The sequence below is a fragment of the Homo sapiens genome, chromosome 4 (assembly GCF_000001405.40).
Source record: "Homo sapiens chromosome 4, GRCh38.p14 Primary Assembly".
NCBI classification, from domain to species: domain Eukaryota; kingdom Metazoa; phylum Chordata; class Mammalia; order Primates; family Hominidae; genus Homo; species Homo sapiens.
In genome coordinates, this window is record NC_000004.12 from 89646010 (window position 1) to 89879030 (window position 233021).

General features: G+C 36.2%; 1 protein-coding gene and 3 long non-coding RNA genes across 25 annotated transcripts, besides 5 other annotated features; 3 read left to right on the forward strand and 1 right to left on the reverse strand.

The window, feature by feature from the left end:
* Window positions 34679-35878: an enhancer, noted in NCBI's record as "MED14-independent group 3 enhancer chr4:90601839-90603038 (GRCh37/hg19 assembly coordinates)". NCBI's record gives its function as "activates an origin of replication core promoter dependent on BRD2, BRD4, P300/CBP and CDK7 cofactors, and independent of MED14, by STARR-seq in HCT116 cells {active_cell/tissue: HCT116}" and the evidence as "EXISTENCE:reporter gene assay evidence [ECO:0000049][PMID:35650434]".
* Window positions 34679-35906: a biological region, named in NCBI's record as "MED14-independent group 3 enhancer GRCh37_chr4:90601839-90603038".
* Window positions 34905-35406: an enhancer, noted in NCBI's record as "H3K4me1 hESC enhancer chr4:90602065-90602566 (GRCh37/hg19 assembly coordinates)". NCBI's record gives its function as "activates a minimal SCP1, AML or CMV promoter by ChIP-STARR-seq in primed H9 embryonic stem cells {active_cell/tissue: H9 hESC(primed)}" and the evidence as "EXISTENCE:reporter gene assay evidence [ECO:0000049][PMID:30033119]".
* Window positions 35407-35906: an enhancer, noted in NCBI's record as "H3K4me1 hESC enhancer chr4:90602567-90603066 (GRCh37/hg19 assembly coordinates)". NCBI's record gives its function as "activates a minimal SCP1, AML or CMV promoter by ChIP-STARR-seq in primed H9 embryonic stem cells {active_cell/tissue: H9 hESC(primed)}" and the evidence as "EXISTENCE:reporter gene assay evidence [ECO:0000049][PMID:30033119]".
* On the forward strand, window positions 35496-80123 carry LOC124900602 (uncharacterized). 4 transcript variants are annotated; one of them, XR_007058466.1, is made up of 3 exons: window positions 35496-45396; window positions 73817-74064; window positions 74264-80123. It is a non-coding gene; the product is annotated as an uncharacterized LOC124900602 (long non-coding RNA). The 4 variants fall into 4 exon arrangements; XR_001741764.2 differs by lacking the exons at window positions 73817-74064; window positions 74264-80123 and adding an exon at window positions 45896-48123 and having other exon boundaries at window positions 35496-40993; window positions 45276-45396; XR_938983.2 differs by lacking the exons at window positions 73817-74064; window positions 74264-80123 and adding an exon at window positions 46406-48123 and having other exon boundaries at window positions 35496-40993; window positions 45276-45396.
* Window positions 43021-43555: an enhancer, noted in NCBI's record as "NANOG hESC enhancer chr4:90610181-90610715 (GRCh37/hg19 assembly coordinates)". NCBI's record gives its function as "activates a minimal SCP1, AML or CMV promoter by ChIP-STARR-seq in primed H9 embryonic stem cells {active_cell/tissue: H9 hESC(primed)}" and the evidence as "EXISTENCE:reporter gene assay evidence [ECO:0000049][PMID:30033119]".
* Window positions 78090-192295, reverse strand: SNCA (synuclein alpha). 18 transcript variants are annotated; one of them, NR_164674.1, is made up of 7 exons: window positions 192243-192295; window positions 189538-189683; window positions 182134-182175; window positions 176237-176379; window positions 83185-83268; window positions 79844-80651; window positions 78090-79305 (listed from the first exon to the last, which is right to left on the reverse strand). NR_164674.1 is itself a non-coding variant. In NM_001375285.1 (7 exons), the coding sequence occupies exons 3-7, from the start codon at window positions 189656-189658 to the stop codon at window positions 80619-80621; spliced, it is 423 nt and encodes a 140-aa protein (NP_001362214.1). In that variant the 5' UTR covers window positions 189659-189683; window positions 190452-190520; window positions 192243-192295; the 3' UTR covers window positions 78090-80618. The 18 variants fall into 18 exon arrangements, 15 of the variants coding, with proteins under 15 accessions (NP_001362214.1, NP_001362216.1, NP_001139527.1 ...); NR_164675.1 differs by lacking the exon at window positions 192243-192295 and adding an exon at window positions 190953-191152; NM_001375285.1 differs by adding an exon at window positions 190452-190520 and having other exon boundaries at window positions 78090-80651.
* On the forward strand, window positions 92456-103145 carry LOC124900856 (uncharacterized). Of its 2 annotated transcripts, XR_007058473.1 has the most exons (3): window positions 92458-93534; window positions 95049-95202; window positions 95442-103145. It is a non-coding gene; the product is annotated as an uncharacterized LOC124900856 (long non-coding RNA). The 2 variants fall into 2 exon arrangements; XR_007058472.1 differs by having other exon boundaries at window positions 92456-95202.
* Window positions 190392-195982, forward strand: SNCA-AS1 (SNCA antisense RNA 1). Its single transcript, NR_045481.1, has 4 exons — window positions 190392-190725; window positions 192252-192397; window positions 195332-195391; window positions 195702-195982. It is a non-coding gene; the product is annotated as an SNCA antisense RNA 1 (long non-coding RNA).

Genomic DNA, 233021 nt, shown 5'->3' on the forward strand with positions numbered 1-233021 from the left:
TTATTATATTCTTTCTTCTCCTATTGAATTTTATCAGATAAGAATGAGCAAACAAAAACTATCTTTCTAATTTGAATGAAATGTAACATTTAAATCCAAAGAAAGTCCACAATTAATTATTTTATTTTCAGGACTTCAGATTTTTCTTAAAAGCATTTTCTTCTACTGTACTTTCCAAATGCAATCTTAATGAATACCATTTTTAAAAATGTCTATGTAAAGGAGAGGATAGATGATGAGAGATTTTTGGAGATGAAAGAATAAAAATATTCTTTTTTTTAAAGTTAAAATATCATTTACTCAGTGATTTCATTGAAATCTTGGGCTGAAAGTCAAATGTGAAATTTTATTTTTTATTTTTATTTATTTTATATATATATTTTTATTATACTTTAAGTTCTAGGGTACATGTGCACAACATGCAGGTTTGTTACATATGTATACATGTGCCATGTTGGTGTGCTGCACCCATTAACTTGTCATTTACATTAGGTATATCTCCTAATGCTATCCCGCCCCCCTCCCCCCACCCCACAACAGGCCCCTGTGTGTGATGTTCCCCTTCCTGTGTCCAAGTGTTCTCATTGTTCAATTCCCACCTATGAGTGAGAACATGCGGTGTTTGGTTTTTTGTCCTTGCGATAGTTTGCTGAGAATGATGGTTTTCAGCTGCATCCATGTCGCTACAAAGGATGTGAACTCATCATTTTTATGGCTGCATAGTATTCCATGGTGTATATGTGCCACATTTTCTTAATCCAGTCTATCATTGATGGACATTTGGGTTGGTTCCAAGTCTTTGCTATTGTGAATAGTGCCACAATATATATACATGTGCATGTGTCTTTATAGCAGCATGATTTATAATCCTTTGGGTATATATCCAGTAATGGGATGGCTGGGTCAAATGATATTTCTAGTTCTAGATCCCTGAGGAATCACCACACTGTCTTCTACAATGGTTGAACTAGTTTACTGTCCCACCAACAGTGTAAAAGTGTTCCTATTTCTCCACATCCTCTCCAGCACCTGTTGTTTCCTGACTTTTTAATGATTGCCATTCTAACTGGTGTGAGATGATATCTCATCATGGTTTTGATTTGCATCTCTCTGATGGCCAGTGATGGTGAGCATTTTTTCATATGTTTTTTGGCTGCATAAATGTCTTCTTTTGAGAAGTGTCTGTTCATATCCTTCACGCAGTTTTTGATGGGTTTTTTTTTTCTTGTAAATTTGTTTGAGTTCTTTGTAGATTCTGGATATTAGCCCTTTGTCAGATGAGTAGATTGCAAAAATTTTCTCCCATTCTGTAGGTTGCCTGTTCACTCTGATGGTAGTTTCTTTTGCTGTGCAGAAGCTCTTTAGTTTAATTAGATCCCATTTGTCAATTTTAGCTTTTGTTGCCATCGCTTTTGGTGTTTTAGACATGAAGTCCTTGCCCATGCCTATGTCCTGAATGGTATTGCCTACTGGATATATAATCAAATGAAGGCAGAAATAAAGATGTTCTTTGAAACCAATGAGAACAAAGACAAAACCTAACAGAATTTCTGAGACACATTTAAAGCAGTGTGTAGAGGGAGATTTATAGCACTAAAGGCCCACAAGAGAAAGCAGGAAAGATCTAGAATTGACACCTAACATCACAATTAAAAGAACTAGAGAAGCAAGAGCAAACACATTCAAAAGCTAGCAGAAGGCAAGAAATAACTAAGATCAGAGCAGAACTGAAGGAGATAGAGACACAAAAAACCCTTCAAAAAATCAATGAATCCAGGAGCTGGTTTTTTGAAAAGATCAACAAAATTCGTAGACCACTAGCAAGGCTAATAAAGAAGAAAAGAGAGAAGAATCAGATAGATGCAATAAAAAATGATAAAGGGGATATCACCCCCAATCCCACAGAAATACAAACTACCATCAGAGAATACTATAAACACCTCTACACAAATGAACTAGAAAATCTAGAAGAAATGGATAAATTCCTCAACACATACAACCTCCCAAGACTAAACCAGGAAGAAGTTGAATCTCTTAATAGACCAATAACAGGCTGTGAAATTGAGGCATTAATTAATAGCTTACCAACCAAAAAAAGTCCAGGAACAGACGGATTGACAGCCAAATTCTACCATAGGTACAAGGAGGAGCTGGTACCATTCCTTCTGAAACGATTCCAATCAGTAGAAAAAGAGAGAATCCTCCCTAACTCATTTTATGAGGCCAGCATCATCCTGATACCAAAGCCTGGCAGAGACGCAACAAAAGAAGAAAATTTTCGACCAATATCCTTGATGAACATCGATGCAAAAATCCTCAATAAAATACTGGCAAACCGAATCCAGCAGCACATCAAAAAGCTTATCCACCATGATCAAGTGGGCTTCATCCCTGGGATGCAAGGCTGGTTCAACATATGCAAATCAATAAATGTAATCCAGCATATAAACAGAACCAATGACAAAAACCACATTATTATCTCAATAGATGCAGAAGAGGCCTTCAACAAAATTCAACAGCCCTTCATGCTAAAAACTCTCAATAAATTAGGTATTGATGGGACGTATCTAAAAATAATAAGAGCTATTTATGACAAACCCACAGCCAATATCATACTGAATGGGCAAAAACTGGAAACATTCCCTTTGAAAACTGGCACAAGACAGGGATGCCCTCTCTCACCACTCCTATTCAACATAGTGTTGGAAGTTCTGGCCAGGTCAATCAGGCTTGAGAAAGAAATGAAGGGTATTCAATTAGGAAAAGAGGAAGTCAAATTGTCCCTGTTTGCAGATTACAAGATTTGTATATCTGGAAAACCCCATCATCTCAGCCCCAAATCTCCTTAAGCTGATAAGCAACTTCAGCAAAGTCTCAGGATACAAAATCAACGTGCAAAAATCACAAGCATTCTTATACACCAATAACAGACAAACAGAGAGCCAAATCATGAGTGAACTCCCATTCACAATTGCTTCAAAGAGAATAAAATACCTAGGAATCCAACTTATAAGGGATGTGAAGGACCTTTTCAAGGAAAACTACAAACCTCTGCTCAACGAAATAAAAGAGGACACAAACAAATGGAAGAACATTCCATGCTCATGGATAGGAAGAATCAATATCATGAAAATGGCCACACTGCCCAAGGTAATTTATAGATTCAATGCCATCCCTATCAAGTTACCAATGACTTTTTTCACAGAAAAAACTACTTTAAAGTTCATATGGAACCAAAAAAGAGCCTGAATTGCCAAGTCAATCCTAAGCCAAAAGAACAAAGCTGGAGGCATCACACTACCTGACTTCAAACTATACTACAAGGCTACAGTAACCAAAACAGCATGGTACTGGTACCAAAACAGAGATATAGACCAATGGAACAGAACAGAGCCCTCAGAAATAATACCACATATCTACAACTATCTGATCTTTGACAAACCTGACAAAAACAAGAAATGGGGAAAGGATTCTCTATTTAACAAATGTTGCTGGGACACCTGGCTAGCCATATGTAGAAAGCTGAAACTGGATCCCTTCCTTACACCTTATACAAAAATTAATTCAAGATGGATTAAAGACTTAAATGTTAGACCTAAAACCATAAAAACTCTAGAAGAAAAATACTCTTTAAAGGATGCGAGAAATAGTTCTGTTGATTAAAATGTTAACTGAAATGAAATATAAATTGATACACAGCTGTAGAAATCTCCATCAGAGCTCTCTGGCCCAAAAGCCTCAAATCCCACAATCACGTAATGAAATACAGAGGAAATGTGAAGTTCAGTTGAAATACAAAGTTCAATGGAAATCAAGAGATCTCAGAACCCATCAATTTTTGGGTGCCTGGAGAAAAATTAAGGGAAATATGTCACCTTAAAAAATCTGCAGAGATACCCCATTCACAATGATACAGTTATATCTGGCCTATGATTGCTAGATACTGAAGCTGAGAATGTAGTTACAACTTGCTAAAAATAGTATAAGCAATGGCAAGGAGAAAATGGGTATAAAATTGCAATATCTGTAATTAGAATAAGCATTACATTTTTTTCTAGGCAGACAAAGCATGATGTATCTCATGTGAATCTTTTACACTGATCTTTATTTTTATGAATGGTCCTTCAAATTCAGAAGGAATAACACTACAACACTATTTGGGAGAAATGACCATGATTCTCTTGTATCAAATAACTAAGGAAAACTATTAATTCATGTTCAATTTTATAGCAGCAAAGTTTGATTCAAGTCCAAATATAAACTAAGCTGTTCCTGTTTATAAATACATGTGTTTATTTACCTATTCAGATATAGTATATTTCATCTTAATTGTAAAGAAGAACAAAAGGAAATACCCACAAGATCAAATATCTGTTTTTTTCAGTCAGTCCGATTAATTTATATAAAATAATTTATAATTGCTTTCACCAACTCTCACATTCAGATACATCTTTTGGCCTACAACAAAAATAATCATGTAAAAATTAGTGAATTACCATGACAATGGGAAATTTTGCATTCTATTCCTTTTTGGGAAAGCAGAGTAAAGAGATACTCTTGTAAAGATGTGCAAGTTTCTCAGACAATTTAGTAAACAGAAGGAGAGATGGATTTTTAAGAATGCAAAAAATTGTTTAAAAAATTAAAAATATTCTATCAAGAGGTATTCATTTAGTGTTCTTAAGTTTTTATCTATAAAATCCAAGGATGGTGAATGTGTTCATGTGTGTGTTTGAGTGTGTATGTGTATTTGTGAATTACACATATGGAGAAAAAGACTAGAATTATATACTGTACTTTTGTAGGGATGCAAAATGTGTTTGTTATATTTTTTAACTTCTTCAGAATTTTCAAGATGTTGTATAATAAGCACATATTTCCATCATGGTTAAAAAGAAATTTTGTGCAACTATGTCTATTCATTTTTCATTTCATATGTATATTAATATATATCTCCCTCAAAAAAAAGTGTGATACATACACATTTCAAAAATGTGCCAAACAACTAAGTGTCAAAAATCAATTAATCGGCCAAGGTAGAATAATAATTTTGACATTTTAGTTTACACATCTATTATTTTAATAATTAGTTGTTTGGTTTCACAGTGCAGGAACAAATAATATCTCTGTACTGGGAAGTGCAAGATTGTCTTCTAGTCACCGGCACTTGACACACTAAATTGATGTGAGTTATCTTTTGGCTCAATCTGCTTAGGCTACTCATCATGATGTTGTTGCTGTCTGTCACGAGTGATGTTAGTACTTGTCTGTTAAATCACCTTTTCTCAGACTTAAAAGCAACCAAATAGAACTTTTTATTCACAGACTTCCAAACAAAATGAGAATTAAGCAATTAAATATTAAATACAGTGGGTTAAATAATTAAATATTAAACACAGTTCTTAGAGGTTATTTTATCTAATGTTTCATATAAATATATACACTAGTCCCCAAATAATTCAATTCTACAAAGATTAGAAATATAATATAACCTAGTCATTATTTTTCTGATATATTCGTGTTGGAATTATTTATAGTAGTTCACTGACTCCAAAAGAATATAATTTTCTTCCTAAAATTATCTATGTAATATATTTTTTCTTAACATTCATAAAGGTCAATTTATTTCTAAAGTAATTTTACTATATAAAAGTTCTCAAAAGGGTTTCCATAAATATAATCAACAACTTTCATAACCATCATGAATTATTGTTCCATTTTACTACTGCAATAATAAATAATACATTTATACTTCAAATTAATAATTATTTTATTAGTAAATATTAGTTATTTTAGTAAATATTAGTACATTATTTTATTAGTAAAAATTAGTAAATTGGTCCAGTGCAGTGGCTCATGCCTGTAATCCGAGCACTTTGGGAGGCTGAGGTGGGTCAATCACCTGAGGTCAAGAGTTTGAGACCAGCCTGACCAACATGGTGAAACCCCGTCTGTATTAAAAATATAAAAATTGGCTGGGCCTGGTGGCAGACGCCTGTAATCCAAGCTACTTGGGAGGCTGAGGCAGGAGAATCGCTTAAACCCAGGAGGCAGAGGTTGCAGTGGGCCAAGATGGTGCCATTGCACTCCAGCCTGGGTGACAGAAGCTCCATCTCAAAAAAAAAAAAATTAGTAAATTTTTATTTTACTAAATAAGATACTTATTAGTATTAGTAAAATAATAACTTTAATTTTACTAATAGGTTTCCACCCCATTACCTATATTTTAAAGTGGGTAATGAGACATTAACAATAAATCTGAAGTGCATATTCTTGCTCCTTTTTTGTATCACTGTTATTTGCTTAGATATGATGACAGTATATGTGATCACATTTATCTGATCACATTCATCACACGCCTGTTGGAGATGACAGAAATATTGCAGCAGGCATTTGGCTATTTGGACTTTCAAAGAATAAAACCAAAGATGAACCCAAATATTAGATTTTGACCAAATGCCAAGGTCTATAACCAAACTTTGAAACATTCTTAAATTAGGTCTATCCTTGGCAATTGTCTCCCAGATCACCATAAGAGTTGGGCAGTACTGCTCCAACACAAAATTAACAAAAAATCACTTGGATAAGTAGCACTCCTTGACTCAATGCTAAGGGCTTGAAAATATGACTTGATTGACTTGAACAATGTGTGCCTATCTATATGTGTTCCCTGAGGCCAATGTATGTTACTTGAATGCTGTATTTATCTTAGTTTGCTTGCTATGTACTGTTTTTCTTTTACAGTCATTTTAATTTTTTTAGGTGTTAAAGTGAACTATAAAGTTGTAGAGTTAGCTTTATTAATGTACCTTCTATAATGAGAAATCGAAGCTTTATTTTTTAACCCAAGCAACAGTAATATATTGTTTATTTTTAATATATTGTTTATATTTCTCTGCTGACAGAAAAAATAATTCTTAATTCTGAAGCACTATTTTTAAAAGCTTTCACTATCAGTTCTCACGGAACCATTACTTGGACAATTTTTGAAATTACTAACAGTTATTTTTTAAACCCAGCTCTAAGTGATTACTCTGTCTCTTGCTTTTTGGCGTATATAGACCAAGGAATATTTTTTCTTTTTTAAAGGCAGCATTCACCCTGATCGTTGACCTGGATTGTTTTAAATGCTAGGTTGGCACGGCTCAGTAAGTATTGTAGTATCTTTGGCAGTCATTAAGCCATAGACCCAACAACCTGTTTTCAGAAGCCTCACTAGAGAGTGAATGGAAAAACCTCATGCTATTGTATGTGGCTTTAGGCACATCCATTTTAAACCCGGCATTTGTGCTCCATATCTTGCCCTTTGACCTATTTGGATTCATGTGGGAATGTGACCTCTGCTTGAATAGGATGATGACATTTTCAAAGAAGCTGTAAGTATCTTTAATGAATATTTAGTCCCAAGATCAAAATAGTTGTAAATATCCTCTAGCCTGAGTTTAAATCTCAGGTTTATGTTTATGTGGTCGAGGCAGGGTATTTGTCTCTAATTGTACATAGAACTTTCAATTTTGATGCATTGCTTAGCTTAGTTGCTGTAATAAATTCCAAGGACTTAGATGTCTTTAATTCACTTGCCAGTAAGAAATGCAATTGCTGTCTTTCAGGTCTTTGCCTACCCTAGCATATTCATAAAGCACATCCATTGAGAAGACACAGAAATAATAAGACAATGGGAAAATTTTCCAGAAGTTAATGAAAAAAGATTACATAAACTGACAACTGGAAGGCAACATTTAACACTGTACTAGAAAAACATTCATTGTCACCAGAATCTGTTCTAGAACTGACTCCCTCATATCCTGCAAAAACAAACAAAAAAAGCTAATATTCTAGGTATTGCTTTTAGCTTTCAGTGTATAATAATTAATTCAATGTCAATATCTAAATGTTTAAGTATTTTACTTAGCTATATTTAGAAAACTCATAAATTTTTTCCCCAACAAAAACCAAACAAACCACATTAGCTAGTTTATTGTATTTTCCCTTTGGCTTATTTTTTCTTTAACTTAATAATTATTTATTTTCTGAGAATTTTTAGAATAGATTGAATAATTTAAATTTTTTGCTTTTTTCCTGGTTCCAATTTATTGATATAAAACCATTTTTTGTTCATAGTATTATTGATTTTTTAAATATCTTTCTGTACTAACAGAATTTTAGAAATATCTACACTTCCATTTTTAGACAAAAAGAATCAATTTGGAGAAATATTGATAACTAAGTAAAACCACAAAGATCCAAAAAACAAATATTATTTTAAAAACCTGTAGTTTTGAAACAAAGTATTGTTGATTATTTTTTAAGAATTATCATTATACATTTAAGAAAACACTTGGTGGACAACTTTTTCCTCAAAAAGCAGTTTTGACACAAGGATACTTATATTTTCAAAAACAAAATGATATACAATTAAGAAATTAAATTTTTTTTAGAAATATATATTTCTGGAACATATTTATATATTTATATTTGCACTTTCAATGTATTTTGTTTAAATAAGTTGATTTCTTTATTTCTCTCTCTTTCTTTCTTTCTTTCTTTTTCTCTTTCTTTCATTTCCACCAGAAATCTTACCAAAAATCAGATTCTGGTACGATTGTGATCAAGTAGTATAATAAAGCTAATCGTGGCTTGCAGAAATCGAAACTCTGCACCTGGACCCATTAGTGCTACCTTCCAACTAAATGAGCCAACACAATCAGCCCAGCTAACATGTAAATTTGGAAATACTGTGGGAAAATTGTGTTCCTGAGGCAAACTGGTGTAGTGCAAAGGCCACAGTCTCTGGGGTCAATTACAAGCATAATTGTGTAGATTTCTGCCTCCCTCAAATTCTAAGTGTTTAACCAGGATAATTTATTCTTATATTTAAAATAGACATTTAAAGTAAACATGACAGGCAGGCCGGGTGGCTCTCACCTATAATGCCAGCACTTTGGAAGGCGAAAGCGGGCAGATTGCTTGAGGTCAGGAGTTTGAGACCAGCCTGGCCAACATGGTGAAACCCCATCTCTACTAAAAATACAAAAATAAAAATAAAAAAATAAGTTGGGCATGGCGGTGCATGCCTGTAGTCCCAGCTACTCAGGGGACTGAAGCATGAGAATTGCTTGAAAGAGGCTGCAGTGAGCTGAGATCACGCCACTGCACTGCAGCCTGGGCAACAGAGTGAGACTCTGTATCAAAAAAAACCAAATTAATTAAAAAAATAAAGATGACAATTCAGAATTTGAAAAAACACATCATATATCAAAAACCTAGAACAAAATAGTATGTAGTAGATTGTTTACAAAAATTAGTTCCCATGCTGTTACATGTCTAAAAACTGGCAAAGGGTGGCTACAGCGTTAATATGAGTCATTAATTAAAGTTTGTAGCACTATATGATACCAATAATGACAACAATAACATTACCTCTACTAGGAAGACACTAAGAGAAGGAGGAAAAAGGGAAAGAAGAAGAAGAAAAAAAAACAAGTAGAAATAGCCGGGTTAACTGTTAGTCACTTTCAAAAAATAATTTTGGATTTTTCTAAATGGTTTTCATCTAATACTTTGCCTTCTGTATTACTGGTACACAATTAGATCAATATGGAATTTTGGGGTTGTATTATTCTTCTCGGGCTGCCATAACAAAATATCATAGATGAGTGGCTTAAATATGACATTAATTTTCTCATAGTTATGAGGACTGGGAGTCCAAGATCAAGGTGCCTGCAGGGATGCTTTCTGGTGAGGATTTTCTCCTTGGCTCATAAGCAGTCACCTTCTCTCTGTGTCTTCACAGGACCTTTCCTTTGTGCACATGAAGAGAGAGAACGCTGGTGTCTCCTCTACTTATAAGGACGTCAGTCCTATTGCATGCCACCCTTATGACCTCATTTAACCTTAATTACCTCCTTCAAGACCATATCTCCAAATGCATTAACATTGGGGGTTATGAATATGAACTTTAGGGGCACACAATTCAGTTTATAACAGGGATAGACAGCAGAAAGGGGGGTCATAGGTGACAATTTAGTTACTGCAAAATTAAGGAAACTAGTTAGACATGAATATAGTTTCTCTAATGCACAATTATTTACCAACCTCCTGTTCTCACAAAGGACTATTATTTAAAGGCTTGTCACATATTGTTTTGTTTCATTGTATCATTTGCAAATAATAGGCCCTTTAAATTTTCATTTTTAATTTAACTTGAGAAAATTAATTAACTTAAGAGAAATTAGAATGTCAGTAAGGAATTTCTCATTGGCTTCCCATAGCTGACACCAACATTTGCAAAATGACCTTTTTCTCCCGCATTTTAAAATGATAATTTCCATTGGTGTTTATTACCTTTATCTCCAAAAGCTGTGGTGCTATTACACACTGCCAGTCAAAAGCTCTCATTGCCGTATGGAAAATGTTTGATTTTAATGAAAAACCTGGATAATCGTTATTGGATGACTTAGCTTGACTAGTGACAGTAGCAGCTTCATATCACTTGAGATAGTGTTTTTCTGGACCAACTTTGATTTTAAGTTGTCTGTGAGGGCTCTTTAACCTGGGTGGCAAATATTGTGCATGAATCATAGGTGTGCAGCTCAGCCCCCATGGACTCCACTGCTATACTCTATGCTGTTGACTGCTAAGTCTCAGTTTCTACTACTTGGGAGATTTTCTTCCTTGGAAGAGAAAATTGAGTCTTGACTGTTCTACACCCATTTTCTATCCCCTCATGCATTTAATAAAATTTGTATCCAGCGTTTGATGAAGATGTAGTTATTATAGTAGTTCAATTATTTCTCCTCCTACATATTAGTGTTTACTGCATATTTTACTCAACTTTAACAGCAAACTGAACTTTATCACCATCTTAATTAGCCCGAAATTATGAAATGATTTTCTTCTTCAAATATTGATTTGTGTCTGTAATGTAGACTGAGTGATCAGAATGATCAATGTTCAACTCAAGCAGCTGATATTTTTAATATTCTGTTTTCCCATAGAATTATTACACACAACCCTGATGATTATGAGCTGAGGGAAAAGGTTTTTAAAATTTTTTTAAATTAATCCATTATTGTGATGCCTTAAATTAAATTATTTTGAAAATAAAATTAAGTTTTGCCTTATTAGAAACTGAGATTTAAAACATTTATGTTAAAAGCAATATTGAGTCTTTGAGATTCTCTAATCTGAAATTTATTTGATTAATTGCTAATCAGTTTTAGATGGATCTAAAACTCTGCAGCTGATTATGTCTGGAGATTGTAATGAGGAATTGTAATATGGTTGCCTAGAAACTGTATTATTGACAAACTGAAATATTAAGGTCTCCATAATTTTAAGATTCAGTGAACAATGAAAGTGCCTGTGGGGGCTGCAGACCCCAGGAAGATAATTATCAGGGGGTTGAATCTGAGACTGTCAGCCAAACTCAGATCCAATTGAGATATAATAAACCTGTCTTGTAAATATTTACTGACATGATTTTTATAGGAAAGTTACCATTATATTCTAAAGCTTTAATACACTAACATATAAATTAAACTTTTATTTGGGATATGCCATTTTCGTCTAACTTAGCTGTTTTCTTTATGTTAGTATTGAAATCAATTCATAGCCTCAGCCATGCAGCCTGATGCTTCCTTCTTGTTACTGAGCCCTATACTGACAAATATACCAAGCAACTAACAGCCCCACCATTCTCCTAGGAGGAACAAGTCATTAATGATGGTGGCAGTAAAGATTCTATGTCCTGCTACCTTATTTTGTTAGAAGCTAAAGTATTTCTTCTTATGTTGCAATAATATAAAAGACTATTTGGTGCCTTTAATTTATTACATTTCAATACAAAATTTTTCTACTAAAAAAAATACTTTAAAAAAAAGTTGGAGAAAGCTAATGAGCTTCAAGTCCTGGAGTTCTCAGTCACTGATAAAGATAATACCATTATTGAATTGAAACAGCTGTGTGATTTAGATCAGGGGTCAGCTTTTAGCTCTTCACTCAGCTCTCATATGAGGGTGAAAAGAAGAGAATGGAATTAGGCGTGATGTGAGTTCCCACCAACACAAATTTTGCTTGATTCTGTCCTTTTAACGACAATTGAACCAGTAGATGGCACTATGTATTTCAGTGAAAACAGTAGACTTTCAGTGCCATAGAAATAAGCAATTAATTGCTGAATGTGAAAATGAGTGAAATGCTTCACATCTGATTGTGAGTTTCCCCCAGTTGATTTGTATTCAAATACCTTAAAGGAACATACAGTCAACACAGATTTCCTTATTTAAGAATGAAGAAGCATACTTGCTTCTGGGACTTTGTGTATGTTTTTAAAATAATGATGTACAGAAAGACAATACATTTAAAAATGTTAATTTGAGTGTTCTGTTCTTAGCATTGCAAATCTAAAGTACATGTATATACATGTATTTGTGTACAATATAGTTTTAAATATAATTAAGTCACTTTTATATAAATAGAAAATTGTTTTCCAAATGCATCAGCCAAGACAACCATTTTTGGAAACAAGACAAAGATCTTTGCAGACCAGAAATGGAACTGAAACAGTGCTAAATGAGACAGAACATTCAGCTTGCCAGGATGTGGGGCCAGAAGTGAGCCTTTGCCACCAAAAAATGTTGATCCTATGGGATGATGGAAACTAAATCCATCTCCGGTGGGATAGGGGACAGAGCCCTCTTCACTGTTTAACACCAAAGTCTTTCATTTAGGGGGAAGAAAACTCTGGAAAGGTCCCTGCTGCACTGGCTGGAGGAGGAGGAAGTAGGCGGAAGCTTCTCAGTTACCACCTGAGTGAAACTGCCTACTAGTTCAATGACTAGTCTGAGATATTGTTAACATCAGTCACTGAGGCACGGGAACTCAAAATCACCAGTTCTGCACTGGTTCCTAGGCAGAAGTAACTGTAAAACTTCTGCTGGAGACTGGAGGGATGAAATTGAAATGGAAACTTCCAGTCAATATTAGCCTGCAAACCAATATTCCTGACCATATGAGGAAAATTTAAGAAAGACAGCTAACACTAAACAATTAATAAAACATTCTATTTTAGCTTTAAAAGAGAGGAACAGAATTCAAAATTTTAATAATTATTTTCCGGATTTGATTAAGTATATAAGTCTTAATTTTGGCAATTCATTTTGAGGGCTAAGAAGGAAAAATAAAAATAAGTCTACCAGACACATCCTACTGAAACTTCAGAATATCAAAAATAAAGAAAAAAAAAAGACACCCTTAAATCTATCAGAGGAGAAAGATTTCCACAAAACAACCGTAATTAAACTAACGGTAGTCTTCTCAGGTATAACCAAGTGTGCCCCCAAACAATGATAATTTACCTTTAAAGTGCTGAGGGATGCCAGTTGTCCACCCAGGATTCTATTACACTGTATAGAGTATGCATAATTATGCTGTAAATAAGTAATTATATTTTAAGCAGGAGGGAAAGGAAAATATATTTTCAGATACACGGAAACTAAAAGAGTTTACTAACCATGCTTTTCCAGAAAGAATGACCAAAAGATGTATTATAGCAAGAAGATGAAACCTAGAGAAAAATAATAGGAAGCATGAAAAAATAGTGAATATAAAAACTGGTAAAATATGTTGGCAAATTTAATTAACTACTGATGACAAAATAAAAGATTTAGAGCTACAAAAGGTGAAACTGAAATACATGTCAATAAAAACAGATTCGTTTGGGCAGAATGGGGATTGGGGTGGTAAAGCCAAGATCCTTGCCTGCTCTGGGAGGAAGATAGGTGTAAGGAATATGTATTACAAAGTATATATCCATTTAAGGAGTGAAGAATAAAGAGGGAAAGTAGAGAAACTTTTGAAATGCATAGGAAGAAAAGTTGAAAAATGAATGGAAAGAACCCACTCAGAACAGTGACTGCCTCTAAGGACGGAGGGAAAATCACAACGCAGGGAGTGAGAGGGAGGCTTCAAGTTATGTCTTTAACTTTTACACATTAAAAGACAAAATGATACAAATTCAATATGCCAGAATGTTAATATTTGTTTGTTGAATGTGGGTAGAAGTTATATAGGCGTTCTTTATCCTATTTGCCATACTTTTCAGGTTGACTGAAGCATTGCGAAATGTAAAATAAATGCCAAGGGGGGAAAAAAAGGAAAAAAATCATCTCAATGTAAATTAATCTATTCTTCCACTTTCTTAGGCCCTGCTGCTGAAGTTTGAGATATAAAATATGTACCTAGAGCTAATATAATGGAGATCCCTGAAAAAGTTTTCCTAAAAAAATAAAAATTAAAAAAAACACACACACAATGAAATAAAAATGAGAGGTAAAATCTGCTCAATTCCTTGTGTATATTGTCAGTTTGTTTTACCTTTGAAATCCTTAGTTCCATGTTCATTTTACACTTGTTTCAACTGATTCCAGCTAATTAAGCAGATTATCTTGGGGACTGTGCTACACACACAAGTTTATCTGCCTGTGTAAGTGCAACTTGAGGACCTTTCTGCAGTGCTAAATTTGCCTTAGGAAAAAATACTGGAAGAATTGTAATTCTGTATTTGTGTGTATGTGTTTCTATAAACCACAAAATCTAATCGGACTATTTGTGGCATTTGCAAAAACACCTACGTCAGCAGTATTACTAGTGAAGACAAGTTAGCCTTCTCTCAAATTTAAGGCTTACATGATACACATGACTAGTTTAGAACATAGCAAATTTAAACCTGGGCACACTAAAAGACATTAGGGGTGACTCTTAGGTAACAGATTTTATCCCAGTACCATACACCCTCTAGTTCCGATATGAATGAGATTTTTAGAATTTCAGCTTGAGTAAAACCAATCAATAATTCTGCCATGGAGGGAAAAACTACCTTGTTTATTTTCAGAGGCAGCCACAAATTATGCTTGGACCCTAGACAAAGTGAAAAAATAACATAAAAGCTTCTAATGCCAATATGGTTTGAAAGGCCTTATGGGAAAAAATTAACTAGGATAAATAAATAAATTTTAAAAAATCAGTGGCCTGACTCAAAATGACAGATTGAGCAATGCACATTCATTCACTTTTCTGCCAGCCAATTCTACTGATGTAACAGAAAGAAAATATAATTATAGGGAATAAACCTGAAAAACAAGGATGTTTTTCAACGCTAGGCTAGAAATTGTGAAAAATTCTAGAAGCTAGAAAGTAGACAGGATCAAATGGTAAAAAAACAAAACAAAACAAAACAAAAAAAACAAGGACAGAGAAAGCTACAGCCAGAATGTACGCAGTGACAAGGTATTGGATGGGAAAGGGCAGCTTATTTCCCAGAGAAATTCCATGTTCAGAATAAACAAAAACATAAAGCAGGAAGGACGTCTAGAACAACAACCAGGATTATTCAGCAAAGGCTGCTATCAACACAGTCCTCCAATTTAAAGGGTTTACATTGTGTTAAATAGGATTTATAAAATAGGAGTTATAATTAGACATGTCCTAGATAACTTTTAGAAACCTAATGTGTTAGTTTCCTAGAACTATCATAACAAATTACCATGAACTGAGCAGCTTGAGATAACAAATTTATTCTCTAACAGTTCAGAAGGAAAGAAGTCTGAAATCAAGGTGCTGATTCACTACTGCTGCTCCCTCGGAAAGCTTTAGGGTAGGATCCTTCTTTGCCCTTTCCTTCTGGTGGTTAACCAGAAATTCTTGGCATTCCTTGACCTGCAGACACATCACTCCAATCTCTGCCTCTGTCATAACATGACATTTTCCCTGTGTGTGCCTATATTCAAAATTCCCTTTTCTTAGGATTCCAGTCATTGGATTAGGTTCTGCCCTAATTCAGTATGACCTTCTCTTAATATGATTATATCTGCAAAAACTTTTTTTTTTTCCACAGAGGGTCACATTTGCAGGTGCTAGAGATTAGGACTTGAGCCTATTTTAGGAGAAAAGTTCAACTCCTAACACCTAAGAATAAAAAAGCTCCAAAATCTTTCAGAATGACCATCACTACCAACAAAAATATAGGTTACCTGTAAAGAAACAAAAATTAAATTTGCAATAGCCTTCTCATCAACAACACAGCATAGGAGAATAAAATGGAGTCAGGTCTTCAAAGTATTGACAAGATATAGCTTTAAGCTAAAATACTATACCAAAAACAAAAACAAAAATTATTACTCAAGTTGAGGACAAAATGCATACTTTTTTTTTTGGTATGTATATCATCTAAAAGTTAGCCCGTTGGACAAATTGCCATTTCTTTGTGGACCCAATCGCCATTTCCCATCTTTTTTCCCCATATTGCCCATGTATAATTCCAGCCAATGATAAGTGGAATTTTGCCATAAGGATTATGGGAAAGTTTCTGATCTACTGATACATATGCTACTCTTCTTTTTCTCATTTTTCCAACTAGAAAGCTTGCCTAAGATCTATAATGGTATCTCTTCTGCAACTATCAGGAGAAGAAAATTGTAGACATAGTGGCCTGATATGTAGCCCTGAACCAAGTATAGCAGCCATCTACATCTAGTCTTCTAGTTACAAGAACCAAATACATTCCTATATCTAATTTACTGCTATAAGGGTATCTTAGTTGTAGGTAAAGATGTCCCTAATTAATACATTACCATTAGATCCTTTTTGAAATTACTATTTTAGAATTTACTCCCCAAAAGGAAAAGAGAATCTAAGAGAAGGATAAAATGGAAGGCAAAAAATAGTGATGAGCAAGAAATCAGTAAATGTATAGTTAACATTATGCAAGTGTTGATTGAATTATGAACAAATTAGTAACAATTTTGAATTCAAATCCAAGACACTTTCAAATATGTGAGGTGGCAATTTGGGAGAGTAGCAAAGTACAAATGGCATAAGGCTTTTGTTGTATTTGGAGGATTAATATTAATTGTTGTTATGTAGAATAAAATACAAGTTTAATTTTTTATTAAAAATTAATATGATCACTAAAAGAATAAGAAATGGATTTAAGTTCTAAAACAATAGAGAGAAAAGCACAATAAGTAAAAAATTATTCCAACGAAGGTAGAAAAAGTAGAACAGGAAAACAAAATCATGCTGAATTAAAAAATATAAAAGTGCAGAAAAAATTTGAAACATTATCACTTCCCATAATAAATGTTTGGCAAGTTACTCAATTTTTTGAAGAAGGGTTAATCACACTTGGTAGTGTATGAAATACACAGCTGCAAGCTATTTGCAGGAGCATAATAATATGACTTTATTACAAATGTAGCATTTTTTGGTGGTTACTTGAGAATATTGTGCTACAGTCCTTGAGTTTTAGAGGAGTGGTCAGGATGAGTCTGAAGGGGGACTTACTGAAGGGCCAAGAATTGGGGGGTCCCTGGAGTGGAGGCAGGGGACAGGATCAAAGGGCTGCCGGGAAATGTTGGTGAGTTTTCATGGTTTCCCTCTCCTTGGTATGTTGGGCAGATCAGATAGACCAAGTCAGCTGGAATCTCATTTAATTTATGTAGAAATCCTACAGGCAAGGGAAAAGATTTCTGCCTTTAGTCATCCTGGGGTCTTCCTTTAATAATGAATTTTCTTGGAGATTAGATTTGAAATATTAATAAGCTCATTCTGCTTGAGGATCTTAAAGAAGCTTTTTAGTTATTCTACCCCCTATTGTATAATGTGATTTTCTTAGCCTTTTTCTACTTTCAGGACAAGAGCCAGACACAATCGTGCGACGGGAAAAGTTTGTTTTTGGGTGTCCTTTCCAAATTCATGTGACTTACTTTCTCACACCTACTCCACCAAATGCCTGGAATATGCATGCTGCCTCAGTCCAATGTACATAGCCTCCTGTCATCATGGTTGTTGTCCCTTGTCCATTCCCTAGCTAATCACTTCAGGGAATAATCTTTGCAGGTGTTGGAGGATGCTAAAAGTCAATGTACCATGCCTAGCAGAGCTGTTACATTTTAGCTAAAGATACCTGAAGACTGAGAAACCTTCTAATGTATAAATGAACCTTTGAAAGTAGAATTTCAGGTACCTGGGCTGGCTATGGCAGAAATTTTTAAGCTTGAAAAAAATTTTGTGTGTGTGATTTTTTTGTTGTTGTTTATTTGTTTAATCTACAGAACAGAGAGAACTGGGCCAGCATTGCTTTACAGGCCATATGGTAACCAATACTATTTTGATCTGCATTACAGAGTTTTGAAAAGATGTATTTCCTCAGGATATTCTCCTAATCCTAGTACAAAACAGTGCTGTAAAGCTGCACACTTCATCTGTGCATAAGGCTTACCCCAGCTACTGGCATCAGATATACAATGCAAACAATGCCAACAAATGGATTTTACCATTCTCTACCTTTAGGTCAAGAGAAGCCATATATTCCTCCATTATAGTTTTCAGGAGAGACACAAGAATACAATTCAACAGACTGTACAGTTTTCCTTCGTTATGTTGGAATAGTTTTCCTTCATTTTGAGAGGAAGTCCAGAAAGGTGATGGCTGTGATAACTCACCTGGTGAATTAAAATAGCCACCTGTTTCAAAAAATAAAAAGCAATCTCAGAGGATCAGAAAGAAATATAACAATTATAGCCAAGATTGATATTTATAGTAATTACATTCTTATTTGAATAATCCCTTTTTGTCATTCTTCAAAGCACAGTACATTCTATTTTTTTCATGACACATTTCTATCCAACTGCCTCCTTTAAACATGCCCAAACTAGCTTCTGATGACTTCACCATTGCTAACAATTTAAAGATAATTCCCTGTTTGACATGATTTTTACCAAAACAGTAATTCCTGAACAATGAATGGTATCTAGTTTAATATCAATCATTAATTGTTGAAAAAATTTCTTCCAACAAAATTTAAGCCAAACCAACTAGTTAGTGATCTTCTATCATGCATTCACATTGGGATAACAAAATATAAAATGAAAGAAACCAGTAGTTCCTGCATGTCTACTATGGTTCTAATATTTAAACATAAACAACCTCACTTGAAGTCAGAGAAGCCAGCTTCCCAAAGTTACATAGATATATAACTTTGAAGTATTAGATTCACGGTTTGACTTCAAATCTGGGCAATTTGAAGACAGAAAAAAAACCAGCAAAGCATGCTGCCTCCAGCTGTAGAAAGATCTGTCAAAGTGTAAAACGCTAGGGGTAAGACTAAAGAGCAAAGAGAATGCCTCAACAATCCAAACTATTTCAGACGATGGACAGAAGAAAGAAAATATTCCAATTGTCAATAATTCTGTGACAGGAACTGTAGTGGATCTTGCCCTTCTGGAAGTGGGGAGCAGAGGCAGGGACTTCCTATGGATCCAGATCCTGAGGGCCCAAAGTATGAAGTCTGTAGCTGGAAGAATAGATTCAGTGTTGGGACAAGAGGTGCTCTTGACATTGAAGATAAGCCAGGAGTGAGAAATACTGTCACCAAGTCTCTGGGATGCCCCTTGCCAGCACTACCCCATGATGGCAATGCCAAACTTAAGATTGTATCTCCTCTCCAGCATCACAAGTAATCAGTAAGATTGGTTCTTTGGACATAGGAAGAGTAGCAACCTCTTGCTGGAGTAGTAGGAGAGGCCTGTGTCTGAGCACAGCATGTGAATGGTATAGATCATCTAGCCATGCCATATGCATGGAGAAAATAGATATCTATGTAGAAGTAAAGAACTAAAAATGCTGTACTTGTGAAATGCCCTAACACAGGAGGCTCAGGCCTTGGGTGGCATGGAGTGACTATAGCTTAACATAACTCTGGGAAAGAAAGGCATCTTCTCCCTTTCCCGAAAGGCTGAGGAGCTACTATTAGACCAGCAGTTCTGGTTTATGATTCAGTCACCTCAGCTGATTGGTCCACCGCCCTTGTCCCACAGCTATACTGCACAGCCTTTAGAATAAAACAGAAACAAGCAAGGGATCTCCCCCCAGGCAAAAGGCTGCTCAGATGATCTGCTTTTCCGTTTCAGGAAAGATACTAATGAGGACAAATACCTTGGATTAAGAAAGTGCTAGAATCCTGTTATTTATCAGGGAATGTGGGCATGTAGAAAAGGTGACTCAGAGCCACTTAGTTTTATATATTAAAAATGACAGTTTGTACCCCAAGCTTGTAAGTGGAACAAATTAGTTATAGTAGGTACCTTCCTTCCTATAGTATCTGTCTCTCCATTTCTTATTCAAATATTATAGGCAAACCAATCTAGAACAGAAGCTTGTGAATATTTCTGACCTTGAACCCCAAATAAGAAATATATCTTAATTGTGAAGCAGAACACACATACGTACGTTTTAAATGGAAACAAGATCTTCTGAAAACAATACTTTCCTTGATCACCTGCAAGGCACTCTGATATTTTCTCTCCTATTTTATTTTCTTTTAAGTATTGGTTAAGTATGTTGCTACCTGCAGTTTGAAAATCACTGGCTTAGATTAGTTCATTAAAAAGAAACTAAAACTATCTGTGTGTGCTTTGAATGGGTTTCATGAAACCATCTTATTTTCAAAGTGCTCATAAGCATCTTTACACTAGATTCTTCTAGAATTTGTTTGGAACAATATTAATTTCACTTGAAATTAATATTTTCCTCCGTTACACATCTAATTTTTAGTCCATCTCTACCTTCCTACATGTTTTATATTCATATACTCAAATTGCACTAACTCTACTTCTATGATAATATCTGTCTTCTTTAATGCCCCACTTTATCAAGGCATTTTATTTGTGCATCTAAACTTCATTTTATCCAAAGAAGTTAATTGTTCAGCTACAATTTTTTAAACGAGATTTTTCTGTTCTTTCTAGCATGAAGTCATTACTGATTTTTTTTCAAAAATAAAATGTGGGGCTGGGCGCAGTGGCTCACGCCTGTAATCCCAGCACTTTGGGAGGCTGAGGCGGGTGGATCATGAGGTCAGGAGATCGAGACCATCCTGGCTAACACGGTGAAATCCTGTCTCTACTAAAAATACTAAAAATTAGCTTGGCGTGGTGGTGGGTGCCTGTAGTCCCAGCTACACGGGAGACTGAGGCAGGAGAATGGTATGAACCTGGGAGGCAGAGCTTGCAGTGAGCTGAGATTGCACCACTGCACTCCAGCCTGGGCAACACAGAGAGACTCCATCTCAAAAAAAAAAAAAAAAAAAAAAAAAAAAAAAATATATATATATATATATATATATATATATATATATGCATGTGTGTGTTTATACATATGTGTGTATATATGTGTTGTATATATATGTGTGTGTATATATATATAATTTCAATTTGTCAATAGTATATTTTGGATATTTTTGCAAGTTACTCTATTTTCTTTTCTACAAAAATCTGTCAACATATTGCTCGGGCTTCTCTCAGTAGCCATTTGAGAATCTTCACTGAAATTTTCCTACTTAAAGTTTTAGATATTTCACAAAACCTAAATAATAAACATTACAGCTTATGAAGATATTGATCATTTAAGCTCTTATATCAGACAAATGTTTTTCTTCCTCTGAATTGTCATTCATATAATTATTTGGTAATTGCTAACTATACGTAAATGTTATTTATTTTTGTCATTTAACATTGTATACACTGATGGTGCTAATTTCCCCCCAAAAAAGTTTTAAATTTCCTGAGAAGAGGAAATAGTATAATACCATTCAGTTCAGGGTGAACTTTTAGGAATTAAAAAAAAAATTGATGTATAATTTACATACAATAAATGCATTTCCTAAGTGTTCTATTTTGACAATTGTGGATACAACCTAAATAAAGAAATAGAACATTTCAATTAAGATGTTTCAATTTCAACCTTGAACCACAGAAAGTTCCTTCCATTGAGCCCCTTTCCAGTTACTCTCCTTTCCAAAGCCACTCACTTTCTGATTTCTGCATTGAGAACTGTGAAGGGTCTGTGATCTCACCCTTCTTGAAAGATAATAAGTTATCCTGCTGCAGTTTAACAGATTCTGGCAGAACACATGAGTTGTGATAATAATGAAACAGCCTTGGATTCTAAGCAAATGAAGCACTAAAAATGATTAGAGCTATTAAAGCCAACCTCATAAGAGGTAGTGAGCAAATAATAGGAGTGTTCAAAGAAACACCATGGATTAGTTTGATGTTTAGCCAAACGACTTCTAAGATTCTAAGTTTCATCATTGGCTTCTAATCTTATTTTGAACTAAATTGATTTAAAAGGCAAGAGTCCAATTTAGCATACAACAAAATTAGAAAGACATATGTGAAATAATATGGTTTTATGAGTAACATTTTCCCAATTTACACATATAATAGCAGTCTAGAAGTGCCTGAGGTTGACAGCACATGATGAGTCCTAACTGAGGTGATTGTCATCTCAAAAGGAGTCGATGGAATTCATGGCTCAGGTAATTCATTTGGGTTAATCTACAACTGTGCTTAGAAGAAAGGCATCTGACAATGTATCACATATATATCAAAACATCACATGATATTTCATAAATATATACAATTATTATTTGTCAATTAAAAATAAATAAGTAAATAGACATCTGTCTCTTTTTTCCTATGAGCTTCCTAATTTCATTTATTTTATTTTTACTGACACATAACAGATGTACATATTGTTGGAGTATGTGTGATAATTGATACATTCATATGATGTGTAACAATCAAGTTAAGGTAATGGGATATCCATCACTTTAAATATTTATCTTTTCTTTCTGCTGGGAACATTCCAGTTATTCTCTTCTAGCTATACTTAAATGTACAATAGATTAATTTATAGTCATCCTACTAATCTATCAAACACTAGGTCTTATTTCTTCTACTTGGAAGTATATTTGTAGGCATTAATCAACCATCCCACCCCCAGTCCCACCTTTCCTGGCCTCTGGTACAGGCCAGAGGCCTCTATTCTTTATCTTTATGAAATCCCCTTTTTTAACTCCTGCATATGAGTGAGAACATGGGATATTTGTCTTTCTGTGCTTGGCTTATTTCACTTAACATAATGACTTTTATCCAATCCATGTTGCTGTAAATTACAGGATTTCATTCTTTTTTCTTTGCTGAATAATATTCCATTGTGTATATATACCACTTTTTAAAATTCATTCATCCTTTGATGGGCACTTTGGTTCAGTCTGTATTTTGACTATTGTGAATAGTACTGAAATAAACATGAAAGTTCAGATATCTCTTCTATATATTGATTTATTTCTTTTGGATATATATCCAGTAGTGAAATTGCTGGATCATATGATAGTTCTAGTGATAGCTTTCTGAGGAATCACCATACTGTTTTCCATAGTGACTGTACTAATTTACATTCCCATCAACAGTGTAGGAGAGTTCCCCTTTCTCCATATCCCCACCAGTATCTGTTATTCCCTGTCTCTGTAATAAATGCCATGTTAATTAGGGTGAGCGAAATCTCATTGTGGCTTTGATTTGCATTTCTTTCATGATTAGTAATGCTGAACATCTTTTCATATACTTGTTGGCCATTCGTATGTCATCTTTTGAGAAATGTCCATTCAGATCTTTTGCCCATTTTTAAATTGTTCTTTTTACTGTTCAGTTGTTTGATCCCCTTATATGTTCTGGTTTTAATCCCTTGTCAGATGGATAGTTTGCAAATATTTTCTCTCATTCTATGGGTTGTTTCTTCACTTTGTTGATTGTTTCCTTTGCTGTACAGAAACTTTTTAGCTTGATACAATCCCATTTGTCTATTTTTGCCTTTGTTGCCTGTGCTTTTGAGGGCTTACACACCAAATTTTTGCCCATATCAATGTCCCTGAGTACTTCCCCAATGTTTTCTTCTAGCAGTGTCATATTATCTCTTACACAGAACTCTTTGATTCATTTTGATTTGATTTTTGTATATGGTGAGAGATAGGGGGTCTAGGTTTTTGTTGTTGTTGTTGTTTTGAGATGGAGTCTTGCTCTGTCACCCAGGCTGGAGTGCAGTGGCATGATCTCGGCTCACTGCAACCTCCACCTCCCAGGTTTAAGCAATTCTTCTTCCTTAGCCTCCTGAGTAGGTGGGACTACAGGTGTGTGCCACCATGCCTGGCTAATTTTTGTATTTTTAGTAGAAATGAGGTTTCACCATATTGGCCAGGCTGGTCTCAAACTCCTGACCTCATGATCCACCCACCTCGGCCTCCCAAAGTGCTAGCATTATAGGCATGAGCCACCATGCCTGGCCAGCAGACTAGTTTTATTCTTTTGCATACTCTTATCCAGTCTCCCTCCCTCTCTCCCTCCTTCTCTCTCTCTCTCTGACTTCTCCTCTCCTCTCCTTTCCTTTCCTTTCTTTCCTTTCCTTCCTTTCCTTCCCTCCTTCTTTTTAGAGTCTTACTCTGTCACCCAGGCTGGAGTACAGTGGCGCAATCTTGGCTCACCGCAACCTCTGCCTCCCAAAAACCAAACGATTTCATGCCTCACTCAGCCTCCTGAGTAGCTGAGGCTACAGGTGTGTGCTACCACACTTGGCTAATTTTTGTACTTTTAGTAGAGACAGAGTTTCATCATGTAAACTCCCAACCTCAGGTGATCCTCCCATCTTGGCCTTCCAAAGTGCTGGGATTACAGGCATGAGCCACTGCACTCAACTGATTATCCAGTTTTTCCAGCACCATTTATAGAAGAGACTATCCTTTCTCCATTGCATATTTTTGACACCTTTGTCAAATATGTTTCTTGTAAATGTTGGATTTGTATCTGGGTTCTTTATTCTGTTCCATTAGCTTTTTCATTTTTTCAAGGTGTCTATTTCTTGACACTTGGCTTTGCAATATTTTTTCTTCAAATTTCAAAGTATTTTGTTTCAAACATGTTTTTTAAATATTAAAGGGGATGTACAGAAGGATAAGTTGCAAAGTCAAGAACAAGTGTGTTCCTGAAAATTTAGCCTGGCTTTGAATTTAAAAAGGGTTTAAAACAAAGTGAATGAACTAGCTTCTGAGTTTATGTTGGTTTATTCAACATTGAACACAATTTTAAAAGTCAAGACAAGTGAAGATCAAGATTCTGTGTTTTCTTGTTAAGCTTAAGGCATTTTGAGAGGGGTGTATGTTGATCAGCATAATTGCTATTAAGAACTGAGAGAACTTATAGAAAACTTATAATGGCCACAGGGAAATTCAAGATGGCCAAATAAGAACAGGAACAGTCTGCAGCTCCCAGCGAGATCGATGCAGAAGGTGGGTGATTTCTGCATTTCCAACTGAGGTACCCAGTTCATCTCATTGGGACTGGTTGGACAGTGGCTGCAGCCCATGGAGGGCAAACCTAAGTAGGGTGGGGCATCACCTCACCTGGGAAGCTCAAGGGGTTAGGGAATTTTGTCCCCAACCCAAGGGAAGCTGTGAGGGTCAGAGCCTGAAGAACTCCAGCACAGATACAGTGCTTGTCCCACAGTTTTCATAACCCACCAACCAGGAGATTCCCTCTGGTGACTACCCCACCAGGGCCCTGGGTTTCAAGCACAAAACTGGGTGGCCAATTGGGCAGACACCGAACTAGAGCTAGGTGCAGGATCTTTTCTTTCCATAACCCAGTGGTGCCTGGAATGCCAGTGAGACAGAACCGTTCACTCCCCTGGAAAGGGGGGCTGAAGCCAGGGAGCCAAGTGGTCTGACTCGGTGGGTCCCACCCCCACAGAGCCCAGGAAACTAAGATCCACTGGCTTGAAATTCTCACTGCCAGCACAGCAGCAATCTGAGATCCACCTGGGACGGTGGAGCTTGGTGTGAGGGAGGGGTGTCTGCCATTGCTGAGGCTTGAGTAGACAGTTTTACAGCAAGGGTAACAAAGCTGCTAGGAAGTTCGAACTGGGTGGAGCCCACTGCAGCTCAGCAAGGCTGCTGTGGCCCAACTGCCAGATTGCTCCCCTCTGGACAAGGCATCTCTGTAAAAAAGGCAGCAGCCCCAGTCAGGGGCTTATAGCAGACTTAAACGTCCCTACCTGATAGCTCTGAAGAGAGCAGCAGACCTCCCAGCACAGTGTTTGGGCTCTGCTAAGGGTCAGTCTGCCTCCTCAAGTGGGTCCCTGATCCCCATGTATACCAATTGGGAGACACCTCCCAGTTGGGGTGACAGTCACCTCATACAAGGAGAGCTCTGGCTGGCATCTGGCAGGTGACTGCTGGGTTGAAGCTTCCAGAGGAAAGAACAGGCAGCAATCTTTGCTGCTCTGCAGCTTCCACTAGTGATACCCAGGCAAACAGGGTAGGGAGTGGACCTCCAGCAAACTCCAGCAGGCTGGCAGAAAAGGGGCCTGACTGTTACAAGGAAAAGAAACAAAAAGAAAGGATTAGCATGTCCACTCAAAGACCCCATCTGAAGGTCACCAACATCAAAGACCAAAGGTAGATTAATCCACAAAGATGGGGAAAAAGCAGCACAAAAAGGCTGAAAATTCCAAAAACCAGAATGCCTCTTCTCCAAAGGATCAAAACTCCTTGCCAGCAAAGGAACAAAACTGGATGGAGAATGAGTTTGACAAATTGACAGAAGTAGGCTTCAGAAGGTGGGTAATAACAAACAACTCCGAGCTAAAGGAGTATGTTCTAACCCAATGCAAGGAAGCTAAGAACCTTGAAAAAAGTTAGTTGAATTGCTAACTAGAATAATCAATGTAGAGAAGAATGTAAATGACCTGATGGAGCTGAAAAACACAGCATGAGAACTTTGTGAAGAATACACAAGTATCAATAGCCGAATCAATCAAGCAGCAGAAAGGATATCAGTGACTGAAGATCAACATAATGAAATAAAGAGAGAAGATAAGATTAGAGAAAAAAGAATAAAAAGGAATAAACAAATCCTCCAAGAAATATGGGACTATGCTTCCAACCAAGTTGGAAAACACTCTTCAGGATATTATCCAGGAGAACTTCCCCAACCTAGCAAGACAGGCCAACATCCAAATCCAGGAAATACAGAGAACACCACAAAGATACTCCTCGAGAAGAACAACCCCAAGACACATAATTGTCAGATTCACCAAGGTTGAAATGAAGGAAAAAATGTTAAGGGCAGCCAGAGAGAAAGGTCGGGTTACCCACAAAGGGAAGCCCATCAGACTAACAGCAGATTTCTCTGCAGAAACCCTACAAGCCAGAAGAGAGTGGGGGCCAATATTCAACATTCTTAAAGAAAATAATTTTCAACCCAGAATTTCCTATCCAGCCAAACTAAGCTTCATAAGTGAAGGAGAAATAAAATCCTTTACAGACAAGCAAATACTGAGGGATTTTGTCACCACCAGACCTGCCTTACAAGAGCTCCTGAAAGAAGCAGTAAACATGGAAACGAACAACCAGTACCAGCCACTGCAAAAAATACCAAATTGTAAAGACCATCAATGCTGTGAAGAAACTGCATCAATTAACGGGCAAAATAACCAGCTAACATCATAATGACAGGATCAAATTCACACATAACAATATTAACCTTAAGTTGAATGGGCTAAATGCCCCAATTAAAAGACACAGACTGGCAAATTGGATAAAGAGTCAAGACCCATCAATGTGCTGTATTCAGGAGACCCATCTCACATGCAAAGACACACATAGGCTCACAATAAAGGGATAGAGGAATATTTACCAATCAAATGGAAAGCAAAAAAAAAAAAAAAAAAAAAAAAAGCAGGAGTCGCAATCCTAATCCTAATATCTGACAAAATAGACTTTAAACCAACAAAGATCAAAAGAGACAAAGAAGGACATTACATAATGGTAAAGGGAACAATGCAGCAAGAAGAGCTAACTATCCTAAATACATATGCACCCAATACAGGAGCACCAAGATTCATAAAGCAAGTTCTTAGAGACCTACAAAGAGACTTAGAGTCCCACACAATAATAGTGGGAGACTTTAACACCCCACTGTCAATATTAGACAGATCAATGAAAATTAACAAGGATATTCAGGACTTGAACTCAGCTCTGGATCAAGCAGATCTAACAGACATCTGCAGAACTCTCCACCTGAAATCAACAAAATATACATTCTTCTCAGCACCTCATAGCACTTATTCTAAAATTGACCACATAATTGGAAGTAAAACACTCTTTAGCAAATGCAAAAGAACAGAAATCATAACAGTCTCTCAGGCCACAGTGCAATCAAATTAGAACTCAGGATTAAGAAACCCATTCAAAACCACACAAATACATGGAAACTGAACAGTCTGCTCCTGAATGACTACTGGGTAAATAACAAAATGAAGGCAGAAATAAAGATGTTCTTTAAAACCAATGAGAATGAAGACACAATGTACCAGAATTTCTGGGACACATTTAAAACAGTGTTTAGAGGGAAATTTATAACATTAATGCCCACAAAAGAGAGCAGGAAAGATCTAAAATTGACACCCTAACATGAAAATTAAAAGAACTAGAGAAGCAACAGCAAAGAAATTCAAAAGCTAGCAGAAGACATGAAATAACTAAGATCAGAGCAGAACTGAAGGAGATACAGACATGAAAAACCGTTCAAAAAAAGATCAATGAATCCAGGAACTGTTTTTTTTTTTTTTTTTGAAAACAAAAAACAAAAAAAAAACCAACAAAATAGATAACCCGCTAGCCAGACTAATAAAGAAGAAAAGAGAGAAGAATCAAATAGACGCAATAAAAAATGACATAGGGGATATCACCACTGATCCCACAGAAATACAAACTACCATCAGAGAATACTATAAACACCTCTATGCAAATAAACTAGAAAATCTAGAAGAAATGGATAAATTCCTGGACACATACACCCTCCCAAGTCTAAGCCAAGAAGAAGTTGAATCCCCGAATAGACCAACAACAAGTTCTGAAATTGAGGCGGTAATTAATAGCCTACCAACCAAAAAAAGTCCAGGACCAGATGGATTCACAGCCAAATTTGAGGTATTGCTCTTCACACTTGGGGGCATTAGCTGCGGGGGTCTGCCTGCAGACCCTGACCCAAACGATGGATGAATAAAATGTACCCTGACACACAGATATTTTGTTTTGCCAGTTCAGCTGAGTGTCCAACTGCCTGCACATCAAGAGAGGTTTGTCACTGTGGCCGGCCCTGAGCAGTTCGCATTCCAGGCATTTATTTGGTATACAATTAACAACAGAAGCTTTGAGTAAACACACTTGCGGATAACTAACATGGTTAAGAGAGTAGTTCTAGGAATGATTAAAGCTCAGGTACCGGGGTCTAAAGTAACTACCATGAGGGGGCAATTTGCCTCTTAGACCTCTCCCCCACCGAGAGAGCCATCTGGCTCAAAGGTTAGTTAATGGAGGTAGGGTAAACACACTTAACTGGAGAAGCCTCTATTGTCCCTAATATTTACGCTATGACCTAATGCTCTAAGGTAAGAACAGGCTGCCTTTGCCCTGTTCAGTTATTACAAGCTATGTAACCTTTCGGCCTTCCAAAAGATTTGTGACTATTCCCTATAACTTTCCCTAATATTTCCCTTTAATATTTCTGCCACCATCCTGAGTGAATCCCAACACGAATTCTACCAGAGGTACAAAGAGGAGCTGGTACTATTTCTTCTGAAACTATTCCAAACAATAGAAAAAAAGGGACTCCTCCCTAACTCATTTTATGAGGACAGCATCATCCTGATACCAAAACCTGGTAGAGACACAACAAAAAAAGAAAATTTCAGGCCAACATCCCTGATGAACATCGATGTGAAAGTCCTCAATAAAATCCTGGCAAACTGAATCCAGCAGCACATCAAAAAGCATATCCAGCATGATCAAGTTGGCTTCATCCCTGCGATGTAAGGCTGGTTCAACATATGCAAATCAATAAATGTAATCCATCATACAAACAGAACCAATGACAAAAACCACATGGTTATCTCAATAGATGCAGAAAAGGCCTTTGACAAAATTCAACAGGGCTTCATGCTAAAAACTTTCAATAAACTAGGTATCAATGGAACATATCTCAAAATAGAGCTATTTATGACAAACCCACAGCCAATATCATACTGAATGGGCAAAAGCTAGAAGCATTCTCTTTGAAAACTGGCACAAGACAGGGATGCCCTCTCTCACCACTCCTATTCAACATAGTACTGGAAGTTCTGGCCAGGGCAATCAGGCAAGAGAAAGCAATAAGTGGTATTCAGAAAGGAAGAGAGAAAGTCAAATTGTCTCTGTTTGCAGATGACATGATTGTATATTTAGAAAACCCCATCATCTCAGCCCAAAACCTCCTTAAGCTGATAAGCAACTTCAGCAAAGTCTCAGGTTATAAAATCAATGTGCAAAAATCACAAGCATTCCTACACACCAATAACAGACAAACAGCCAAATCATGAGTGAACTCCCATTCACAATTGCTACTAAAAGAATAAAATACCTAGGAGTCCAACTTACAAGGGATGTGAAGGACCTCTTCAAGGAGAACTACATATCACTGCTGAATGAAATAAAAGAAGACACAAATAAATGGAAGAACATTCCATGCTCATGGGTAGGAAGAATCAATGTGGTGAAAATGGCCATACTGCCCAAAGTAATTTATAGATTCAATGCTATCCCCATCAAGCTACCACTGACTTTCTTCACAGAATTGGAAAAATACTATTTTAAACTTCATATGGAACCAAAAAGGAGTCTGCATAGCCAAGACAATCCTGGGCAAGAAGAACAAAGCTGGAGTCATCATGCTACCTGACTTCAAACTATACTACAAGGCTACAGTAACCCAAACAGCATGGTACTGGTGGCAGGACAGATATATAGACCAATGGAACAGAACGGAGACCTCAGAAATAACACCACACAGCTACAACCATCTGATCTTTGACAAACCTGACACGCACAAGCAATGGGGAAAAGATTCCCTATTTAGTAAATAGTGTTGGGAAAACTGGCTAGCCATATGCAGAAAACTGAAACTGGACCCCTTCCTTACACCTTTTACAAAAATCACCTTAAGATGGATCAAAGACTTAAACGTAAGACCTAGGACCATAAAAACCCTAGAAGAAAACCTGGGCAATACTATACAGGACATAAGCATGAGCAAACACTTCATGTCTAAAACACCAAAAGCAATAGCAACAAAAGCCAAAATTGACAAATGTGATCTAATTAAACTAAAGAGCTTCTGCACAGCAAAAGAAGCTATCATCAGAGTGAACAGACAACCTAAAGAATGGGAGAAAATATTTGCAATCTATCCGTCTGACAAAGGGCTAATATCCAGAATCTACAAACAACTTAAATAAATGTACAAGAAAAAAACAAACCACCATCAAAAAATGGGCAAACGATATGAACAGACACTTCTCAAAAGAAGGCATTTATGCAGCCAACAGACATATGAAAAAATGCTCATTATCACTGGTCATTAGAGAAATGCAAATCAAAACCACAATGAGATACCATCTCACACCAGTTAGAATGGCAATCACTAAAAAGTTACGAAACAACAGATGCTGGAGAGGTTGTGGACAAATAGTAATGTTTTTACACTATTGGTGGGAGTGTAAATTAGTTCAACCATTATGGAAGACAGTGTGGCAATTCCTCAAGGATCTAGAACTGGAAATACCATTTGACCCAGCAATCCCATTACTGGGGATATACCCAAAGCATTATAAATCATTCTATGATAAAGACACATGCACACGTATGTTTATTGTGGCACTATTCACAATAGCAAAGACTTGGAATCAACCCAAATGTCCACCAATGATAGACTGGATTAAGAAAATGTGGCACATGTACACCATGGAATACTATGCAGCCATAAAAAAGGATGAGTTCATGTCCTTTACAGGGACAAGGATGAAGCTGGAAACCATCATTCTCAGCAAACTATCACAAGATCAGAAAACCAAACACTGCATGTTCTCACTCATAAGTGGGAGTTGAACAATGAGAACACATGAACTCAGGGAGGGGAACATCACACACTGGGGCCTGTTGGGGGGTGGGGGGCTAGGGGAGGGATAACATTAGGAGAAATACCTAATGTAGGTGACGGGTTGATGGGTGCAGCAAACCACCAGGGCATGTGTATACCTATGTAATAAAACTGCACATTCTCCACATGTAACCAAGAACTTAAAGTGTGTGTGTGTGTGTGTATGTGTGTGTGTTTATATATATATACACACACACATATACATATATATATATATAACTTATAAGGAATTTTTACACTAAAAAAAGAAAATGCTGGGTAAGAATAGGGTATGTGGACAGACTAAGAAACAATCAAAAGATGAGTGGGCTGGGTTTGTGGTGGCCAGGTTTGTGGAGCTGATTAAGACATTGCTTTAAAATGATATTTTTTTAATATAAATTACTGTCTATATGAATATAATCCCTTCCAATTCCCCCAACTTTTGTAATTTTATTACAGAAGTGATTTTAAGTTTTAATTCAATTTCTGTCAGTTTGGTATTTTTTGATCACAGACTACAGGGTACTCAAATTTGGGAGGAGGAGGTTATGCAAGTATATTCATATTTATTTATTTATTCACTTATTCATTTTATCTTCCTGCAGTTTAGCGATCAATTTTGCTATTTTATGGTACAAAATGGCTTTCTGCCGCGTTGGTAAAGAAAGCCAATTGTCTTTGAAGCTAGTAGTGGTCAGATGACAAATCCCTGATCAATGATGCTTAAGTGGAAGTCAGCGGATGGTGCTCTCTCCTGGAGATTTTTTAAAGGATCTGATTTATCTGGTTTGTTTAAATGGAATCATAATCAGAGAAATAATTTCACCATGAGAAATTAATTAAAGAAGGCCAGAGGACAGCATTTAAAGTGAAAATCTAAAGGACATAATTGGAAAGAAAAAAAAAACAGTTTGGGGGAAAATGTCAAGTGATGGATTTGTGAGCATTTACTAAGGCAGGGGGCAAGCCATTATACTAAAGAAAGTACATGGCAACTGAAAATGATCTTTCCACATACAAATTCTTTCAGATGAAAATTTTTATTGTTTTTCAAATCTTATTTTTAAATTTTTGTCTCCTTTATCTCTCAGTATATGAGTGATTTGTTGAAAATCTCCCTCTGTGACGCTGTGACTGTGGAACTATCCATTTCCTCTTGTAATCTGGCTATTACTTGTTTTACATATTTTTATAGATTCAACATTATAGTATTTACTTGATGATTTATTTTATTGGTATAAAGTGTTCTTTTCCTTCTTAATATATTTCATCTGAAATTTCATTCTTTTCTGATATTAATATTGGTGTACCAGCTTTTTTCTTATTAATGTTCACATGCTTTCTCCTTTTTCTTTTTATTTTCAGCATTTCTGTGTTATTGCATTTGGTGTTTCTCTTATAAAGGATATAACTGGATTTCGTTTAGGTAATCTGAGATTCCTGGCATTGGAAAAGTGGGTTTAACTCATTCTGATTCTTGATGATTTTTCAGATGTGTTGACTTTTTTCAGCATTTTAGTTTATGTTTTCTGTGCCATGCCTTTGTGTCTGGAATTGGTTCCTTCCAGTGGGTTCTTGGTCTTGCTGACTTCAAGAATGAAGCCGCAGACCCTCGTGGTGAGTGTTACAGTTCTCAAAGATGGTGTGTCCGGAGTTTGTTCCTTCAGATGTTCACGTGTCCAGAGTTTCTTCCTTCTGGTGGGTTAATAGTCTCGCTGGCTTCAGGAGTGAAGCTGCAGACCTTCGCAGTGAGTGTTACAGCTCATAAAGGTGGCGCTTCTGGAGTTGTTCGTTCCTTCCGGTGGGTTCGTGGTCTCTCTGGCTTCAGGAGTGAAGCTGCAGACCTTTGCAGTGTTACATCTCTTAAAGGTGGCACGTCCAGAGTTGTACATTCCTCCCGTCCAGAGTTGTTTTGTTCCTCCTTCCTCGTTCCTCCCAGTGGGTTTGTGGTCTCGCTGGCTTCAGGAGTGAAGCTGCAGACCTTTGCAGTGAGTGTTACAGCTCTTAAAGGTGGCACAGACCCAAAGAGTGAGCAGCAGCAAGATTTATTGCAAAGAGCAAAAGAACAAAACTTCGAAAAAGTGGAAGGGGACCTGAGTGGGTTGCTCAGGTGGCCTGCTTTTATTCCCTTATTTGGCCCCAATCACATCCTGCTGATTGGTCTATTTTACAGAGAGCTGATTGGTCCATTTTACAGAGTGCTGATTGGTCCGTTTTTACACAGAGCACTGATTGGTGCATTTACAAAGCTTTAGCTAGACACAGAACGCTGATCGGTGCATTTGCAATCCTTTAGCTAGACAGAAAAGTTCTCCAAGTCCCCTACCCAATTAGCTAGACACAGAGCGCTGATTGGTGTATTTACAAACCTTTAGCTAGCACAGACCACTGATTGGTGCATTTACAATCCTTTAGCTAGACAGAAAAGTTCTCCAAGTCCCCTACCTGATTAGCTAGACACAGAGCACTGATTGGTATGTTTACAAACTTTTAGCTAGACACAGAGCACTGATTGGTGCATTTACAATCCTTTAGCTAGACAGAAAAGTTCTCCAAGCCCCCTACCGGATTAGCTAGACACAGAGCACTGATTGGCACTGACTGGTGTGTCTACAAACCTTTAGCTAGACACAGAGAACTGATTGGTGTATTTACAATCCTTTAGCTAGACAGAAAAGTTCTCCAAGTCCCCACCCAACCCAGAAGCCCAGCTGGCTTCACCTCTCACTTTTTCTGTCCCTTTTTCCCTTACCCTATATTCTATTGATCCAATGAAGTCATTTCTATTCCCCTCTTTTTTCTTTATAAGTTTAGAAGTAATGTACTTAATTCTATTCTTTCAGGGTTAACTCAACATTTTTTCACTTATATATCATATTTATATTTTCTAATATTACCTAGAACCAGTTAGTCTGTATTCTTTCAAAGCAGAGAGATGTTACATTCTGGACTAAATCATGCTCCTATCTTCCATGATCACATGTGGAATATTTGTTACAAATTGTTTTAAGCACACAATACAGCTTTTCTAATAGTCAATGCTTATTTAAATTTGTGAACATGTTTTGCTGCTTATTTTGAATAATTTTTTTCTCAATATTTACTCTTATTTGAGATCTTTTTTTTTTTCCTGAAGTACATTCTATAGTTATTTTTCAGTTAGTACATGTGATCAAAAACTCAGTATCTGAAATACTTATATTTTACACTCACTCTCGAATGATGGTTTATTAGGGTGCAGAACTCTATACTGACAATCATTTCCCTTCTAAAGTTTGAAAATATAACTTCTAGGACATTGTGTTACTAGTGAGAACACTCATAGAGATGTTATCTATTTGTGATAGATGCAAGAGGCAGATAAGGGAGGGTTCCCAGAGAATCTCTGACCTGCCCCACAAGTGTTTACATTAGATGCTTCTGTGCAAATGAGGGAACCTGCCCAGGGCTTTGCCTGGGCATGCCCACAGCAGACCGGGGGCCCACCTGCGTACCGGGAGAGTGGGGTGGAGCCACCGGGAATTCACGCCTGATGCCCGGGGAGGAGTCTGGCCTCTTCAGCTCCTGTGTGGTGGCCTGATATTCAGTCTGTGAGCTGGGAGCCTGTTGGCAGGTCCCTCTTTTTATTTTCGCTGAGAGCTTTCTTTTACTAAATGCCACCATCCTTACCTTTCAAGGTGTCTGCGTGCCTAATTTTTCCTGGTTGTTAGACAAGAACCCGGATTTTAGTTGAACTCTGGAGCAAAAATCCTGCATCATTTGTAGGTAATGTTTGTTTTCTTTGGTTGCTTTTATGACCTTCTCTTTATTCCTAGTATTTGGGCATTTCACAAAAACATTTATAAATCTGAATTAAAAAACAAACTGACCTTGCCAAGGACCCTACTGATCCCTTTTCATATAATTCTATCTGCTAGGTCTTGTGCTGCCTTCTAAGTTAGTTCATCAGTTCTATACTTCAGTATTTAATTCTATATTCAGCCATGTTATCAAATGTTTATTTCAACCTTTGAGTTTCTCATTTGTAATAGTATTTTTTCATTTTTATGTTTTTAAAAGAGTTCTTTTCATATTTTACTATTTTTGTTTAGTAACTTTCAGTACTTGTTGCGTAGATTTTATTTCATCTTTATGTTTTTGAGATGTTTGCATAACACATTTAAAGACAATTACATATTGTTGTATGATTTCCATTTCCTTGGTCAAGAATTCTCCCATTTGTTGCATCTCTGAAGAGTTTCCCAAGGTGGGTTAATCTTGAATATGGTAAACTTGCTGCCCTCAGTTTTTTAGTTTTAATACTTTATCAGTTGTTTCTTGTTCTTTTTTTTTCTGGGCATATTATTACCTCATTTGAAAATAATGACAATTTTGGCCTTTCTCTTCGAGATTTTGTAACTCATTTTCTTTTCTTTTCACATAGAATTTGATAAGGCCTCCAGTACTTTGTGATATAGTAGTTGTGGGGATGGTCCTTCTTGTCTTACTGCTGATCTCAAGTTTATGTTTGTAGCAAATTTTTGCTACATGACCATTACAAGTTTAAGAGGTTACCAAGAGTTTTTATTACAAATACCTTAAATCTTAGCAAAGACTATAAAAACTGAGATAAACATGTTTTTCTTCTAAATAGTAATCATTTAGACAAATCACAAATGTGATATCAGATTAGTGCATCCTACACTGTATGGAAACTATAAATTCATGATTTTCAAAAATTGTAGGTAAATATTTATTTTTCAAAATAATTTATCCATCTTGCTTTACCAAAAAAGGCAAGGTCTTGTTTTTCTTTCCCTATACAGTAGTAATGGCTCTTTGGTGTAAAAACTTTATAGGACCTAAAGTAAAAAAGAAGATAAAAACCAGTTTGTCTTTCAAAGTCTTAAAATATTTCATTAACCTCGTAGTGCCTGATCTCTGTCACCAAGCAAATAGTCTGAACTATTATTTCCAAGCTCAATTCAAACAGGTAAAGTTTTACTACAATTATATCTGGCCATCACTACAGTGTTTTCTCCAATCACTTCCAAAGCCTACCCCTTTTCTTTATCATACTTCCACCTACATTGCATAATACAGAGCTTAGCTAGTGAGGTACAAGTGATAAGGATTATCTCCCCAGAGTCTCCGGGCCTTGGTAATTCCTAGACCACAGCACCATGCATTAGGTTATAGTCACAGGCCTCTATATAGTCTTCCACATATCCCATTACATTTTAAATCCTATGCATACCCTTTATATCCTGCACTTATCTGTCAAAATTCTAAGGTATAAGATTTTTTTTTTACTTATCCCTGCTGTTTAATTTTGAAGAAAGAAAAATATAAAAGAAAATTTTTTAAAAAGAGGCCTTCATGGATATCAAAGAATGCCAACAATAATGCTGAAGAAAGAAGTTATTCTACAGCAATGAGACACAAAGAAAAGAATTTTGTAAACATTAGCATCTTGGTTACTGGAGAACTATAACTTTTATGTAGTCGTGCTTGGAAAACACTAAAAGGGAAATCGAGTCTGTTTGACAATATTCTGTCTTCACTGTTGATCACTTCATAATGTGTTGGAATATAAAGTTCTATACAGTTAATATGAAGCTCTCTTTAGCATTTAAAACATGATTTGCATTTTCATGAGGCATTTTGGCTAATTTTATTGATTTCCTTATATTTCATAGTCCTTAGCCTTATGAGAATCTTATGTTTCTGTGTGTTTTCTATCATGTAGCACAATTTCTGACACACAAAACATACAATAAACTTGTGTTAATTTTTCTATCAAAGTCAGAATTTATTCATAAGGAATCTGAAGTAAGGTGTACTAAGCTTGTTTATGGGTTAAGTGATATAGCCAAATTCAAAACTTTACTTTTTATGTCAGTCTAGAAATATCTCAGATTAAAACATATCACTTCTTAGTTCCAATTAGATAAGGGAAATCTTTTATAATAATGCCAGGATTGCTATAATCTGATAGGAGACAACAATTTCATTTTGCTACAGGAAAATTTGGAGGACAAAAAAAAAAAAAGAAAACATAAGATAGAGGAGAGAAAATAGTCAGATGAAGAAGCAAAAAACACAAACAAGGCATTTAGATTTGTTAGGAAGGAATTCAAGTCAGTCAGTAAAGTGATAACTTTTGAATTATCTGAGAAAAATATACTCAGAACAAAATCAGGCACACTAAAGGTATCCATAATCCACATTATTTACTAGGCTAAAGGTAAGTACAAACAAATCTACATGGACTAATTGTATCACAGAACAAAAAGGGTAGCAAAATCCAGTAATTCCAATGGAGTAATAAAGTTGCAGACAAAGGAAAATTAACGTGTGCATTGCTTGAGATATGACTAAAATGTCATTAAAATAAATTCTAAGTTATGAATATTCATTTGAAAAGTTACAAAGTACACACTGATTTATATTTCAGAAGCAAGGATATATGTTTCTATATAATTTAGTCCTAAATATAGTTCATTTCCTATGCTAATGCTTTTTTCCTTCTTCTTACCTTCTTAGGTCAACAACAAGAGGCCAGGACCTCCCAAGAAAAGCTTTACTAATGTAATAGCTTTGGCCAAGTCCACCCAATATATTTTCCTCTCTGCAAAGAGAAACAAGCTATTGTCTCATCTTAGGTTTCATCTTCTTCCATGCCACTGTTATTCATGTTCAAATCCTGGCTGTCCTTCAGGGTCCAATTCAAATGATTATCGCCATTTTCTATTAATGTCATTTCTTCCTATTTTCTACCTTTTGTTAGCTATGTTAAAGTGTTTCTTTACCAACATCCCCCATATATTGTGTAACACAGTGTCTATGGCTTACTCATTTTTGAATCCTTATCATGACCTGACATAATGAAGATTCTTAGTACATAGTGATACATGTAAATATGAGTTAATTAGTACATGATAGACTTGATTTCCAGAATGATTTTGTATAGTTGAATTGTGTAGTAAGGGGACACATGTGAAATGAAGACTTTAGTCAGTATCAAGAAGATATTTTGGGTGACTTCACATATCTGCCAATGATAAATCTAGAAACAATAGGTGCTTGGGTAGGTGATTTCCTTTTGCCTTCTTTATCATTGTTTTCCCAGTATTTCTTACATTCATCTAATTTCATTAGATGCCCATATACTTTATACTGGCTCTTCCTGTGAGGTTCGAACTGGTCCAGTCCATTTGTTTTCAGAATTGATTCATCTGGAGAGTCATCTCCTATCCTCCCAAACAATGATATACCAGTCTGAGGACTGTGTAGAAGGGACTTCTCTTTCTACTCAGTATGACCAAAATAATTCAATTCTAGTTGTGGTGTGTGATTTATGAATATTTTGTCCTTTAGTTTGTGTGAGCCAATTTTGTGCCATAAGAATTTTAGCCTCCTTTTCCACAAAAGAGTGATTTAATCAAACAAAAGTTGACAATCAATGTAGTACATTTGTGTGACAGTGATTAAACATGGTGTTTTTCTCTTAGGTGTCTGAGTAGATTTGGAAATGCCCATTCAGCCCTCAGAGCTCCTCTGCTTTAAGGGTGATGGACTTCCTGTACCACTACGTAGTGCATGAGTGCCAGCCACTGGTATCTAGAACTGTGATTAGTGAGGAAACACTAGGAGGAACAAACAACCCAACTCTTTTTATCTAATCTGTTGACTCCAAAGGGACCTTCTGCTTATTCCAGTTAAAACTCAAGCTGCAATTCAAAATGAAATCAGTATCTTTTTTCTCTACTTTTCAGCAAAGCAAGATGCTACCTTATAATTACCACGTAACAATCAATCGCAAACATAGTGGCTTAAAGCAGCTCCTCTTTTAGCCTACATATCTGCAAACTGGCAGTCTGGACTGAGCTCAGCTGGATGTTTTTTCTGAGCTGATCATGTATGTAGGGTCTGCTGCTGGCTGGTTTAGACTGATGGTGGATGAGAAACCACATGAAGAAGAGAGGCATGATGGTGGCAGAGTTCTGAAAGAGTCACACAGAAGGGCGTTGAGTTCGTGGCTTGAAAATAGCATCCTGTCACTTCTACCACATTCTATTTACCAGGCCAGCCCAGATAAAGATGTGAAGAAACAGACTCCATCTCTTGATGGGAGAAGTTGAAAATCAATGGAAAATGGCATGGATAAGGAAAGGAGTGATGATTGTGGCCATATTTGTAATGGCCATATTTGATACCCTTTTCAGTTTTCCTAGCCACACTTCTCATTGGCCAGGAAAATTAAATGCATGTCAACACTGAAGAAAACAGATCTTGGTTAAAAGCAATGATGTAGCTAATATCCCGTTCAGGTAAAAGATTACTTATATAGTGTGAGACAGGCATGAGGCAGAGAAGTGCTTACAGGTTGGTTTCTGCTTTGTTAGCAGATTTACTTTTAGATCATATACTACTTTGTTTTTACTGTTTTATTGAGAAAAAATAACAAATATTTCCAAAATTTTGCAGCATGCAACTCAGTGCTTCAGTTGGCATTCAATCAAAATTTCCTTGAAATAAAAAAAGACAAGAGAGAGACTTGGAATTATGACTCTTCTACTAGATTAGCTCCTTCATGTCAAAATCTGTCAAGTTTATGATTTATTCAGATAGCACTTGTTTTTGGTGTAATAACTAAACTGTTGCTTTAGAGTCTACTACATTCTCCTCTATTATTTGGCATTTTTCTCTTTATTATTTTGTTCAAGTAGGATATTGTGCTGAGTTGAACCATGAAATGAATTGTATTGAGCAACATCAACAACATAAATATTCTGGGGTGTCATCTGCATTTTCATATCTGGCTGCTCAAATTCTTTTTACAGCTATAGCTTTGATAATAATGTAATAGCATAATGTTTTTCATTAGATATCAAATCATAGAAGACAACAAAGATGTGTTAAGTTAGCATAGTTTAATATAAGGAAACAACAGCATCAGTAAAAGCATTGAGCACTAAATATCTCTTCCATTTCAGTTCTTTTACAGGAAGCTTTTGTTACGTGTTGTCAGCACATTGCTGTGATGCTCAAGTATAGCTCTTTAATGTGAAAACCTGGTATTTGGGCATGGCTTGAAGCAGGTGAGAGAGTAACCCATGCAGATATTAGAGGAAAGGAACAAGAGTAGCTGGAAAGATCCAGAGTTAGGAAGCTTCCTGGTGCCCTCCAGGAGTGGCAAGCTGGTCACTGTGGCATGAGAAAATTGAGTTAGGGAAAAAGAAGCAGATTAGGTCAAAGAGGTGAAATGGGAGGGAGGTCATGTAGATGTTGTAGGCTACTGTGATGAGTTTGACTTTTACTCTGGAAGACAGGAAGACAACCATAAAATTTGGGCCATTAGAGTGAAATAATTTGTCTTTATTTTAAAAGGATCACTTTGCCTCCTCTGTTGGAATAGAATGTGTATGTACTGGAGAGTGGTGGTGGATAGACAGCTATAATGGAAGCTGGGAGACAAATTAGAAAGCAACTGTTTTCTCCCAAATTCATTCCCTGCCCTTCCTCTAATTACATCTATATCTTAGAGGTCTAATCCTTAAAAAATATATTTCCCAGATTCCCTTGCTAATTGGTTTCAAACTAAATTTAGTCAAAAAGAAGCATTGTCATGAAGTTCAGGGCACCAAGAAGGGACAAGCTGGGGCATTGCTCTCTCTCTCTGATTGCTTTGGGTTGTGCCTGTGGCAACTGCCACATGTGCCCCATGGCCAGTCCCTGCTGGGCAGGCTACTGTGATTGCCATTTGTATTGGGTGATCTCAGCTTTTGGTTTCCCATGATACCATCTCTAGGGGTAGCAGCTGGCTATAATAACTAATGTCTGGATTATCCTAACTCTTCTGTTTGTTCTTTCAGGTATTTAACAATGTTGTGACTAATTGGCTTCCATTATTTCCCTAGAGTAGGTTCTGTTATTACCCTGGAATATGTTTGTAATAGAGTGGGCTATTACAATCATCTAGGATAAAGATAATCGTGGCTTGGAATAAGGTGGTAGCAATGGAAGTGATGAGAAGTCATTAGATGCAGAATATATTTTATAGATGGAATGTGATAAAATAAAAAATAAACTGGACTCTGGTTTCCAGCATATAGTTCCAAAAGACTGAAATTGAAATTTGTGGAGTAATAGGGTATCTTTTGTATGCTAATGAGAAGAGTGGCGGTTGGGGGCCCCTAGAAAGCTTCAGCATGAGGGCTAGTCACCAGAAAAACTATGACATGATTAGAGGGCTAGAACTTTCAGCCTCACTCCTTGACCTCTGAGGAGAGAAGACAGGCTAGAGATTGAGTTCAATCACCAATGGCCAATGATTTAATCAATATCATGCCTACATAACGCAGTCTCCATAGAAACCCCTAAACCGTGGATTTCAGAGAGCTTCTGGGTTGGCCAACATATCAACAGAGGAGCTGTGAGGTGGGCAAGCCTGAAGAGGGCTTGGAAGGTCCTGTATCTGCCCCCTTTTCTTTGCTTTATGCTTCTCTTCCATGGGCTGTTCCTAAGTTGTATCTTTTATATAGTCAAAAAGAGTTTTGATATAGGTTGTATGAGTGTTATAAGATAAATAAAAGTCAAAAATGACTCTAGTGTTTTTCCTGAGAAATTGAAAATGGCATAATTATTATTAACTAAGATGAAAATAATGTAAATAAAGCAAGTCTATGCTGGGAGAGATTAGGGGTTCAGTTTTGTACATGCTGTGTTTAAGATGCCCATTAACTACCTAATTGGAACGTTTAAATGATCAGTTGTGTATATATGCATCTGGAGTCAGAAGTCCAAACTAGAGATATAAATTTAGGAATCAACAGCTTTTATTGTTGTCTATTCAAAGTTATGAGCCTAGATGAGATCATTCCAGAAAGTGAACATATATAAAAGAGAGATTACCAAAAGTGAATGAGGACTCCATTTACTATACCTTCAATTATTTAAAATCTTATAAATTGGTGCTGTCCAATAGAACTTCCTGCAGAGACAGAAATGTTCTATATTTGTACTATCTGAAATAGTAGCTGTATTAGTTTTCTATTTCTACCACAACAAATTGTCTCAACTATAGTGGCTTAAACAACAGTAATTTATTATCTTGTAGTTCTGTAGATCAGAAATGCACCATGGTGTCACTGGGCTAAAACCAAGGTGCCAGCATGGTTGCATTCCTTTTTGGAGGCTCTGGTGGAGAATCTGTTTCTTTGACTGATCTAACTTCTAGAGCCCATTTGCATTCCGTGGCTTGTGGCTCCCTACCTGCATCTTCAAAGCTAGCAAGGCATGTTGAGTTCTCACAGCTCATTACCCTGATCTTTTCTTCTGTCTTCCTCCTCCACTTTAAGTATCCTTGTGATTAGATTGGAACCCTTGTGGATAATCCAGGATAATCTTCCCATCTCAAGGCCCTTAACCTTAATCACATGTATAAAGTCCCTTTTGTCATGTAAAGTAACATATCCATAGGTTCCAGGATTAGAATGCATACATTTTTGGGAGGCCATTACTTTGCCTACCAGCATGACCACTATCACCATATGGTGATTGGACATTTGAAACATGGCTAGTGGAATTGAGAAACAACATTATTTTATTTTAACTAATTTAAATGGAAATGGAAATGCATATAGATAATGGCTACCTTATTGGACAGCACACATCTAGAAGAATAGGAGAGTAAATAGACTAGGGACATGTGGTATGATCACAGACCAACATTAAGAGCCTATGTATGATTTGTAGTTATGAATTTTAAGTAAGACTTTAGCATAGTTGTATTTCTACAGCCATGTTAACTACTGATGGCACTCTATATTAATCCCTTCTCACACTGCTATAAGGACATACTTGAGACTGGGTAATTTATTTTAAAAAAGAGGTTTAATGGACTCAGTTTCATATGGCTGGGGAGACCTCACAATCATGGTGTAAGGCGAAGAAGGAGTAAAGGCACATCTTACATGGCAGCAGGCAAGAGAGCATGTGAGGGGGAATGGCCTTTTATAAAACTATCAGATCTCATGAGAACTCACTCACTATGACAAGAACACCATGGAGGTAACCACCTTCATGATTCAATTACCTCCCACCAGGTCCCTCCTATGACATGTGGGGATCATGAAAACTACAATCCACGATGAGATTTGGGTGGGGACACAGCCAAACCATATCACACCCATAAAATTGCCTTGAAGATACATTATCAAAAAACGATAATTATAAACCAAGGGAGATAAAGGTTTTGAATTTAAGAAACAGTGATGAGCAAAGAGACCAGAAAAATTTCTCTTAACTCTAAATAATTATTGAGGCTACCACTCCAAAAATTAATATAATTTTTTTTTTAGATGAAGTCTCACACTGTCACCTGGGCTGGAGTGCAGTGGCGCAATCTCGGCTCACTGCAACCTCTGCCTCCTGGGTTCAAGCAATTCTCCTGCCTCAGCCTCCCAAGTAGCTGGGATTACAGGCACCCGCCACTACACCCAGCTAATTTGTTGTATTTTTAGTAGAGATGGGGTTTCACTATGTTGGCCAGGCTGGTCTCAACTCCTGATCTCAGGTGATCCCCCCCACCTCAGCCTCCCAAAGTGCTAGGATTACAGGTGTGAGCCACTGCGCCCAGCCCAAAATATCTTAAGTAGATGGGGTTGTGCCATATTGGCCAGTCTGGTCTTGAACTCCTGACCTTGTGATCCACCTGCCTCGGCCTCCCAAAGTGCTGGGATTACAGGCATGAGCCACTGTGCCTGGCCATATAATTTTTAAAAGAAGATTCATTAAACAAAGGATCCACAATATAATAAAAAATTCCAAACTATCAAAAGCCAAATGATTAATTCTTGACACTTAGGAAATAAATGGATTGATTATTTTGTTCCGAATTTCAGAACAACCAATAAAATAAGAGAAATAAGATACAGAATTTGCAAATCATTAGAAAGAAGTAACAAAGTTATAAACAGGGAAGTATTTTTAAATGACACTTGAAAACCCAAACAAAAGAAGACATAACACACGATGGCAGCAAAAAGTTTAAACATATTATGATTACAATTATGATTAGATAAGTTCCCCTGTCAAAGACAAAGAACAGTAATTAGTTGTTTATAAGAACTACACTTAAATCAAATGACACACAAAGGTAAAAATTGAACAAGGCAATGAGAAGCAAAACAATACCCAGAAATAGATTTCAGCAGAAGTGGGAGTCATTCTTTCCAGTATAGGTTTGAATTCACAATACCTGCAGGGCCTAAAAAAGCTCAAATTAAAATTTAATGTAAAGTGGTCTCCAATTAGTAGTTTCCCAAGATGCCTTGCAGAAGAGGCAATACAAATTCATTCTTTTTTTCTTTTCGCCACAAGGTGGGTGTCATTGTGACTGGCTGCTACCTCCCCATGAGTCTTCTAAAATAAAACCTGCAAATTCACATCTTCCCCATGCTTCCAGAGAATGCATATTCTTCCTTTGAAAAAAGAAAACCAGGTATGGTTGCATGTGCTTGTAGTTCTAGCTACTCAGGAGTACTCAGGAGGCTGAGGTAGGAGGATCACTTAAGCCTAGGAGTTCAAGTCCAAGTCTAACCAAGACATATGGAGACACTCTTTCTGGGGAGGGGAGGGAAAAAGAGGGCAACACCTAGGGAAACAGATTTAGGTAGAGAGGGACAATAGAATTCTCAATTTATAACAAGGAAAAAAATGACTACCAGACATTTGTAAGACGTCAATAGCACAAAAGAGAAACACAACCAGATCATAATTTTTTGGTCAAAGGTCTATAAAACGCTGGCTAATTCTGAGGATATGGTGCAAAAAAATATGATTTTGTTAACCACAACAAAAAGAAAGGTAAGAAATGCTAGGAGAAAGCTAAAAGCTCCATACTAAAATAATGGTCCTAATATTAAGCAAAGTAAAATGTGGTATGATTTTGAGTGGTCAGCAGAGTGTAAGAATAATCTATTTGCACTTGATACTTTCAGCTGTCACAGAGGTCATAGAATTGGGCTTATTGAGAAGGAAAGGTAAATGCTAGTACACTACTTGGCTCAGAAGTGAACAAAATTGCAGTTTGCTCAAACAACTCCATAGGAAAAAGTCTAATAATCTGATGTAAAAATGGGCAGAAGATTTGAATAGATATTTCTCAAAAGAAGACATACGAATGGCAAACAGACATATGAAAATGTACTCAAAATCATTGATCATCAGAGAAATGTAAATCAAAACTGCAATGAGATATCATCCGACTCCAGTTAAAATGGCTTTTATCCAAAAGTCAGGCAATAAAAAATGCTGGTAAGGATGTAGAGAAAAGGGAACCCTTGTACACTGTTAGTGGGAATGTAAATTAATACAATCACTATGGAGAACAGTTTGGAGGATCCTCAAAAAACTAAAAATAGAGCTACCATATGATTCAGCAATCTCACTGCTAGGTATATACCCAAAAGTATATTGAAGAGACATCTGCACTCCCATGTTTGTTGCAGCACTGTTCATAATAGCCAAGATTTGGAAGCCACCTAAGTGTCCATCAACAGATGAATGGAGAAACTGTGGTACATATACACAACGGAGTGCTATTCAGCCATAAAAAAGAATGATACTCTGTCATCTGCAACAACATGAATGGAACTGGAGATCATTATGTTGTTAAATAAGCCAGACACAGAAAGACAAACATCACATATTTTCACTTATTTTGGGGATATAAAAGTCAAAACAAACTCATGGAGATAGAGAACAGATAGACGGTTACCAGAGGCTAGGAGGAGGAGTGGTGGGGGGCAGTTAGTGATGGTTAATTGGTACAAAAAAATGGTTAGAAATAATAAATAAGACCTAGTATTAGATAGGACAACAGGAGGACTATAGTCAAAAATAATTTATTTGTACATTTCAAAGTAACTAAAAGAGTGTAATTGTATTATTTGTAGCACATAGGATAAATGCTTGAGGTGACGGATACCCCATTTACCCTGATGTGATTATTACACATCGTATGCCTGTACCAAAAGATCTCATGTACCTCATAAATACATACACCTACTATATACCCACACAAATTAAAAATTAAAAAAATTTAAAGAAATTACAGTTTGTTGGTTTTGAATATTTGACCAAATTTTTTACTAAGCACAGATAGATTGAATATAATTTTATTGTCCTTTTGACATTATGATAATGAAGGTATCTACACAGAAGTCTGAGATGAGAAAAAAATGATATAATATCCACCTACTACATAGTGGGTAGTTTATATACTAAAGTTATTGTTATGAGAAAGAATGGCTTAGGAATATTATTTAAAATTAATTAAGGGGTGTTAAAAATAAAATACCAAGTGTAAAAATGACAAAGGCAAGAAGAAACAGTATATAATGTGAGTAAATCTTAATCTTTCCAAGAGAGGAGACAGTACATAATGTCTAAAATTGTTAAACCATGAAATAGAAATATAGTTATTTTATTCATAATTAAGGAGATAACTACTATAGCACGAAATCGTGCCAAAAATGGTTGCCTCTGGGAAATGTGATTATAGATATTATAATATTTTGGACTGTAAAAATCTGCTTTTAAGACTGAGGAAATACAAATAGGACAATATTTATTTGAAATTTGTATCCTCAGGGAGTGTAAAGAAATTAATGTATCCACAAAATAATAATAGCTGCTATTTGAAAACATAGTTTTCTTGAAAGTTAAAATAGTAATAGTCTTCTAAAAATTTTGTTAGTTTTGGTTTTCTCTTTAATCTGAGTTATGTAGAAAAGTGCTTATTTCAAATTAGGTAGGCTTGTTTTATTCCTTTTTCTGTCTTTTTTCTATCAACTAGTGTTTTATTGTGTTCAGAAAATGCCATGCATTAAAAGACTACTTTTGAGAATTTCTAGAGATTTTCTTTGTTACTAAAGAGATTTTTGTAATTGTTACATGGGATTTTAAAAAGAATGTAAATTATCCTTTTTGTCAAGTATAATGATTTCTGAAACCTAGCTGTGTCAGAATACTGTATAATACTGTAATAGTATGTTGTTTTTGGCTATGTGTACTTATTTCTTAGAGTGGTATGTTAAAGCCTCGACCTTGTGACTTTGTTTATTTCTCTCTCTACATCTAAACATTTCCAAGACATGTTATTTGCAATACCAAGACCATAACTATTATGTATTTAATCAAAATAAAATATTTCGGCTCTCTATAATTCACCTTGAACTTTATTTTGTTAAATATAAATGTTGTTGATTATACAACATTTCATTATCAATCCCTAGACACATTTCTAATCCACTATAATTGTTTTAAAATAAAAGGAGAAGGGAAGGTTGTAGTAAAACCCTCCCCAAACTCCTCCTCCATAAAAGCAATGAAGATACTGGCAAAAAAAAAAAAGTCAAAATCAACTTTTTCAGAACTCTGGAAACTAACTGAAGCTTTTCAACAATCTGAGGAACTTTTATTTTAGAAAAATAATTGGATCTTGGTAACAATGAGCTTTGTGGTGCTTGAACTTACTTTATGCCCATTCAAATTCATGATATCCTTTAAGACCAATAGATTTACACTCGCAGTAACTGAGAAACAACAGCCTAGCAGTCACTGGATGGGAAGAAGGGTTTAGAAATCACCCAAATCCACATGCGAAATGACCATTTGACCTGTGTGGAAGCTACCTGAAAAACTTCATTCTCAAGGTTTATTATTATTTTATTTAGTTAGTTATTTAGAGAAAGAGTCTCACTCTGTCACCCAGGCTGGAGTGCAGTGACATGATCATGACTCACTGCAGCCTTGACCTCCTAATTTCAAATGATCCTCCCACCTCAGCCTCCCAAGTAGCTAGGACTACATGTGCTTGACCAACACCTAGTTAATTTTTTGTTTTTTTAGAGACAGGAGTCTTGCTATTTTGCCCAGGCATGTCTCAATTTCCTAGCCTCAAGTGTTCCTCCCACCTCAGCCTCTCAAAGTGCTAGAATTATAGGTGTGGCAGGTTTATCTTTATTTGATAAAGGCCTGACTTAGAGCTTTCTCTGTGAGAATAGCCAAATTCCCAGGTGTGTGTCTAAAGCAACTATTGGTAATTGTTTAACAAGACAGCTTCCTTAAGCAGAGATCCCATTTAGGGCTAATAAGTGGCTAAGAAACTTAAAAGGAAAAACTGGGGAATGAAAGGACTTTAGAGGATATTTAAAAGCTCCACACATTCCTGGGAATCTAGAAGGCCACATGCATGTGCAGGACGCTGAACATGTACAGAAAACACTGGAGAAGGTCTTAATTGCTCACCTATGGCTGACCTTTAGTTGCTGTAAAATCAAAAGTAAAGGTTAAGGCAGAACTGTAAATTATCTGAAGTGTTGAAGATGTTCCTGAACATAAACACAGAGTCGGTCAGCAAAGGCTGTGAAACTTATTGGTCTAAGGTATGTAAGGAGATCCCTGTCCAATCGCTAGCTGATGACTAAATTAAAGAATACAGACTTGACAGAATTAGTCCAGGAAATCACAAATAAATAAAAGAAAAATAAACAAAGAGAGGCACAACAAATAGCAACAGTAGCAAGTCCTGGAAGCCTTATTATCATCTGATTTCCAGAGTTGCCACAATATGTTTATTTTAAATGCTTCACTTTTCAATAAAAAATCTTGAGATACCCAAATAAATGAGATAGATGTATGCCCTTTATATATGGTGTTGGGGGGCAGAGGTGGAGGAATAAATAGTCAATAGAAACTATCCCTGAGAAAGGCTACTGGACTATTAAGACCTTGTACTTACTAGTCAAAGATTTTAAATCAGATATTATAAATATCTTTGAGAACTAAAGGAAACCATGTTTAAAAAATTAAATAAAAATATGAGACTATCTCAAATAGAAAATATCAATAAAATGGTAGAAATAATTTTAAAGTAAAGTAGAAATAATGCACTTAAAAATTAAATGATATAAAAATTTTACTAGAAGGACTCAAAAACGGATTTGAAATGGGAGAAGATGGAATCAATGGAGCTAAAGATAGATCAATTGAGATTATCAATTCTAAGGAACACAAAGAAATATGAATGAAAAAAGTTGAGCAGAGCCTCAGGGATATGTGGGACATCATCAAGCACACCAACATAGGCATAATAAAGTCCCAGAAGGATTGGAGTGAAAGAAAGAGGCAGAAAGAATATCTGAAGAAATCGTAGTATAAATTGTTTCCTATTTGATAAAAAACACTAATTTGCACATGCATGGAGATTAAGGAACTCAAAATAGAATCAACTAAAAGGGATCCACACCTAGACAAATCATAGTAAAATTGTCAATAGCCAAGGACAAAGAGAGAATTTTGAGAACAACTCATCACCTATAAGTGATCAATAAAATAACTTTCTATCTGAAACCATGGTGGCCAGAAATGGAATAACATTTTCAAAGTGTTGTAATAAAATCATTGCCAATAAAGAATTATATACCCAAATAAATTTTCCTGTGAAAATAAAGAGAAAATTAATTCCCAGACAAAAATTCTGAAAAATTAATCCCTAGCAGACCTGCCCTAAAAGAATTACTAAATGGGGCTTTCTAGGCTGAAATGAGAGATACCAAAGAGCAACTTGAATTCACATAAGACACAAGAATTACTGTTAAAATTAACTACATAAATAAATATAAAACATTATAAATATATTTTTATTAGTAACTCTTCTGTCTGATTTAAAAGGCAACTGCGAAAAGCAATAATTATAAAAAAGTGTTGATGGGCTTATAATGAATATACCAATAATTTAAACTGATTTTACATTTAAAAATTATTAATGAATTTATTTATGGATTAAATGTTAATGCAGAAATTAGATTTCCTCATCTTTACATGGGATATTTATAGAAAGAGACATATATATCACAATTAATAATAAACTATCAAATGTTTCCCATTAATATTAAATAACACAAGAATTGTGACTACCATATTACTGTTATCATTCAGTATTTTTCTGGATTTTCTAGTGCATTCAGTCAGACCAGTAAAAGAAAAATAAAGAGAGATATAATTATTACATAGGAAGCCACAAAGCTGCAATTATTTTCAAACAATGATTTAAAAATACATGTTTATTAGAAAATAATTTTAATGAAAACCCCCCAAAAGTTAGTGCTAATAGCTTAGGTAGGTGAATTGACAAGACATTATCTAAATATACAAAACCCAATAGTTTTCATGTACACAAGTCATTACCAACCAGGTAATACTGAAAAACAAATATGTAACTCACAATAGTACCAAGTGCATAAAATATCTATGAATAAATAGGAGCCCAGAATGAAATATTTGCATCCTATATAGTAGATTAAGTATTAATAAACATCCAGTAGAAATCAGCATATCAGGAAAATATTACTTGTAAGTCAATAAGATAAAAGACACAATACAGTAGCAAAAAAGCAGAAATATGCAGGCAAAATTTCTTAGGTTAAATAATTGATACTGAACAATAAACCACTTTAAAAGTTATAAAAGATTATCAAGCTTGTAAATAAACCAGATCCCATTCCGGGTATAGTTATGCAGTTCAATATGGTAAACACTAGTCACATGTGGCTTTTTAAATCTAAATTAAATAAAATTAAAAATTTAATGTCTTAATTGTACCACCCAAATTTCAAGTGCTCAGTAGTCATATATAGCTAGTGGCTACTATATTAGACATCATAGATACAGAATATTTACATCAATGCAGACAATTCTACTGAGCAGAACTGGTCTACGAGGTTTAAATTAGTTATGTGGGAAATGGGCCCTGGTTCACTATTGGTGGGAGCGTAAATGTGTCCAGCTTTTATAGAGAGAAATGTGGCAATATATGAAAAAGTTAAAAATGGATTAAGAACATTATTTCTTAGTGAGCTATCATCATTTTTGTACATATGTACAGAAAGATAATAAAAGGACACTCATAACATTATTTTATCATGCACAGCAAATAATTGGAAATATTCTAAATAACATTGACAAATATAGTTAGCTAATTTACATAACCTATTAAGTGAAAAAGCAAGTAACAAAACAATATAAATAGTATATTATGTGTGTATGTATGTGTGTGCATTTGTGATATGGTGAGACTTTGTGTCCCCACCCAAATCTCACCTTGAATTATAATCCCCATAATTATCATAATCCCCACATGGCAAGGTGGAGGTAATTGAATCATGGGGGCAGTTTCCCCCATGTTGTTCTCATGATAGTGGGTGAGTTCTCATGAGGTCTGATGGTTTTATAAGGGGCTCTTCCTCCTTTGCTCTGCACTTCTTCTTCCTTCTACCTTGTGAGGAAGGTCCTTGCTTTCTCTTCACCTTTCCCCATGATTGTAAGTTTCCTGAGGCCTCCCAGCCATGCTGAACTGTGAGTCAATTAAACCTCTTTCCTTTATATATTACCCCATCTTGGGCAGTTCTTTATAGCAATACAAAAATGGACTAATGCAATTTGTAAAATCTGTGTGTATTTTTTGTAACTGGAAGAAATAGGCTTTCAAGGATGCTCGATAAACTTTTACAATAATATTATATAATAGTTAACCTTAGAGAGAGTTGAAATTTAAAAGATACTATCATGTTTTGCTCTTCTGCAGTGTTAGAGTTTTATTCTTTTCATAATTAAAAAAAAAGTTTAAAGAAACCGTAGTAGTAGAAGCAGCGCCCTAAGTATTTTTCCCACCATTTTAGAGATTTCATCCATTTCAGAGAAACAGTTAACATTGTCACAAACACTAAGAAAATTATTAGTGTCATACACCCACTTTCCTCAAATAATGGCTGCAATTCAGATATGGAATTCTGAATAATAAAAAATTATACATACTTAAGAAAGAAACATAAAAAATACTTTTCTATTTTCTAATGTATTACTAAGTTCAGTGAATTCAAATAGAATCCAAACTGTGGCTTGATTGTATCTATACTGAAACAACATCAATTTTTCATCTTTAACTGTGTGTGTGCTATTAACTTTAAGCCTGATTCATCTCTTGAGGGCTGAGGTGACATACTCATGTAGAGCTATCCTAGAATACAGCCAAGAGCATGGAAAACAAATCTAATTGTTTTTGTAAAAGTGAGAAATATACATATATTATTTTAGCTGGAACTTTCAGTCAACTGGTAGAAAAATTCAAATTTCATTCTAATATCAGAACTTACAGTTAAAGCACTAAAACATATTTATCAGATTCTCCTTTAGTATACACAGATGATTTCTTGTGGGTATGAACATTTTATATCCTATATGTCCCTATCACTTTGCATGTCAATTTTAATAACTTTAACATGTTTTTGATAAAAGTCACACCTAACATTTATGAATAATTTAATTTTACTATATAAATAACCATTTCTATATTTTCTCATTTAAATTTCATTAGTACACTTTCTGGGAAAATGCTGTCTTTGTGCTGTTAATATCATTATGCTGATTAAGAAATACATTGGACAAAACAGTAAAGTAGTAAGATGTATTTCTAAGATGTCTTCTCTTAAACCTTTTTAATATTTCTCTCCCTATTTTATCTACTGTCTTCCTCCCACCATAACTGAAGCGTTCTGTGTTGTTTCCCACTGCAGTGGCCTATGAAGACCAGTTCTTTCTCATCATGGCTTAATGTTTCCTTCTACAGAATTTAGTTATCCCATCTCTTATCATCTCAGAATGTTGGTTTCAGCTAGTTTTCTGTTTGGAGGCAATATAAAATAGTGGTAACAAAAAGCTTTCTTTTGAAGTGTTTACATCCAAATGTACTTATGCAACCAATAGGAATAAAAACATAATGGCAAAGTTACAGAAAAAAAAGCCAATCAAAGAGGTAGAGCATTTTGAGATGGGGATGTCTGGGGTCCTTTAAGACATTACCCAAAAGCCTCGTTAGCCCTGTATAATGTTTCATACTGGATATTCCAATTAGTATGTCTGCAATGTGTTTTATTTATAAATGTTGAATTTTTCCCATTATGTTTCAAAAAAGATGTGATGGATATATTATTAGCTACAACATTATTCTTTTCTATAGACAGTAAGACCTGATTCATACAACCTCTCAAAGGCATTTCTGTCAAAGAGCAGCAAGAGAAAACTGACAGCAGAAATCCTAAATTCTAGTTCCTTATTCAAGCTTGTTCCCAATTTCTTTTTCTTTTCTTTTCTTCTTCTTGTTTTTTTTTTTTTTTTTTTTTTTTTTTTTTTTTTTTGGACAAAGTCTCGCTCTTGTTCTCAGGCTGGAGTGCAATGGCATGATCTTGGCTCACCGCAACCTCTGCCTCCCGGGTTCAAGAGTTTCTCCTGCCTCAGCATCCCAAGTAGCTGGGATTACAGGTGCCTGCCACCGTGCCTAGCTAATTTTTGTATTTTTAGTAGAGACGGGGTTTCACCATGTTGGCCAGGCTGGTCTCGAACTCCCAACCTCAGGTGATCCGCCCACCTTGGCCTCCCAAAGTGCTGGGATTACAGGCATGAGCCACCATGCCCAGCCACCCAATATCAAGGTTATTTATCAACAGATACTTTCTTAAATTATTACATGAAAGGATTTTGTGAAAATCTATATTAGTATAAAGAACTACAAATATTGCCCAGAAAAAAATAGTCATCTTTGTAAAAGGCTGTAGATACAAAATGCAAGCAACTCCGGAGCTAAAAGAGAAAAGGCTACTTAGATGCCAAGGGTCTCTCCTCAAAAATATATTTAAATTTGTGTTATAAAAGCAACATGTAACTGGGACATCATATGTTTTTTTGCAGCTCTGCTGGTGACTATGTGTTGCCTAAATCACCTAATATCTTTGGGCTTCCTTACATCATTTGTGAAGTGATGGAGCTTGAATAATAGAATTTCTAAAGATTCTCTCAGCTGAACCATTGTTTGAGTGGAGATTCCTCTCCCTCTCAGTCTAGATTTAAAAAAATTAAACTGTTTGAGCTAATTGTAGATTCACACACAGTTGTACAAAGTAAGACAGAGAGATCCCATGTACCAGCTACCCAGTTTCCTCTAGTGGTAACACGTATATAGTGCACAAGTATAGTATAATATTACAACCAGAATACTAGCATTGATTCAGTTAAGATAAAAAACAGCTCACTATTTAATTTCTTAGTATTATTCAGGAAAAGGTAGTATAATTTTTGACAGCTTACTGTATGGAGTGTTTTACATGCTTTATGTCATTTAGTTCTAATTATACACCACTTTAAAGACAAGGCTCAGCTAAAAGCAGAAGAATCAGGTTCAAGTTCTGCTTGACTTCACAGCACTTATTCTTACTATTTAGCATGCTGCCCCTGAAACAGATCTCAAAGATCTTTATCATTGCTTCACATAGCATTACATTGTGCCACATATATCACTAGAAATATATGTACATTATATGCCTTTGTTTTCCTCAGGAAAACTTTGTTTACAATCTTTTACAGAGGCACAGGCCTGGGAAGATTTAAAACATATCCAGGTCTAGGTCACCCCGCCCCTCGGTCATTTGGCCAGGATTAAATTTGCAGCATCTATCTTCCAGGCTCCCTTCTTTCTTTTCTGCCTTTTACACGATAGCCTCATTTTCTGAATAATAAATGATGGCAGAACACAGCACAGAAAGAAGAGACACTTTGAAAGGAGTCATTTATATGTTCCAAGGGAGGAAAAGTAATTTTACAATCAAATCTGCTCAGATGAGTTCCTTATTTCTATAAAATAAACAAAATCACACTTACTTTTCTATGAAGACATAAATGCAAAATTGAAAACCATGCTGATTAGACAGTCTTCTACCATCCCCTACCAATCTAGTAGAGTGCAAATACCAAAGTCTTTCTGAGCCTGTAGGGACTCTTAAACCACTGTAACTTGAGTCCCTTAGAAGTAACACTGGAGTAACAATTAATTTACACAATAAATATGTATTGAGGGCCTACCAAATGTCAAAGTTAAAAAACTGAGTACATATGGGGAACCAGAAAGATACAGCTCTTCCGTGATATATATAGAATATAAATATATATTTATTTCATAATGAATAATTTTATACAAATATAAATTATTATACAAATTAGATTTGTATAATTATATAATTATATAAGTAGACATATATTTACATGTTATATACATTATGGAGGGGATTCATGAGGCATTATAATAACATATAAAAGGGCAACTTAATAGAATATGAGAGTTCAGAGAAAATTTCTTTGAGAATGAACATCAAACTTGGAAACTGAAGAATGGGAATAACTTCTGCATTTGGACAGAAGCCTGTGGCCTGGGGACTGGTATCTTTTGTGTGGCTAAGTGCTTGCTCATTCACTTACTTGGAAATTATTCCTGGCTGTGCACTGTGTCCTTCTCTGGGGCTGTCAGCTGGAACATGTACACATGGCATGGCCTCTCCATGTGGCCTGGGCTTCCTCACAACATGGTGGCTGGGTGTCAAAGATGAGGAGAGAGAGAGAATGTGAGCCAGGTGGAAGCAGTATCACCTATTATGCTGCAGTGCCCTAGACTAGAAAGCCACTTGGCATCACTCATATTTCATTTTTTTTTAATGTAGTCACAAAGGCTAGCCCAATTTTATGGGGAGGAGAAATAGACTTTACACCTTAATGAGGAGTGGTAATACTGTGAAAGAGCATTAAAACAGCAAAGATTGTATTTTTAGAAATTTTGGGGAAATGTAATCTACCTCAAATAACTATCATAGTTCAAACCTATAAAACAGAGTACAGTTTAGCTGCCACCTTTTAGCCAAGTGAGGAAAAGCTGCAAGTCCATTTTGTAGAGCCACAAATGCAAAACCTAAATTTTAATTCTAGATTTTATGCTCAATAAAAATGCAATTTTCTCACATATATATTTTATATATTCATTTCCACTTGTTCAACTATGTGTCAAATATCAACTATATTTCAATTTCAATCTCTCAGAATTAAGTGAATAAAAGGCAGATTTATAAATAGATTTTATCAAGCATTAACTGTTTTCCACTTTCTGCCACTTTGACCAAAAAATCATTTGCTTTCTAAATGAATTTACTCCATTCACTTTAACCAATGCCCCCTTCCTTTTCTTTTGGTTATCTCTGTCTGCCACTTTACTTATTACTGTCTGAGAAAACATAATATTATGACTGCAACAAATGTATTCAACTGTCCTAATGGAAAGAATCCCAAGGGAAGATGGATAGGAATAAGCAAAGTGAAAAGAGAAACACCAATGTGGCTAGTGGTTGCGTGCAGGGCCTCTGATTTCAACCACCTGAGTTTGAAATCAAGCTCCAAAATTTGCCATTTGTGAGACTCGAGTTACTTAACCTTTTTTTAACTTTGGTTTCCTTTCTGTGACAAAAACGGTTATTATAACAGAGCCAAGCAAATTGAGTTATTTAAGTATAAAACTAAATAAAGCTTATAAACCATGCCCGGTGTTAGGCACATTTAAGCCCTCGGGAAAAGTTAGCTATTGTAGCAAAATTATTTATATTAATAGGAAAGAATGGTACCTAGTTTACCTATCCAATGAAGGTAAGCACATAGGGAAATGGATATGGGATTATTATCATATGATGTTTCCTCAGACATTCAGCCTTTCAGTACAGTAGGCTTCAGATAGCCCTGGGATAATAAATTAGTATCATCAGGGATACAGCATGAAGGCCAGTGACATTGGCCTCTCCTGTGTACCTAGACCTCTCATAGTTTCTCCCCACAAATCTGATTGGGTTAGCTTCATTATCATCTACAGTGGTCTCTGCATTTCCACCTAGACAGTTACTTTAGCAGTGTCCAGTAGATTGAGGTTTGTTTGCTTTTATCACACTAGCCCAAAAACAGAATTATTTGTGCTTCAAAGGAGACTATAGGCCTAGCAGGCTCCTAGAATTTTGTAAATTCTCTCTGAAAATAGGCATGTTTGTTTGAATTGAATATACAGCTGGGTTCCTGTAGATCTCAGAGGAGATGGGGAATCTCTTCCTCCACTGCCTTTGCCATCACTGTCAGCCATCAAACGTTTGAAAATCACCCCACTATGCTGTAGCTGCTATTGCTTGGCCTCCCGCCCTGATGACAGTTAAAACCTGCATTACTCATCGCTGACTATCTTGCGCTTCTCTTTGGCACCCAACATCAACCTGCTTCACCTCCTTATTTTTTCAACCATCATTCAAGTGTAGACTCTTTTGGGATAAGAGTTGTTTTGTCTTATTCTCCTATCAATAATGCTTTTTCCTTCTGTTCCTTGATCCCGTCTCTCTTCTGATCCTTCTAAACTCCTTCTCTAAGTCCACCATTCCATGATTAATGAGCTCTAGAGATGACTAAACTCTTTGCAAAGTACTTTGCACATCTTGGATTTAAATAAAATTTCATTCTCCCTGAAAGACCTTGATTAACATTTTCTTCTTTCAAGCAAGGCTATGTATTCTCCCATTTCTTACCTCTTAGCATTGACAGGCAGGATTTGAACACTCTGTGCTCTTCATCATCATTTTCAGACCCTTATTCATCAGCCTTCTCATAAAACTGTCATGCATCTTCACGGCTGATGCCAACAAGCTGTATTCTCTTCATCTCTATTATGGCTAAGGAGCAATCCAGGAGATGTTCTACAAATGGTGTTTAATTCTCTACTGCAGATGACATGGTCATGTTCCAGAATCCTTAGGATTTATGCTGTGAAACTCCTACTAGGGTTTGTGCGAAATTCCACACAACATGTGTTTTTCCACCACAAATTATGTATAACAATTTTAAGTTTGAAACTGTGAAGGATCTGAGACATTACTTCTGGATGAAAGAACACATCATTTATTTGCAGATCATCTCAGCAGTGCCCCAGTTCTCCTTTGGGCAACACAATGAGGGCCAGATATCACCTGCGCATATAGAGGTTTTGCTACAGAAGAGGAATCCAAAAATTATGAGAATCAGAGCTTAAGTAGGGCATCTGGTGCATCTATTCCTCCTCCTCCCTAGAGAAGGATTTTTGCTTTGCAATGTAGACAAATCTTCTCCAGGGAGAGGAAGAGGAAATCTCTAGCTTTTCTTTACCATTTTGAAATATAAGCAAATGGCTCCAGGGAGGATTTATCTTTCAGGTTGCTATTCAATCATCCTTTACTCAGAAATCCTGGATCATGCAGAAATGAAAAATATTAGTTGTTTCACAACACTGTGGTCTAGATGGTACAGTTGTTCTCATAGCAGCCTGAATCTGCTGCAAGGTACTTTTCTACTCTGAATCCTATTCAAATTTGGCTGTATTCCATGCCATCTGCTGAAGGTTAGAGTACTATTCCCAGTGGTGGACTATTCTGTCTCTTGGACCCCAAGATGCTCTGTACTTAGTGGTGGGATGTGTGAGATGCAATAATTTGTCATTTATTTTCAAGGGGATGTCCAAATATTGCCCAGACCTTTGGGACTCTCAAATTTTCCAATGCAGTTGGTCCTGATTCTTCATGGGGTTTATCTCCCATCTCCTGGAAGTCATGTGTTTAACCAAAATCATATTTTATTAACATATTTGCCACTTCTTGCTCATCTAGTCCTATTACATGGTGTTGTCTATATAGTGGATTAATATGATATTCTGTAAATGTTTAGACAGTATAGATCTTTTCAGACTATGTTAGGACTGACGACAGAAGAGTTCACACAGGCTTATGGGAAGACCATAAAAGTACATTGCTGTCTGTTTCAAATGAATTTAAACTTATTCTGGTCCTTCTTCTTATCAGGAATGGAAATAAAGACATTTGCCCAAGTAATGGCCATACAGCACTCCATGTATTTGAGCCCATGTTAATTATTCCACATCCAGTACAGCAAACAGAATTTATCTGGTTGACTAGTGAACTAATTTGGGATATAATGCAGACCATCGCCTTTGTATTTCTTAAGCCTTTAAAGGTGGCACTGATCTCTGCCATTGTCTTCAAGATACAATATTGTTTTTTTATTTACTAACTCAGCCAGCGGGAAAGGAGTTGGTGAGTTTCAGAGGTTTCCATGTAGCCTTCCTCACTACAATGTATTCTCCCAATCAGGACAGAAACACTTGTGAGAGTTCTAATATCAATCCAGTATGTCTACACCAATTACATAGTCAGGGCCAAGATCAGAGAAATGGCCACTGGTTGGTTCTGGGGACCTTGTGGACTCACTGTGTGACAACCCATGACAGTATTGCATGTATTATATACTCTACATTTGTGAGCATTTTAGATTTAGTCTAAGCCAACTTAGTGTCTAACACTAATATTTTGTATTCCTCTTTTGTGTATGGTTCCTTGTATGAATAACTATAAGCCCCTTTGTAGAAAGACTGTGGGAATCACTTTCCTACATATTTGTCCATTTGCCTGTTCAGGCAGGGTTCTTCCTCCTGAGAACCCAGTTTGCCCTTCAGCTCATATGTTTCAGATCTGAAAATTGTCTCAGATATGGAAACAGACAACCATTTGAAGCATTTCATTAGTCCTGGTGCCCTCGGCCTTTACTTCTGATTTATTTTGGTTATATGAACTGAGCAGTTTCATTTTAGGTTACAATCTATCTGCCCTTAGGAAGCTATGTTTTATTAACCATTTCCATGGTGTCCTGTGGTTCAGGACCCCAGATTGTCATGCCAGTCTTGCTGCTCAAACTCATTGCTTTATTTATTTATTTATTTATTATTCTTGAGACGGAGTCTCGCTCTGTCACCCAGGCTGGAGTGCAGTGGCACGATCTCAGCTCACTGCGACCTCCGCCTCCCAGGTTCAAGCAGTTCTCTGCCTCAGCCTCCTGAGTAGCTGGGATTACAGACATCCGCCACCATGCCTGGCTAATTTTTGTATTTTTAGTAGAGATGAAGTTTCACCATCTTGGCCAGGCTGGTCTTGAACTCCTGATCTTGTGATCCGCCCGCCTCAGCCTCCCAAAGTGCTGGGATTACAGGCGTGAGCCACCATGGCTGGCTGCTCATTGCATTATTTGTAACCTCCTTGCTTCGACAATAAAATGCCACCACCTCATATCTATATTTTGGAATTCTGTCATTCCAAATCATATTATTGGCCCAGTTGTGTAACAGTTGAGTCCAGCTGTGTAACAGTTGAGTCCAGCTGTGTAACAGAATCTCCTGCTGTTTTTCTTTACCAACAGAGGAACAGTCACTACTGAGTTTCTCAATGATATTGGTGCCTCTCTCACCAGAGCATAATTTAGCACTTTGGTAAAAGAAGTGTCCTTCAACTCCACCCGTGGAACGTGTTCAGATGGCAGATTTTCTAAGCTTACATTAATATTCACTGTAGCATGCCTTTTTCCATTATCTGCCATTGCACTTGCTCCATTTATATTTCAGTTACTATGGGCCACTGCTGTCCCCCAAAACCTCGAAGTGAAATCCAACCAGCATATTAGCACAATATCTTGGTGTGCTTGCCAGGTAATTAGACCTGGTATTGTGGGAGAATACTACTATGTCAATAAACTCCTCATTATTCAGACTTTTGTTCCACCCATCCTCCAGTCTCTTAATCCAGCAACTGCAGGATCTAGTCCTATACATCATTTTCTGGTTGCTACTGGTATATGTTGCCTGGATCATGGAGCTTCTTTGGGATATAGTTCATTTATTCCATTTCCTCCTTTCTGTCTCAGTACTTCACTAGCCAGTTAATGTTGTGGTTTGATGCTACGTATTGGTCTGGTGGTTAGGAAAGGAGGTGTGGCTAGGTTCTTAGGTGGGGTTGCAAGCTAGAGACTGCTGCATTGTCTTCAAACAGGAGGAAAGTGATAGTATTTAGCTGGAAGGAGTTGGACGTTCCTGTAAACCCAGAGAATTCGAGAGGATCTGGGGCTTCAATATTGTCTACCCACATGGCACCGTCGCACTTCTCAGAGTCTCACCCCTTTTCAACAAGAGCCTTGGCTTGATGCAGTTGAGACTTTAGCCTTCTCTGGTGCTCTGCTACTGGCCCTGATCCTCTGTTTTTTTCTGTCTGTCTATAGCTGTAAAAGATAACAGTTACTTTATATGCTGCCAACGAGGACCTCTGACTTTCACATTTTGCTTTTGAGGTGTGATTAATTACCCTCAACCTTTTGGTGTCTTCCTCCAATGCATCAGTTATGCTCAGCAAGAGCCATCTGATTCCATTGTCTTTATAATTAGTACTTGCACTGAACCTCTCAAAAGCCTGATGTGTTGTACTAGCCTGTGCAGTTCCATTTTCTGGTGTTTTGTTCCATTTCAAATAAGAAAGCTAATAACCATCAGTAGCATCAAACTTCATTCTATCTTCTTGTTTGATACATTTCTTCTCCACCAGGCAATATTCAAAATGAGTTGCAAGTACTTAGTTTAGTGTCTAACACAATGTAATTACTCTATTTATTGAAAATATAAATATTAGATTTCTTTTATGGCCTGTGTGATGACTTTCACTAAATACAATAATTGGTTGCTTGTAATATAGTGTAAATAGAATGAAGCTAATTTTAAGGGCTGACATTGGAATTGGGTTCTGTCCACTGGGATGAATTTGATTCACAATAAGAAATAGATCACAGGTAAGCTAACAGTTATTATTGATCTAAAACTGACTTGGTCAGGCTAATCTGATGTGTTGATGTGTTGGGGGTCTAATCTAGATGGCTCCAGGCTGCACCCCTTCTGTTCAAGCTTGTTGGAAGTAGACACTAACGTTCTTTGCAGAAACCTCTCCACATATTATAAAAAAAGCTACAGTAAGAGCTCTAGGTTAATTTTAAATCAACTGTATAAACATTACTAGCATCAACAATATTCATCACATGGCAAAGTTATCATGTTTGTATACACACACAGGCATATATTTTCCAATAAAATTGAATTGATTATGACTCAGAAGGGATACCAGTGAAATTCCAGTAATGCTGCTTCAACCAGTGGAACATAATGGATTCAGTTTTCACAGCCTCCCTTATCTCTACTCACAGAAACCTCTGCCTTTCATTCCCAGTGCAATTCCTTTCAAGGCAGCGTGGCATGCTATCACAGAGGGAATGTTATTCTAACTTGTTTACATCCTTGAGGGTGAGGGTCAAGGGCTCAAAGTATGTTTTCCTTCTCCCAAAGAAAGGAAGGATGAGGAAAATGGAGTTTTGTGGAGCTCCCTGGTGTTTCCACACATGCCATGTGGCAGTATAAAAAACAGCAAGGTTTTCATCTCTCAGACGTCCATGCTTACTTCCTGTCTTACATGCACTGCTGGTGTCTGGCCCAGAATCTAACAGCTCCTCTGAATGTACAAAGGATTCTGTTGTATTTTCTGTCATCTCTGTTCTTGCTTGAGCCCCACTTATGTTACCACAGCTCAGCAGTCAGCTGCTCCCACAATGACAGCCTGTCTCTTCATCTTGCAATTTCCTGTTCTCCATTTTCCACTACCAAGATGCAACAAAGGGAATTCCTTAAAGGAGTTATGTGCTTGCTTATTTTCAGAGGCGGGAGGGGACAAATTTAGCTATTTTTGACCACAGAGGTCTCTCACAAGAGCCACTGAAGTCAGATCTTTCCTCAGTTAACAGTAATCCTAAAGAGTCACCCCCCAATTTCTACTGATCACCTCATTATGCCACTATAGGGTGGGCAGAAGAGTAACTATGGCTTTTGTTATTTAAAAATCAAAAACATTAAGTAGTAATTTGAAGGACTCAGTGTCTTCTTTGCTCCCTTGTGTGCCACTTGTATTGTCACTGAATTTCTTGGTAAGTTCTAAATATTAAAAGCAAATACGGCTGACACATGATTACCAACTTGCCTGGAAAGCAAGTCAAATAACTTCTTTATTAACTTCATCACGTGCAGTTAGTAACAGAGTAAAATCCTTTAATCTGAGAGCAGTAAAAAAACTCTAATACCAGTCGGGCACAGTGGCTCACGTCTGTAATCCCAGCACTTTAGGAGGCCAAAGTAGGTGGATCGCTTGAGGTAAGGCATTCAAGACCAGCCTGGCCAACATGGTGAAACCCCGTCTCTACTAAAAATATAAAAATTAGCTGCGCATGGTGGCAGGCACCTGTAATCCCAGTCACTTGGGAGGCTGAGATAGGAGAATTGCTTGAACCCAGGAAGCAGAGGTTGCAGTGAGCCAAGGCCGTGCCATTGCACTCCAACCTGGGCAACAAGAGCGAAGCTCCACCTCAAACAAACAAACAAACAAACAAACAGCCTCTCTTAATACTTACTAATGTGCAGAAGGAAACCCCAGCTTATTTCTAAAAAGGCATCGAACCCATATATTTCTAATAAATGCATCAGTATGTAGAAAGGTTATTTTCTTCTTTTATTCATACAACTAAGTTGTACACTTCCTATAAAATTCAGTCAAGCTGAATGATTACATTTACATTCCAGATTTTGCAAATGCATGGAGTGAAAAAAAATTAAGCCAATTGAGTTGAGATTTTTTAAAAATCAAAGTGCATCCTCATAAAAATAAAATTGAATACATTTTGTAATACTCCTCTCTGTGTACTTCCAAGGAAGACTGAATATGCCCTTTAGGTTTATTGCCCAGTAGGAGGATAACCGGCTTGTAACTGGCAAACAAATATGAAATCTGAAAGATGCAGCCATCAACTCTGATAGTCATTAAAACTGATCTAAAACTGACTTATTCAAGCCAATCTGATGTGTTGGGGGTCTAATCTAGATGGCTCCAGGCTGCACCTCTTCTGTTCAAGCTTGTTGGAAGTAGACACTAACATTCTTGGCAGAAGCCTCTCCACATATTATAAAATAATCTCCATTAAGAGCGCTAGGTTAATTTTAAATCAACTGTGTAAACATTACTAGCATCAACCATATTAATTACATGGCAAAGTTATCATGTTTACATACACGCACATGCATATATTTTCTAATAAAATTGAATTGAGCATGACTCATAATGGATACCAATGAAATGAAATCTGAAAGATGCAGTCATCAACTTTGATAGTCATTGAAATTTAATTTGATAAATGATCATACTCATTTGAGTTGTAGAATAACTCTTGGATTAGTGTCTAGTTGTCAAGAGTTCTACTTTTCTGGAAACTGTCCCTGTTACAGTGAGGTGGGTCTCTACCAGCCATGGCACTGCTATATGACCTGCTTCACCTGCTGCAGTTGATTGGGTTGATATGGATGGCTTATTTAAGCTGTGGCAATCAGAAGATCCTAGGAATTTAGAAAGTTGAACTGAGAAACCAGAGGCTGGGAGCTTCTGGTAGCTCAGTTTTATTGCAAATGCTAGTGGCCCTGAGGCCTATGAATTCCCACACCTGGAACCTGCTCTGATACCAGCCTATCTGGGACTGGGTCTTTCAGCTTTAGCCTAGCTTTTGTGAGATGTGACAACATCTTCCTAAAAAATATGTTTATTTGTTTAATCTAGCTCCAGTTGGTGTCTGTTATCACCTTAAGTCTACTTTTGTCAGCTAATACCTTATGTATACCTTAAGCATATAAATATATTTTCACATTATAAACATTAATATCTTTTTACATTTCTCCTGCCTACCAACAAGTGAACAAATATTTTTCTCTGAAAATTTGCAGTCAGACTAAATGTTTGCATTAACCATAATGACACAAAATTTCAAGTATCCATTCAAAATTTCAAATATCCATTCCAAAAATGTCTTATTTAATATTACAGTTTACCAAAATAATATTGCTGAGAGAATATGCCCTTAATCTAAATATACAGAAGGTATTCTGTCAAACTATAGTGAACTTAATTTTAAATACATTCAAGTACTATATTTTAGACAACTATATTCTTAGAAAGCTCATTTCCACTGCTCGGTGTACCACATTAATTTTTGATAATTCGGTGCTCTAGCAGTGTAGAAAGATGATTGCTAAAGAACAAAATATTGTAAATATCAGCTCAGCACTTTAAATATTATTGCATGTCTAAAACAGAGCTTTTTTTTAACAATATAGGTTCCCCAAAATGTTCATAATGTTTTCTTAAATGTACAGTCTCTTGCCCTTTTACAACTGAGGAGTAATATCAGCTTCCATAGCAACACTTAGGCCATATCAAAATAGCATTTTACAAATGAAGAATCAAGTTAGTGATGCCATATCTCATTTACTACGTTGAAAGCCACATATTGAAAAATTTATCTTTTTCTATGATAAAGTAGCAGGTATTTTTGTCCTTTGCTCCCTTGAGAGATTGTCAGTTTCCTTGGATCTTGGAAGAAACACATAATATTCAGTCTCATGCTTATCATGAATACTCCATAAAGTTGAATGAAAACATACCTCTCTGGGAGGCTAATGAAGAACAGATGTAGGCAAAAACAAGTTGGTGACGTTAGGAGAGAACTCAGAAGCTAAAATAATATTAGTGGGAGTAGAGAGAATGAAAGAAAAATACCAGTTGTCAGCTTAAATGGAATTGGTGGATATAACTGAACAGCTGATAAAATAAAGAGGAAGGAAAAGGACGACCTGCAATCTCATTTTCTCTCTTTAGGTTACAGCTGTGATTTTAGTTGAAATAAAATGTGTTTCCTATTCATTTATAAAGAACATCAGACCTACAGGTTTTTAAAATCACGCTGGAAGCAGTTACAAAGAATGTTTAGGTCTTAGGCAATATGACAATGAAAATTCACTATTACTCAAGTTTAACTAACAGCAGCGTGTTTGATTCTCTGCTAATCATTTCTTTCTTTTTGGTTTTGGTTGTTTTAACATAGGTTAACAGTGGATTAAACTTCAAATTCTGGTAATCCTGAAGCTAAAATACAGCTCTCGGCTATACTTGTCACATTATACACAATTTTATCAATGACTGTAATTCCTAGAATTTGCAGTTGAAACATTATCTTTTATCCTTTCCACCCCATTTTTGCTGTTCTTAGTTCTATTTTTTATGTGTACTAGATAACTAGCTAGGGATGAAATAATAAGGATCTTTGGGACAACAAAGCTAGACAAAGTATTCTTTAAAGGTAATTTGCCCAAGCGATTAAGAATATGTGAAGAAGTATTTATCCATTTGGGACCTGCCAGTCAATTTACTTAGCGGTGTGATTATGGTTATTGCTCATTGGAGAACAGCATGGTTCCAAAGGCACAGTTGCTGTTTTACTCACTAAAAATTGGTTAGTTTGAATTTCATTATAAAATCCTTACTTGATTATCTATCACTCAATGTTTGGTCATAAAGTGCAGTCTTAAATCACCGTTTCTCCAAGCGGTTTCCTTGGACTATCACAGCCATACAACACTGTGAGCTAAGAAAACTTCCTTGGGTAGGCGAATTTGTGAAACTGCTTATTGTATCACACTCGTGGAGACAAACAATGCTCATTAAAATGTTAATAGCTCTGAAAAATCCTGCAGTATAGAAGTTTAATTTATTCATCAAATTTTTACGTATCTGTTTAACTCCCCAGGAACTGATATTTTATGCAATATATTTTGTGAAAATAAGGTTTTAGTCAGTTATTCTGAGATGCTTCTAGTAATTACACAATATTATTCTTCTTTATATAGCTTCTTAACCTATTCTGGGTTACATCCACTTTAGAAGTGGATGAAGAATATAGATGTTTTTAGTTAGAAAAAGCTATGTAGACATATGGACATTAAATTTTATATAAAATGCAAGAAGTTACATCTTATTTAAGGATACTTAAAATCCACCATTGGCTCTTTTTTCAGAAAACTTGAACCTTGTGGTTCGCTTACAAATTTAGCTTCCTTTTAGGGACTGTTACCATAAGGTATATTTAGCTGTTGACAACTTGAATTTTGCAAAGTTTTGCTACTGCCCTTTATTTAATGTGAATGTGCCTCTCACCTTTGTCATGGCCCTTTTGAATCAAACTGTAAGTGGAAAGTTATAGATATTATCAAAGAACCAAGAATGAGGAAGCCAAGATTGCTTTTCCCTGCTTGTTTGTATTCTAAAATAGAGTATTTAGAACACAAAATCTTAAATGCATTTCTTTAGTGGATAAAGTTCCAAGATATATTAGAATGTCCTTATTCTGTTTATATCACTGATATTTAAAAGTATAACATTGAGTCAGTTGAACAGTCTGTAAAACATTTCTTAGTGCTCTGTTGTAGCCAAAAGAAATGCAGATTATATTTAGTTTGTGTACAGTCTATTTCAAACATATGTATAAGAATGTAGTACTTTTAGCTTTTCTATTACTTTCCTTTTTCTTCCATGTAAGTTAGGATGGTGTAAATACATAAATAGATGTTGCTTTGCAATTTGATTTCAATCTCTGTGTGTATGTCCTAACCGAATCAAAAGGCTTTTTGGAAACTATCAAATTCTCTCCAAGATAAAGTACAGAAAGATATTTATGCATTGGTAATAAAGATTGAAACTTTATTTCAAACACTTTTCATTTGGTTTCTTTTGCACTAAGATCTTATTGCTCAAAGTTTTTTTTGAAAATTTTTTCTTCTGTTTTTTTTTTTTTTTTTTTGAGACAGAGTCTCCCTCTGTCACCCAGGCTGGAGTACAGTGGCGTGATCTCAGCTCACTGCAATCTCTGCCTCCAGGGTTCAAGTGATTCTCCTGCCTCAATCTCCTGAGTAGCTGGGATTACAGGCACGTGCCACCATGCCCGGCTGGTTTTTGTATTTTTAGTAGAGACAGGGTTTCACCATGTTGGTCAGGCTGGTCTCGAATTTCTGAGCTCATGATCCACCCCCGCTTGGCCTCCCAAAGTGCTGGGATTACAGGAGTCAGCCACCGCGCCTGGACTCCTCTTTTTTTTATAATAGTCACCATAGTAATATAAGGAATTACTATATTAAAAGCCCAAACGTATATTTATTTGACCTGAATATTTTTAAAAAATATTAATATCACTTTAATTCTATTACATCTTGCTGTTAAGATTTTGACTTTTCTTACACCAGTGAAGATGAGAAAATGGAAATAAAGAAATACTAGGTATTATTAAGCGTTAATATAATTATAGTAGATCTCATTTAATCTTTAAAACAAAGTAGCGTGAATGTTTTAATTTCCAATTTATATCTAATTTTCAGAGGCTAATATATTTCCTAGGGTCACGTAGCTAGAATATTGTAGAGCTAAAACTTGAACCCAGAGATTCTGATTGAGAAAATAGCTATGATTTTATTTTTTAATAATTTTGAAATAACGGGCAGGGCAAGTATTTGGGGAGAGGTTGTCAAAATAAGTAAGAATTTGCCTTTAGAGAAGCATATTCCTGAGGTTAAAAGCACAATAACCTTCATAGGTGGGAATTGAACAATGAGAACACTTGGACACAGGGCGGGGAACATCACACACTGGGGCCTGTCATGGGGTGGGGGATGGGGGAGGGATAACATTAGGAGAAATACCGAACGTAAATGACGAGTTAATGGGTGCAGCACACCAACATGGCACATGTATACGTATGTAACGAACCTGCACGTTGTGCACATGTACTCTAGAACTTAAAGTATAATAAAAAAAGAAAATAATTAAAAATGAATATAAATTGAAAAAGCACAGTAACTTGAATTAGTCTGGACAGTAAACAGAGTTAGGTTTCTTCTTTTAACTTTGGTGTAGAAGTCTTTCCTCTGTTTTATTTATTTTGCTATCATCCATCTCCTAGGCTCTAGATCCATGGCATGTCTTATAGAAAGATACTAACATAGCTTTTAATGCATGTTATACACACACACACACACACACACACACACACACACTTTTATATCTTTTCTAAAGTAAATCCATTCCCTCACCTCAAATGTGAAAGACCGTAAGTTGCTGGCCTAGTTTGGAATCTTGTCTCTTGTATAGTTGCTGAGTTCACACCTGCTGCTTCTCCATCTGCTACAATTTTAGATCAGTAAGACCTTCTTGAAATATGTGGAAAATGTCAAACATACTCCCAAAAAAGTGCTGTCTTCTTTTAAGCTGATGGTGTCCTGAGATGACTGAGGATTTTTGTTGTTGCTGTTGTTGTTGTTGTTGTTTCCCAATGATTAGAACTCACCTCTTTTTTTTTTTCCCTCCAGTGACCTATAGTCTCTTTATTTAAGGGATCAAGACAACTTGGCCATGGTTTAAAGAACAGAGAAATAACATTTCAAGAGTAAATGTCATTGCACTTGATGGCAGTCACTTGAAAGGTCATCTATTCTATACTTATAAGAAATTAATTGTACACCTGAATGATATTTTTTAGCCATTAAAAAATTTTAGTGAATGTACAAATGGGTTTCTTTTCATCTCAATCTTAATATATCTAGTATAACAAATTTTGTATTTAAGAATAACATCTAATAATGATGTTTGCACATTCATGCAGATATTTACTCTAAGCAAGATTCTACTAGCCATTGTAATGTGAGGGCTCAAAAACGTAATCAGTAAGGAACTTGATGAAATTATATTTGCATGGGTATACTGGTGGTTCTTAACTTAAATATTAAGTTCTTATTTTTTGTGCTAAATATTTAGACGTGGAATTTTGTGTTTGTTTTCTTATACATTTGTATATATATTTTATTGTACTTTTCTTAGATTACTTAAAAAGTACCTTGTTTCCCACAGCAATAAGAAAGGTGCAGGGGTAATACAGTGGCTCAAAGGAGCAGGAAGTAGTGAATCCTTAATTTGTTATATAGGAAAACTGCTCATATTTAAATGGGAGCATTATTATGCTTCAAGCGTATGTTGGGGTTTAGTGTTAACATGTTGTGTTCCTTCTATAGATATATTCTGGAATATATCTACAGATTTAGGATGCAATTCACCAATAATAGTTTTTGGAGCAGTAAAGAATTATTGGTTGAAGATTTGTTTTAATTCTATCCAAAATGACAAGGCACTATGTAATCTTGGGTGTTCGCTTACTTATAAAATAAAGGCATTAGACAGCTATAAAGCTATGTGGCTCTTTGATCTTCAGACAATCTGCAGCTTCGGGGTCACATTGCGGCAGGGCTTCTTTATCACTGGAAAGGGCTGATGGGGGACAAAAGGAGGAGATGAGTCTTCTGGGAGAGCTGTCAGCACTAATGGTTTGCTAGACCCTGACGTACGGAACTGCTTAGACTGATTTTTCTTCCTACATCTCTGTTAGATCCTAAATCTTGATCTGGTCTCACTCTAATTTTTTTTGTACCTTTTAACAATCTAGGCTGTTTTAAACTGTACTCTCTTTGCTGTCACTTGGGGAATCTCCCTATGGCAATCTCACTCTCAACTCCTGTCTGAACTGAACAGCATGAACACATCTACCAAGAAGAAAATTAATTAGGTAGCCACAGGCAACGTAAATACAGTCACGACTCCACCTAGAAACCTAAACTTTTTCAAATGTATGCTTTGAGGATTTTCAGAATGCACAGTGCCAATCAATTTACTTCCTGGAATTTGTATGTTTCAGTGCTTTGATTTTTCTGTGAAAGAAAACAAAACAGTGAACTGAAATGTGCGATGCAGTTTAGAGAATGCAAGGCCCAAGTATCTGGCAAAATAGCATTTTTCATATTTCTGCTTCACCTTGGCCTCAGATATGTATGGAAACATTTGGTTCTAAACAGAATTCTCAACAGCAACACCAACCTTTCTTAAAAATGTAAAATTTCTCAAAGTCTCAATAGCATGGTAAGAGCGTTGCTTATTCTTTTGCCAAATGCCTGTGAGTCAAGGCTGAAATTTTGGGCTAGTTGATATGGTGATAAGGTATTTTAAGTAGAGCTTATTGTTAATCTCTTCAGGATGCTAGTCTTTTGGCCTGTAGTCTAATTTTAGTCTTGCCAATTCACAGAAGGTTCCAGAATCTCACTGCTAAACCCCTGACTTGGGTAGGGGTGGTGCTGTTTGCTTTCAATCTTCCCTGACTCTGCCTGGGTGAATAGCACTTGTTTCCCTGTTCTCAGTGCTGCTTCTCCTGCATGTTTCTAGCTCCTTCTTGTTGGACCTTCAGCGTACTGTCATTTGTTGTATGGTCTCCCTGTTGTCTATATCTGGACTTCTTCCCAGCGTTTCCTTCTTCCCATAGATGAGTAAATTTCAAAAGGTCTTTTCTCCTAACATATCTTGTACTACAAGCACCTGAGTCTTCTATACATGAATATTGTGGGATGCCTTCACCGTTTGTACAGATCATTCCACTGGGCCTTTCTCCTAAGGAAAAGGAATGCTTTTAATTCTGTCACTGGGTAGGCAGACCCTCAAACTTTGGCTAGCTGCTTCTAGAAACACAGAAGAATGACAAACTGTACCTATCTATTCCGCCCATCCTGTGCAGGGCCTGCACTAAAAGGGAAAATGCCATAGCTTATTCAGTACTCCATCACGAGGATGTCCTGGGACTGCCACTATTTCTTCCTCGGAAGAGATACCAATTGTGAATATGTCTTTGACTGGAGGGAATTATGATTTGGAAGGCTGCCATTTGACTGTCATGTTTTTAAAAGAGTTGTTTGGTAATAAGCTGCTATTGAATATTAAATTGGAAAAATAAATGCAAAATAATAATAATAATCACAAACAATAACAATAGCCAAATGGGTTCTTTCTACAGACATTGAAAACTATGTGATCTTTGTGTTGCTCTTATAGATTTGGCTACTAAGAAACTTAGATCTAAGTGTAGGATATAACTACATTATTCTGTACCATATTCTCAGTAGTCTCATTTCCTCATTATATATGTAAGTGATTTCTCACTTACGAAAAATTTAGCTTTATTTCATAGTCCAGTGTAATTTTTTGTTTGCTTGGTGGTTTGTGTGTTTATTTTAAGCCAGGTCAGTTTTTTGTGGGTAAGTGGAATACAAATAAAAAATGCATTCGGAAGTCAGAAACATATAGATATCAAGTGTTAAAAATTAGCTATTAACATTTTCATATTGAACACATTCCATAATTATATATGAAGACTACAGGTCAGTCTTTCCTGCACTGCTGCTGGGTGTATATGGGAGCTGGATGGAATGATTTGTCAGAAAAGATACTGCTCAAAAAAAAGAAATTCAGTCAATTGCAGACTGTCAATATGAGTTCTCATCTATAAAAGGGGGCTGTAGTGTGGAAATCATTGTTATTCCAGAAAGAATTACTTCAAATGAACTGTTTCTGACATGTCCAGAAATAATTGGCATGAAAATCATGACTAAAACCTATACCTAACAGCCTGGAAGTAGGTCTGATCATCAAAAACCAACACAGTGTAGCATTTGAATGTCTATTCTCACCATGGGCAGTGAAAACACAGCCATGGAAACTCCATAATATTGATGTACAGAGCTGTTCTTAAACATAACTTTGGATTGTGTTGGACTCCTTCTTAGAATGGCACCAAGTAACCACCAGTATTCACCTCCAAACATTGCTGTGATAATCAGAGCTCAGAATCAGTTGTTAACAATACATAATTTACAGTTCCTTCAGAGATATGTCTTCTTTTGCTTTAGATGAGATCAAGAAAATTGTAGGAAAGGTCTTTTTCTCAGCTGTTACCCTTTTGCCCATCGATCTAAGACAAGTGGCCTAACCTAGCTAAAGGATGGCACAAACAGCTAAGGATGCCCAAGATGGATTTCCAAGGAAGTTTGCCAAAAAGACTTGCCAGATTTCTAATCATTCAACATGGACACTCCATCTTCAACAGCAGGAGTCAGTGCTGCCACATTACTAATGTTTGGCAGCCTCTCAAAACTTGCTTTGACCATTTCCATAGAGATTTGGATGACGCCTTACACAACACGTAGTACGTTCTAGAGGCTCATCTGTCCATATTTAGTCTTCATTTGTTTTTTTACAAGAGTTGATTTTGTTAGGAAACGTAGTATTCAACAATAATTTTCTGCTACTCTCAATTCCTAGGTAGTCGTACAGTGTCCAGAAGGCAAAAGGACAAGTATGCACTGCCCTACTTACCTACTTTCCACACTGCTGCACAGGAAAATCTGACAGAGGACAATAACAAACATCTCACCAGCTCATGCGTTCTTTTTTGATCCTAATTCCGAGAGACTCACCAAAGACATGAAGAGAAAACAAACAATACTTTTCTTGGAAATATTGTAATTGCTGGTACATTTGTTGTTCTGGCATAAAGTAGAAATTGTCAGGTAAACATTGCTTCCTTTTGGATCAAAAAGAAATTTAACCAAATAAATGCAAGAGGTATGAGGGAAGATAATGGGAAATAAATGAGATTTGAGAAATCAGTGGAGGTTCAAGTGGTTTTTTTTTTCTTTTGTAGTTGATAATACTCTGTTTTAAATCAGTGAGTTTTACTTATATATGCTTGTCCTTTTTTTTTTCTAGTTACCAGAACAATACTCAGTGAACTTATGAATATATGGTAAATATTAAACACATCCCACTTGGATGAGAAGATATGTGAGTCGATGAGTATAGCTAAGTCTAAAGTTAGATGTGTTCCATAAACATAGTGTTTATGGAGTTGGTGCATATTCACTTCTCAGTAAGTTACACTTTCTTAATTTCTTTTTGGTGCTAGGTGATATTCTGCTAAGTACACATAAGTATAGTAATATTGGTTAGTAAACTAGTAAAATGCTCCCCTAGCTATTAGTAAATAGCTTCTGCCTTGTGTCTCCAAAATATCTCTACCATTATCCTGATCTTGATTGCTATTTTATATTAAAAGAAGACATGTGAATGTATATGAACATTTAAAAAAATTGTTATTTCTTATTTACCTTTAAAAATACAGTGTGCTGTACTAGTACTACTACTAATAAATAGCATCATTGACTCATAGATCACTTACTATCAGCCAGGCAGTCCTAAGTATTCCACTTACATTAACTCACTTAATGCATGCAACAATGCTATGAGGCACTATTTTTATCATTTGCATATTTACATATAAGGAAACAGAGACACTAATATTAAGTAGTAAGAGACATAAATGGGAGTCGAAGTTCCATAGTCTATTAATAGTTTTGGAGTTCAGGATAGTCTCTATTACTCTAACCTACCTCATTAAGCAGCATCCTTGACTATTCTAGGTAAAGAGTATTGTATTCTTTTCTAAGATAAAAACATGACTTGCTACTATATTTGTTTGGATTCAGCTTTACTGGAACACAGCTTAGCTTTGACATTTACAGACATGGGTTAGGTTTCATTTTGTTGCAAGATAAAAGGCAATCTGATATTTAGTTTACCTGCAAAAGGCAGTTAGGAAGCCCTAGAGGAACCTAATTAAAATGCAGCACATTTCCAAGGCACCATATCTTGCTGTGTTGCCATAGAAACAACGAGGATTTCTGGTCACTGACCTTCCAGGGAATCTGAGGATGTATTTTCATAAGGTTCATAAGAGAAGCCATCCTAGTATGTTAACCTATAGTTGCAGATCAACTATACGTTATGGAAATTCCCTATGCAATTCTAGCCAATTTTAAAACCAAATTATACTAGCAAAACTTACTAGAGGCTCAAACTAAGGGCTCTTTGAAGGAATGTGGTTTAACTGCTTCCAATATAAGATTTCAAATAATTAAGGATACTGTAGTAGCAGCAAAAACATTAAAGAAAAGCTTAGGTAATTACACAAAGAACATTGGAACTAAAATCATATTTAGGAATAGTTTCAATGTTATATCTATTCTATTGCATTTTGGGTTCTTCAATTCTAGGCTTACTCAAAGGATAAAACGAACATTACTGCATCAATCAACTACACCTAGAAAATCAAACTTTATTATACAATATTAAGTTGCTAATATTATTTATACCTATAGATTCTTAATTCATGCCCTTTACTATCTATTTATAAATTCATTCATTCCATTACTAAATATGTATAATTGACAATCCCAGTTATACCTTAATTTATATTTTTTTGTCTATTTGACATAAGCCAAGTACCCATGCCATGATTCAACACAGAAAATTACAAAGCCCACCTTACTGTAGACTGCTGCTCTTATTGCATCAACATTCGTATCTTCCACGGAAAATAATTAACTTAGTTCTATAATCAGGATATGCCCGGTTTATTTACAAGGAAATACCTATCAGGTGCTAATTTCTCTTAGAATTAGAAATCTTGGCCAGGCATGGTGGCTCACACCTGTAATCCCAGCACTTTGGGAGGCCGAGGTAGGTGGATTACCTGAGGTCAGGAGTTTGAGACCAGCCTGGCCAACGTGGTGAACCCTGTCTCTACTAAAAATACAAAAATTAGTCGGGCTAAGGTGGTGTGTTCCTGTAATCCCACCTACTCGAGAGGCTGAGGCAGGAGAATCGCTTGAACCTGGGAGGCGGAGGTTGCAGTGAACTGAGATTGTGCCATTGCACTCCAGCCTAGGTGGCAAGAGCAAGACTCCATCTCAAAAAAAAAAAAAAAGAAATCTCTCTATATGTATCTATAGATATAGATATGTTTATAGATATATAGATATACAGAGACATATATATAGAGATGAGAGATATGTGTACACATATATATAGATACACATTTTGTGTGTGTTTGTGTGTGTGTGTGTGTGTATATGTTTGTCTTCAGGCACCTGAAGAAAAACAGATGTACTAGCAAAACTTACTAAAGGCTCAAACTCTAGTAAATTTTCTTTAGGTACCTGAAGAAAAACAAATATCTAATTATTATACCTAGAAAAGTGGGGCTATCACCCCATTTCCTAGACTTCTGGAAGTTTTCTTAAATAGCTGTGTGTCCTCACTCTGACACTATGTGGCCAAGGGGCTGAGAGCACAGACTGTGGTGCTGTAATGTTGGGCCTCTTGGCTCTGCCGCTTACTAGCTGTGTGGCCGTGGGAAAGTTATCTAGCCTGTGGGTGCCTCCTTTGGCTTATGTGTAAAATTAGAATCATAATGGAACCTATTAAGGTTGTTTTGAGAATTAAATGACTTAATATTGATAAATCACTTACATCTATATTTGACACATAATAATTTGTCTAAAGTATAGCCAATAACAGGGACAGAGCTCATATGAAAATGTCAGCCCTGTTGCACTCTTGCCCTGCCCAAGACAGAAAGAACAAAGTGGGATGAACACATTTCAGATGAAACACAGAGTTCCATTAGTGTGTGGACAGAGGCAGTCTGTCAGGTTTACAGATTTGAAAAGAAAATGTGTTTTCTTCCTCAGTATGGATTTAGACAGCACTGTCTTTGAGAATTAATAGTTGTCTTTGAGATGTGTGAATGCATGAGTGTGTTTGTTTTAATCTAGTAGTGAAAAGGAAACGCTGTTTTTCTTTCTATACACTCACTCACAACACTCAATATTTCCGGAACACAATATTTCCGGTTCATTTCTGACACCACATGTGTGTGTGGGGTGTGTTTTCTACACCAAGCAATTCTCCCATTCTTTGTGGCTACCAACTGGGTGTCCCGTAATTCAAATCGGACACTATCTACCTGGAGTTAGCATTGACCCACAGGTTAAGGACTCAGTTTTACAAGATTTTTCCCCTTCCCACTGAAGATGACAATCACAAGCAATGAGTCCTCATGTTACTCATAGCTTCTGTTTGACTTGTCTACAAATCCAAGGTCTCCACGGCCCTCTCCTCAGGTTTGATAATTTGCTAGTGTGATTCACAGACTTCAGGAAAACAGTTTGCTTACTAGATTACCAGTTTGTTATAAAAGGATACAACTCAGGAACAGCCAGATGGAAGAGATGCACAGGGAAAGGTATGGGGGAGGCGTGGGGAGCTTGCATGCCTTCTCTGGACACACCACAATTCCCAGCACCTCTGCATGTTCACCTATTTCAAAGCACTCTGAATCCTGTCTTTTAGGGATTTTTATGGAGTCTTCATCATGGAAGCATTGTTGCTTATTAACTCAATCTCCAGCTCCTCTTCTCTCCCGTCCCCAGAAGATGTGAATGGGGCCAAAAGCTTCAAGCTTCTTATCATGGCTTGACCTTTCTGGTGACCAGCCCCCATCCAGGAACCCAGCAAGAGTCACTTCATTAGAAGAGAAGATGCTACTCTCACCCAGGGACTAAGGAGCTCTGTCAGAAAGCAGAGTCAAAGACCAAATATTAGAACAAAAGATGACCCTAGCACCCCTACTACTCAGGAAATTACAAGGGTTTTAGGAGCTCTTTGTAAGAACTGGAGGCAGAAACCAAATACATATTTTCATATATGTATATATTTATTATGTCACAAATAGCTACATACTGGATAAGCCAGAAAGATGAGGAAACATGTTTGCATCTCACACTAGTGCAGAGATTCTGAAAAAGACCCCACTTGGAATACCAAACCACACATTAGATTGTTCTGTTCCCAATTGTGTGCCAAAGTGCACTCTGAACTGTTTTGGTAAAGCCGACCGTGGAGTCATATGAGGCTGAATAACTTGGGAGAATGTAAGTCTGCAAAATAAACCTAGGACTGGATTGATCCTCAGGCCACTTGGCAGGTGAATGTCTCGGGAGTGAATATGAGACAAGCTTCCTGAAAAGGCTTATATGACTTAAAGAACTTTTTGTTTAAGTGTTTGGTCCCAAATAAACTATTAAGATATATAAAGTAATTCACTGCTCAAAAATTACCGTCAGATAAATATTAAGGGAAGAAACACTTTAAAGGAGAATTTGTATCCACATAAATCCTTAAATTCATGGTCACAACTTTCCTAATCTCAAATTGTTCTAGGTCACTGCTATCAGTCTAGTTCTGTCCTCTATTTCTTAATTTAATACCAATACTTTTAAATTTTTAAAATATGCTGCTTTAGGTAGATTTAAAATATATCCTAACCGCCACTTTCTAACCTTCCTGAAATATACTGTTCAATAACAAATCCTTTCCTTGCTTAAACATAACTTAAATAAAACAAGAAACTTACCATTTCTCTCTAGTGTAAGATGACACATGCAGCTTAGCACTCTGTAGTAGTCTCTCTTCAATTAGGTAAAAAAGGAAGTTTCTATGGTAACCATCCTTATAGTCACTCATTCCTCCTTCCTTCCTCACCAGCGCCCAATATATATCACATTACTCATGAATACATATAAACTGCTAGCATGTCTAGAATATTCTGTCTTGAAATTATACTTTCTACTAGTGACTTTTAGAAATGACTATGCCCCAGAATAATTAAAAAGAGAAACCAAATAATTTTTAAATTAATTTATACAGAGTTTTTCACCATCAAGTTTATTTTCAGCACCCATGGGGAGTTAATAGATCTTCCCTGAAAGAGAAAAACCTTTCCTAAGGAAAAATCCTAGAATTCATATATTTGGCAACATTTAAAGGAGGCCATGAAATTTTTATCAGTCTAGAGAATTGATCTCCTTTAAGGTGACTCTGGTAGTTCCAACGATGTTTAAAGGCATTTCCTGTAAAAAAAAAAAAAAAAAGAGAGCGAGAGAAAAAGAGAGAGAGAGAGAGAGAATTTCTGATGATTAAAAAAAAAAAGTGAGGAATGCTGAGTTAAACAAAGTTAACCACATTCTCTCAGAGCCTTGAATGTGCTAATATGTGCTAATGTGTCTTATGGCTCTCTAAGGAGGGTGTAGTCAAAATCATCTTCTACACTGCTTAGTTCCCGGGAACCCACTTTTTTTTTTTTTTTATTCATGGTCGAATATTATTTATTGTCAGAAAGGTACAGCATTCACACCAATATCAGACAAAATAGATTTTAACTAAAAAATTATTTCGAGACAAAAATAACAATATATGTTAATAAAAGGCTCAATTAAAAATGTATAACAATTATAAACACATACACATCAAACAACAGTTCCCCAAAATACGTAAAGCAAACATTGACAGGATTGAAGGGAGAAATAGACCACTCTACAATAGTAGTTGGGGTCTTCAACACCCCACTTTCAATAATTAATCACAGCCACTTAAGGAACCAGTGCATACCAAAACACACTTCTGGCAGTGTTGCTTCAGGGAATTCCGAGTGTAGGGTTAATGTTCCATTTTCTCTACCTCTTCTAAAATTCCTCCTTCTTCAAATGGCTATTAATAACTTTATATTTTTGTCCTTTGTGTCAGTTCTTAATTCATGTTGCTTATAAGCATGATTTTTATTATTAAAGTGAGATGGGATAAAAATAAAATATTTTTGCAATGAGATAACGTTTTATTTTAATTCTCACCATTTATATACAAACACAAGTGAATAAAACACATCGCAAAATGGTAAAATTTCATATTTAGTATTTATAGGTGCATAGTTTCATGCTCACATATTTTTAAGTATTATATATATTAACAAATTTCACAATACGTCATTATTCTTAGACAGTATCATTAAAAGACACCTAAAAATCTTATAATATATGATAGCAAATCACTAACAACTTCTGAACAACAGCAACAAAAAAATAGTGAGGATTTAGAAATAAGTGGTAGTCACTTAGGTGTTTTTAATTTGTTTTAACATCGTAGATTGAAGCCACAAAATCCACAGCACACAAAGACCCTGCTACCATGTATTCACTTCAGTGAAAGGGAAGCACCGAAATGCTGAGTGGGGGCAGGTACAGATACTTCAATCACTGCTGATGGAAGACTTCGAGATACACTGTAAAAACTTTGAGAAATGTCATGACTGGGCACATTGGAACTGAGCACTTGTACAGGATGGAACATCTGTCAGCAGATCTCAAGAAACTGGGAGCAAAGATATTTCTTAGGCTTCAGGTTCGTAGTCTTGATACCCTTCCTAATATTAGAAAAATCAAAAAGACAGCACACACTGTTAGTATAAGTTTCAATTACGCATCAGCACTGACAGCCAATGAGATAGGAAATGGCTCCCCACTTACACTAAAATTTACAATCAATGTTTTTGCAAATATTCTGCAGCAAATATTATCTTATTTTTAATAGTTGTGTCTTTCTTGTCTGATATAAAAGTGAATTACAGTAGTAGTCAGAGTTAAAATATCTAGGTTCTGATCCGGATGCACCATTTAATGATCATATACCTAGTTTGGTAGGACAAATAAGTTGGACTGTCTGGTTCTCAGTTTCTTCACCTGTAAAATGTGAGAACAAAATCAAGCTGTCTATAAAGCCTTTTCCAGACTAAGATGCTCTAATTCTCAGAAGGAAATTAAGATGTTTGAAGGCAAGATACATTTTCCCTACTTTCACTCTCCCAGTTGAAAATTTCGTCTTCATCTATGGCTTCAATTATTACTTGTATTTCAAACCTCAAGCTCTCCATACAGTATCTGGATAGCATCCACAACACAAATATTAATGGATTTAATTAAAGGGATCAGATTATTCCTCCTAAAGAGCAACTCTAATAATATCAGGATTCTGCTTAAAAACAAACAAATAAGCATAACTTCAATAACTCAAGTTGTTTTCTGAATAGAATACAAGCTGAAATGACAAGATTATCCTAATACTCTATAACTTGTCTTTGACCCATAGCTGCAAATTCAATCTATCACCATTTTCCTTGTTCCTAAGCTTGAGTCATAATTATTCACTGTTCTCAGACATATCCATTTGCATGCTCAGACATACATGCCTTTGCTTCTGATATTCCCTTGTGCCAGAATGTCCTCTGTTTGTTTTGACCTACTATATCTCTTACCTTTTCCCACCCAGATCAACATTACCTCCTCAATAAAACTTCTCCTGATTGATTGAAACAGATCTTTAAAATGTTTTACTTTTTAGTATGTCTTATATATTTTTGCTCCTGTGATGCCTGGTACATCGAAGACAATCAATTATGTTTGTTAAAGGAATCATAATGAAGAAATGAATGAATGAATTTCTATTTTTTTTCATCAAACCTACCAGACTGTAAACTCCTTATGTCCTGGTAATGTCAATTACTCTATAGTTTTCCATTGTGTTTAGTACTGTGTCTTGCATAAAAGACCCCAAAATATTGGAAATTCTTATTAGGCAAACAAACAATTTAATCTCAATTTCTATAAGTTGAATTATTATCAATATGCCTTTCGTGTGTCTGTGTGAGACAGTCTTGCTCTGTTACCAAGATTGGAGTGCAGGGGTGCCATCTCAGCTCACTGCAACCTCTGCCTCCTGGGTTCAAGTGACTCTCATGCCTCAGCCTCCCAAGTAGCTGGAACCATAGGCGTGTACCACCATGCCCGGCTAATTTTTGTATTTTTAGTAGAGATGGGGTTTCACCATGTTGGCCAGACTGGTCTCCAACTCCTGGCCTCAAGTAACCTGGCCACTTTGGCTCACAAAGTGCGGGATTACAGGTGTGAACTGCTGTGCCCATCCTCGACATGCCTTTTAATAATGCCGTGAGGAATAATACATAACCAAACTACAACATACTTGAACTCAATTTTTAATGGAGCCATTATATAGTTTCTTTTCTTGTGATATCTTCATTTGGTTTTGATTATCAGGGTAATATTGGTCTCACAAAATTAGTTGGGAAATGTCTCCTCTTCTGTTTTGTAAGAGATATTAATTGGTGTTAACTAATTAGTATTAATTCCTCTTTAAATGTTTGGTAGAATTTACCAGTGATGCCATCTCGGCCTGGGATTTTCTTTGCAGGTAGGTTTTTTTTTTTATTACTAATTTAATCTATTCGCTGTGTTACAAATCTATTCAGATTTACTGTTTCTTCTTGGGCCAGTTTTATTCATCTAACAGTATTTTCTAATTTCCCTTTTGATACATTTTCTATTAAAGATACTTTCATTTTCAATCAAAATAAAATTAACAATCATATTGTGTTGTTTAAAACATTATACTGGAATATATCAATTGTCGCAAATCATGCATTTATCTTTTTATTCTATAACTTGTGTGGGTAACTTTTATTTTACTATGCGTCATCCCATTGGACATGTATGGCAAAAAATAATAACCTTCCTTTGGCATTCCATTGATTTCCCTAACTTTCCATTTAGAAATTTATTTTAGAATGTAAAGTTTCTAAAAATATATTCTCTAATGCAGGGGTTAGTAAACTTTTCCTGTAAAGGGTCAAGTAGTAAGTATATTAAGCTATGTGGACTACATATGATTTCTTTTACATCCTTTCTTCCTCTTCTTCATCTTCCTCCTCCTCTTTTTTTTTAAGGACCCTTTAAAAATGTAAAAACTATTCTTAACTTGCAAGTTGTCCACGTAATGAGCATGTAGAGAGCAAATGATTCTCACTAAGCACTAATGAAAGAGAAATGTGACAATGACAGGTTTTTGGTACTGTCTTGTTAGAAAGATTCAGCTTGGACTCCTACCTCAGAAGGCATTTCATAAGCCTCATTGTCAGGATCCACAGGCATATCTTCCAGAATTCCTTCCTGTGGGGCTCCTTCTTCATTCTAATATTTAAAGTAAGAAGCACAAAAAGAACATGATGAAGTAGCATTTTTCACTTTTAAAAATCAGAACCATGTTTTGGAAAAATCTTACATATAGGGATGTTGGCCACGGATCTTGAAAATGGCACACCTTAATATTACTACTGGCATTCTAAACTCCACAATGCCTCCGGGGAAACATTGCGGCAACATGGGTTATCAACCCTCAAAGTATGTAAACTTTTTGCTCAAGTAATTTACTATTTAGGAAATAATCCACAGCTATAGTCCAAAGATATTTTTCACAAGATCAATGACAGCAGGAAACAAAATTTTTAGAATTGTTAACTAAATGTTCAATGAATAATGAAGAGTTAAAAAATTATTGCTGGGTGCAGTGGTTCACTCCTGTGATTTCAGCACTTTGGGAGGCTGAGGCAGGTGGATCATTTGAGTCCAGGAGTTCAAGACCAGCCTGGGCTGTTACAATGAAACCCCATCTCTACTAAAAATACAAATAAATAGCTGGGCATGGTGGCACATGCCTACAGTCCCAGCCACTTGGGAGGCTGAGGCAGGAGGATCACTTGAGCCTGGGAGGTAGAGGCTACAGTGAGCCATGTGCATGCCACTGCATTCTAGCCTGGGTGACAGAGGGAGACCTTGTCTTAAAAAAAATTATCATTCAACTACTCAGTAGATTATGATAAAGACCTGTATTACTATTACCTGAGAATTATGTAACAACTACCTATTTATGGTATAATATTTAGCAGGCTATAAAGTGTTGTCTATATTATAGATACAACCTACACAGAATTCAGACGCAAAGGTAAAAAGTTTGGAAGAAAACACAATAAAATATGAAAGTTATTTTGTTGGATAGTATGTATGTTATTTTGACTTTTTTTCTAAGTGTTTAACTTTTATAACCACTTATAATGTAAAAGCATACATATTTAACACATTAATTTTAAATGACAATGAAGAAACAAATTCTTTTCTGAAATTTGAAGACTGAGACTATACATATTGAAGGAAAATAATCAAATACATGGTCAGAAAATTTTTCTAGGTATCTCTTCCTAGACAAAGAATACTACAAAACTCAGCCTGAAATGGTCATGGCTTTGTTGGTATTCTTCACTAAATACCTTTTGTTGCTTTGCATTTATTTCAGCAAAGTAATTATAAGAAGATAAAGGTAAGTGAAAATTCAAAGAACAGAGAGGCAATGTGAGCCTAAAGGGACTTGGAGAAAGAGATCAAATAATCCCTCAGCCAACGCGGCTGATTTTCAACAACATGTCTGATGTAAAAAAGCTTCCCCATGTCTTCACATGGAAGTGACTGACAGGGACGCAGAAGTATAAGAAAATGGCTAACAGTAAGAAAAGGTCACACTAAAGATCATGCTTATGGTAGGTGGGCAGAGAAGCTTACAGATCATTCTGCCCTTGCCAATGCCCTTTTTATAAACTAAAAAAAATCCAAATAATATATAAATTAAATAAAATATGAACCACCCCAAACTACCTCACTTTAAAATGTGGAGTAAACATACTGTTTTCGTAGTGTTTCACTTCTTGGTAGATACGCCTCTGCTGCAGGATGGCTAGGCACAAGGCCTTCCATGTCACAGGACTTGAGCTCAAGTCCTAGCTTCTCTAGATGACAGAGCTTTTGTGATGCTGAGAAGTTTCCTATGCTTTTTCTGAGTGTCAATTAGTCTTAGTGATCAAACGGGACAGCAAAACCTTCTTTACAACAGGGAGAAGGAAACGACATCATTAACTTTCTCATTAATATTTAGATTACTGTTAGGATATCCAAGTATAAGGGAAATAAGGCAAATTTTTTTCCATGATTTTGAAACTGACAGAGATTTGATTTTCTAATATAATTTGTTAGAAAATTTTGATATGGACCAGACAAGTAAATATGGCAGACCTACCCTGTTTGTTGTTTGATGATCAAAAAGGAGTTGTTATGACGGAACTAAGACTGATGGATATTACTGGATTTGTTTATATGTTATTTGGCTGAACTTTGAAGGATGTACACAGATGTGTAGGTTAGGTGAGTGTGTGTGTCTGCATGGTTCCAGCCTGGGTGAGTGGGTGTGTACAAGAGCACCCTGCAGTAATGGAACAGCGTCCTGTCCGGGGTGGGTTCCCATATTGCTCCCTGAGCTGCCAGGATAGGCTCCAACCACCTGCGGCCTCCACCGAAATAATTAGGTAAGTTATTTGACTTGTTTGTATTAATCTTTCTTAAACGTATATATAGCTCACATTAATTTCAATGTTTAATGTCAGAAGTGATTTATCTTTATTTAGGAGTTTGATGGTGTTTTTGTGTCCAGAAATTTGCCATAGGACTTAATTCTTGCTTATATCAATTAGCCAATGGTAAAACTGGTTTTGTTATATGTTGTTTTGCTTCAAGTCACAGTTTCCAGAAACTATTGATGAAGTTAAGTGAGGATTTACTGTATTATGTGCCCTCTGATGGAAGTACATACACATCACCATCTTAAACTAAGACTGTACTAGTTTAAGTGGGCTATTGTTCACTGATCCAATAACTTCATCAAGTGGGAACAAGCTACACTAGGGATGACAGCACAATCCTATTCTAGAGTCCAAATCGACAATAGGGTTTACGACCTCGATGTTGGATCAGGTCATCCTAATGGTGTAACTGCTATTAAAGGTTCGTTTGTTCGACAATTGAAGTCCTACATGATCGGTGAGGTCAGGAGATCTATAGCATCCTGGCCAACATGGTGAAACCCCATCTCTACTAAAATACAAAAAGTTAGCCGGGCGTGGTGGTTCTCCTATAGTCCCAGCTACTCGGGAGACTGAGCCAGGGGAATCACTTGAACCCGGGAGGTGGAGATTGCAGTGAGCCCAGATCACACCATTGCACTCCAGCCTGGTGACGGAGTGAGACTCCGTCTCAAAATAAATAAATAAATATATAAATAGAAAAAGAAAACAAAAAAAGAAAAGCCCTACGTGATCCGAATTTGAATTTGATTAACATTTAACTATCACTGACAACTTACAGCAAATATAAGGTGGTGAAAAACATGTTCATTGCTTACAACAGTGGCTACAATCAGCAAATTTTGCACTGTGAGAAACTACACAAGACAAAGAATACGTCTAATTTCAATAAGTAAATTGCAACTAAAAAGAAGTTAGTGGGAACCTGCCGCTTAAAGTAGAAGTGAGAGAGCATTAGCCAATTGCAACCTAAGAACTTTATTTCATTCTCATTGGGAACCCTACATAAGCAAATGGAAAACACATATGAGGTAGTTGGGGAAATTTGAACACTGACTTGATATTTAAGAATTATTGTTTATTTCTTTAGGTGTGATGATATATTGCAGTTTTACTTCAAAAAGTTCTTAACTTTTACAAATTAATTAAATGTTTACAGATCAAATAAGATATCTATCTAGGTTTGGGTGGGGGAAATGGGTGGGATATAGAAGAAACATGAGTTTAATATTTCATCAGTTTTAAAAAGTATATACAGTAGTCTCCTTTTATCCGTGGTTTTGTTTTCCATGGTTTCAGTTGCCCACCACCAATTGCAACCCCAAAATACTAAGATATTTAGAGACAGAGAGAGAGGGAAAGAGAAAGCGAGACCATACCCACATAACTTTTATTACAGTATATTATTATAATTGTTCTCTTTTGTTATTAGTTATTGTTGTTAATCTCTTACTGTGCCTAGTTTATAAATTAAACTTTTTCATAGGTACATAAGCATTGGAAAAAACAGTATATGTAGGGTTTGCTACTATCCGCAATTTCAGGTGTCCTAGTGGGGGTTTCAGAATGTATCCCTGTAGATAAAGGAAGACTGCTGTATGCTCATTTCAATAGTTAGTTCTCTAACTATGTTTTTCTGAATATGTGATCTAAATTTGTTGACTCTATCACATTCGTAGATTTTAAGCATACTAAAATATTTGGCAGCTATTCCAAGGAGAATATAACAACAAACACTTCATATGACCATCAGACACAATTTTATCCCTATACCTGTATATTTACTGTTTCATAAACCTATTTCTAAAAACATTGTTATCTATAAAGAAATATTAAATTTCAACTCCAATTTACAACTGTGCCTAATATAGTTTGGCTGTAACAAAAAAAGAACATTAAAATTTGCATTTTATGAGTATTCATGACTTGTTTTCAAAATATAATCATACTTGAAGGTGTGAAGTGCACCTTCTATTTATTTTTACCACAAACAAGAAAAAAAACTACCAATATAACAAATGTTAAACACTTTTGAAAAAATCAATTTTTTCTCAAATTTTCATTATGATATTATATTAACCCAGAATATGTTAGGGCAATAAAATAAATGAGAAAAACGTCTGGATTTTGGTATATGCCTGTATGCTTAATAAGAGAACCTACAGGGTAGGATATAGAGACATAGTAAGAAAATACCTTTTATTCTCTCTCTACTAGGCCCTATCCCTGGAATAGCTGTAGACTTTTTTTTTTCAAATGGGATTGTTTTACGAACAGTGAAATAGACTCAGTTCAGTATCTTATATCTGCATTTGACACACAGAAAGAAAAATGGTTATCAAAAAATTACAATGGAATGACCCTCATTGCTAATAAGGAAAGACTTAAAAGCTATATTAGGAAACAGAAATGGCTGAGACTGACCTCTTTCTCCCTAAAAAGCTTATTCAAGTTCTTTTTAAATAAACCTGTAGGGTTGAATAGCTGATATAACTGATTATCATTTCGTACTCGTCCCAGCTGAAGTGCTCTATAAAACAGATCATGAGACGAAGCTTCCTTCACTGCTAATAGCTTATTGGGAAGTACAATTCCAGGGAAGTGAAAGTGAAGGAAAAGGGAAGTGATACAAGGAGAAGTAGGAAAAAATTTCAGCTACTGTCTTTAGGAATACAACTACAGAATTTACATAATCTTTTTAAATTTCCTGTTTTGAACCATATTGTATTTAGATACCTAGTAATACTTTCTGTAAGGAAATTATCTTTATTCAATTCTATGACTTATAACTTTAATTTTAAATATATTTAAAATGACACATAATAAAGGCAAAAATTGCTTTCCAAACCACACTCTTCTAGAATCATCTAGGGCCCTTGTTAAAAATGCAGGTTTGTAGGGCCTTGTGAGTGTCTTGTTAAGTATGTTCCTTGGAAACCACTGCCCGACATCACCAATTGTTTGTAAACCCTGTGGTATAATTTAATATAGAGTATACCAATGTACTTGCTGTCAGTGTGAATAATTTTTTTTAAAAAAGATATGCTCATTTTGAAGTCCATCAAATGTTGGCAAATGTTGAGGGTTATCTGAAGACACTGGGAAGTAATCCATGGTGATCGTTAAAATAGCAAGGTTTCATCAATTATCTGGTATCTATGCTTTGTCAAAGTTAGAAATGTAGAGATACATTTCTAAATTAAAACTTTTATGTGGGAAGAAAAATTGAAATTCAAGGCTGGTTGGTCTTTGGTATACCCAAAGAACAAAGAGGAGGTTGGAGGTGTTCTGAAAAAGAGAAATGATACACGCTGCTCTTTGAGAAAGTTCATTGGCACTAGAAAGGTTCTGGGGAGCTAGTAAGCTTCAATTGGTGAGTGACAGTGGTGGGCAAAATTAGTCCTAGAGCTGCAGCAAGTTTTTTCAGCAGTTACAGAAAAAATTGGTCCCAGGTTACAACAGGCAGCCTCAGCATGCGGACTTGTAGAAAATTACACTTTTGGAGCAATGTGATGTTTCTTGAATGCTTTTCCTCCCAGGCTTCTTGATTGTTTTAGTTGGGTATAACAAGAATGACCCAATTTGTGTGATCAACTTTCACAGCCTTAAACATTCAAAGCAGCAGAAGCGCACTTTCTCTTTTGCCCACTGCTTTTACACTTGAAGATATTTTGGGTAGAACCATTGTTTTGCTGCATTATTGAACAATGTCACTTAGCCTCAAATAATGGAATTAATACCTTCACTCAACAACTCACACCAGGAGGATGAAGGAGAGAGATAGTAGCCAAAAAGATAAAAGAAGAAACTAAAAAAGAACTTTGACTTAAGAGGAAAAAAAGGTTCAACTTAAGCACACACCCGTGTTCCAAAATGAAATCAAGCCCAGAACTCGTATTTAAATAAAAATAGCATAGACGTTTCAAAAATGTGAATATTCTCTACTTCTCTACCTCAGACAGGGGAGTGTGTACATAGTGTAGATAGTATATTTCACTAAGAGAATTACCATGTATTTTATTGATGCACTTAAAAATGAAGGCGATAGACATGAATACCTTGTTAAAAAGCAAGGTAAAGATATATTTCATATGTTCAATTTTCTATTATCAATTCCTAGTCTGCTCATAATGCCATTTTGGGGTGGGGAGCAAAGGGCATCTGATTCAAAATCAAACTAATCTCAATTTTTGATAAAATCTAAGGAATTTTATTTTTAAAACATTGAATTAAAGCAAACTTTGGATACTCTGATTTCTCTTGAGGTCATAAATCCTCTGCCTTTTTAAGAGATCTATGTGGAGAGGAACAACTCTGGGTCTTAAACGAATTATTGAGGTCTTGTTTTGGAAAGGCTAGATATTTTGTTAAAAAATATAAGATTTCAAAAAACCTAAAACTTTGGACAATGTTATTTAATCATCAAAAGCAAAACAATATGCATATTTCAGAAATAACACTATATTTTCAGTCTTACTATTATGCATAAGAAAGAACAATATAAAAATAATGTAATGATTACATTTATTGTTTACATACTCTGAGGAGTATTTAATTGCATCCTAGTAAGTATATTCTGTCACATGAGAAGCCATAGAAATTGGCATGTTCTGCTGTATCCAATGCCCAAAGGATAATAAAGCATGATAAAATTACACTTAACGAACCCAACCTCCTTTTCCAATTATATATGGTTAAGTTAAAATTCAAACTTTAATTTTTGGGAAAGTATAGTTATGGCTTAGATCTAAGGTAGAAATAAAATGACCAAAGGACTTGGTGCATTTAACATTCTATAACTTTAGAAATGCATCAAAGTGGCAAGCCCAGCATTAAGAGCTATTTGTCACTAAGGGCCTGTGGTTGAAGTCTGTTGGATCCATCTGTTCTTTCTGAGGCAATATGCAGACGAAAGGTAAGGGGAGTTGCAACATAATTTGTAATATTTGATACATTATAATACATGATAAATTATAATATATTAGAAATATAATTTATAGCATTACATCTAGTAAGATAGATGTAAAAGGGAACAGGTAAGTGAAAGGGCAAGGCATAAGTCTTGTATAGAGTGACAGGTCTGGTACAGTCCTACTACCAAATCTATAACTATAGTATTTTGAATATTTTGCACTATTTCAATGTAGCAGTATTTTAGGTTTGGTTGGCCTGACTTTACAACAAGATAAAAAATTCCAAGTTTTAACAATGTAGTGACCTACTGTGTTTTAGATGTTGAAATCTATAATTTTCTATCAACATTTTCTACTAACCTGTAAAAGACATGCCTTAGAATGTGGGAACACACACAAACACATACATACTCACAGACACATACACACGAAGTACAGTAGACCACTGATGATCTCTGGTGCCACTTCCTGAGATCATTTTGAATGTTCTAATTAAAAAGTGCAAAGTATAATTTTTTGTCATAAATTATACATGCTATGCTATTATATATGCTAAGCCAAACCTAGCAACAAGGCTGAGTGAAGATGTGGCTCCTGGGTCATATGCTAGGCTTTCTTTCGGCAAATGGACTTGCTCTCCCTCAGTTATGTTACATACCTACTCAGATCAGGTCTCAGCAAATGTACAAATTACTATGTCATCAGCCATCTGGATCACTTGGGAATAGTCACATTGGTGAACGCTGTAAGTCATATCTTAAATACATTATACATAATCCATACCTACAGATTGAGAATGCAAATCTATTTTAATTAAATGATACCTTTAGAGAACCCAGTCTTACACATAAATAACATATATTTAGAAGCCATTTATGCTCTACTTTGTTTATCTTTTGTTTAGAGGCAGGGTCTTGCCCTATTGCCCAGGCTGTAATGCAGTGATACAATCATAGCTCACTGTAGTCTCCAACTCCTGGGCCCAAGTGATCCTCCAGCCTCAGCCTCCCAAATAGCTGGGACTATAGGCTTACACCACCATGCTCGGCTATTTAAATTTTTTTTTTTTATAGAGATGAAGTTTCATTATGTTGCCCAGGCTGGTCTCAAACTCCTGGACTCAAGTGATCCTCCTGCGTCAGCCTCCGAAAGTGCTGGGATTACAGGCATGAGCCACTGCACCTGAGCCGTGCTCTACTTTGGATAATCTGTTACTATCTTACTGATTTTCTTGTCTTTTGCCCTTCTAGCTGTTTCTTTAGTCTTGGCAATCACCTTAGAGAGAGAGAAAAAGAGAAAAGATGAAATAAAAACAATTTATTTCAGTTTTTAAAGGTTTGGCAGTGGAGGAGAGAGTAAAGCTAATATATTAAATATATTTGGGGTTATTTTGGGGAGCTATTTACTAGTTTTATCTCTGAATTCAGGTTTAAATACATTCAACCATAAATTAAAAAATAATTGGTGGATAAATCAGGAATTGGTGCAAAATCATTTTTAAGAAGAAAATGTCATTATATAGCAAAGAGGTAGTATGCTGCTTTAAATCCTTATTTTCCTTGGCAAGCCTAACAAGCAGGGCAGTGCCTGCTGTATTTATGGTAGTGCCATATAATTAGCTGACTCACCTAATAAGACTTCACAGCGCAGCAACAACTGCCAGCTTTTTTTGTCCTGTTACTTGGATAGACTCGGTTGAATATACTAATGCACAAAGGGAAATCTGGGAATAAACTATTTTTACTTTTCATGTCTAAGGGCTGATCCTCCTCTTCTAGAAATAAAATTTATTATGTATGTTAAACTATATTCAAATTTGTTTACTATTTTAAGCTTTCATGGATTAGAATCTTGAAGGTCAGCCCCTTGGGTAGTGACTGAATAAGACATTAACGATGTGAAGATGGGTCAAGCTGAGAAAGGTTTGCTCTTGTGCTGAGCTCAGAATCAATAAGTCATTTCATGTTTGCAAATACAATGATATTTGGAGGCAGGTCTTTTTTTTTTTTTTTTTTTTTTTTTTTTTTTGAGACAGAGTCTCGCTCTGTCGCCCAGGCTGGAGTGCAGTGGCGCGATCTCAGCTCACTGCAAGCTCTGCCTCACGGGATCACGCCATTCTCCTGCTTCAGCCTCCCGAGTAGCTGGGACTACAGGCGCTCACCACCACGCCTGGCTAATTTTTTTGTAATTTTAGTAGAGACAGGGTTTCACTGTGTTAGCCAGGATGGTCTCGATCTCCTGACCTCGTGATCCACCTACCTTGGCCTCCCAAAGTGCTGGGATTACAGGCGTGAGCCACTGCGCCCGGCCAGAGGCAGGTCTTAAAACTAGCAACTGGGTGAGAAATCAGTGGGGAGGGTAGGCTTTGACAAAGTAAGAGATAAAGAGTCTGCTTTCATATTTTAGAAAAACCCAGGGAATGCTGAAAAGCCCATAGGAAAGAAGAAATATGCTGTCAAGATGTTAGTGAGCCAAGGCCCAGGAGTTTGCTCTCAAAAACAGATGAGAAACTGGACTTAAAATCTGACTGGGAGAAAGTACTTTAGGCAAAACAAACTACTCATATACAAAAGGATGGGCTCTGAAGCAGAGAGTGAAGGCAATAGCTTCAAGATCGGTGGATTTAAAACCTAGAAGTATCTTCTCTAAAAGATAAAAGATTAAGAAAGGCTTTAAGATAGCTAGAGCAGGAATAAAGTAGTCAAGTGAATGTGATACCACAAGGTTCCAGAAGTTTCCATACTAATAGAAACAGATACTAAGTGAAGTTTGAGGGGCCCTCACAATCTGGATAGAAAACTCTTCAAGTAGATCTCAACCTTCAGGCTGGAATATCTTTGCTTAGCTATCCCAGCCAGAGGACCATAGTGGTTGATTTCAAAAGGAGTTGCAATTATTCTATCTTGTAAATTCTCTCATTGTTAAGTTTTGTCACAGTTTGTTGTTGCTACTTTCTTTCAGTTACCTAGAAAATGTTTTCTCTGAAAACCTCTATCCATGCCTCAACAGATCGGAGATAAAAAAGGAATCATCTTACAAGATTATCAAGAAAGATAATGGGCTAGGTGTATCCTTAAAAGGTCATTCAAATGAAATATTAAAATTCTTACTTTTCTGTGTTATTCGGACATGGAATAACAATAACAGTTAATGTTTATTTGGTGCTTACTCTGTATTTGGTACCATTTCAAGAGTTTTATATGCATTATTTGATCTTAAAAAACAACTCTTTGAGGAAGTTACTACTGTCTCCATTTTATCAGTGAATGAACAGAGATAGGAAGTCTGGCTCCAAAGCCCACACTCTTAACTATTATGCAATATTAGTTGTCAAATGTCTTGAAAAAAAAATCTGTGTAATTACTAAAATATTACGCTGGGCTACTTATTAAGGTAAAATTACGTTTCAAAAAAATTAATCCTTTCCAAATGCAATGTTAACTATTCATGATGAAATATCAGAACTATCTCTAATACCAATATTTTTATTGGAATAAAATAGGAGGTTAAAGGAAATGTTTATATATATAAATGTGTGTATATATATGTATATACATATATATATACTATGCACACACACACATACATATCTATGTGTATATATATGATTTTTTGCAAGGGCAAAAACCAGATTTTTTTTAAACACATAATCATTAAATCTGCAAATATCAAGTTTATCAATTTTTTGTTACAGGAAAAAATAGTTTATTATAAATTCAATGCATAGCATTTTCTGGTTTAGACCTTTCCATTATTGTTCTGACAGAACAAAGACTATGAGGTTGTCAGAAATAAATTGTTCATTTTGTTTCCTAAATATGTGGCAAAGACATTGTATGTTTTTTGTTTGTTTGCTTGTTTGTTTGTTTTAGAATAGTTTGAAATGTCTTCAAACCTTTTGACCAACCAAGAAAGCTTTTGCCTGGGCACAGGCTTTATCTTTCTTAGCATTACACTAGAGATACTAATCCCTCCCAACAATTTCATTATGATTATCGCAATAAAATATAACGATCCATTAAGTCCATGGGGCAGATGTTTATTTATTTATAACCATGCCTTATTCCACAGAGAATTTAAAGAGGAATAAAAGATTATTTCCTCATTGCATCAAATGAATATCTTTTATTTTGTCTAATGTTGTATTTCTTTTTCTTTAATTGGCACTAAATGTTTATTTGCATTCTTTTAATTACTTTTAAGGCATCCATTATTTCTGGATTACATTACTGAACTCTCAATAAATCAATACATAGTTCTGTATATAATTTTTTCAACATTTTTTCCTTCTTTAATTTGGTTCATTTGTATCTCCCTTTGCTGTTTATTGAGTAGAAATTCTGATTTTTGTAGCAAAGGGAGAACAAACAAACAACACACAGAATATTCTGTATTTAATGCTGCAATTGTCTCTATGGTTGCAATGTGTAGGTGGGGTGCATTCAAGTGGGCTTGTGGTATTTGTGTGTGTGTGTGTGTGTATGTGTGTGTGTGTGTTGGAAGAATATATATTGAGGATGATTCCTAATTTTATCACTTTGTTGAGGAACTGAAATTGTGGCTACACATTCACTCTAAATATTTTGTCTCACAGTCCCCTCCCTTCAACAATTATATACAGTACACTATTTGTTGGAAGCTCAGGAGAAAAAGGGCATTTAAGAGCATGAGATTTGGTGGCAGACTGACCTAATAGTAGATGGTACCAGTGAGATCTTGAGCAACGTAAATGTTTCAACTGAAAAACGGTAACAATAAAACATTTTTCAGAGTGATGTTGTACTAAATGAAATGATATACATAAAGTAGCCTATAATGACCCATGCACAGTCATAATATCAAATATTTACTGAGCATCTACTATGTGCTAGATTATTTTAAGCACTTTTGAAAATATAAGTATTTTGATAAATGTATATCATATATTGTCTTAATAAGATTATATTGTTGTTATATTTCATCTTATTGCTAATTTTATTTTTTTAAGAAAACCTTTTTTTGGAAAGAATCGAAACTAAAAACCCAACTATTTAAAAAATGGAAACTTTTGGCCGGGAACGGAGGCTCACACCTATAATCTCAGCACTTTGGGAGGCCGAATGGGCGGATCACAAGGTCAAGAGATTGAGACCATCCTGGCCAACGTGGTGAAACTCCGTCTCTACTAAAAATACAAAAGTTAGCTGGGCATGGTGGCACATGCCTGTAGTCCCAGCTACTCGGGAGGCTGAGGCAGAAGAATCGCTGGAACCCAGGAGGCGGAGGTTGCAGTGAGCCGAGACAGCACCACTGCACTCCAGACTGGCGACAGAGTGAGACTCCATCTAAAAAAAAAAAAAAGGAACCTTTTGCCTTACTTCGTTTGCTAGCTACATTCAAGTCTGCAATTAAGCTCGGTGTTTTGCCTTTCTCAAACTGTGCACAGGTCCTCTTGTTTGTTCCCCTTCTCTCTGTTGCCTAGGAATACAGCCAAAAACTTGAGTAATAGATGATAGATGGGTCTGTCACTAAGCACATCCTAGTGACATAGATAAGAAGCAAATGCTACAAAATTATAGGTGCAAACTACAAGTTGTGTTTTAATTGGTTTTAACAAGTACTTATAAGCAGAAGAACTGTGAAAAATCTAACATTTTGTCCTACTTGCAAGCCTGCCAGTCTTTTGAGTGCTGGGCAAAGACACAATAGTGCTGGGTCAGAGACAATTAACTTTACTACTCACATTAATAGCATTAGCAAGAGTATCATGATTTTCTTGCACTGATTCCTCAAGCCGCAATTCCCACAGAAAAGCTCAGGTGACACCTACATGCTCAGTGGGTTGCATTAGAAAAGAGGAACGCAGAGCTCAGGAAACATGGATATTTTATAATGGCCAGTAAAGATGTCCCTTTGCTTTAGAAAGAGGCACTACCTCTATCCAAGGCTGCAAGCACACCTGCCTTTTGTTTTAGAAGGAGAAATGATTTCTATCTTCCAAGGCTGTTCACTATATGAAAAGACAGTCCCAAACAAAAGGCAGTTACTGACTTGCTTGAAAAATGTGCAGAAATGATACGCTGCTTGAATGTGGACAGCTGACACAGGGACAAGGAGTAAAAATGATTAGGTTTTGAGCTTGACCAACTAGGAAGATAATTATTAGCAGTAGAGAAAAAAAGAACAAAGTAGATTTTAGGGCAGATAAGCCATTTTTTAGGTAGGTTGAGTCTGAGATGCCTCCATAAATATAAGTTGAAAATATGAGATTGGAGTTGAGACTTCAGAAATACATATTTTGAGTAGTTACACTACAGAGGTAAGTCATCAGAGTTCATAAAATTAAAGTGAGAAAAAGAGGCAAGTGAAGAAAAACAAGATGGCATTGCATGAAGAACTTTCTTAGGAAGGAAGGCAGCAAAGAGGTAAAATTGGAGGTGTAGTCAGAGATGGAAGATGAAAAAGGAAAATAACAATATTTCAGAAATGAAATGAAAAAGGTCTTTTACTAAGTAATTGGTACTACTACTTGTCAGTTTCAAGTGCTGTAAAAAAAATGGGAAGAACCACACATGTGCACTTTCAGTACTATGTATTTTATGCTTCAGGGATGCATACCTGTTTAACAAAAGTATGTTTTTTCTCAAAGTGTGTTGAATAGTCCAGAAAAAGATGGAGGTAGAAGTCAGACTTCAGGAGATAAAGGAACCAGAAAGATCATTGAAGGCTGTGATGGTAGAAAACATTTTGACAAAGAGTTGTGCAATGAGAAAGCTAGGGGTGGGACAATTAATTTTGAGGGTAACAATTGGGGATTTGAGTAGATTTTTTGCTTCTGTTCTTTAATTGTTTTGTCTTCTTTTTAAAGAAACCAAGAGACTGTTAATGTAGTAGGAGCAGAGTTTCACAATACAGAGCAGAGAGGGTGTTGGTTGATAAAGAATTGTCTCAAATGAGAGGAAAAGAATGGAGCCAATAACAGAGATGATGTTTAATTTGGGAAAGGTGGGACATGTTAACATGAGTCCAGAGAACTAAAATGAGCTTATGGCATGCAGATGCTGAAGATGAAGAAAGGAAAGGAAGGAAAAGGAGGAATTTATATTTATTTATTGAATAATCTTGTAAAACTGTTAATCACCCCTTTTTACTGACGATAAGACATAAATGTCAGAGGTGTTTTGCCTAAAGTAAAAAATTCGATAGTCAAGCTGGGTTTAAAACCATATCAGTCTTACGTCAAAGCATGTTTTAATTGCTGTTGTGTGGTTGTGATTTTAAGGGAAGAAGAAGAGTTTTATAATGGGTTCTCTGAAAAATAAAATATCAATTAGAAAGAAACAAAACAACTGCTGAGAAGCAGTGAATCCAAGCAGAATCTGAGTATCATCACTTTTTAGTTAAACTAACCAGTCCAATATCCTGATTTTTCTTTAACAGGCAAAGAATTTTTGAGTCTTTCCCATAGACTGAGTTCTTGTGAACTATTTTACAGCAATAATGGCATCCAATCCTATAGATAACAATAACAAAGCTGCAGACCATTTTGTTGCCAGGTTTCTCCTCCAGGGTGGCTTTCCAGCTAGTTTGTAAACAAATAACTCAGGTGGCCCTGTCATGTTACATTAACTAAAAACCAAGTCTAAAGCACACATATAATAACATATGTGTGTGCAAACTGGCTTGCTTTCAAATTCCTAAATCATACAATTAAATTTTAAAAATAACTGTATTTGGAAACAAGAAAAAAGTCACTTTGACACCCAACTGATGTATATAAAGGAGACTGTGCATATGGGTTTTAAAATGAGATGAAAATTGAAATTTGATCTTTGAGATTAAAAACAATGTTATGTAAATCTATTTTTATTTAATTTTTCTGAAAAATATTGTATTTGCTTTATACCCTCTTGCTATACAAACTTATATTGTTTTGCTTACCCTCTTTTTTTATTCCTCCTACTTTTTCTTAATTTTGATATCTCTGAATTTAAAGTCTAGAGAATGATTCATCTTCACTAGTTCTATCTTTTCCAGTGCTAGTATTTTTGTTTTTGAGCTGTGGTTTCCCTATCCCATTTTTGAGATCTCAAACTATAATTTGGTGTCGAGTACCCAGGTATCTTATCTTTAAAGTGAAGACGTAGGCAGCACAAAGGTGCTTTTATTAGAACGTCCACTAGATCAGAATGACCAGTGCACAAAATTTATTTTCCTAGCAGACTCACCAAATTTAACCTGGAAGAGAATGTCTGACTCTGTTGAATTTTCTTAGGCAAATACAATATTTGAAAGTCACTGAATGTTTCAAACAAAATATAACAACATTCAGATAACAGAACTGTGTTATTGTTCTCATGTGTTTATGCCCAGAAAATAAGCAGACTGGAGCTTCTCTAAGATTAAAAGTCAAAACAGTATTACAATTCCAGCCCAGATTTGACTATCTAATCATTTAAACCTTAGTATCATCATCATCACCACCGTCACTGCATACTCATTAAGTTAAAAAAAATTCCTTTAAAATAAATGGAAAAGAAAATATCTGTGTAAATAGATTAAAGCGATTCCTGCTCACCACTCCCTTTCTCCCTGGGGCAGGAGACTTGAGCACATCAAAGGAACTCATAGCGTTCTTGGAGTAAGTGTGAAAGCCACCGTGATGAACTAAATGAATGCTTACATCTAAAGAAAGATGTAAACATATTACATTAAAAGGTGGCATGACATAATGGTATATCACTGATTAAGAAATGTGAGGCGACTTTCATGTGCCACTGATAAATCATTATAATTTGACATAGTAGATAATGCCCCTATATTTCATCTGCATACCTGGAAAATGAGGACTTTCAAAACATATTCCTGCCAGTTACAGTCAGGTATTGCAAAACAAGCATTTAGTGAGCATCTAAACTGAAGCTTAGAACTTCAGTTTTGTGGCGGGGCGCGGTGGCTCACGCCTGTAATCCCAGCACCTTGGGAGGCCAAGACAGGCGGATCACTTGAGGTCAGGAGTTTGGGACCAGCCTGGCCCACATGGTGAAACCCCATCTCTACTAAAAATACAAAAATTAGCCAGGCATGGTTGCACGCACCTGTAGTCCCAGTTACTCAGGTGGCTGAGGCAGAAGAATCGCTTGAACCTGGGTGGTGGAGATTGCAGTGAGCTGAGATCCTGCCACTGCACTCCAGCCTGGGCAAGAGAGTGAGACTCCATCTCAAAAAAATAAAGAACTCCAATTTTATTTTCTTCATGGCATAGCATAATAGATGAGTTAACAAATTAATGAAACAGATTGACATGTGTTAATTGCAATCATATACAGAACAGAAATCATTTCCATAAAATATTTAACCTGCCTGTTACTTCCCCTAAATCTCTCTGTAGCTGATGCCCCAATTTCACTATTAGCTCTTCAGACTTGGATGTTAAGCACTGTGCCTTCCCCTGGACCTCTCTTTAAATGTCACAGCTATTTCTGGCAGGTAAGACTATTGCTTTGGTTAGTGTGAACACACACCACTGTGGATCACAAGGCACCTGAGAGAAAAGGCTGCCGAAAGCAGGAAAATAACTCAGAAAAAAGAAAAAAAAACACATGGTGCTGAAAAATACAACAGATATGCATTTGTATACTTATGATCTAATTTATGTCAGTCATTAAAAGAAAATAAGGTGTTTAGAAAATACAGTGCTGTCTATGGTTATATTTAATATTGTGACCACTTAATACAAAGCAAAGCATTCTTGCTTGCTCTCATGGAGAGTGCAATTTAGAATTGAGAGCTCAATTTCTAAGGAGGGTTTATGTACTCTATCTTGAGGCACACCAAGGAGATTGAGTTTACCAGTTTAGAAAGCACTGCCATAATTCAAGTCAGGGAGAGGGCTGATGGAAGATTTTTAAAAGATTTTAAAAGATCATGAGGGCAAGCTGGCTTTTAACAAAACAAAATATTTCCATGTGGCTTCTGGCTGACTGAATTAATAAGGCCCAGAGACTGATCTGAAGGCAAAAGCCTTTATTTTTTATTGCAATGGAGAAAAACTGAACATTATTTGACTATCAGTTGTGAAGTTTAGTAAAAAGATTTTCACTAATGGGTGGTTTTAATATTTATGAATGTGATGGTTCAGCAAATTTTCTCCAATGTTTTGCAAGACCACTAATTAATAATCATCTTTACAAATGGAACATGTAATTGTCTGCTACTATTTTTTCTTTGCCAATGCTTAATACTTATTTTGAATACGTTTTATTTTTTTTCTAAATTTCTCTATTTATTTCTACCTGAGCATTTCTTAATTTTTTTATTCAGTCCTGTTATTCTCACTGTAGGATTTTTAAAAGCTGGTATATTATATTAAAATCCTTCAACTGTGAATTCAGCAATGTTTTGAGTTCCAGGGATTCATCTGGCATTAGGCTGACCTTGTCAAGCATAAACATCAACATTAAAGAAAATATTTAAGAAATGAAAGGCCTGAATCAAAATAAGAGGTCAAATTTTCCAGGGTGTTTTGTGTCTTGAAAATCTTTCTGCTGTAATTACCTAAAGACTGTGGTTAGATAATTATTGAGGGACTTTTGCAATTGTCCCTTTTCTCTATATAGATCACCACATTAATTAAACGAGAGTCTCACTGGGAACAGGTTGCTGTTCTGCATCTTTAAGTATTTTTAGTACTTTATTTTCAAAAGAGAAAAAGAACCACTAAGAAGAAGATTGCTTCTCAGCCAAATTTTCTGATATACAGATATTCTCAAAAGACAAGCACACACACACACGCACACACACACACACACACACACACACACACCCCCCAAGGCTCTGGAATGTGCCTTAACAATCTTATTTTTGCACATTTTAAAAGGAGGTCATTATGAAATTTGCACATATTTTATGACCTGTAATGTACTTCTCTGATCTGATTTCACTTGAGCTAATAAAAAAATACAAATCAGGTGCTTGCTGTGATCAAGATGCTAAAGTTATATTTACACTGCTTCATAAATGTAAGGTGTTAAAGCTTAGTGAGACAAGAAGTAAACTGATAATTGATTAACCAGGGTGCTATACAAATCTACCTAGAGGGTGCCTTCCCAGGTTAATGCAATTATGGGAGAAAGATCCTGGCTCCTGGCTACAGAAATGCCAACTAAAGTGTTATCCACCCCATCCTTCACTTTGGAGGATGCGTTAAGATGACACTGTGCTGTGTCAAAATGAAAATACAAACAAAAGCAAATAAACCGAGTGATAATAAATAAACCGAGTGACTCAGTTTCCTTATCCATTTTCCAGTTACCTTTTTTTTTTTAGGCCAGTCTGCATGTCCACTAGAAGAAAAGGGACCTGGGTTCTTCATCAGCCCATCCTTAGATCTTAGTGCACATATGCACCTAGTAAGTGCCGAGCAAATATTCAATGAATGACTGTACCTTTCCTAAGAATTCTTCGTTGATTATCCTTCAACAGAGCTAACTTCTCTCCCTATGTGCTCAGTCAAATGCTCTCCCATTGGACTGAGTTCAGCATAAACTGCCATGTTTTGAGATGATTGGTGTAAGCGAATGTCCTCTCCTGAGTTGCGAGAATCTAAGAGCAGGACAACATCACATGCTTCTCTACTTTCTATAGTTCTTTTGTCCACTGTCTAACAAATAATGCCAAGTGAAAAAGGGAAAAATGAATGAATAAATTTTGTAAGATGCCAATGGAAAAAAACAGAAAATCAAGAGTTACTAAAAAAAACCACTAACTCCATTTAATTGTTTTAGACTAAGAATCCCTCAGTGATACCTAGCCAAAATTAGGATTCAGATCCAAAATAAAAGATACTGTTGCCCCAAGTAGATATCATAATTTGTTACAATAAGTAAAAATGTATATTATTCAATACTAAACTGTTATACCACATTTCAAGTTTTTAAAACTTTATCTTCCTTTTATGCATAGATAGTAGTAGAGCATTAAGAACATGCATGGCTATCACCTGAGGTGTTGATTGTAAATTCACATTCCTAGGCTTTGTCTCTTAACTACTGAATCGGAATCTTTGGGAGTGAACTGACAGGAATCTGAATTTTAAAAATAAGGTCTTCAGGTGATTCTCATGCATCTAAAGATAACTGCTTTAATATATAACAAAGAAACCCAAAGAGGGACACTTGAGGATTTTTTCAATATATCTTCTTTTGCAGAGATTAATAGTGAATGTTGTTTTATCTGCTGTTTAGAATTTTACATATGCATTGGATGATACATCTTCTTTTACTGACAAAAAGGCTTTTCTCTGGAGAAAATAAAAAGGCAGCTTTCCCTGAGAGCACACACTTCTAGCAAAGCCCCAATCCATATGACTCTAAGACAGAGTGATTTCCACCTTCTAGTCCTTACTTTCTTGCAAAAGGGGCTTTCAAATCTCATTACTGATGGTCCCATCTTTTATTACTGGTGTTATCAATGGGATGCTTGCAGCAGCTTAAGTATGTGGATAAAGAAGGAATGCACAATATACGGTACTGAATATTTTTAAAAAGTGGTCTTTCAGAATGTCTGTATGTGTGGGGGCCCATGCTTAGGCATATGTGCATGCCAGTGTGTTATTTATGTTGAAACCAATGTTTTACATTAATGGCTGGAATTCCAGAAAAATAAGAAAATATTTGTATTTTCTAAACCATTAAAAGTTTAGTGGAACTCATTAATAGTCTGTATCATCTCTCTGTATATTTCAGAAGTACATTTTAAGTGTAACAGCTAGGGGTAAACTTTCATAACTGTATGATTTGAACACAAGTACAAGAAATATTCAAGGTTTTCTTTTCTTTTTTTTTTTTAGATGAAGTCTCACTCTTATCGCCGTAGCTATAGTGCAATGGCGCTGTCTCAGCTCACTGCAACCTCCGCCTCCTAGGTTAAAGCAATTCTCCTGCCTCAGCCTCCGTAGTAGCTGGGATTACAGGATCCTGCCACCACACCCACTAATTTTTGTATTTTTGGTAGAGAATGGGTTTCACCATGTTGGACAGGCTGGTCATGAACTCCTGACCTCAGTCGATCCACCCGCCTTGGCCTCCCAAAGTGCTGGATTACAGGTGTCCACCGCGCCTGGCCAATATTCAAGTTTACACAGGAAAAAGAATACTTTCTCTGCATAACCTTTACTTATTTACTCATAAGCCTCTAGTTCTCTCTGGATTTGACTGTAAATCTCAACACATTTCCCAGAAACTAACATCTTCTGGCTGACTTCTATTAAAAATTCAGACAAAGAAAAAAACTGAATACAATGGAGAGAGATTATAATACTGCTATTCTCCCATTCTCTCTCTCTACAGCATATCACCTCCTCCAAAATCAGTTCATATCTAACTCCTAGCACATTTTTAGTTAAAAATATACATGCACAAAATATATGTGTAAATACACATGCTGATATCACACATATGTGTGTGTGTGTGTGTATATATATATACACAAAAGCAGATATATATATATATATATATATACACAAAAGCAGATATATATATATGCTTTCTTGCAGGTGATAGAATGCTTTTTTGGAGGTGGTTTTGTGGGCCTATGTAATGTCTCTATTGTTATATTTTAAAAGTTTCTTTTTTGTTTGTTTGTTTGTTTGAGATGGAGTCTCCCTCTGTAGCCCAGGCTGGAGTGCAGTGGCAGGATCTCGGCTCACTGCAACCTCTGCCTCCCGGGTTCAAGTGACTCTCGTGCCTCAGCCTCCAGAGTAGCCAGGATTACAGGCGCATGCCACCACATCCCACTTTTTTTTTTTTTTGTATTTTTAGTAGAGACAAGGTTTCACCATGTTGGCCAGGGTGGTCTCAAACTACTGATCTCAAGTAATTGGCCAGCCTTGGCGTCCCAAAGTGCAAGACTGCAGGCTTGAGCCACCACGCTCCACCAAAAGTTTCTTAGCACTCATTCTCATGAGAAAAATTGCTGAAAACTTGGCAATAAAGAAACAGAATGACTACATGTCCTTTAAATGTTATTTTTAAGGGGCTCAATCAATGACTATGAAGTTATCTAAGATAAAACACCAGATTTTGACATTGCCATTAACTTTTTTATTAGAGCCCCCAGATCTACAGGTTATATGTGCAGATGTGCAGTGGCTGCTTTATTTCCCTTTTCAAGAGCTTTTCTTATACAGCATCTATCCACTCTCCTATAGAGATGAAGTTAACTCCCTTGACAACTATCACTTGTCCCCAATCCCCACCCTTCCACTTGACATACAAACCCAAAGAGATTCATGCTCATTTATGCTCAGTAGAAAACATAATTCCATAGGTTACTGCTATTATTAATCAAATATTTACTAGATTTATATCTATTAGTCAATTCTCTTTAGAATTTCTTTGACTGTTTCTATAAATCTTTATTCCTCAGATATTCCTTTAAACCAGTCTTACCAGCTTATTGGCTCCACTACTAATTAATTAGTTGAATAAAATCTTTGAAATGTGTTTATGTTTGTATAAAAACCATCTTCTTTACTTTTCAAAAACTATACTTGAGCACACTGTGAAAAGATAAATTGCTAGGTTCAACTGAGGAACTGAATAATTTTTTCCTCTTTTAGTTTTAACATTCTACACAATCTAAATTATTTTAAAACTCAGAAAATGCTTTAAGCTCATATTTATAGACTTCCCAAGTAGTACAATCTGTTAACTGAGGTAGGTAAGTAAACGTCCTTGAAAACTTCCATAAATGATGGTGAATAAATTAAAAAGGTGGAAACAATTTTCCAGGTCTCTGAGCCATATTCAATATAATGAATCCTGAATAGGAGTTCAATGAAAAGATTAGGTAGATTTTTTTTAAAAAAAACCCATATCCCATGGGATCCTGCTGTAAGGTACTTTTATAAATTATACTGATTATACTGTCTCATTTCTCTGTCTATTTGCCATGTGTTATATACTTTGGTGATCTTTGAGAAAGCATTTAACCTATTACAGGCATTTTTTTCCCCTAAAGTACAAGTAGGTAGGTCAAAAGAACAGCAAGGACAATGTCTATCCACCCAATCTGGTGGCCTCCGAAGGACAAAAGCCAGAGTTAATCTAAAGCAATCAAGGAGTCTGACCACCATGGAAGCCCTGAGGAAGTGGCTGCTGTATTTCCCTTTTCAAGAGCTTTTCGTATACAGCGTCTATCCACTCTCCTATAGAGATGAAGTTAACTCCCTAGACAACTATCACCTGTCCCCAATCCCCACCCCTCCACTTGACATACAAACCCAAAGAGATTAATTAACATTTGTTCCAGGAAGAGACACAGACAAAAACATCCGATATTGGAATATTCCTTCGTGAATAAATATAAAACTTATGGAGAGGGAGGAAGATATTTTGAAAGGAAAAAAATCATTGGACTTTATTGCTCAAAGCCAAAAGAAATTGTTTTTTGTGGCAAAAGTAAAACAAGGTAATTTTGTACTGTGTGCTGTATTTCTGGCAATTATCTGTTATCTTAAGAGGCTTATATAGAAAGAACAATTGTACCTACTTTCACAGCATGCTCTGAGGATCTAAGGACCCTCAACAAATAGTTTTCATGCTACAAGCAGGCACTTATTTAGGCACAAATAGGATGGGATTCTTTTTTTAACTGTAGTATAAATAATTTTATATAATACAGTTATATAGGCTTTTTTAAACAAAATACAGTCAGATTTTAAATCTCTCTATTCTAAGATAGACACTTCACAATTTAAATTCAAGACTCCTTGTTTCTTGAAGACATCTATGAAAGCAAATGTTTTTGAGAACTTGGCTGAATCTGAGTCCATTCCGATTAGCAGATTCCACATTCACTTTTGAGCCATGACTTAGAAGCTATCAAGACATTATGTAGCAACCTTTTTCTCAGTATTCCAGGAAAATAAAAATGTGCATGCATTAACTCAATAGGTATTCAGATGTTTCCCATTAGTAAGTTGTGACCATGCAATAAAAACCATGCTCACCAATATTCCCCAATAAACTTCAAGATTTGTAAGCTCATGCATACCCACATTTATGTTAAAATTTGAAATAATGAAATATTTTTGCATTGTGAAAAATAGATATATATGCATTTTGTGACCAAAACCATCACCACAGTTCCATTGCTGTTGTTGTTCTTCTTCTTATTATTATTATTATTATTTTTGGTTTGTTTGTATCTGGCACATTTGGGGTTATAAATCACAAATAACATAAATAAGATAATGTTAATCTCCTTCTTACAAAATCCAATGGCTTCCCACAAGTCTATATATAATATGCAAATTTCTTACTATAGCTTATAAGATCTGGAATAATTTTTCCTATCTCCAGCCTTCACCTCTTCTCACATTCATCATATTCTAGCTAATCAGGACTCTTTTATGTCATAAAATATGCTAGATTTGCACACCCTTAAAGCCTTCATATACGAGTTTGTTCTGCCTTGGATACCTCTGTTCCACATTCCCGAACATTCTCTCTCTCATCACACAGCTGGACCCTTTCACCCTCCTGATCTCAATTGAAATGTGACCTTCCTGTATAAACTTTCCATGAGCTGGCTTGTCTGACTGAACCCAAATGGCTAATGGATTTTCTTTCCCGTTACATGCTCTCTAATTTATGATGCTTTGCTTGGGGGGAAAATGAGAGGTGGGAGTCTGTTTACGGAACATGGAAGTCCTTTTGCAGAGGTACAAGAGTGGAAATGGCTGTTCCCCAGCCTGGCTCTCTGAGTCAGACCTGACATCCACAGAGAGAGCACTGCAGTAACTGCAAACGCTTCTGTTTTGATTGTGGTAATTGGAACAATCAGGGCACAAACTGCAAGGTCACTGGCAAGGGTAGCAGCAGGCATGATTCCTCCCTTAGTAATTTTAAAGCAGCAGATTTCAAAAGGGAAAACCAAGCAGATGAAAGTGAGCAGATTTGTTCTTCAGCACATGTGAGATACCCTTGGAGATGCCAATAAATCACTGGAGAGACTGTGAAGGAGGCTTAGGCCCTGCAGATGAAGTTAGTGATGGAGGGAAATCGTGTTTATCCTCGGGCTGTCAGGTCTGAAATACCTGGGTTAAGTAAATGGCCTCTGGGATGGTCACAGTCGGCAATTATTAGCAGTTACAGATCCATCTCTATGCCAAAACAGATAACAGCATCCAGGAATTATCCAAAGTCACAAATCAGTGTCAGTGTCTTGTCACTCACCCACGTAGTGCTTTTCCCTTCCTCCTAGTTACTTAATGGATAAGGGCACATTGTCAAATAAACAAACAAGTGAGGATAAATGTTGCTCCGAAATTTAAGGTGAATCATTAGTCAGACTTGGTATCGTCATGGAATTTGGTCTGTTTTCTAACTAGCTTTATTTTAGCACAGCCATAAATCTGGCTGTAATTGTCTTTAACTCCGATGACTCATACATCTAAGCATTTCATTTAACTTTCAACCGTGAAAAATTCCAACTGATTTGGCAATATGAATGTGCTCTTACATGCATATGATCATATGATGCTGTCAGTACAACATCTGTTTTTGTTCTTGGGATGTTGATGGACTATCATGAACCATCTTATAACTTTCCCAGTCCCCTTTAAGTCCAAGAGGATACAACTGAGAAGGCAGGTAGAGTTTTTGGTCAGTGGCTAGGTTTTTCCTGAATATCAAACAAATTGCCTGGTATGAGAATTTAACAGAATATGACCACAATTTTTTTAACAGATTTATCTACTTGAAACATCGCCTCAGTCAATGAAGAAACTTATGTTCTATAACTAATAATAAAAGATCATTTGTAACTGAAATATGACAAATTGCTGTTTTAATCATGAGGATTACCATTTAGAACAGCTAGGTAAACATTTACTTTTTAATCCGGAAATAAGTTAAAGCAAATAATAAAAATTTATATTTAAATCACACAACATGTTTTATCATGAATAATAAATGTTTTTAAAGTTTAAAAATGTACTTGTTACCTTGTGGGTATTCCTGAACATGATTAGGATTTTTATTTCTCCAAGTATTTTTATTCACTCACAGAATCAAAATGTCAAGGCTATATAAGTTTTCATCAAGTGCTAATTTAGCATCTAAGTTTTTATTAATTAATTTGTAAAGGAAATAATAATGAGAGTCAAAGGAAGAAGCATCTCCTGTGGTGAGCTCCATTTCCAGATTCCAACGAAACCATTAAAATATTTATGGCACTGAGGCTGAATCAGACGGGTCTTGTGTACTCTCTTGTGTGGCCATATTGTGTAGCAACAGTGGGTTTCGAATAATAAGATTCAGTCATCCATTTAGACTCCAATTGGAGCTCAGGCAACTTCAATTTGTGATTATAATGATTAACTTCAAAAAGATGCACTATTTGTAGACCTATGTTGAAACTTATGCAGTGGAACTAAAAAGCCACCTATTTTTATAATAAAAAGGCACAAATACGCAAATGCAAAAGAAATTCATTGGAAAATCTTGAACGTTTCAAATATAATTATCACAAATGCAAATATAAAATAACAATATGTTTGTTAATATTATACTTTCATTTAATCAGTTCTTCTAAGTAAGGCAAATATATGAATTTTTTAATATACAAAAATACCCCCCCAAAACTCCATTAAGTATATCTATATGACCATTGGGTAAGATTTTTTATGATTATTAGTATGGGAAAATTGTGACTGTTTAGATATATTAAATATATTAAGTAATATATTTAATGATTTAAGATTGTTAAATAATTTATATTAAAATTGAAACCTCATTTTGCCAGTATTAAAAATTTCAAAATTTAAATACATATGACACCAATGCATACAATGTTACTTTGTCCTGAACATAAGTTTTAAAAGAATTTAAGTTTAAATATTCTCCTAAATGCTTTGTGAGACTTAAGATAAAAAACAGTTCCTCAGAACTCCTGACAAAGGGGGGCAGTAAAGAAGCAAAAAGATTTTTATGGAGTTCAGGGAAAGCTGAAAGGCCTTTGTGTACATTCCCTATTTTCTAAACAGTAAATGATGGATTGCATTTTAGGCAGACTACAAAATTGCTAAAATTAAATGTTGGGATGGAAATGTGGAATGCAGAGTTTGCAACCCCCTTTTAATTTAATATTTTCAAAGAATTAAGAGAAATTATTATATTTTATTTTATAAAATATTATATTTAAAATTACTCAATTCTAAATGAATGTTATTGCAAACCTAGGCTTATAAGAAGAATGCATTTAGAAGCCCTAGATAACATACAATATAAAAATAATATTTGCAAATTATGCATTTGTTTTCTTTTCTTTCTTTTTTTTTTTTTTTTTGAGATGGAGTTTCGCTCATGTTGCCTAGGCTAGAATACAGTGGCACAATCTCGGCTCACTGCAACCACCGCCTCCTGGGTTCAAACGATTCTTCTGCCTCAGCCTCCCCAGTAGTTGGGATTACAGGTATGTGCCACCATGCCCGGCTAATTTTGTATTTTTAGTAGAGATGGAGTTTCTCCATGTTGGTCAAGCTGGTCTTGAACTCCCGACCTCAGGTGATCCACCCGCCTTGGCCTCCCAAAGTGCTGGGATTACAGGCCTGAGCCACCGCGCCTGGCCTGTTTTCATTTTAAGTGTAGTTGTCTAGCATTTTCAATACATTCCCCCCCGTTTGACAAATTTTATCTTGCCATTTAGCTAATGGGCAAGCAAAAAATTAAGTGGAATAATTGGACAGAACAATTATCTGGTAACCTAAACAATGGTAACATGAGATAGGTATTTTATGCATTGTTTGGACTTATAAACTATCTAGTGTTCTAATAATAGACATAATGGTTTATTCAACTAATAGCTACTGTCATCCTTAGAGGTTATTAACAACTCAAAGTAGTGAATTACATCCAACTAAAGGGTGCTTTTGTATAGACATTTGTTCTTATTGCTGGTCACTTATTCTTCAAATATCTTTTAGGCACCATTTACAAAGATGACCAGAGGTACAAAATCTGCATATATAATAGAAAGAGCCAGGTAGTCATTCAATAAAAGAAGGTATATAGTACCAGGAAAAGATTTTTATCTTAGCCTAAGGCAGTCTGAATTCTCAAGCCCAAAGCACATAAATTTGTTGGAATTATTTCAATTTCTAGTCACTAAAAATGTGACGCACATTTACACCAGTGGTTCGGTTGATTACTTCTCTTCAGCCCTAGTCTCTTAAGCACAGGTATACACACTTACAGCAATATCTCTGCATACAATATTTTTGACAGAATGAAAAAGTTAAAAATATTGATGTTTATTTCAGCGATTCTGAAATGGTTTATAAAAATTCTATGACTATAAGAAATTCATGAGGAATGCAATATATCAGGAAAGAACAATGTCATCTTTACATAAAAAGGATGCGTGTCAGTAATTTGAGAGGCTGGAATCTAGTGACAAATGTGTCACTTTTTAAGGTGTGCTTGATTCACAGCTGACAGCTTTGATTTGAAATTGCCTTTAAAACAATGTCTATGTATCAGTGCAATGAATTCTAACCAAAAGCTTGTTGGAGCTAACCACAGTACCTATATATTCAAGATGTTCATGGGAGGAATGGAAGATTTGATATTTAGGCACTGAAGGGTTGCTATGATAGTTATTATACACAATTGAGTTTAAAATGAATATATGTGTCAGTTCTATTATTAAATGTTATAAAATATGAGGGAATAATAAATGCTATGTAATTTATAAACTACAAGAAAATTTATATCAGGAAACTGCTTATTTCCTAATATATGCACTGTCTTCAGTGTCTCCAAAACTGTCAACTCTGCCAATGTGACTAGCAGATGATGAGCAGGCAGTCCGTGTGATATTATCAATTACATAGTCAGAAATCTGAGTCTTTCTTTCACCTTATGAGCTGTTTAGGAAGAAGGTGTATATGTGTGTAACAGGGAGCAAGAGGAGATTAACTTGTAAGCCATTATCTGATGCAAAGGCAGACATTTACTAAGTCATCTGTGAAGAGATGGTTCGATAATAGCTAAGCATTCATATAAATCTTCAGGGACTCGAATTCTCTCAAGTGTGACAGAATACTCCTCTCAACTGCCAGCGCTCCTGTTGTAAAAAATCACATTTGGCAAAGGGCTCTGGTGTTTTGAGTTCTGCTCAGTGACAGGTTTGTTTTAAGTAAGATTAATACTGAGGACAATAAAATGACCTTCAATTAAGACTCCTTTTAAATTTTGTCTACCTGATTTCCACTATGGTTCGTGTCTAGCTGTACTCTATCTAAGAATGATCTTTAAAACATTCAGGATTATGAGAGAGATATCTAGGAAGTCATAGGAAATAACCACTATTCAATGCTGTTCTGTACACCATTAGTAAACCATAAGAGAGGACAAACATTTATCCAAGAAAGAGACTATTACATAGCCACCAGGACCCAATATGGATTCAGCACAATTGAGCAATACATGTAACAGATTTGTGGTGAAAAACAGGTGCTGCTCAATTGCTTAGTCTAAAATTCTCCCTCAATTCCTTCCCATCACCTAATTTGTTTGACATCTAGTCTTTTTACATTATAATATAGTATATTAAAAAGTTCTTATTATGGTTTTTTTTTTTGAGATGGGGTCTCGCTCTGTCGTTCAGGCTGGAGAGTAGGCTCAGTGCAAACTCTGCCTCCTGGGTTCATGCCATTCTCCTGCCTCAGCCTCCCGAGTAGCTGGGACTACAGGATCCCGCCACCACGTCTGGGCCAATTTTTTGTATTTTTAGTAAAGACTGGGTTTCATGGTGTTAGCTAGGATGGTCTCGATCTCCTGACCTCATGATTTGCCCACCTTGGCCTCCCAAAATGCTGAGATTACAGGTGTGAGCCACCGCGCCTGGCCCTTATTATAGAATTTTTGGGCATACATTGCACATTTTTCTAATTGTGCTTCAATAATACCAAACAAGTGGGCAAATGCTTCACTGGGCTACATTTGCATCCCTGAGTACAATTTCACATTGGTTTTGGTTTTGTGAATTTTGGAGGAATTTATTTTGAGAGATGCCCCTGGAAATAAATAATGCTGATGTTTTGGTGTAATTTTATTTATTGCATTAATGGAATATGTAAATACAATCTATCAGCATTAGGCAGAAAATATTTAAGAGATATCAAATTCTTTTGCCGAGAAAGGTAGTAGTTTGCCAGGAACTACAAGCTTTCTAACTGAACTTTTAAAAATAAATTTTAATTTTTAATTTTGATAGATCATCATAGTTGCACATATTTAAGGGCTATCTGTGATATTTTCATACAATACTGCCATGTTTACTGCCACTATTCACAATAGCCACGATATGGAATCAACCTTTGTTCATCAACAGAAGAGGAGACAAACCTGACTTTGGTCTGTGCTGGCTGCAGGTTCTGGAGAGCTGTTTGAAGTGACAAGATGGCAAATGAAAGGGTCAGTTGGTTGCCTGGTGGATTATTCGTCCTCATAACACTTTACCTAGAAATTTTGCCTTTTCTCACAAAACCATAATAATGGACAAACAGCATGAACCTAGATATGCACCCCCAGTCACTATCGTAAGGTCAAGTTGGTATGAGTCACATAAGTAGAGGACTAGAAGTTTTATCTGAATAGTATTGTCATAGTGGCTAGGAATGAGAGTGAAAAGTAGACTAGATGTGTGCTTTGATATGGCTTGGAGCAAAAGGTCAGGTATTGGGGCACTTCTGAAATGATATCTATTATTTAGGAACTGGGTCAGGAAAATCTATAATTACATTCCTACTGTATTTACATACCATTCATTCCTAAGAGAGCTCTTCCAAAAAAAAAAAAAAAGAGATGTCAGTGCATAAAAAATAAACTCCATTTCTTTCTCAAGCCCAAAGTACATAAATCTTGAAATTTTCCAGCTAAAAAATAGGCATATGTTCTAGCATCAGCTTTAATTTATCCCACATTCATTCTCTGCTACAATAAAGTGACAAAGCCATTCATATTTTATGTTACATCTAATTATCTGTTTTTCAGTTAGATAAATATGCTTTATATCCTAGGTACCATCAGAATTTCAAAGCTCAGAAAATCACTAATGAGAATGGAAGGAATTAACCATCATGCAAGCAGAAGCATGCGGCTACCATGCTACATTGCTCAGAGTTCATGTAGCAGTTTAATCAGGGTAGCAGCTGTGCAATGAGCTTTGTTGGAACTGGAGTCTCGCATCCTAAATGTGAAATATCTACTGTTTGAAAGGGTGATAACTTTATGCCTTGCAAAGAAAACAGTCCTCAAGTGTTATTTTTTAATGAATTAACCCTTTATCTTTCCTCACACCTTTTCTCTTCTTTTTTTTTTTTTTTTTGCCCTCAGAAGTATTTAAAGGATAATCCCATATGATAACTCACACTGCCTAGCTTCAGTACAATGTCTCATACATTGCAGGCACTCACAAACATTTGTTTAATGAATGAATAAGTGAAAGTCCAATGGAAAATTACACTGTTGAATTTACAATGGTTTTAGAGGTACATCTCTAAATTTGTTGATTTATTTAGGATTGTACATTGTCACATTTTCACTGCTAAATTTCATATTATTCATTAAAGAAAGGCAGTGTTGGAGAGTTTTATAGTTGACAGATGAATTATCTATAACTTCTAATATACTCAGACATCATGTTTTTCTAGCATGTAACTTTTAAAATATAAACTCTCCAACATTTAAAGTTTTAACACTTTTTAGTAATTTTTTAAGAAATGACAGATCAATAGTAGCTTTCCATAAATAAAAGCCTATTAATTTGTATAACATAACAAAATTCAGTGCAACATAAATTCATATAGTACTCCTACAAGAAATCTATAGGAGTAAAATTATGATTATAAAAATCAACAGACTTAAACAAACAAATAACAGCTTTCAATTAAGTTTATAGATACCAAAGACATTCAACCTTTAACATCCCACTGTGTAAAATCAAATGGGAAAGGATAAAAGGACCAAAGCTATGGTTAGTAATATAATTGATTGCTGCCCTACCTACAAACTAATTTGTTTTAATATCTGTGCTAGAACCAGTATGTTACCCCTTTTAACTTTAGCTAAATAATGTTTATACAAACCTTACTATGCAGAGCTATCTTTAACAAGAGCATCCCATTGAGGAAAAAAGAAAATAGAAAGATATGAAAATTTTCACTTTTTTCTAATACCAACAGATATCACTTTATTGATATTGCATTTCTGTATATAATGACATAGAATATGAGCATTCCCTGTAGTTCAGTTTTACTGACAGTAACATTGCACAAATCATTTTAGGGCTATGTGCTATGCAGAGACATTGTACAGTTAATTGGCATCATTAAGTAACATTTTGAAATGATGAGGTGTTCAAATGTAGTAGTTAAAGGCTTGATTGGACATTGCTAAATTGGGTACTAGATCTCTAAAGAGATGGAATTTACCCCCTAGTAGGCTTTATCCTTTTTCACTTGTCTCAGATTTGGAACTCATTTCTTTTAGGTTGAAAATTTTATGTTCATGTTGGAAACTTAAATTTTAACAATTAAAAGATTACTTGAAATGCAATGCTACCCACGGCTGCCTGTCATTTTGGGAGTTTCTTATAGATTCTTTTTAGGGATAAGAATTATGTTAAAACCAGATGCTAGAATTGCTTTAATTTTTATTCCCCAGTTTCTCATTTCCATTTTGACAAAGAGGCCCAAAACATGAATAGCCTTTTGATCTGTTTTTTTCTCCCATATCAGTTCCCATGAGACCAGTGACTTCATTCTTTCTGTTATTGCAGGTTTACATTTTGCAGTCATCTTTTATTCTTGTATCACTATCTTCAATCATTGTGGCCAATTCTTTCCAGGTCATTCTCAAACCTCCATATCAAAGCTATAGATCAATAACTATCAGAACAAGTTAAACATTAAGATAAAGTTAATCATCTTTTCTTTATAATAATAACCACCACTGAATTGCAATTGTTATGAGGTATTATGCTAAACACTTTATCAAATCTTATGAAATAGGGGTAATTTTTATTCTCATCTCACATGAGAACTTGAGGCACATAAAAATTAAGGCATTTTGCCCCAGGTCTCATGGCTGGCAAGTGGTCTGTCTGACAGTAGAGAGCCAGCTTCAAGCACTGTACTATAGGGCCACTGTGTCATGACTATAAACCTTTCATGGCATGGTCTATACATTTGGGCTCTTCAGCTTCAAATTTATCTATCATGCAGGCATGACACTAGGTTTTCACTTGCACTGGAAGTCAACTGCTGGAAAATTAGTCTGTAGAAAACCGTAGGCCACAGAGTTCCTGAATGTGTTAGTAAGAGGCTTAGATTTTATTTTGGATGGGCTGGGAAATAATTGAAGGGTTGTAACAGGGAATGTGCAGAATTGCATTGTGGAGAGATCTAATTGGAGATTGGGGGAAAGATGAGCAGGCCCTAAACTGTGATAATGTTGGCAAGCTTGAAGGGAGGGACAGAATCAGAAAATATTTGTAAGTGACATTTCTAGGCCCCTGTGATTTACTGGCTGGAGGATGAGCAGGTGAGAGGTGTTTGTTTTGAAAAAAGTGATTTTGAAGAGAGGTCAGAAAAAGATTTTCATTTTTTTACTTCATGTGTTCATGAGTTGGGGAGTCAGGGTACAGAAGGAAAGACACATGAAGCCAGGGACTGACACAGAGACCAGACACACAGTGGGTGCTTCATGGATAGCTGTTGAATGATTTGTGAAAATCAGATAGCAGTGGTGAGGGTTTTTATGCAAGTGAAATACAAATGAACTTCTCAAGGTGCCATATCTGAGTTGTGGCTTTGATCTGGTTCCTGACTTTGAATTATTTTGTTCCTATGAAGTACAGGACTTTGTAATAAAAATCCACCATACACAAAATCCCCTGGACTTAAGAATATCTCCACAAGTTATAAGAATTGAAACTGCTTAGAAGGAACAATTGCTTGTACTCAGCCAGTCATCCTCAGCTGCATGAGTCTCAAAACGGGGGTGGAGAGTGTCTACCTCCTCCAGAAAAGGTTTTTAGAGCGAAATCAAAGAGACTGCCTCTTCTCCACCAAAATTATTTGTCTTAAGATGGGGACAAGAAACCTGGCACCCAGGAGTAAGGACACAGACGTGCTCTCTCATTTTAAGCTGAAGCTGAACTGTCTTGTCCTAAAAACATATGCCCAGACTCTAGAAAAGCTCTCTTAGACAGACTGCTAATTTCTCCATTTCTGTCACTTAAGAGGATTTTAGGGACATATAACTTTGAGAATTCCATTCTGCAGCTTTCAGAGGTAATACAATCCAATACTCATAGTGGGCTTATGGTGTACCCGGCACTTTTCCAAACATTCTACTTGTTATAGCTTCTTTAATTGAGGTACGTATTCTTATCATTCTCCATTTGGGAGATTTGAGAGAGAGGCAAAGTATGTGCCTTAAGATGACACAGTTGGTAAGTAGGAAAGCAGAACTTTAACATCAGCAGTAAAACCCTGAGACTATTGTTTTAATGTGTTTAATAAATGCCCCACTAAGAAACCAGAGCAAATTAAAAGTATGCTGTGTTCTATTAATTTGATACAGGCAGAAGAAATCTAAAAACAGCAAAGAATGATATTTAAGAAGAACTCTATTTTAAGTAGTTATAGGACATATGCTTAAACTGAGTGAACTTTTTATGAACTTTTCATCAGAGATTTTTTTTTAATTGTTGTTTTTCTCCTGTGTCTGTGACTGAATAAATGGCCTCTGTTCACTGGAATGCTTCACATGCTTCCTCTCTCAGTTGTAGGTGTGTTTATTTCTATTCAGACACCAAAGGCCTATGGGTATCTGCAAATTAACAGTTTCATTTGCTATTATGTTCCATCATTGTGAAGCAGCACAGGAAATTAACATATCTGTAACCACGCCCTTACTATATAATATGAAAGTGTAAATTAAAACATGCCGTGTTCATTAAACTGAGATAAAACCACATTTTGAAAATAAAGTTTAGTAAGTGGATACTTAGTATCACATTGGCGATACTAAGCTTATGACTTGCTTTTAATATTTGGATTGCAAATAAATTTGGAAGCTAATGTATGGAGTACAATAATAGCGAAAAGCATGGGCTTTGATATTAGACATGGCTATGCATCCGAATATCTTATTATTGGATATTCGATTCAAGAACATATCAGAATAGTAATTATGTTGTATTTGATTCAGTGGCTGAGATTGAAGGGCAACTAACCAACAGAGGAGAAGATATTATTGATTGTTCTAAAGATTTATCCTCCAAAGCTTTCCTTTACCCTATCTTGTTACATCTTTTTTAAACAATGCTAATTGTGTCCCTTGTACATATTCTTATTCAACTCCTCAGCAAACATCTTCTATGTGACCAACATTCTGAGAGGTGCTGGAGATGCAGGGAAGAGTAAGATGCTATGCTTGACCTGCAGTATCTTGAAGCTAGTTGGGGCAGCAAACCATTAAGACATTCAGCAGCATAGCTGTTGTCTGCAGAAACAGATGGGGATCCAAGGGTTGGAAATAATACAGAGGAGAGATGGATTCATTTGAAGAGTTCTCTTGTTGCATGCTTAATATAATTAAAGTGCCTAGCCACTAGTAGATGACAGTTTTCTAATTTTACACATCATGTAATCCCCTTAGTCTTGAAGATATTGATGGTGTTAATCACTTGAATGCAGTGACATTAATAATTTCTTAGATAAAAAGTATACTGTTTCCAATCATAAATTCCCTGCCTCCCAGACTCTCTGTGAGCCTCATGTGCATAAGTGGAGGGAAGGACCTGCTGATCTAAGAATACCCCTAGTGTCAAAGAAGTAAATGGTCAAGTAAGGTTGTCCTAAGAAGCCATGTTACCCCTTCTGCTGGTGAGCACAGAGCCCAGGTATAAAATTTTTTTTTTTTTTTTTTGAGACAGAGTCTCGCTCTGTCACCCAGGCTGGAGTGCAGTGGTGCAATCTCGGCTCACCGCAACCTCCACCTCCCGGGTTCAAGCGATTCTCCTGCCTTAGCCTCCCGAGCAGCTGGGACTACAAGCACATGACACCACACCTGGCTAATTTTTTGTATTTTTAGTAGAGATGGGGTTTCACCATGTTAGCCAGGATAGTCTCGATCTCCTGACCTCATGATCTGCCCGCCTCAGCCTCCCAAAGTGCTGGGATTACAGGTGTGAGCCACCACGCCTGGCTGCAGAATCTTTACCTAGGTTACTGTTGTCCATGTGGGTAACAATCTTGACATCTGAAGTGTTCATTGAATAAAAATTTGTATTGAATATTCTTCTAACAAAATCTGAAAAAAGTACAGAGCTATTTTTGAAATGGATGAGAATGTATGGTAATTTAGCTAGTTCATTGTATGTGTCCTGTTTTCAGTTATCATTGCTACTGAATTATTTATCTTTAGGTGTATAAATTATAGTCAAGATGCTTACAATTGATGAAGGAAGAATGATTTTAAAACACAGAGCAAAATGTTATTTTAAATACAGAAGTCTATTCTTCTCCTCCATGAATAACTGGCATTCTGTTTCTATTGTATATTAGGTTGAAATATGTGTTTTTGTCATTACCAGTGTTTCCACAGGATAAGACTGAAGGCACAAGCATTTAATATTTGCTGAAAGCACTTAAACAGAAAAAATATTGGCTAGTGAGATTAAGAATGAAATAAGGTAGACAAATAGCTGGCTGCAAAAGAGACCTTAAAAAGTTTCTCAGAGCCTGGCCAAAATGGCAAAACCCCATCTCTACTAAGAATACAAAAATTAGTGGGGTGTGGTACCATGCACCTGTAATCTCAGCTACTCAAGAGGCTGAGGCAGGAGAATTGCTTGAACCCAGGAGGCAGAGGTAGGTTGCAGTGAGCCAAGATCATGGCACTGTATTCCAGCCTGGGCAATAGAGCAAGACTCTGTCTCAAAAAAAGAAAGTTTATCAGTCTATTAAGAATATACTTGATTTTTACAAGAAGAATCAATTGCTTTACAAAGTTATTTATCTAAAATGTATGAATAAAAATGTATAACTATAAACATATCTATAAAACTAGTAAAGATCAAAAGCTCAGGTATCTTTAACTTTCTCTGCTTCTACTATTCACAAAAATATTTGCTCAGAGACACAGAAACTCATCTTCAAGATTTATTTTTATCTGGGTGGAGTTACAGAGTTGCCTTGGTAACAGCAACTATCACCAAATTAAGTGTTAAGCACACGTTTTTAAACATTTTTAACATTTTAAAAATGCAGATGCCAAAGGAGAGCAATGTCAGGAGAGAATGTTGTAAACTCCCTTTTTCCCACATCTACTTGACATTACAAGGTTTGTACTACTTTCAGAAATTCTCCAGTGTTTAAAAAATGCGTCTATAAACACACATATACACAGAGCACTTCTTATTGAAGTAATCACCTTAAAAATTATGTAATGCAATGAAAACCACAATGGTTTTCCTACCATTGACTAAGAAAGCAAAGGACCTTTCTTCTGAAAGTGAGGAGGACCTCTTGCCTCCTGTCATTTGTGAATAGAACTCTGTAGTCAGAACCAGAGCATTTCTGGCATTTGGTCTAGAATCATTCTGAAGGGCAAGCCTGGTGCTGTGTTGCTAAGCACAAACAATTTGGTATTTGGCTCCAAAAATATGCTCGAGATTAGTTCTTCCCTCAGCAACAGGCGCTCAGCCAAATAATTTTTAACCAACTCTCAGAGCCCAGTATTGCTTGAGCTACTGAGATCCTATTTCAAGTTATTGCTATCAAGATATGGAGGAGAGTGAAATACTGACACTTGTGAGATCCCAAGACTTACACTAAATCCATACAATTTCTGTCCTGAATTAAAAATTTTTTTAAAAAAGAGATGAAAAGTGTGACATTTCCAAACCACGTAATTGGTTTCTTTCACCTTAAACTCCAAGTTAGAGAAGTATTTTGTTGTTGTTTGTTTTGTTTTAAAACTAGACTTGGTGGAATACAGAACATAAACATTTTAAACAAAATATTAAACTTCTAGAACAGTGGATCACTTAAAATGAAAACTTTAAGACTTTCCTTAGACTGAGTTTTTTATTCTTAAAAAAAATTAAAAGGAAGTTGAATTTTATTTCTAAACGGTGCAGGACAAATGAATAAAATACATTTTGCCTCTGTCTTAAACTTAGAACAGATACGCAATCTCTTTAACAGTATGTAAAAATTCAGTCTTTTCTTTCTTTGGTTTCCAAATTACAGTGAAATGAAACATTTTCCTTTTATGTGTAATTAGTGCAGTTTAACTAAGAGTTATGGAGCATCTTTCCACCTCATGGTGTATCCATGTAGCTGAATTTCTTCAGCATTTGCTTTTTTAATTTGTATAAGGAGTAACTGTTCCATATCTTAGAAATCTTTGAAATTAGAAGTTGATCTAATAGCATCTCTAATGTAGTCTCTCCTTGAATTTTAAATATAATAGATATGACCTGTTATTTAAAAGATATAGTGTTTACTGGCATATAACAGTTGTGTTGAGAATTTTTCATTGAATAAAATATATTTCCCTTGAAATTTTTGTTTTATGGTCATATCTCATAATCCACCTCTGAATCAATGAACACTTGTATTGGTGGAGAAAACAAAGATCCTTCAGACAGACTTTCTGTGTGGTATGTTCTTTCTGTTTCTTTTCTAATAACATTAACTTACATTTAAAATTATTATAATTCACTCTATTTTCACAAATCATCAAATCATACTCAGATATTTAAAAATAAATTTTATTGTATATATTTACAGTAAACAACATGCTGTTATAAGATGAATGTATATGGTGAAAAGGTTATTATAGTGACAAAAATTAACACATCCATTGTCTATCTCACGTAGTTACCCACTTTTTCCCCTGTGGCAAGAGCAGCTATAATCTACTCAATTAGCAAAAATCCTGAATACAATACACTATTACTAACTATAGTTGTCATCCTGCATGTCAGCTTTTTAGTTCCTCCTACATATCTGCTACTTTGTATCCTTAGATCTACATCTCCCAATCTCCTCCCTGCCACCTCACTCATGGTAACCAGTGTGTGGACTGTGTTTTTTGTTTTTTTATTTTGAGACAGAGTTTTGCTCTTTTGCCCAGGCTGGAGTGAAGTGGCGCCATCTCGGCTCACTGCAACCTATGCCTCCTGAGTTCAAGTGATTCTCCTTTCTCAACTGCCTGAGTAGCTGGGATTACAGGCACCTGCCACTATGCCCGGCTAATTTTTGTACTTTTAGTAGAAACAGGATTTCACCATGTTGGTCAGGCTGGTCTTGAACTCCTGACCTCAGGTGATTCACCCACCTCGGCTTCCCAAAGGGCTAGGATTACAGGCGTGAGCTACCACATCCGGCCGGTAACCACTGTTTTATTCTAACTTTATATTTGAACTTTTTCTTTTTAGATTCCACATATAAGTGAGATTATGCAATTTTGTGTGTGGATGTGTGTTGGACTTATTTCCCACAGCTTAATATCCTCCAGGTCCATGCATGTTGTGGCAAATGACAGGGTCTTCTCCTTTTTTAAGGCTGAATAATATTCCATTGTATATACATATACCACAGTTTCTTTTATCCATTCATGCACCAACACATACCTAGGTGGTTTCCATATCTTGGCTACTGTAAATAATGCTGCAATGAATATAGCAGTGCAGATATCTTTATGAGGTGATGATTTTATTTCCTTTGGGTACATCCAGAGGAGGGATTGCTGGGTCTTAGGTAATTCTAATTTTAATTTCTTTAGGAACCTCCGTACTATTGTCCATAATGACTGCACCAATCTATATTTCCACCAACAATGTACAAGGGTTCCCTTTTCTCTACACACTTATCAACACTTAAACTGAACATGTAGACTTTTTCTTTTCATTATTCTCTAAACAATATAGTATAAAAACTATTTACATAGAATTTACATTGTATTGGGCATTATCAGTAATCTAGAGATTATTTAAAGCAGCAGTCCCCAACCTTTCTGGCACCAGGGACTGGTTTTCTGGAAGAAATGTTTCCACGGACAGGGATGGTGAGGGGAAGGGGAATGGTTTTGGGATGATTCAAGCACATTACATTTATCATTAGATTCTCATAAGGAGCGCACAACCTAGATCCCTCACATGTGCAGTTCACAATAGGGTTCGTGCTCCTATGGCAATCTAATGCCACCACTGAGCTGACAGGAGGAGGAGCTCAGCTCTTGCTGTGCAGCCTGGTATCGAACAGCCTAACAGGCTATGGACCAGTACTGGTCATGGCCCTGGGGTTGGGGACCCCTGATTGAAAGTATATGAGAGGATGTGCATAGGTTATATACAAATACTAAGCCATTTTATAACAGGGGCTTAGGCATCTGCAGATTTTAGTACCCAAGGGAGGTCCTGAAACCAATCCCCTATGGCTACTGAAGGACAACTGTGTATCATTCTTAACAGAAAAAAACAAAATCTGTTTTGTAAATAAAATTTTTTCATTATTATTTCCATTTCACTCTGGAATTTAGTTAGAAATTAAGATTAACAAAATATTAATTGACTACTAAAATGTACCAGCACTAGCAGCACATACCAAAAACTAATACAAATATTCCAATAATATTAAATAATGACTGCATTTGTATTTCATCTGAGAGTGGTTTATGGTTCTTCCCCATAAGTGGCTGATTTATTGATGGCCACTTTTTCTTAACTCCTGGTCTTTCTCACAATCACAGAAAACAGTCCCTTATCACACAAATAAAAAAGTCATCTCACCATTCCTCTGTACCTTTTATCTTAACAGACTTGTGTTTTGAAATATTATTTATACTATTTTTTAATTTTTTGAGACCGGGTCTTTCTCTGTCACCCAGTCTGGAGTGCAGTGCGCGATCTTGGCTCACTGCAGCCCCAGCTTCCGGGTTCAAGCAATTCTCCTGCTTCAGTTTCTTGAGTAGCTGGGATTACCAGCGCCCATCACCACACCCAGCTAATTTCTGTATTTTTAGTAGAGATGGGTTTCACCATGTTGGCTAGGCTTGTCTCTATCCCCTGTCCTCAAGTGATCCCTGCAACTTGACCTCCAAAAGTGCTGGGATTATAGGCATGAGCCACCATGCCTGGCCTTATTTATATTATATTAACTCTAATAATCACTATGCCACTTTCTGTTGTAATTCTTTAGGCACTTCTTCTTTGTATGTTTTTAATTAGCATGTAGTTATATAGTTATATATTTACGTTTAGATATACCTCCAAGTAGCCAATATTCTACATGAAGTGATAAAGGATTTATTTATCCCTGAAATTATGAAAAGTCTGCCTTGTTTTTTCTTTCTTGCATTGTGCTACAGTACACACATACACGGACACACGAATGCACACACATGCACACTGGGTTCTGCTAATTATCATTTCCTTAGTTCCATATCATTCCCCAACCCCTAAGCCACCTGTGTCCATACCAGTCTTCCCACTGCCTACCAGCCCCATGTCAGATGACCTCCATCAGTAGTATCTCCATTTATGGTGTCTCGCCTTTCTGACACATAGTAACAAGTGAGGTGTTAAGACTAACAAGAGAAAGAAGGCATTATTCTTATCTGGCTAGAAAGAAAACAATCAGCAACTTGTCTTTTATTTAAGGGAAGAAGGCTTCACTCTACTATATTTTCAAGATATTCCAAAACTGCAACAGACCCTTTCAATTATTTTACTTTCATCTATTACCAAAAAGGCCAACTTTTAGATTGAGGCAATGAAAACTCAGAAACTTTTTTGGAATGACCTTCAGATTTGAGATGACCACTGTTTCAACAATATTTCAGTTATAATTCTTTCTCTATATTCATTTAGGGAAATTTGATTCTGAAAAATACAAATAGCTTCCTTTCTCCTGAGCTAGGACTGTATTTAGAAGGGAATAAATTGTAGATTTTATTAAAATTTGATCACATTTTCTTTTTTTGTGCTACGACACAGTAGCAATGTAGATTGAAGGCTTTTACATGTATTTTTAAAATTGCCATAGAGAATTATTTGTATTAATCATAGATTTCCAAGGCTGCAAAAGCTAAATAGTAAAGCATATAATAATGGTAGCGTTAATTTGAAAAAAAATTCCAGCTAGCAAAACATGAGTCTAGATGTAGATATCATGTTCAAAAATCACAAAGCAGATTGCCAGCAAAAAATTGAACCAAGTTTTTCCCCTTCAGAAAACTAGCTTTATTTAAAAAAATTTCCTAATATTTAAATTGATTCACACGTTTATAACTATACAAGGGTTTCCTTGTTTCATCAAAGAAATAAGTATGAATGAGCAGAATGTTTTAGTATAAAAGTTTACAAAGTTTATTCACACTCGGAACAAAGGAATAAGTAGGAAAAAAAGAGCAACTAAAAACAAATGAATTCTTTTCCCCATCCCTCTCGTTTGTCTCCAATCAGTTAAATCCTTTTAATGATATATCATAAGTAGCTTCATGCTTTAGTTCACATTGACGATATTCTTATATCTACATCATTAATAATCAAAATAGTCTTTCTGTCTTTAGTTTTGCTGTCTCTAAGTCAGAACTCAATACTGTTGCTCTAAAATACAAATGTTAAGATGATTCTTCAGGAGCTTCTCATCACCTGTACTATAATGCTACTAGCATGAGAGCACCCACCTAGCCTTCTTATCTCAAGTCCTGCCCTGCCACTCTGTACATATATCCCCTCTTTAATTCACCCTTAGACAGAGACAGAGAGGGCCACGCATCTTGTCTTTTCCTGAATTAATATGTGGTTTTTGCCCCATGCTTTAGCACATGTGAATCCATTTGTCCAGCATGCCTTTGCTCACCTGTGTACAAGAAGAGCTACATAACAGATCAAAAGGAACATCAAAGGCGCTGGTTCTTAGAGTCTCATGTCCATTCCTCCAATTCTCGCCACTTCTGGATGCACTGTTTCTTATGAGCTTCCTTAAATATGCTGTGCCTTTTTGCTTTCTGCGTATGGGCATCTCCAGTGCCAAAGTAAGAGGAGATTTCTGCAGAATTTCAGGAAGTTAATATCCTAGTGGCAGCTCTCAGACAATGGGAGACAGGAGCTAATGGCTGTTTCTTCGTTTTGTCCTTCAGGCTGATAATCCAGAAAACCAATCTGCACAATGCTTGAGAAGGTGCAGAGAATTAGAGCCCTCATTGCCCTCAATGCAGTACCTTTATATTGGCTTTTTCTCCTTATTCATCACATGCTCCTGTTTCCCGAGATTGCCACCCACATATACTACTTGCACCCTACACTATATTTCAGGCTCTTCCTTCAGGATAATGAAACCAAGCTAAAGGCAAAATCCAACTTTTGTTTAACTCATCCTGCTTCTGAGCTCCCAAGATCCCTGAACCTACTTCTCTTATATAATTTATTATAGAAAGTTATTTAAGCATGAGATTTCTCTAGTTTATCTTTGAATCTCCACTGTCAATATAGTCTCTGGCCAATGAAAGCTGTTCAGTTAATGTGTGGTGATTCAATACATGCACTCCTAATTCTCATTTATGAACATTTTGTTAAATCGTGGCCTATAGGAAATAGGCATGTAAAATGCACCTGTAAGTTTTATAGCACCTAGTACAGAGTGACAGCTCAAAACTATTTGCAGAATGAAAGAAAAAAGGAAGTTGACTCTCCAAAACAATACACATGGCCAAAGCCTGGAAAAAAGTAATAGTGTCCCAGTGTAACTTCTAGGAGGTGTGAGGAAGAAAGAAAAACAAAATTGGCACCTTTTCCCAGGCTTTAGACTGAGAGATATTAACTTGGAGAGGGGAAAGCATAGTCTAAAGAGAAACAGGGCTAAGGAAGGTATCACTTTCTTTTACTATCTCTCAGACAGATTGCAATGCAATCTCAAGGCAGCACTACACTGGACAAGGTACTAGGACTCTGACCATTCTTGTTTTTATTCTTTTTTTTTTTTTTGAGACAGAGTCTCACTATGTCACCCAGGCTGGAGCACAGTGGCACTATCTTGGCTCACTGCAACCTCTGCCTCCCGGGTTCAAGTGATTCTCCTGCCTCAGCCTCCCAAGTAGCTGGGAATACAGGTGCCTGTCACCACACCTGGCTATTTTTTTTTTTGTATTTTTTTTGTAATTTTTTTTTGTATTTTTAGTAGAGACAGGGTTTCACTATGTTGGCCTGGCTGGTCTTGAACTCCTAACCTTGTGATCCACCCGCCTTGGCCTCCCACAAAGTGCTGGGATTACAGGCATGAGCCACCGGGCCCGGCCCATATTTTTATTCTTAAAGAACCAGAACTATATGCATCTAGTGTTCCCCAAGTTTTCTTCTTTGTCTTTTAACATTCCAGGAAAACAGATATTGAGTGTTTTGCTGGATCATGCATAGTTCCATATCCTTTTGACCCTCTGTTTGCTGTAGCCAGCTTTGATTCTTTGGATTCATGGTCACCCTATAACATATTCACTAATCCACCAATGAAAGGTTATGTAATGTATAACAATCAACTCAGGGTTTTCTAATGACAATCTTTATCAATGTTCTATAAGCTTGAAAATTAATTTAATAATTTATACCATTGTGCATAAAATATAATAAAAACTTTAATTTAATAACGAAATTCATGCATACTTTTACAAACTTATCAGTCATTCAGAAGTAAATGTGGACTTCAGTTTTGTGGGCAGGGGTTTACAGAAGTATGTTTTACTAAAGTTTGGAGAAAAGATCAGTATAAAAATATGAAATTATACCAATAGCATTATTAGAAATAGTTAAAAGACAAAGTTTAAGTATTTTCATAATCATATCACTTTTTAAGTGACTAAACTACTAAAGAAACATTTAGTTAACTCTAAAATATTGTTGTAAAATTTCTATGTGTTTTGAGGAAAAATACTTTTATTCCATCATAAAATTTTCAACTTAGAGAAACAATTTGTTTACTTGAAAAATTATAATATTTTCAAGTAAAAATGGTTATACTGACAATTTATTAAAACATAAATAAAAGTTCTTCCCACACTTTGACACATGATTAGAAAAAAAAAGGCAGTAAGATTTTCATACAGAATTCTGGGGTTAAGTAGAATTCACTTGTGTTTGCTGGTCTAAGATGCAATGGAATTTGGAGGCAATGGGGCTGGATTCTATCAAATCAGACACACGGAAGAGGTTATAACGTGAGAATTTATATTTTTTCATTTTCTCAGCCCACACTTGAAATAACAATTTGCAAGAGTTTTGCTTTGCTCAATATTAGGCCTGATTAGCTAAAATGCTCAAATTTCCATTCAATCCTTAAAAACAGATCCACACTTAGTCATTCTTCACACCTCTCTCCCTCGCCCTTTCACACCCAAATTGTTAACTTTTTTCTCTATTCTCACATTTATAGTCTGGTTCAGACTTCCGTGATCTGTCACTTGCTCTTGTGGTTAAATTTCTGAAGTGAAATTCCTATCTCTAATCTCTTCTCCTATGTATGTCATCAGACTTGCAATTTTTTCTAAACCCAAAATGTGTTTTCACTAGTCCCCTGTTAAAAAACTGTCAACACATCCACATTGCCCACTGGCTATAGAGTTCAATTCAAACTAGAGTCATTCACTACTTGGACAACCAGCTTCCCAGCTCCACCTCTGGGTATTCTTTCTCTTGCCTTCAGAATGGTGTTGAGGATATAAGGTGAATGCAACAGCCATTGCTCTCAGTGAGCTCATAGTCTAAGTGAGGAGACAGATGAGCAGATCATTATAAAACAAATTGGCAAGTGCAATGACAGAAGTGTGCATAGGTGCTATGGGAACCAAGAGGAAGGATATATAATAAGCCAGGGAAGGAAGAGAAGATTCAGGGAGACTTACTGGAGGATGAATTGCCCTCAGAAAGTATTGAAGTGTAGGTAACAGTTGGTTAAGAGAAGCAGAAAGAAGGAAAAGGAGACAGCAGCACAGGGTGCCAAAATAAGAAAAGCCTGGGTAATACTGCCAAGAGAAATCTACAATTAAATGCAATTCCCATCAAAATACCACCATCATTCTTCACAGAACTAGAAAAAACAATCCTAAAATTCATATGGAACCAAAAAAGAGCCCACATAGCCAAAGCAAGATTAAGCAAAAAGAAAAATCTGGAGGCATCACATTACCTGCTTTCAAACTATACTATAAGGCCATAGTCACCAAAACAGCATGGCACTGGTATAAAAATAGGCACACAGACCAATAAAACAGAATAGAGAACCTAGAAATAAACCCAAATGCTAACAGCCAAGTGATCTTTGACAAAGCAAATAAAAACATAAAGTGGGGAAAGGACATTTGATGTATTGTATGGGTTACATAAGATCGATTAAGTGGAGATGGAAATTTTACAACTTTTTGTTGTATATTGTAAACTATTTTTAAATATTAGTGGCAAAAAGACTAATATGGATAAATATTCCCAACAATTTGATATTTGATGTCCCAAACTATTGTGAGATTGGTTATAATAAAAAATAGCAAACTACCCTGCTGATTTCCCATGAAGCTTAACCCTCTCTCACATTTCAGAACCAGCCTGACTTAAGCCTCTACATACTTAAACAGCTTCAAATGCCTATCTGAGACAGCTTTGTAATGGGTCTCTGCCCCTGTTTCTCTGTCCACAAGAGGTACTAATTCACTTCTCTTCAGTTGTTAGACCTAGGACACAATAGACACCAAGTTACATTTCTGTTAGGTGCATCTTGGAAGTGCCTGAGAACTGACCACTGGGCACCTACCTTTTTACCTAAGTCTCTGTTAATGTTGGTCTGTTTACCTGTTAGTAGTGGAGCCTGGTGCATAGAATTATCTCCTTGCCATCTGTGTCCCACAACACATATATAACCCCCTGCATGGCATATGAGGCCTTTCCTGAGAGGGGTGCTTTTAAGCCAACATTCCAGAGACCTAGTTCCCCTGCCCCAGGTGCCTCAGTTTTTACACCTAGGATGCTATTTTGAATCTTCTCCTCAATGACAAGTATCTGTACTCACTTAGTTTGGGTCCATGCCACATTCCTGAGGCAACTGAAACCCACCTACTCCTTGATGGCCTTCCAGGATGCTTGTCTGTACTATAGTGGACATCCCTTCCTGCCTCACGGATGTCCGTGTGTGTGTGTGTATGTTTGGTTTTTACTGGATTCCTGAGGAAGGCCTTCCACTGAACTTCATTCATGTGCTTTGCTACCTGTTAGAAAATGTAACCTAATGTAAATGTAAACCTCTGGTGCCTCTAGTTTTACTGACTTATGTTATATAAATCTTGGTTCCTGGTTCTTTCTGTTGCCCTGTTATGAGATGTATCACTCTAAGCCAAGCCCAAACACTAAGATAACAAGTGCTAAAGATGACGAATATTCTGAAGAGTTTTCAGGACACACAGAATTGTTTGTGGCCAGCACCTCAGTACCAATAACAGATATTTCATGTTATATAGTGGGGTCATTAAGGACTTATTTGAGGGAATAATCAAGAAAAACTTCCTAGTCTTGCTAGAGATCTAGATATCCAAATATAAGAAGCACAAAGAACACCTGGGAAATTCAATGCAAAAAGATTACCACCTGGGCACACAGCCATCAGGTTGTCTAAAGTCAAGATGAAGGAAAGAATCTTAAGAGCTGTGAGGCAAAAGCATCAGGTATCCTATAAAAGAAAACATAGCAGATTAATAGCAGATTTCTCAGCATAAACCCTGCTAGCCAGAAGAGATTGGGCCCTATATTTAGCCTCTTAAACAAAATAATTATCAGCCAAGAATTTTGTATCCAGTGAAACTAAGCTTCATAAATGAAAGAGAGATAAAGTCTTTTTCAGACAAACAAATGCTGAATTTGCCACTACCAAGCCAGCACTGAGAAATGCTAAAAGGAGCTCTAAATCTTGAAACAGTAACTTGAATACATCAAAATAGAACCTCCTTAAAGCATAAATTTAACAGGACCCATAAAATAATAACACAATTAACAACAGCAACAACAAGAAGGTATTGAGGCAACAACTATCATGATGAATAGAACAGTACCTCATACCTCAATACTAATGTTGAATGTAAATGGCCTAAATGCTCCACTTAAAAGATACAGAATGGCAGAATGGATAAAAATCCATCAACCAAGTATCTGCTGTCTTCAAGAGACTCACCTAACACGTAAGGACTCACATAAACTTAAGGTAAAGGGGTGGAAAAAGATATTCCATGCAAATGGAAACTCAAAGTGAGAAAGAATAGCAATTCTTATATCAGACAAAAAAGATTTTAAAGCAACAACAATTAAAAAAGACAAAGAGAGACATTATATAATGATAAAATAATTAGTTCAACAGGAAAAATTTACAATCTTAAGTGTATATGCATCTAACACTTGGGCTCCCAAATTTATAAAGCAATCACTACTAGACCTAAGACATGAGATAGACAGCAACACAATAATAGTGGGGGACTTCAGTACTCCACTGACAGCACTAGACAGGTCATCAAGACAGAAAGTCAACAAAGAAACATGGACTTAAACTATACCCTAGAACAAATGGACTTAACAGATATTTACAAAAAATCCTACCCAACAACTACATCCTTTTCATCAACACATGGAATATTCTCCAAGACAGACCATATGAACAAGTCTCAATAAATTTAAGAAAATCAAAATTATATCAAGTATTCTCTCAGACCACAGTGGAATAAAATTAAAAATTAACTCCAAAAGAAACCCTCAAAACTATACAAATACATGGAAATCGAATAATCTGCTCCTGAATGATCTTTGGGTCAACAATGAAATCAAGAAAGATGAAAATTTTAAAAATATTTGAATTCAACAATAATAATGACAAAACCTATCACAACCTCTGGGATACAGCAAAAGCCATGTTAAGAGCAAAGTTCATAGCATTAAATATCTACATCAAAAAGTCTGAAAGAGCACAAATAGACAATCTGAGCTTACACCTCTAGGAACTGGAAAAACAAGACAAAGCAAACCCAAACCCAGCAGAAGAAAAGAAATAACAAAGATCAGAATAGAAATAAATAAAATTGAGTCTTAGTGTGGTGGCTCACACCTGTAATCGCAGCACTTTGGGAGGCCAAGGCAGGCGGATCACCATAAGTCAGGAGTTTGAGACCTGCCTGGCCAACATGGTGAAACCCCGTCTCTACTAAAAATACAAAAATTAGCCAGGTGTGGTGGCAGGCACCTGTAGTCCCAGCTACTCGGGCAGCTGAGGCAAGAGAATCACTTGAACCTGGAAGGCAGATGTTGCAGTGAGCCAAGATCATACTGTTGCATTCCAGCCTGGGTAACAAGAGTGAGACTCCATCTCAAAAAATAAAAATAAAAATAAATAAATAAATAAATAAAATTGAAACACAAAATACAATACAAAAGATAAATGAAACAAAAACCTGCTTCTTTGAAAAGATAAACAAAATCAATAGACCATTGGCAAGATTAACCAAGAAAACAAGAAAAAAGATCTAAACAAGCTCAATTAGAAATGAAATGGGAGATACTACAACTGATACCACAGAAATAAAAAAGATTATTCAAGACTACTGTGAACACATTTACGTACACAAACTAGAAAACCAAGAAGAGATGGACAAATTCCTGCATATATACAAACCTCCTAGATTAAAACAGGAAGAAATAGAAATTATTAACAGACCAATAATGCATAGTGAGAGTGAAACAATAATAGAAAAAATGTCAGGAAACAAAAAAAGTCTAGGACCAGATGGATTCACAGGTGAATGCTATCAGAAATTCAAAGAAAAATTGGTACAAATTCTATTGAAACTGTTCCAAAAGATAGAGACAGAGGGAATCCTCCCTAAATCATTCTATGAAGCCAGTATTACCCTAATATCAAAACCAGAAAAGGACATAACAAAAAAAGAAAACTACAGACCAATATCCCTGATGAACAGAGATGTAAAAATCCTCAATAAAATACTAGCTAAATGAATCCAGCAGCATATCAAAAAGATAATCCACCATGATCAGGTGGGTTTCATACCGGGGATGCAGGGTTGCTTTAACATATGCAAGTCAATAAATGTGATACACCATATAAGCAGGAGTAAAAACAAAAATCATATGATAAACTCAATAGATGCAGAAAAAGCATTTGACAAAATTCAGTATTGCTTTATGATTAAAACCCTCAGCAAAACTGGCATATAAGATACACACCTTAAGGTAATAAAAGCCACTTATGACAAACCCACAGCCAACATTATATTGAACGGGGGAAAATTTGAAAGCATTTCCCCCGAGAACTGGAATAAGACAAGAATGCCTGCTTTCACCACTTCTATTCAACATAGTACTGGAAATCCTAGCCAGAGCAATCAGACAAGAGAAAGAAATAAAGAGCATCCAAACTGCTAAAGAGGAAGTCAAACTGTTGCTCTTTGCCGATGATATGTTTGTATACCTAGAAAACCTAAAGACTCATCCAAAAAGCTCCTAGATCTGATAAGTTAATTCAGTAAAGTTTCCAGATACAAAATCAATGTACACAAATCAGTACCAGTGCTATACACCAACAGCAACAAAACTGAGAATCAAATTAAGAACTTGAGCCTTTTTACAACAGCTGCAAAAAAAAAAAATGCTTAGGAATATACCTAACCAAAGAGGTGGAAGATCTCTACAGGAAAACTACAAAATATTGCTGAAAGAAATCACAGACAACAGAAACTAATGAAAACACATCCCTTATTCATGGATTGGCAGAATCAATATTGTGAAAATGAGCACACTGCCAAAAACAATCTATAAATTCAATGCGACTCCCATCAAAATGCCACCATCATTCTTCAAAGAACAAGAAAAAAAATCTTAAAATTCACATGGAACAAAACAACAGCCCATACAGCCAAAGCAAGACTAAGCAAAAAATAACAAATCTGGAGGCACTAGATTACCCAACTTCAAACTATACTACAAGACTATAGTTAGGAAAACAGCATGGTACTACTATAAAAATAGACATGTAGATCAATGGAGCAGAATAGAAAATCCAGAAATAAAGCTAAATACTTACAGCCAACTGATCTTCAACAAAGCAAACAAAAACATAAGGTGGGGAAAGGACATCCTATTCAACAAATGGTGTTGGGATAATTGGCAAGCCACATGTAGAAGAATGAAGCTGGATCCTCATCTCTCAACTTATACAAAAATCCACTCAAGATGGATCAAAGACTTAAATCTAAGACCCAAAACCTTAAAAATTATAGAAGATAACATTGGTAAAACTCTTCTAGACACTGGCTTAAGCAAAGAGTTCATGACCAAGAAACCAAAAGCAAATGCAACAACAACAAAAAAGATAAATAGATGGGACCTAAAACTATAAAGCTTCTGCACAGCAAAAGAAATAATCATCAGAGTAAACAGACAACCCACAGAATGGGAGAAATATCTGCAAACTATCCATCTGACAAAGGACTAATATCCAGAATCTACAAGGAACTCAAACAAATCAGTAAGAAAAAACAAATAATCCTATCAAAAAGTGGGCTAAGGACATGAATAGACAATTCTCAAAAGAAGATAGACAAACAGCCAACAAACATATGAAAAAATGCTCAACATCTTTAATGACCAGGGAAATGCAAATCAAAACCACAATGTGATACCACCTTACTCCTGCAAGAATTGCCATAATTAAAAAATAAAAAAATAAACGTTGGCATGGAAGTGGTAAAAAGGGAACATTTTTTTACACTGCTGGTAGGAATGTAAACTAGTACAACCACCATGGAAAAGTTATGGAGATTCCTTAAAGAACTAAAAGTAGAACAATCATTTGTTCCAGCGATCCCACTCCTAGGTATCTACCCAGAGGAAAAGAAGTCATTATATGAAAAAGACACTTGCACATGCATGTTTATAGCTGCACAATTCACAATTGCAAAAATATGGAACCAGCCTAAATACCCATCAACCAATGAGTGGATAAAGAAAATGTGATATATTTACATATATATATAAAGCATAGGGGGGTGTGTGTGGATGCTATGGAATACTACTCAGCCATAAAAAGGAACAAAATAATGGCATTTGTAGCTACGTAGATAGAGTTGGAGACCATTATTCTAAGTGAAGTAACTCAGGAGTGGAAAACCAAACATTACATGTTCTCATTTATAACTGCCACCTAAACTAAAGGATGCAAAGGCATAAGAATGATATAATGGACTCTGGAGACTTGAGGGGAAGGGTGGGAGGAAGGTGAGGAATGAAAGACTACACATTGGGTGCAGTGTATGCTGCTCAGGTTATGAGTGTACCAAAATCTCAGAAATCATACCTAAACAACTTCTCCATATAACCAAAAACCACCTGCTCCCCAAAAGCTATTGAAATAATAATAATAAAGTTAATCAGAAAATTATTGTCTATAACACCAATATATTATTTTTATTAATGCATTTCTTTTAATGTATTGTTATTTGTCATTAATTAAATTAGTAGTTACACTATTAAGCGATCTGTTGTTATAATTAATTAATTAACCTCCCTTTATCAATTAAATTATAAAGCCCTGAAGGCAACTGAGTAGAGGCCCAATAAGTGATTGCTGAATTGAAATGCTGAACTGAATTATACTTCATTATATAGAAAGCCTCATATATAGGGCCTCACATATACCCTTACACAAAATATAAGAATCCACTACAAATCACTTCATCGATTAATCAACTGGCTGTACTTTGTAACAAGGTTTGCACAAATAAAATATCTTTCAGGAAAAGTGTAAAATATATTTCATTAATCTGTGAAAATGCAACTGGAAGTTTTGTGGCTTCCTAGTTTGAACTCCGCCCAAGAAGGCAAAACCTTTATAGACCCATAGTTTCCCGTCTAGGTACTGCTCTTTCACACATCTCTAAGTCTGACTAGACACATTGTAACATAAGCTGTGGTCACATGACAGGTAGGTGTCTCAGTAACAGGCAACACCAGTCATGGAAAAACAAAACTAAGTGTCCAAATGAGTGCAGAATCCTGATTGCAGCTCACATTTACTCTTAAACAAGAGGCCCTCTTCTTATATTCTCAGGTAAGTGACTCTGTAATAAGAGGATTGTGTAGCATTTACCTAACAGCTTTACTTTAGGACTGTATACTGTCCTTAGATATTTTTAAAACTTTTTATATTTCATTTCTAAATAAGAATATTACAAAAAATTTCCTAACATTTATATAACATAATTCTCAAAGTAGATAGAGCCAAATAACTGACTTCTGCTAGTTTTTTTTCCAGATATTTGTCTTTTATGTACATGGCCAGAAACCACTTAGAACTTGCATAAAAACAAGTTAAGAAGCAAAATGTCAGTTAGTTCCTTTCTCTATCCCAGAGCGCACTGTTTCATTAGGAATTTTTCAATAAAAATAATAATGTAGAAGGTGTGATTTTTACAGTTTTCATGTCTTGATATATAGTGAAATTGAGCAATGTGAGAATAAATGTGATCTAGAAAAGAAAAATATCTTTCGATTTGAGAACAGATGGTTAATAATAATCATGACAGTGATTCAAGGTTAATGACCTACATGCTAAACTTGTTTTAATTTTTAAAAGCCATTACTAACTGAAAACTCCCTGCTTTAGCTGAACCAACACTTAACAAGTGTTTTTTAAAGATGTCTTGATACCTTCAGAGAAGTTCTCCTGCTGCTAGTTTTCTCTGGAGCAACAGTGGGAAACCCCAGGTGGTTACTCCTTTGTGAATATAAGCATCCACATGAAATTGGTTGTTTCCGCATGCACGGGCAAACATGTTTTGTTATACTAATGTCTGAAGTACAAATTGTTGTAGAATCATTTTATTCCATAGACTTCCAAGTCTAATTCTAATACTAACTTCCATCAATAGTTAAATTATTATTTATCTTCTATCCAAAGGCTACCTGAAGGTCCTATCACTTTGGTGTGAGAAGAATCGGGTAAGACAAAAAGTTAGGCTTGCACCAGTTATCAATAGAATATTAAGAAAGATTTTTAAGAAGGAGAATAGCAGTTCCAGGTTCCACATATTTGATACTTTTCACCAGAAAATAGGAAAGACGGATTGGGTCTGCAATGTATTTTCAAAGTCAAACTTCTATTCCTCTATTTAATGTATTTTTACAGAGATGACTTGAGAAAACACACATTTCTTTTGAATCTTGATGTATATATTTTTGACGGATCAGACACTCTTACTTGAGCTAGGTGATCTCACATCATTATCTGTTGCTATGTGCTATTGTTTCTGTAGCCAAATGAATGGGCCATTGGCAATCAAGCCAAACAAATTTTGCTTTTACACCCGATTTTAGCATTAATCTACAGACACGGCTTTTCAATAGTAGAAAAGATATCTCCCATTTTAGTCCAAATTTAAGTATAGTTAAAGCTACATTTTGGGAAAAATGTTTTATCATTTTTTTGTTCACTTGTGGGATGAAAAGTAGGATTAAACAGTCCATTATCTCTACCTTCTCTAACTGCCTTTACTAAAATTTTAAAATATTTCTTTTGAAGAAACAAAACATAATATTTGCCATTAAATCTTAAAAGTATGACAACTAAATGGATGCTAAGACAATTGTGTTTCAACTGTGGGCTTATAAACTCTATTGAGAAACTCATTTATGATCATGAGTTTTTTCCAGGATGGACATATAAAGATGGATTTTTAAAACACTGGCCTGGAGAATAGGGAGAGAAGAGGTAATAAAAAAGTATTTATATTACTTATATGAGACATATCTTTTTATAATATCTATATTTAAAACATTTTAAAGTATAAATATTTCTGTACTATAATACAATATACAGTATTATAGTTTATGGTCTGTGATTTACGGTAATTACTGTGGGTCATTTTTTCTGAATTAATTTTATAAGTGAACAAGCAAAGTGACCAAGAGAATGATCTATGATCCAGAAATAACTTTCAATGATAAAAAACCTGAAGTACAACAAAGAAGTCAGAGGCAGGGCTAGACAAAATGGAACTAAATATACTAAGAAGGTGCAGAAAAAGAAGAGAAGAGTATGTTGTGGCTTAACCCCATATTTCCCCATGGCAGAAGGACAGAAACTAAATCTGAGGGCAACTCAACAGTAGTCAATAATTATCAGCCAAATCAATGGATGAATAGGTGGATGGATGAATGCATGGATGAATGTTTGTGCCTGGGAACCCTTCTGTCATCATGCATAAGCAGCCTGAGTCTTAGATAATACTATATGACATGCTTTCTTCATGTGAATAAACAGACCTAAAGACAGGCACTAGGAGACCCTGGGACCACAAAGCTCAGATTGTTATAATAAAAGGAGGGAAACAAAGCTCCCTGTTGAAGAAAATTTTTGCACACTTGATATACAATATTTCTACTAATGAACAGAGAAAGCTTGACTTGAAAGGACACATTTATATTAGATGTCATCCCTATCTAGAGGCCATTACTATCAAGCATCTGTCAGGTAAAGGAGATGAGATGCCTGTAATTTTTTCTTTAAATATTGTTTTTTCTAAGTTGTGTTGGAAATGGGGAGTTGCAAGTTTGTATTTCCATTGCTTAAAAATAGAAAACAGATGAAGAAAGGAGATATCATCAGCAGAACATAGAAGATTTCATAATACGGAGGCTAAAACTCTTAAGAAAAAGCAATATTTATTCTAGTGCCCAACCTACCATGAGAAAGTTGTGCGACTTTGGGCAAGTTATTTAATTCCTCTGGGTCTGAAGATGAGTCTGCACACAAGAGCCTATAATGATCCCTTCCAACACCGGGACTGGCGGGTCTGCAGCCACAGTTACATCTGGAAACTCCACTGGTGCTTTTGGAGCTTCCCAAGAGTATCAGGAATTCAATATGCAGTCATAAAAAATTTTGGGTCATGTTCTCTAAGTACAACACTGCCATGTGTGTGAAGAGATATCTTTATTAAAATTTTTCTTAAGTTGTTCCTTCCTAAAGTAGTGAAAGCTGAGCAGATCTTAGAAATTCATTTAGAATTCATATTACTCAATTACACTTGACTATAACACTTAAGAATCTAGTTATTTTCCTTTTGTAGTAAAAATATATTTTATTTGAAATATGTGAATGGTTACTTAGTCATTTTAATCTACATGAAAAATTTAACCTTAAAGTAACTCTATTTTAAAAATATGAAATGAGACTATCAATCGGTACTTATGAAGCAATGTTTATTCTTCTAATATAGTGTGGGAAGAGAAATGTAAAAGTCTTGCAACACAAAAGGGATTGTTCTCACAAATCATAGGTTTGTGAGATGGGGTGGCAAAATCTCATTGTTTTTAAAGAACCAAGCTGTTCTTCATGAGCAAGAACACTGAATTCCCTGGTTTTCTTTTTCTAGTCACTATACCCCTGGCATCATAACACTACTGTCAATCAACTGCATCCAGAAGGTAGAATAAAATGCCAAGTGATACTTTCGGCAGAATTCCAGAGATTCTCAGATGGTTTTTTCTTTTCCCTCTTAAAAACTGTACCATATGAGTTAGGTTTATTTTGAAATGTCCATGAAAAAGAAGTCAGATATTTCTTAAAATTGGCCCCTCTTAGATATTTCTGGGGAAGCTTCATATAATTCCATTTGTTCATGTTATTCCTTTTCATCATAAATCAGTCCTCTATAAAGAGCTTCAAATTTTCACTGCCTGATGCTACTGTAAAAATATACCTAATATGTTTGATCGAAAGACAGTAGTCAATATATTTATTAGGAGAAATACTTTATTCACTAATCTTAAGAAATACTAGAGGAAATCCAGTACAATCTGAAGTTAAAACTAATGATTATTAAATGAATGTTACCATTTTATTAAAAATTAATAATAGTAATAAAAAACTACAAAGTACTTTCACATTTCCATTTGACTCTCACAATAACTCTGCTTTTACACATAAGCATATATACTTACTTACCTGTATACATGTACACATATTATGTATAATAACCCTCTTACTATATGTAAGATTCAGAGAGGGTAAATAACATGAATAAGACCACAGGACTCTTAAATTATGTGCTAGTGATTATAATTCCTACATTATTTCTATAGGATCAGCTGGCTTCACTGATATCAAAAGATTATATATAGTTATATAATTTTATAAAGTTCTGCTAACTTAGTGACTTTATATGCATTTTTCAGGAAACTTGCAAAAACAAGAAGGTGAATAAACTTCGAAATGAGAAGAGTTCACTAAGCATAATGCATTTATTTTGCATCAGGATTTTTCAACGTTTTAATTTTTAATTAAAAAATTAAACATTTTTAATAGCCGACATACATCTCCAAAATTTACTTCTCCAATCTTTCCAAAAGAATTGATGAAAATGTAAACCAAGATTTAGATGTAAGGATGATCATTATAACATTATAAGAAGCAAAAATTACAGAAAAACATTGTATTCAAAAACAGGTGTTGATGAAGGTATTTACTTTATTCACAAGTAAACTGAAACCAGAGAGATCACATGATTTGGTCACAGGCACAGCAACAGGTAGGAGCAGATCTGGGATCCAAATCCATGTTAGCTATCTCCAGACATAGATCTCTCTCCACCAAAACACACTTCAGACCACACTCCAACTATGGGACCAATGGTTTGCCCCATTGTTTATTGCCTATGGTAATGGGTTTATGTATAATCGTGACTAAAATCATTATCCTTTTAAATTGAAAGAAAGATGGGATGGGTGGGTAAATAGATTACAGCAGAACCAAGCAGTAGATTGCTATTTTGCCACACATACCAAATATTAGATAATGAACTTCATATTAAATATCTTCTCTAGGTCTTTATCTTCATCATAGCTCACAATGTTGTATGATGCTCTGGCAGAAACTAAAAACTATGCTTGTAGAATGTCTCATTTATATGACAACAGAACGACTGAGTGAAATGGAGCTTAATATTAAGTCTGTTAAGAGGTTAGGGACAAGCCAAAGACAGAGTGAGACTCTGTCTCAAAAAAAAAAAAAAAAAAGTAACTCAGAGATAAATAAAAGTAAGTTCTGAGCTGACATCCATAAATGCTTTGTGGCATTAGATGCTGCTAAGAGTGAATTATTTCCATGAAGCCAAGATCAAGCTGTTGCACAAGCTGTACATTAATTACTTGAAAAAAATTCCCAGTAGGGCAATGTCTAAATATATTTCCATGAGAATAGTATATATATTTGTTATAAAGGTGATGATCTAGCCAAGAGGGTGTCTGACCTCCAAAATATATCCACTAATAAAAAAAATCCAAGGAGCATTTGGATAACAGTGGTTAAAAAAAATTGCAAAACAGATGGACTTCACATTTTGGGCATGACTACACACGTGGCCAGATCAATCCCAGTGATTCTTCCATGCAAATATGTTAGTGTGATTAGTTGATTGTAGGAAATGTGGCATTTGCATTACTAATATGTTTTGTTCTTGTCATGGTTGTAAAAACAGTCTTTACTTAGCAAGTATAAATGTTAGCAAGTATAAATATGTTTAAACATAAAAAATAAGACTAAACAAGAATAAAAACTGTTTTTAACTATAATTATCAAGTCTACAACCCAAAAGTCTTTTTCCCATCCTTGACACAATAACATTCAAACATGATTTTTAATGATCTCGTAGTACATTTATTGCTAAATTGTACTCAAAATAATGTTTCATTTTACTTAAGTGGCACAAGCCCCCTGTAGGTATGATTACATTCCGCATACTAATTCTTCTTGAGCTCACTGACAGAAGTGACTATGTCTTCTTATAAAATTTCTATACTCCCATGATCTAGCTTAGTTTCAACCAAATAAACGGCATTCAGTTTATATTTGCTGAAGGGAAGATAATCTCCTTCTAGTTAGCATCTATCCACACACAGTGCTTAATAACAGATTGTATCAGAGTTTGCTAGTTGTCCACCAAAATCTGTTCTCCCTTCTTTGTCAGGGCATATGGCTATATACTACAATTTTCTGTCTACCTTGAATAAATTGTGGCTGGTATCCAAAGGAATGAGAAAGGAAATAATGTATGCTACTTCGAAGTGGGTATGGATGCATCCCCTCAGAAGACGGTGGGGCTGCAACTTGGGAGGAGTCTGGGTTCCTCAATCTCCCTAAGGGAGAAACTCACCCACCTGCCAAAAACACCTACCATGGACTTATGTGAATGAGAATCAACCTCTACTGTGTTTGAGCATTTTAATTGACATTCATTTAACACTATTTAATATACAGATGTTCAGTAGATGTTCACTAAATGAATTAAGTTTTTGTAGTTTGATTTTCTGAAGAATTTGAAACAGATCAAATGTATAGAGAAGTTTCAAGAACAGTCAAAGAGTCCCTCTATCCACTTCACCCAGAATTCCTAATTGTTAACATTTTACCTCATTTGCTCCCTCTGCCTAACACATGGATGTATTTGTGCGTGTGTGTGAGAGTGTGTGTGTGTGTGTGTGTGCGTGTGTGTGCGTATCTTTTTCCAGCACAATGGTGCATTAACCCTAAGTACTTCAGTAAGTACCTCTCTAAAGCAAGGATTCTCTTCTACACTAACACTGTAAAACTGTCACAACCAGGAAGTCAACACTGATAGAACACTGCCATCCAAGCCAGAGGATGATTAAATTATTATGTGCTTATTGGGTGCTCAATTGGGTGTTCAGCATGACAAGTATCATAACCACCATAATCATCCTGGCTTTCTCTTTCATCCACCATCTCTGTCTCTCTCTCTTTTCCCTCCTACTTCCTAGGCTGCTGGGCACACTGCCATTGACCTCTGCTTGACATCTCCTTCCTCCCCCTGTCAGCAGCCTTGCTCAGACATCAACCACCAGTGTTTGCATGTCCCCATGGCAAGAACAAGGGGGAAGGGAGTAGGAGGGAAAATTAGTAAGGACAAGGGAAGGTGGATGAATGAATTCATTTTTAATATAATGCTACGTGAAAAGAAATGCCAGAAAGTAACATTCTGAAAATCACTGGTAAAAGCATCCCCAAAGTCTACCTGATATGGACATTTAAATTCATTAAAAATTCTGAGTTTAAGAAAACAGCTAAGAGGTTGAGAAATCAGAGTTGGCTGCCCAACTTACAATTCTCCTTGCTGACCAGCATCTTTTGGCTGCCTCTCAAAATAACAGGATAAGGCACACAAAACTGAATTCTTCACTTGGATTAAATCTGAATCTTCCTTCTCTTATTCCTTTGCTTATAAAATATCTTCCTAGGCTTGAGACAGTCTAGAGACCACCTGAGAACACTGAATGTTCCTTTTGAGTATCCAGTAGCATAACTCACACTGTCAACAAGGCCTTACTTACGTGTGCTGAACATTTTTATATTTTTGTATCCTTTATCACAAACCAAACACTGCTTAGTTATAAAATATATGTGTAAGTCAACATAATTTTTTTTGTCAAAGCAAAGATTTTTCTCCAAAATATAGCTACAGAAGAAAAGGGGCTTATAACAAGTGTATAGTACACATTCAGAAACATTTTGTTTCATGGATGTTTCAGTAAATGCTTCATTTCTATGTAGGAGGTATAAGATTCCTGCTAAAAATACATTCCCTTCCCTGAATATTCACAATAGCTTGCCAAAAATTCTCACAAATGAATAAAGACAGAACTGATTAACTGTATTAAGTGTCCTACTTAATACAATAATAATTCAGGTTTTAAATAATTTCAACATCAGTTCATTATATTAATTAATCTCATAAAAACCTCCCAATTAATGTACTATGTATAAATTTTATCAAGTACTTTGATGAATTAAGAGGAAGGTAAAGGTTTTCATCAATATCTGCAATAATATTATTAAATTGGGCTAAAAGGAACCAAGACAAATGAAGATATATAAGAAAACTAATCATTATTTTAGACTAAAACAGGAAAAGAACATAGTTATCTAGGACACTGTCTCCTTAGTTTTTAATGTTTCTTCCCCAGATGGGTTTGCACATCTTTTGCCTGAAAAAAGAACTTATTTCCACCACACAAGTTACATTAAATACGTCTTTTAGCTCCTAGGGAGCTGAAAGGCAAGTCCAAAATGAACTTTTTTATTCGTTATGTCATGAAACTATAACACTGCATTATTAATACACCTCTAATCAATAAAGCCTAAAAATCCATTCCCAAGAGACCCAGATTTCTCTACCAGTTCTAGTTGTACTAGTTATTCTCAGCGGTAAGTTTTCCTAGTTCTTAATATTAAAATGAGAGGTCCAGAGGCTCTAGGTGGTGGAGGGGTTGCTAGCTAAAAGGAGGGTGTCCTACAGAAAGGGACAGAGTCTCCATGAGCAATGCTGGATGGTACCTGTGGTCCAGTTCTTGGCACATGGTGAGTGCTGCCTAAGTCTTGGTGCCCTAGACCTGCAGCAGCAATCGGCGGGGAAAGGACCATGACTTTGGTGACAAAAGTGATGGCAGAAGAGTGGAAAGAGGTATGAGTGATGACTAAGGACAAAGAAACAAGGGTAGAAGGACAATTCCAGCAGCAGCCTATCCGAATAACAAAATCCTTATCTCAGGAAAACCATCTCTGCTATGAATACATACACACACATATATTCATCAGGTATCAATTTAATTACTGATTGGAACACTGTAAACTTGTTCAAAATAGAGGTTATTATTCAGTATCTTCAGCTGTCCGGATTCACCATTTTATAGCATGCTCTCTGACATTAGTGAGAATGAATTGTACTCTACATATTTAGGTAATGGTTTGGTATACAGCTGCTATTAACGATTTGTGTGCTATGCAATATTTGTGGTCTCCTGTCACCCACCTCAGGAGACACAACTGATGTAAGTGAGACAGCTCAGCATATCCTATGGAAAAATCTCTTATTAAATAAAGGTCAATGATTAAGTAGTATAGTCATTGAATTAATTTGTTTTCCTTAAGAGGAGCTCTCCTCAGGTCAAAATTAAAGTCAGGGATAGATAAGTCTCTCATATGGTTCCCCCAGTGTGAGAGGAGCAAGCTGTTGGTTTCCTTTGGTGGCTTTTTTCTTGTCTCAGAAGAATAAATTAATAAATTCTGCATAGCTGTGATTTTGTGTGACAAAAATGAAGAACCTGTGCCTCTGTTTACAAAGCAATGCAATGGGAATCACCTCCCCTGGTGTCTCTTCCCCATCACCACCACTTTGCCCGCTGAAATGTTCTTAACCCCACCCACCATAAAAGGTGATGATAAATTGTTGCTTCAAACTCATGCTGATTGAAATTTTCCAGCTATTTTTAAATAACCCCCACTACTGGATTTCTTGCTTCTATGTTATATGACAATGCTTCTTTCAGGTGAAAATGTCCTGGAAACAAGTAATTTTTACCTGGCTACCTTTTTTTTTTTTTTTTTTTTTATAAAGAAAGAAGTTTAATTGACTCACCGTTCTGCATAGCTGAGGAGGCCTCAGGAAACTTACAATCATAGCAGAAGGGGAAGGGGAAGCAAGGCACACCTCACATGGCAGGAGAAAGAGAGAGCAAAAGGAAGTGCCATGATTTTAAACCATTAGATCTTATGAGAACTCATTCACTATCATGAGAACAGCATGGAGAAACTACCCCCATGATCCAATCACCTCCCATAAGGTCCCTCCCTCAACACATGGGGGTTACAATTCAAGATGAGATTTGGGTGGGGACACAAAGCCAAACCGTATCACTATGGATGGTAGTATCAGGGTGCACATGCATCTTTTTTTTTTTCTCTCTGATTTTCTTTTTTTATTTAAATTCTTTTTTTTTAAATTATACTTTAAGTTTTAGGGTACATGTGCACATTGTGCAGGTTAGTTACATATGTATACATGTGACCTGGCTACCTTTAAAGATGGATATTGACTCCTCCAAAATGCTTTCACTTGAAAAAAAAAAGAAGAAAAAAACCTCAAAAATGAGAAGGGCTTTCCGACTTGAGGAAAGCAAATCTTTTTAACTTGCACTAGGAACATCACGACATTTTCTTGCCTCTTAGATGGTTTGTATTTTGGATGCTTCTGAAGAGAAACAAAGACATATAGAATTTAAACATTATCTGTGTTTATTTGTAGAATACTTATTTTTTGTATTTTGTTTTTTAAATGAGTATGTCTGATATCTCATACATTTAGAATATTTGTAATAGAATAGCAAATTTCCACCATGGAATCAGTGGAGAGCTATGCAATTTAACAACTGCAAAGAATCTTAGAGATCCTTAGAGTAACACATCCTCTTATTTACAAATGGGGAAACAGGGTATACGAGTAGAAGTGACTTGCCTAATCCATAAGCTAGGGGTACAACAGGGTCATTAGGGCCATCCTGTTCAATTTCTCCCTGATATGATCCTAGCGATGGAGTACCTACCAACTTTCTTTACAATAGCCCAACGTCTAGTATGAGAATCATTCTGTGGACACTCTTCCAAATTGAAACAATCTCCTTGGATTACTCCTGGCACAGCTTATGTATTCTCATAGCCAATCCCCTGGTCATGACTCTGACACTAGTAGATAAAAAGTATCACTCTAATCTCTTGATCTTTTCATCATGCCTTTATTTTTACACATGCAGTACTCAGAGTCTAAACAAACCTTAGCTTGCATTTTCCTCTTAAAAGCCCACCATGGATCTCACAGTTTTGTTGTTGTTGTTGTTGTTGTTGTTGTTGTTGTTGTTGTTGTTGTTGAGACGGGATCTCACTCTGTTGCCAGGCTGGAGTGCAGTGGCACAATCTTGGCTCACTGCAACCTCCGACTCCTTGGTTGTTCAAGTGATTCTCTTGCCTCAGCCTCCCAAATAGCTGAGATTACAGGCACGCGCCACCAGGCCCAGCTAATTTTTGTATTTTTAGTAGAGACAGCGTTTCACCATGTTGGCCAGGATGGTCTCGATCTCCTGACCTCGTGATCCACCCACCTCAGCCTTCCAAAGTGCTGGGATTATAGGCGTGAGCCACCGCGCCCGGCCTCTTGTAGTTTTTAAAATTAAATTTAATCCAATAAAACATTTAGTTTGCCTTTATTTGGAATTTGTTATCTATTGTTATATACTCTATTAATACCTCCTCTTCAGCAAGGAAATTTTCTTACATCTGCTTACACGTACATCATTTGTTAGAGCCCCTAAATATTGGTAATGATGATGATGATATTATAGCATGAATTACTTTACGTTGAACATTGGCCTAAGTGCTTTAAACACATTATTTGCCTAGCATTTACAACATTTTTGTAGGTATTATTTGTCACAATTACATTTTCTTGTTCTATGATATAATTTGTTTTGATATCGTATTAGTTTTCTATTGTTCCCCTACTGAATTACCACAAATTTATTACATTGTGGGATTGTAAGTCTGAAGTCCAATAGGGGTCTCACTAGCCTAAAGTTAAGGTGTCGGCAGGACTGTGTTCTGTTTTGGAGACTCTAGGAGAAAATCTGTCTCCTTGCCTTTTCCAGCTTCTTGATGCCATTCATAGCTTCTTTCATGATCTGGCATCCTATACGTTATACTTATTTTCTGATTATATTTTGCCTAACCTCTGTGAGATATTAATTATTTGAGGGCAGAGATTTTTATTTGTTTGTTCATAACTATATCCAGGTGCCTTAAAATGATGCCTGACACAAAATAGGTACTCAATCAACATAGGTTAATAAATGAATGAGCAAAAAGTTTTATTGTGCATATTAATTGTTACCTGGGGGAATATACTCAGACATCTTAAGTCTCATATGTAAACTTGGGGTATTGATATCAACATGCCATTTTGAGGATTAATTGAGGTTATGTCTATAAATACCTACTAGCATAGTGTCTAGCACATAGTATGAAAACATTGTATTATTATTATTTATTAAAATGGCATTTTGTTTTCTTTATAGCACCTGACACTATCCAAATTGCCTTTTCTGTTTCTTTTCTTTTTACTTATTTCTTAATTGTTTCACAAAGGCAGAGTCTTGTATGCTTTGCCTCTATGTCTTTAGTACCTAGAATAGTGCCTGTTTAAAAGTAGGAGCTGAATAAATGTTTGCTGAATTAATATTAATCATGTGTAGGAAAAGAAGCTTGGGAATGTTATTCTACCACCCACAGCTGTGCCCACTATTATGATGGTTGTTTTGTGTGTTCTTTCTCAAGGATTCACTTTCAGAACTCAAAATGGGGTGTAGGGTGGTGGTGGTGCCAGCAGTGGGGATGGGAGAAGCTCGATCTCTCCCTACAGTAGAAGTGCTTACTGCTCTATGTGTTCTTCAGCCCTATAAGAACCAATGAAAGCCATCCACACTTCCCTCGATACTGGACATCCCTACATACTCACAGCAGTCTGCAAAACATATCCAAGGGCCCACTGAGACACTGAAGATGACCCATTGATTTAATACATATTTGCAAGGCTCTGATTGAGAACCTCTGGACAGGCGCTTATCTAGAGGTTACAGTGTGTGACTAACACGACACAGTTTAGGATTTATGTAACAGGAATATGCTATAGGGAGAGAAAGAACAGAAGACCTCAGTTGACACGGTGGAATTGGAGTGAGAGAGATTTCCATGAAGCCAAGTAAATAGTATTTTGGAGAGTGAAGGAGGAGACATCATCCTTAACTTCAATATTATTATCCTGTGTAGATTCATACTTTGTGTATTTTTTACTTAAGAGAAAAAATAGTAATAATATTCGCTAGGAGAAACACTTTGAAGAAAGAAATAAGTCCAGGAGCCCTGTAATGTACTTTTCCTCTATTTATTTCCCACATAAAATTAAAGCTGTTTTAGTTCTCATCGCATTTATCATCTTGAACTCATTTGCCACATTATTTTATTTAAATATTCCTTAACCTACAGAGAGTGGACTTAACTGCTAAAAAGTACTTAATACATGTTCCCAAGGAACTGCTTCAATTACCACTGCACAAAGGTTTGTTTGTTTTTAATAATACAGTATTATTACTAGAAGTATCATCAAGTCATGGAATGGTCAAAATATTCTTACTTCTATTGCTAGGGTGTTAGAAAGGACTCTGGACTACTTGATGTCTAGATGCAGATAAAAAAAGCAGCTGTTCACTTCACATAAAGTAGCCGCTACTGCTTAAAGGTAAGGGTAAATCTTGTTCACTGTGGATGAAGGTTACTAAAGAGAAGGACTAACATATAAAATAGGTTCAAATATATACGGAGATATAGACTTAAAAAATTAAGACTTCTCCTTCAATTAATATTCCAAGAAAAGAAACTCCATATTGCCATCTAAACACAGAAGCTTTTCTGTAATGGTATTCCAGTGAAAGTCATTTAAATTCGAATAGAAAAATTTAACTTGAGATCTGCCCTTATGAAAAGTGGTGAGAATTCAAATAGTTCTCGAACCCTATTTGTCATATCACTTCCTGAAAGGATACTCAATCTCTTAATTTTTTTCTATTATTTTGTACTTTATGGAAAAATATTTAGGAAGATTATAGAAAGAAAATTTTTAGGAAGTAGCGTCTCTAGTTTTCCTAAAATTTATGTCAAACCCGGCATTATTTATTTTACATATAAAAAGATCATAACTTTTACTCTTTGTTAAAACTATATTAAAACAAAAGAGAAGCAACCCACTAAATAATAATTGATTAATTTCATTTGGAGGTCTTCTATGTTTAGTATGTTTATGGACTTTTTAAACACTGAGGATTCACTAATTTTTTTTTTTTTTTTTTTTGAGACAGGATCTTACTTTTTTGCCCAGGCTGGAGTGCAGTGATACAATCACAGCTCACTGCAACCTCAACCATCCAGGCTCAAGTGATCCTCTCACCTCAGCTACCAGACTAGCTGAGACTACGGGGGTGTGCCACCATGCCAGGCTAATTTTCGTATATATTTTTTTTTTGGTCTAACTGTGTTGCCCAGGCTGGTCATGAACTCCTAGGCTCAAGTGATCTGTCCACCTTAGCCTCCCAAAGTGTGGGATTACAGGCATGAGCCACCATGCCAGGCGAGAATTTGCTTTTAAATGAGAAAGACACAATACCTGCCTTCGGAAAGTTCCCTGTCAAATTTTAGAAATAAATAATTAAACAAAGTTTATAGGCATAATAAGTCATAATATTCTTGAAAAGATATGCAGAGGGTTCCAAAGGAGCACCAACCAACCAGAGGGGAAAATATGGGGGCAACAGAGAGGCAAGAGGTGATATGAGAGAGAAAGCCTGAGCTAGAACACAGAGCCAGGTCATGAATCTGAAGGCAGGAACAACTCTGTCAGCTGTGAGACATGAATTTGGAAGGCTGCTGGGAGAGAAAAGCAGAGATTAGTCGTGCAATTATCTACTTAAGATATTTTGGGCTGGAAGCAGTGGCTCACACCTGTAATTCCAGCACTTTGGGAGGCTGACGCGGGTGGATCACCTGAGGTCAGGAGTTCGAGATCAGCCTGGCCAACATGGCGAAACCCCATCTCTACTGAAAATACAAAAATTAACCAGGCGTGGTGGCAGATGCCTGTAATCCCAGCTACTCAGGAGGCTGAACTAGGAGAATCGCTTGAACCTGGGTGGCAGAGGCTGCTGTGAGCTGAGATTGCACCACGGCACTCCAGCCTGGGCAACAGAGCGAGACTCCATCTCAAAAAAAAAAATATATATATATATATTTTGAAGTCTAGAGATGAATTCCAGAAATAAGGTATACAGAAAGTGAAACTGTAGGACTTTGTGATTGACTAGAACTGAGGGACAAGGGAGAGGGAAAGGGAAGAGTTGAAGATGATGGAAACAATAGATTACAGGAAGAGGATCAAATTTAGGGGGAAGAAGATCAGATCATAATCAATACAACTTAATTCCACATGTTCTGAAAGTTAAATATCTCCTCTAGCCAAAAGACCCTTCCTATTTTACTTCTCTGGACCTCTTAATGTTTCTTTGATGTTTATTCCCCTGCACAAATAATTTAACCCCTTTACAGATCCAAAATTTTATAGTAGGCAAATATTGTAACCCCCTTGAAAATGTATGTTATGAATAGCCTTTGTAGGTGATATTTTTGCAGTTTGGTAACTTAGGACAAGGTCCATTTTCCTGTCCCTTGTTAAATGTCACAAGACTTCATCTTCTCTACCTATATATCACAAAGTACCTTCTGCTCTGCTGATCACAAGGTAATTAAGTTTTGGAGTGGAGGAGTGTCTTAGGTTTATGTTCATGCATTAAATATAAAGAAATCTATGATTTTTAAAAAATTAACTATATTGAGGTATAATTCACTTACAATCATATGCACTCATTTTAAATGTACATTTCTTGAGTTTTGATGCATTAATAAACCCATGTAACGACCACCACAATTGAGAAATCATATATCTTCATTATTTTCCCCAATTTTCCTTTGTGCCTTTTTCTAGTTAATTCCTTCTCCTTCTCCTCCACCTCCACCCCAGCCCCATGGGGGTAGCCATGAAGGTACACCTCTTGGATCTTTTCTCTCCAATTAGCTGCCAGGAGTGCTATTGGCCTCCTGCTGCAGCAGCAATGGGATCCACCACAGCACAGGAACCCAGACTGGCCTCCAGCCAATGACTGGGAGCAGCAAGGAAACTACAGCCCAGACATGTCTGCCTAATGCATGACTCCTCAACAAGTAACCTTTGTTGGAAGCCAAGACTTTCTTGTAACTGCACTGTAATCTGTGGCTATTCCTACCCAATTCTCCTTCCTTCTGCCTCCCTTTGAAGTGATATCACAACTACATTGTGGTTTTTCCTTGCCTGGTTTTTCTCCTGTTCTCTTTCTACCTTTCATAGCTATTGCCTGCAATAAATCTCTTGTGGATGGTTGTAATTCTAACACCATCTTGGAATCAGCTTCCTGAATGACTGAACTGATGCCTCTACCTCCAGCAAGCATGGATCTTGTTGTTACCATGGATGACATTTGTCTTTTCTGGAATTATAGTATGTACTGATTTGTGCCTGGCATCACACAGCATGATAGTTTTGAGATTCATCCATGTTGTTGAGGTTATCAGTAGTCCATTCCATTTTTGTTGCTAAGTAGTATTCTGCTGTATGAATACAGCACAATTGTTGATTGATTATTGTGTTGTTACCAGTTAGAGCTATTAAGAGTAATGCTATCGTGAATAATTCTGTACAAGTCATTGTATGAACATATGCTTCCATTAATCTTAAGTAAATACCTAGGGGTAGAACTTACAGATGAAGAAACAGAAGTACAGCATGTAAGTGACTTTGCACAAGTAGGCAGCACAGGTTTTCTGACTTTAAATCTATGCTCTTAACTCCTATGCCGTATTGTTCTTCATGGGAAGAAAAGCTATTTTTCTTGACCCATTTAAACTTTCCATAATGTTTAATCAAAATATTCAATATTTAAGTTAAAAACAGCAAAATCTGGGATACAAGGTGTACCAACCTCAAGTAAACATGCCAGGTGTTTGGAAAAGTAGAAGAATAATGAACCTTACTACATGCAAACTGTGCAATAGTTACATGTAGAATGCATCTCAAAAAAAAAAAGGTTCCTGGAAACCACAGTGCTATGAAAAGATAATCATAGAAAACAAGGATAAATTTGAATACCACATACTCATTTTAAGAAAAATTTTCACTGAGAGAAAAAATTTAAAGCAAGTTGATGGCATATAAACATCCTTGAAATTCTTCAAGTGAATACAAATTAGTTGAGTTAAGCATTCAGATAATTTGGGTCCTTCTCAGGTGGCCTAGCAAGTTAGTCAAAAGATAAGACCTGTAATCAAGCTGCCCTCTCTCATTACCGTCGTTAAACTGCATAGGTAGACATAATAATCGACTTGAATAATGTACCATCAAACAACATTAAATAGTCTATCAGATCACACTGCTTATAGTACACATTAACTACTCATATGCTTTACTATCTAAAGCAGGGTTGTCCAGTCTTTTGGCTTCCCTGGGCCATATTTGAAGAAGAATTAATTGTCTTGAGCCATGCATAAAATACACTAACACTCATGATAGCTGATGAGAAAAAAACAAAAACAAAACAAACAAAAAATTCATAATGTTTTAAGGAAGTTCACACATTTGTGTTGGATCTCATTCAAAACCATCCTGGGCCGCTTGTGGCCCATGGGCCACGGGTTAGACAAACTTGATCTAAAGCAATACCATCCATTATAATTATTCTGTGAGCCAATTATGTAATTTTAAATTTTCTAGCCACCACATTTAACAAATTAAAAAGAACCGGGTGAATTTTATATTTTATTTGATACAACTTATTCAAAATGTTATAGTTTCTACATGTAATCTATAAAAAAATTACTGAGAAATTTTATGGGTTTTTTTCATAATATGTCTTGAAATCTGTTGTGTATTTTACCCCTATATCTCAACTCAGGCTAGCTACTTTTGAAATGCTTGATAGCAACATGTGTCTAGTCACTATGGTATTGTACAGAGTAGGTGTAGAGATCAACAGGAAACATTTATTGAGTACCTATATAAGAAATTATACTAGATACCAGGGAAACCAAAAAGAAAAAAAGTCATCTGTAAGAAGTTTAGCAGGAGCAACACAGTGAACAGATTCCAGCAGAGATTATGGCAGAGATTACTGTGATCTTGGGCAAAAGTGTGTATCTTAGGAATTTAAGATTTAAGAAAGAATTTTAGGCATGAACTATATGACAAACATACATAAAGGCAGGAGAAGCCTGCTATGCTCTGGTGACAATGGATCAACCAGTATTAGAGAATTCACATGATAGATACTGAATTTCCTGGATGCTCAGTGGTTAGCTAAGTCTTAAGTTTATGAATGAACAAATGACACAAGATACAACATTAGAACGAGGATGGAGAAAAAATATAAAATCTTTAAAATATCAGTCAAACGACAAATTCCAGCTTCTTATGAATGAAGAGCCAGTTAAATACGTTTGAATGAAAAATGACGTGTGAAGTGATATATGTGGCAGTTAAAGTTAACCAGGAGAGAAAGCTAAACTACCGCTGCACAGGCTCAGCATCTATTGCACTAATCTAGGCATGAGTTGTGTCCTATCCAAACCTTCATAATGGAAGAGATGGGGGAGAGAATGAAAGAGAGATTGGAAAAAACAAGGATCCTAAAATCATCTTATGGCTAAATTTGAGAGGGAGGGAACTATGGAGGCATCAGTGATTTATATGGTTTATATTGTAGGTCATGGGAAGTCATAAGAAAAATTCTGGTGCCAATGGTGATAACTGATATGAAGGGACTCCTTGCTTGAAGGAAAAATTAAGTTAAACTGAGACCTGTTGAAATCAAAGTAGTAGTGTGATATCTAAATAAAAATGTGTAGCGTGCAAAGAGAAATATGAGAGTGTGTATCAGGCAAGAGATCTGGCTAGAAATGTAGGCAAAGGGATAAATAGTCATAAGACTATAAGGCATTGCGGAGGGAAGAGGAAAAGCTTGGAGAATGAGTCAGAAATCCACACAATAGATTAAAGATTTAAGTTGTGAGAAAGTTTTTATGGAGAGTGTTCTGGGGAATAAATTAGAGATTAATAAAAGAATAAAAAATCAACCAGGTAGAAAGGGCATGCATCCTGGTGTGTGCAAACATGTATAGCTGCATGAATGTCAAGTTTACTATCTTACGTGGCTATATCACTATGCAAACTATAGCCTTTCATAGTACGTAAGTGAAAGCATTAGAGGATTATCTGTGTAGTCCTAAAATCCTTTGTGAATACATCACATTGTCCTATTACATTCTTGCCCATGTTTTACATAACCAGACTGACTGTAATATGAGTATTGTGTGTGCCCTTTGTTAATAAATCCTTGTATAAACCCCACAAGGATTTCTCTAAAGACAAACCTGGCTTGCTAAATATTACTCACTCCAGGCTAAATTTTAATAAATTCCATAAAACACTATCAGATATATTCCTGAGACTTTTGTATTTTAAGTGCTGTCTTTTCCTATTTGGTATTTGCATTGGTTACTTTTGTGGGGTGTGCTGGTTTCTTCCTTCTTCCCCTTCAGACACTCCACCCCACTCCTGCACTGTGCCTGGAGAAGATGAATTGTACTGACTACACCACGGTTTTTCAACCTTGGCAGTAATGACATTTTTTAACTGGATACTTTGTTGTGGAAGGATGTCCTGTGCATTGTAGATGTTTAAAAAAATCCCTCAGTGAATCATAGTAGCACTCCACTCCTCTCCCTTCCTCCCCTGAGCTGTGATAACCACTAATGTTCCCTGGGAGCACAATTGGCCCTGGATTAGAACCACTGCTACATCAATGCACTCCTTTTGTCTACGCTGTGAGTTTGGCCAGTGGAAACACCACAAAGAGGAAACAGGGAGGGAGGAAAGTAAGGTCAGGTGATCCATTTTCCAGATATTGACTATTCTCGCCCTGCTAGGCCAGTGCAGGCAGGTGGTATCAGTCCAAAGATCACACAGCTCAAGTCAGGCAGCCGTCTTCACATAGGACTTGCTTGGTCATCTCTCCTTCCTTTCTCCCTCTTTTTCTGATAAATGGTAATCTCCCTGTTCATTTAGTTCATTTTGGCCTAGTGGTTATAACGGTGCTCGCTGTTGCCATCCTAAAGTATTGCACTATTCCGTGTGTTTTTCCTAACCCGGTCTAAACCTTCGTAATTAGTCCCTTTATAAAGTCTCCTCCAACTACCAAATTTGTGTGCACTGTTTGTTTTCAGCAGGAGTTATAATTGATATGATGTAAGTACATATCAAAGTATTTACAGAAAAGCAAAATTCCAAATATTGAGATGTTTTCTCTGTATTGGCCCCAATCATTGGAATGTTTTGTGCATACAACTTTATAATAATCACTGACACCTATATTATTTTCATACTTTGATTTGCTCAATGAATGCTAGTTATAAAAAACAAGATCATTTAAAATACTTCCTTGCCTTTATTATTCTCAGGTGAAATGGAGATATGAATTTATAATAAAGAGTGACAAGTTAGTGGAATTGTAAAATAACATTATACTCAAAAAAGAAGAATAGAGATTGTAAAGAAATGAGATTGAGTCCGTAAGTAATGTATAACTGTCTCAGTATTTCATTGTCATACCTTATAAGTAAGCAGGGAAGTACAAATAGATGTGTACTTATTAATTTAGTCTTTCAGTCACTCATTGAGTCAATCAATTCTTGAGGCCAATTGTTTTTGAAGGCACTGATTGTGCTAGATACTGTGGATGTTACAAAGGTGAATAAAATGTCTTAATCTGAGGAAGAATTTACAATCTACACAGGCATGAAAAAACAAGGAAGAGTGTAGGTGAAAGGGAAATTTGAATGTGAAATCACCAAGGTCACAAAGCATGTCTCCTCAGTGCTAGCGAAGGACTATATAATAGGCTCACAAAAATATTTGTTTAAAATGTAATTAAATGAAATTTGAAGAAAGCAGAAAATGTCTCACAATGCTATGTGGAAGTTATTAGAATAACACCCCCTTCCCAGTTCCTAATTGCATTCCTGGCATATCTTATGTACATTAATCTATAATTAAATGAAACATTAACTGCTTTATTAATGGCTACTTTAGAAGGAGTGCATTCATTAAGGATTATTTTGAAATACAAATAATTTCCCCATAAATCTTACATTCACATATTTGGATTCTGAGTTTTACCCAAGTGGCACACAACCATAATTTGTAGGACAGGTGAAATAAAGTTCCTACTATTCTGGTACTGTATCTAGACTGAGCTTTACATATTTTTAATAGCTTTTTTTTTTTTTTTTTGAGACAGAGCCTTGCTCTGTCACCCAGGCTGGAGTGCAGTGGCGTAATCTCACCCTACTGCAACCTCCACCTTCTGAGTTCAGGCGATTCTCATGCCTCAGTCTCCCGAGTAGTTGTGATTACAAGCATGAGCAACCGCATCTGTCTTTCTTTTCTTTCTTTCTTTCTTTCTTTCTTTTTCTTTCTTTCTTTCTCTCTTTCTGTTTCTTTCTTTCCTTCTTTCTTTCTCTCTTTCTCTTTCTTTCTTTTCTTCTTTCTTTCTTTCCTTTCTTTCTTTTATTTCTTCTGTTCTTTCTTTCTTTTCTTTCTTTCTTTTTTTTTTTTTGTATTTTTAGTAGAGACAGGATTTCACCATGTTGGCCAGGCTGGTCTCGAACTCCTGGCCTCAAGTGATCTGAGGGTCTTGACTTCCCAAAGTGCTGAGATTACTGGTATAAGCCATCACACCTGACCAATAGCTTGTATTTTTGAAAGAAGTTTTAGGTTTGTGGAATAATTGTACTGAGATTACAGTGCATTCCCATATACTCCATTACCCTTCCCCCAATTCCCCTATTATTATAATTTTGCATTAGTGTGGTACATTATTAAAACTTATGAAATAACATTGATACCTTATTACAACTAAAGTCCATAGTTTATATTAGAATTCACTCTGTATTGTAAAATTCTGAGTTTTAACAAAGGTATAAGGTCATGTATCCACCATGACAGTATCATAGAGAATAGTTTCACTGTCCTAAACATGCCATGTGCTTCACCCATTCATCCCTCTGCACTTTCTCAGAGCCCCAGGCAATCACTGATCTTTTTACTGTCTCCAGAATTTTGTCTCTTTCAGAATGTCATATATTGGAATCATATAGAATGCAACCTTTCAAACTGGCTTACGTACCTAAGTTTTCTCCATGTGTTTTTGTGGCTTGATAGCTCATTTCTTTTTATCACTGAATAATATTCCATTGAGTACATGTGCCAGTCTTTTTGTTCATTCACCTATTGAGGAACATCTTGGTTGCTTCCAAGTTTTGGCAATTATGAATAAAGCTGCTATAAACGTGCATGTGCAGGTTTTGGTGTGGACACAGTTTACATTTCCTTTGGGTGAATATCATGTAGCATGATTTTGGATCATATGGTGATATGGTTAGGCTTTGTGTCCCCACCCAAATCTCATCTTGAATTATAATCCCCATAATCCCCACATGTCAAGGGAGAGACCAGGTGGAGGTAACTAGATCATGAGAGCTGTTTCCCCCATGCTGTTCTCATGATAGCGAGTGAGTTCTCACGAGAGCTAATGGTTTTATGTGTTTGGTAGTTCCTCCTGCATTCATTCTCCTTCCTGTCACCTTGTGAAGTAGGTGCCTTGCTTCCCCTTCTCCTTCCACCATGATTATAAGCTTTCTGAGGCCTCCTCAGCCATGCTGAGCTGTGAGTCAATTAAATAAACCTCTTTCCTTTATAAATTTCCCAGTCTCGGGAACTTCTTTTTAGCACTGTGAAAATGGACAAATATATATGTTAAGTATAGTTTAGCTTCGTAAGAAATTGTCAACCTATCTTCCAAAGTTACTGTACCATTTTGTATTGCCAGCATTAGTGAATGAATGAAAGTTCTTGTTGCTCCACATCTCACCAGCATGCTGTGCTCTTGGTGTTTTGGATTTTAGTCATTTTAATAAGTGTTTTGTGAGCTTTACTGTTTGATAGCTGAGTTACAAACTGGCAAGTATCCAAGCAAAGAACAGAGAACTGGAGGTTTGCTTTTCTACCGAAGGAAATATGTTGAGAATACAGGAAAGTTTCACGCTAAATGTAAATAATTTTTTACAGTTAAACTAATAATGAGTGATTGAAAAAAGTTGACTTGTGACATACAAATGATACAAACCTTTCATTGTCCTCTCTTTCATGGGTATTAATATTTCATTTGATAAAGATTTAAGTACTAATGACTATCAGTATCTGTTGATTGCTAGCAATTTTGAGTAGAACACTTTTTCTGATATGTATGAATATATAGACAAGAATCATATGATACACCTGGATTGTGTAATAGCCTTTATGATGCAGTAAGGCAACCACTGAACTTGGAATCAGTGAATTACAATTTGTTTCTTCTGGGTCCCTCACTAGCCCTGTGACTTTGGTCTATTTGACTTCTGTGAGCCTCAAAAGTGCATTTGTAAAATGGAAATTAAATTTTTTTCTGCCCATCTTACTGTGAAGCTGTTGTAATAATAATATTGACAATAGCAATAATTATACTAATAAAAAGCAATTTACTGTGTATTTGAAATTATGCAAACAATTTGAAAATCATAGCACTATATAAAATGTAACGTCACATTAGTGTTGGAGTTTACAATTTGGCAGGGAAGCTGTACAACTAACCACGGCACAATTTGATAAGCAATAAACTTCCTTTAGAGTATACGGAGAAATGGGGAGGATTATAAATATTAAGCCCTTTTGTGCCAGGCTCTGGGACCACAATTATCCCATGTGATCTCCATCACACCTTGCAGATGTAAATTTTCTTATTCTTATTTTATACAGATGATGCAACTGAAGAACGAAGCAAGTTGTCCATGGTCACACAGCTAATAATGATAGTATTTTCCTATTCCTCATAGAAAACTGGAGACGGCCACATTATATATCCTTAACTACAGGGACCATTTCTAGAAATCAAATTTCTAGAATTCAAGCCACACCACATACAATATATTACCCCATAGCTTATTGATAATGCTAAAATATGGGATATCTTTGCATAGAGATCCTTAAATTGTGCTAGAATATGAGATCTTTTTGCATAGAGATCCTCTCGCATAGAGAATTCCTGCTACTCAAGAATCAATGTTAGACATTCACTCTGTGCTCACAGTGTTCTTTTCTCTTCTGTCAAAAAAAAAAAAACAAACAAAAAACAACCACCTTATTTTACTTGTGACCTTCAGTACCAAGTAAGACTGGATAGAATATCAAGATAAATTTGCGACAGATTTAGTGTCCTTTCTGTCGCATTATCATGGTTGCCCAGAAGTTAAGAGGTTTGGAATGATTCCAGTCTGATAAGGAGAACAAGACATTGAAGTAAGTGTCTGGAGTCTAAAATAGATCTGGGATAGCTATTACTTTAGCTTTTCTGAGATTTAATATGGGAATGAGGTGTAAAAGAAGAGTTGAAATAACTATTACACAGAGATGCTTGTTCCTTCTTCCTAAGGCCTAAGAACATTTCTCACTCATTCTTCTATCCTAGAATTCATAATGGTATATGGCACTGCACAGAAATTCATTAAATGTTAGTGAAATATTACATGTGAAAGAAGGTAGTAATGTAAATAGAACCTAATATAATTTTTTATGGGCTCATTTATGTTCTGCATTTTCTTATAAAATTACTTTTTAGATTGTTTTGCTGCTCGAATCATTACTGGTTGCTATCTAGGGATCACCTTCAAACCCCTTTCAAAATACAATGTTCAAAAAAAATAAAAACAAGGGCCTGGCACAATGGCTCACACCTGTATCCCAGCACTGTTGGGAGGCCGAGGCAGGAGAATTGCTTGAGCCCAGGAGTTCGAGGCCAGCCTGGGCAACATAGAGAGACGCTATCTCTATAATAAATAAATAAATAAATATTTTTGGAAAAACAAATGCTGTTAAAATGCATTTCTAGCTTAGGTCACATAAAGGATCTGAAATGGGCATGTAAACAATGGCAAGTTTTTATATATATCAATTAACAGGTCTTGAAAAAAGTATTGACTCTACTGGCTTGTGTGAAATTTCCCTGAATGAAATCAGACAATGGTGTTCTCAGAAACAATGCATCTTAGAAGAGTTAATATCAGCCAAAGACATTATATCATACTAACTTCTCTCCCAATAAAATGCCTAGAAAACAATGTATCTCTAACAAGAAAAAGTTCAATGCTGTGTTAACTGGCAATTCCATTTAAAATATTTTCAAACACATTCCCTAAGGTAACAAATATAATTATTAAAAGCCTAATAAATCTTTTAATAATCCAGAAAGAAACATTTAGAAGACATTAAGAAAGACATATTCAGAATTCAGACAGAAGCTCATAAAAGCTAACATAAAAAGCAGGTTAAAAATCAATTTCTACAAGAAAAATATAGACATATAATCAAACAAAAGGGGGAAATACATAACAAACACTAGACGAATGCAAATTTTCAAAGCTATATTTTACCAAATTTTAAAAGTTAACTTTAAAAGAAGAATTAACCTTGGTGGCAGCAAAATCCATGTCTGTGTGTCTGGCTGATTTGGGTTCAATTAAAATCTTGGGTAGAGAACACTTAAGTGAAAATATAGGGCAAAAATAATTCCATACAAAATATAATGAATAAATAGAGCAAAATTTCGCATATAACCAAATTCCAACATTTTAAGGAAGGTATTAATTTCAAGCTAATATCCAAATTTGTCTGGTAAGAAAAAGGTGAGCATGATCCCTATGATAGTGGTTGCCATTACTTCTACTTTTGTGAGGCAGAATAGGTGGGACAGCTCTAGGGCTCTTCTGATTTTATTCTATCAATTATAAGAGGTCTGAGAACAGGAAATGAAAAAAGCTATGACCCTCAAGCCATCTAGCTCAAACGATTTCACTGGCATCTAGGATCTGATATATTTTGGATTGGGGAAGAGTAAACACAGGCAAAATTTGCATTGGATGTGAAGCTAATGGCCCTTCCACATAATTTTGCTGTAGGATATCAATTGATTCCCTGTTTCAGAGGAAGGATTGTTAAGCTAAAATGGTTTCAACCAGATCAAACATTAAAGTAAGCAGAGTTTTTCAGTAGATTTGACTAGATTCTTCATTTACTATAAAGATCTGCCACACCCGAAATACCACCTGAAATTAGTTTTCTAGTTAAATCAGTATAGACTATGGATAAAAGAAGTTACGAAGACAACCCTCTTAATCTTGATCAATATTCAGAGATGACTACTCCCCATCACAAAAGCTAATTCGTTTTTCACATTTTTCTCTGCTCCTAATGAAATCTTTTTTGCTGAAGTTTCTGAAGAAATAAATAAAGAAGCCTGGTGCCTCTCAGAGTTCCACACAGCTGATGAGTCTAGGCAGTGACAAATGACACTATATTCCTCAGCGTGCAACCTTTCTCTCCCTCTCATCTTCTTGCAATGGAACACTGCTACATTCCTTGCAGAGGAAACGTACTGTACATTTCATAGCTGTCACCTTGGCATAAAAGGCAGAGGGAGGGGGAAATTCTTCTTTTGGTCTGCCTAAACATTTTACTTTATTTTTTATATATCAATAACCATGAGAAACTATTGAGTAAGTTTAGATATAAAACAGAGAACTTTGTTTTGGAAGGCATTACTTTTCAAAGGAAATGCATCGTGGAGAGTGAGGAGTGAAGGGTCAATGTTTTCAAGAGCGATCGGAAGCTCCCTGCCTTGATATTCCTAATCTTCTTTCTGGCATCTTATGCTCACCAACTGCCTAATAGTGGATGCATGTGGTTCTGCCCATCTGTCCAATTGCCATTCTAAATTATGTGGTTTACTAAGAAAATACTTAACATTATATGAATAATGTATAATTAATTATAAGTAGTTTTTAAATCTTCAAGATTTATCTCATGAGTGAAATGGTTGCTTTGTTCTTAAGGAGAAAATTAATTTATTTCCCACGTATCCATGTACAATAAGTAGTGCTGTTATAAACATATAAGAAAATGAGCTATCATGATAAGTATACAGCATAGAGTTAAGTTTATTAGAATACCCTCATATTCTATAATATACAAAATTACTAACGTGCAGTGAAATCATATAGAATTCTGAAGTAGTGAATTGTTTCCTTACTGTTTAACACATTCTTGCAGTTTGTCTTTTTAAAATTAAAATCAGGAATTCTGGGCAGTTAGTTGTTTTTGAAGACAATGTCATTTATCTTTGCTTTAAGAAGGAAACAGTCTACATTTAACAAACAATTCATTTTCTACATATTAATTGAGCAGTGAAAATATGGTTGGCAGGTCTGAAGAACAGGGAAAAAGACAGTGTAGTTAGAGTGTAGTTGGAGGGTGGCATACAAGGAGAAAAGGGATAGGAAGTAAGAAGTTACTGAGGTCCAGATAATGTAGGGCCTTTAAAACACAGTAAAGATTTGCATTTCATTCTATGTATGATAAGAGGTCACTGGATGGTTGGGAGCAGAGGGGGATGTGATCTGGTTTCTTTCTTAAAAGAATTATTCCGACTGCTCAAGAATGGACTAGGTTGGGTGTCTAAGTGGAAGCAGGCAGATCAGTTCAGAGGTTAGGGAAGGAGTCCAGGTGAGAAATGATGAAGGCCTAGCCTAGGGTGGTAACAGTAGAGAAGGGAGACATGGTAAGACTGGGGATACATTTTGAATTACAGTGTAGGTAAAATTATTAGCTTAAGGGTTAGATATAAAAGGTATGAAAGGAAAAGGATCAAGGATATGTATGGTATATCTGCAAATGCTAGGAGACCAAAGTGAAATTTCACATAGTGAAATTACTGTGTTTCAGCAGTTAGGGATAACTTTTTGGAGTTCTGGAGGCTTGGGCTGGACTTTTTTGCATGGATAAAATTCAGACAGGAGACATAAAAGCCTTCTTAGTGGTAAGACAGTTATTAGATAATTGGGAAGTATTTTGAAGATACTTGTCTACCTAGAATGAAGAATTTTGTTGAGTATTTGAGAGCTATATGGCTGAAAAGAAAGAGGCCAGATAAAACAAGGCCCTGAGTAACAAGAGTAGGCCTTGGGCCTTGATTCTATAGAGAGTGCAAAACCACTGGCTAATTTTTTGTAACTAATCTGGCTAGAAATTTCCAGATTTCCAGCACACTATATTAAAGGAAGTACTGCCAAAAAACATTTCATGGATTCCAAAAATAGAGATCAATGTAGATGAATTTATAAGATGAATGAACTCTGGGAAGACCAAGCAGATTTCTGAAACAACACTACCATATATTTCATTATATACACACACAGCTACACACACACACACACACACACACACACACACACACCATACCCTGAACATACCCTACACCCTACATAATACTTATATATACACGTTAGTGCTCTGCAGTTAATTTTTATAAAGGCACCAATTAGTTTCTAATAAGAAAAAGAAATGTGTAAAGAAGAGAAGAAATTTCATTCTCTCCATGAAGAATAAAAAACACAAATATTTGTTAGCTGTAACAAATATACATTTTTTTCTCAAATCATTTCATGATATTTATCACATGAAAAATGGGTACTTTGGGGAGATTTTCTCCTAAAGCCTTCATTTTTTCATATATAGTGAGATCTAAACAACCAATTTCTATTTACAGTTGAATTCTACTTCCAAAAACATACAACTATGACTCAATCCTTGTTACCTTTCAATAAACTGTTAAGCCCAAAGATATAACTTATTTTAAAATGTGAACCTAGACATTTGGGATGATCAGGCATGCTAGTTACTATTAAGAATAGCAGTATGTACTAATAAAATGGTATTCAGAGATTATAAGGGAAGCACTAATGAATAAAAATGACCCAAACTATATATAAAGTCTTTGTTCATACACAAAATAAACACATGCACTATGGATGGGGTTCTCTAACGACAGTAGAAGTAAACGGGCAGCTAAAGAGTGTATCAAAAACTGCACTTTTACAGTTTCCTATATATCGTCAGACAGGTTAACAAAAGTATCGAAAAGTTGGCATACTGTGGATAAAGTACATTAAAATGAGAAAGGCAAAGTTTTAAGGATATATGAAAATGAAAGGATGGCAACTAGTATGGTCGAAATTCATGTGATAAATCGTAATAACCAACGTGATAGTATTAAGTGGTGGGGCCTTGCAGAGGTAATAAAGTCACGGGGGCAGAGCCCTGACAAGTGGAATTGGTAACATTATGAAAGGCCTTGAGGGAGTGAGTTGGCCCTTTCTATCTCTCTACCATGTGAGAACACAGCATTTGGCCCTCTGGAGGATACAGTGACAAGACACCATCTTGGGAGTAGAGAACCGGCCCTCGCCAGATACTGAACCTGAAGACAAATGCCTTGATCTTGGAGTTCCCAGCCTCCAGAGCTATGAGAAATAAATTTCTGTTGTTTGTAAATTACCCAGTCTCATGTATTTTGTTATAACAGCACAAACAGATTAAGACAACAGCTTTCTCAGAGCCCAAAACATTTATAATAGTAAGAATTTGCAAAATCAAACAATGAGTAAGGCCTCAAATGATCAGCTGTACTTGCTAAAAATGAAAGAACAACTAAATCACTCAATTCACTTGGGCAAGACAATCCATTATTCGTCTAAAATTTTTGTTAATAATTTTCTGATTTACTATCTAATAGTACTGGATACCATACAACCAATTACTCCTACAAATTTTTTTGTTAATAGTTCTCTGTTTTGCTTTTTAATAATACTGGATACCAATACTGGATATCCAAAATGGTTTGATAGTTGGGAACAAAGGGGATAAAGGAAAGAAATGTACTATAACCAGAGATTTTTGAAAAATAATGAGACTGTATGTACTATGATACTTCACTCAGAAAACCTCACTTCAAACTTAATGGGAAGAGAAAAAGATTGGGGAAGAAGTCTTCAAGCACAGTCCATAATATTGATAGATAGACTCCTACACATATTAATGGTTGACAGCTAGATGTCAATGCCTAGAGCACAACAAATAGGTCTTATATATCACTATATTTTTTATGATGCTTGGCATTGTATTTTTTTTGTTTGTTTTTGAGACGGAGTCTTGCTCTGTCACCCAGGCTGGAGTGTATTGGCATGATCTCAGCTCACTGCAAACTCCATCTCCTGGGTTCGAGCGATTCTCCTGGTTCAGCCTCCTAAGTAGCTGGGATTAGAGTCGTCTGCCACCATGCCTGGCTAATTTTTGTATTTTTAGTAGAGACAGGGTTTTTCCACGTTGGCCAGGCTGGTCTCAAACACCTGACTTCAGGTGATCCACCCGCCTTGGCCTCCCAAAGTCCTGGAATTACAGGCGTGAGCCACCGCACCAGGCTGGTGTAGTATTTTATACACAGCATGCATCAACAAAATGGATCAGATGGATGGGTGGACAAATGGATAATTGAAAGAATAAATAGCAGAAATGATAACTCTAACTTTTAAGAGTCTATCAAGCTAAAATGACTTTTGAATCAGTCGAATGAATGTACGTGGGAACTGGGAACTTAAGAAAGAGAAGGAGCATAAATTGCAATTGTGGCTAAAGCAGCAGAATGCTTATTTACATAAGTTTTAACCAGTGCGGAATATTGTAATTACCATTTATGTTGTTTTTTTATGAATCCAGTACATGCTTATTAAAGGGAATTGGAGAAAATAAAAATAAGAAAGGAACGCAATAATCCAGACTGTAATCTAGGACCCAGTAATAGTTACTTAGTTGCAAAATTTCCTCAAGGGCAATATGAGAGAGACCATTTTGTGCTTGTTGCCATGCTGGGGGTGCCTACTGGCGTTAAAGAGGTAAGGCCCAGGGCTTGTAAACATCCTACAATGAATGAGAGTTCTCCACAGCGAAGAATTACCCAGCCCAAAATGCAAAATGGGCTTCACTGAGAAAAACTGAGTACCTTGTGCATTTATTCCACGTCTTTATATGTACATAAGCCACATACAGGTTTTTAAAAAATAAAAATATTATGCTGCACAAACTGCTTTGTAATTTGTTCTTTTCACATACTGCAACAATAGCATCCTTCCACACCATTAATAATTATTCTACAACATTTTAATGGCTGTTCAGCAAACCACTGCATGGATCAACCATAATGCATTTAATGAGGTCCCTATGATCAAACTTCTAGCACTATTTTTTTCAATTTTGTTTTATAATCAATTCTGTGATAAACATCTTCATATTTAAACTTATGATCATATTTAAATTCTTAGACATGCGACTGGTCAGAGCATGCATAATTTCAATGCTTTTGATAGACTTCCAACATGTCCTCAAAAATGACTTTTATTAGTTTATTCTCTAACCATATTGTTCTGATTGATGGACATCTCTAACATAAAGTTGCTGAAAATATGAAACATCAGCTGAGGCACTGTGACCCTGGGAACTGGCTGGTCCCTTCCTAGCCCACATCTTAGTAGAAGATGCAAGGGTTATTGTGGAATACGTCCGCGGGTTAAAAACCATGTATCAATTCTAAATTCCAAGTGCCAGACCCTTTCATTACCTTTCATTAGCGAAGTATAAAAAGAAAGAGGGAGAAGGGATTTTCAAGGAAAGTAATAAGAAGGGAAGTATTAGTGGAACATTAGAGTTTGTCTCTGGTCCTTCCTCTGAGTGGGGACTCATGAGGCTTGGTGTTGTCTGAAAGCAGGAAGGACTTGGGTCTTACTCCCTGGTAGGATGCAGCCTGAGGAGCAAGGCCGGCAGTCACAGTGTGAGCAAACATTCATACAGACGTGGGGGCTGACATATCAAGTTGGAGAATGTATGCTCACTTCCTGTCACCCCCATACACCCTGATTCCCAAGAGTTGAGGCAGTTGTGGTAGGGGTTCTTAGGTTTCCCATGGGCTCAGATTAGGCCTCGGACGGAAGTGAAGGCAGTGGCTGGCTGGGTGAAATATGGCGGACAGAGTCGGTGAGTAACAGGAGAGCATGTTATCCCTTTTAGACCCCTGAAGTATTAGAGAGGATCAGCCAGGCACGTTTAGACCATATGATGTATCATATTGTAGATTCACCCCAAGGCATTTGTGGCTGTGCAGTAAAAGTGCAGGATGAAACCAGACTCTCTGAAGGGTAGGGATATTCCCGTCCCTATCCCTCATCTTTTCCCCCTTTGCAGATAAACCATCCCACTTTCAAATGAACTTGGGAGGAGGGGGCTTTGAACTGTGCTTGGGGTTGTTTCTCCTCTGGAAATGCTTCCATTCTAAAAAGTTCTGGCATAGGGAATTGGCCTAAGGAAAAACTCTGCCCTCCTTCCCCTTAATGGACTGTCCTGCCTTTGAGTGTGAGTAAAAGGGGCTGAGATCATTCATCAGCCAATTTTACAGCTGCAATCTACTTAGACCTGCCCCCATCTAGGTCACCAAGGATCTTTGTCAGCATTTGGTACAAAGCCTATGTGAATGAAGATGGTCATTTCTTTGGTGTTGTCCCAAGAAATGTAACAGAAAATGACTATAAAAGAATGGATTCTGATATGGGATGCTGAGTCCTGATAATCTCTCTAAATGTCTTTCATCTAGGACCTGCAATCAGCCATTATTAAGAAAAAGAGAAAAGGATTGCAGGGGACAGTTCCAATTAACCTGTGGCATCCCAAATCTGTGTTTTACTGAACACCTAGAACTATTCTCCATGGGTTTGGCGTCAAAGAGGCATTAGGAAAGATGGTAACTATTCCTCTTACATACAATATTAAGGCCTTTGAGATTTGCTTCAGCTTAACAGAGATACTTTTAAACTTTGTTAATTTAAATGTTTCCCAAAATTATTTGAGCAGAGAATCCATTCTAATTATACCATGTGCATAATACTCAATGGAATCACATGACTTTGGGGAAATCAGAGGAAAACTAATAGTGATTACATTTTATTTAGCTAAATAAAACGGCATGTTCAGTGATGCTTTTCCCTCTTTGTGTTATACAATTTACTTACTTAATATCATCAAACTACAAAGGAATATGGAAAAGATTTTCTGTGATCATGTATCGACACACTTCTTAGAGAAAATGTAAGTTCTTGGCAAAATATTACAACTGTATAATGCACTACAATTTTTAAAAATCTTTTGTCTGCATTATCTTATTTCATTCACACTCCAACCCTGGGCAGTTGGCTGGCCAGTTACAGATGAGTAGCTATGGTTTAGAAAGGTTACATGAGTTGCCAGGGATCTGGCAACGCATAATTGAATACATTGTCTTAAGATTCAAGCTATTAAACACAGACTGAAAGCATTTTGAACTCATTTAATTCAACATTTTTATTTCACAGATAAGAAAACTCATGCTTAGAGAGGGGAGATGACATCATCCAGTAGAGTGAGAGAGAGAAGACCAACTCTCTGTTCCCTGAATTCAAGCCCATGCCCTCCACACCATGCCATGTTTTCCCTGTATATGACCAAACAAAATGGTGCAGTTAAACCACGAGCCGTCATGCACAGGAGGGCCAGCTGGCCATCATGCTGGATCAAACAGCAGATATAGACCATCTCTAGCAGAACACTTGTGAATTGCCTTTGTTTCAAACTCATAAATGTTAGTATACCTTTGTAGGAGGACTACCATGAAAGATGAATTGCCACTATAAGCAGTCATTAGTATTTAGTGGAGATTAACTTTTAAAGGTGCCTACTTTAGATATGTCATAATATTAGAAATTAAGGATGAAGTATTTCTATCTATCTATGCTTTGTAGGACAATTATATTAATCCCAAAGTTACCTGACATAAGTAGGAAGCACATGCCTCTTCTGATATATAGCAAATAATATATACTCAATCCACTGAGCAAAAATTGGAACCTCAAGGCAAAGCTGTATGTACAACCTCAGAAAATCTGTGTGGCATGAAATACCGTAACGTACACTGAAAGGGCAATTTTCGATTTTTGTGAGGATTCCCAATAGCCAAATAGAAAAAAAGTGTGTATACATGTGAATTGGAGATGACTTGATATTAAGGATTGTCAGACTTATGTCACCCCATTGTAAGCATAGATAGTTAAAATCTATTTGATTTCATTAAATTAAAAGTGTACATTATTCATCACAATCCATAATGTAACTGAATTCATTCCTATGAACTGAATTCCAATTAGATTTATCATATTGTTGTTGTGAACACCAGAGAAAAGTAGGACAGTCCCACATCTAAGCAGGAAGATAAAATATATATCCGTTCTTTATTTCCATTTTTTCACTTACTTGTTCAATAAATAATCTATTTATTCAACAAGCATAATTTCTGGCTCAGTATTCTTTGCATTAGTATTCACTATGACATTAATAAGAATTAAATGCTACTTTGGAATTTTCACAAGTAACTGCTTAGTGATTCCAGAATCACCTGGTAGAAGGGGATATTTAAATTGCAACTTAAAAATCCAAATGTTGTTAAAAGTTTTAATAAAATTTCTTATAAAAATTACTTCATATACGAGTTGACAAATTGTTCATTTTCTCCTTGTAGAAGAACAATTAAATTGATGAGATGTATCATCTAACTCTCATACACGTAATTATATATTTGCATGACAAATACAATTGGCATCTCATTTACCTCATTTCTGTACCCTTGAATATCACGTAAACATATTTTGTCCTGATTTTTAAATACTTTGAATAGTTTGAGAACCAAAAGACCTCTTTTGACAATTTCCTCTTGATAAAGCAAATAGCATCATCAATGTCTCCCTAAAACTTAAAAGCTAACAGCCTATGCTTGAAGGGGCAGAAAAGTCAAGTTATTTCTTACTTTTTAGGGACAAACAGGTTGTTTATCATTGTAGTTGGAGACAAGATATATGGAATAATATATAAACACATCTTATCCTATTTATGCCCGTCACCTAAACATATAAGTGCTATTTTTCCAAGTTTATTATCAAATTACAAAGTGGAAATATGGCTCAGATGGTAGTAGAGGTAAAAACAAACCTAAGTCATGTAAGATGAGTAAGTCTAAAGATCTAATGTACAACATGAAGATTATTGTTAATAATATTGTAGTGCATACTGGTAATTTTTCAAGAAAGTAGATTTTAGGCACTGATAGTAAAAAAGCAAAGATAACCATATGATGATGGGTATGTTAATTTGCTTCAATGTAGGAATCACTTTTATATACGTGTGTATATTATATATATATATAAATAAAGATAAGTATCTCAAAACATCATGCTGTACAACTTAAATGTATACAATTAAAAATAATTTTACAATACAACTAAGTTTGAAGTCATCCTACATTTAACAGTATCTCATTAATGAAACCAGCAAAATTATCATGCCATCTTTGCAAGTGAAGGAATACTAACAATAGACGTTAGCACATGCACAGTAAAAATGGGTTCACAGAAGTGTGGTCATTGCTCTCACGTTGCAGTCCACAGAATTTTAAGCTATGTTAAACATTTATGAAGGAACAAGGGAAGTGCACAAATATGATTTAAACCTATTTGTTGGTGTAACGTGATGCAGTTCTATCCCACTCATCCTATAATACATTTCTTTGACAAACAAAACTATCATCGCAATCAGTTCTTTGAATATTAAAATTGGATGTATAGTCATGCATATGTTGTGGGATTGTAATGCTTACAGACTATTAACCACTGATCCTAAGATTTGGGTGGAAGTATTTGTCTCTATATCTAAGCAGCTAAAATATCATGGCTACTATCTGTGCGTGTATGTGAGGTAATTTCAGTCTACTGACAAAAACACAATTTAATGTATGATATTTATTGAGAGCATCAGCCTCTCTCATTTCTAAGATAAATCTCTTTTTTTCCATGATGGATATATACTTGTAACAAACCATATTGTTCTCAGAGACCACAGCTGCTCCCTTTTTCCCAGGGTAAATATGTCAGTCTCCCGGCCTGAACTGCCCATTTCTTGAAGGCAGGAGCCACCCATATGTTACTCAGTTTTGTATTTCTCATGGTGCCCAGCTGAGTGTCTGGCACATATTAAGTACTCAGTTAATGATTTTTAATGAAAACATAGCAGTAAGCCTATTTTCCTTATAATTTTATACATAATTACAGAGTACTTTCCCACCTAGAACCTTACAGGATTAAGGGTCATTAGAATTCACTATTCATCCATCTTGAACCCAGTGAAATTTTGTCAGATACAAAGAAAGGCCATAATAATTGTGTTTCTAAGTGGGGACAGTTTATGTACCATTAGTGGGCTCTCATATGAGTGAGAAATACCAACTTTTACATACCACATTGCAAAATGTCACTGTTACATACCTTTAGAAACAAATCAATCTTAAATTTTTCTTTAATAATCACAGTATGCTTTAATCTAAGATTATAGTGCCAGTAATAGTATATGCCACTCGAAACACAAATACAAATCAGGCAATTCATTGTGTCTCAAAGCTTTTAATTTAGGTCTAAATATACCTAATAGTCATCTGGTTATCTTCTGAAGTCAAGCACAAGGACAAGAACCAAACTTTTAATTATTTGAGGCAATGTATTATATTAACAATTATTAGACACTTAAGGGGAAAGCTTACTATAAATTAAAATATTTCTCCAGTCCTGACATCTCTTATTACTACCTTGTTATAAAATTATTTTAAGATTATGCCTGTGACCTGTGTGTGCTTCTTCAAAGAAATCTGAAATGTTGCCTGTGACCTGTGCTTGTTTGTGAAATCAACATTAAATGATTCAGCTGATGGCAACATACATCATCTGATTAATCATTTAATCAGAGGGTCCATAACACTCAAGTGTTTAAAAATAAATTTTCATGAAGCCCAACATGACAGCCATAGTAAGTCAAAGGAAATGAGTAAAAGGATACTTAGATATTATATTCACAATGTCAAACCTGACATTTTAAAACCTGCTTTTTTTTTATTCATCTAGCACACAACTGGCTAGCTATCCTTTTATGAATTAAGTCAGGATTATTACAGAATATACACGTGTCAATCCATTTGAAATCAAGATTTAAAAAAAGTTGTTCATAATATATTGATGTAATTTTTCCAAAATGGCATTGCTTAGGAACTTCATTCTGATTTTGAACAACAATAAATAACATCGCTGAACCTGGATGTTTTAAGTATCCAAGGCAACAGACATTTCAAGCTTATTTCTTGCGTGAAAACTATTAATCATCATGTAGATAAGTCGTGTCTCAATGGGATATGATAACGAAGCTGACTGCTGTATTATTTGTCAGGCAGTGGCTTCACAGTTTATTCAGGACTTTTGCTCTCTAAAACTCCAGAAAATTACAAAAATATAAAAACTTCAGGATCCAACTCTTTTAGAGCATTCCATGTGGCATGAAAGAGATGCTCATTAGTTCAGCAAGGATTTATTTGAGCACCAGCCACAAGCAAGACACTGTTGAGGAGCTGGGATAGACCAAGTGTTCTAGTGGCTACTCCACACTGCACGCATAGTAGCATTACAGAATAACGCTGATTCAAGTCACTTTCTTTGTACAATATTCTTAGAACAAGCAGATCTTTCTTCTTCAATAGAAGTAGGAAATATAAATTTTCTCTATATAACATCACTGTTGCTTTGCACTTAAAATTTCTGCCTGTGCACTTTTAACCTGTTTCTACTCTGCCAATGAAAGGTATGAACTTCAAGAAATGAATTGTATGACTGATAACTTCTTATGTGCACATGAGTAAAAATATGGATCAAAAGATCTATTATTCTAATGTACTAAACACAAGAGTTAATATTGTTCTGTAAAACAAAATCTTATAATTCAAGATAACTCATTTGTCCTTTAACTAGTCTTATACTTAGAAATTATTACTAAGGGCAGCTACATTCATATGATCAAATTAACAAAACAGGTATCTGCTTTGATTTACTCTCGATTTATTGGTTGTTCAGAATTATGTCATTTAATTTCCACCTATTTGTGAAGGGAGAGGGAACTTTCCCTCCCTCATCAACTAGAGGGTGATGGACCAGATACCCTCAAAGGGCATGAAAGGTGAAAACCGGTGCCATTACTCCCTTTCAGTGTTCCTGATCTTAAAAGCAGAGCCATTAATCCACTTCTACAAGCTAGACATCCAGTACCCCTACTTGTCACATCCCTCTTCCTCCAAGTTTCTGGCACAGTGTGAGCAAACATTCTTTCTTGAATGATGAATGAGTGTCTCAATGCAGTCATTAATAAGCATTTCAAGCAAAAAGAGTTTGCTTATTTCTATTTACCAGGGTCATTTTGATCAAAGTTTAAAAAATGAAATAAATTATTTCAAAGTTCATAATGAACAAATTAAATACTTTCATTGAAACCATCCAGATTTTTTAGCATCCCATAGATGTGACCACAATTGCAGACATTTATTAGAGTATTCTTTGAATTATTATAGAAACTCAGAACTTTATTGCTAAATTAGACTTCAACAATTTTCTAGTAGAGCTTCCTCATTTTATGAGAAAGACTTTTAGGAGATCTGCGAAAGGTTATCCAGTCAGGTGGTGTATGAGCAGAGAGGAAGACTAGCCATTTTCACTCTCAGTCCAATGTTTATTTCCACAACTATGCTGCAATTTCTAGGTTCTATGGCTTCATTTTCATATTAGAAATCAGTAAGAAACTATACTACCTATAAGGGAAATATCTCCAAATGATTAATTTTGTCACATCACTTAGATTTCTGCTTTAAATATTAAAATAAATAGAAGTATTTTTAGATGGGTGGAAAGCAAACCCAGTTTTGTAAAAGATTAAGCACTTTCATGCTCCATTTGCAATTTATATTGTATGCCTTAAATGCAGGTGAATAAAAGACGGTACATGTTTCCCTGTTGCTTAATATTCTGAAGCAATAAAATCCTCTAGTTAAATCTAGTTGTCCATAACTGAATGTATAAAGACCCAAAGGAAGGTAAGTTTTGAGGAAGTGCTTGGGGAAGTGATATAGTGGCTGGAAAAGTACTACTGGTGTCCAGTCTATTCCAAATGACTGTGCAATCTTGGACTACCCACTTCCTCTGTAGATTTCTGTTTCCTCATCTCTACAATCAGAAGATTGATCTGAACAGAGGGTCTGTCAATGGACTTCCCATTAAGCTCTTTGATGTGCGTATGTGAGTGCGCATTTTTCTGAAGCTAAGAGGGTCTATAGCTTCTATTAGCCCGTGAAAAGGGTCGGAGACACAAAACTGATTAATTGCCTGTGTACTAATTTAATCTGAGGTCCCTCTTAACTTGTGAAATCTTACGAAGCTATAAATAGAATTAAAATTTTAGATGGAAACCAGGAATTAATATAATTATTATCCCTAATAAGATTATTTGAAAAGCATATTTTGTACAAAGGGGTACCACCATGACCAACCATGCATTCAAACATTAGCTGAAGAACTTCACTAGAAGCCCAGTAAGGATTTGCCATCATTAGCATCCATTGCACCAGACACTAGACATGTAAGTACATGTAGTAAATCTAAATATATCACAGATATTTTTGTTCTGCCTTTTTATTATCAGAGTTTTAATGGGCTATCAAGGTAAGGCTGCTACTTAGGATTACATGAAGTGGAAACAACCCAGAATAGTTTGCCAGCAAATAAAACTTCTTTCTCACAATTTTCAAGATATTCATCCAAAATCATTTTGATTGTAACTTTTGGATAGCTGAATAGCACTGTTCTTATACTAAGCATATGATTATAAAAGACCCAGAAATGAAAGTTGTTGTGCTTACTCACTTCCTTCCCTCCTTAATTTAATAAATGTTTGTTAATTGTCTACTGTAAGTTGGAAACTCTCCCAGACACTTGTGAAATATCAATGAACAAAATAAATATATTTCACTCTCATGGTGCCTACATTCTAGAAGGGAGAAATAAAATAAAAATCATACATTAAAGTAAGCACATTATGTATTATATTTAAAGGTGAATAACACTTTGGCAAAGAAAGGAAAAAGAAAGAAAAGGAAAGAAGGAAGGAAGGAAGCAAGAAAGAAAAAAGAGAAAGAAAGAAAGGGAGGAAGGAAGGGAGGGAGAGAGGGAGGAAGGAAGGAAGGGAGAAAGGAAGGAAGGAAGGGAAAAGAAAGAAAGGAAAGAGAGAAAGAAGGAAAGAAAGAAAGAAAAAGAAAAAGAAAGAAAGAAGGAAAAAAAGTAGGGAGACTGGGAATACCAGAGGTGAGAAGAATGGCTCCAATTTTATATAGATTAGGGCAGGCCTCCCCAAGAACGTGTCAGGGCAAGGGTATGCTTGATTTATTCAAGAAATAGCAAGGAGGTCATTGTGGCAGGGAAAAAGCAAAAATTATTTTGCTGTTGTAGTGGTGATGTTTGTGAAACTTCAACGTTGTTGACACCTCATACTGTATTAGTTCCATATTTAAAATGAAAGTTATAATATCTTTGGTATAATCTTATTCGTGTCCCATGTTTGTCAAAAAAATTCAGTCAAAATTCTTCTCAGAATTTTAAAATCTACCTCAAAACTATATCTCTGGTTGGTATGTATTTTAAGTCTCTCATTTCCCACAAATATGTATTTGGCAATGAACTGTTATGTAATATGCAGATATGCCATTTAATAAGAGATGATGTCACTATAAAGAAATAAGTAAAAGAACTTTATTTTGGAAATTAGGAAATTAGGCACAAAGGGATTTGTTACTCCAAGGAAGAGAAATTCCAAGACTTACAATTAACATGAAAGCCCTCATTCTTTCTGAAATGTCACTGTTCCTTTGGCATTTTACTACATTTTTTGTTTCATTAACTTTCTTCCAGAAATTGAAACAATCATAATAATTATAAAATTTGCATGGCATTTATCTGGGTTAATGCCTGAAACAAGCAAGACCAATATAAAGGTAGCACTTTTTCACAAGGGGAGGGTCAGGTAGCCGTTCCCCACAGTAAGTATCTTGCTCCTGCCTCCAGGCCTCACATGAAAATGAACCGTAATCTCACCAGCTTATAAATGTAACACAAAACGTACACAGCCATACCTTGCCCAACTGGTCCTTTTTGACAAAGCCAGTGGCTGCTGCAATGCTCCCTGCTCCCTCCACTGTCTTCTGGGCTACTGCTGTCACACCCGTCACCACTGCTCCTCCAACATTTGTCACTTGCTCTTTGGTCTTCTCAGCCACTGGTACAAATAAAGAGCAACAACAGATTAAAGGGTGGTAGAATAACAGTGACTTAAAATCATTCCACTTCCACTAGCCATCGGCTTCCATACACCTGTATCTACACATGCCATAGATAACTGAGTGGTCAGAAGAAACAAAAGCCACCAAGATGTCCAAGTGAGTGTGGTTCAACCAAACATTGAATCTTGGCTAAGATATTTTGGCTAAAGTCATGCAGTATTAAAAAGTGCTTCAAGTTTAACGATCAGGAATGTAAAGCCATGAGTGATTTGGATTTGGTTTATACTATGGAAAGTTTACAGAAAGCAATTCTTACAGGTGCAGTTATATTTGAACCAGACTCAGCATGAATATTTCTTTATTTCAATTCAGTGCCAATCCTTTGATCTCACTCAGCAAGTTAATTTCCACCACACCTTCTAAGCAACACAATACATACTTCTATTTATTTATTTATTTGAGATGGAGTTTCATTCTTGTTGTTCAGGCTGGAATGCAATGGCACAATCTCAGCTCACAGCAACCTCCGCCTCCTGAGTTCAAGCTATTCTCCTGCCTCAGTCTCCCGAGTAGCTGGGATTACAGGTGCCCACAACCACACCTGGCTAATTATTATTATTATTATTATTTGTATTTTTAGTAGAAACAGGGTTTCATCATGTTGGCCAGGCCGGTCTCGAACTCCTAACCTCAGGTGATCCACCCGCCTTAGCCTCCCAAAGTGCTAGGATTATAGGCATGATCCACCGCACCCAGCCCCTACTTATTATCTACGTGTTCAGACGTGGTATTATCACATATGTACGAATAACAGCATAAGAAACGGTTGTGAAGGAACTTGGATCTTTTTATAGAACTTCAGGTAGTGAAACAAAGGGTTCTTAAAAAGCTAAATTTGCAGTAATTTTAATAGGAGCACAGGAGCTAGACAGTATGAAAATGAAGAGGCTATTGAGCACCCTTACAATTTCTTTTCATAAAACAAAATGAGATACGGTCATTCAGTAGATTTATTAAAATAAGTTAACATTTTTGAGAAGACAGTGTAAATAGTTTGAATTGAGTTTACAAGCAGAAGTTTAATTTCATGTCAAAAACTTTCTTGTTCAGTTAAATAAGCCAGAAACAGAAAGGCAAACAACCACATGATCTCACTCATGTGGAATCTAAAGAAAAAGAAAAGTTGATATCATAGAAGCAGAGAGGAGAACAGTGGAGGAGAGTGGAGGATGGGGACACTCATCTAAGGAAATGAAGGCACATTTTCTTGACATGCTTTGTACTCCCCAGATAAGCCTCAGTCTGAGAGGAGTTACACCATGTCAGCTGTTTAGTGCTATTCACATGACTATTGTATAGGTTTCATCTCACCAGTTGAAGAAGCCAATATTTACTTATTTATTTATTTATTTATTTATTTTGAGACGGAGTCTTGCTCTGTCACCCAGGCTGGAGTGCAGTGGCACGATGTCGGCTCACTGCAAACTCCGACTCCCGGGTTCAGGCCATTCTCCTGCCTCAGCCTCCCCAGCAGCTGGGACTACAGGTGCGCGCCACCACACCCGGCTAATTTTTTTATATTTTTAGTAGAGACAGGGTTTCACCGTGTTAGCCAGGATGGTCTCGATCTCCTGACCTCGTGATCTGCCCGCCTCAGCCTCCCAAAGTGCTGGGATAACAGGCGTGAGCCACCGCGCCTGGCCTGAAGCCAATATTTAAATGGTGTGGACAAAGCAATTTGTTTTCAAATAGACTATGTAAGCTAAGGGGGTCTGTAAGGACAAGAGGCTTTCTCCTTAGTACAGGCAATGTGGGCAAGCCTGACATAGCCACACAGCCCAAGACCAGAAACGGTCCACAGTAGTGTTGCTCCCTATTTGTCTTTTAGGCTAGAATTTTGTACAACTACCTAACAACTCCGTGCCACTTCTAAGGATATGGCTGATGTCTCCTTAAGAGCAAGAGCTATTTACAATTCAAAGTTCGATTTAAATGCCAGCGAAAAGCTGTACTGAAAATCTTATGTTTTAAAACATTTCTGAAATGTTGATCCTTTAAAAATAGTCAATTATGTGTTTCAAGTTGTCATTTTTTTCCTTTTCAAGGACGTGAATTGAAAATTTTGCTTGAAACGAACATTTTCTTGTTATAAAATCTCAAAGCGAGATTAAAAATAGGTTTTGAATTTTTTACAGATCCAGCCATAAATTTTATAATATCTAGATAGCCTTTTATATATGTATAAATTTTAATCTAGTTTTAATGCAATACACTGCACAGTAAAATGTACTCTACACATTATTATAATTTTGTTGTTTTATTATTATAATCATAAATAAAATGGCTACATTACAAAATGACAGAGTGTACATGTAGCAATAATCGACACATTTAAAAACATTTCTGTAGAACTGATTTCTCTAGTAGGGTCTCTGCTGACCTTTAACCTCTATTTTTCCCCTTGAGGGCCTTTCACACTATCTCTCTACTCACTGACATTCCAAATGACGGGTGACAAAACAAAAGGAAAAGAGACACACTCATATTAGTACATTTTGGGTCTAATAAATGGTAACTGTTTTTCGGCAATTGAGTTCTTTGAAATCAGGGATTCTGCTTTATTTTTCTTTATATTATTTCATAGTAGATAATAAATAATTTAGAATATACTAAAATGAATTTAGTGTCTACCTCTAATGTCTGCATTAATATAAATAATAGGTTTATATTTGACTTTAGCTACTTTAAAAATAAAATTCCAAAAAGGAAATGTGATACCAACTTTTAGAATAGATATAGCCAAATCTAACCTTTGACATTAAACAAAATTATAAAATTAATATATGGTTTTGAATTGTTATACAAGTAAATATGTATATTTAAATATACATATGTAAATATGGATTTAAAGAAAATAAATTTGAAACAATTTACTAAGGAAATTTAAATCATAATATGTTGAAAATTAGTTTTGTTCATTATGATGTAATAAATTTATAAGAATCAAAACCTTCAGAAAATCTCCAGTGTTAGAAATTTCTTTATACTATACTTGCATGAAAAATAGGTAACTTTATATCATAGTTTATTTTTAAAGTACCTGAAAAAACATATCATTCAGTAAGTTTAATTAAACACATTTTCATATATTTCTATAATATGATGCATTAAGTTGATAACTGAAATAATTTCCTGAGATCAAACAGCCAGGATTTAAGTTGGTGGATTTTTCATTGATATTATCTAACTAGGATAATTTATTTTATTTGAACTTTGTAGGTAGAAAGTTCCCAGCCCAAGTTTACTGAAGTCTGTATTTCTCCCCTGCCCCACCGAAAAAAAAAAAGCTAATGGGATGAATTTAGGGGAAATTGTTTCTTTAATATTAGAAGATAATATTAGGTACTATGTAATAATTTCTTGTTTCCCTGCATTAAGACTTGTAGCAAGAACAATTAACAATTAGTTAGCACTTAATATGTACCCATAATAAACATTTTACATCAGGCATAATATGCAAATTATTCTCCCTCTCTTTAACCATTGAAGTGTAATTATCTTATTTCTTCTCATAATTAGACTTAAGCACTTTATATTAAATAACCCTATTCAAAAAGTTAATTCATTTATCTGATGTGGGAGAGGAATGATTATGATAGCAGCCGATTTATCCCAATGTGTTTCTCATAGCCATACTAGTTATGACAGCATTTTTGGTTATTTCACTACTGCCAGGGTGGTCCATGGGTGCAATCGCTGTAAATATTGCACATGCTGAAATCACCATGTCCTTACTGCCTAGCAACATTTCCCATAGTTTTCTGTGGAACACTAGTTTCATTCAACCCTAGTAACTAATGAAGAAAGTTTTCAATAATCAAAAAGTTTGAATAACCCTGATTTTAACTATGTAATGCAAATTTCTTTACTGTAGGACATCTCAGATTCCTTAATACGCTAAAGAGAAAATAAAGTATACAAAGTCTCCCAACATTGTACAATGTTAGAAACTTAAGATTGTGAGCCACTGTCCTTCAGAAAACATTTTATAAAATGTCTAATTGTACAAACTTCAGTCTCTCTCTCTCTCTCACACACACGCACACACACACACACACACACACACACACAGATATGTGTTTACATTTTGGCATTCTGGAAAAGACTAAAAAAATGCAGCCCATCTCCACAGTCTCCATTAGATCATCAGGTGACAGTAATAGTTGGGTTCTTTAATTTTTACCACTGACTCCAGAACTTGCCACATGCTTGTCTGCTTTCTAAACCTCATGGGTTCTTCCTCAACTACTAAATGGAACACCATTCATCTAGGTTGACCGTCTTCAGATAGTGGAGTCTCCACCTGTCTGTTATCTAGTTCTTATTATAATCATGCTTCACAATATCATATTTATAGGAGGTCCCTAGAAGGCATCATAGTCCACTTACTTAACTACTTCTCTGTTGGATTGCAACAGAGCCCATTAAAGGTGCACAATTAACTTCTAACAGAACTAGTTTCAAAGGAGTCTGTTTTATTTTTACACTCTGATTTTTAAATCAAAAGTATTCATTTAAAGAAATATTTTTCTCCACTAGTTGTAAAAATGTTGCACAAGAAAGTTCACTATAAAACTATAAGTAACACTTATAAAATACATATTGTTTGCTTTTGTTTTCCAGATGTTTTGTGTACATTAATTCACTGAATTATTTTATAGATGAGGAAGCTAAATCACACAGAGGTGAAGAATCTTGCAAAAAACACACAGCTGGTAAGGAGTAAGCAGGAAGTTGAACCAAGAAGATCTGACTCCTGTGTTTTTAGTCATATCCACAACACTGTATTAAGATTCCCATATCATTGTCCTCATTTCCATTTTAGAAGTCAGTGATAGGAACATTTTATTTGTATAGGCACTATTGTGTTTAATGCTTTCCGATTATATAAATTATATTTCTGATTATATCTTTTGCTTCACCACATCTGCCAGGAAACGTGGAGTACTTACAACAGAAAACTTAATTACAGCAAGTCTGTGGGCTTTTAATTTGTTAAATTTTGGTTCTCCTTTGATTTCTCTATTTCTGGCACTCTCATCCTCATCTTCCTCAACATCTGATGATGATTATCATCCTTTTCATCATTTTTGATATTTCTTGATTGTAAACCTAATTGACTTGTTCAAATTCTCGGTAAATTTAGGCCAAATGAATAATATAATCAGAAATGTAATAATTGCACAATAATATTTGTACAAATAGCTATACCATAACAATACAAAGATAAATACAATAAACATTTTACTGACTGTCCAAGGGTGTTTCCTGAAATGCACTCTGAATTATCAAAGGAATATTGTAATCAACATAATTTAAGGTCAAAATATTTTACTGTAATCAACAGAAATTTTACTTTTTTTAAAATTATGGCAATATTCACATTTTATTTTTGTCAGCAGTTTGTCAATACATTTTTGGTCAGAATATTTAAATGCCCACTTACTATAAATTAAACATAGCTTATCAATTCAAAGCCCTCATTATTCTTGGCAAGTATATTTTTTATTTATAATCAATATTTACCTATTTAAAAATACTTTATAAAGAATTCAGTTTCAATAAGACTGATATGTTCTTAGAATGCTCAGTGATTGTTTTACAATTTCATAGGAATCTTGAATACTGGGCCACACTAATCACTAGATACTTTAAATATCATCTTTGGATATAAGCACAATGGAGCTTACCTGTTGCCACACCATGCACCACTCCCTCCTTGGTTTTGGAGCCTACAAAAACAAATTCAAGACATAAGTCTCAAGCTAGCCTTAAATTGCTGATTAGCTAGTTTTCAATACAACTAATTTAAAAATCTCAATCTTCAGAAGTATATATATTATTATATCTTCAGGGAAAGAAAAAAATATATATATATATCCTAAAACTAGAAGAAGGAACTCCAGTAACCACCACAATAAATAGAAGAAAGCCCAGCTAACAGGAGGTCCTCTCCAATTACGATTTTAGCACAAAATAATGACTTTATCCCCTTTGTTCCCACATCACATGTCAACTTACAGAGGAGAAAAAAGAATGAGATAACACCGGGGCCCAGTGAGAAGATAATTTTGAATTCAGAACTGTAGAAGCTTTAAAAGTACAGCACTAGAGACAGATCAGTCAACCCATGAAACAAAAGGGAAGAAGGATGGAGAGAAGGCTTTAACATGTGCTGAACACCCATTATGTAAAAAAAACATTTTAGGCTGGGCGCAGTGGCTCATGCCTGTAATCCCAGCAATTTGGGAGGCCGAGGTGGGCAGATCACGAGGTCAGGAGATCGAGACCATCCTGGCTAATATGGTGAAACCCCATCTCTACCAAAAATACAAAAAATTAGCCAGGCGTGGTGGCGGGTGCCTGTAGTCCCAGCTACTTGGGAGGGGCTGAGGCAGGAGAATGGCATGAACTCGGGAGGCAGAACTTGCAGTGAGCCAAGATTGTGCCACTGCACTCCAGCCTGGGTAACAGAGCAAGACTCTGTCTCAAAAAAACAAACAGACAAACAAACAAACAAACAAAAAACACATTTTACATATCATCTTATTTAATCTTCATAACAGCCATTTAATATAGTTATATTATGCCCATTTTAAATAGCTGATGAAATTAAAAATCCGAGTTAAGTAATTTATGTAACATTACACATGTAATAATAGGCTATAAGCACATTCAAACTAGGGTCTCTACACAGGATCAGAATTTCTTCCAAACCTTGAACATTACTAAACTTGAATACAAATAATTATTATGTGTATTATTAAAATTATGCTTGTAAAAAATTGTATTCATATCCTCTCTAATGTTGGATTTTTCAGTGTAATTCACACTGTATAATTTATGGAATCGGCATGATTTTTATGTTTTACAGAATTATCATACTCCTTTTTAAGTTTGGATCAGTTTACAAAATGTTATCATTTGCACTTTAATGTCATGATATACTGACAGTGTATTTAACATAAGGTGTATTTTTCAGCAACACTTCCTCTGGGACACCTTCACTCTTTATCACAACCTCTTTCCCCATTATACGGATACCTTCACCTCACTACGTTCCTCTGACTGCATATTTAGAGTCTCCTGAATTGCAGCAGTGACAACATCCTCAGGGTAGCTACTTCCTGTATACATCAACTTATGTTTGATTCAAATTTTACTTCCAGAATGTTTCACTTCCTTTGTTTGCTACTCTTTCATCTTTGCTGGCCAGTTTCCTCTTTTGATTGCGCATTTTCGTGAAACATCACATGGGCTCACCACTGGGAGACAATGTGGCCACACAAGTCCGGGCATTGCTGTCTGTATGAACTGCATAACAGATGTGAAGCAACCAATCTCCAAAAAGCTTTGAAAGAAGTGCTGTGGTTTTGTCACTGATTATAATGGGTTTCTGTTATTTATGTAATGATTTGAAGGCTGAAGAGTTAGCAGCAAAGTTTGTACTTTATGCAATGACTTTCGGTATACTGTGGTAACAGAAATTTGAATTGTGTTGTTAGTGGCTGGTGTTATTTAACTAACCATAGTACCTGGAATTTGTTTGTGCTGGAACTATGCAGAGTGAGAACAGCTGATATTTAAGAGAATATGTTTCAATCTCTATCTCTCATCCTCACCACCTGCACCCCATGTTGTCTTAAAAATGACTAGTAGTAAGAAATGTCTAACAGCTGGAATGCGATCTTTGTTCTTTGCCTTAGCAGTACCTAAGAATTTGACCTTTGGTTAAATTATGAAACATATTCTAAATCAAAGACAATGAGATAGAAGTAGAGAGTAGAATTATGATTATTAGAGGCTGACAACGGTAAGAGGGAGGGGAGGATATGGAGAGGTTGGTTAAAGAATATGAAATTGGAGCCAAATATGAGGAATGAGTTCTAGCATTCTGTAGTACTGTAGGGTGATATACTTAACAATAGTTTATTGCATATGTTCAAAAATCTAGAAGAGAGAATTTTTAATTTTTACTGTTCCCACCACAAAGGAATGATAAATGTTTCAGGTAATGGATATGTTAATTACCCTAATTTGATTATCACACATTGTATACATGTATGGAAATATAATTCTGGATCCCACAATTATATACAATTATTACATATTCACTAAAAATAAAAGAAAAATTAAAAATAGAGTAGCATATGACCCAGCAATCCCTCTTCTGGGTGTAGATCCACAAGAAAAGATTTCAGCATATCTGTTTCCAAGGGCCCCAACACAGTGGCTCTTGCTTGGAATCCCAGTGCTTTGGGAGGCTGAGGCAGGAAGATCACTTATAACTATATAAGGAATTTTAAAAACACTAAAACTAATATTTATTTATTTAGCAAACCAGAATTTAAAACATTAGAAATTAAAGTGTTTTATTTCTTTGTAAAAAACTTATCAAGAGTAATGTAAATAGTGTTTGTCTTCTTCTCATTGTATAACTTCCTATACGGAGTGGACATGTTTTTTATATTTTACAGAATTGTCATACTCTATTCTAAATTTGAATTAGGAGTTTGAGACCAGTCTGGGCAACAGAGTGAGATGCTATATCTACAAAAAATATTAAAAATTAGCCAGGCATGGTAATGTATGCCTGTAGTCTCAGCTACTTGGGAGGCCAAGGCAGGAGGATCTCTTGAGCCCAGAAGTTTGAGGTTACAGTGAGCTATGATAACACCACTCCATTGCAGCCTGGGTGACAGCAAGACCCTGTCTCCAAAAAAGAAAAAAAGAAAAACATAATAGCCACAACTAAAGTGTCTACTGATAGATAGGTAGATAAAAAGATTGTGGTACATAGATACAATGGAATATCAGTCAGCCCTAAAAAAACAAGATCCTACCATTTACAACATGGATGAACCCAGACAAAATTATGCTAAGTGAAATAAGCCAAACACAGAAAGAAAAATATTACATTATCTCACATATATGTGGAAGCTTGAAACAAAATTCAAATATACAGAGACTACGTAAAAAACAGGGTTAATAGGGGTGGAAAAGTAGGTAGAAAATAGGGACATATAGGCCATAGGATCCAAGCAAGTAGCAGATGTGTAAGATGAAAAAGTGTACAGATCTAATGTATGAGGACTGTAGGTGATAAAATTGTACTATATTTGAGATTCATGATAAATAAGTGGATTTTAGCTGCCCTTGCCACAAAAACAACAAAAAAGGTAACTATGAGAGATTATGAATATATTAATTTGCTTCAATATAGTAATTTTTTAGTGTCTAATGTATCTGATAGCATCATGTTGCATACCCTAAATATACACAATTAAATTTATTTTTAAAAAAGAATGCCACTAGGCCGGGTGCAATGGCTCACGCCTGTAATCCCAGCATTTTGGGAGGCCGAGGTCGGGGATGATGAGATCAGGAGTTCGAGACCATCCTGGCTAACATGGTGAAACCCCATCTCTACTAAAAATACAAAAATTAGCCGGGCATGGTGGTGCATGCCTGTAATTTCAGCTACTCAGGAGGCTGAGTCAGGAGAATAACTTGAACCCAGGAGGCGGAGGTTGCAGTGAGCCGAGATCACACCACTGCACTTCAGCCTGGAGTGAAATGACAGATTGAGACCCTATCTCAGAAAAAAAGAAAAAAAAAAGAATGCCACTAAACCACACCATTAGAACTTATAATTAATTATTTTTTATAAATATCTTATGCAACATATTTTATATTTTTGTAGTGCAACCCCAAAGAGATAGGTATATAACTTAAAAAAACGAGATAAATGAGAGTCCTCATAAGGTTACCATGTATCAAACCAATCAGTTGTTCTTTGAGGTCATAATTATTTACTAATAATCTGTAATTGATGGTTAGCCTTTAATTTATGAGTAATCTGTAATTGATAACGTACACCTACAAAATAGGTGCCAAGTGGTTATGTGACTAGCAAGGTATAAATGCTGTAGGGACACCAGAGCTGATGGCTTCCCTGAGCGGAGGTGTCCCACACACACCCTATCTTGTCTTCCCAACCTCAAAAGAGCACAGAGTGGAGAAGAAGGTCAGAAGTAATACCTGAGAGTTTTGAGAACTCAGTTATCCCTGTTGTGCATGTTATGTTGACTTTGTCAGCTTAGTGAGGTGAAGCACATTTTGACTTGAGAATTTGCTATCAATTTCACTGATGGCCACTGCTGCTTATTGAGCAGAGTGGCATTGGAAGACACTCAAAGATCATCATTTTCTTGTATTTATTGCATTTATATTACTGAGCATTATATAAAGATAATTAAATCTTTCTGCTTTTGGATTTAGATCTAATTAATTTCTGAGTCATTTGAAGAAATTTTTGTCTATTAAATTGAAGTATGTTGATTGAAAATTGGTGTACGCAGATAACAAAAATGGAGGGAACAAAACCCATAAAAATAACACTGATCATTAAGGTAGTTCTTCAATGAGTTAAAAAGTAGTTGTTAAAAGTATATTCTTATAAAGGAATGAGATTACTTTTCTTATGAGGCTTCTACCAAACATCTTCAGCCATAAGTGAAATTATAAAATGGTCTTTGGTCGCCTCCAATCTTTCAAACTAGTTATGTAATGAAGGATAAAAGAATAAATGGAAAACGTGTTGGCAAAGTAATTATTCCGTTGGAGAGTTTATTTGATAATAATAACCATGGTTCCTATATATAAAAGTGTGCTCAATTATTCATATGTCCTGTCTTATTATGACATTCCCACAAAAACTGCAAGGTAGTTGCAGTTTTCTAAATCATATTTTTTACTAATCAGGGAAGTGATGCTCAGAGATGTTAAGTACGCTTCCCCAAGACCCTAAAGGTGATAAGTGATGTAGTCTCAACTAAAACTTTGGTTTGTGTGATTAGTGCATGTTCTTTCCACTCTATCAGTAGTCAGCAAGCTACAACATACAAGACAATTCCAGCCCACCACCTGTTTTGATAAATGAAGTTTTATTGGGACACAGCCACACTAGTTATTGTTTATGACTACCTTCACACTTCAACAGCAGAATTGAGACATAGATTTTTTTTTCTTTTTTTTAGACAGGGTATCACTCTGCCACCCAGGCTGGAGTGCAGTGGCTCGATCTCAGCTCACTGCAACCTCTGCAGTGAGCTGTATGGCTCAAGCCATCCTCCTACCTCAGCCTCCTGGGTAGCTGGCAATACACATGCATGCTACCATACCCGGCTAATTTTTGCGTTGTTTGTAGACACAGGGTTTCACCATGTGGCCCAGGCTGGTCTCAAACCCCTGGGCTCAAGTGATCCACCAGCCTCGGGCTCTCAAAGTGCTGGGATTAAAGACCTGAGCCACGGCACCTGGCCAAGACATAGATCTCATGGCTTAAAATACGTGCTATCTGATTCCTTACCCAAAATTTTGCCAATCCCTGGACTATACTATTGTGTCTTCACATGGTCATTTTTTATCTTAAATTCTGTGTGTAAGTTCAACTCTCAATTAGAACTCAGAATGTAACCAATAAAAAATTTATAGAATGTGCTATGTGTTAAATGCCATGAGAGACATTGAAAATGATTTCAATGAACAGTTAAAAGGTAACTAAGTCAAAGAAACTTGTGCTTGCAGAACTTGGAAATCTGAGGACAAACGGAAAGATATTGATAAACTGCATGTCACTGATTCAGTATTCCAAATTCCATCTAAAAAGGTATAATTCACACTTCATAAAATATTTAAAATTAACTCATCAATTTTTTCCTCTTGTAACACCCTATTTCAATGACTTTCTGAAAATATGTTTTAAGGTAGAAAAAAAGTAATTTAATTGAAGATTTGTGGGAAGATTAAGTCAACATAAGAAAAGTCTAAATAATGAGGCAGTGGCACATGCCTATAATCCTGGCTACTCAGGAGGCTGAGGTGGGGGCATGACTTGAGCCCAGGAATTCAAGGATGCAGTGAGCTATGATAGCATCACTGCAGTCCAGCCTGGGCGACAGAGCAAGGCCCTGACTCTAAAAACTGAAAATAAAAAACTGAAAAAAAAATGTGTTGTGAACTTTGATGAGATGCATTCATATAAATCATCCCAAGTATAAAATTTCCCCCACTGATCTATGTTGAAGAGATAGTGTAGCTTTCTTTCACTTTGCAGACATAGACGGAGCACATGTTTCAGCTAGGCAACTCAATGTGGTCATCCTCCACCTGACTGTTCATCCTGTGACTCTTACTGCTATAGTTGCCACCAGAGAATGTGAAAAAGCTCAGAGGAGAAAGAAGAGAGGAAGAATGGGCAATGTGTCTGTGTTGAGTGTGTGTGTCTATGCCTGTGGATGAGAGTGTGTGTCTATTCTTTTCCAAGGAATTCAAAGTGGTTTGTAAAATAACACTCAATTGAATACAGTTCAAGTTACAGAAAAGAGAGTCAGAGTTTGGGTGTATACCCCAAGGTGGAACTTTAGGAACAAGTAGGTAATAAGCATCAATTTCTTTATTCTTTTAGTATGTGTGTCATTTGATGGATGAACTATACAAATGTTTCTGAGAGATTAGTAGCAGCCCTCAAGCACTTTTCTCTGTCCTCAGTGTTCACAGAGACCAAATGATCACATGAAGTAACTCTATCAAAGACTAATCTGTTCTTTCCATTTTAGGGCCACAAATAGGTCTCTTTATACACATCACAGGGGCATATCAAAGTCATATTTTAAAAATCAGAATGGATTAAAATTGACAAACATTTTTCATGATGGTAAAAGAAATCACAGATCCATCAATGATTTTGATTCTTAAGAATATTCTTGATTATTTTTTAAAAGACTATGAGTTTTTAAAACTGTTCTCTGAAATAGAATTATGTAGGTACAGAAACATTCATTTTTAAAAAGTCATAAATATTAGGGCAAAATTAAAAATCTGGAAAAGCAAACAGTCGCATTTTTTACTATTAGCTCAAATACACACGTTCACATTCACCTACCTACACATACCTCTGACTCAGTCCACCTTTTTGACAAGCAATGATGCAAAAATGAATCAAGAGAGAGAACTACCAGCATTTAGAGTATTGATTATCCTAACCCATCACTCATGAACAAGCACCAAACTGACATTTGGGGTTTACCTACCTACATAGAGAACACCCTCTTTTGTCTTTCCTGCTGCTTCTGCCACACCCTGTTTGGTTTTCTCAGCAGCAGCCACAACTCCCTCCTTGGCCTTTGAAAGTCCTTTCATGAATACATCCATGGCTAATGAATTCCTTTACACCACACTGGAAAACATAAAATACACTTTGAATGAGAACTTTCGGGGAAAAATAAACAAAAAACACTGAAAAATCATGAGAAACCCTCCAAAGTGTGAGACTCTTTTAAGTGTACACTCATTTAACCATTGGACAAAGCAGACATTTTTAGCTCTGGCATTAAAAATTTAGCATCTCCCATCCATCTTGGCTAGTAAAAGTCTAGCCACCTAACCACGGATTAGGATGAATCCTCTGAGTTGTTATTACTGCATTTCAGAAGTGGAGTTGCATGAAAAGATTAACCCCTTTTTTAAATTCCCGGGGTCTAAAGGGTAACAGTATGAGTTAGAAGCATGGAAGCTGGAGGCTTAGGGTCAGGGGTATCCTTAACATGAATCCCAGAAGAAGGCTAACAGGTTGATGGTGGAAAGGCGTAGGCAACAGAACTAACTGCTCACTCGGGGTGTGGTTCAAACTCAGGCAAACAGCAGGCCCAAGTGTGATGGTTCTAATCCATCCAACATCCACCCCCGCCCTCAGCTATCTACCCTGAGCAGGCGCCGCTCACACTCGCGGGCCGTCTCCAACCCCGCGCCAGCCACCCGAGGGGGCGTTCTCAGCCTCCACCCTAGCGGACCCCGCGCCAGCACTTGTTAACCCGTTACCACCTGTTGACTTGGCCTCCTTGCACTTCCATTTCATTATTTGCCAAACGCAGCTTGCTTACTTTACAGAGAAAAACCAAGAGAGCGGGCAGACAGATTTTATGTGAGAGAAAAGTTGGATGCTCACGCTCCATGGAGCATCCTCGCGTTTCCCGGGGAAAAGCGGATCCCGGAGAAGCAGCCTAATCTCTCAGCCCTTGTGGAGAAGGGAATATCAGAAGCAGGACGAAAGCCAGGTCAAGTCTCTTTCCTTAGGCTCCCCAAAGGGACAAGTACTCACCTCCCAGAGACCTGGCCCAGCGGGTCCTCATGGCAGCACCACCCCCTCCCGGTGCCCACGACCATTCGTCTCCCATCCGGCGTTCTCCAGGATTTCCAAAGACGCCCGTTTAGATCCACAGGTACTTACCTGAGTCCCTCTGCTTCTCCACAACTCCGACTCCTCCCCGCCTCTCTCTTTTTTTAAAAAAAAAATTTAAACAATTCCCAAATAATATTTAATAGGAAAGAAGAAGGAAAAGGAGCGCACAGGAAGGGCGGAGGCGGCACCCGGGGGGGACTGTCCCCAGAGGAGGCCGCTGTGAGCCGGCGACGCGAGGCTGGGGGAGTGGGAGGCAAACCCGCTAACCTGTCGTCGAATGGCCACTCCCAGTTCTCCGCTCACGAGGGTGGAAAGGCAGAAGGCTTGAAGGCAAGGCGTGAGGGAGCGCCCAGGACGCTCTCGGAGGGGCCGGGCCGGGGTCTGCGCTGCAGCCCGCACGCACCTCACTTCCGCGTCGCGGCGCTCGGTCGCTCGCCCCCTCTCTTGGGCCCCTTCTGGTCGTCGCCGTCCTCCTCCTCCTAGTCCTCCTCCTTCTCCTTCTCCTCGGCTCTCCGCCCCCACCGCTGATTTGTCAGCGCTTCTGCCCGCCCCTCTCCCGGCGCTCGCTGCTTTCCCTGCAGCGTGCTCCTCGTCCCTATCTCGGATGGGGATGGGGCAGGGGGCGCGGGGTGAGCCATCAACTCCAGCCGCCTGCCTGGCCGCGCAAGGCGGGAAAGTGGGGGCGCTTTTGCGCCTCACGTTAAGTTTAGGGTCACGAGCACTCTTGTGGAGATCGGGAGCGGTTGGGCTAGGGATGATGCCTCTTCCTCTTTCCCCTTCCCCTCCCTTCTTGTCCCCGCCTTTCCTCTGGGTCCTCCCGGGGACCACCCCCTACCCCTCGTCAGAGTCGCCCTGGGAGAGCCGAGGGCCTGAGGGTCGACCACCAAGGGCAGAGCCTATCCCTTGGGGAGCTGCTGGAGGAGACAGGCAGCGCCGGGAGGTGGCTCACACCGCACCGCCGAGAGCGCTTTGCCCTCGCATCGCTGAAATTTAATCACGGTCACAGGTTACAACGTTAGGGGTCGCTTTAGTTCAAATATCTTCAAGGTTTTCGTTTGCTCTTAATCTAGGAAGAGCCGGAAAGGGTCCTGAGGGTGAAAGGGAGACTACTAAGGAAGAGTCACAGGTTGAGGAGGCAGGAGAAGGCTCAGCAAATCCTCTTTCCACGCCACTATCACCATTTTCCTTTCCACCAATCAGCGCCTGCCAGACGCTGATTTTCCCATCAGTGGAACAAGGAATAAATATTCCCCAGCCGTCTAAAACAAGCGGTCCTAAGGCTTTTCGCTCTAGAAATGGGACTTACTTTGCAGACCTCCCTTTATCTGGGAGACAAATCCAGCGTGATTTAGCCTACCGGACCATCATATCCAATTTCTTCTTCAGCCCCTTCTGAAAGGGAGATGCTACACACCACTCACCTTTCTGACTTCTGATTCTCGTTGCCCTCAGAATTGACACCCCCTTTTCTCTCCCCCCACCCACCACACGCACATGCACACAGACATACACACGCGAACTTCAAGACAATTTTTGCATCGCTTAACACATTTTCACCTCTTTCAGAGCTGGAAGACAGCTGTTCCTGGATCACACCAGAATGGAGAAGCAAGCTCCTCCCACTAGCAGAAAGCCTTTGCTTTCTGTGCCTGGATTCGGAAGATTAGTTAAGCACTGGAAGAGGAGGGGGGAAACAACAACTCGTTTTTGCTGTATGTTTTTTTTTTAATTGTTTTTATATTTATAGAAAGTTATGCTTTGTCTGATTCTTGCGCTAATTTGGGTTCTGAAATTTGAGTAAAATCAAATTTAAACATACAAAACAACTTTAAAACCACAAGGAACAGGAAGCAAATGATTATACATAAAAGACATATAGAAGATAATGCATATGTGTTCAGTGGAAAATAGAAAAGCATGAAAGTAAGATCACAAATATTTATTATTTAAACTCTTCCTTGAACTATTGGTCTGCCCTTTGGAAAAGCAGACTTTCCTTAATGCAGTAGCTCATATTAATATTTTTTGTTTGCTTAGGACCAGAGCAAGAAGGTTGGACTTGGGAGCTAGTTTGCTGTCTGGCTTTGAGACCTTGAACAAGTTTTGTTCTCCTTCTGTTTCCAGTTTTCTTTTTTGTAAATTAGGAGATTAACTCATGTGATCACTCTATTTTCAACTTTTTGTTATGGGAAATATTCAAACATATGCAAAAGTAGACAGAATAAAGGACTCTCATGTGAAGATCATCCAACTTTTACATTTTTTCAATGCATGGCTGATCATGTCTCATCCATAAGTCCACTCACTTTATCACTACCAATCCTCCCTCTTTTTTTTTTTTTTTTACCAAATTCAAGCTTTATATATATCTTTTCAGCTGTAAACATTCAGTATGCATCCACAAAATTTAAGGACTGTTTAAAAATAACCACAATATCATTAGATGATTCTTTAAAATTGCAGTGTAATTTACACCTAGGGAAATGCTCAGATGTTGTGTCCCTTTAAATCAGTTTTGAAAAAGCCATGCATTAGTGTAACCCACACTATTTTGAAGACACAGGACATTTTCATCATTCCAGACAGTTACCTTGTACCTTCATGTGCATATTCTAGAATGTCATAAAGATCTAATCACGTAGTATAAACTTTGTTTTATATTTGTCTGACTTCTTTTACTCAGTATAATATTTGTGAGGTTCGTTCATGTCGTTGCATGAATGGGTGTTTTGTTTTTTATTGCTTTTTGTTGTTTCTTTTTACTACTGTTAATAGTATAAGTTTTCCATTGTGCCTCTTTACAACTAGTATCTCAATAGAGTATTACAACAATTATTTAATATATTATTTCACATGACATATTTATAGTATAACCATGACCTCCTTGAGACCTAGTGCTTTAAGTCAAAGAGGTAAATAAAATGAGATATTTTAGGTCTCATTACAACAGACCAATGTGAGAGAATTATTTCTGGACAGTTGCACTTCTTATAAACGTTTAACATGATTCCAAACTTTTATTTGGTAATTTGTTAGTCCTTTGGCAAAGGACTAATGTACTATGTTATTTAGTCATAACAAGCAGATCAATTACATTTTATGTAACTTTTATAGACAGAGAAACTGAGCTCCAAGAGTTTTGGTGATATGCTGAGATCACCTAGCTATTTTAAGTGGCAGAGCTGAGACAATTTAGCAGAAACTGTTACAGAAGGCACAATTGTCTCCTGAATTAGCAGTTTGTGTCTGAAGCCTCACAGATTGGGTGTGGTAAAGAGTGAGAAGGAAAAAGGTAGAACCCAGCTGTGTTAGAAATAGCCTTCAAATTTGGATGTGACAATGGAAATCAAGAAGAACTTATGTTATTATGAAACAGTTCATTCATATTTAAAGTTTTGCCTTTTCTATATTGGTATTCCTCAATAGGGGGAGATGATTTCTTACTACCTACAAAAAAAGAAAACTGTAAACTAATTTCGTTGTCATTTTGAATTACAACTATATGTTTAACTCTTGTCACTCCTTAAAATGCCTTGAACACAGTAAACATCCAATGAACTTTTAATTACACATAATATTGATAGTGATATTGCATATGTTCTAGGTCTGTATTCTTAAGGAGGGAAAGCTGCTCAAGTACAAAGAAGGGAACTAGAAGTTAAAATAAAGTTTTTTTAATTTTTCTTTTCATTATTGATGGACAGCATGGTCTTCAGTAAATCTTTAGCCTCTCTGAATATAACGTTAAACTAATTGAATGGCTTGTACCTCATAAGAAATATGAAGTTATGAAGTAATAACATATTTGGAAGCATTACTAACATGCATATTCTGTTCATAACTACAATATTCATGTTTTGTTTTCTCTTTGCTAAGTGAAATATAAATATTTTACCAGACCATAATAGGATTCTTTTATCTGGATTTAATTCATTAATTTTGCTATAGATTAACATTCTATGAAATATATGCTTAACCTAGACTTTGTTTACCCCCATAGAACAACTGAATTTTTAGGTATGGTATGTGGTAAACTTGTGCTATAGCAAAGACAGCAGAGTAGAATGGCATGAAAATAAAGATGCTGCCCATTAACAATTGATTAAAGAGAGGACTGATTTAATGTGTTTAAGTTAAGAAAATACAACGTTTATTATCTTTGGATAATATTCCGTATTTGTTGTGAACACAAGGGGTGATGTAATGTTGATGCTGGAGCCACCTGCTTCTTATTCTCTATCTGCACCTTCCTCTCACCTTCTGTAAACCTGTGAGAGAGACGAGGTAGTGAGATTGCGATAGGCTTCTTGTGTAATTTCATAGTGGGTAGAGTAGAGAAAGCCTAATGCATACTGTTGGGAGATCATTATGTATGATTTTGGAAAGGGGGTGAGCATGAGATGGGGGAATAGGGTTACTCTGAAGAAATGGGAAGAGCAATCAAGGAGAAGCATAGTATTCAGATTCTCTAATTTGACCCCATGGCCAACTTCATATTGTTTCCACTAGATATCATTTTAAATATTCCTGTGGTTTCGTGGTCCTAAGAATATGAAGGCATGCAAGATTCCAAGATTAAAGATGTTAAAGCCAGATAGAAAAGATATTTAAATATTTCAAAATCTAACAAGTTCAAATGACTTTAGTTTTAGAAAGAAAAAAACACATTAATGAGCCCAAGAAATACACGCAACTCTGCAACTCTGGTGAGCATGATAGACTTCTAAGAGTAAATGTACTAGATACAACCTAAATTCAGGGACTTATTAAAGCTCTACTACTCATTACTAGTGACTCAGAGCAAGTATCTATAACCTCTCTAATCTCTAGTTTTCTCATTAAAAAATGGGCATGATATTTTACTTGTCTTGTTTGATTGTTGTAAGGAATGAATAATGTGGCTCATAGCAAAGAGCCAGGCAGAGTGGAAGCTCTCAGTACAAGTAGCTATTGTTATTATCTAGCCTCCATGTTTTGGGTGTCCTAGGACATGCTTTTTTTTTTTTTCCATTGCAGTAGATTTCCACCTGTTCCCATCCTCCACAGTCTCCCATCCCACCAGCAACACACGTGAGATATCTGATGCCTTCCCATCAATAACTCTCACTTAGTATGGGTAAGCAAAAAATTTCCAACCAGGGATGGAAGTTGTGGAGAGATAGAGTGGGAAAGCTCAAGGAGCATTGATAGGGATCATTAATTAAAAATCTACCAAACATCTCTTTCTCTCCCTAATGTGCGAGTTACAATAACATCACTCAAAGCAGTTTGCAGCCACAGCTTGAAGAAATACAGTAACAATGACAGAATTAACATTCACTATCTTTATTAACATTTTTACTTTCTTAAACCTTGTTTCTTTCAAAAGACACTGGCATAGTCCTGTATGAATTATGTGGATTTGCCAAGAGAAAAAAATAAAATGATACAACAAATGGTGTTCCAAGTTTGACAGACCCTTTGTGCCAGTGGCTCTGAAAGGCTTCAGAATGAATATCCAATTCAGAAATCAGTCCCTAATATTTCAGATTAGTGAAGAATCAACAGACTGAACAGCATTTGTATTCAGAAAGGAAGAAAATAAATGAATTTTTAAAATATCACGGGAACTTGTAATGTTTTGTGTATTGTTTTGAACTGAAGTTACAATACTGTTACAAACAGAGTATATACAGCAAATAAGTATGTTCCTTACAATATCCAAAATATCCAGGAATCTAATACGTTTTCCTTTCTAGATAATTTGAGAGTATAAAGTGACGTTTAAGAAACTTTTTAGGTCGGGCATGGTGGCTCACGCCTGTAATCTCAGCACTTTGGGAGGCTGAGGTGGGCAGATTACCTGAGGTCAGGAGTTAGAGACCAGCCTGGCCAAGATGGTAAAACCCCGTCTCTACTAAAAATACAAAAATCAGCTGGACGTGGTGGCAGGTGCCTGTAATCCCAGCTACTTGGGGGGCTGAGGCAGGAGAATTGCTTGTACCCAGGAGGTGGTTGTTGCACTGAGCCGAGATCGCACTACTGCGCTCCAGCCTGGGCGACAGAGCAAGACTCCATCTTGGGGGAAAAAGAAAAAAGAAAGAAAGAAACTTTTTAACACCATATAAAAAGCACATCACTAATGGTTTGAAAACTTGGTGTTCCATATAAAGCTGGAAATTTATGTAGTTAAGAAATTTAGAAAGCAAATTATTCAAAGAAGTTATCTCTTAATGGCTATTTGATAAACACTTTAGTATAAAAACATATCCATGTCAATAAATATGGATTTGTAACATCATCTTGGCTATAAAACGTTATACTGTATCATATATTTATTTAATTATCTATTTTTAATTTACTGTTACTTTTTATTTTCGTATACATCGGTTGAATTCAATTTTTCTTCTTTTTGTCTTCCAAGAATAAAACGCTTGTCTATATACCCAGTCTAATAATTCTTTATATATGTTAAATATTACTAATAAGTTAATCTTAAATCAACTTCTCTATAATAGACAATGATCCTTCACTAAGTCTTACTGATTCTTTTCTGAGTCCATTTCTATTTAAATTATCCTTAAATTTCGTCATTAAAATATTGAAGTTAAAGTTGTATGTGCAGGGTTGCTTTTTTTGGTCACAATAAAAAAGATTCCAAGTAATCAGATTAGCCACAAAGAGAAATTTTTGTTAGTAATGGCTATTAAACACTTGAGAGTTGAATAATAAAGTTACGAATTATTTTAATTATCAAAATTTAGAGTGCAGAAATATGCCTGTTTACATATGTAAAACTGATTCCTGCAGGACATCTAGCTAGATGTTTCACAGATATAAGCATACACATAACAAAGAAAAAACAGCATTCAAACATCTTCGTATAATGTAATCATCAAAAGGAAAAATTGATTTATATAAAAAAGTCACCAATATTACTCAAATATGTACAGCTCATTTGCATGTAAGAAAGTAGCATATACATTCTAGATCATTAAGATATAGACAGAATGGTATACACATGCACACTCACAATATTATGACATTATGTATACTAAAGAAAGCAGTAAAATTATTTGCCATGTCTTTTCAAATGTAAAAGAGACATGTGTTTAATGACTTTATCTCTGTGTAAGTGTCTGTGGCAACAATCAATTAAATGAGAATTCAATCTCCTTAATCATCTTGGATTATGCCCTTAACCTGTAGGGAGCTAAAATAACATCTCAAGGTAGATTAAAAGTCAAAGTGGATTTCAAACTGGACAGGACAATCTGACATGACACTTCCCAAATATAATCATCCTTTATTTTCTGTTATACAAGTAGTATATGCTCATTAAAGAAAAGTGATTAAATGCAGATAAGAAAAAGAAAAAAATCAGTATGCCTAGCAATAGGAGATAAACTTCTACTTTCCTACTAAAAATTACCTTTTCTAAAAGGTAATTTAAAAATATGTATCAAAATCCCTCAATATGCATCTTGACTCAGCAATTCCATTTCTAGAAAGATATCTTAAGAAAATATCATTTATCAAAGAAATAAATTTTATGCCATCTTATAAAATTTTAAGAACTGTATTCCTGCATATCCCATAAAAAGTTTTTACCAATCCAATTGTCCAAGTTAAATTTTTGGCTGGTTACACTCCCTCTTTTTGTGATATGTCACACAACTGGTAAATGATGAGGCACTTTGACTCCATATTTCTTCTTAAGCAACACACAATACAATCTCAAGCCTCTGCAGTTGAACTTTTTCTCCACTTGTTCTCTCTCTTTAAGAAATGAAAGTTAACTTTAACCATCTCATAAATTTGTGAAAATGAATCGCGCTAATGCACGTAAATAACTACCATGATGGTGTGTGAAAGGGCTGCTCCCACTTAGCTTCTAAATCAAGTTTTAGGAAGAAAACAAGAAAGAAAATCATTTTGCTGCTCTTTTCCTAACTGGAACAAAAATACATATACCAAAATAATGCTCACAGAAGTAAAGGATATATTTATCTATGGACACAGAAGAGCTACTAATCGGATGAAAAGAAAGTGGGGTTACAAAAACTTTTCCAGTCAGGCAGAAATACACCAAAACAAAGTCAAGATAAAAAAAAAAACTACCTAGAGCAAAAGAGAATTGACCCAAGTGTGAAAATTTGAAACAAACTAGAAAAGCCAAAATTTAAGTCAGAGACAAAAATATTTGAAAACATTAAACATGCTCTTCCCTAAAACAATTCTCTTCGTTTCCATACCATAAAATATAGTTCTGTTAGAATAGCTTCAAATAAAAATCCATCAGATTATATCAGTACAGTCAGGTCCATCTTGGGAGTCATCAGTTGAAATAGTTGAAGAGCTTTCAACTCTGTTTTCATATGTACAATATTTGGTTAATAATCTTTTTATATAATGTAATTATAACAGCATGAATTTATGTAAAATACACTGTTTTTCTTCAGGGAGTTGAGAATCTTGACTGAGAATATTGCAAGTGTTCTCCTCTCTTTACTACACAGCTACAAAATGCTTCTTGTATTTGCAATAATGCAGAGAGACTTATCCAAAGATGAGTAGAGGCTCACGTCTTATATTGTCAGGGCCTGAAACCTGCCTAGCAGAATGGCAGAGAAGTAGCTTAGCAGGCCATGCCATGCGCTCTCTCCATTGTAGAGAGGGTCAGCATCTGAGAGACTGCTCTCCAAAGACTTATGTCTAGATAGAGTCACTTGTCCCCATCAAAGAAAAGAGCATGCTCTTCAGTTCTTACCTTGGAGTGAACCCTAATCTGACTGATATTTTTATAAGAAGAGCAGATTAGAACACTGACACACACACACAGAAGACAATATAAAGACACTGGAAGAAGACAGCCATCTGCAAGCCAAGGAGAGAGGCCTTAGAAGAAACCAACCCCGCTGATACATTGATCTCAGACTTCTAGCTTTCAGAATTGGTAGAAAATAAATTTCTGTTGTTTAACCACACAGTCTGTAGCATTTTGTTATGGCAATCCTAGCAAACTACTACATCAGGGTGATATTTATATTTGTATATAAAGCTGTATATAATTTGCATATAAAATTTATATATATAAATTCTCTTTTGCTCTAGGTAGAATCTTTCTTTATTTTGACCTTTGTTTTGGCATAGCTACATAATGAACATTATATACTGCTTTGTCCAGAAAGCCTAAAGTTTGTAGAAGCTACATGACTGGCCCAAGATTAACCAACTGGTACTATACCTATGGAAGACATGAAGACTTACATCACATATATATCACATAAATCATTATATCCTATATATATGTATGTGTATACACACATGAGATATCTGATGCCTTCCGTGTGTGTGTGTGTGTGTGTGTATATATATATATATAGAGAGAGAGAGAGAGAGAGAAAGAGAGAGAGAGAGAGAGAGATCATAGCTACTAATCCATCCTTTTGTCTACTCTATTGCAATCAAATATGCCAGGGAATAAAATACATAAAATTAGCACCATCATCTCCATTGTAAATGCTTGTTTCACACTCTGTGGGCTTCAGAAGGTGGAGAACAAAATCTGGACATAGAAAACATAAGCTGGCACTACAAATATTTTACAATAAATATGCACAACTAAAAATAAATTTCTGGAGTTGAATTTGAGGCTCTAAAAGCAGCCTCATCAATATCATATGGCTGTTATAATTTCAGCACTCACTCTTTAAAAAGGGTATTGAGGGGAGGTTAACTTCAAAAATAATTAGTGTGGTAAACAATGTTTAGGTCTGAGAATGTACAAAATTGGATTAAAATCAAATTATAAAGAATATGCTGTTGTATTTTACCACTCTTATTAGAACCAACTGGAAGAACAAAAGCATCCATTAACTCTTGAACTTCTTACCCTGTAGGACTTTCATTCTAAGCTGTCTAGAAAACTCAGTAGAAAATGTGGAAGGTTGATTGCTAAACAGGGCATAGACAATAAAGAATATTGCTATATTCTAAAGGATTGATCTTTTAAATGTATTTCTCTGGGCTTTGAAATTCTGATTGCAGACCGATGCGTTATTACATATTCAGTTTGAACTGATGGCTATTTGTTGAACAATTGAGGGCCACACATTTCTTTACATCTCCAGTGCCTGCCTTGTGTCCAGAGCAAGCATCCAGGAGATTCCCAAGAGATTCCTCACCTGCTGATCTTCAGATCATAGCACTCAGCCTCTCCTTTGATGTCATTTTTTCTTATTGCAGCAAATGGTCTCCTTACCCAAGGGATCCCTGTTAGGGCTAGGGGCCTGCTTTGGTCTGGACAGGACCTGTCCTTAGAGCTTAGCAATTTCTTTCAACGGCTTCCTAAATGCAGACTTCTTTCTACATGAAAAGACTGCTAACAGTTGATTTGAAATCTTATTGAATCATTCTAGTTCATCTGTTTGATATTTTAATGACAATAAAGTTGGTTTAGGCATTTTAATTATTTCCGTTTTCTTACCCAGAGTTTCCACTTTTACTGATGATATTATTTTTCCATTAAGGAACCAAATTTATCCAGGTGGTAGAATTATTTATTTTAGTAGAGTGAAGGAACTTACCAGAATGAGAAAAGACAGCTTTAAGGAATTCACTCATCTTTCTCTATTCCTTTTACCTGGTTGTTGGATTATTTATTTCCCAGACTCAGTTCAGAAACTGTTGCCAAAAGACAAAATTACAACTTATTTAAAGGTCTTAATTGGCTTTTATCTGTAATTCTAGAATCAGGCTACACTTCATTCTATATAATATAATGAGTTTTTTGATAAGCTGAGCAGAGGAGTTTGGTTTTATATACAGTAAAAGGCCAAGGAAAGCAGAAACAGAGAGCAAAAAGTAGATTTCTTATTTCAAAGGTTCTTTCCTTATAAAAGTTAAAGCAGAGGGGACTTCCTTATCATGCTAGCTAAAACTGGCTCCTCTAGGGATTTGGCTATTGTCTCTTACTCTCTTGATTTCTAGGAAGGTCAGACAAACAACTTAGTTTTGGCTTGATAATGTGGGACTGTAACATGAGTCACTATTTTTGTCTGGTCCCTTGGGCCTAGTGCAAGATCTCAGTCCAAAGCAATGGCTCCCATAAATTTTATTTCACACCATCAATCCTGGCAGAAACACTTTTCAATGACAGAATTATTGAACACTCTGTGAAAAAAATGAAAACTTGAGAGCAGCTGTCCAGTAGGGTGTGAATTCATGGACCCTTTGGGAAAAATTAGGCTACTCTTGTTACTACATTAGTTTTATACTATATTCTCCAAATTTCCTGTCCTTCCAGTTGTGATAGAGTGTGTTTTGTGTCCTGATATGTATACTCAGTGGATAAATTGTGATTCAAGAGGAACCTTAAAATAAATACAGTTTTATAGATGCTGAAATTGAATGCCAGGGCTGGGCATGTTGTCTCATGCCTGTAATCTCAGCACTTTGGAAGGCTGAGGTGGGAGGAATTCTTGGGCCTAGGAATTTGAGACCTGTCTGGGCAACAAAGGGAGATCCTGTATCTACAAAAAATTTAAAAATTAGCTGGGCTTGGTGGCATGCACCTGTAGTACCAGCTACTTGGGAGTCTGAGGGGGGAAGATCACTTGAACATGTGAGGTCGAGGCTGCAGTGAGTAGTGATCATGCCGCTGCACTCCAGGAGCTTGGGTGACAGCGCAAGGTTCTGTCTCAAAAACAAAAAAAAACGAACAAAATCACAAGGAATAAACATGATTATACAGGCAGTAAGGATTTTGACAACATGAAGGGACTCTGAATACAAAAACAAATATTTATGGTCCTAATCAAATCACTGGCACATTTTTCCATGGACATAGTAAACAGAGGAGATTAACATTGTACTGATTCAGGATATGGAATACTTCTGTTTTAATAAATAACAGCAGAATATTTGTACAGTAAATAATAATAATAAATTTATTAATCATTTTATAGGGTCCTAGAAAAGATGTATCTTATTGATGAATATTTAAGGTTTGATAGAAAGTAATAACTTCTGAGAATTAATTTCTGTTTTACAACTAGATGTCATAGTTGGATAATCAGTTGAAATGATGATGATAGTCGACTGTTCTCTGTATTTAAATAAAGACATTTAACATTGAAATGAAAATTATACTCAGATATTAGTTTGCTTTCCATAAACACCAGATACTCAGTTCTTTTTGATGGATTATCACAAAAACAACACATGTTAATAACTAAATAAGTGAATTTGCAGAACAAAACTGATAAAATAAGAGTTTTCTAAACTTACAAAATGTCAGTATGCTAGTTACAAAGCCATTGCTCTTTAAGTCTATTTTTTTCCCCTTTCTCTCTGGCACTGGGGCTAAGGTCTACAAATTATGTTCCTGTACCATCTGGCTTTCTATGATATTCTGCCAATTAATGACTTTAGAAGACAGTAAAAGGCGGGAGAAAAGGCGTTTGATCCTTCTTATTTGATAATTGTTACTGTTAGTGGCACCCGCACTCCAGCCATCTTCCTTTGTTCCAGTGACAGCAATTGGTTCCAGCCTTTAACTTCTTTCTACATGTCCAGAAACATTCTTATTGCTCTTGTGTTAATCTTTTCTAATGCTGCTGATAAAGACATAGCTGAGATAGGGCAATTTACAAAAGCAAGAAGTTTAATGGACTTACAGTTCCACATGGCTGGGGAGGCCACACAATCATGGTGGAAGGCAAGGAGGAGCATGTCATGGATGGCAACAGGCAAGAAGAGAGAGCTTGTGCAGGGAAACTCCCATTTTTAAAACCATCAGATCTCATGAAACTTATTCAATATCATGAGAGACAGCACAGGAAAGACCCACTCCCATGATTGAATTATCTCCCATCAGGTCCCTCCCACAACACGTGGGAATTATGGGAGATACAAGATAAAATTTGGGTGGGGACACAGCGACAAACCATATCATTCTACCCCTGGCCCCTCCCAAATCTCATGTCTTCACATTTCAAAACCAACCATGTTTTCTCAGTCCCCCAAAGTCTTAACTCATTTCAGCATTAATTCAAAAGTCCACAGTCTAAAGTATCATCTGAAATAAGGCAAGTCCCTTCCACCTATGATACCACCTATGATAAAATCAAAAGCAAGTTAGTTACTTCCTAGATACAATGGAGGTACAGGCATTGAGTAAATATAGCCATTCCAAATGGGACAAATTGGCCAAAACAAAGGAGCTACAGGCCCCATGCAAGTCTGAAATCCAGTGGGGCAGTCAAATCTTAAAGCTCCAAAATGATCTCCTTTGACTCCATGTCTCACATCTAGGTAACTCTGACACACAAGGTAGGTTCCCACAGTCTTGGGCAGCTTCGCCCCTGTGGCTTTGCAGGGTACAGCCTCCTTCCTGGCTGCTTTCATGGGCTGGCACTGAGTGTCTGCAGCTTTTCCAGGCACATGGTGCAAGCCGTCGGTGGACCTACCATTCTGGGTTCTGGAGGACAGTGGTCCTCTTCTCACAGTTCCACTAGGAGGTGCCCCAGTAGGGACTCTGTATGGGGCTCCCACCCCACATTTCTCTTCTGCACTGCCCTAGCAGAGGTTCTCCATGAGGGCCCCACCCCTGCAGAAAACTTCTGCCTGGGCATCCAGGCCTTTCCTTACATCCTCTGAAATCTTGGCAGAAGTTCCTAAACCTCAATCTTCCTGACTTCTGTGCACTTGCAATCTCAACACCATGTGGAAGCTGCCAAGGCTTGGGGCTTGCACCCTCTGAAGCCATGACCCAAGCTCTACATTGGCCTCTTTCAGCCATGGCTGGAGCAGCTGGGATGTAGGGCACTATGTCCCTAGCCTACAACAGCACAGGGACTCTGGGCCTGGCCGACAAAACCATTTTTCCCTCCTAGGCTTCCAGACCTATGATGGAAGGGACTGTTGTGAAGACCTCTGACATGTCCTGGAGACACTTTCCCCATTGTCTTGGGCATTAACATTCGGTTTCTTGTTACTTATGCAACTTTCTGCAGCCAGCTTGAATTTCTCAGAAAATGGGATTTTGTTTTCTATCACATTGTCAGGCTGCAAATTTTCTGAACTTTTATGATCTGCTTCCCTTTTAAAATTCAAAGCTTTTAACAGCACCCAAGTCACATCTTGAATGCCTTGCTGCTTAGGAGCTTCTTCTGCCAGATACCCTGAATTATCTCTCTCAAGTTCCCAGTTCCACAGATCTCGAGGGCGGGGCAAAATGCCACCAGTCTCTTTGATAAAATATAACAAGAGTTACCTTTGCTTCAGTTCCCAGCAAGTTCCTCATTTTCATCTGAGACCACCTCAGCCTGCACTTTATTGTCCACATTACTATCAGGATTTTGGGCAAAGCCATTCAACAAATCTCTACTAAATTCAAACTTTTCCACATTTTCCTGTCTTCTTCTGAGCCCTCCAAAGTGTTACAACCCTGGCCTGTTACCCAGTTCCAAAGTCATTTCCACATTTTGGGGTATCTTTTCAACAGTGCCTCACTCTCCTGGTACCAATATACTGTATTAGTCCATTTTCATGCTGCTGATAAAGACATACCTGAGACTGGGCAATTTACAAAAGAAAGAGGTTTAATGGATTTACAGTTCCACATGGCTGGGGAGGCCTCACAATCATGGCAGAAGGCAAGGAGGAGCAAGTCACGTCTTATGTGGATGGCAGCAGGCAAGGGGAGAGAGCTTTTGCAGGGAAACTCCCATTTTTAAAACAATCAGATATCATGAGACTTACTCTCTATCATGAGAGCAGCACAAGAAAGACCCGACCCCATGATTCAACTATCTCCCACCAGGTCCCTCCCACAACACGTGGGAACTATGGGAGCTACAAGATGAGATTTGGGTGGGGACACAGAGCCAAACCATATAAGCTCCCCTCAGGGATTCCGGGACCTCGAATGCAGCATCCTCTCCTCAGATCTCTGAGGCCCAACAATGTGGGACTCCTCCCCTGAGCATCTGAGTAACCAGCACCAGCCATCCATGCAGTGCACCTTCCTCATGCATCTGACTGAAGCTCCTCAAGGCTTCACCTCATGCCCCCTGAGGTGCCAGCACCTCACCTCAGAAGTATAAGTGCCAACTCTACAGAGGTATGGCTTTAAGCTTTTTGGTTTTAATAACCCCAACCTCTATCTTTCATTGCTCTTCTTTTATGGGAGATCCCTGCTTTCTGAATTTATTAATCTTTCTGTTACTCCATTATGTCCTTTGGCAGTCCTTCAGTACAGTTACAGAAATTCTTATATTAAGTTCTATCTTTGGAAAAACCCACTATTTTTTCCTGGTTTTTGAAAGACTTTATTGATATACTCAGTGTTTTGGATGTATTTGAATAAGACTATTCTGAATATATGACAGTAAAATTATAAAGCAGTTTACAAAAAGTTCCTTAAGACCATGATAAACAGGTTGAGTAAACAAAGATTTTAGATCAGTTTTCTTACTACCTACAATAATTAATAATATGCATATTAACTAATCAAACATGCAATAATATTTTCAGTATGTAATGTAAGAGAAAGTACATTTTAGTCTCTACCTCAATAACTAATTAAAAAATTTGGACTAAGCTGATCTGAACAATAGCAAAAAAAGTTTTAAAATTACTCAGTAAAAATTCTGCTTATACTTCTAGATGCATAGAATTCTGTTTTATTATTACACTCATAAAGTCTGCAAGCTAATACTCATACTGTCTAGTATAGCAAAGTCAATGAGCAAGGATACTTTGAAAACATCTTTTCTCCAAATCATAGATTTAAATGACTAAAGATGGTATCTTGCCTTTCCTCTGCCTATATGTAAAACAAACAAGAAAATGCACAAATGTTAAGAACCTAGCACCTCTCAAATTGAGTAAGAAAAGGGGTAATATTTTTTAGCACTAATTGTAGCAAGCAATATGTTTCTTGCCTCTTAGCATTTAACCCCCCACATTAACCTTTAAGGTAAGAATAATGAGTACCTCTCTCCCTCTTACTTGAAACATAAGGAAAGTGAGTCCTTAGGGAGCTTTAACTATAGGTCCAGGATTTGAACGCAGCTCTCCTGTTTCCAATGCCTATGTTTTTTCCTTTAATGCATTCTTAGCCCAGTTGGTGCTTAATACCATCATTACATGAAATAATGAGTCATATCTCCAGTTACCAATATGGTTCAGTTCTCTATCCAACTCTCTTTTCAAAATGCACCAACTTATCAGTTTGTTTATCCAAGGTGTATTTCTCATTTCCTTCCTTTCCTTTTTCCCCAGCTCCTTCTCCACTTCTATATTCTCTTCTTCCTTCATTTTTCAAATGTTTGCATTTAAAATCTGTGAAAAGTTGAAGTTGCTGTCCCATAATGCATATTATTTTTCAAATTCATGTAATATATAGCATTTATTGTATACGTGTGTGTACACGTTTCTGTAGTAAACTCATTGACCAGTAACAATTTATAACAACAGCCACAATTTTCATCACCTATATTAGTTTTTTGTTTTGTTTTGAGGCAGAATTTCACTCTTCTTGCCCAAGCTGGAGTGCAATGGTGCAATCTCGGCTCACCACAACCTCTGCCTCCCAGGTTCAAGCGATTCTCCTGCCTTAGTCTTCCTGAGTAGCTGGGATTATAGGCATGCACCACCACGCCCAGCTAATTTTGTATTTATAGTAGAAGACAGGGTTTCTCCATGTTGGTCAGGCTGGTCTCAAACTCCTGCCTTCAGGTGATCCGCCCACTTCGGCCTCCCAAAGTGCTGGGATTACAGGCATGAGCCACCTCGCCCAGCCCCTATATCAGTTTTTTAAATGACCAATCCCCCAGTGGTTCCCTTTATTTTTTAATTGGCATATAATATGAGTTACATCATTTTAATTAAGAATACAATTAAATTTCTGTTTTTTTGTTTGGACAAACATTTTGTTTAATATCAACTGTTGGGAAAGATTTTAACTCATATCCTTTTCAGAAACAGTCATAAATATTAATATGTAGATCTTATGTTTCTTTAAGCTTATTTTAGGAATTTGATAGAGCCATTATTGAATGTTCCAGTTATGTTACACATCCTTTGCTGTTCTTTGTTAAAGCAACAAATGATTCTTTATTATTTATTGACAAACCCTTGAACTTTTAAAAGTCTTGAACTATGTCTTGAGGTCTTTGAGATTTAAATTTTTTTAATATTGCAGCATTTTTATTTCACCCAATTCAACTTTCAAAGCTAGCAAGATCTTGAAAATCTCAAAATGGCAAGAGGAGAGCTGACATGCATTAGCACTCAGTGTTTACTTAAAATAAGAAATTCCCACAGGACCAAGTCCTAGACACTTTCTATTCATGGAATATGGTGAATTTAAAGGGATCAACAGTAAAATAATTGAATTTATAACGCTAGATTTAAAGGTAGATTTTGTTACCACAATAATAACCTTTCTTAATAAGCACAGAACATTCACATATCAGCAAAAGCTACTAGCAACTGATGAAATCTGAACGAAGTAAACTGAGGCCAAGGATGTTCTCATACCACGTACAGGCAACCAATGCATAAATTCATCTCTGTTTACTCTAAAAGGAGTGGAAAGGAGAAGATGTTGCCAGAGATATCATACAATTCTGGCCTAATGTGAGGGAGGAGAAAGTTTTGAATTAGTTTACCACCTTTTGGAGTAAATTTAATGATTGAATTTGTCAAAGTTATAATTTCTACTCAGATTAAGGGATGGGAAAGAGAAAGCAAACACAGTATGTGTCTTAGTTCACTTGTGTTGCTAGTAAAGAACACTGATAATTTATAAAGACAAAATATTTATTTGGCTCACAATTCTGATTTCGAAAAAAGTTTAAAATTGGCCATCTGCATCTGGTGAGTGTCTCAGGCTGCTTCCACTCATGGCAGAAGGTGAAGGGGAGCTGGAATGTGCAGAGATTGCATGGTGAGAAAGGAAGCAAGAGGGAGAGGGGAGAGAGGTACCAGGCCCAGCCCTTTTTAACAACCAGCTCTCTTGGTAACTAATAGAGTGAGAATTCGCTTACCATCACCATGCCTAAGGAGGGGATTAATCTATTCATGAGGGATCTGCCCCCATTACCCAAACACCTTCCATGAAGCCCCATGTTCAACATTGGGGATCAAATTTCAACGTGAAGTTTGGAGAGGTCAAATATCCTAATGATAGCAGTATGGCTAAAATAATAAAGAAAATTGAAAAGCTTCACAGTTATACTCATTCTAGGTGAGGCTGGTCAATGAAGTAGCTACCATGGTTGATGGTCTGACTTGACCTTCTGAACTGCCAGACCTTGATTGAGACCTAGGTCTCATCCACGTGCATAGGCAGAGCTAAAACCTGAAAATTAGAAGAAATGACTTCAATCAACGTGGGATATAAATGAATACATTTTTACATATTATGCCTTGATTTTGGCAAAAATACTATTGAATTCAGATGCCTATATATTAATATAATTCTTATTCTGAAATAAACTTTGTTGACCTAGGGCAAGTGTCTTTTTCTTTAAGTACGCTTGTCACACTGCTACCAGGCTGACTTTTATGAATTTTTATACTGTTTCTCTCTTTCTCTTACATGACACTCTTTAGACACTCATCGTTGTTTACAAGGACTGGCCAATAATCTCCTCTGAGCTCTGACCTCTATGTAACCTGTCTAGGCTAATCCATGGCTCGTCTTATGTCCTACTGCAGTTCTACTGATTATTTACAATTGCTTATCTTCCAAGACTGCCCAAAAGTCATTTCTTTCATAAAGCCGTTTTTTCCCCTCCACTCCCTGAGAGTTGATAACTTCCTCTTTTGTGTCCTCACAATATCTTGAATCTGATTCTGAAATCTTCTTGTGGGAATTGTGCCCTCATTTACAGATGATCCCAAACTTATGATTTTTTGACTTTACAATGGTGTCAAAGTGATGCCCATTTAGTAGAAATTGTACTTAAAATTTTAAATTTTGATCTTTTCCTGGGCTATTGATATGTGATATAATACTATTACCTGAGATATTCAACACTTTATTGTAAAATGGGCTTTGTGTCATGCACAAACATAGCTTAGCCTAGCCTGCCTTAAAGGGCTCAGAATACTTACATTAGCCTACCCAAATGTAGGAGTCCAAATTTGTAGGTTAATGTGAGTGTTCTGAGCATTTTAAGTTAGGAAAAGCTTAAGCTATAGTGTTTGATAAGTTAGGTGTTTAAGTGTATTTTTGATTTGCAATATTTTTAATTTATGATAGGTTAATCGAGAAATAACATCACTGTAAATTGAGGAGCATCTGTAATTAGATGTTTGTTTTTTCATTTTCTCATATCCAAGCATCACCAGGACATTGCTCAACTAGATTACGTATTAAGTACTCAGTGATCATTTTATAAATGTGTAAATAAACATGTTAAAAATAATGTTGAGTCAGTGAGGGCAGTTCCAAGATGGCCGAATAGGAACAGCTCCAGTCTACAGCTTGCAGTGTGAGCAACGCAGAATACTGGTGATTTCTGCATTTCCAACTGAGGTACTGGGTTTATCTCACTGTGGCTTATTGGACAGTGGGTGCAGGACAGTGGGTGCAGCACATCGAGCATGACCCGAAGAACAGCGAGGCATTGCCTCACCCAGGAAGTGCAAGGGGTGAGGGAATTCCCTTTCATAGCCAAGCAAAGCTGTGACAGACGGCACCTGAAAAATCGGGTCACTCCCACCCAAATACTGCGCTTTTCCAATGGTCTTAGCAAGCGGCACACCAGGAAATTATATCCTGCGCCTGGCTCAGAGGGTCCCATGCCCACGGAGCCTTGCTCATTGCTAGCACAGCAGTCTGAGATTGAACTGTAAGGTGGCAGCGAGGCTGGGGGAAGGGCGCTCGCCATTGCTGAGGCTTGAGTAGGTAAACAAAGTGGCCAGGAAGCCCAAACTGGGGGGAGCCCACCGCAGTTCAAGGAGGCCTGCCTGCCTCTGTAGACTCCACCTCTGGGGGCAGGGCATAGCCAAACAAAAGGCAGCAGAAACCTCTGCAGACTTAAATGTCCCTGTCGAAGAGCTTTGAAGAGAGTAGTGGTTCTCCCAGCATGGAGTTTGGGATCTGAGAATGGAAAGACTGCCTCCTCAAGTTGGTCCTTCACCCCCGAGTAGCCTATCTGGGAGGCACCCCCAAGTAGGGGCAGACTGACACCTCGCACAGCCAGGTACCCCTCTGAGATGAAACCTCCAGAAGAGCGATCAGACAGCAACATTTGCTGTTCAGCAATTTTCGCTGTTCTGCAGGCTCTGCTGGTACCCAGGCAAACAGATTCTGGAGTGGACCTCCAGCAAACTCCAACAGACCTGCAGCTGAGGATCCTGACTGTCAAAAGGATAACTAACAAACAGAAAGGACATCCACACCAAAACTACAAGGCTACAGTAACCAAAATGGCACGGTACTGGTACCAAAACAGAGAGATAGACCAATGGAACAGAACAGAGCCCTCAGATAATACCACACATCTACAATGATCTGATCTCTGACAAACCTGACAAAAACAAGAAATTGGGAAAGGAGTCCCTATTTAACAAATGGTGCTGGGAAAACTGGCTAGCCATATGTAGAAAGCTGAAACTGGATCCCTTCCTTACACCTTATAGAAAAATTAATTCAAGATGGATTAAAGACTTCAATGTTAGATCTAAAACCATAAAAACCCTAGGAGAAAACCTAGGCAACACCATTCAGGACATAGGCATGGTCAAGGACTTCATGTCTAAAACACCAAAAGCAATGGCAACGAAAGCCAAAATTGACAAATAGGATCTAATTAAACTAAAGAGCTTCTGCACAGCAAAAGAAACTACCATCAGAGTGAACAGGTAACCTACAGAATGGGAGAAAATTTTTGCAATCTACTCATCTGACAAAGGGCTAATATCCAGAATCTACAAAGAACTCAAACAAATTTACAAGAAAAAAACAAACAACCCCATCAAAAAGTGGGCAAAGGATATGAACAGACACTTCTCAAAAGAAGACATTTATGCAGCCAACAGACACATGAAAAAAGGGTCATCATCACTGCCCATCAGAGAAATGCAAATCAAAACCACAACGAGATATTATCTCACACCAATTAGAATGGTGATCTTAAAAATTCAGGAAACAACAGGTGCTGGAGAGGATGTGGAGAAATAGGAACACTCTTATGCTGCTGATGGGACTGTAAACTAGTTCAACCATTGTGGAAGACAGTGTGGCAATTCCTCAGGGATCTAGAGCTAGAAATGCCATTTGATCCAGCCATCCCATTACTGGGTATATACCCAAAGGAATATAAATCATGTTGCTATAAAGACACATGCACATGTATGTTTATTGCGGCACTATTCACAATAGCAAAGACTTGGAACCAACCCAAATGTTCAACAATGATAGACTGGATTAAGAAAATGTGGCACATATACACCATGGAATACTATGCAGCCATAACAAATGATGAGTTCGTGTCCTTTGTAGAGACATGGATGAAGCTGGAAACCATCATTCTCAGCAAACTATCGCAAGGACAAAATACCAAACACCACATGTTCTCACTCATAGGTGGAAATTGAGCAATGAGAACACTTGGACACAGGAAGGGGAATATCACATGCAGGGGCCTGTTGTGGGGTGGGGGGATGGGGGAGGGATAGCATTAGGAGATCTACCTAATGTAAATGACGAGTTAGTGGGTGCAGCACACCAACATGGCACATGTATACATATGTAACAAACCTGCACATTGTGCACATGTACATTAGAACTTAAAGTATAATAAAAATATATATATAAAAGAATGTCGAAAAGCATATGGATGCTTTCAATAATCTAAGGATGTTTCACATAGAATATGATTAATAACAAAACCTTCAATTTTAAATATAACTATTTAAAATTTAATAAACATCATTACATGCCTATTCAATGGCAGGCATGGTGTTAAATACTAATTGTTTTTAAGACATAATCCATGATTTTGATGAACTCAAATTGTAAAAGGGTAAAGCCGGGTGTAAGAGCAATCTTGCATCTCTTAATGGCAGGACTCACATTATAAATGAAGATTTTAATGTAAGATTATTGAATTAAAACAAAATAATGAAGGCAATGAGAAGGCTAACTATATAATTTTGAATTCAGAACAGGCACTTCTGAGAGTGAAAGGAGACACTCCTGACAATTATGCTAGTCAGCAAGTATAAAACTGGAATATCTACATTTGGACAAACTGGGATGCATATTCATCCTAGTTAGAGGAGCATAATAATAAAAGATTTAAATAAGAGAAAAATGTGATCCGATTTGTTTTGCTTAAAGAGCACTGTGATATCTTGCAGATATTTGGAGGGGATGAAAACTAGATTTGGGGGAAAAAATTAGGATGTTATCTAGAAAGAAATTAGGAGATGCAAAAATAAGGCACTGACAATACAAATGTTAAAGGAAAAAATAATTTGAAAAACATTGGAAATGCAATGGATATGACTTAGGGATGCTTGTATGAGAGAATTGAGGAAGAGGGAGATGTCAAAATGGTTTGCTAATTTCTGATTTGGGAATATGTGAAGATGTTAAGGGCCTCCAACAAGAAAATGGTTCCCAGACATACTTCATAATACTTTTAACTTGAAGAACATTTTATTTAAAGGAAAGAATAAGTGTGACTTAAATCTATTTTGCTTTTGAAAACATAATCTGAACTAACTTGAATAAGCATGCTGTTTATAATATTTATGGAACATATGGGTGTTTATTGCCCTTTGAAAACACATTTAACAGTTTTAAAATATATTCAGCCCTTCATCACCTTCTCCTAAAAACCTTTTCTGATCTCTCAAGTTGGCCTCAGTATTCACAAGCCACTGTGTGTACTCTCCTATTGCTACACCTGTGACATTATGTGAAAGTAATCTATTTATATATATATGTTTATATATATATAAATAATATAAATATATATTTATATATATAAATATATATAATATAAGGAAGATATATATATCTTCCCTATTTGTAGAGTGCACACTACTTCAGTGTGGGGAGAAAATACTGTTATTATTTCTACCCCATGCTTTGTTCAATGCCTGCAAAGTATTAGGCAGTCAATAAATGTGTATTGAACTGGGACAAACACCAGGCATATATTATTTTTGCAGGAAAAGACATTTCACATTTTTAACTCAGAATGTTGGTGTTTATTGTGTGCTTTTTATGTGCCATGTGCTGTAAAAATATGTGAAAATATGAAGAAATGCTGTTCTAGGCAGAGGGAACAGCATGAACACAGAGCCACCACTACTAAAATAGAGAATCTCGATTTTTAAGAGAGACTTCATCTTTGGGGATAATGGGATTGGAAATATCTCTGGATTCTAAAGCAGCAGTGGAGGCTTCTGCTGTGTAGATTGAGAGAGAAAAGAGGACTATATTGGTGACTACGTTTGGATGGAAAGATAAAAGAGAATAGGCTGAGAACTCCAGGGGGAAACTTCTGAAAAGGCAGGGAGGGAGACTAGGGTTCAAGGGAGAAGGAAGACAAGAAGAGAGACATACACTTGTATGTAAAACATGCCCAACCCTGTACAGTTGAGTTCCGGGATGAGTATTTCCCCAAACATAGACCACCATACAGGAAATTCGTTGTGAAAAAATTTACAAGTTTAATTTTAACAATACAATCAGATCTGGTTTCTATAAGAAGAAACTTTTAAAAGTGAAGAGAGGTATCTATCAATATCAGAATTATTTTTTTCCTGAATGAAGCTAAGTGTTTTGATTTTTGTCCTTCTAGATACACTAAATCCATGGTTTTTATATGGGCCTGTGGTGGGGCCTGAGAATGTGCATTTCTAACTCATTTCCCAGGTAATGCTGATGGTGCTGGCCCAAGAATCATACCTGGAGAAGTACTGCAGTAAATGGACTAAATGTCCAGGTAGTTGGTGTCAAATAAACACAAGCTAAAGTAAATTATAATTTTACTAATTAATTTCTATATTTTAGCATGTTAGATCATTTTATAAAAAATATTCTTACATTAATCCTATAAATATGTTATAAATATATACTTTAATATAACCTATATAAGTACTTGTATAAGTATATTCCAAAAGTGTAACTACTTACACTTATATAAGTTATAAATATATATCTATAATTCCATCACTCAAATAAAGTACATTGGAGTAATTACATCACTTAAATAAAAGTAAAGATTGCTAACACCAATAGTAAGTGTTTATTGATAGCTTATTATGGCCCAGGCTGTGACCTAGTGTTTTTAATTAATTAATTAATACTTGTTAATTAAGTTAATTAACCTCATTCAATCCTCTGAATTGTGTTGGATACTCACAGTAGTATTTACTCCGCAAATCAGGAAACTGTCGCTGAGGCCATAGTTTGAGGCCGAGGACCCAAGCTGGGCTGATCCAGAGCCTCATTCTTGGCCACGTGCTCTTTTGTTCTGCCTCAGGCAATGAAGCAGACAATAGATTCACAGAGGGATCATGGACATACCCTAGAGCTGCTCTTCTCCTTTTCTAGGACTAATGTATTCTGCTTTGAAATATAAGGTCTTTTTTGGCAGTATCGCAATATAGCAGCATGCTGTTAATCCAGTGAAAAGTGCACTGAGCTGCTGTCCATATTTATACATTTAAAAGGCATTGGGAATTATATATTTCACTTTTGTGGTCCAAAATTTATTCCCTGGACAATAACAGAAACTTGTGTAAATCCCATTTATAGGTTCTATGGCACAGATCCCAATCCTATGGGGAGCAATATACCTCAGGAATATTGTACAACAATGCTCTGAACTTCAGTTTGAAGGCTGCCCTCCTCTCACAAGGAAGGGGAGGTTTGTGGCTGATATCAGCCTTATATATAGAGAGAGGTCATCTAAAGCAAGAAAAAGTAAGATTTAGCCTTTTCTAGGTGATTTGAAATTGGATCTCTTTTAATATGCAGCAGCACACTGTTGACGTAGTAGGTAGGCATGTGCAACTGAGGTATTTTGTACTTTCAAATGAGTAGTAAGGAAGTCAAAACTTTTAACTTAAATAAGCCAATTTCTTAGACATTATCTATAAGATGATTAGAAAAGAACAAGGATTGAAAGTTGGGGAGGAAGGAAGAAACATTTTCCATCACATACATATTGCTTACAGATTTATCTCGGATAATAGGGACTGTGAACAAAAGTTCTCTGAAAAGGAATTTGGAAGAAAGAGACTTTATTCCAGTGAACAGTTTGCAAACCGTGATTCAAAGCTTTTGGTGTAAAATGAAGGTGTGATCCAGAGAACCAAGAGAGGGTTCAGTTATTATGGCAAAAGTTCCCACCCAAGTTTCCAGTCAGGTTTGTTTATGCAAATGCTCAGTTCCCATTGTTTGATACAGCTGAGCCCTGATTGGTTGAAGCAGTCCAGGCCTGATTGGTAGATCAGGTGAGCTCTGGAAGTCCCAAAGTTGAGCAGAGCTGTAGGTTTTCAGGGAACTCAGAGTATACATGTGTGATCTTTAGTCAGCAAATGGCCACTTGCCTCTATTTAAAACATAGCCCCATTTAGCCACTCAGGTTGTATTTTGAAAGATTGGCTCTTTCGGTTCACATTTGTTCACTGGACTAAGGTATTTGCAGATTAGGAGTAAAAGAGAATGAACTTCCTAAGTTTCATTTTGGTAAGTGAAGGAAAATATAGCTATCTCGATTACTAGGAACCAACCGTTTTCCAAATTTTAGAGTTTTCATGAGGAGGCATTTTCCCTGAATTATTCTGAATTCTTTCCCTACCCCTTATTCTGCTCAGGAGAGCTTCAGTGATTTAATAAATGGGTTAAAATTGGGAAGAATATACAATTAGGCTTGGTTTAGCTAATTCTTGTTACCACTTGGGGAAAAGCTGTCATTTTTCTATTTCTTCTCGACGTAAGTCTTCACTTGGGCACCGTAGCACTTTGGAATGCCTTCCTCACAATTCTCCAAATCGCCCTCCCTCCCACGCTGGGAACTTCAGGGTTTGCAGTGCTTTTCAGGAGCTGCACTCTCAGCCTGAACAGGACCCCTGTGGGCCAGCCTCTTCACCCTTTTGAGATGCTACTCTCAGACTTCCTAGCCCTGCTGCCTGTGGGGTCAACCAGATGCCCCACAGAATGCTGGGGCTCAAGCCTATAGAATAATTCTGGGACTCTATGGTTAATTCAGGTCTAGGAGGGCAGCCTGGCTAGTGGATCACTTCTCACTGAGTGGAGAGGTATTTCTTTGCAAGATTTGGTAGGCAGAACCACGCTGAAATGTCTTTTAGGGTGACCCACTCATGTTGAACACAGGGCCAGTGCAGGGTTCCCAGCTAGCTATACACTATCACTGACCCTGGGAGCTTGAGCCGTGTGTCTGGGCTCTTGCATGTGGTCTCAACTGTCCATGTTTCCTTCATGGTACCACCTCAGGTCTACAGCACCGCAAGAGTTGGGTGGGGAAAGGTGCTCTGTACCCTGTGTGCCCCTCCAGCTACTGTGCCACTCTTTCCACAGGCTCTGTGGAAAGGAGAGAGTGCAGTGCACCAGGGAAGGCCCAGAGATACTGGTGTGTGCTGGAATAATCTGATGGTGTTTCATGGGATAAATTGTGTAAGTAGCAATCAGAGGTGAAGACTGAGAGCAAGCGGAACTGGAAGGTGCAATGGATAGGAGGGCAGAGTGTAAACAACAAACCGGTATCTCAGCAACAAAATCATGCATTTCTGTGTTGAGTGTTTTATCTTGAGCATCTGGAAAAAAGGTGGCAGCTTTGATAGAGAAAATTTTAAAAGGCAGGCCGAAACTTGGGTTCTAAGGAAAGCTGACTTAGTTTTTCTTTTTTTTCAACATTTTCATGAATTGCTGGGATAAACACTTCTTTCTGCTTACTTGCCTTTCAAGCCCGCAGATCACTCTTTATGAACGTAGAATGTGGTTTCCCTAAGTCGGCCTGACACAGGTGAGGAGACGCTGGGGAACTTTATCATTTCCTGACACACAGTGACTCCTTGATATCTCAATAGTCCTGCCATGTACTTTACCTGCTGCATGTAGCCATGTGTTTAAGTTGGGCAGTGATATGGGCCAACTTGAGATGAAGTTGGTAAAGTTAAATGTTAATGACTTAAAATGACAGTCATATTCAAACTAACTTTACTTTTACCTTCTGTCTTTCTGTGTGTAATATTACTAATATATTAATCTTAACACCAACAAAACTTTAGATAAACATTTCTGATACATTTCAAGACTGAACATATTTAAAACTTTTAACTTTTGAAATAATATGGGATGTACAAAAGAATTGTAAAGTATGAAGCATTTCTGTATATTTTCCATGCAGTTTTCCCCAATATTAACATATTGTGCTACTATGGCACATTTATTTTAAAAGTTAGCATTTTAAATTTTGTTTTTGAAAAATGAAAGTTTCAAGAGTGGACGAAAATATAAAATTTGCCTAATTTTCACAACTTTATATGTATTTATCCATATGCATGCCTCATATATGTACATATCATGAACAAAATGTTTTTCCAAATATGCAGGTTGTAATATTTTGTGGACAATGAGACAGAACATAATTTATAGGTTACTTTAAATACCTAGTGACATTGCATTTGGTCATGGACTCTTTGTATGGATGGCTCATATTCAGTGGAATGATGTATTTATTCTGTTAGTGAATTGAAAGTGAAAAGTATAAGTAGTTCAACCAAGAAAATTCAAATTTAAAATTTTCCTGTTTAAAGCTTTAGATTTTATTTTCAATAACTCATTGTGAAAACAAGATGAAAATTTAATTAAATCAAATAAATTACAGATCTACAAAAACTTGTCAAATTTGTCAAAACTGTGTTTTTGCCAACTGAGAAAAAAATGTGCCTTTATACTCTGGTCATTAAGCAAACCCTGCAGCAATTTTTAAAAAATATATGGTTAGAAACATATTATTGAAGGTGTGAAAATAATCCACACATTTCACCATTCCAGTTACCATAACAACAGAGTATAATGCATTTTCCTTGATTTTAGTTTCAATCATATTTAGCTGAATTTGATTGTCAAAACCAAAAATGAGAGAGAGAGAGAGAGAGAGAGAGAGAGAGAGTAAATATTAATATAGCATTTTTACTTCTACTGAAAGGTAAAGGACTAGGTTTGTGTCCACTCTTACTTTTTACTATTATTACATAGACCTCTCTGTTGAGAAATACTCTGATAATGTCCATGTAGAGTGGAGACAAATAAGTTTTCCAGCATCTCTTACAGCTTATGCGATATGAGATTAAATTTTGGCCAATTAAATGTTAACAGAAGTGTCAAATGGCAGCTTCTGGAACCTTCCTTAATGCCTCCTTTTCTTCTCTTTCTCTCCATTCTACTATTTGAAACACAGATATGATGAGGAGCGTTCTTACTGCCATTGTGGACCCTGAGGACATACGACATGAATTAGAGATGGCAGAGCAGTGGGTTAGAGGTAGCCTGGCTCCTTGAGAACCTTCTGGAACACAGTTGCCCTTCTAGCATTTGACTGTCTTTATCAGAACTTTTTCAAGAGATAAAATATTTCTATTTCATTTAAGCCACTGTTATTTTGCATTTTTCTGCTGTTTGCAGCTTAAATTAATCCTAAAGTGCCATATCTCTATGAAAAGAAAAAATATGAGAGATAGAACTGGACATCTATGTTTTTCAAGGAAAATTGATCTTTATTCATTTACATATGTATCTGTCACCTGTTAAACAACCTAGTATGCTACTCCTGTTACTGCCATTATTTTCTTGGTAGACTCGAGATTGACAATAGGATGTCAGCAGCTATGTCTTCTTCAATCTCATCCTTCTCTGACCCCCCCATTAGAGCTTTCAGTACACCTTAGACCAAGGGTGTTCAATCTTTTGGCTTCCCCAGGCCACACTGGAAGAAGAAGAATTGTCTTGAGCCACACATAAAATACACTAACACTAACAATAGCTGATGAGCTTAAAAAAATCACAAAAAACTCATAATTTGTTTATGTAAATCTTTCAGCTTTATCGATTTTTATTTTTTGTCCTCTTCTTTCCCCTTCTGCTTTATTCTTTTTTTATATAAGCATACTTTAAGTTCTGGGGTACATGTGCAGAACGTGCAATTTTGTTACGTAGGTATACACGTGCCATGATGGTTTGCTGCACCCACAACCCATCATCTACATTAGATATTTCTCCTAATGCTATCCCTCTCCTAGTCCCCCACCCCCTGACAGGACCCGACGTGTGATGTTCTCCTCCCTGTGTGCATGTGTTCTCATTGTTCAACTCCCTCTTATAAGTGAGAACACGTGGTGTTTGGTTTTCTGTTCTTGTGTTAGTTTGCTGAGAATGATGGTTTCCAGCTTCATCCATGTCCCTGCAAAGGACACGAACTCATCCTTTTTTATGGCTGCATAGTATTCCATGGTGAATATGAGCCACATTTTCTTTATCCAGTCTAATATTGATGGTCATTTGGGTTGGTTCCAAGTCTTTGCTTTTGTGAATAGTGCCACAATAAACATAGGTGTGCATGTGTCTTTATAGTAGCATGATTTATAATCCTTTTGGTATATACCCAGTAATGGGATGGCTGGGTCAAATGTTATTTCTGATTCAAGATCCTTGAGGAATTGCCACACTGTCTTCCACAATGGTTGAATTAATTTACACTCCCACCAACAGTGTAAAAGCATTCCTATTTCTCCACATCCACTCCAGCATCTGTTGTTTCCTGATTTTTTTTTATTGTTTTGAGACAGAGTCTCGCTCTGTTGCCCCAGCTGTAGTGCAGTGGCATGATCTCTGCTCACTGCAAGCTCCGCCTCCCAGGTTCACGTCATTCTGTTGCCTCAGTTTCCCGAGTAGCTGGGACTACAGGTGCCTGCCACCACGCCTGGCTAATTTTTTTGTATTTTTTTTTTTTAGTAGAGATGGAGTTTCACCGTACTAGCCAGGATGGTCTTGATCTCCTGACCTCGTGATCCGCCCACCTCGGCCTCCCAAAGTGCTGGGATTACAGACGTGAGCCACCGCGCCAGGCCATTTCCTGACTTTTTAATGATTGCCATTCTAACTGGCGTGAGATGGTATCTCATTGTGGTTTTGATTTGCATTTCTCTAATGACCAGTGATGATGAGCTTTTTTTCATATGTTTGTTGGGTGCACAAATGTCTGCTATTGAGAAATGTCTGTTCATATCCTTCGTCCACTTTTGGATGGGGTTATTTTTTCTTGTAAATTTGTTTAAGTTCTTTGTAGATTCTGGATATTAGCTCTTTGTCAGATGAATAGATTGCAAAAATTTTCTCCCATTCTGTAGGTTGCCTATTCACTCTGATGATAGTTTCTTTTGCTGTGCAGAAACTCTTCAGTTTAATTAGAGCTCATTTGTCAAATTTGGCCATTGCTTTTGATGTTTTAGTCATGAAGGCTTTGCCCATGCCTATGTCCTGAATGGTATTGCCTAGGTTTTCTTCTAAGGTTATTATGGTTTTAGGTCTTATGTTTAAGTCTTTAATCCGTCTTGAGTTAATTTTTGTATAAGGCGTAAGGAAGAGGTCCAGTTTCAGTTTTGTGCATATGGCTAGCCAGTTTTCCCAACACCATTTATTAAATAGGGAATCCTTTCCCCATTGCCTGTTTTTGTCAGGTTTGTCAAAGATCAGATGGTTGTGGATGTATGGTCTTATTTCTGAGGCATCTGTTCTGTTCCATTGGTCTATATATTTGTTTTGGTACCAGTACCATGCTGTTTTGGTTACTGTAGCCTTGTAGTATAGTCTGAAGTCAGGTAGTGTGGTGCCTCCAGCTTTGCTCTTTTTGCTTAGGATTGTCTTGGCTATGTGGGCTCTTTTTTGGTTCCATATGAAATTTAAAGCAGTTTACAAAAAAACTCATAATGTTTTAAGAAAGTTTACAAATTTATGTTGGGCCACATTCAACCTACTGTGGGTTGGACAAGCTTGCCTTAGACACTCCTTAGTTTTATATTGGTTTGTTTTTGAGAACATCATGACATCCGAAGGTAATTAATGAAACCCTAGAGTTTTGCACAACCAAGAATGGAAAGTGACTACTACTTAAGGCTTTTGTTTTTCAGTCTTGGGAAAATAGAGTTAAACTTACTCTCACTGTTACTAAATTAAAAGAGCAATTGTATATTGCTCATAGTACCCTCAAAATAATTGAATAATCCATTTATCTAAGTTCAGAAGAGAAATAAAAATAGCGAACATATAAACTGAAGTAGGGGGCTCTTCCAAGCTACACATAAAGAGATATCCTAAAGTGGAAAAAATATTAAGTGAGATTAAAATGAGTTAGTTATATTCCATATCTATTTTGTCAAGCAAAATAAGAATTTGAAAGGATTGATGTAGGAAAAATGGAAAAGGATAAATTATTAATACTTTGCTAAGTAAGGAGAACAAAGGTATGTGATAAATTACTCTTGAGTGATAAAGAAGACATTAGAGAGAAAAAGTTTGAATTTTTTTTAAAGAAAAAAGATATAAAGAAGAGAAATGGGATAATGAGAGATCAAGAATATTTTAGGCTAAATTTCTAGAAGGTTGTTCTAAGAAAGAATACTTGATACAACAGACTGGTATTTCACTAGGATTGCTGAGAGTAGGATATAAGAGAACACATAGATAAATAAATGGTTGAAATTGGCAACTTTACCTCCAGCCTTACTTGGCAGTTATGGAGTGAACCAGAATAGGGGAGTCATGGAGATAAAGTTGCTGACTGTAGGCACTCCTGCCAAAGAACTCATGCCCATAGCAAAATTCTACAATAAATGAGTCTGCTTTTCCTATACCAGACTGGGGCATTTATTTTCTGTGAGAACAAAACCATTTTTAAAAATCATTCTTCCTTCTCAGCTCTGTCTCCAAATGTCCTACCCTGACTATAGTTCTTGAGGGAAAGAAAAAAAACCAAATTGATCATTTTATTATTTGACCTGATTTGCATTTTAAGTTCTATGTGACTGTCAGATATTGGGCTTCCCAGAGGCTACTCAGTTCTAGTGTAGTCCAGGTCAGCCTCTTCCCTCACAGAACATCCTTATCTCTACTGATGCTCAGAAGAGAATATCCTAGTTGTAAAGTGGAGAATTCAGTTGCTATTGGTGTAAATCAATTATGAGCATTGATTTCATTTGTTTTGATGTTAATACTTCTAAAATTTGATCAAACAGCTTTTTAACTACCATCAAGTGTTAATTTTGAAAAAGCAGTATTTTATTCAAGATCCTACAAATATTGTTCTTCAAGATTGAATGCCAGTAAAGGCTGTAATTCTATAATTTGATCTACTTGTGTTTCTGAAGCTAAGACAGTTATTATGACTTTCTTTAATTTTAAAAAAGGGAGAAAAATAGAAAAAATTTTTAGTAAATCTAGAATTTGATAGTGCCATCTGTTGTTTAGAAACAAAATTGCATGCCCTTAAAAGCTACAATTTCTTTCTCTACTAATTTTCAAGAAAAGGTTAAGACTAATTTTGTCCATGTTCTCAATTTATTCAAGAGAAAAAGTTACAAAGCTTTGTTCATGCTGTATTTCCACATACAAAGGCGTTTGTCATCTCTTTTATACTGATTAACATGTAGAATCTTGAAATTGTTATAAATATGACGTATTTGCCTAAAAATTAGCAACTATTAAAAATATGCCTAGTTCAGATTATGCTTTAAAATAATAAGTAAAATAATAGATATCAGAGATAAAGATACTTTCAGTTTTGAAAGATAATGCACCTTAATTTACATTCCATTGTTAAGATAAGAGTGGCTTTTAGTTCCAAATAATGAAGATAATTCTAGATTCACTAAAAAAATTTTCCTATTCTTCTTTCTTTTTTAATTAAAAAAAGTCATTCTTAGCCTCAGAAACACAAGTAGATTAAATTCAACTATGAGTAAACATGTGACTATGGCAACACATAAATATATATCTTACACTTGGAGGAATAAAATTAATATTTCAAAATATTTAACTTATGATAATGTGAATTTTATAATTTCTTCTCTTTAAATACACCTAATGTTTCAAATGTTTTATGTAATTAATCTTACAGATACAGGGAAAAGTAAAAGAATACCTTTATTAAGAAGAAGCAAGCCACACCCCCATCGCACGCCCTGGCAAGGGGGACAAGGGAACATTTCCCATTACATTTACAAGGAAAAAAGATAGTTCAAATTACACATGATTGGTTTTTGTGATCAATTTACTACTAAAAATTTTAAGTGTTTACTTCAGTGTTTAAAAAAACAATTCTATAATAGGCTTTGTAATTTCAAAGAAATATGTTGAACTTTATTTTATTTTTTTCATAATAAGCTAATATATTGCATATACACATTATTTATTGCTTCATCTCTGTCACTGTTTCTCCACAGTTTGTCAAACAGATTTGTTGGTATAATAAAATTGTTAACACACTAACAGATAAAAGGAAATTCAGGAAAGTTCTGAACAATTTAAGTTTGCAATGTTACAGAAGGATCCTTAGCCTGGGTTACATTTCAGACCACTTTCTTAATGCTGTTGTTCACAGAAGTAGTTTAACATTTCATAGTAGCTTATTTCAACTTAGTTTGAGGCAGTGTTTTCCAATGTTATTAAATTTACACGTGAAATTGTAAACTCCTTTTTAGAATTAGATTGTCCTCTGTAGTCATTCTAAGGGTAATTTTAAATTGTATGCTTTTGTAAAGTTCTTATACTTTACAATAAGTAGTATAATATTACTCGAAGGTAAGCAGTAATAAGTTAAAGATGGACACTATAAACCCTACAGAAACTAAAATGAGTCTATAAAGAGTTATAGCTAATAAGCCAACAAAGGAGAATCATAAGTAGTATCATAAAATATACTCTATTAATGCAAAAGAAGGTAGGAAAAGAAAAAAAGAGGAGAGGCAAAGAACGGTTAGGACAAATATAAGACAACAAGACAGGAGGCTTAAATTCAACATGTAACAATCACACTAAATGTAAAAGTCTAAACACTGCAATTAAAAAGCACGCAATATCAGGTTAGATAAAACAGTAAAACCCAACTACGTGCTGTCTACGGTAAATCCAATTTAAATATAAAAACATAATTAGGTTACAAGTAAAGAGATGGAATAAGATATTCTATGCGAACATTTATCATAGAAAGGTGGAATGGACATATTAAATATAAGACAATGCAGATTTCATATCAAAGACTATTACCAGTGATACAGAAGATGATTTCATAATGATAAAGTGTTCAATTAATGAAGAGGACATAATAATCTAAAATGTTTATGCACTGTATCAGTTTTGTTTTGTTGCATAACCAATTACCAGAAGCTTAATGTCTTTAGAAGACACCCATTTATCAGCTCACAGTTCTGTGGCTCAGAAGCCTCAACATAACATTTTCGATTCAGTTTCAAAAGGTAAAATCAATGTGGCAGCTAGACTGTATTCTAGTCTGGATTTCAGGAGCCTCTTCCAAGCCCGCATGCTGTGACAGAATTCAATTTCTTGCAGTTATAGAACTGAGGTCTCCATTCCTTCACTGGTTGTTAGCTGAAGGTCACTCAGCTCCTAGAGGTCAACTCTATTTTGCCACATGGCCCCCTCTGTTTTCAAAGCCAGGAACAAGGAATCCTTCTCACATGGAATTCTTCTAATACTTTGAATGTCTTTCACCAGAACCTTTGTCCCTTTTAAGGACTAACCTGATTAGGCCAGGTTCACTGAGGATAATCTCCAAGGATTATACAGGGCATGCACATCAGGGAGCAAGATCTTGGGGACCACCTTAGAATTCTGCCTATTCCAGGTATCTAATAACATGAAAATACAAGAAGCCAATACTAACAGAACTACGAAGAGTAATAGACAAATGTATGATTATAGTTACAGATTTCAACACACCTTAACAATATATGAAATAAGTGGACAGAAATTCAGTAAGGATATAAAAGACTTAAATAACACTATCAATCAACTTGATCTAATTGATATTTTTAGAACACTACACCTGATGTCAGCAGAATAAACAGTATTTTCAAATGTGTATTGGACATCTTACAAGATAGACCATATCCTGCACCAAAAAACAAGGCTCAAAAAATATTTTTAAATTCAACTCATACAATACATGTTCTCTGAACACAATGGAATTAAATTATAAATCTTATTTCATAGGATCATGTTGGTAGCCCACCAAAGTAGCCACAGAGGGAATATTTATACAGTGGAAATTGATCAGAACTGGTAAGTGATACACATCAGGCCTTCCCTCTCTCTGGCTATTTGTCACCTACGACAGGTTGCTAAAATTTTTCGAAGACATCATTGACGTTACTTACTAAGGAACTTTGTCTCAGCATCTAGGGATCATGAGTGGAGCCCCTTCAGTTTATATCTAACAAAACATAGGCCCAGTAACTTACCCCAAACACACTGCCAACTAGTCAAAAAGCAGTTTAGAAAACCAAAACAAGAGAGCTTTTTAAGTGACTAGTTATCTTCATTTAATATTTTTTTATTGTTGCTTCTTCTCTTTCCCTTCTATATCCCTTTTTTATTAAACATCTCTTACTAAGGAACTTTGTCTCTGTTTGATATTTATTGAAAGAGGTGCCTAAATAGATGAAGCAAAATTATAGGTGATGAAAATCTTGTCTCAGCATCTAGGTGTAAGACAACCCAAGCATACATTTAGGTGCACAATTTTGGAAAACAGTAAGACATTAAAAAATAAGGCTATTTCAGTCAGAGTTTAGGTCTATAAAATGCAAGATTACACATTTATACATTTTAAAAACAGAATAAGTATTCTGATTTCAGGTTTTAGAAATCAGGCTGGTCTCGAACTCATGAGCTCAAGTGATCTGCCTGCCTCGGCCTTTAAAGGAATTAATTTCTTAAACATAGAGTTTTGTTATAAAATTATAATTGACTTAAACATTAACACTATACATACTTCAGAACCTCACCGCCACTTCATCCTTTCTATCCATTTTCTAGCGCTTATTTGTCTAAAGTTCACCACCTCACCTGGTATATTCCAACATGGTCTCATCTTTCATCATATTCCCATTAAAACGTTCATCATTTCTTGATTGTCACAGAATCAACTATCTAAACTTTCATCATGAAGTATAAGAAAATAAAAGTTTAATTTTCCAAAAGGCTTATTTTAAAGCAGAACTTGTGAATCTAAATGAAATTTTAGGGTGTGAGAAGTTCTCTGAGATATTTTTGAACGAGGGAATATTTCTGCACTTTTTGGCCTATATGGGCTGTGAGTCACATTTGCAATGTTGCCTTTCTTCCCTCAATACCTTTTTTTCATTCTTTAAACCTTTGCCTAGTAACCACAAGCAGAAATATAGCTACTCTCTCATCTTTCAGAATCTGTCCTATTACTTTATTCAGCAAGTACTAGAAATATTGCTGTTACTAGAGCAGAAGTAAAATTCTGCCTTAACAGAGTTTACATTCTACTGAGGAGGGGGGCAAATAATATACACAATTAAAAGTAAATTGTGGCTGGGCGCAGTGGTTCATGCCTATAATCCCAGCACTTTGGGAGGCCGAGGCGGGCAGATCACTTGAGCTCATGAGTTCCAGACCAGCCTGAAATTAGCCAGGCATGGTGGTACACACCTGTTGTCCCAGCTATTGGGGAGGCTGAGGTGGGAGTATGGCTTAAGCCCGGGAGGCAGTTTGCAGTGAGCCAAGACAGCATCACTGCACTCCAGCCTGGGCGATAGAGCCAGACTTTGTGTCAAAAAAAAAAAAAAAAAGTAAATTGTGTAGTGTATTAGGCAATAATAAGCACTATATGAAAAATAAAGCAAGGAAACATATACAGAACATTAGGGGAGGGTGGTGGGTATTACTGTGTAAATAAAATAATCAGGGAAAAGCTCAATGAGGTAACAAATAAAGAAAGACTTGAAGGGGTGAGGGAGCAAGCCCTCTGGAAGAGCCCTGTGAAACCTGGGCAAGAGTGTTTCTGAGAGAAGAAACGGCCTCTGCAAGGGTCCTTAGGAAAGAGCCTCCAAAGCAGCCAGTGTGGAAGCCAAATGGATGGCATTTTCAAAACGACTGTCATATTTATTTTTTATGCATTTCCAAGCAATCAATTTTTCATAGATTTTGCCTATTTACTCAGTTCTCCATTTTAAAAATTTAGAAAAAAAGAAAATAATAAATTCCCATATACCCAATACCCAAATGAAAGTATCACAATTTTGACAAAATTGTGTTTTTAAATCTTTTTTCCTTTTGCTGAAGTATTTTAAAGAAATTCTATATCACTGGATTTCTGTTCTTCAGCATGCATCTCTAAATGTATAGCCATATTCTTATATATCTACAAAATTATCACATGGGACTAAATCAAATTATTCCTATTTATCTAATACTCAGTCCATAACTAAATTTTTCTGATTTTCTCAAAATGTCTTTTTGCAATTGATTTGTTTGAATCAACACCCAAATTTGATGGCATTTCTTAAAGTGAAATGACAATTTCACTGTATTTGTACTATTGCCTTAAGTGTATGCTATTTTAAAAATATTTTAATATTTCTTGAATATTAAATTAAGGAGATAATCGAGCAGTTAATTATAATTATAAATACTCTAAAATTGACACTATATATGACTTCAAATAAAGGTGCACAACCCAAATAATGCATTTGTATGATTTTTCTCATCATTATTATTAATAATACAACTAATTTGTTATACTATCATCTAAATCACATATCGGCAATTTTTTTTTAATCATAGAGGACTTAGCTCACATAGGTACAGCTTAGATGCACTTAAACATTATATGAAACAGCTAGAGAAAAGAAAATAGCAAAAGCAGCCCAGGTGATGATGACAGAGCACAGAAAATGAAAATGGTCCCAGCAGGAGTAAGTGGAGACCCAGTATTCTTTCAAATAAGCATTTGTTCAACCTATTACAATTAGTAATGTCAGGTCTTAGTTCCAACATTATTTCAACACGTTTACAAAGCAACATTTGATTCAGGCCACATGTACACTCAGTAATAAAATCTGTCAGGATTTTTACAAAGCCTTAAATGTTTTCTTTATATATTTCCCTAAAGGTTAAATAAGGTTTTCATAAAAATAAAAACTGTTCTCCTTTCTTAGTTCAAAATCAATGATAGCATTTCCTTCTTTTCATATATGTATTGAGTTTGGCTTTCCTTTATTAAACACTCTTCAATAGCAAATCACCTGATGTAAGGAGGGTAGAAAATGATTTGGTGCTGATCACGCCATTCATCAAATCCCAGAAAAATATGATTTTGTGTCATTTTCCAATGCACATTTCCAAACCCAAACTGAACAGAAGAGACTCAACTTTAATTAACCATCCTATCCTTCTATTCCAACAATCATATGCTTACTGATGGTGAATTTATCTGTCTCATTCAAATTTGAGAGAGAGATTTTTGGAAGATGATACTTGAAAATTCTGAGATATTCAAGTCACCATATAGTTTTCATAATAAAGGCAGATACCTGACTGGCGTTGGATTATAAAATTAATTTCCAGCATCTAGAATTGTTTTTTCACCTTTGCAGCATATGTACATATATACATATATATGCAATATTTTACATATAAATGTAAAATACTGATTTTTTTCCACTCTCATGGATATATGTTAATTATAAGGTTTTTAATATCTTTTTTTATGTTTTATATCTTTTTCTTGCCAGTAGTTCAGTATGGCAAAAGTATCCTTGAATTCTTTTTCATAAAGGTGTTCTATGGATTTTTTTCATAAATAAAATCTTTACTTTCAACTCATTTTTGTCTTAAATACAAAAATAAGTCATTATATCCACTCAAACATATATCTCAAATAGATGCTTTAATTCTCTCTCCTAAGCTAGAGCCTTTGCTTGGTAATATACAGAGACAGAGAGAAAATAGACATTACTGATAATGTTTTTATCTAACATTTATTAAATATTTTCTACATGGAAAGTCTTTTGCTAAATTCTGTGTTATTTTATTTACATTTTGTAATAATTCCATGAAGCAGGTATTACTGGCAGATGAGGCAAATGAAGATTGTAAAGTTAGATGAACTTGATTATCGATACTTTGCCAGTACTGCTACAGACAAAGAGACCACACCTCCATCTACCAAAAAAACTCAGTGTCCTAAACCAAAGTTTCATAATGTTCAATTCCAAGTTCAAATGTATTAGTACGTCTGTCTATACACCAGCAGAATTATAGAGTGTCTTAGAGTGTGACACTGGGAGTTGCATGTACAGTAATTCACATCATCTACCACAGCAAATAGCTAGCAATATCTGTCACCAGTGCTATAGGAGACAAAGAAGGAAATCAAAACATATGCACTGGACTCATGGAGGACCTTACATTCCAGTTACATTCCAAATCACTCTAATACAAGGTAGAATGAAGTGCTTATAGCACAATACAAATGAAGAGCTATGGGAGTTCAAGGTTACTTTTCACCACTCACTTAAATATTTATTAAGCACCTACTGTATGTAAAATATCATACCAGGCAGTATGATCAAACAAATGAACATGATAGATATGTTCCTTTGCCACTATGGAATTTAGTGATTCAAGTGGGGAGAATGATTGAAAACAAGTAATAAGTAAAGGAACAACTAATTGTGATATGTGGTAGGAAGGAAATGAGCAGTAAATGAATAATTGTGAAATATATTGTTTTTAAGGAGATATTTACAGAGAAGAGGGAGTTATATAAGCTGAGAATTAACCATGAGAAGGAAACAGCCATGGGGAGAAGGGAAGATAGATTTCTAGGCAGGGAGCAGAAAATGTTCAATTACTAAAAGGCAAGTTTGAGAACTGAAGAATGCCAGTGTGGCTGGGACCTAGTAGGCAAAGGAAATGGTGGGTGTGAAGATGCAATTGTAGTGGTAAGAAGACCACTTCGTGCCTGAGAATCTGAGCAATGTTTTAGACACAACGGGAAGATAAAAGTTTAACAAACACAGGAGCATACATACTCTGATTAACATTTTCCATAAATTACCCCTGGCTGCAGAAGAAAAAGTAATACTGAGAGATGTAAAAGGCTTCAGAAAAAAAGCCGGGTATGGTGACTCACACCTGTAATCCTAGCACTTTGGGAGGCCAAGGAGGGCGGATCACCTGAAGTCAGGAGTTCAAGACCAGCTTGGCCAACATGGTGAAACTCCATCTCTATTAAAAATAAAAAAAATTAGCTAGGGGTGGTGTAGGGCGCCTGTAATCCCAGCTACTCGGGAGGCTGAGGCAAGAGAATTGCTTGAACCCCGGAGGCGGAGGCTGCAGTGAGCCTAGATTGAGCCATTGCACTCCAGCCTGGGTGACAAGAGGGAAACTCCATCTCACACACAAAAAAGGGCTTCAGAATATGTGGCGTTACTTAGTTTTTGAGAACTGCTTTTAGCATTCGTTCAACAATTATTTATAAAACATAGAAATGTGCCACTTTCTAGAAATACAGTGATGGGATAAAAGACAACATTTCTTGCCTTCTGACGCTTACTTTTCCAAGCAGAGATTCTCTCTCTTTCTCTATACGTGCGTGCGTGCACACGCGTGCACACATACACACACACTCATTTGTAAAGATGAATGAATGAAAAGAAACCTCTGAAAACTTCCATAGCTCTTTATATTTTTTGTTCCTTGTTCTTTAAAATGCTTATTTCTTCCTATATTTTATTGGTGTTATTTAGTATGTGTGCACATATATATATATATGTGCATTCACACTACACATACACTAAATTATGTATGTATTCCATATGCTATATGTGTATATTATGTATATATATTTATATATTATATATGCTAAATATATAATTCTACAGATATTATATTACATATAATATACTGTGTATTAAATTATGCATTGCTGTTTTCATATTTTTTGTAATATTTTAGTAAAGATACGAATTTTACTCTAATAATTAGCACATGGTGAGCTCAATTTTGTCATGTCTGATACTGTGCCTCATGGCCACACAGTGCTCTCTGTTGAATTCTCAGACTTGTGTTTTATGTTGCTGTGAAATTACAGCAACATTAATAAAAATATAAAATGTATTAATAAAATACATTAAAATATGAACATAATTTTATATTTTATTTTGCTGGATAATTACTGTTATAAATATCTGCCTTTTTAAATTATGTGAAAATATATCCACCTAAGCATAATTTATTTTAAAAGGTAATGTTTAATCAAACATTAGTGTCAAAGCAAAAATATTTTGACTTATAACTCATTATTAATTTAGTCTACTTGTGATGGGATAATTTATTTATAAAGCAATTAAGAAGTTATGTACCCTGACTCTAAATAGGATAGGATAGGGCCACGTAGAGAAGAGCTGAACTCAATGCTGTTCATGAATTTGGTAAGTCATGTTTGCATGGAATTCTATGATAGAATTTGTATTATTTTATGAGAGAGATTTATGATAGTATGTTATGGTTCTACTCATTTTATAAAAGCAAAACAACTAGTGGAATGCCTGCTTCACTTTAAAAAAGAACACCATGTTCTAGTTTTTCTTTCCTCTGTATAGACTCTGTCTTGTCTCTCAAAAGTATAATATTTTAAAACTCGCTGAAATTTAGATACAGTGGCACTTCGGCCTTTCAAAAGGGTTCAAGCAGAGGGATCTGAATGTGCAAAGTCTGGAGACTTTTTCAGCAGTGAACAGCCTGGAGACTGTTTGTCAACAATGAACAATGTGCTTAGTCGGGAGTCTTAGCTGATCAGTGAAAAATCCATAAGAGAGCAAAATACATGTGGGGAAGAACTCAAACTTATGTCACAGCTTCCACCACTTTGAGCTACAAAAGCAAATAGGAAGTCACTTCAATTCAAGACATTTATCAATCACCTGTCATGTGCAAGATTGGACCTTTGGTATTAAAATGATGAACAAAAGCACAAGTCCCTCCCCACCACCAATTCGGAGAGGAAGGTCTGGTTACTCAACAGAAGAAATAGGACAAATGTTGCAACAGAGAAGGACTCTAAGTACAAGAGATTCAGCTCACTAGAGCTGACTGAAGTTTTCTTATGAAACAAACTCTGGCAACTCATTTTCCATCCACTTAAAGATGCTGTATAAGAAATTATAAAATATTTTAGCTAAGTCTTGGAGATTTTATCAATGACTTGTGGGTGACTATGAAATGCTCTCAGGAATGTA

What these genes read in the sequence shown, in the direction of transcription:
- SNCA (XM_011532205.3), bottom strand. Translation starts at nt 189,658, where the DNA reads ATGGATGTATTCATGAAAGGACTTTCAAAGGCCAAGGAGGGAGTTGTG. An exon ending in GGTGCATGGTGTGGCAACAG is followed by an intron (nt 176,380 to 182,133) that starts GTAAGCTCCATT and finishes TATTTGTACCAG; the next exon opens with TGGCTGAGAAGACCAAAGAG. An exon ending in AAAAGGACCAGTTGGGCAAG is followed by an intron (nt 145,657 to 176,236) that starts GTATGGCTGTGT and finishes GTTTCTCTTCAG; the next exon opens with AAGCATCCAAAATACAAACC.